The sequence below is a fragment of the Balaenoptera acutorostrata genome, chromosome 17 (assembly GCF_949987535.1).
Source record: "Balaenoptera acutorostrata chromosome 17, mBalAcu1.1, whole genome shotgun sequence".
NCBI lineage: Eukaryota > Metazoa > Chordata > Mammalia > Artiodactyla > Balaenopteridae > Balaenoptera > Balaenoptera acutorostrata.
Window position 1 is genome coordinate 28,905,557 of NC_080080.1, and position 250,363 is coordinate 29,155,919.

Below are 250,363 nucleotides of genomic sequence, written 5' to 3' on the forward strand. Positions count from 1 at the left end.
AAAGTGACAAAAATTATCTAAAATTGACTATGGTGATTGTTGCACATACCTGTGAATATACCAAAAGTGAACTGTACACCTTAAATAGGTAAATTTTATGGTATGTGAATTATATCACAATAAAGCTGTTGATAAAATGAAGTAGGCAATGGATGAGTCCATCCTGAAGACATGGATATGAGCTGCTAAAGTGGGATGGAAATGAAGGTCAAGGAAGTAAAAAACTAAGATACTGAATGAGATATCTTGACCTAGGATGATGATGGGATTAGAAGTAGAGCAACATACTGAGTCTGATGCCAGAGTCCTTAGTGAATGTAGGGGAGTCAGTCACTAGGATATTAGCAGATGTCAGTGATAAGCAGAAAAGGTGGTGGTTAACTACATGTCATTGAACTACAAGTAGGTGCTGTTTGTTGTATGTATCTTTGTTAAAAATTTCTTTTAAGGCAAATGGTTTGGATAGATCAATGCCTATCAGAATGCCTAGTACCCTACACATGCCTGAGGGTGTGATAGTAAACAGCCTCTGCTTGAGAAAGCTGCAAGGTCTCAAATGTCCCCTGTGTCTATTAATGCAAGGATGAACCTAGGGCATTTTTTGAAAAATTCAGTCTTCTTCAGGAGGATTTTTTCTTTTCTTTCCTCAATTTTTTCTCCTATTCTTTCTTTTTTGAACCAAAAAAAAGTTCCAAAATCCATAAAGAATTGAGCACAGAAGAAAATAACGGAAAGTTGAGATAAAGTGGGAGAAGGAGAAGAGGACACACTGAACTTAATAGAGGTGACAATAGAGAAGACAAATAATTGAAGTAACTTGTGTTTTGAATGGCACCAAATGAGGACATGAATGAGATGAATGAAAAGATTCACTGGTTTTGAAATAGCTTGAAGTTCTGGAATGAACAGACTAGATGATGCTTGATGTCTGTGGAATGGCTAAGCTACAGCTACATTTCAGCAACTGGCTTGTACCTGGACTTCTGGTTAGGGAACAAAATGTGGCACACACTGGGCCATTCACTGGGATATGAACATAAATAAAACAGTCCTGTACTTAAAGAATTCCCTCGTTATTACAACAAAATAAACGTGGAATATTTATATCCTGAATTAAGGTAACAAGCAGTGATGGACAAAATCTGGAAGGTATTTTCAAAAAAATTTTAAGTACTATTTTATATTCAATGAAATGCACAGATCTTAAGTGGATAGGCTGTTCAGTTTGACAAATGAGTACAATAATGTAACCCACATCCTTATCATCAAAATATTCCCATCACCTCAGAAAATTCCCTACCACCTCTTTCCAGTAACTCCTCTTTATTTTTCCCCAGAAGCAATCACTCATCTGATTTCTATTATCATAGATTACTTTTGCTTACTCTAAACTTCTTATAAATGGAATTATAAATTATATGCTACTTTGTTTTTGGCTTCTTTTACTCAGCGTTTTTGAGATTTATCCATGTTGTTATGTGTATCAGTAGTTCACTTCTTTTTATTGTTTTTCCATTGTATATAAATATACCACAGATTATTTAACCATTGTTCTCCTGTTGATGGACACCTGGGTTTTTTCCAGTTTGGGGCTACTACAAATAAAGTAGTTCTAAATATTCTAGAACAAGGCTTTTGTGGATAGATGTTTCTAGTTCTCTTAGATAAATACCTAGGAGTGTAACTGCTGAGTCCGGGATGTACATATGTATGTTTAACTTTTGAAGGAACTGCCAAACTATTTTCCAAAGTGGTTGTACCATTTTGTATCTTTACAGCTATGTATGAGATTTCCAGATGCTCTACATCCTCTAAAGCATTTGGTATTGTCAATCTTTTATCAATTTGTTTTAATTTGCATTTCCTTGAGAATCAGTGATGTTGAACACTTTTTAATGTGCTTGTTAGTAATCTATATGTCATTTTTGTGAAGTGTTTCCTCAAATATTTTGTCCATTTTGTATACAATTATATGACATTATTATTGAGCTGTAGGAATTCTCTGCATATTCTATATATATTATAAGCCTTTTGTCAAATGTATTTTGACATTTGTATTATGAATACAATAATTTGTATTATGAATATTTTCTCCCAGCCTGTTGTTTATCTATTTGTTTTCTTAACAGTATCTTTTGATGAACAGAAGTTTTTGATTATAATAAAGTCTAATTTATGGTTTCATTGTCTTAAGAAATCTCAGCCTACTCCAAGTTCATGAAAATATTCTCCTGTGTATTGTTCTAGAAGCATTATATTTAATTTCAGCTGTTATTTATAGGTCTATGATCCATTTCAAATAATTTCTGAGTGTGGAGTGAGGTAGAAGTTGAAGTGTTTTTTTTTATTTGAATACCCAGTTTTTCTAGCACCATTTGTGAAAAGATTTTCCTCTTCTCAATGAATCCCTTTGATGCCTTTGTTGAAAATTACTTAATCATCATAGATGCATATGTAAGTCTATTTTGATATTCTGTATTTTAATCTATTTATCTATTATTATTTTAATATATTTGTCTACTGTCTTTACTACTGTAGCTTTGTAACACATCTTGAAGTCAGGTATTGCTAACTTTGTTAGAAGACTTTTCTTTTTTCTTTTTTGCTATTCTAGGTCCTTTGCATTTCCAAATATACTTTAAAATCATTTTGTCTATATTCTTTAAAAACCCACAGGGAGTATATGGAGGTTCCTTAAAAAACTACAAATAGAACTACCATACGACCCAGCAATCCCACTACTGGGCATATACCCTGAGAAAACCATAGGTCAAAAAGAGTCATGTACCAAAATGTTCATTGCAGCTCTATTTACAATAGCCAGGACATGGAAGCAACCTAAATGTCCATCGACAGATGAATGGATAAAGAAGATGTGGCACATATATACAATGGAATATTACTCAGCCATAAAAAGAAATGAAATGGAGGTATTTGTAATGAGGTGGATGGAGTTAGAGTCTGTCATACAGAGTGAAGTAAGTCAGAAAGAGAAAAACAAATACAGTATGCTAACACATATATATGGAATCTAAGGGAAAAAAAAAAAAAAGGCCATGAAGAACCTAGTGGCAAGACGGGAATAAAGACACAGACCTACTAGAGAATGGACTTGAGGATATGGGGAGGGGGTGGGGTGAGATGTGACAGGGTAAGAGAGTGTCATGGACATATATACACTACCAAATGTAAAATAGATAGCTAGTGGGAAGCAGCCGCATAGCACAGGGAGATCAGCTCGGTGCTTTGTGACCACCTAGAGGGGTGGGATGGGGAGGGTGGGAGGGAGGGAGATGCAAGAGGGAAGAGAAATGGGAACATATTGTATATGTATAACAGATTCACTTTGTTATAAAGCAGATGCTAACACACTATTGTAAGGCAATTATACTTCAATAAAGATGTTTGAAAAAAAAAAAAACCCACAGGGATTTTAGACAATTTGTGATTACATTGAACACACACACACACATACATACATACATACATACATACATACAAAATTGGGGGGAGATTGGACATCTTAACAGTAATGCCTTCCAATCAATAAATATAGTAGCTCCTTCTATTTACTTAGGTCTTTTAACATTTCTCTCAGCACTCTTCTGTAGTTTTCAGTGAAGCAATTTTGTGCACCTTTTAAAAAATTAATTCCTTAGTATTTTATGGTTTCAATACTATTATACACGGTATTTAAAATTTTTTAATTTCCAATTTTTCATTGTCTAAGATATTTGAAAGGAAGAACTGGGTTTTACAACTGCTGTGTAGAACTGCTGGAGTTGGGAATGGGAAGCAACTGAGAAGAGAGGATCAAATACTGAGTCCAAGCATGTACGTACTGGGGATCAGAAAAATATGCTGTTAAACTGTGAAATAAAGAAGCTGATTGAAGAGAAAAAATATGGTGTTCTTTTTTAAAATATTTCCCTTCATCTGTTTTTGTGTGGTGTAGATTCTCAGGAATAATTATAGATCCCTTTGTAAAAATTGAGAGGAAAAATTCCTCCTGTAGGAAATAATGATTAAACTAAAAGTCTTCTACAAAACAACACTCCAAAATTGAGATAATATTCAGACATGATTCGACTGAGAACAGTTTTTGTATAACAGACCAAACTGACCTGGTTGCTCCCATTACCCAGAATGTAAGGCTGGCTACCTGTGTTAAGTATATTAGTAATGCTCAGAGGTTTAACATAAGGGCAGAAACTTATTATCAAGCAGAGTCTAACAGATGCCATGTCCTATTTTGAGTGTGTATTTGTGCTCACTATTACCTAGTACTCCCAGTGATTTAATGCATCCTACAGAAGAAATTTTTATTTGAAAACTCAGCACCATCCTTGTTATAAACAAGTAGGGCTGCATTAAATGCTTTGGCAGGCAGAAATGAGTGTAGAAATTTTATGCTCCTGAGTGTGTAATTTTTGCTAAATATAAATTGCTATGTTAAATCAATACACTGTTTCCAATTACTGAGAACATGTATCCTATTAATTGATCATGAGATTATACATTTTCCCAGAAAATTCTGATCATCCTTTTTGAAAACTCTGCGGTCTACAATTTTAATGACCTTTCACTGTGTCCATTTTCTTCGGACAATGATGTAAGACAGAAGTTTATTTAACGCCCTAAATCTGGGTAGAAAAGCAAGGAATATAGGGTTAACAGATAAGCTGTAGGACATACCAAGAAAGGGTTTATAATAAGGCAAATATATTTAGAGAAAGAATGAAAAAGGTGTGAAAATAAAAAAGGATGAGGAAAGCAAGGTAAGATGTCTTCCAAGTGAAGAGAAATTTCTAGGTCACAAAATTCTGCCATGCATGGCCATGCTGGTTGAACAAAGATCTTTATAACAATACATAGTTATGTTATTATCCCCACCCTCCTTTCTCTAGTAAATTAGTTCTAACTCTGGCTGAACAAAGAGATCACATCAGAACTTTTTGAAAATTCAGATTCCCAAGTCCAGCATAGATTTCCTGAATCAGACTATAGCAAGGAGCATCCTGGTAATCTGTATATTTTTAAAGGGCCCTCTAATTAAATGAATGCTATTTAAAATTGTTAAGAATCATATATGTAAAACTATTGTGTTTAGTTGAGGAAGCAACCACTGGAAGAACTAAATACTGTAATAGTCAAAAGTGAATTCTTCTGGGATATGATTCTGTAAAGCAGAAGAAATGTAGGACAAGAGATTTGACTTTAAAAAAAAAAAAACTAGCAAATGTAAGATAAAGCTCACCAGTTAACTCTTAAGAAGAGGGAGATTTGGGAAACACTGCTCTAAGGTACAGTTTTAGAGGAGTGAATGGGTCAAAATAAATAAACAGAAAGATTCTGCCCACAGCAAACTCATCTACTAATTCATAAAAATACTCTTCCTCAAGACTGATATTTAGCTCTCATGACCAGTATGACCATACCAAGTGTTAAAATACCTAAATATTTTCCTACCTATTGGGAATATATCCTCTCCCCAGACACCTAGGACCCTCTGAATCTACCCACATTCCCAAAATTAAAATGTTAATGCCATACCAGGTATAGCAAGGGGTCTTTAGGACACTGCCCAAGACCTCTGCTGATATCTATTTGGACTGGTCAGTGCCTTATAGGATGGTCAAAAATATGAACGGTACCCCTGCTTTCCTCTTATCCCTGCAGAATAATGGTTAACTTAATTGTACATGCTAAGCCAAACTAAGTGTTTCATTCCCTTAGAAAAACAGTGGTCAGAATGGCCATCATCAAAAAATCTACAAACAATAAATGCTGGAGAGGGTGTGGAGAAAAAGGAACCCTCTTGCACTGTTGGCGGGAATGTAAATTGATACAGCCACTACGGAGAACAGTATGGAGGTTCCTTAAAAAACTAAAAATAGAACTACCATATGACCCAGCAATCCCACTACTGGGCATATACCCTGAGAAAACTATAATTCAAAAAGACACATGCACCCCAATGTTCATTGCAGCACTATTTACAATAGCCAGGACATGGAAGCAACCTAAATGTCCATCAACAGATGAATGGATAAAGAAGATGTGGCACATATATACAATGGATAACTACTCAGTCATAAAAAGGAATGAAATTAGGTCATTTGTAGAGATGTGGATGGACCTAGAGTCTGTCATACAGAGTGAAGTAAGTCAGAGAAAAGCAAATACCGTGTATTAACGCATACATGTGGAACCTAGAAAAATGGTACAGATGAACCTATTTGCAGGGCAGAAATAGAGACACAGACATAGAGAGTGGACATGTGGACACGGTGGGGTATGGGGGTGGGATGAATTGGGAGATTGGGATTGACATATATATCACTACCATGTGTAAAACAGATAGCTAGTAGGAACCTGCTGTATAGCACAGAGAGCTCAGCTCGGTGCTCTGTGGTGACCTAGATGAGTGGGATGAGGGGTGGGGGTGGGAGGGAGATCCAAAAGGGACGGGATATATGTATATATATAGCTGGTTCGCTTCATTGTACAGCAGAAACTAACATAACATTGTAAAGCAACTATACTCTAATTTAAAAAAAAAAAACAAAAAACAGTGGGAAGTTTGCATACATTTAAAGCTAAAACTTATACAGTTTTATATTCTGGATATACACAATGAAATGAAGGAATAAATGAACATATAAATAAATTATTTAATGAGCAATATAAAAGAACTTTATCTGAGGGGGAAACCATATTTTCTCTGAAATATTGGTATCCAAAAGTGCAACAAAAAGCAAGACAGTGGTGGAGCCAGTTGTCTTGATTGTGCTGATAAAAGCTTGAAACTTTATTTTGTCTGTGAAGGACAGTGCCAGGGTCTATATAAAAAATTGCTACTGTTTTAAATCTTCAGAGCCCTGCCAATGAGTGCTTCAGCAGTCTTCTACAACGTACATACGGCAAGAGTAATTGCCAAAGGGTCAGACAGAGAGTATTCCAGGGGGATTTAGACATATGCAGGCCTCAGCCCAGCCTGCCAGCTTGACACCCCACCCCTACTCTATTGATCATGATGGGAGCCTTGATTTTTATAGGCTTTTATTTGACTTTATAAAGTTAAGTTATAGAAAGACGAGCAGGCTCATGCCAACTCTGAAATGTTTTCCTTTTGGAGTATTTTTATTCAGGCAGTTGAAGATACAGGTGGAGGAGAAAAATGTTTTCTAGAGACTGCTGGGGCTTCTTGAAAATCTAGTTACTTTGGAAATATTCCTGTGGTCCAATAAAGCATTAGGGACTCTAGGGTGTACAAGTAGTTCTAACTCAATTTCTTTGTCCACTAATGTTCATTTGCTACATCATGTTCTGCAAATTATGTTTGTGAGGTTTCCCCAACTAAGCTGTGAGCTTCTTAAGAGCTAAAAAAATGTCTTCCATCTTTATATCCATTGCAACTAGCACTGGTGTCTGGCATATGGAGTTGTTCAACTGAAGTTCTAGAATTGAATGGAATGGAATAGAATGGGATCAAATGGATGAAAGGGGAGAGAAGGAAAGAAATGATATTTAGGAAATTAATTAAATGTAGGAAATTACAATTAATTTTTTGCTTCTCTTCTTTTTTTTTTTTTTTTTAAAGATTTTGACTTCTTTTTTCTTTTTTTTTAAAGGAAATCACCACATCAATTTTAAATTTATTTATTTATTTATTTATGGCTGTGTTGGGTCTTCGTTTCTGTGCGAGGGCTTTCTCTAGTTGTGGCAAGCGGGGGCCGCTCTTCATCGCGGTGCGCGGGCCTCTCACTATCGCGGCCTCTCTTGTTGCGGAGCACAGGCTCCAGACGCGCAGGCTCAGTAATTGTGGCTCACGGGCCCAGTTGCTCCGCGGCATGTGGGATCTTCCCAGACCGGGGCTCGAACCCGTGTCCCCTGCATTGGCAGGCAGATTCTCAACCACTGCGCCACCAGGGAAGCCCTGCTTCTCTTCTTGATTCTCTAAATCAAGGGGTAGTATCTATAATCTCTTATCTCATGGACAAAGCTTAATTTTATAAGAATATCTTTTGAACAATGCCTTGAATCTTTAGAGCAAAGATTTTGGGAGGCAGAATGCTCCCTTTCCCAAAGATGTCCATGCCCTAATCCCTAGAACTCGTGAATAAATTACATGGCAAAAGGACTTTGCAGATGTGATTAAGATAACAGAGAGAGTATACTAAATTATCTCCATTGGCTGAACCTAATCACATGAGCCCTTAAGAGCAAAGAACTTTATTTGGCTGAAGTCAGAGAGATTCAAAGTGTTAGAGCGACTCATCCCACCATTGCTGGAGGAGGCCACATGGAAAGCATAGTGAAGACATGTGGGCAGCTTCTAGGAGCAAAAACCAGCCCCTGTCTGACAGCCATAAAGAAACAGAAACCTCAGTCTTATAAACACAAGGAACTAAATTAAGCCAATGACCTGAGTGAGCTTGGAAATGGTTTCTTCCACAGAGCCTTTAGTAAGGAATGCAGCAGCCCTGCTGACAACTTGATTTTAGCCTGGTGAGATATATGTCAGACTTATGATACAAAGAAACTATGAGATAATAAATAGGTCTTGTTTTAAGCTGCTAAAATTTTAGAAATGTGTTACAGCAGCAACAGAAAATTAATATAATGATTCAGTGACTGTATAATTCTCACATTTCTAAATAATTGGGGACTTAAAATTTTGATTGCTCTTAATATAATTAGTGAAATAAGCGAATTGTCATATCTAGGCCTCCTGTTTTGTTTGGAAAAAACACATGATTTATTAATGCATCATTCATTCAACAAATATTTGTTGAGAGTCTATATGTATCAGGTACTGAGTAATGGTTGGTCTGTGAGTTATGACATCAATACAGTTTACACCAATGACTCTAGGTGGAGAATTGGAAGTGTTTAGATTATTTAGTACTCGATTAGTTTACCTATGAAAAACGGAAGTGTTACTAACATTAACCACATATGTAAGCTAGGACTAGCCATTTTATCTCTCTGGATATAGTTCATACCTTGCTAAAGTGAATGGGGTGTCAATAAACCAGTGTTCCCAGTGTTCTATGGCAAACCCCACCTGGGTATATTAGTTGTATTGTGTTGGAGCTGGGGAGGGAGAAAAAAGGTTTTATGATCAGAAGAGAACTTTCTTAGACTCCCACTACCCCTCTCAATTACCTACCAATATCTGCCTCCACAAATTCTACCTTCCCACCTGCTACCACAAATAAACTCTTTGTGCTGATTATCTAAAACCAGAATATTGCTTATGCCTATAGGAAAACGCTGTAGCAAGTCCCCCACCCTCCTACATCAATATTTCATTGTCTTCTGGATCATTGTCATAAGCATACAGCATATGACTTTTTACCATCTTTCAGTTGGAAAAAAAATTCCCTTGGCCCTACTTTCCTCCCACCTTCTCTTTGATCCCATTTACAGCAAAATTCCTTGAAAGAGTTGCTATACTTATCATCTCCAATTATCCCTCTTATTTTCTCCCAAAGCTACTTCATAAGGGTTTTGAGGGCACCATTCTTCCAAAATTACACTTGCCAAGGTCACCAACGATTTCACATTGCTAAATCCAATGTTTAATTCTCAGTCTCACCTTACTTGACCTGTCAGGAACATTTGGCACAGTTGTCATTCCCACCTCCTTGATCCAGTGTCATCATTCATCTGCCAGGACACCATATTCTCCTGGTTTACCTCATATCTTGTTGTCTATTCCTCAGTCTCTGTTGCTGGTTCTTCCCCTTCTCCCAAGGCTCTTGATGTTGGAGGCTCCAAAGCTTATTTTTCCATCCATTTCTATTTTTTATTGACACACTCCTGGTGACCTCTTAAATTTCATGTCTTTAAATACAATTGACATGTTGATTTCTTCCAAATTTTTATCTCCAGCTTAAATCTCCCTCCTGAACTTCTGACTCATATATCTAACTGCCTTCCCAGCATCCCCACATCTATGTCTATGCAAGATCACAAACTCAAAACTGAATTTTTTATCTTTCCCCCCAAACTAGCTCCCCACACAGACTTCCCATCGAAGTTGATGGAAACTCCATCTTTTAAGTTCCTAGAGCCGAAAGCCTGAAAGGTATCTTTGACACCTCTCTTTCTTTCATATTCCACATGTAATCTGAAAATTCTCCTGGATCTACATGCAAAAATCTCACCATTTTCACTATCTCCACTGCCATCCTCCTAGTCAAGATCATAAGTATCTCTCACATGGATTACTGCAATGGACCCCTAATTGGTTTCCTTGCTTCTGTCCTTGCAACTCTATTCTCGTCTATTCTTTTTTTGGGGGGGGGGAGGGTAGAAGGAAAGATAGCTTTATTAAGGAAGCCAACAATCCTGGGGAGAAGGTGGACTCAGGTCCCAAAGAACCAATTCCTGACTCCCCAGGTTTTGCTCAGAGATAATACAGGGAAAGGAGGAAGGGGCTACATGCTGGGGAAAGGGTAGTCTTCTGTTTTCAGAGATGATTATCATGATCACTGGCACCAAAATTTCATCATGTCTTGCTTGCGGTTGGAATGTTATCAGGCCATGAGTCTCTGGTTAGTTATTTCTGCTAGTGTTGGAAGGTCTCCTGCAGAGGTGGACGGTGGCTGTGGCTCACCGCGAGGACGAGGACACTGGCCTATAGTCTATTCTTAATATAGCAGCTGAAACAACCTTTTTAGAACTTAAACAAATTTGAGTTATTTATCTGGTCAACGCCGTACAGTGGCTCCCCATTTCACTCAGAGAAAAAGCCAAAAGCCTTAAATAGCCCACAGAAATCTTCATGAGCAATCCTCTCCATCTCTTCTCCTGTGACTCTCCCTCTTGCTCATTTTGCTTCAGCCAGAGTGGCCCCCTCACTTTTGCTTGAATATCAGACCTGCTCTTGCCTTAGCATTTGTGGCTGGTACCTAGTAGGCATGTAATAAATATTTGTTGAATGAATGAAACGTATGTTCAAAGTTAGCTGGTTTTCTTTACTGATGAATTTCTAGGACCTTTAATACACTGATTACATTTGAGAATCTTCCAGTCAAATACAGTGTGCAATGTGTTCCATACTTATTTGAACACAGAACTCATTTGTCACATAATACCTGTTAACATATCATATTACTTGCATCCCACAGTTAAAAAAAAGCTACATCAAATCATTTTTTAGGTCCCTTCTATATACAAAACGTATAATTCCACCAGAAAAAGTTTTGCAATCTTAAGTTGCTAGGCATTGTCTATCAGTGCTATTTGTTCATTGATTTACTCTGCTTTGAAAGAGGTAATGTACTTTCCAAGTGGCACATAAGGCCATCCAGTCAGATATTTGGAACAGATAATTTTACCTTCACTGATCTCATTCGTATACTTTCCTCTGCTTTCAGCGTATTTTGCTTCTGAAATCTGTAACATTCCAATTCGTTACTCAGTTTTTGGACCCGTTAGAGACCTTAGTGATGATGACACATATTGTCATTTTAAAAATGAAGAAACCTACTCAGCAATGGGATTTTCCCCAGGCTCTGACTACTGGAGCCCCACTGAAGCAGGCCCCATCAATATGGCCCAATATGTCCAGAATAAATAGAGTAGTGAATTATGTATTACACTCCAAACTTACTCAGGTGCATTTTTCACTTATTATCACATGGTATACCAAAATGTTTTTCTGATCCCTCCCTCCTTAAATATCTAACAACTTCACTCTAATTATGACACTAATTACATATTAGCCTTTTCCCCCGGAGATATGATTTTTCTCTGAGTAACTTACAGCAACTTAGATATGAAAAAATAAATCTCGTATGTCTATCATAACACATGTCCTAATTAATTAATATGATCTTTGGCACTATGCCATTTTTTAGAGACGTAATTCTTTCTTCCGTTTTAAAAAGAAAAATAAAAACTTCTCTTGGCCCTACTTCCATCTCACTTTTTCTTTGGTTGCATTTTCAGCAAAACTTGGAAGAGCTGCTATAGTCTCTGAGTCTGCTTGGTTCTAGCAGAATCTGTAACCTGCCTTTGGATATCTCAAAACCAAGAGTATTTTCAACATTTACTTCTCAAGATGCTGATCCTTTCAATTAATCTACTAATTTTTAAACATTTAAGATATTTTAGATGAATGTGTTCTTAGCATCAACTTTCTCAGGAAATATTTTTAAAGAATACCAGAGGAAAAGATAAAGAATAAATTTGATTCCCTGTAGAACATTAATTTGTTTTAGAAATGCTTTTGAGCCCCTATTTGCCTTTTTGGAGGTCTGGGCCACAGAGATGAACAAAGTATCTGTTTTTAAAGACTGTACCATCTAGTGGAGAGGGACAGAAAACTAAACAAATATCAAGAAGCAATCAGGTAGTGCTAAATGCTATAATAAAGATAAAACAAGATGATATACTTGAAAGATTTGAGGAGCTATTTAGATTAGGCAATCAGGGAAAGCTAAGTGTCTTTAACGTGGATCTAAACCATGAGATAGCAAGTCTCTTAAAAGAGGTGAGGGAAAAGCTCTCCAGGAGAGAAGAATGTTCGTCAAAGGCTAAAAGTGGTACTAAACTTGGTGCCTTCAAATAAAAGAAGACAGGAGAGTGTGACTGTAGCTTGTGAATGAAACATAATACAGTGAGAAATGACAAGAGCGGTCAGCAGAAGGCAGACCACATAGGGCCTGGGGGCCGAAGAAAAGGGTTTGAGTTTTATTGTAAGTGGATTGAGAGGCCATCAGAGAGTCTTAAGCAGGAAAATGATACGGTTTGATTTCTTCTTTTTAAAAAAGAAATTGCTCTGGGTTCTGCGTGGAGACTGGCTAGCAAAGGGAAGAGATAAGAGGAAATTTTAGCAAATGGAGTCTGTCCAGTACACCTCAAAGTACACTGTGAAGGCGTATTTTCTCTACACCTAAGACTCCTGAGTTTGCCGCGTGAGAGGCTTGAGTCCGGGTAAAATTAATTTTAACTTGTTCTGCTTTTGTCCAAAACATTAAAAACTCATTTTGAAAAAAAAATTTTGGAAATTTTTGTAATGAGGATAATAATGAGTAACTTTTTACTTCTGAAAAGAGAGGAAAGGATATAGAGGTCTCTTAATTTTGTATAGTAGTTTCACCATGTACTTAAATCACCATTCTTATCACTACTGACCTCATCTCACAGACTCAAAGTTGCCTGTGGATACATGGCACTGTGGGTACCTAGCCCTACAAAAATCCAACTTAATTTTATAACATGTTCTGAGTTCCCTGGAAGGTTCCAAGTATACTGAAATAAATAAGGCACATTCTCTGCTCACACAAAGTTCAGAATTCAGTCATGGACACAAGACCATAAATCAGTAGCTGGAATAGAAAATGTGTTTTGGGAAATATGATGAGGAAATAAATAACACTGCACAGGGTGGGGAGGGGTGTAAAGATTATTCAGGGAGAATTATTGAGAAGATGGGATAACTGAGCTCTACCCAAAGAGCAGAAAACAAGCATGGAAGGAATGCAATCTTCACCAGAAGAAATCAAAAAGCAAATCATAGATACTTTGAAAGTGCAAAGTACGTTAGGGAAACAGCAAGTCCTACTGTGGGGCTCAGGCTCATGCCCACGCTTTGTCAAGCTAAAGAAAATTAACTGAACTGTTGAAAATGTAAATTCACAGTGAAATAAAGTTTCACAGTATCTAAGATAGGAGATTATTTCCTCCCTTCCCTTTAGGACAGTTCATATATAGTTGCTTTAAAAATTGAACTTAACGGTTTCTTAAGAGAAATGTTTTAAACTACATTATCTTATCTCTTGCCACGTGAGGGGTAAACTTCACATTAATCTTCCCGTTAATGTATCTTCTTTTAAACTTATTAATATTGCATTCTGGTCTTAGTGTTGAGTGTGACATCTTTCTTGTTTTATATTTAATTTTTTCAATAAGCCGAAAATAAGTTTAGAGCCACTCTGGGTTATCTGGACTGTTGATGTTAAAATTATAACTCTCTTCTTTTTGGATTTGCTTCCATAAAAGCCATTTATAGTTTATTGCCTCAACAATCTTTGTCACAGGAAGAATTAATTTCTTTGAATGGTTATGGTTTGAAAGATTCAAAATGATCACTGCCTTGCCTATTTTAGTGTAATCATTATATATGTATATATATACATGTGCACTAAAAATATATTTTATGAATTATGGGATTTACATCTTGGTCAGCCACTGAAGGACACTCTAGCGTGTAAGATTATTTAAATTTTCTGATCTTGCCAAGGAATTGAGCATTTTGCAAAACAACTCAAATTATTGTTAACCTAGATGAACCTCAATTAATGCTCTGCTTCAAAAGTTTAAGAATGCATATATAATGTCACATAGTTGTGAATCTGCGTGGTTTAAATCACCTCTTAATCAATTTTGCTAAAAACAGAATTCCAGGAAAGAAGCACCATATAGCTCATCTGCTTCACAGGATTCTCACTCACATGGAGCTCCCTCTAAGGGCCAAATTAATTACTGCACCACAGTCCTGTGATAAGTACTTTATATGCACCTCCATTGTCCTCACAGCAACACCATGAGACAGGTAGGTCCTATTACTCTCATTGAAGAGATAAGAACACTGACATGTAAACAAAAGAACACTGAGATGTAAACAAATGACCTGCTCTCACACAGCTAACACAAACTGACATCAAGATTTAGAACCAGGCACCTCTAACTCTTAACCTCTCTAATAATGTGCCCTTAGCCATGATATTAATTTGAAGATGAATGACTTCAGTGCACACAAACCAATTGCATAAGTATCAGGGATAAATAAGGCACATTCTTTGTTCAGGAAAATACAGCCTCATGGAAGCAAAGCTTTCTGGAAGAAATGTAAATTACTATACATTTTATGTGCTGTCTAGGCATTTACATTATCTTTTTAGTCCTCAAAATAACCCTATAACATAAGCATTATTATCCTATTATTAAATGAGAAACCTAAAGATATAAATTAACTTGTCTAAGGCCACAGAGTGAATAATGGAAAAATTAGGGATTCAAATCCAGTTCCTAGTTACTCTAAAGCCCATACTCTTTCCACTGCAAATTGGGTGAGCTTTTAGTGGTAAAGCTTTGTTCACTGTTCAGTCTTTCCACTCTCATCCTCAAGTTGTTGACCATATTAAGCCATAAAGCATAATAAACAAAATAAATAATAAACAAAATGAAATAAATAAAGAAAATAAAATTCTTAGAAATGACAAGTGAATTTAGCAAGGGGGATCTAGTATAAGGGGATCTTGTTCAAGAGTTTGGGGGCTTTTAATTTCTTTCCTAGAAGAAGTTTTGGATAATGGAAATAGATAGACTGAATTATTGCTTAGTATTCACTTCCTTTTCCTCAGTCCATGAGAGAAATATAATTTCCTGCCCCTTTGATATTACACCTGACCATGAGACTTGTTTCAGTTAATGAAATGTTGGCAGACATGACACAGAGGAAGCTTGAAATGTATTTACGCAGGTAGGCTTGTTACCTGGAGTTTCTGCCATCACCATGAGAAAAGCATGCCCAGTTTGGGACACTAGTCCCAGACAGAAAATGAGAGACACTTGCAGAAGAGTTGCCCCACCCCAGCTGTGACAGTCAGATCCAATCTACCTCAGACAATCCCCAGCCAACTCCGAGATGCATAAGCTAAATACATGCTCATGCCACTAAGACTTTGTGGTTGTTTGTTATGCAGCAATAGCTAACTGATTCTGAGATCGTCTGCCTGGCTAAATGTTATGAAAAATTTTAGTATTCTCCAGAAATTAATCAGACATTATCTCTATCTCTTATGTTCAGGCAAAGAGATAAATGTACACTGTGGAGTAAAGAATAAAACTGAGTCAATAGGATCTATGGTCAACAGATTTTCAACAAGGGTGTCAAAAACATTCACTGAGGAAAGGATAGTCTTTTCAACAAATGGTGCTGGGACAACTGGATAGCCACACATAAAACAATTAAGTAGGACCCTTACCTCATACCATATACAAAAAGATTAACTTGAAATGCAGCAATGACCTAAATATAAGAGCTTAAACTATGAAACTCTTAGCAGAAACTGTAGAGGTAAATATTCATGAGCCTAGATTTGGAAAAGAATTCTAGATATGACACCAAAAGCACAAGCAACAAATGAAAAAAATAGACAAATTGGTCTTTATCAAAATTTAAAACTTTTGTGTTTCAAAGATACCATTAAGAAAGTAAAAAACAGAATGGGGGGAAATAATTGCAAATCATAAGGGACTTGTACCTAGAATATATAAAGAACTCTTTATAAAAAGACAACCCAATTTAAAAATGGGCAAAGATCTGAATAGACATTTCTCCAAGGAAGGTAATACAAACGACCGATATGAACATGAAAAGATACTCACATCATTAGTTATGGGGAATGCAAATCAAAAGCACAATGGGATACCACTTCACACAGAGTAGGACACTTAGAATCAAAAGATCAGGTATCAACAAGTGTTGGCAAGGATATGGAAAAATTAGAACATTGATATACTGCTAGTGAGAATGTAAAATGGTACAGCTGCTTTGAAAAACAATCTGACAGTTCCTCAAACAACTAAAAATAAAGACACCATGTGACCCACCAGTTCAATTCCTAGAGAAATGAAAATAATGTCCACACAAACACTTGTACATAAATGTTTATAGCAACATTATTCATAATAACCAAAATGTAGAAACAATAAGAATGCCTATCAATGGATGAATGGGTAATCAAAATTTAAAATATACAGAAAATGGACCATTATTTGGCCACAAACGGGAATGAAGTACTGATACATGCTACAACTTGGATGTATCTTGAAAACATCATGCTAAGTGAAAGAAGACAGTCACAAAAGTCCACATGTTATATGATTCCATTCATATGAAATTTCAGAATAGGAAACTGTATAGAGACAGAAAGTAGATTAGTGCTTGCTTAGGGATGGTGGTGGAAGGAATGAGAGAATAGGAAAGTGATAGCTAAAGGGTACAGAGTTTCTTTTTGAGTGATAAAAATGTTCTAAAATTGACTGTGACAATCACTACATAATTTTCTGAATATACTAAAAGCCATGGAATTGTAACATCTTAATGGGTGAATTATATGTGAATTATACCTCATTAAAGCTGTTTTAAAAAAGGATAAAGCAGAAATTATCCTTGTCATGATAAGAAAATTTTAACTTTTTCTAATTAACTAAGGATATCTTTATGAAGAGTTTGGGATTTCAGATGAGACTTGAGAAGCTGAAACCAGAGGTCTTAAGAGACGAAAGACTAGAAAATAAGAATACTTTAATTAGCAGAGGAAAAATAGTGTTCTGGACATGCCTCAAAGGCAAAGAAACTTTGAGCATTTGTGGCAGTGAAGAAGGGAAAGACAGAAAAAGCAATTCTCTGGCTTCATCATAGCACTAACCACACAATTGTGTGATTATCTCTTTATAATTCTGCCCAAATTCTGTCTTTCAGAAAGTTATCATTCGTTTCAACAAGGATTAGGCTATTATTAATTGACAAAGCAGGAGGTCTTACCACATTATAACTACATTTCTGTTCCTGTGAAGCTTGATGGAAGGCTCAGGGACCATGTAAAAGGTATGTGTTGAACATAACACTTACTAATTTAAATAATGGCAAATTGAATGATTTTGATGTGGATTGTATAAAAATAGTCCAACATTAAAACTACTCTTCAAAACCATGCATCTAACTGTCACGTGCTAATGTCTGGTTCAGTATGGCAGACTGAGCACATGTGTTTGCCTCTCACTGTTCTCAAGACTACCCTGAAATTTTAGTAAAAAGTATATTGAAAATAATAAATCCATGTCAGCACTGAAAATGTAAGAGTATGTCATGTGCATAGTAGAGATTTTGATACATTTTTGGGAGACAGAATTTGAATGGGTCATTCTAATGGAAACACAAGAGCAAAGGAAATTACAGGGCTACAGTACTCTATTCTAGGCTCGAAGTTCCATTTGAACTTTGAATCAATTATCAACGTGTTTAACTAAGAACACTTTGGACCATTTGGCCTTTCTCCCCTCCAGTCTAGCAGTGAGCTGGAACATTTGCCTCCAGTTAGAACCTCAAAAATTTTCCTAGGTAGGCTCCAACTTGTTGGCCTTGGAGTTGGGAAAAGAGTTAGAGCAGATCCTAAGATAAATTTAGGTCTCACAAAAGATCTAGACAAGGGTTGTTTTTGTTTGTTTGTTTTTGGTTAATTGTGAGAGTCTCAAACCAATTTGCTTGCTCCTTACAAAATCCTTATAATAAGAGTTCCAAAAGGCATGGGGATGAGGACAGAGATAATGAATTGTAGGAAATGATAAAAGAAAAATTTCCTGATTAAAGATAGTTTTTAACCTTCAAATTGAAAGTCCCTACTGAGGGTCAAGGAGAATAAATGGAAAGAAGGGAAAAAAACTTACACTTGGTTACATCCTGGTGAAATTTAACCTTTAGGATAAAATTCCTTATAAAATACTTATAAAAGAAAATGCATAAGATCAGGATCAGATGTTCCAATCAGCTATAATGGATGCTAGAAGCCAAAGGAAAGATACCTTTAGAGTTTTTAAAAAAAATGATTTGGAATCTAGAAATTTCTTACTAACCAGTTTATCAGTCAGGTATGACCAAAACGAAGTAATTTTCAGATGTGCATACACTGAAGAATTTACATCCCATTCCTCATTTTCTGAAAAAACAATCTTAAAGATATACATAGGCAGAATAAAATCAGGGATGCAAGATGAAGAAAGTCATTAAAAAGTTAAAAAAAAAATACTAGTGGAACCAAACGTAATACAATGAAAATAAGTCCAGAATTATGGTCATGCAATTAGAAATGAATAAATTCACATTGCAACAGAAGGTCAGAAGGCTCTAGGAATCATATCTTCAGGATAAAAGTATATTCCACTATGTAATTTCACTTCAAAATATAGAAAATTTTAAAAACGTAATAAAGCGAATTACCTCTTCAGCCAAAGAGAAGAAAAACAATTGGCAACTCCAGAAAAAATAAACAGATGTGTAAAAATAATGATCCAAATATGAAGCTAACTAAAATGTGATGTGATTTAGAACAATTGATAGACATAAGAGAATTCATTTGAACTTTGCTTTTAAAACATTATTCTGGAGGGACCTTCAAGATGGCAGAGGAGTAAGCCATGGAGATCACCTTCCTCTCCACAAATACATCAAAAATACATCTACATGTGGAACAGCTCCTACAGGACACCTACTGAATGCTGGCAGAAGACCTCAGACTTCCCAAAAGGCAAGAAAATTCCCACTTACCTGGGTAGGGCAAAAGAAAAAAGAAAAAGCAGAGACAAAAGAAAAGGGATGGGACCTGTACCTCTGGGAGGGAGCTGTGGAGGAGGAAAAGTTTCCACACACTAGTGAGACCCTTTACTGGTGGAGATGGGGAGTGGGTGGGGGGGGGAGCTTCGGAGCCACACAGGAGAGCACAGCAACAGGGGTGCAGAGGGCAAAGCGGAGAGATTCCCACACAGAGGATCGGTGCTGACCAGCACTCACCAGCCTGAGAGGCTTGTATACTCATCCGCCGAGTTGGGTGGGGGCTGGGAGCTGAGGCTAGGGCTACAGAGGTCAGATCCCAGGGAGAGGACTGGGGTTGGCTGCGTGAACACAGCCTGAAGGGGGCTAGTGTGCCACAGCTAGCCAGGAGGGAGTCCGGGAAAAAGTCTGGACCTGCCGGAGGGGCAAGAGACCATTGTTTTGGGGTGCGTGAGGAGACGGGATTCCTTCTCTGTCTGCCAACAGAAAGTAGAGCACCACCTAAACAAGCTCCAGAGACGGTCACAAGCCGTGGCTATCAGCGTGGATACCAGAGACGGGCATGAAACACTAACACTGCAACAGCCACCAAGAATCCTGTGTGCAAGCACAGGTCACTATCCACACGCCCCCTCCTCCCCAGGGGCCTGTGCAGCCCGCCACTGCCAGGGTCCTGTAATCCAGGGACAACTTCCCCAGGAGAACACACAGCGTGCCTCAGGCTGTTGCAACATCACCCTGGCCTCTGTCACCACAGACTCACCCTGCATTCCAATTATAACTACCGTACCCCTCCCTCCCCCTGGCAGGAGTGAGCCAGAGCCCCCAGTTAGCCACTGCTTTAACCCTGTCGTCTCTGGGCAGGAACAGAAGCCTGAGGGCGACCTACACACAGAGGTGGGGCCAAAACCAAAGCTGAACCCCAGGAGCTGTGCGAACAAAGAAGAGAAAGGGAAATTTCTCCATGCAGCCTCAGGAGCAGTGGATTAAATCCCCACAGTCAACTGGAGGTACCCTGCATCTGTAGAATACCTGAATAGAAAACGAATCAACCCAAAATTAAGGCGGTGGACTTTGGGAGCAACTGTAGACTTGGGGTTTGCTGTCGGTGACTGACTTGTTTCTGATTTTTATGTTTATCTTAGTATCCTTTATAGCACTTGTTATCATTGGTGGATTTGTTTACTGGTTTGGTTGCTCTCTTCTTTTATTTTTAATTACTGTTTAATTTTTTTATTTTAACGATTTTTTATTTTAATTATTTTATTTTATTTTATTATTATTACATTTTCTCCATTTTCTTCCGAACAATGTGGCTGACAGGGTCTTGGTGCTCTGGCCTGGTGTCAGGCCTGAGCGTCTGAGGTGGAGAGCTGAGTTCAGGACATTGGAACACCAGAGACATCCTGGCCCCACGTAATATAAAATGGCAAAAGCTCTCCCAGAGATCTCCGTCTCAACACTAATACCAAGCTCCACCCAATGGTCAGCAAACTCCAGTGCTGAACGCCCAATGCCAAACAACTAGCAAGAAAGGAACACAATCCCACCAATTAAAAGGAGGCTGCCTAAAATCATACTAAGTTCACAGACACCCCAAAACACACCACAGGATGCAGTCCTGCCCACCAGAAAGACAAGATCCAGACGCACCCACCAGACACAGGCACCAGTCTCCTCCACCAGGAAGCCTATACAACCCAATGAACCAAACTTACCCACTGGGGGCAGACATCAAAAGTAACGGCAACTACAAACCTGCAGCCTGCGAAAAGGAGACCCCAAACACAGTAAGTTAAGCAAAATGAGAATACAGAGAAATATGCAACAGATGAAGGAGCAAGATAAAAACCCACCAGACCAAACAAATGGAGAGGAAATAGGCAGTCTACCTGAAAAAGAATTCAGAGTACTGATAGTAAAGATGATCCAAAATTGTGGAAATAGAATGGAGAAAATACAAGAAACATTTAACAAGGACATAGAAGAACTAAAGAGCAAACAAACAATGATGAACAACAAAATAAATTAAATTAAAAATTCTCTAGACTGAATCAGTAGCAGAATAACTGAGGCAGAAGAACGGATGAGTGATCTGGAAGATAAAATAGTGGAAGTAACTACCACAGAGCAGAACAAAGAAAAAAGAATGAAAAGAATTGAAGACAGTCTCAGAGAACTCTGAGACAACATTAAACGCAACAACATTCGAATTATAGGGGTCCCAGAAGAAGAAGAGAAAAAGAAAGGGTCTGAGAAAATATTTGAAGAGATTATAGTTGAAAACTTCCCTAACATGGGAAAAGAAAGAGTCAGTCAACTCCAGGAAGCACAGAGAGTCCCATAGAGGATAAATCGAAGGAGAAACGTGCCAAGACACATATTAATCAAACTATCAAAAATTAAGTACAAAGAAACAATATTAAAAGCAGCAAAGGAAAAGCAACAAATAACATACAAGGGAATCCCCATAAGCTTAACAGCTGATCTTCCAGCAGAAACTCTGCAAGCCAGAAGTGAGTGGCAGGACATATTTAACATGATGAAAGGGAAAAACCTACAACCAAGATTACTCTATTCAGCAAGGATCTCTTTCAGATTCGATGGAGAAATTAAAACCTTTACAGACAAGCAAAAGTTAAGAGAATTCAACTCCACCAAACCAGCTTTACAACAAATGCTAAAGGAACTTCTCTAGGCAGGAAGCACAAGAGAAGGAAAAGACCTACAAAAACAAACCCAAAACAATTAAGAAAATGGTAATAGGAACATACATATCAATAATAACCTTAAATATAAATGGATTAAATGCTCCACCATAAGACATAGACTGGCTAAATGGATACAAAAACAAGACCCATATACATGCTGTCTACAAGAGACCCACTTCAGACCTAGGGACACATACAGACTGAAAGTGAGGGGATGGAAAAAGATATTCCATGCAAATGGAAATCAAAAGAAAGCTGGAGTAGCAATTCTCATATGAGACAAAATAGACTTTAAAATAAAGACTATTATAAGAGACAGAGGACACTACATAATGATCAAGGGATCACTCCAAGAAGAAAATACAACAATTGTAAATATTTATGTACCCAACATAGGAGCACCTCAGTAAATAAGGCAAATGTTAACAGCCATAAAAGGGGAAATCGACAGTAACACAATAATAGTAAGGGACTTTAACACCCCACTTTCACCAAAGGACAGATCATCCAAAATGAAAATAAATAAGGAAACACAAGCTTTAAATGACACATTAAACAAGATGGACTTAATTGATATTTATAGGACATTCTATCCAAAAACAACAGAATACACTTTCTACTCAAGTGCTCATTGAACATTCTGCAGGATAGGTCATATCTTGGGTCACAAATCAAGCCTTGGTAAACTTAAGAAAATTGAAATCATATCAAGCATCTTTTCTGACCACAACTATGGTCAGAGACTATGAGACTAAATATCAAGTACAGAAAAAAAATCTGTAAAAAATACAAACACATGGAGGCTAAACAATATGCTACTAAATAACCAAAAGATCACTGAAGAAATCAAAGAGGAAATCAAAAAATACCTAGAAACAAATGACTATGAAAACACGATTACCCAAAACCTATGGGATGTAGCAAAAGCAGTTCTAAGAGGGAAGTTTATAGCAATACAATCCTACCTCAAGAAACAAGAAACATCTCAAATAAACAACCTAAGCTTACACCTAAAGCAATTACAAAAAGAAGAACAAAATACCCCCCAAAGTTAGCAGAAGGAAAGAAATCGTAATGATCAGATCAGAAATAAATGAAAAAGAAATGAAGGAAAGAATAGCAAAGATCAATAAAACTATAAGCTGGTTCTTTGAGAAGGTAAACAAAATTGATAAACCATTAGCCTGACTCATCAAGAGAAAAATGGAGAAGACTCAAATCAACAGAATTAGAAATGAAAAAGGAGAAGGAACAACTGACACTGCATAAATACAAAGGACCATGAGAGATTACTACAAGCAACTATATGTCAATAAAATGGACAACCTGGAAGAAATGGACAAATTCTTAGAAAAGCACAACCTGCCGAGACTGAACCAGGAAGAAATAGAAAATATAAACAGACCAATCACAAGCACTGAAATTGAAACTGTGATTAAAAATCTTCCAACAAACAAAAGCCCAGGCAGGACCAGATGGCTTCACAGGCGAATTTTATCAAACATTTAGAGAAGAGCTAACACCTATCTTTCTTAACCTCTTCCAAAATACAGCAGAGGGAGGAACACACCCAAACTCATTCTATGAGGCCACCATCAGCCTGATACCAAAACCAGATAAAGATGTCACAAAAATAGAATACTATGGACCAGTATCACTGATGAACACAGATGCGAAAGTCCTTGACAAAATACTAGCAAACAGAATCCAACAGCACATTAAAAGGATCATACACCATGATCAAGTAGGGTTTATCCCAGCAATGCAAGGATTCTTCAATATACACAAATCAACCAATGTGATACACCATATTAACAAACTGAAGGATAAAAGCCATATGATGATCACAATAGATGCAGAAAAAGCTTTTGACAATATTCAACACCCATTTATGATAAAAACTCTCCAGAAAGTGGACATAGAGGGAACCTACCTCAACATAATAAAGGCCATATATGACAAACACACAGCCAACATTGTTCTCAGTGGTGAAAAACTGAAACTATTTCCTCTAAAATCAGGAACAAGACAAGGGTGCCCACTCTCACCACTATTATTCAACATAGTTTTGGAAGTTTTAGCCACAGCAATCAGAGAAGAAAAAGAAATAAAAGGAATACAAATTGGAAAAGAAGAAGTAAAGCTGTCACTGTTGGCAGATGACATGACACTATACATAGAGAATCCTAAAGATGCTACCAGAAAACCACTAGAGCTCATCAATGAATTTGGTAAAGTAGCAGGATGCAAAATTAATGCACAGAAATCTCTTGCATTTCTATACACTAAGGATGAAAAATCTGAAAGAGGAACTAAGGAAACACTCCCATTTACCACTACAAAAAAATAGAATAAAATACCTAGGAATAAACCTACCTAAGGAGACAAAAGACCTGTATGCAGAAAACTATAAGACACTGATGAAAGAAATTAAAGATGATACAACAGATGGAGAGATATACCATGTTCTTGGATTGGAAGAATCAACATTGTGAAAATGACTCTACTACCCAAAGCAATCTACAGATTCAATGCAATCCCTATCAAATTACCAATGGCATCCTTCACAGAATTAGAACAAAAAATTTCGCAGTTTGTATGGAAACACAAACGACCCTGAGTAGCCAAAGCAATCCTGAGAAAGAAAAACGGAGCTGGAGGAATCAGCCTCCCTGTCTTCAGACTATACTACAAAGCTAAAGTCATCAAGACAGCATTGTACTGGCACAAAAACAGAAATATAGATCAATGGAACAGGATAGAAAGCCCAGAAATAAACCCATGCACATATCATCACCTTATCTTTGATAAAGGAGGCAAGAATATACAATGGAGAAAAGACAGCCTCTTCAATAAGTGGTTCTGGGAAAACTGGACAGCTACACGTAAAAGAATGAAATTAGAACACTCCCTAACACCATACACAAAAATAAACTCAAAATGGATTAAAGACCTAAATGTAAGGGCACACACTATAAAACTCTTAGAGGAAAACATAGGAAGAACACTCTTTGACATAAATCACAGCAAGATCCTTTTTGACCCACCTCCTAGAGAAATGGAAATAAAAACAAAAAAAAAACCAAATCGGACCTAATGAAACTTAAAAGCTTTTGCACAGCAAAGGAAACCATAAGGAAGATGAAAAGACAACCCTCAGAATGGGAGAAAATATTTGCAAACGAAGCAACTGACAAAGGATTAATCTCCAAATTATACAAGCAGCTCAGCAGCTCAATATCAGAAAAACAAACCCAATCCAAAATTGTGCATATCTAAATAGACATTTCTCCAAAGAAGCTATAGAGATTGCCAACAAACACATGAAAGGATGCTCAGCACCACTAATCATTAGAGAAATGCAATGAGGTATCACCTTACACTGGTCAGAATGGCCATCATCAAAAAATCTACAAACAATAAATGCTGGAGAGGGTGTGGAGAAAAGGGAACCCTCTTGCACTGTTGGTGGGAATGTAAATTGATACAGTCACTATGGAGAACAGTATGGAGGTTCCTTAAAAAACTAAAAACAGAACTACCATACAACCCAGCAATCCCACTACTGGGCATATACCCTGAGAAAACCATAATTCAAAAACAGTCATGTAGGGCTTCCCTGGTGGCGCAGTGGTTGAGAATCTGCCTGCTAATGCAGGGGACACGGGTTCGAGCCCTGGTCTGGGAAGATCCCACATGCCGCGGAGCAGCTGGGCCCGTGAGCCACAACTGCTGAGCCTGCGCGTCTGGAGCCTGTGCCCCGCAACGGGAGGGGCCGCGATAGTGAGAGGCCCGCGCACCGTGATGAAGAGTGGCCCCTGCACCACGATGAAGAGTGGCTCCCACTTGCCGCAACTAGAGAAAGCCCTCGCACGAAACGAAGACCCAACACAGCTAAAAATAAATAAATACATAAAGTAGCTATTAATTAAAAAAAAAAAAGAATCAAGTCCTTAAAAAAAAAAAAAAAAAACAGTCATGTACCACAACATTCACTGCAGCACTATTTACAGTAGCCAGGACATGGAAGCCACCTAAGTGTCCATTGGCAGATGATTCGATAAAGAACATGCGGCACATGTATACAATGGAACATTACTCAGCCATAAAAAGAAACGAAATTGTGTTATTTGTAGTGAGGTGGATGGACCTAGAGTCTGTCATACAGAGTGAAGTAAATCAGAAAGAGAAAAACAAATACTGTATGCTAACACATATATATGGAATCTAAAAAAAAGAAAAAAAAATGGTTCCTATGAATCTAGGGGCAGGATAGGAATAAAGACGCAGATGTAGAGAATGTATTTGAGGACACAGGGAGGGGGAAGGGTAAGCTGGGACGAAGTGAGAGAGTAGCACTGACATATATACACTACCAAATGTAAAATAGATAGCTAGGGGGAAGCAGCTGCAACGCAACGGGAAATCAGCTCCGTGCTTTGTGACCACCTAGAGGGGTGGGATAGGGAGGGTGGGAGGGAGGTGCAAGAGGGTGGGGATATGGGAATATATGTATACATATAGCTGATTCACTTTGTTATACAGCAGAAACTAACACAACATTGTAAAGCAGTTGTACTCCAATAAAGATGTTAAAACAAACAAACAAAAAAAGCATTATCCTTAGAGGAACACATGGATAGCGGCATTGGTTTAGGGTTTCTCCTCTATCCAAGCGTATTACGTATTTGAGAAAATTCACACAACAATAATTTCACAAATGGTGGTTAAAGTACTCGTTAAAGTATTAGAATCAAACTATGGACTATAAATAATATAACTTTGCCAATGAAGAAGCAATGACAAAAATTTTGAAAAGAATAGGTGAGAAGAAAATATCAAGAAACTGTAGGAGAGCTAACTGCCCAATTTTTGATAATTATCATAATTAGATAATATCTAGAAGGGTTAATCAAGAGATTTAAATATGTTGTTAAATACTGAGAAGGTAACCATGAGTACTAAAATAATAATACCAAGAAATGGGACATAAAGAAGGAGATGCAGAGAAAGTGGCCCTTTGTAACCATGAGTTCTAAATATATCTAAGGATTCAACCAATCAGAGATAAAAAATATTCCAAAAAAACAATTCTAGAACGTTCCAAAAGAGCAAAACTTGAATTTGTCTTACGCTCAGCAAAGTATAAGTAATCTAGAGATGATTTAAAATATTTGGGAGGATGTGCATAAAATACATGCAAATAGTACATCATTTCATATAAGGGAATTCAGCCTAGGCAGATTTTGGTGTGCATGGGGTGGTCCTGGAACCTATGCCCTGGGGATTGGGCACAATCATACACCAATTCCTCATCTTCTACAGTGAGATACTGTCTAACCATGATAAATGAAGAAATGTAATATGTTACTACTAGAGTTCCAGTAGTAACCTCTGGAAGCATTTAAAACAGAAATGTCTGAAAATTAAAGGTTAAATTTCTGGGGAGCACAACTGAGGCTAAGAGTGGGAAAAAAGAGAGACTTTTACTTTTTTTTCCATACCTTTCGCTACTGTTTGAACTTGTTTTAATTTTAATTCTTTATTTTCTTAATACAAAAATAATAGTCTTTTGTCCCCTTGGAGTCTCTATTTCCAGTGTCAGTCATATAGCTGTCATTCAAAATGGAAAAAAAATTGTTTTCTTAACCTAATTGTCTAGATAAAATTGGCAGGTTGTTCTTTTATGCACTGGAATATAGTGGTGAACAAGACAGATTTGCTTTCATGGAAAGTCTTTGCTTTCTTAGAATTTACTCTGCCTTTTTTTTTTTTTCCGGTCGTGCCATGTGGCATGTGGGATCTTAGTTCCAGAACCAGGGATTGAACCCGAGTCCCCTGCAGTGGAAGCACAGAGTCTTAACGACTGGACTGCCAGAGAAGTCCCTGCTATTTTAGAATTTATATTCCATGTGGAGGAAATAATAAATAAACAGATAAATAGACAATATAATTTCAAAAATGTCTCATTGCTAGGAAGAAAATGAATCAGTTTAATGTGATAGAGTGATGGAGTGGAGATGACCAGCTGAGGTTAGGGTGAGGGGAACAGGAAAGACCTCTCTAAGGAGACCATACTCAACCCAAATTCTGAGTGAGAAGATGTGAGGCAGACTGTTCCAGTTACATGGAAGAACAAAGACAGCATCCCTAAGAATGGAAAGTGCTTAGGGAATCCACGGACAGAAAGATGACCAGTATCATTAGAGCAAAGAAAAGGAGGAAGTGTAGGATGGAGTTGTTGTAATTACTAATTTTTAGTATACTTCTATGTTGGTGTGTCCCAGTTGTGATTTAAGAAAATTATAGTGAGACAGATTGCCTTTCTTGATAGAGAGGACAAGATGGGATTTGGGGAGCATGCTCGTCTCCTTAGCAACATGTATACTATGTTTCTTAGATACAAGGATTGGGGACCCTGTCTGGTTTGTTCACCACAATATCTCCAGTGCCTGGCTCATAGCAGATATTCAATTACGTTGATTAAATCAGGGGAATCATCTCTGAAGTGGACATTTTAATTTTATATCATAATTTTGGGGCTACATACTACATTTCACCTATTCAGGAACCTTTTATTGGGTTTCTTTTTTATGCCAGATACTGTGCTGAGCACTAGAGATACAAAGATAAGAGTCTGTTCTACTCACAGAGATTTTATAATCTACCTAATTTATTAGAGTTTATAACATAATTGTAGCTTAACATTTGTACAATGACTATAGGTATCGTTAAACCATTATTCATGAAGTACAAAAAGTTATACTGACATGAAAAGGCACTTCAGTGAATTACAAATATGAGGGTCTCATAACCAGTGCAATACCTGTGTCCTTTCTATTTCAAGAGTGAATTTTGGCCATTATTTAATCATTTCCACAGTACTGCACACTCAACAGTTCTCATTGTTATGCTCACAAAACAATACTTATTTCCAACTGTGGTTGGGCTGACAGCTGTCTGAAAAGCTAGAACAGATTTTTTTTTTCTTAATCAAAGTCAATGCAGAATGTGATGATTTCATTTTAAAATAAATTTGGATACCCATAAATAGTTTTTCTTTTTAATTTGGGTACAGCCGGTCTGACCACCCTCATACAGTGATTTTGAAAATCACTTTAATTCTTGCCTATTTATAAAGTCAGAGAAGGAAGAACAAAATTTGTATTCATTGCAAATTAGCTAAGGCTTCAAAGAGGTTATGTATATGAACACATCAAGATGGTGACATAAGTAGGATGAGAAGAAAGGAATGTTAAAATAATAGACATTTGTGCCCATGATGTTTTTCTTTTCAAACTATACCTTTAAATATCATAATGAATGGAAGATTATACCACCTTCCAACAAACTGACACGGTTTTTAATAGATACAGGGCAAAGTGATAAGAGAAACATTTGCCAGGTGGATAATAAATCATAAAAATGGAAGTGCCATTTGATCTAGAAATTAGTTTAGAGCTATCCTAAGTGCTTCTCAAACTTACCCGTTAAAGAAACTCTGATGATACAAGTAAATGTGATTCCTCCCATTTCCACACACCCTTCCACTTACCCTCACCTGCTAGCCTCCGCACTCTCAAAGTGGCCTGATAACAGCTTGAAATTTCTTTGAAATTCCAGGTTTATACCTAACATGTAGGCATGTTTTACATTCTACTCCACTACAAAACTACATATATCAAACATAAAAACAATAAGTTTATTCTATAACTTCCTGTAAAATTAAAGACACCTGGAAAAATGTACCTTCCCTTTGATTAGAAACAGAATAAGAATACAATTAGGCAAGTGCACAAAGATATGCCAACAAGGATAGAAATGTCAGTGCTCTTATAATCAAGCTAAATCTTAAACAACGCAAATCTGCCAAAATGGAAGATCGGTCTAATAAATAATCATATTGTGGATTACTACACTCCTATTAAAAACTTAGTGAGAATGTATATTAATTAGGAAAAATAGGTGGATGATCATGACATAGTCCTTAGATAAAAAATAATAAAAATAAAACAATTTAGAGAGCTGATACCATTTAAAAAATATATGTGCCTGTGTGTGTTTGTCTGTGTATCTCCCCAATTTAAAAAATATATTTATCCCCATTATAATATTTCAGTAGAACCCATATCAAGAGAATCAGAGTAAAAACATTTTAATGTAATATATTTAAATATTAGAGGACAAACTTAAGGTAGCAAACTAACTGCTTATCTATACACTGATGTATTTTCAAAATATGTATTAATAATTTGTGTGATTTTCATTGGGACCTTTTGCATATATGATTATAAGGATATATGTGTATATACAAAATGTTATCAATAGCTATCTCTGTAGTATGCTGTAATAGGTACATTTCATTCATTATCTCTTTTTTGCTTGTTTATTTTCTGATTATTTCTAAAAATATATAAATTACATATGTAAATAAGAATGAAAAATGTACTATTTCACATTGATACCACGTTATTAAATGTTGAATTGCCCCAATGTTGTTTTAAAAGTACATAAGAATACAGAACTACAACAACAAGCTTTCATTTTCCCTCTCATACTTTTCCATTTCAAAAAGCTCCCAGACAATGGAACCTTAGATTCTATGCTCTCCTCTCCCTCTCAATGACTTCAGCCATGGTCTCTCCCTAAGAGAGGACTTTTTCTAAGGCAATATTACTGTTCTATACCTATAAAATCATCAAGATTGTGTTCTTCAGTACAAAATAGGAATTAAAGAGGTCTGATTGACTACCTGGCAGTTTATAACTGTTAACATTTTGTGACAGTGAGTGAGTAATCCATTTTAACAATGCAGTTGGCTGGTAGTAGAGAAAAACTTATTAGGGAAAATGAACGGTAAATGTGAACATGATTAAAGATACCATACCCTCTCTGAGCAAAGAAATAAGATATTCTCAAAACCAAGCCTAGTGTCTGGGGGGCTATACCGACCCAGAGTGCAGGTGCCATTTCTAATCTGCATAAAGGCAGCATATGGGCTAGAGGTAGCCCTGTATCTGCATCTGGGAGGGATTAAACAACTTGACCAAGATCCATTCAGAAATTAACTACCTCTCTTTCTCTCCTAATCAAATTTCTTTTCATTAAACGTGCATTCCCCTATAATACACTAAAACAGGTTTCAAGGTATTGTTAACACAGATAAATAGCCTTTATTCCCAGAACACTTTGCAAGCATAAGTTCATTGATTTCCACTCCCACTTTTAGATCTTTTCTAGTTTTATTTTGGCTTTTTCTTTATTGAACAGCCTACAGAGTTTGCTAATCACAAGTTAGTACAGATCTTCAATAAAGCAAAGGGCTTCACAAACCATGGGGCTACTTTAAGCTATATAAATATGTGAATATCAATTACAGAAGTAGATGGAAAAAAATTAAATACTATCACAATTTTATTAAAAGTGATGTTTCTGAATGATTTATTTGTAAAATTTGGTCTCATATATTTTATCAGATATTTATATCCTTGATCTTTACTTTTACTTTTAGATCTGCAAATCCCTGAGGCCTCTCAAGTGGTGAAGAATTGAATTGAATACGGATGTCTATGAGACTTTGCTTACAGTTTGACATTTGTACTCACAGTTCATTTTACATGGAATCCTCAAAAAGCTGGAAGGTAAGACACCACTACCTCTAAGCAACTTCCACCTTCCTTCAAGCTAAGTTAGATGCCTCCTTCCATTCTCTGGGACTTCCTCTTTTAGGGGTCTCATCACGCTGCTGCCTCTGATCATTTGTTTATTTTTCTGTCATCCCCCAAAATAAGTCCTGGAGAACAGAGAGCTTGTCTTTTTTGTTTTTGTATTCACAACATCTAACATGTAGGGGGTAGGCAATAAATTTTTGCTAAATAATTATCTGAGTGGAAGAGAAGACAATGTGTGGTTTGTTCTTATAGACCTAAATTCATAAATGGGTGGACTTTAAACTCCCTTACCCAGAAATCTATAGAAGATATCAGACAGTCAGACAGACAAAAATTCAGAAGACACACAGATACACAGACAGAGACTGGTTGAGACAGCTCTTAACCTGCTTTGATTCCTTAAAGGTGAATCTGTCCATCACAACGATATGGAAAAGGAAATAGGGAAGAGATGAAAGCATGGACTGAATGTGATGGAAAACGAAGGGGAAACATATAGGCAAATACATACATAGGAGTAATAAAAACATCTATAACCAGGTCTCCAGTCTAGTAAACTTGAAAGGAGAGACCATGAACTGAAAGTCTGAAAGCATAGGTTTCAGTCCCCTCTTTCATTTGCTGTTGTTACTAACTCTCTTCTCTCCCAAGATATAGACAGACAAGTTGACCTTCCCACACATCAAATTCCCCATTGATAATACAGCGAGATTTAACCAAAGTTAAATCTAAACCTTACACGAACTATAAGAACTTTCACTGCTAGAAGTCAGTCTTTCATACTCTGTCAATATTCCAGAAGGGGGCAGCATTTATTCATAATAGGGAAACCAAGAAAAAGTTTTACTCTAGCTAGCTTTCAAAGTAGCAAAGGTTGAGAAGTTGGATGAAAGGAACACTTAAACCCTTTCTTGAACTTAGTGTGAGTACATAAGGATGTCAGGAGTAGGAAAGTGGGTGGAAGTCTGGTGTCTGCTCTGCTGTGTAGGCATTTAATAAGGAACAAGTCAAATGGCTCCGTGAGAAAGAGATCATCCCTCTGGCTCACTCATCGTTGAATCCCTAATGCTAAGTGCTGTTTCTGGCACACGGTAGGTGCTTACTAAATGAATGATTGATAAAGAACGGGGATGGAATGGGTTCATTCCCAGGGCAAGTCTCACGCATGAGTGTGGAGTAGGCAAATCTATCTTTGGAGCGTCTCTCCTTATACCACATTCTAGGTCTCATCCCTCTTTCCATGGCCCTAACACAGTCCTGCACCCCTGCAGCTCCACTTACCCCTGCACCCTTCTTCTTTACAATTACTGATTCATCCATCCGTTTACTTAACAAATATATTGAACACCTGATATATACCAGATTTTGTTCTGATGCCCTTGTCCTGACAAAATACATACTAATTAACTTTATGCCTTAAGATATAATAGTTCCTAACGGTAGCTACATTAGGGAGCAAGGTTAGGGCTGAGATTATTCTGCTTTAAATATGTGCAGGGAGATGGACTTAAACAAGTGAGTCTCTAATAAAGGACACATCAGGCAGAGAAGGTGACAATTTGGGGTAAGAGGACCTGTTCAGCTCCTCAGGAATCCCATCACTTACGTGAACTCTCCAAAAGTAGACTTAATTGCTTTGTTCCAAAACTGAGCAAATGGGAGCGGCAAAGGAACCTTAGAGAACACTTTTTCCACCTGCTTCTTTTTTCATACGAGAAAGTAAAGCTTAGAGAAGGTGTTATTTTCCCAAGGTAATGCTGACTAGTTGCAGAGCAGGGTCTAGAAGCAATTCTCCATGGTCCCTGTCTAATGCTCTCTCTAGGTATCTACTACTCTTTTAACAAAACTTATCTCCACACACTCACTGTCTGTCGCAGTTTTTTTGTTTTTTAACAGACTATTTTTTTAGGGCAGTTTTAGACTCACAGAAAAATTGTACTTAGAAATTAATTTAGTTCTTTCATGGATCATGTCTTTGATATTGTATCTAAAAAGTCATGGCTAAACCCAAGATCTATATTCCTATGTTATCTTCTAGGAGTTTTATAGTTTTTCATTTTACATTTAAGTCTATTATCCATTTTGAGTTAACTTTTGTGAAGTGTATAAACTCTATGTCTACATTCATTTTTTTTTTTTTTTGCATGTGACTGCCCAGTTGTTTTAGCATCATTTGTTGAAAGTATGATCTTTGCTACATTGTATTGACTTTGCTCCTTTGTCAAAGATCAGTCACCTATATTTGTGTGTGGGCCTATTTCTGAGCTCTCTACTCTGTTCCATTGATCTGACTGTTCTTTCACCAAAACCACATTATTTTGATTCATGTAGATTTATAGCAAGTCTTGCATTTGGGTAGTGTCATTCCTCCAACTTTGTTTTCCTTCTTCAACACTGCGTTGGCTATTCTGGGTCTTCTGCCTCCCCATATAAACTCTAGAGTCTGCAAAATAACTTTCTGGGTTTTTCATTGGGATTGCATTGAATCTATAGATCAAGTTAGGAAGAACCAACATTGTGATGATATTGAGTCTTTCTATCCATGAACATAGACTAACTCTTCATTTATTTATTTATTTGATTTCTCTCATCAGTTTTGTAGTTTTCCTCTAAAAATCTTGTACGTATTTTGTTTGATTTATACCTACATATTTCATTGGGGTGTCAATATAAATGTTATTGTTTTTAATTTCAAATTCCACTTGTAAATTGCTGGTATATAGGAAAGCAACTGACTTTTGTAGGTTAACTTTGTATTCTGCAAACTTGTTATAATTGCTTATTAATTCCAGGCAATTTTTGGTCAATTCTTTTGGATTTTCTACATGAACAATAAAGTCACCGGCAAACAAAGACATTTTATTTCCTCCTTCACAATCTGTATACCTTTTATTTCCTTTTTTTGTCCTAATGCATTAGCTAGGACTTTTAGTACAATGTTGAAAGCAAGTGGTAAGAGGGGACATCTTTGCATTATTCCTAATCTTTGTGGGAAATCTTCAAGTTTCTCTCCATTAAATATGAAGTTTACTATAGGCTTTTGCAGATGTTATTTATCAAGTTGAAGAAGTTCCCCTCTATTCCTAGCTTGCTGAGAGTTTTTTTTCACTATGAATGAGTGTTGGATTTCTTCAAATATTTTTTTCTACATCTATTATGATCATTTGATTTTTGAATGTTGAACTAACCTTGCATGCATGTAATAAATCCCAGTTAGTCAAGGTATAAAATTCTTTTTTTTTTTTTTTTTTGGCCGCACCTCACAGCTTGCAGCATCTTAGTTCCCTGACCAGGGATCAAACCCCAGGCCCCAGCAGTGAAAGCACTGAATCCTAGCCACTGGACTGCTAGGGAATTCCCTATAAAATTCTTTTTATACCCTGTTGGATTCAATTTGCTAGTTTGTTTTTAGACAGATTACTAAGCTCTCCAATGCTTTTATTTCCTCTTTCTCTAAAACTGGAATAATAATCTTTGTCCCAGATATTTTTCTAAAAGCCCTGTGCTGCCAATCTGCAGGAATGGTGAAAACTCATTAGCTCAGGAGCTAAGCCTGATTTTAAATACAGCTCTCCCACTTCTCAACTACATAGACCTGGGCCAGTCATTCACCCTCTTGAGGACTTCACTCACTTATTTACCATGGAATCACTAAGGACATCCAAAAACAGCATTTAAAAGCAGCTTCTCAAAATTTTAATTAGATCACTCACTTGTTTTACTTCTGTCAAGATGATTAAATGCACTATGTATGTGAAAGCACTTCTTTTTTCCTCTCTTTTTTGCTATCCTGAGATTGCACTTCCCAATAAAGCATGATCAATCAAGCTTTGCTGTGTATTCTGTTTTCTAAAAAACTTAAGCCATGGTGTTCATTTAAAGTACCATTATTATTAGGAACATCATCAAAGCATTTTTTCTTTTCATTCATTTCCTGTTTTAAGTTGTTGACTATTCATCAAGGCTATCCTTATGAAACAATTTCATTCAGGTGAAATCAGATTAAAAAGGACACCAAGTACAGCTCAGAGGAAGAAAATACATCCCAAGAGAGCAATGAGAATATTAAAGATTTGTCTGTAAGGATGGAATAGGTGTCCCTTCTGTTTCAGGAACTCCTCTGCTTTAGCAACCATCTGACTGGTGCTAACATGTCCCATGAGTCCCCCATTAGAAACCTCCTTTAAAAGACTGTCCAGTCACATGGTCACTTGAGGTGGGTACCTGGCCATAAACACACACACACATACATGTGCACATACCATGTGTGGCCTAGAGCAGTTCTCCATTTCACATTTCCCAGAGTCTAAGGCCATGGTTCCCTGATTTTCCTCTTTTGCCGATCTTTTCATGAAGTAAAGACCTCTTTGTCACAAAAATATAGGAGTTACGTAATCTCAGAGTAAACTGCTTTTCTTTCAATTAAATAAATTTAGCCATAAGAAAAAGTCCCTACATTATCCTTATTTTTCTCATTTTACCTCATACTGGTGAAATTTTGTCACAGACTGGTATTCGGAAACCACTGGCAGAGGGGCAACTCAGTTAATGAGCTAAATAGAGAACTGGGAAAGGCTGACTCACCTCACCAAAGTGAGGAATGTTCCAGTATAGAAAAACACTAGGAAATACCCGATCCAAGAAGGACAGTTTAGGATCAACCTCAATATTTTAAGTGGTTAAGACCACTGTGCATTTAATAGATGTTGTACAACAAATCAGATGGGAGAGTGTTGGTACAGGCACCCAGACCTTCTCTTTCTTTTGCAGAGATCATCCTTATAACCAAAATCAAAAGCCCAATTTTTCATTACTTTTATAGATATTACTTCAACATAATTTTTTTTCAAATATATCTGAGGTATTATGGCCAATACCATAGAACACTGAGTAAGATTAACATTCATGAATATATGTTTGTTTGTTTTGAGAACATGACCCTGACAGAGTGTGAAGTTCTGGTTTTTTTAGGAATCATTCAGGGCAGGACCAGACAAAGTCACTGCCCTCGAAGTCCTAACTTTCCAAGTTTATATACACATAGTATGAAAGACACAGGGCATATTAAAGGGTTAGTTTTGTATTTGATATCTGCTTTAATTCCTTAATAGAAGAAAAGAAAGGAAGGAAACAGGATGGGAGGGAGGGAGCAAAGGAGGGAGGGAGGGAGGGAAAATGGAAAGCAATAATGGTGGTTCCCAGAAAGAAGGACAATGGCCAGTGGGAGATTTATGGGAAGTGAAAGCCCTGATCCTGCCCAGCTTGTCCGGGAACTCTTCCTGCTGGGGGGTGATTTGTGAACTGCTGTCTGGTCAGCAGTTCCAGGGAGTCAGTTCTGGACTCTAATCCTCACATTTAGAATCACTAAACCCAAGCCAAGGTTGTTTTCCAGGAATAGGGCTTTATAGGGTAAGGCTACTTCATGCATTGTGTGGTAATTAGTGAATAGTCCACTTCATATTTAAGAACAGAGTCAGGACAGAAAAAAAAAAATGTAGTAATATTACCAAAGCTTGGAAAGCACTAATTAAAAAAAAAAAATCATTTCTTTCCAGAATAGATATGGCCCCACATGACAGTGGGTATGAAATGGTTAAATACTCAAACCTCAGAACTGATAAATCATGAAGGACTTTCATTGATGCTTCCGAGTAAACGTCATGACACCAATAGTTCTGTTTAATAAACCAATTTTCAGTTCAACAGTAACAGCAGCTAGCATGTATTGAACACTTTCCACATGCCAGCCACTGTCCTAAACACTGATGTCACCTGCAATATTGCATTTAGTCCTCACAATAGTCCAGAAAGTTAATTAATATACTTATGTCCATTCTACAGATGAGGAAATTATGTCTAAGAAAGTTCAAGTAACTTATTCAAAGTTAGTTCGATAATAAAGGTGGAGCCATGGTTTGAGCCCAAACAGTCCAGCTGCAGAGCCCCATGCCTCCATTATACATTTACTTCCATTCTAATAGTTACTTTTCTCACTCAAAGTCACTCTGAGCTTTAAAGTCACATAGATATAGATTTAAATTCTGATGTGTGACCCTAGAAAAGTCTTTGAATTTCTTGGAGTCTTAGTTTTTTATCTGTAAACAGAGTAATCATACCACTCTGCAAGATTACTGTGAAAGTGAGAGGTAGTACATGGAAGCCATTCAATACATGGAAAGTATTACCACAGCACAGACAGGACACAGACCATCAAGATTAAAAAGGGAAAATAAGCAGACAAAAGACACAGAGAACAGGCACTCAGGACCTATCTCCAGGGTAAGGGATAATTGGTAGTAGATCACCTTTACAAAGACTGAAGGAAGTAACTTCCCTTTAAGCAATTCGGTTGATAAAGTAAAATTTGAGTATACTTGCAAATAGGATTTCAGGTAATAACATTTAAAACAAAACAAACAAACAAACAAAAACCAACAAGAAAGAGGAGTAGATCCTGTACAAAAAAAGAAAACAAAACCCAAGCCATTACAAAAGATTATGCTCTGAGCCACACCAAGCCAAATTTATTCACATGGTAAAGGAGGAATTGATGTTTGTATCAGAACCCATCCACGTGTCATATATAATGCAATATCCACAAAAGCATGTTAAACCAGATATAGTTCTTTATCCTGTGTTGTGGAGGAGTCATCTCTGTGACTCTATTGTCTCAAAGAAGCTCTAGGTTAAAGAATCACTCTGGTAGAACCCTAGACAGTGGACATCCACTGGCAATTGCTGTCGAGAATCTAACGTGTAGTGTGGGAAAACAAATAGATAACAGACCTTAGAGAAGATCACATTAGCTAGGCCTCCAGCATTCTTGCACTCTGCATTCTCAAGTAATGTAATTTCCCAGTCCAGTAGAGGTTCATAGCTTTTCCACTGTGGAAACATTAAAGACCTAACATGAAAAGGAAAAAAAAAAAATTAGGAAAGAGAGAGTGGAAATGATAACACAAATAGCAAGAGTACAATCTAAAAGAGTCTGAGAGGGGATCTGCTGTGCTAGCGCAAAAATCTCCATGAGCATTTTGCTCCCATATGTTGGAGTCTTCCATTCTATAGGTCCCTATCTTCACAGTGCACTGCAACAAAAACGTAAAATTTATGAAAATAAAATCTACTTTTTGCTAGTTTGTCTTTTGTACATAAATTTTGCAGACAAAAGCTTGAATTTAAAAAATTCAGTCAGAAACTTGCAGTTTTAAGATTTACTTAGGCTTCCCTGGTGGCGCAGTGGTTGAGAATCTGCCTGCCAATGCAGGGGACATGGGTTCGAGCCCTGGTCTGGGAAGATCCCACATGCCGCGAAGCAACTCGGCCCGTGAGCCACAATGACTGAGCCTGCGCGTCTGGAGCCTGTGCTCGGCAACGAGAGGCCGCGATAGTGAGAGGCCCGCGCACCGTGATGAAGAGTGGCCCCCGCTTGCCACAACTAGAGAAAGCCCTCGCACAGAAATGAAGACCCAACACAGCCATACATACATACACACATAAATAAAAAAAGAATGTAAGCAGACAAGAATAGCATTAAAAATAAATAAATAAATAAAAAGATTTACTTAATTCCTATTTACTAAAACAAAATCAGTCTTTTGGAGAGATCCTTCAAAAAGGTTTTCATTCTTTAAATGTTACTATGTTTTTCAGAAACTGACTGTAAAGACTGCTATTAGAATACAAAAAAATATGCTTATGACTGTATTTCTCATTTTATCCCATGTCATGGTGTTTTAATCTGCTATTATTACTTGAATACCTAGTAGGCACTCAATGGATATTTGTTAAATAACAGGAAGAATTGGCTAAGGAGTTTAAAATCCTTTCATGATTTCATAATTTATCATTTCACAATAGTTAAGACCAAGAGCTCTAAGATCAAATGGACCTAATTCACTATCTGTGTCCTTAAGCAAGTTTTTATAACTTCCTTAAGCCTCAGATTTTTTATTAAGAAAATCTCAATATATAATTACTTCTTCCATTGGGTGGTCACTTAGATTAATAAGATAATTAATATAAAACTCTTAGCTCAGAACCATGCTCATGGTTCTAAAGTGCTAAAAAACATTAGCTACTAACAATTTTACACCTCATCTTAGCAAATAATGTACACAATTCTTTAATCTGCCTTTAATCTTTAATCTTGCATTCCTACACACTAACAACAAAAAATCAGAAAGAGAAATTAAGGAAACAATCCCATTTACCATGGTAACAAAAAGAATAAAGTACCTAGGAATAAACCTACCTAAGGACGCAAAAGACCTGTACTCAGAAAACTATAAAACACTGATGAAAGAAATCAAAGACAACATAAACAGATGGAGAAATGTACCATGTTCTTAGATTGGAAGAATCAATATTGTGAAAATGACTATACTTCTCAAAGCAATCTACAGATTCAATGCAATCCCTATCAAATTACCAATGGCATTCTTCACAGAATTAGAACAAAAAGTTATACAATTTGTATGGAAACACAAAAGACCCCGAAAAGCCAAAGCAATCTTGAGAAAGAAAAATGGAGCTGGGGGAATCAGGCTCCCCAACTTCAAAGTATACTACAAAGCTACAGTAATCAAGACAGTATGGTACTGGCACAAAACCAGAAATATAGATCAATGGTACAGGATAGAAAGCCCAGAGATAAACCCACACACATATGGTCACCTAATTTATGACAAAGGAGGCAAGAATATACAATGGAGAAAAGACAGCCTCTTCAATAAGTGGTTCTGGGAAAACTGGACAGCTACACGTAAAAGAATGAAATTAGAACACTCCCTAACACCATACACAAAAATAAACTCCAAATGGATGAAACATTTAAATGTAAGACCAGACATTATAAAACTTTTAGAGGAAAACATGGAAAAACACTCTTTGACATAAACCACAGCAATATCTTTTTTGACCCACTTCCTAGAGTAATGAAAATAAAAACAAAAATAAACAAATGGGACCTAATGAAACTTAAAAGCTTTTGCACAGCAAAGGAAACCATAAGGAAGATGAAAAGACAACCCTCAGAATGGGAGAAAATATTTGCAAACGAAGCAACTGACAAAGGATTAATCTCCAAAGTATACAAACAGCTCATGGAGCTCAATATTAAAAAAACAAACAACCCAATTAAAAAGGAAGACCTAAATAGACATTTCACCAAGGAAGACATACAGATCCAAGAGGCACATGAAAAGATGCTCAACATCACTAATTATTAGAGAAACGCAAATCAAAACTACAATGAGGTTATCACCTCACACCGGTCAGAATGTCCACAAACAATAAATGCTGGAGAGGGTGTGGAGAAAAGAGAATCCTTTTGCACTGTTGGTGGGAATGTAAATTGATACAGCCACTGTGGAGAACAGTATGGACGTTCCTTAAAAAACTAAAAATAGAACTACCATATGAGCCAGCAATCCCACTACTGGGCATATACCCTGAGAAAACCATAATTCAAAAGGACACATGTACCCCAGTGTTCACTGCAGCACTATTTACAATAGCCAGGACATGGAAACAACCTAAATGTCCAACAACAGATGAATGGATAAAGAAGATGTGGTACATATTTACAATGGAATATCACTCAGCCATAAAAAGGAAAGAAATTGGGTCATTTGTAGAGATGTGGATGGACCTAGGGTCTGTCATACAGAATGAAGTAAGCCAGAAGGAGAAAAACAAATACTGTATATTAGTGCATATATGTAGAATCTAGAAAAATGGTATGGATGAACCTATTTGCAGGGCAGGAATAGAGATGTAGACATAGAGAACACACACATGGACATGGTGGGGAAGGGGAGGGTGGGACAAATTGGGAGATTAGGACGGACATATATACACTACTATGCGTAAAATAGATAGCTAGTTGGAACGATCTTTAAACACAGAAAGCTCAGCTCCGTGCTCTGTGATGACCTAGATGGGTGGGATGTGCGGGGAGTAGGAGGGAGGTCCAAGAGGGAGGGGATATAGGTATACATATAGCTGATTCACTTCATTGTACAGCAGAAACTAACACAACATTGTAAAGCAATTATACTCCAATTTTTAAAAAATCTCGATATACAATTACTTCTTCCATTGGGTGGTCACTTAGATTAATAAGATAATGAATATAAAACTCTTAGCTCAGAACCATGCTCATGTTTCTAAAGTGCTAAAACTCATTAGCTACTAACAATTTTACACCTCATCTTAGGCAAATAATGTACACAAATCTTTAATCTGCCTTTTTGGCCATATAATGGTAGCTTATTGGTAGCAGGAGACGGAAGTGGATTCAGTTGCAGAGGCAAGAGCACAGAGACCAGGAGAGAGAGAATAATACACTAAGAGGAAAAAGGGAAGGCCCATTTTCTGATGCTGAGCCTCATACCATGTTTGACAGGCACCACTGAAAAAGCTGGGTCATCCTTAATAACAATTACCTGGGAAGAAAAGGATGCCCCTCCCTTTTTTTGGCAGGGGAGGGGGAGGGAGGGAGATGGAAAGAGGAGAAAGAAGCAGAAAACGTCACTATACACAAAATGGAGATCAAGGTGGGCCTGCGGGGGGCAGTGCGGTATAGTGGACAGAGCATGGCCTGTATAATGAGACAGATCTAAATTTGGTTTTGTAGCTGGGTTATTAGCTCCCTAGGCTAAGTACCTATTGCTCTTTAACAATTTGTGCCACTCTCACTTTACCTTTGTAATGGTAATAAAAATTCTAATTATAAAATACATAAATATAAAAATTATAATTATGTCATAGGGGTGTTGTGAAAATATAATGAAACAACAACGCTGGTTGAGTGCCCAATCCATTTTCTGGTCTTAGAAAATACTTCTCACACACTCTGCAGGCAAGGAAGGTACAAAAATCCTTGCTGAAGCGTTGTTTCTTGCACTGGTTTAGTCATTTCTTCCATAAGCATTCCTGGAAACTGTGGGAGATTTGTGTTGTGTCAATTTAGCTAAACTGGGACTACATTTCCCAGAATCCACACTTCCCTCATGTGATCAGTTCTCAGCTAGCTTCTGGTGCTGAGAAGGTTGGTGCAGCACAAGGCACTGTTGCAGCTCCTGCCTGGTGGTGCTGACCCCCTGGCTTCTTGGCTGGAGGGTGTCAGCAGCCAGATGCTTAACTCCTCCAGATCCTACTGCATCTCCTGCTCTGAGTTCTCCAACTCCTGGCCCAGAGGTGTGTTTAGCAATGTGACAAAGGGGCACCAGCTTCTCCTGAAGAAAACCCTCATCATCAAAGTTTGAAACTTGGAGGCAGTAAGGAACCCATACAGGTTCCAGTTCATTCTTAAGGGTTCCAGCTCAGACTTGCAGGTTCCAGTTTGGCCTTTTTTCCCCCACTCCACAACCATCCTCCCTTCCCAACCATCTGCCTGTGGACATCAGGTTCCAGCACTAGACTCAGACACTAAACTACACATACACTGTTTCTCCTGTTTCCATAACTGTGTAAGGTCAAAACTTTATGATAAACGCCTATTAAAAAAATATATATCTATATATTTATAGATATATTCATATATTTATCCTGGTCATCTTCTCTGATAATCTGATAAGAGCCTCAACTGATACAGTGGGCTCTCTCTCTTTGTTCCAGAAACTATGTTATGGACTGACAAAACTGATGAATAAGGTACTGACCCTATAGTTACAAAATTATCACAATTCTTAAAGGAAAAATCAGCCTTTGCTCATCATATAAGAAATTATAAAGTTTCTACGGATTTGCCTACTTTGGACAGATCATATAAATGAAATTATGTAATATGTGACCTATTGTGTCTTTTTTTTTTTTTTCACTTAGCATGCTTACTAAGTTTATCCACATTGCTGGATGTATCAGTATTTCACACTTTTATGACTGAATAATATTCAATTGTATGGATATATCACATTTTGTTTATCCATTTATCCATTGATGGACATTTAGGTTGTTTTCACTTTTTGGAACTATATAGTTCCAAACTAGATAGTGATAGTTACACAACATTGTGAACATACTAAATGCCACTGAATTACACACTTTAAAATTGTTAATTTTATATTATATAAATTTCACTTCAATAAAAAATTTTAAGGTTATGAAGTTATAAGGTTGGTTTCCTTTAGTTTAAAAAAATTTACATGTATCTATAATTGTTCAGAGTGAAATTGAAGAGACTCCATTAGAGTTTATGGGTGCTGAACCAGTAAAAATTATGTTCATTAAACTAGATATTTTCAGTGATAAGGTCAGATGTTTTCCGCATTTGACTCCAATCTTCTACGTATATTATTCTTTGCTCTGCTATTTTGCTACAAGCTTGTCACTGATTGGCTTCTTGACATGCACATAAAATCAATTAGCATTCAGTCTCTGAGAATAATTCTCTTAATAGATTACTGCTTTCACCATTTAGCCAACAGAAAAACATTTCTTTCCACACCACCCCATACTTATATAGGAAGGCATTTGGTAACACTTATCACCTTGCACATGCCAGCAATTAGATGTCAATAGAATTCCTATGTTCAATCCCTTGTATACAAGGAACATATTAGCCAAAATTTCCAGTCCTCTCACCATTTTCTGAACTCATCAATTTTTGTCCTTTACATCAGTTAAAGGCCCACATCTGCCTCCAAACTTCCCCTAAAAAGGGGAGAGTATGAAAGTAGATTTCAAGATTGAGGATATGTCAAGCCAGTTCTCTTTCCCTCATGTTTCAGGGAGTACAATAAAAAGCCAGTATTTTCCTTCAACTGCTAACTCCGCTTTCTTTTTTGTTGTTGTTTTACTTCTTTTTTACTCCAAAGATCTAATATGAATTTCATTGTCTTACAGATATTTCCGACCCCATCTCCCTCCATTATCCCTCTCTTACACTATACTACAGCCACACTGGTTTACATTTGGCTCCTAGAACATGTAAAACTCATCTCCAGCTCAAGACCTTTACAGTTGTTGCTCCTTCTGCTTGAATATTCTTCTCAACAAGATAATTTTTTCATCATTCAAGTTTCAAATCATTTAGTACCTTTTCACAGTGGGCTCCCCTAGCTATAGCAGCCCTTTCAGTCACACTCACCACATTACCCTATTTATTTTTTATTTTCTGTTTCCCAAAAGTATATCATATATACTTAATATAGAGGGGACTCTGTCTGTCTAGTTGACAGCTGTTTTCCCAGAGTTTTGAACAATGCTGGAGCAGACAGGAGGTGTACAATTAATATCTTGACTGACTGACTAATAAACTAACAGGTACTAATCATGCTAATAAATGTAAAATTGCCATTTGATTCATAGTGGTGCCATCCTTGTAACAGAGGATGCTGGAAGAGATTGGGTATTTGTTTCTATATGCATGTATGCATGTATGTATGTATGTTGGTTGGTTGGTTAGGGTTTTTTTGAGGCGGGGAAGGAGCAGGTTATAAGTTCAGTTTTGACATTTTCATTTTGAAGTATTATTGATGTCCCAAGAAGGGATATCAAATAATTTTGTAGATTAAACTGAACTTAAAAATTAGAGGTGTGTATAGGGATAAATTCATGAGACATCTGCTTCTCAGTGCCTATTATATGTGGGCATGGATAAGATCATCCAGGAATAGCAAGAAGAATAGGAAGAGAGGACTGGAAGTAGGAATGGATAACAATGGAAAGGAAACAGAACAGGAGTGGTCAGTGAGGGAGGAGGATAACCATGCAAGCGTGGCACGCTGAAGAAGAGAGTTGTTATGGACTGAGTATGTCCTCGAAAAATCCATAGGTTGAAGTCCGAATCCCCAGTGTAATGATATTTGGAGGTGGGGCCTTTGGGAGGTAATCAGATTTAGATGAGGTCATGAAGGTGGAGCCCCTGATGGGATTAGTGCTCTTATATGATGAGAAAGAGACACCAGAGCTTTCTCTCTCTCTCTCTCTCTGTCTCTCTGTTTAAACAAAGAAGAGGTCATGTGAACACACAGCAAGATGGGGGACCTCTAAACGCCAGGAAGAGGGTTCTCACCAGGAATCAAAACTACCAGGACCTTGATCTTGGACTCTCAGCTTCCAAAACTGTAAGAAAATACATTTCTGTTGTTTAAGCCAATTAATCTGTGGTATTTCATTACAGAGCCCAAGTTGACTAAGACAGGGGTGTTTCAAGAAGGAGAGAATCAGAAACATGTATAGCTGATTCACTTTGCTGTACAGCAGAAACTAACACAACATTGTAAATCAACTATACTCCAATAAAAATTAATTTTTTAAGAAAAGGAGATAACTGTACAATGTGTTGAGATGCTGCTGAGCCTGAAGTAAAATAAAGACTGAAAAGTATTCACTGAATTTAGTCACGTAGAAGTATGGAATATATATATGGGACTTCCATATATATATGTAATATATCCTAACACCATTTGGTGATACGCCTTACTACAACTTCACAACACTGTGAATTTATGTCCTATTTATATTTCATCCTAACTTTAAGATTTTTATTGGAGACTCTACTACCTAACTAGCTTATTCCTCTGTCTTTTTGTTCCCTATTTACTATGTTTCCTACAGGAACCATTTTACATCTCTCTTTATGTAAGATTCTTTACATGACTCTCTCTCATGTAAAGATCATTTGTCAAGATTTCAGTGACCTTGAATCGTTCAAAATGTCCATGGATCACTTCTCCAGTTTATAACACTTATCAGTTCAGACCTGCTGTATTGCAAACTTTAGATCCTTATTTTAGATTTCAACTCTATAGGAATGCTGAGCACAAATGACCATATATTCTGTTTCGAAAATCTTTTTTTGACAAGTTCTGGGGGTTCCAGGCATATGCCAAACAGTTGAGAAACTGTAGCCTCTCCAGCAGTTTTCCTTCACATCTTCTATTTACGTGCCCATATTCTGAGTGTAGAGGACATTTGTTACATAGGGCAGTTCCCCACCAACACCCCCCTTTCCTTATTGGGAGAAACCAGAGATCGTTGGATTACCATCCAATGATCTTTCTTTTTTCTTTGGAGCACCATCAGCCAGAATAGAAGCAAATGTTCCAGTCTCAGCCAACCAGAGGCTCCAACATGGGACAGTGACTCTTTAGCAAGGGACACAAAACAAAAGGGACCATTTCATTTCATTCACAGCAGCAGCAGCAGCAACAGCAGCAGCAGCTCTACAAGATTCTGCTTGGGCTAAAGGACTTGACTTCCTCCCTCTTGTCATAAAAGAACAGAAGTGCCTTGGTTCACACCCAGTCTCTATTCCTGGTTTTCTGTCCTCCCATTGATTTTGTGATGTCCTTGGTATCCTTGCAAATTTATACACTTTTTTTCTTTTTCTTTTTTCCTAACATTAGCCAGGTAGTTTTTGTTACCTGCAATCAAAACATTCCAAACTAACAGAGAGGGAGGTCTTCACATGATGGACCCAAGTAAGAACCTAGTAACCATGGTGAGTGGCTGAGCTGGCACTTCCTGACAGAATTATTTGTTACTCTTGGCAGCTTTCAAGGGGGAAAAAAACCCACTGCTTTGCCAGAGCTTCTGTTGCCAGTGACTATCACTCTGGGGGTATTCTCCAGAGAAAGAGAACACTGGGGGGAAAAAACCCAGCACTGCAATTTAGATTGCCACTCCATGTAATAAATAGGGAAATGGTGTTACTTTACTGGTAATTAATTTTTTTAAAAAGCCCACGTAAAATGTCAGCTGGACTCTGTTTATTGGAACATAACAACACATTAGACAAACTTAACCTTGTTGATTTACCCGAGACAGCTAGGCTGACAAATTTCAATTGAGCCTGTTACAAAGCTGGCTCTGACTTGTAAAACTGTCTATTTTGAGTCAAGACTAAGTAGGACTATATACATATATATGTATTTTCCTGCCTCTAATGAGAGAAACAGACATATGAAAAAGTTGTTTATCCTTTGAGCACCAAACATCATACTGAGTCCCTTTGAAATGTTAAAATTTGGAGCCATTGGTCTGTTATCTACAGAGAGAAAAACAATACTGTGGGTTCAGGAGAAATGGATAGGAGGGTTTGAAATGGGAAGAAAAACACCAATAGGAATGATAAACTGGGTTTTAATGACAAAGTCACTTTGCCAACTGTAACTCGGGTGCTGGGTAAGCTGATCTGACTTCATTAGGTGATAGTCAGCCTCCCAAAGCCATCATCAGGCTGGAAGAAAGCCATATGTGTTAGTCGCACAAATGGACATTGATTTTTCAATAAACTGGAACCCAAAGCCAACATCACTCCAATGATATCTTTTCTCAGGAGAGAGGATTTCTCGCTCACGCCTGGCACCATGTCTCAGCTCTTATATTACAAGAATTACATGGGTGAAGCAGAGTAGAAAACATCAGCTCACTTAAGTCATGTGATAAATGAGGCAATTAAGTCAATTAGATGCACACTTACTGAGTTATATCTGTTTTGCTTTGTAAAATATAATTTTAAATAGGATCATCTGTCTTACCATACTTGATGGCATTAGAATTCTGTGGGGCAGAAAAAAATGTGGTTCATTACTCTATAAAAACAGTGCCTACTCTCTCAACTGGATAAAGTAACCTTGCTCTTTAAGTTAGAGGTTGTTATCCCTTAACTCTTTCTCTGTAAGAAGGGAGGACACATTTTGTATTTGCTAGCTGTCTGCATTTCTTTAAATGAATGGCTTTTCTACCAGTCATCATGTGTTTGGGGGATTAGTAGACAGAATGTTAAGTTTTTCAATGCATCATTTACCAGATGCATCTCTTTCTGGAGGAAGAGAGAGAGCGTAGTTGAAGAAGATTTACGTTATTCTGGGAAGTGTCATTTGAGTGACTTTGTAGTGAAAAGACGAGCAGGCACCCTTGTCTAAGAGAATAGTGCCAGGACCTTTAAGTGGCTTAACTAAAGGTGTTCACCACCACTGTCTCCCCTTGGTATGCAGAACTTGTCACTGGGGAAGAGGCATATACATCTACAGAGGAGACAAGGAGGTCTTTCCAGTGACCATAATAAGACCCTTTGCTTTTGGAGGAACACTTCTAGAGATTCTGACAGATTGTGATGGTCCTGCCTAAGGTGTGTGGACAGGTTAGGACACCAGGAACCACCATGGGAAACTAACCATGAATGAAGGTAATACTGGACTGGTGGACAAGGCTAGATTAGAGGCTTATCAAGAAATTGCTTATGAGCCAAATTATGTTTCCTTTGTTTTAAAGTAGTGAACCAACTAAACTCAGCAAGCCATTTAAAAGTTAGAGGACTTCCCTGGTGGCACAGTGGTTAAGAATCCGCCTGCCAATGCAGGGGACACAGGTTTAAGCCCTGGTCCGGGAAGATCCTACATGTCACTGAGCAACTAAGCCCGTGGGCCAAAACTACTGAGCCCGTACTCTAGAGCCCGTGAGCTAAAACTACTGAGCCTGCGTACCACAACTACTGAAGCCCGCACACCTAGAGCCCATGCTCCGCAGCAAGAGAAGCCACCACAATGAGAAGCCCGCGCACCACAAGGAAGAGTAGCCCCCACTCGCCGCAACTAGAGAAAGCCTGCACACAGCAATGAAGACCCAACGCAGCCAATAAATAAATAAATAGATAAATTTATAAAAAAAAAAAGTTAGAATATTTCACATATAAATATGAATTACTTTGGCCAGGACACATGCTCTACAATTTGCTCAAAAGCCTACCACTCACATATATATTCTTACTCTCCCTGCTTCACTCATTTCTTTAACTTGCTGGAACACAGAAGGTGGTTGAGTTCTTCATCTTTTGCCAAGATGGTTGTGGGGAGAGGCTACCAATTCTGTCACAGAATGGAGGTGAGACTGGAAGCCCCTTTAACCCCGCCACATGGGAGTGCGGTTGAGAAATTTTGGCTGAACATGTGGAGAGAAACTGAGTTGTAGCCTTGAGAACATCCTTAGTTGAACTGGGCGTGTGAGTTGTTACCTCACACACAAGGGGTGGGGACCTAGGAAGGGCGCGATTGCAGGAGAGGACAAGGACATTAAACATGGATTTTTAAGGTATAATTGCTGGTCAAAGAATATGTAAATCCTAAGTTTGAAAAATATTGTCAAGTTGACCTCAGAAAGGTTGAACCAGGTTATATACAAACCAACAGTTCATGAGAACACCAGTTTGCATACTAGTCAGCAATGGCTATTATTGATCTTTTTAAGTTTTGCTAACCTGACTGGGAAAAATTGCTGCTTTGATTTGAATTTTCCTGAATATTGGTGAGCTTAAGCATATTTTCCGATGTATGCTGGCCATTTTTATTTTTTCTAAGAACTAACAGTCTATAACTACTGTTCCTTTTCCTTTTTCGGTTATTTGCTTTTCCTTATTGAACTGTTGGAACCCTGAGATGCTTCTCCTTTCTCTGTCATATTTGGTACAATGTTTTCTTCCAGTCTGTTAATTGCCTTTTAACTTTGCTGTTGCATCCTTCATTGTGCAGAAATTGCTAATTTTTATTTAGAAAATCCATTAATTTTTTAAAATGATTTTTGTGTTTAATGTCTTTCACAGATCCCCTCAGCTCCACAACTGCCAAAGTAATCTCCTAATTTCCTTTAATAAAGCTGTTGGTGTTTTACATTTGTATTTGATTATTTAATCATCTGAAAGTTGTTTTATGTTTGCTATGAATAGAAATATAACTTTTTAAAATAAATAGATATCAGATTACCTCAACACCATTTTCTCATTATTTGAAATTCTAATTGTATCTTAAATTAACAGGTATCTTCTTGCTTTTGGGTTCATTCTGAAATTCCATAAGGCAACTTCCTTACTGGAGATATGGGGTTGCTGATTACTCACCATTCTTCTCTCTGATTTCTCAAAAAATGATAATAGACACTTAGAGTCTGATAAGGATGACAATGTATAGCATCTGGTTTACATTGGCTGGGTACTGTCCAGTAACCTCTTGAAAATATAGAACTTCTAAAATATTGTATAAGAGGATGTAGTCTGGTCTGGAGCCAAAGTGAGGCTTTCTTTTTCTTCCCTACAGATCTAGATCTTAGGATGTAACTGTGAGGAGGATGAGATCTGCAAAGCAATTACTCAACCAGCTTAAGGAGGAGAATGCCAGCATCCCAAACCCATTTTCTCAGAGTATTTACCCCAATAATATCTCCCCCTACAAGGAGAAGCAGAAATTCTCTCTTCTCTAAGGAAAAATACAAAACAAAGGAATGACCATCCTTCCCAACATACACTCTCATTGTTTATCTTTCTCAATTTTTTCTTTTTAGGATACCTTTGCATGTTTTCTCTTTGAGATGAATTTTAAAAGAAACTCATAACTTTGATTTGAAAAATCTTGTTGGGATTTTACTTAGAATTGCATTCAATTTACATATTTATTTGGGTATAATTATCTTTACAGTATTGAGTTTTTTTGTCCTGATGCTTTGCTATATATACTTCAGCATAGTCATATAATTTTCTCTATAAAGGTCATGTGCATTCTGCTAAGTTTGCTCATGGGTTTTAAATACTTTTTATTGCTATTGAGTCGGATTTTTTCTCTTTCATTTTTCTAATTAGGTTTTTACTTGTAAAGTGATTGATTTTGTATGTTGACATTTTATCAACCTGCTTTGCTAAAATTATTGTTACATTCCATCTCTCAGACAATTCTATTATATGCAAGTAATAAAAGTTTGAGGCTCTTATCTTAAAATTTCTAACTGTTTTCTTTTATTGCCCTGTTGCATTGGTAGATGTCCAGTTTTAGTAGCCATGATGGTGTTAGGCATTCTTATTTTGGTCAAGACTTAATTGGGAATGGTTTTAATGTTTCACCATTATGATGTTTGCTAAGTTTTTCTGACAATTTTCTTAACTAAATCAGGGAGGAACCTATTTATTCTTAGTTTGACTCTATTAATAATGGTATTGATTCATGAGCAATTACTTTTTTGTAATGAGATAAGTGTATAATATCTCTAAATGTGTTAATCTGGTTGAATTATATAAACAGATTTACCAATGTGAAACCATTATTACACTTCCAGAATAAATCCTGGTCATTTATATTATTCTCTGAAAAAGTTGCTGGCTATAATTTGTGAATATTTAACTTGAGATGTTTGTACTTAATGTTTGTAAATGAAATTAATCTATAGCTTTTCCCATTTTTTGTGTTCTTTTGTTTTCTGGTTTTGTAATAGAGTTATTCAGATTAATTAAATGAGCTTTAAAGTTTTTTAAAACATTTTTAATGCTTTGGTAAGTTTATTTAACAGAGTAATTATCTTTAAAAGTTGAATAGAACTGGCTTATAAATTCGTTTTGAACTAGTGTCTTTTATAGGGATAGATTTTTAATATGGTTATTGATGTATTCAATTTTTACCTCTTCAGTCATTTAAAGTAATTTATACTTTCTTAGAGAATCATTCACTTTTTTGTTTTTATTATGGTTTTCTTGAGCAAAAAGTTATTCATAGAATTTTTGTCAAGATTTCTTGACATTCCATACCCCTGGTTATATTTTTCCTTGTTTCAAATTACTTTATCTTCTCTCTTTTTTCTCTAATACACTTACCAAAGAGAACAAAAAACTCATTTTATTGATTAAATCTATTATATACTCTATTTTATTAATGCCCACTTCTTTCTTCATTAATTGAGTCCTGCTCCCACTTCAGCAGGAGTTCGTCCTTAGTGTGTGCTTTACTGGAAGTTTTTGAGAGCCACACTACAGCACTGTGAGATTATTTATGTGAGATTCTATCAGCTTATGAGAGCCTTTAAGCAATCATTGAAATTAAGGAAAATCATGTAAAGTTAATTACAAATCACATTATCTCTGGGTAGATAGAGCTTGTGAAATCTTCTAGTCTAACTGTATTTTTTGTTTATTTATTCAAATAATATTTTTGAACAAAAAATATTCGATTCCCTATGTACTGCCTGCTATGCTATGCACTGAGGATATAGCAGTTAACCAAATAAACATGGTTCCTACCTTCACAGGGCTTCAGTCTGATGGAGGAAACACATTAAACAGACCAATAGCTCACGATAAACAGACAAACATAAATAAATAAGTGAATTTTAATTTTTCTATGCATTTGGAAGAAAGAAAAAGGTGCTATGAAAGAGAATAATTTAGATGGAGAAATCAGAGAACGTCTCTATGAGGAAATGACATTTAAGTTGAGATAAGAATGATGATAGGTCTTAGGTAGGCAAAGAATGAAGGGAGGGCAGTGGGGGTGAAAGGAATGGCACAAGCAAAAGCCTGGAGATGAGAATAATTCTGGCTTGCTCAAAAATTAAGAATGAGATTACACCAAATTAAGCTGTGGAAGAGAAACAAAGCTAAGATGTAGGCCAAGATCTGAGCTTGATGGGTCTGTAGCTACAATCAGAAGTTTTGGATTTTATTCTAAATAAGATGAGAAATCACTAAAATGTTTTCATCTGGGGAGTGTTACAATATAATCTACCTTTCCAAAGACCCATCTGGCTTCAGGGCAGAGAACAAATTGGAGCAGAGCAAGGGTGGAAATGAGAAGAGTAGTTAGAAATTGTTGACATAACATGCAAGAAATAATGGTGGCTTGGACTAGAATGGTAGAGTCAGGATGGCAAATGTACACTGATTCAAGGCATTTTACAAGATAAAATCAGTATGACTAAGTGATTACTTCTTTCACTGTGGTAAGATACACACAACATAAAATTCACCACTTTAACCATTTTAAGTGTACAATTCAGTGGCATTTAGTACATTCACAATGCTTGCAACCGTCACCACTATCAAGTTCCAGAATATTTTCATCACCCTAAAAGAGTCATACCCATTAGGCAGTCATTCCCTGTTATCGGCTGAATTATGTCCCCCCAAAATTCATATGTTGAAGTCCCAACCCCCAGTACCTCAGAAGATGACTGCATTTGGAGATAGGATCTTTAAAGAGGAAATTAAGATAAAATGAGGTCATACAGTAGGCTGTAATCCAATATGACTGGTATTTTTATAAGAAGAGTAGATTAAGACATAGACATGCACAGAGGAGAGATCATACGAAGACAGAGCAAGAAAACATCCATCTACAAGCAAAGGGATAGGGCTCAGATGAAATCAACACTGCTAGAACCTTGATCTCAGATGACTAGCCTCCAGAATTGTGAGAAAATACACTTCTGTTGTTTAAGACACCCAGTTTATGGTACTTTGTTATGGCAGGCCTAGCAAACTAATGCACTTTCCATTCCTTCCTCCCCTCAGCTCATGGCAACCACTTATTTGCTTTTTATCACTATGGATTTGCCTATTCTCAATATTTCCTATAAAGAGAACCTTACAGTACGTGGCCTTTTGTGTCCAGCTTCTTTCACTTAGCATACTGTTTGCAAAGTTCATCCATGTTGTAACATGTATCATTACTTTGTTCCTTTTTATGGCTGAATAATATTTCATTATATAAATATATCACTTTTTTATTCTTCAGTTGATGGTTGATGATGACTTTGATGTAAGGAATGAGAGAGAAGAAGGTATCAAGAATGACTTCTAGATTTCTAGCTGGAGAACCTCAATGAATGGATGACATTTATTGAGGTGGGAATGAAAGTAGGAAGAGTATATTAGAGGGAAGATTTGGAAAGCTTATGCCTACAAAGGGTTAATGACTAGTCACATGGCCAAGGCAGGTCTGTGTCCTCCCATTCTATTACCCTCTCTCTTCCTCTAACAAATCAGCATGGGTGAAATAATCTAAACCATTTTACTGGTTTCACCTTTTCCTATCTATCAAGTGAAATTATTCCTGGTCATTTCTAGCCCTGTATATGCCCTCTGGCCAATCAAAACGTTCCTGAAACCAACTAGCAAAAACTACGAGCAAAGACTTGCAATATATGAACATATAACTGGGTTTAAGTACTAAGCCAGCCACAGTATTAAAATTCAATCAACTAACCAACTGATCCTTTTTCTTGGTCTCCCAGAACATTCTAGTTCATTTTAAACAGTATTTTTTCTAATTATGAAAATAGTATGTACACCTCGTTTTAAAATTTGGAATATACAGAGAGGAACATAAAAATAAAGTGAAAGCTGCTTATGATCTCTCCACTTATAGATAAGCACTATTAATATTTCTGATTTTTTTTTCTATAAATTTTACAGAAATCTCTCTCTAAATTCAGGGGTTGTATTTCTAAAAGAATTGTGGTTGGCAAAACAGCGATTGGCATGCTCAAGGTGCTGTAGGAAATATAGATTTAAGGAGAAGTGCTAAACTGTACTGAATTAGTTTTAAACATAGCAAACAGAAATTCTAGAACAGGTTTCCTTTTAAAAAAAATCTTAAATACTTGTTAGAAAGCCCTTGTCTAAATCACTTTCTTCTTCAGTTGTACAGGAAATATTGTTCCAGTGTCACGACCTGACAGGGTTTTTACATGCAGACTCTATCACTTTTTATATGCAGACTCTACTACTTTTTAAACAAGTTTTTATTGCCTTGATATGTCTTTTGCATTCATGGCTCTGCATCATTTGTTTTTGCAATTAGTGGCAAAATGTTTGAGTACTTTATCACCCATATCCCTTGCCTTGTCCCAGCCTCCTCACAATTTATCACTGGGCTTAAGAACACATTTCTTTGAATGTAGCCTTCAATTTCTCCTATGAGAGGGTGTGTTCTCTTTTCTTTGGAGTATCCCATAGACTGGCTTACATGATATATAGGAGGAGCTAACAATAATAGTGGTTTTCTTTTGTTTAAGAGAATCTAACAAAAATGGGAATGATAATCATCTTGATCATCATCAACAGCAAGAACAGAAGCAGCAGCATAGAATGACATTTTCCAGATATTTAATTGATATGCTAATATAAAACTAAGTTACCTAAAAGTCAAAATTTTCTAATTTTTTTTATGTTTATACAATTGAAATCTATTGTTTTTGTCATCTGTAGTCTTCACTTAATATCCTAGAAGAATTTCTCCTGTGTGATTAAAAGTTATGAGAAGATATAGTCTTTCTTTGAACAGTGTAAAGAAGGATTGATGCATTTCATAGTCTAATGCTTTGTTTTTGCAGTAAAAATATAAATGGCTGTTAAGGAACATCCTCTCCAGGAGAAAGGCAGCATGAAAACTGGCTTCCTTTTTGAAAACTACATGTGGCCAGGGTCAAAGAACTATCTACTATGATCTCTTTCAAGGCTATGGTGAATTTCCGGTGCCACTGCAAGCTGGTGATCGAAAGAATAAAAATAAAATGTCTAAACTTGGATCACTGTAGCTTGTTGCAACTCATCTATATGAATGTACCCTTAAGTGCAATTCTTATTAAAAAGAAAGGACCTAAGAAGGACTAGGCTGATCCAATCCCATGGCTCCAAAGCCAATTAGCCATATTTGGTCTCATGGCCAAGTGAAAATAAAATGCTGATCAGCACAGGATGACAGATTTTGTGGCAAAAACACAAAGTCAAAGTAACTGTCATTACTTGTCAAAATCCCATCTTGCCACGAGGTAATGGTGGAAACATGGCTAGAGTTTGAGCCATTTCTGGAAAAATGTCATCTGGTCAGATTGCACATGATTCATTGGTTTCAGAAAAGGTTAAAATACTAAGGTTGTTTCAAAACTGACTTCAGCCAAAAATCAATTTTTTCACATTAAATTTAAGCTACTATATTTTCAAATATTTTTTAGAATATTTTATAACGTAGTACTTCTAGCTTACTGATATGCATAATGCATTTTATATATTACGTTTCCTTATTTTAAAATAATCTGTTTTATTTTGGAAGATTAATATTTTTATGTTCATGGTCAGTATCTATACACTGTGTTTAACTATTTAAAATTTTATGAATATAAAGGTTTGAGTGACTGTTTGGAATCACTGAGAATGGAAAGAAGAGAAACTATATTATATTCCCTTCCCTCCAGGCTGGGTCACCCTAAACCATACCACAAATTGTCTCCTAGAAACTGTATTCATCTCACAAATTTTACCTAAGGAAATTTCTTATCTTCTAGCCTAGGAAAGTGAGATTTTGGATTCAAGAGGTTTATGATAATATATTTCACAGCTAAAAATTAAACTATAAATCCCAGTAGCTGGAAGGAATAATTAGTTGGCCTTTGAACAATGTTTTAATTTACATTTTGGTATTAACTTGAAATTTTATCTCAACAGCTGTAAGATTTTTCTAGTCAAGCGCATGAAGGTTCATTGCTCCTTTCCTTCAGTTATTCAACAACTATCTTGTGCCAGCTGTTGGTGTTAGCAGAGCAAGCAACATCATCATTCATTCGTTCCATAAATATTCACTGGGTACCTACTGTGTCAGGCATTGTTTTAGATGATTGAGATATATCAATGAAAAAAACTGAGACAAAATTCCAGCCCTCAACGTGCTTACATTCTGGTTGGGGGGAGGAGGGGAGTTAAATAAAAGATAAACATAGTATGTAAGTATATTATGCATTTTGTTAGAAGGTCAAAAATACTATTTGAAAAAATATATAGCAAGGTGGTCAGGGAAAGGATTGAAATTTTAAATAGAATAATCATAGAAGGCCTCATTGAGAAGGTGACATGTGAGCAAAGACTTGAAGGAGAAGAGGGAGTGAGCCATGTACATATCTCCATGGGCAAAGGGAGTAGCCTATACGAAGACTCTGGGATAGGACAGACTGGGCCTGGCATGTTTGAGGCCCTGAATAGAGGTCAGAATATCTAGAAATGAGTGAACAAGAGGAAGAGTCAGAGGAGACAAGGATAGAGAAATACGGGGAAAGATCATGTACAAGCCCATTGGAGGATTTTGGCTTTTATTCTGAAGGAGATGGGCAGCCATCGGAGGGTTTTGACTCAGGGAGTGACATGAGCTGATTTAAAGTCCCTGAAAGTACTCCTACAAAGGGTTTTGGTATCCTGTACATGTTCTCCAAGTTTACTGACCTCCCACATTCCATTTCTGCTATCCAGTTCTGATATCTTTCCCTTCTCCTCGGTGCTAATTCTCCCTTTGAATACCCTCCCTTTTCAGTATTTCACATTCAATATTCCTCCACCTTTCACATGAGTCCTTTATAATTTGTATCTCCTTTTTAAAAGTCAGTTTATCATTTTCTCTACCTATTATTTTGTTTTTATCCTTCTTTCAAATTATTTTGCTACTACAATACAACCAAAATGGAGAATGTTACCTCATTGTCATAACTCCCCATACTAAACTATATTCAGTATCACATGTTCCCACCCATTTCCAAATGAGTGACATTCTCTGGAATGAGTATCTTAACAACTGTGGATAGTATTGTCCTAGGTAATGGAGCAAAGACCTAGGCATATTCACCATTTCCTAATGTATTTTTAACTGCTGTGTCACAGCCTCTGAGTTTCTGTGTAACCTCTTCTAAATTTAAAACTTTCTGCTATTTAGCTCCCTGAATGGCTAATAGAAAAAAATGTGGGTTTTTTTTCCCATTTCATTTCCATGTACTCTGAAAAGAGAATAAGGTTGTGACCAGAGTTACTTTAAAGAACTTGTAATATTGGGTAGAAACAGAAACAACGTTCATTTGAGCACTTTGTGACTTGTTATAGTCTTTTAATTGGGATTTCAAATTGTTTATTCAATTTAGATGGCAGCGAAAGAGTACATTTTGCAGGAATGTCTATTGTACTTTGGCAGCTGTTCAGCGCCAATATTCCAACTTCAGTAGACAAGGAAGAGGCCTTCTACAAAGGGACCAGAATTGCAACCACATTCTGGAAATTTTTAAGCAGATCCAGGTTGCACCTTGTTTTAGTTTCAGATTGCCCAGAAGATACTGGGATAATAATTCAAATTCGAGTAATTTATTTGGCAAGTAGAGGCAACACCACAAGAAAAGTGGGGAGGTAACACAAGAAATGGAAGGCAATCAATAAATGATATACTATTCCAGCCACCACAGTGGGCAACTGAAGCTTATTCCCACAAGGGGACTCTGGGAAATGGTATAAAACACATGCCTCAGAATTATCCCACCCAAGATGCAAGGGGGCTGTGGGCATATATATATATCAACTTCCAGATTCATTGGTCAAGAGCTGTTCTGTGGGTATTATTAACTCAGTGCTTCTAGTATGCCACTTTTCGAAGTTGGGGGTAAGGAGCTGAAGAAGACAAGTCCTTGGGCTAATCTGGAAGTTAGAAGTCTGGCAGAGCAAATTGAAACATTTGAGTGATCTGATAGCATCTGCTACACATCTGGATCCACCTCCCCTCCAGGGTTGCATATATTAACTCACAGATTGTCTGCTGCACAATTCCATGGAACACAATGCACACAGATGACAAGGTGAGTGGTGCCCCTCTGGAGTCATGCAGCTTGACCATGCCTATCTGGGGCCCAGTTCAGTCCACACAACTAATAGTTGTTTTGGTACTTATGACATTAAACAGTCAACTTCTCTCATAAACTTCTCCCACAATTAGTTCTCATCATAGTCTACAGACAAGGCCTGACTTCAGCCACCATGATTCAATTATAGATATTTCTGAATAACTTCCATTGAGACTGAAACTGAATCTTCAGACTTATTAACCCTTGTCTCTTTAGTATTATTACTTTTCACTAACTGGCCTGATCAATCAGACATATACAATCCATTACAATTAGTATGATGCTCCTGGAACCAAAGTGAAGACTGATGGGTTACAAAAGGCAAGATGAAAAGCTAAGAAAAGTTGTTCCCAGTATAATGCTCTTTGTATCTTGGGCCATGCTCTCTTTCTCTACTAATATGGGAAGAAACACATACCATTATTTAACAAATTCATGAAGCACAAACAATAACCCCTCTTTGATGTTGGGTATAGTCACATGAATAAGGCACACTCTCAGCCCACATTAAGTTCATGGTATATGAAAAACACAGCCATGAAAAAATTGTAGAACAACAGCTGGTAACAACCATATTGAAACAACAGTCGTTAATGAGGGGTGCTAATATAAGTTTGCAAAATTCCAGGCATCAGTATTTAACTGTAATAGTCAAGCTGGATTCACATAGCCCAGGCATCCATGTTTAACAAAGTCTTTAACTTGGGACTTTGTGAAAACAATACGAAAATTTGAATATGTTTGAACTTATTCATTGACATGGGAACTATACAATTTGCCACACCTGAACTTAAACCAGGGTATTAATAATAAGTCAAATACCATCCAGTAGGGCTCTGATATCAGTGTTTGGCTATTCCTCACTTAAGGAATGACCAGAAGAGTGGCCAAGACAATAATGTCTATTCTGATCTCAACTGGATTCTTCTTCTTCTAGGTTTGCTGATTTTCTGTGTCTCCCAAATTTTCTTTTTGTCCCATACAATCTACCCTGGGATTGTGTCATTCTGAGAAGTTATGTGAAGTGTGTTTGAAGTAGAATCTTTATCACTTAGTTGCTTTTGTGTTTTGGTTCCCTCTAATGTTTTCTATAAAATGCCTGCTCCTGTTGCTTGGCTGTCTCACTAAGCTGACTACTCTCTGGCTATGTTCTCCTGCCATAGTGAAGGATGGCTACATTCAGCTCCAGCTGTTCTGAAGATTTGCTTCCTAATTAGAGCCTGTGCTCAAAATGAGCCCCCCATTTCACAGTGTCAAGGCTCTTCCAATATACAATATTATTCAGCAGCTTACCAATTGAGGCTCAATTTCCTGAGGTCATGTGATTAAAAAAAAGCAGGAACTAGAATTTCCAGTAGATACTGAGTACTCCAACTGTATACTGACTCTACCAGGTAGGTCATGGTACAACAGAAGAGTCTTACTTGATCTGTGTTTGAGAATAATAGAGACGGCTTTATAGGATTTTTAGATAGACTAGTTAATTCTCCAAATACTAGAATTTCTTGGATTAGCCATAGCATTAGCTCTCTGGAATTCCTTTCATGGAGTAAGGAGGATCCCTTGTGTGATTTCTTTTTTCAAAAATTAGCAACTTCAATAGTAGATCTTATAGCACTATGTAGATACCCCATGAGTTTTGAAAAAACTTGTTAAAATCACTATAAAGTATACTCATCACCATAAATTGGTCAATTATTGCCAATATTCCTCTGAATGCACTGCTCATTGCTGTCTATTCCACCTAGTGACATGATCATAGAAAATAAATATGGAGTGGATCACTAGAATTGACTTTCTCCAAAAGATCTGTCTCAGAATTTTCCTTTTATTCCTTCACATGCTAAGCATCTATGCCTGGAACTAAAGTCAGGCTTAAGGAGAGGGTTAAAACAACAACTGGGGAGAGAACTTATATTTATTGTGCACCTACTATGATTTAGGTATAGCTCCTTATAACTATCTGATTTGATCTTCATAAAATTCTTATAGGCTATGAATTTTCTCTTATGGTTGAGGAAACAAAGAATATGCATGTCTTTCTTAGGATTTGAATATATGTCCTTCAGACTACTGAGGTCATGCTTTTCCATTTATGTTTCTGCTACATAAGATAAGTGAAGTTGAAAAGTTGTATTTAATTAAATCTTGATCTTCATGTCAAAACCAGTTCTATTTGAAATATTCCAATTCATTCACTCAATAGCCAATATTTCGAGCATCTGCTTTGTGAGAAGTGTTGTATTAAACCTATCCCTACCCTGCCCATTCTCTATAATCTTGTTTTGAGAAAAGAAATGGTCTTGCTAAACTTCCCACATGCTCAAGGACATGACACTTTTACAGATTTGAAAGTTTTTAAACTTCAGAAGGATCCTTGTTGGTTGATCTCTTTCAGATATATTTGAGGTACAGGGAGGAAAGTTAATGCCACTGCTTTGTACATTTTAATTATTTGACTTGAAACTACCAGGACAATAAACTCGACTGGCTCATTCCAATGAACCAAATATCAAACTGGGTTCCACCCCTCTGTGAACTTTGCGCAAAACAAAGAGTCCTCCTCAGATAAAAGGTTGGTCCTAGCAGTGGACGGACACCCCAGAAAGCAGCTGTGCTTGTCCAGGATGAATCCATGACACAGTCTTAAATAGATCTACCAGCCAACCAGAAAAATACTGAACCCGTGTCTCACAATGCCAGAAAAAAAAAAAAAAATCTCATCTTACCCCGATTTCATCTACAATGAAATCAAAGATTGGATTTCTGGAAATATTTGGATGACTGAGTAGAATTTTATGCAGCTATCATCTCAATATTTGGTAACATTTAGACACAGCCTGAGGTTGCTACACTCAAGCCATTCCCTACAGTTAAAAACACTTTTTTTCTCCTCTCCCCCCCCCCCCATAAAAATGGTCTCATTGTTCTTTATTTAGTCTAACAGAAGGATCCATGTACCAGTACTGCCTTAGCTTTGCTTGGCTTCAATTATACAAACTAACCACACTCAGTTGGATGGTAACTGCCGTAGCAGTGTGCCTGCCCTCTCCAATTCATGAGTGGAGTTTTTCCACCCTCAATGTCAGGTACAGGATATGAATCGAGGATCAGAATTCTCTAGTGCAAATGGGGGGAAGTTCCAATGAAATGATACTGCTTCTAAGATTAAGGTATACTAACCTGCTCCCTCATACATAATAATAATAAAAACAGCCAGATTTTAAATTGATTAATCACTATGATCCTGGCACTATACTAACTTCCTTACATATATTATCTCATTTAACAATATGGAATTCATCTGTATTTTGTCAAATTCTTGAATACTTGAATATGTTTCTCTCTCTTTTTTAAAATCACAGTTTGTTTTAATTCAGTTGAGCTGTTCGCCCTCTCCTGTTTGCGGTCCCTGAGGGCTGTCAACTCCCTGCTGCCATGCAATACCAATTACATATTTTCAGACCACTAATCTCTCTCCACCCCACCAGCTTTCCTGCTCCTGACCACAGAGTGACAACATCAGCTGCACCGTGCCACGGAAGAGAGGACTCAGCATTTCAGGGGAACCAGCTCAGCTAAGAGAGTTTCCTGAGTTGTGAAGAACCTCTTAGCACTTCAATGTTGTATTAACCTTAGCTTCACCTGCTTTTCTTTGGGTAACAGGGATCATTAGCCATGTGAACATCTTCCGTCCAACCACAAACAGAAACAGGATGATTGCTCTTGAACCAGGGGGAACTTCTCAGCCTGGCAACAAGGTGGTACAGCTCAGTGGGCAGTGTGGCTGAGTGGAAACCCTGTTTTCATGAAAGCCAGAAAACCAAGATACTGTGTGACTCTGAGCTAGTATTTAGCCTTTGGCTCTACCTGAGCCCAGTTGGAGGGGGCTTTTATTTATTAAAAAAAAAAAATTTTTTTTTTGGAAGGGGCCTTTTAAATTAGATAACTCCTAGCCAAATATAAAAGAAACTACTTCCAAGAATGAGCACAGGTCATCACCTGTCTCTGACAGTAATTCGGGTCATATATTTTGACCATATTCAACCAAGGCTCCTGTGGACCCTTATCAGGCCCCAGGATCCTTTCCTGTTTCAAAAAACACAGCTTTGACAGGACTAATGAAAAGTTTTATCTTATTATTCCAACTTTACACTCACTTTAAAAACATCATCACTAAGCATAGGTATGATATTTTCTCAGTTTCTCCAGTGTTCTTTACTGTTAATTGGTCATTCTCTGGAACTTTGATCCAGACCTTGTATGGATTTTGAAGTTTAAAATAGTTATTACAGGATCATAGCCAATTACATTATGATTATTTTCTTATTTCTTTTCATTTTCCCCTCCTTTATTTTTAATCTAAAAGTATTTACTTTTCAAATATAATTTTCTCCAAATTGCTGGGTCTTAATTCTAGGGGGAACATGGGATGCAAAAGAAGTTTCCTGGTAATATCTCACAAACCACTGAATTCATCCATCTTTCATAGATTTCTGTCTCCAGACCTTCCATAAAAGTGTAGAACAGTTGCACTTTACACTTTGTTGGATATAACTATTTTCAAGGCTCCTTAATCTGTTTCTGAAAGATTGAACCAGTTTTATTAAAGGTCTTGTGGGTTGTTGAGGACACAATTAAAGTAAGGGAATTAAGTTGTTTTTTTTTTAAAATATTTATTCAATGATTCACTTAACAGTGTATTGATTATTTGAACTTTTATTTATTTACTTTTATTTTTGGCTGTTTTGGGTCTTCGGTTCGTGCAAGGGCTTTCTCTAGTTACGGCAAGTGGGGGCCACTCTTCATCGCGGTGCGGGGACCGCTCTTCATCGCAGTGCGCGGGCCTTTCACTATCGCGGCCCCTCCCGTTGCGGGGCACAGGCTCCAGACGCGCAGGCTCAGTAGTTGTGGCTCACGGGCCCAGCTGCTCCGCGGCATGTGGGATCTTCCCAGACCAGGGCTCGAACCCGTGTCCCCTGCATTAGCAGGCAGATTCTCAACCACTGCGCCACCAGGGAAGCCCGGGAATTAAGTTTTAAGTATCAAAATAAATTACTATGATATTCGTTTGTCTTACAAATGGGGAAGTGATATCATAGGGTACATTAAGACTCAGCCACAACCACACAGCGCTACAGCATATGGGAGACTCAGAAACAAAATGCTATTAATGATCTGAAGCTTTCATACATTGTGCTACACGATGCCTGATATTAGACTAAACTAAGACACTCTGTTTTTCCAAAGACTTTGCAGGGTAAACCATTATGTAAGCAGATGGTGCTTCTTGACCCAATACTTAGTCTGTGTTCTGAAGTAAATGTTGAACACAGCACCAGAATGACCTTAGTCATTGGCCATTTGTTCATAGAGGAGTTAAACAGGAATGAAAGTACCATATATTTTGTCATAGAGCAAAGAAAGGAATTTTTATAACAAACCAAATACTTTATCCAAATTCAGAGTGAATATTTTATTTGTAATTTCATTGTCAGCATTTTTTTGAGTGCAGGAAAAATTGATATGAGGAAGGGAAATGGGTCTTCTCACTTCTTCTGGAGAATGCTCCAGTCTTTCATTTTGGAGATAACTGGCCCTTCCATCTGATTTGTGGATATTAATGATAAGCTGACAATATAAAAAGCATACAAGTGGATACATTTCCTCTGCTTTTGAAAATCTTACATTGAATCTTATTAAAGTTAGAAAAAAATAAAACTAATACATGATTGCTCCAAATAAGAGTCTTCCAAGATCACAGGTTATTTCCACTTACTACCAAGAATTGGAGGATAGATGATTTCCTTCTGCTCCTTCCCATGGCCATTGCAAATATCACCAGCCAAATGTTCTCTACATTTCAGTCCAGAATAGAAAGTAAAAGCTTTGTGGCTCAGTAAATTTTCAAATTACTAAAAGGACCAATGATGATTAACCTTTATGGTAATTTGTTTGGCAGGATAACATGTGTATGTCCTCCCTATATCCACTCCTTCTCAAGCAGACTATCAACATTTTGTAACCCCAGCCTCAGAGACTTCGGCAAGGTGGGAAACAGAAAGGGAGGAAATGATGTTTTGAGGTTCAGGAAGTCAAGTCCAGGAAGAAAGGAGAGATGCCTTTTGAAAAGCTGAAACACAGCTGGAAAAGGAAAAGAGATGAACAATACAATAGCTGAAATGAAAAATACACTAGAAGGAATCAACAGCAGGATAACTGAGGCAGAAGAACGGATAAGTGACCTGGAAGACAGAATGGTGGAAATCATTGCCATAGAACAGAATGAAGAAAAAAGAATGAAAAGAGTTGGTGCTACAGGGAGATCAGCTCGGTGCTTTGTGACCACCTAGAGGGGTGGGATAGGGAGGGTGGGAGGGAGGGGGATGCAAGAGGGAAGATATATGGGAACATATGTATATGTATAACTGATTCACTTTGTTATAAAGCAGAAACTAACACACCATTGTAAAGCAATTATAATCCAATAAAGATGTTTAAAAAAAAAAAAGAGTTGGTGCTATTGTTGCTATTGTTATTTATTAGTGTTGCTATGACGTGTCTTGAAAATAGAATAGTTTCTTTAATAAGACCTACCAATGATTATTGTCAATACAGCAATTAACAGGCATTATAGTTTCTGTAGCTGACAAATGTAAATGCTGTGGGTAATATAAATACACATTTACATATTTGTACATACTTTGATAAATTTATTACACAAAAACTAGAAATCAATTTACAGATTATATTTCTAAAAGCAGTACAATTATAAAGAGTTCTTTGAAAATCCACTTATTAAATTCATGAACTGACTGAGAAGGTGTCCTGGTTCATTTTTGGTCATGTGAGTAATACTCAAATATGGATAATTTGTCTTTTAAATGATATTTCAATAACCAAATGTTGGTGGCAAACTTACTTGAAATAGAGCATGGTGTCTTAACCAAGCAATACTTTTGCTTTGGGTCAGGCAAACAAGAGCTGCAGAACCAGGAAATGCGGAGGGAGCATGGAAAATATTTAATCAACACTTATCCCTCTAGAGGAAAATCACTAGTATCTATAAAATGAAGCAGATGACAGTGTTGTTCTGCTTCTTAGTATGAAGAGAGGAGGTACTAGGCATGTCGTTTCTTTCAATTTAAAGAGGGAAAAGTAAATATGCAGAAAACTGGGGGAGGGGAAAGACGTGGAGAGGCAGACTCTACGTTGTACAATTCAAAGATGAACAAAAGCTAGGAATACTACTTTTATAAATTATGTATACGAAGGGGAAATGAATTAAACCATTAAAAATACCTAAGGGATCTGAAATTTACTAGTCTATAACTTGATACTTTCTTTATCATAACCAGATTATTATGGAAACAGCTAGTCAGTAAGTGGTTCCTGTCTACTTAAGCACTACCTACCCAATAAGTTACCTATTATAGCAATAATCTAGAAATCTGTTTAAATATAGCAGTGAGATACTTCCATAATCGTTGAAGTTCTTATTTCTAATTAGCTAAAAAGAGTGACATTAAAAATTGCTTAGTAATCAATGGTCATTCTAATTAAGGCCAGAGGTAACATTTTTTTCCTTGCTTACTTGTTACATTGAATGAAAGGCTGCTTTTGTAAAACCACACATTTTTTGAGAGAAAGATGGTCCATAGCAACTTAGTGTTTACGTATTATACATTTCCTTTCCTCTCAAGGTTCAGATCTTGGTTTCAGCACCCTTCATCCAAGAGAATGACTGAGTTGAGGCTGAACTGAGATTTACCACACTCAACCTCAGAGAGGAGAGATGCGGGGCAAAACTCAGGAGAAATTTGGATTGTCAGTGGTCTTTTCTCATACCATCCTCATTTAACCTTGATAAGGTCACTCTGGTAGAAGAGCTGCTTTTTAAAAGTTGAAATATAAAGAAATGAGGTCAAGTTATCTATGGAAATCCTACTTCTTGATTTTATGCTCTAAGTGAGGATAAAAGAAGCAAGCAAGTGAAATAAATATACTTAAATATAGTACTGGTAAAGAGACAGCCAGGGGAAATGATGTTTCAACACGCATGGCACAGGGGGTTCAGGTCCAGAGTCAACTTGTGTTTCCTCCAAGTCAACAGTATAAGGGCAAAAATGTGACCAGAGTTCAGACAAATCAGGGCTTTTCTGTCTTGGTACCAACAATCGCAGTGGAGAACTCTAGTCCCAGATGAAATCTCCCCAACTAATTCAAGAAGACCCCAAATAGTGCTTTTATTTATTCTCTTGTCCATCCTATAGTCCCTTATTTCCTCTTCTCCTGATTCAGCAGCTTCTAATGCCCCTTCTAAGAGTGAAATACTCTGCTTTGTTTCCTTTTTGTGGTATTCAGTTGTTATTTTTGCCATCAATCTCCATTTCTCCATCTTCTAGCAATGGCAACCAAAGTTTTGCTTTGTGGGAATTCTTCCTCCTCCTCCTTTCTCAGTCCTGTTGCTTAAGTGGGATTGCCCCCACCCCAATTAGCCAACTGTATGTATAGCCTCTTGTCCTGGTTACAATGACCTATTCAAGAATGGACATGTAACCCACTCAAGGTGAATGAGATATGAGATATTCGCTCTGTCTTCTATGGCAGCAATCATAAGAGCCTGTCTCAGCCCCTAGATGGTTCAGTATATGTGAAATCTGACTGTCTCTGCCACTTCCTTACTCTAAGACACGCCTGCTGACGCCCCCTGTCATGCCATCTACTAGCTATGTGGTCTTGGACTAGTTGTTTAACTTCTGTGTGCCTCTGTTTCTTTGCCACAATGGGTTGTTATGGGAATTAAATCAGTTAATGTGTATACAGTATTTAGAACAGTTCCAGGCATGTCATAGGCACTCCTTCAGTCACTCAGGTTTCAAACCTTGCAGTTGTCTTGGACTCATCCTCTTTCAGGGGATCTGCCATTCACTGAAAATTCTCTGTTCTGTACCACCAGCCCCTTCTTTTCCAATTTGTTATACTCCACTGACTAGGTCTTTATTCTTCATACCTGGGGACTCTTTTGTTTACCTGTGTATACTTTTAATGGACACCTATAGGATTTCCTATTCCAGCACTTTTGTCTAGGTAGGAACTGCTCAGCCCTCTACTCCTTTCCAAATGGCTCTGTAGGAACTGCCTCCTTAGTATAGCCTGAGTCACAACCACTAGCACCAGACATAGTTTATTGGTCAGCAAGTGAGCCACAGAGTCCCTTGTCTGGAATGTGGAACTTGCAGCCCAATAAGAAGGTGGCAAAATTTCTCTCCAGAGGCTAAATCTCTAAAATGTAAAACTGCTGTGGTAGCCAAGTTTTCTGCCATGTAGAAATATCTGATTAACCCTGTTTCTTTTTCACTTTGGAGTTCTTAGAAACTTTAATATGGTAATATAGTAAGTCATATATCTAGTTACCCTATGTACCTCTGTTGAGGGCTAACTCTGACTTCCATGCTTCCTCTCTGCAAAGTGGCTCAATTTCATCACATCCACTGTTTTTAATTGGAGGTAATCATTAGCCTGAGATTTGTCCTTAGGGCTGAAGGATTGACTGCAGCATATTAACAAATTAGACTCCACCTCAGAAGCCTGGATCTTTCTGTTTTTCATTTAATCAGCCCCATTTAGCCTCTTTAGCTTTGCTTGAGCCATTCTAGAACAGTATGTGATTCTCTTGAGGACATTTTGAAGTGTGTCATATTATCTCCTTTTTTACACATGTGGAAATGGAGGCTCATTTAAACAACTGACTTAGGTCAGGACATTGGTTACATGGGTAATGGAAGAGATGTAAAGCCAAACAGGGAATACATAAATGACAGAGATGAACAACAGCATGAAACCTCTGTGGCCCCTAGGGTAGGAGAGCAGAGGAGGGGTACTTTTCCTACAGCCCAGAATCCAGGGTCACCCAGTGAAAGCTGGAAACACAGAAGGCCTACCTGTCTTGACAGAATTTTGTACTAAAGAGGGTAGAGGTGTCCAGTGGGAGTCAGGGCAAGTAAGGAGGTACCAGAGACCCATCCATAGCAGAAAAGAAAGGGAAAAGTACTCTGGCTTCCATCTTCCTTTTGCCCTCCAATCTACCTGAAGTTGGTTGACAAAGTAGTCTAGGAAATGTAGTTCACTGCTATATAAAAGAGAGGAAGAGAAAGGCAAATAGGGAAACGACTACACACACTCCCCTGCTTAAAAGATTGCAACCCATACCTGAGCTTTGTAATTTTTTGCAGGGGAGTAAGTCTAAATTTCAAGAAATGCCCATTGACAGATGAATGGGTAAAGAAGATGTGGTACATATATACAATGGAATATTACTCAGCCATAAAAAGGAATGAAATTGGGTCAGTTGTAGAGATGTGGATGGGCCTAGAAACTGTCATACAGAGTGAAGTAAGTCAGAAAGAGAAAAACAAGTATTGTATGTTAACACATATATGTGGAATCTAGAAAAATGGTACAGATGAGCCTATTTATAAGCAGAAATAGAGACACAGATGTAGAGAACAAACGTATGGACACCAAGGGGGACACAGATGTAGAGAACAAACGTATGGACACCAAGGGGGTGTGGGATGAATTGGGAGATTGGGATTGACATATATACACTACTATGTATAAAATAGGCAACTAACGGGAACCTGCTGTATAGCACAGGGAACTCCACTCAATGCTCTGTGGTGACCTAAATGCGATGAAAATCCAAAGAAGAGGGGATATATGTATACATATAGCTGATTCACTCTGCTGCAGAGCAGAAACTAACAAAACATTATAAGGCAACTATACCCTAATAATAATAATAAAAAAAGAACTCAGAACATAGAATGAGAGTCTACAAGTCTATTAATATTGAGATGTATGCTACTGTGGTTTAAAATCTAGGAGAACCATTTTTTTTTCCTTGTTAGAACAGAAACTGACTCTAATTTAAAACAGACTTTACAGAACTTCTCTGCACAAAATCTCTATTTATGCTTTTATTATTGCTATTGTCGTAAGGACAGATACTAACTCAAATTATTTTACTTAATAGGGGCTTTATTGTACATAAATAAGGAAACAAGCCCCTTTTCATACAGACTATCTTCCCAGAAGCCAAGGGAAGCCACAGAACCAGATATCAGGAAGGGCAGAAATCAGAATAGAACTCATGGAGGTTGGAATCAAAAGGTCATTCAGAATCTAAGGCAGCTCTAGCAGCAAGAGCCCATGGATATTCAGTCCAGATCTACACCTTTTAACTGACTCAGCTATTCTCTGCATACCTCTTATTTTCTGTCTACTTCTCTTCCTGATACCCTCTGGTTTATTCTTTTCATACTTGGCAGTGCAGAGTCTAAGAGAAGTAATCTAACGGGCTCAACTAATAACACTTTATCTTTTTTGGGACAGATTTTTGGGACAATATCACATAGGCTGTTGTCCATGCTGTGGATCTGCTAACCTTGGCTCAGTTGCCCATTGAGTCTCATCACCTGGTGCAATGGAGCACATGGCACAGGGCATGGATTATACAACCTGGCTGCCTGAAACTACCTTCTCAGCAGGACAGGTTTCCTTAGAAAAATCTGTTGCGTGACTGCATCTTTGACTTTGGAGAAGAAAAAGAATAAAGAAGAGAAAGGAAGAGAAAATCCTCCTCCAGAATGAACAACTAATGAATCTAACTGAAACAAACTGAATCACTTAATCCATCTTCATCATCAGATATCATGAAAGGAAAACATATCATTTTACTATAATATTCTATCTTGACAAAAAGCGCTTAACAATCTTATGTTAATTTATTCTTTCTGCATCCCAGAGAGGTTGGTCAGTTTTGTTTGTCTACTCACAAAAGTAGATTTGTCACATAGTTAGAATTTGTACTCAGCATTCCAGGACATGAGTCTGGTCTGTTTTTAATCTAGACCAACTAGCTTCCAGCCACTGTGACACTGGCTGCAATGAAAAACACACAGATCTTTTTTACTGCACCAAAAAAAAAAAAAAAAAATCAATCCGTATTGGGAAATTAGACCTCTCCTTGCAACTATCAATTTGAGAAACAGCCATTTGTTTCTGTGGGAGTGCAGAATGAACCTGGCTGTTTTAAATAGATGACCTAAGCAGCCCATTACAGGTGAATCAAGATTGGATTAGAAAATAAATGTGAACAAAATCATCAGAGTTAATGCTGTGAAATGGCCTAAGTTCATTTTCACTAGAAGTGCCAATTCGGCTGAATTATTGATAATGCTGCAAAATGTGGTAAATGTAATGCAGTGTTTGGGTAGGATTCTGTTTAGTTGGTTTTTGGTTTTAAGCCACCGAATTTTTAAAATCCTAATGCCCTTAAATCTGAGATGGGATGTGACCACAACATGTCTTATAAAGCCTGTATTATTCTCTTCCTCCTGTTGTCTAATCTCCCATCTCTCAGTACTGAGATGATGAAGAAGAGAAGTAGCCATAGTGTAAGGTCAGACGGGTCCATTAGCACAATTTTATGTAGTATCTTAGATGGGCAAAAGAAAGTCTTCCTCTACATCTACTCCTATGTCCAAAAGCTACGGTTCAATTTGACTACAGCCTTAAAAGGGGTAGTGAGTAGAACAGGGATGACCCAGCAAGGCTAATACTCAAACTATACTCCTGAAAATAATTATCAGTTCCTTCAGACCTAATTCATGACTACAATGCTTTTAAATTCTTTGAGGAATCATTGCCAACATGTGCACTGATACTCAAGTTTTTGTAGTCACCAGGGCTCCTACATGGTGATTTAGCTATTAAGCAAATAATGTCCATCAGGTTAATCTTAGGTAAACAGCTGTGTTGCCATCTGATTAATAATACATGAAATCTGTTTCTGAACATGTGGCTCTTTTTTAAAATTTTTATTGGAGTATGGTTGCTTTACAATGTTGTGTTAGCCTCCACTGCTCAACAAAATGAATCAGCCATACACATACAGATATCCCCTCCCTTTTGGACTTCCCTCTCATTTAGGTTACCACAGTGCTGAACATGTGGCTCTTTGAAAGAATGTATAACCAGGTTCCCTCTTAAGAGAGCTTTCAACTGGGAAGTTTGTATTCATACAGTCCAAAGAATAAAATCTGTGTCTAAGGATTTGGTTGTTTTCATTATTTTAATGTTTTCTTATGTGGTGAGTTTCTTCTCCCTTCACAGTCTTCTATTCAACACCAAGGCAATAAAAACAAACATTTTTTTGCAAATGCAAGTAAAAAGTTTACTTATTCCTTATGCATAGTCCTAATTGAATGATATATTCATAGCATTACCCCTGATATTTCACATCTTAATAGACATTTTACATTATTGTTTTTGTGCTGCAAGCAATATTGTTTTGAACCAAGTATCCTTTAGAGCACCTTCTTCATCTGGCTACACATCTCTGCGTCAGCACCTGAGTCAGATGCTCCAAAATAGTACTGCTATTTATTCAATAAACAAGTATTGAGCCTTTGTTATTCCCTAGATCCTGCAACCCCCCTCTGTCCCTTTACATACTGACTCCGATCTGCACACAACCACATTTAGACAGCCGCATTTTCTCGGGCCAATCCCAAGTTCAGGCAAAATCCATTAGGAATGGAGTTTAGGCATCTCCATTCACCATTCTTTGACTTGATCTCATTATTCCTTCTGCTAGTGCAGCCTTCCTAGATATTCAATATCTGAGTTCCTAGGCTATTAATGCACTGAAAAATCTATGGGACTAAAACCTTTCCTGCATCGTTTAGTCCTCTACTGTTCTCTTGACCCAGGATATCTCAACCTTGTACTCCACGGGTGGGACTTTGCTTCCTGCTACTCTTTTCCCTGATACCCACTCCCGTATCCAGGATTCCAGAAGATCACTTGCTATCACACCCATTATCACAATGATATTCCCCTAGTTGAAATAATTGCCCAGTTACACCCCTCCCACCTCATCCCTACCATCCCAGGCTACTAGCCTAGGTAGTTTTATATAATAATTCACTCATTGACTTCTGTATTCCAACTGCCGAATTGGAGTTTTTTCTCTGCCTGTAAATGGGACATGTGGGAAAAACAGTGGGAGAAACCAGTTCCAAGTCCTGGACTCTCTCAACTTGGCCTGTCCCATTGTAATTCACTAACCACAGTTAGTTTTCCTAACATAAGGAAGAAAGCAAGGATACCAAGGTATCTGATCTTTAGCAGGAGAGAGAATCTGTATAGTCTATCAGGAAAAAGAATGCTATTAAGGTGGATCCAACCATCTACAATTTCTACTTGGCCTCCTGATAATCTCTAGACAGGATAAGTGTGTGGACTGTGCTTGTTGAGGCAGCTATATTCTTCTTCCAAGTTACTGAATTTCTCTTAAGTGGGAAGCAATGTTGTAGAGTAGAAATAGCAGAGAGATAAACAGAAAAATCTGTGATCTCGATCTTGATTTTCCATTTACTACTACCCTTACCTTGAGCAGTCTCTAACATCTCCTAGCTATTTCTCCTAGGTAATGTGGGAATAATAACATTCATTAGCAGGTGCCTGTAAACCATCAAATCTTTAAGACTTGACTTTGGTAAACTATAAAAGCAAAAAAATAAAGCAGAATTTGTCCCAGCTTGGCCTGGTTGAGGTGAATAACTCTGAAGGTTTCTCTCCATTTGGGCTATGCTCTAGGACATGTTTGTGAAAAAGCATGTCCATGAATTAATGGGCTAGTTTCCTGCATATATATTGTACCCATTCACCATAAAAAGTCAGAATCAAGTGTTTCTACAGATATCAAGTTTCATGATGCCTATTTAAAAAACAAACATGGAGCAACCTGCCCCACAGACGTGCTTGACTCCTATGGCCCTGACCCCCTGCCACCCCTATTGGGTCCACATATGGACCTGGCTTCAGGTGGTCTTGCTCAGAGGAGAAGCTGGCCTGGATTAATCCAGAACATGCAGCTGGCACAGTCTCTACCATGAGCCTCCTGCTTGACTCTTTTCTTGCTCTTACTTCCCTTTAGGAAGTGACATGTTTTCAGCACAAAGGGAAAAAAAATCCTGGTCTTGAAACTTATTAAACTGCCCAAAAAAATTTTTTCTAAAGCTGAAAAAAAACCCCCATGAAGATGGAGGATATGTGGCCCCATGTGACTAGAGTTCACCTATGTTCTACCTGTGGTAAAAGAGGTGAGGCTAGGTTTCGTGGGAACAAAGAAGAAGGGCACCTAACCAGATCTGAGAGGATTGGGAAGACTTCCCAGGTGAGGTGATGCCCAATTGCTCTTCCTGAGATGCAGCTAGATTTTCCAGAGCTCTCTAGGCACAAGTCCTGGAGTCGAAACTGAGAGAAGTCATCTGACCACAATAAGGCCCAATAGGCGACTCCAACCCCCTAATAGGGCACACAGGCCTTCCCTGCTCTCATCACTGTTCACCTCTAGGGTATGTAACTGGGCATCTGTGGGGCCAGTCTGACCATGTTCATACATCTTAAAGCAAAAAACTCTAATTCTAAAAATGTTGATAAACAGGATAAAATGTTAATAAACTTTCTGTGGAGAAACAAGGAATATTACATAACAAAGTACATTGACAGTACAGGAAACCCTTCTTAAAAACCTCTATAAGCAGTCCTTTTTCCCCAAAGTTCTAGTAACTGTGGTAGCTGCTACATCTCTTGCTCTCTATTGCTCCATTTGATGTCTGTCTTTTTATATGTATCTCTATCTTTGTCTCTCTGTTCTCTCACTGCCACTGTCTCTGTCTGGGTGTATATTCTTTTTTTATTGAGATATAATTGACATATAAGTTTAAGGTGTATAATGTGTTGATTTGATACATTTATATATTGCAATATGATTACCACCATAGCATTAGGTAACACTTCTATCATGCTGTATAATTATTTCTTTTTTGTGGTGAGAACAATTAAGATCTAGTCTCTTAGCAACTTTAAATTTTATAATACAGTATTGTGAACTGTAATCACTATGCTCTGCATTAGATCTCCAGGACCTATTTATCTGTTGGTTGCAAATTTGTACCCTTAAGCAACATCTCCTCAATTCCCCCAGCCCCAGCCCTGGTAATCACCATTCTACTTTCTGTTTTTATTAGTTGGCTTTTTTAGATTCCACATATGAGTGAAATCATATAGTATGTGTTTTTCTCTGTCTGACTTATCTCACTTAGCGTAATGCCCTCATGGTTCATCAATGCTGTCACAATTGGCAAGATTTCCTTCTTTCTCATGGTTGAATAGTATTCCATTGTGTGTGTGTGTGTGTGTGTGTGTGTGTGTGTGTGTGTGTGATATCATCTTACCCATTCATCCACTGACAACTGTGTGTTCTTTTCTATCTCTCAGCCATATGTTTCTGTTTGTGTCTGACATGTGTTTGTATATGTGTATGTCTTTCTCTGTCTTTCTTAATCTCTCCCTTTCCCTCTATCTCCACCACTATCTCTTCAACTTGTCCACCTGCTTCTTCCTCCATCCAGACTGTCTGAGATTCTAGGCTCTCTCTCCCAAATTCTTTGCTGTCCCCATATTTTTAAATATATGAAGCAATTCTTAGCCTCTTTCATTTTCTATCACCATTTCTCACCCTACTCAGAAAATAAGGATTATTATCTTTGGTATCTATATTTCATAGAATATTTGAGATGAAAGATGGTAAATCTTATAATTTAATCATATTCTCTTCACCAGTCTCATCTCTTATTACTCCATTCTTTGCACTCTCCTTATAAGCTAGACAGAACTTCTTGCAGTTTCATAAACTCCTTTCTCCTTAATGGCCTGTCCGTCTTATCTGTCTTACTACTCCCTCCTCTTCCTTGGATAACTCTCACTCTTCTTCTAAGGACAGGGTTACCCACCCAGAAAGGAAGCTACTCCCTTCAGTGTGAAACTAGATATGCCTCAGTGCTTTGGAAGCCCCTTCTTCTTACCCTTACAGCACTCATCACACAGATCAGGAAATGTTAACAGGCTTGAAAGTCTTCCCCACAAGACATGGCTCCTTAGACATATGAACACATATGTACCTCCAGTGTTTGACTTCCAGCCAGCACTCCATAAATGTTTGTTGAATGAATATGGAAGTTCTAAGCAATAAGCAGTGATTTATGACAATCTCTCTTTTCTTTGAAAGAGTCAAACCTAAAACTGAAAACAAAGAAAACAATGTGCAAATACCTATAAGCCTCTCCACCTTTCTCTAATAACTTCAGCAAAGAGAAAAGACAAGGGTTGCAAGAAAAAGAGTGAAAAGACCAGGTTCAGTGGCAAAAATCACGAAACTGTTCTTGCACAATCTCAAACTAAAACCATCTTGGCCACAAAGAGCCACTTTTAAATGGGAGTCACATAATTTAAAAAGACCATTTGTGTAAGGGAGGCATTAACTTTGGCCAACAATTCTCTTGCCACTGATTTAAGAATCTTGGAATGGGTAATTTCAAGCGAAAGGCTTAAAGTAATGGAAAATGTATCCAAATCATGAAAATGCTGCAGAGGAGGTCATTGCGTGGAATTCTTTTAGGGCTTTACATTTAACCCTATGGAATTCTTTTCAAAGTATCATCCTAGTCAGTCCTCGGGAATGAAGGATTTTCTTAATACTAAACCACATTTCATCACAGAGATGGACCCTAACTCCCTTTATTTAGTTATTCCTCTTGACCACAGACAATGGTCTGTTTCCATGTTCCATATGTAGCATATAAGAAAGTCAATAATTGTAGCTTCTCTTTAACATGGCAAACTGAGCTACAAATACATGAAACAAGCAACAGTTAAAATCTGTTTTCCTCTCCCAATAAACTGAGTTACCTACACTAAATACTCTCAGTGGGGCTATCACAGCTAACTGTTTCACAATGCAATATAACAAAGGGATTAAAAGGGGGCAGCTTTATGATGTGTGAATGATGTGCTTAAATCATTTTATAAACAAGTGCACTTTAATAGAGGCACAACTATTTAACTGTAGGTTTAAATGATACGTGACACTAGGCATTGTTTAAGTCTTACTTACCTGGGTTATACTCATTTATTAATTACCCAAATATTTATAGAGTTTCTCTAAGTGTGAGTTTTCTACTATGGAGTTAAGGGTGTGAGTGAAGTTTTGGGGATTGTATACCAAGATGAATAAGACTTGGCTTCTAGCCTGGAGGGGCTCATAGTTAAACAAAGGAGAGACACTTGTAAGCTTCCAATTCAGCCAGGAGGAGGACAATGATTCTTCTGGGTCCATTCGATAGATGAAACCTTAACTTTCAAGTTTATTAAGACAGGACTATCTTTCAGATGTCCTGGTATAAAAAAACAATTGGCCAGATACTAATCTTCTTTTTTTTAATATTGATTTATTTCATTTATTTATTTTCCTTATTTTTTTTGGCTGTGTCAGGTCTTAGTTGCGGCACACGGTATCCTTGTTGAGGCATGTGGGATCTTTTCATTATGGTGTGTGGTCTGCTCGGGCTTGTCTCTAGTTACAGTGCGCGGGCCTCTTTCTAGTTGTGGTGTGTGGGTTTTCTCTCTCTAGTTGTGGCGCGTGGGCTCCAGGGCCCATGGGCTCTGTAGTTGTGGCGCGCGGGCTCCAGAGCGTGTGGGCTCTGTAGTTTGCGGCTCACAGCCTCTCTCGTTGAGGCGCACGAGCTCAGTAGTTGTGGCGCATGGTCTTAGTTGCCCTGTAGCATGTGGGATCTAAGTTTCCCAACCAGGGATCAAACCTGTGTCCCCTGCATTTACCACTGGACCATCAGGGAAGCCCCCAGATACTAGTCTTCTTAGTTGAATTACCCAAGAGATTAAAGTTAATAGTAGTAGTGTTGTTTTTAGGAGAAAAAGAAAGCAATTCTTGTGCTCATTCATACATTCATTCATTCAAATAACATTTAGTGAGTAGGTACTATAGGTTAAGAAATGTACTTGGCATTGAGGATATAGATACTGCAACATGATAGACACATATAAATTGACCTTCACATTACAGTGTGGAAAGGGCTATGGTGGGAAGTATGTCAGGGACAGTGGGGGCCAGAGGGAGAAACAACTGGGCCTAGCTGGATGCATCAAGGAGAAACTTACAGAAGAATTAATACTTGAGATGGCCTGTGAAGAGGCCGTTGTCCTATCCATATCTTTAGTTTTGGAGGAGAAGTGGTCTTTTCCTCACATTAAACTTTGAATGACTTGTTGATTTCTTTCATTTCTCTCCTTTCTCTATTATCTTTTCCTCAGTTAGCTATGCCTACCAGCCTTCTTATTTTCACAAATCTGCCCTATCTTGGGGTGGGGAGAGGATGGATGGTTAAATAGGTTTAATTTGATGCCATGTTCTAGCTACCATCTGATTTCTCCATTGTATTTCACTTGATTACATTTCTTGTATTTGACCTATATAGGTATTACTTTTATTTCCTCTCCATTCATTGTTTTGGCTTGAATTCCGCACCACCGAAATGACTATTTTCTTGAAGATTGTTAATAGCAATAACTACCTATGTACTGAGGGGTTTTCTAATCCTCTTCTTCAAGTTATTAACTATGAGTCAGAATTTTGACTTTACCATTGAGACTCAGAGAGATTATTTGACTTGACAGAGATTACAAAATTATTAAGTGGCTGAGCCAAGATACAGACTGGCATTTGCTTAGCTGCAAAATTCAGAGGTATTCTTTCCTCCTAGTAATTCTTGTCTTCTGTCGCATTTGATATTTTAACTTTCCTCTTTGTGGACATCTGTTTTTGCTGATTTGAAATCTGTTCCTCTTAAATTTTGAAACAGCATTCCAATATTCCCTTTAGAGACCAACCTACCCTTCTCATTACTAATGGTTTGAAGTGGGGCTGGTATTACTTACCCCAAGATCTAGAGGTAAGCACATGACATAAAAGAAAGCAAATATAGGAAGTCCAAAAAAATGTATGGATATGACAATGTTCCTGCTTATTTTGGGTATCCCACCTCTACATAACCCTGCTTCTTCTAGGGAGAGCCCCATGCATCAGTTTTAAAAACTGAACTTGCTGAAAATAACAACTAACTTGTATGATTTGCTGAAATCCCTGTCCCCCTTCTACTACACTATGATGATCTAGTGCTTGGCTGGTGTTTTCCCAGCTCAGGCCTTAGCTCACAATTTACATGGCCAGAAGCCACCAGAAATGAATCACAGGTTGGCTAGCCTGTTCTCTGCAATGATTTTGGATCTTCTCATTTTCCTTCTGCCTGTTCCCATTCTCTACCTGGTCCTGGTGTCTACCAGACTCCTGGTATTTTAGATTTTAATTTATGGTGACTAAATTTCATTCTTGAAAGCCTGAAAGTGATAGACTTTAGAATTCTCCAAGGACATGTTTTTGTTGTTTTGTTGTTTTCTTATTTATCAACTAGTTCCACCCACTCCTGGATATTTCAGAGCAATTACTAACCCAAGATGCAGCTTTCAGGTACCCAGACCTAGCCCTAATTCATTTGGCCAAAACCCAGGCTGGCTATCCTGGTGCCTCAGAAGAGGAGAAGTAGACAGTCAATAGGTTGAATTCACATCTGTTTCTCCCATTTATGAGTTAGAATCTCAGGGAAAACGACCAGGTCCAGTTAATCTTTGGAGTCCCCAGTTTCTAATACCATGCTTCATACATGGTAGTTTACTCTGTAAATCATTGCTAGATTAAGCTGATTAGACCTCATACATCTCAGGGTTATAACCTCAGAGTTTCAGTTTTTAACTGTGCCAGGCCTTCTCCCTCTAACCTGGAATGACTCAAGGTTTCCCTTACATATAAATTTGGGAGGCTGATTGAAACTGTGTATAAAAGGCTGTAACATTTTAATACCTTCAAGTGAATACTGTAAAATGCATTTTATGACTATTATATAGCAGAAAAAACACAAAAGAAAAAAGCTTTCATTTGTCATGGATTCTGAGCCTAATTTCAAAGTTTATCTTTTATATAACAATGGTTGCAGAAAAAAAATTCTAGAGTGTGGAGAAAATTGGTTTTCATTCCGATTGGTTGTAAGAAAATCCTAGAAAACTGGAGAGCTATATGATATTAGACAATATTTAGTTTTCCAATGAAGAAGGCAGGATTTCTCTTGCACCTGTTTCTAGTACTTTCCTATTTTGTTGGGTGGTAGAATCTTCTTTGTTTTGTTAGCTACATGACAAAAATAGGGAACAGGGCTTCCCTGGTGGCGCAGTGGTTGAGAATCTGCCTGCTAATGCAGGGGACACGGGTTCGAGCCCTGGTCTGGGAAGATCCCACATGCCGCGGAGCAGCTGGGCCCGTGAGCCACAATTGCTGAGCCTGCGCGTCTGGAGCCTGTGCCCCGCGACGGGAGGGGCCGCGATAGAGAAAGGCCCGCGCACCGCGATGAAGAGCGGTCCCCGCACCGCGATGAAGAGTGGCCCCCGCTTGCCGCAACTGGAGAAAGCCCTCGCACGAACCGAAGACCCAACACAGCCAAAAATAAATAAATAAATAAGAAAATTCTTTTAAAAAAAAAAATAGGGAACAAAAATATGTGACAACAAGAATTCTGCTGAATCCACTATTGTGAGATGGATATTATGAACATATCAAAGAGGGATGTATTTTGGTCTCTTTGAGATGATTAAATCATCCTAAGAGTAGTAATGTCTTGCATTACGAAAATCATAGAAAGATTTCTATCTGTATCTACTGCCAGGTAGAACAATATGTCTGTGAAATGATCGTTTTCTCTGATGCATGCTATTACAAAGTGGTGAGTAACTCGCTATGAAAGTTAATATTGGACTTTGAGGGAATTAGTAAATAACTCCCCTGTTTTCCTCTCCTGAATTCTGAATCAATGAGATGGACAAAAGAATGAGGCAGATGGAGACCGAAATAGGGCTCTTGGAGAACATGTGGCCAGAACGGACTCCCTGATTCTGAATCCTAGAATTAAGCAAATGTTATCACCCACTGACTCTGAATAAAAAGCAAGTTTGAGACCTTTACCACTAAGCTTTCCACATGATCCACCAGGGCAGAGTCTCTGCAGGCAGGCAGATCCTAAAAACTAAAGGGACAGGAAGGAACTACACATGCCAGGTCCTCCTCTCAAACTCACCAAGCTTTCAATCGCTCTACTCTGCCAAAGAAACAAAGTAAAAAAACTGAGAGGAAAAAAATCCTTTCTGAAGGAAAAGAGGAGTGGAGAATAAGAGCAGTCCCTACCCCTACCAGTACCACCAGATGATGTACAATTGGTGCACTCCTGAAAGTATCTGCTCTTCAGAAAAGCGTTTGTGGGAGCAAAGGAGAATGAAAGAGAACTTCCGTGGAGGTTAGTTCTCTAAGAACTGATTAAAATTTTTTTGTAGTGAGGTTTTGGCTTTGTAAGGTCACTTTTTAAGTGTTCTTTTTAATTTTACCTCTGTACACCAAAATAATTGTTGTTTAACTTTCTCACAGAAATTTTTTCCACAACTTTGGGTGCTCAAAACCATGTTATTATCTCAATAACGATCTTTTCCCTGGAATGTATTATTTGATATGTTACATTATTCTACAATATTTAAATTCTTAATAATATTCCCCAATAAATATGACATTAACTCTCCTTACCATCCAATTTCTAATATTTATGTTAACCAGCTGGGAATGAAAGGTCTGCAAAAGGTCTTCTTACATACTGATGCCTATGAAGAAGACTGAGAGAAGGAATGGTCAGAGGTGAGGGGTGAGCTGGGAAGGACTTTTGTGGAATCCAACAGAGAAGATTCCAGAAGTTTCAAGAGGATTCAAAGTTCAAGAAGTGGTCAAGATGTTGATGTTGAATGGTTAAGCAAAATAAGGACTGAAATAAATACTTGCCCCTGGCAACTAAGAAGTCAGTGCACACCCCAGTGAGAGTAGTTTGAGCAGAGTAGAGGGATTAAAGAAACTTGTAGAGGGTTAAGGAGTAAATGAGCTATGGAAATGGAAACCACACTACTATAAATGCAGGTTTCCATTTCTAAAGGTTTGGTTATAAAAAGAAGAAAGTACAAGGTCTTACAGGAAAGGTTAGGTCAAGGGAAAATCAATGTTCTTTCATAAAAATTGCTACAATAAATAAACATACTCTATAATCCTACAGTAATTAGTAAAATATGTTCTACTTAATGGTATCATATAATAAAGAACTAATATCTGTCCCTATAATTAAGACTATACAATATAAAATGGGGCTAAATGCAATGAACAACTAACATATGCAAGAGATAAAGAGACTTCTGAGTGGGCCAGGGATTTTACAAAAGGCTCTGTGGAGGGAGTAAGTCTTGTTTTTTCCTTAATATTAGTGACGATACCAAGAAATGGATAAAAGGGGCAAAAGGAATATTGATCAAGGCATGCTACAAGTTGTATTTTTTAAACATCCAGTCAAATTAAAATTTCCCCCATTCCCTGCTCCTCCTTCGGAAATTCCAAACAATTGCTCAGACTCAACCCTTATTCTTCTCCCTCAATAGACCACCAAACCCAGTTATTAGTAAAATGAGACATGGGTCAATTTAGAGTAAATAAAACAGACTGAACTGGTTCATGATTTCTTTTTTCTTTTTCCTTTCCCAGGCACATAATTATAATATATCACATATATAAGACACTGGTTCAAGTACTTTATCTACATTAACTAATTTCATCCTCACAGCGACCCAATACGGAAAACACCTCTATTATGTCCTTTTTACAAATAGGAAAACTGAGGCACAGACAATCTAAATAAATTACCCAAGGTTATCCAGCTAGTAAGCAGCACATCTGGGATTCAAACTCAGGCAGTCTGGTGCCTGGGCTGATGCTCTCAAGTGCTACTCTACCCTGTCTTTTTCTCTGTTGCCTTTAATCATTTTTCCATCTTTATTTTTTTTAGACCTAAGTCAAAGTAATATATACTCATGATCTGAAACATGCCACACTATGTCTTGGCATACTCACTGGCTCTGCAGTGAACAGCTGTGTGTATAACAGTGGGGAGAGGATATAGGTGAACAGATCGATGCAGCTTTCCATAAACTCATGTCAAAAAATTTCTTCCTTTTGGCTTCACTTCTCATTCCTGCCCTTGCTCCCTGTCAGTTAGGGTCCATATTCTCTCTGGGGATCACCAAGAAGGTTAGCTGACAGTGCCCCAACCACACACACACACACACACACACACACACACACACACACACATGTACTAAACCTCTTTCCTCCATGTTTTCTGGGCTACAGCTGCCCTCAGATTCTATTTCATCTTTCAACTTGCTCCCATTTTCTTTCCTATTTCTAGGTATATGAAATTCACTTTTGACTTCTAGCCCAACCCTCATTTCTTATAATGTGTTTATTCCATTTTGTTTCCTTGCATTTTTCACAAAATCTCAGCCTGAACTTGAAAACACAGGAAAATTTTTTTAAAAAATATTAGTGATGTTTAACTATATTTATTGGCTGTAAACATTAATTCAGATGAGAAGGGGAGAGGAAAAATACAGGAAAATTTGAGAATAGTTGAGGAAACAATTTCTAAACACGCAGTAGAGATTGGATTCAGTGTATAAACAAAGAAGTTACTGAGGAAGAAGAAAACATAATTCATTCATTCATTCAACAAACATTTATTGAACTTCAACCGTGTGCCAGGGAATGTCATAAGCACTAGGAGATATAGCAGTAAAGAAAACAAACAAACATCTCTTTTTTTATGCATCTTACATTCTGGTGGGAGGAGACAGACAATGAAAAAAAGAGGTGAATATACAAAATGTTTGATCGTGGTAGGCACTACGGAGAAAAATAAGACATGAAAGGGAGATAGACAGTGGTCAGTAGGATTAGGTGGGTGGAAATTTTAAATAAAGTGATCAGAAAGGACCCACTGAGAAGAAAATGTTTGAACAACAACCTGGAATAAGTAAAAGGAAAGGCAGGCAAGTAACCTGGGGAAAACTGTTGCAGGAAGAGAACAACACTGCAGAGGCCTAAGGCCAAAGCAATCCATCATATTCAAGGAAGAGCAAGGAGGCAGATGAATGAGAAGAGTAGTCAACCATAAGGGCAATAGTGAGCCTGTTGGTATAGAGCCTTATAGGCCATTGCAGAGACTTAGGCTTTTCTTTGGGGTGAAACAGGAAGACAATGGAAAGGTTGGGGCAGAGAATGTGATCTGATTTACAATTTTGGCAGAATGACTCCAGATGTTGTGCTGAGAATAGACTGTAGGGCTACAAGAACAGAAGAAAAAAGGAAAAATTAGGAGATTATTACAATAATCCAAACAAGAGATGATAATGACTTAGCTGGCAAGGGCCTGAACAACTAGAAGGATGGAGTCATCATTAACTGGCAAGGGGCATACCCTGGAGCAGCAGAACTTGGCAGGGAAGATCAGGAGTTTTGTTTTCAACATCTTAAGTTTGAGAAGCTTAGTGGAGATGTTCAGCAGGCAATAAGAAATGAGAGTCTGGAGTATAGGAGAGAGGTTTGGCTGGAGATATACAGTGCATCACTGATGAATATCAACTCATTTTCCCTTAATACAAAAAAGAAGGATGGACACTACTATGGACAGTTTTATAATGTAGGGAAGAGGAATTATTAGCATCTGAGGGCCTCTATTTTTCTCTGTCAAGGCAGAGGCAAAGTTATGTACTAAAAGAGAAAGAGCTTATGCTATTAACCAGCATCAACTAAAGGTTTGCCAAGTGGCACTGGGAGACCAGCTGGACTTGAAAATCCTAAATTTGTAGTAGTTTCAGTTTGTGGTCATATAATTTTACTTCCACAATGTTCAGTAGCCTATGTGGTAAAGCACGGAAGATATGTCTTGAATCCATTCAGGGTTAGGGAATGATTCGTGGGTGTGGAGGAAGGAATTAATGATTCTGGTGACGGTGTCATAGAATTGATGACCACAGAACCCAAACTGAGCAAGAGGCATATATAATAGTGGTGGTGAAAAAATATATATACATAATGCAAGAAATTGATACAATACTGGGACTCAAAGGAGCTAGATGCCATGTAACAGAAGTTATGTTTTACTTACAACTAGATCCTTATTCACCCTCTAAAAAGTACAACACTGTATATACAATTTATAGGACATTTAAGGAAGGAAAATTTTGCAGTAAAACTGGCACTTTTAATAGTTGTGAAATTTCTTTTACTGCTCAAATTATCTTTGCTTTTTCATTCCAAACTGATTTCATTTGATTCAAGCCAAAATCCCATGTGATTCTTTCTAACTTTTCCTGGAATTTTTCAACAGACATAGGCATAATAATATAATTGTGGTCAGTCAGTCCCTTAACAAAGGATAGAATGTCTTCTCATGGCATTCCGAAGAGATGACTTAGACTAAGCTGAGTAAAGAGCAAGACAAGTAATGGTCTTAGGCATGGAGGCTCTCTTTAAGTAGCTCTAGGCTTATGTTGACATGTTTCAATGAAATAATAATCAATATAGAAGCTTTCCTTTAAGAGTCTTCAAAACTCCAAAATTTAAAAGATAAATCTAGAAATGAGTGAATATCTTTCCTATCATGCTTCTAAAATATCAGGGTATCTAACAGATTTATAACAGCTGGGTAATGAGAAGAAATTCTCAAATTACATCACGGAGCTCACAGTCTAACAGTAACAGAAACCAGCTCTGGCTAGTTTAAGTCAAAAGGGGACTGTATTTGAAGGAGGTCCAGGGAAATTAGAAATCCAAAGAAGAGGTGAACAACCAATCTTGGGGAGGGTAGGAACCAGCGTTGGCTGGGGACTACGAGGCAGGAATTCATGAGTCTTTGCTTTAGAGAGCTGCCATTGACATGGCTCAGTTCCAGTTCCCCTGAGGCTCTACATCTCTTTGTTCAAAATTCCAAATTCTTGGCAGAATGAAACCGAATTGTCAGCCTAAGTTAGATGCTCACCCCTGGATCAAGGGCAGGATGAAGGGGTATAATTAAGCTTAGAAATAGACACATGGTTCTGAGAGACCATTCCTATGTCCTGGGGACAGTTCCCAGAGAAAGGGAACTCTTGGACCAAAGAGCCACCAGAGATTTCTACTACCAAGAAAGACAGGCAATAATTCAAGGAACTTCAAAGATGAAGGATAAGAAAGGAAAGAAGAAAATTTTAAAGAAAAATAGATAACAAAGAGCAATGTAAGTATCAGGGAAGAAGATGGTTCCTAAGCTGAGATGAGAAGGATATGGGAGAGTTGAGTCCAAGAGGAAAGAGAGCATTCCAGGAAGGACATCAGTGTGTGTGAAGAGTCTGGAAGTAGGATGGAGCAGGACACTTTTACCTGCTGGTAGATGTCAGTATAACCAGAGCACAGGGAAGCAATATGAAGTGGGATAGTTAGATAGTGAAAAACAATTTGGATCATGTTAAGGATTTTGGACTTGATTCTATAAGCAATGAGGAGCTGTAAGAGTAGCTGACAGGATCAGATACACTTTTTAAAAAGATAACCCTAGCTGCAGCTGATTTAGTTACAACCACCTGTGGGCCACGAGGCACAAAATGATGAAGGGCTTTAGAATCAGATAGTGTGGGGTTACATAATGAATGGACTTGAGGACACAGGGAAGGGGAAGCTGGGATGAAGTGAGAGAGTGGCATGGACATACATACACTACCAAATGTAAAATAGATAGCTAGTGGGAAGCAGCCTCATAGCACAGGAAGATCAGCTCTGTCCTTTGTGTTCACACAAAGAGGGGTGGGATAGGGGTGGGATAGGGAGGGTGGGAGGGAGATGCAACAGGGAGGGGATATGGGGATATATGTATATGTATAGCTGATTCACTTTGTTATACAGCAGAAACTAACACACCATTGTAAAGCAATTATACTCCAATAAAAATGTTAAAAAAAAAAAAGTGTGGGGTTAGAGGCCTGGTGCTGCTGGCTGCTTATATGATGTTAAACAAGATACTTAACCTTCTGAATCTTAATTCTGTCATATGAAAAATGCAAATACCAACCTCTACCTCGCAGGGTTAGAGTAACTATTAATAAACATAAAGTTTCCAGAACATATAAGCAATAAATAGTATTCTCATATTGTCTTTCCTTTTTATTGCCACTTAGTTTTCCCTCATCTTCTGATTTGGCTGACATTTATTGCATACTTACTGTATGTCATGCAAAGCTGAATGCTTTACAAGCATTTTCTCATCTAATCCTCAAAACACCCCTCTAGGCCAAGTATTATTGTTATCCCTTTTTTGAAGATACAGATACTAAAATTTACAGACTTGAACAACCTGCTCAAGATCAAACTTCTAGGAAAAGAACTGTATGCTCCTTGAGGGCAGAAACAAGTTTCAAATGTCTACCATACAGTCTAGCCTAGTACTATATAGGCAGTGGATAATCATTTTGTATTGTATTAAAGAGTGGATGAAATTCTCATTTAGAATTGCAGACAATGTAAAGAACCCACATAAAAGTCCATAAGAGAGTTAGAGAAATAACTTTTAAAAAAAATTTTTATTGGAGTATAGTTGATTTACAATGTTGTGTTAGTTTCAGGTATACAGCAAGAAATAACTTTTGAAGTAACTTAATATAAATATATTTTGCTTTATTTTTTTCATTTTGAATATATGGACCAGTGTATCAGTTAGCTGTTCCTGTGTAACAAATCACTCCAAAATTTAGTAACTTAAAACAACAACTGTTTATTATCATTCATGATCCTGTGGGTAGTCTTGCTGGTTCTTCTGCTCAATACCAGCTTGACTGATCTCTGCTGGCCTCTGCCATGCAGTTGTGGTCAGCTGGCAGGTTGGCTGGCAGTTAGATAATCAAGCACAGTGTATTAGTTTCCTTTGCTGCTCTAAATATTGCCACAAACTTAGCAGCTTAAAACAAAACAAATTTACTCTCTTGTAGTTCTGAAGGTCAGAAGTTTTGACTGGACTAAAATCAAGGTATCAGCAGGACTGTGCTCCTTCTGGAGGCTTTAGAGGGGAATCTGTTTCCTTGCCTTTTCTAGATTCTAGAGGCCACCTGCGTTCCTTTTCGCATGGCCAGCAGGAAAGTATCTTCAGTCTCTCTCTGACTTTCACCCTTGTTCTACTCTCGAGTCCCATCTCTAGCTCTGACCTTCCTGTTTCTCTCCTAGAAGGACCTTTGTGATTACAATGAGCCCACTAGAGATAATTCAGGATAATCTCTTCACTTCAAAATCCTTAATTTAATCACATCTTCAAAGTCTCTTTTGCCTTGTAAAGTAATATGTCCAAAGGTTCTGGGGATTAGGATGTGGATATCTTTGTGGGGAGGGGGCTTATTTTGCTTCCCACAGATGGCTTTCCTCACATTTCTGGCAGTTGTCGGCCTGTCAGTCAGGATGCCTTGGTTCTCTTCCTCCCCTGCAGGATAGCTCAGGCTCGTAATACATGATGGCTCAGGGCTCTAGCTCAGCAAGAGGTCAGGCTCCAACATACAAGCACTTGTCAGGTCTCTGCTAGTATCACATTTGCTTATGTCCCTTTGGCCAAAGCAAGTCACATGGCCTACCCAGATTCAAAAGGTAGAGAAATATACTCCAACTCTTTATTGGGGGGATCTGTAACATCACATTCAAAAGACTTGGATGCAAAAAGGGGAAGAATTTGTGGCAACTGTTACAATCTACCAAAACTAGCATAATATGTGAGAGAGACCTTCTAAGACAAGTCCATCACTAGTTAGAAAAATCCAAATCTTTGTACAGTTGTTTCCTCTGCCTAGAATGCTCAAAATGCTTTCCTCTCTTCCTGGATAAATTATTCTCCTTGCTATCATAGCTGAGATATAACCTCCTCCAGGAGGCCTTCTCCTTGTGCTCTCATCATACTCAATACTTACCCCTGATATAGCACTTAACACACTGCATTGAAATTACCCATTTATTTTTCTGCCCTTTAACCTAGACTGTAAGCTCCTTGTGGACAGCAAATAGGTCTTAGTAGCTCTTGCTTTCCCAGTGACTTAGTAATGTACCTGACTTTGTACTAATGTACATGACTTAGTAATGTACTTAGTAATGCATGAAGTAGGTTAATAAGAATTTATTGAAAAAATGTATGAACAAATAATCTATAAACTCCAGCCCTCAAATACTACTACTGTTTCCTTAAAATATATTTATATTTAATGACTCTTTAATCCTTTATTTTTTTTTCTACTATGGAATCCAGACTTTCATTGATAAACTAAATAGGAAAGAAAGGAATTAGTAGTACTAAATATTGGTTGCAGAAAAAGTTTTTCTTGGAATAAAAAGTTAAATTATGATTTTTGAAGCTTGGTATCACAAATTGATTGTGTGACATTTAGGAAATCCACAGATTCTCGCCAAGGGTACTGACTTGCCAAATAAGAGACCTCTGAAGCTGTCTTCAGTTGGATGGCCAGTCAAAATTAGGAACCCAAGGCTAATGTAACTGGAATTCCTTCAAACTGAATACAAAATAAAAACCGAGGTATTTTGGAATATTTCCAAAAAGGTCTTAAGGGGCTGCCTGATTGCTGTTAATACATAAGGCAGAAAGCAAAGATTTCCAAAATTACATGACTCAAGGGCTAAGATTCCAGAGCTGCAGGCACAACATGAATAAGCAGGCTGCTCCAAATTGCCAGCGGAATTAAGAAATCAAAAAGAAGATGGTGAGTTACAAGAAACAGAGCTTGTTTGGGGGAAAAGATATTCTGTATGCCTGTAATCAAGAGTGCCAGCTGTAATATAAGTTAAAGTAAAATGTACAGATGTTTAATATGATGAAATAACCAAGAAGAACCCATCCCTACGTTATTCTCCAACGTAATGTTACAATGGACCACACCTGGAATATGTGTGGGTGCCCTGTATTTTTTTATCTCAGGTAATGAATATTTTTATAACCTGAGTTATGAAGGACAAAAATGAATAAAAACAACATTGAAGTCCAAAGACAATCAAGTTAATGTTTAAATATCTTGAAAGTGTTTCTATCCCAATGTTAAAACTGTCATTGTTAATCCACTGAATAACTAAATAATCCATATTTTACAAAAGCTCAGTTAACCATGCCTTAAAATAGATAACAGTTTAACAACAGTAACAATGAACTCTAGGCTTTTTGAGTTTCTTAATACTAAGTCTCCAAAGAGACTATACCCTAAAAGGCACATTCATGTTTATTCGAAACTCATTCGTGAAATACCACCCATGTAAACTGATACAGCCAATGAATTGTCATTAATGTTGAATTCTTATATTTAAAAACCCAAAGACTTAGTTCATTTAATCCCCATAACAACCATGAGAGGTTTATTATTATACTCATTTTTCAAATGCAAAACTCAGAGCAGAACATTTACCTAAGTTGTCCAAGGTCATATAATTATCATATGGTATACCTAAATCTAAGCAGGTGATTCCTGAACCTATTTTCCTAACCACAGCACTAACCATATAGTAGAGGTACTATATGTCCCTGATCCTAAACTGAATATTTAGCATGGATACACTTGGATGATTTAGAAACATCTTAATAGCGTCATTTCAACCTAACAAATATTTCTTGAGTTTATGTTAAGTATGAAGTTTTTTATTAGCCTTTTCCCTGAAAACTCATGGAAAATGTATATAAAGTGGTGGTTTTCTGGTTTCACAATTTCTCTTAAAATAATTTTACAATTGTCATATTAACCAAAAGAGGCAAGTATAAATCTGAGCCCACAAACTCAGATGTGTAAGGAATATCATTTATTCATTGTCATTATTTTTATTTAAATCGTTGTTCAAGCCTCTCTTGTGTTTAGCTGTCAAGAGATCCATTCTGTTATTATGGTACTTCCCTCCTCCCGGGTTGTTAGAGGACCAAAGTCTTACATAGCACCAGATTATTGGGGGTGGGGGTGATGGGAATCCTTTAGTCATTACTCAGAATCTCCCTATTCCATTCCCAAAGCTTCCTGTAAGTCTGATCGCTCTGCTGCTTCTATGGCACATGTGAGGGTATGAGAATAATGAGCAAGGTTGGGAGGCCCCATACCAGGATGATTCTTGCCTGGTGCTTCAATTTTGGAGATTTTGCCATATCTCCAGGACATGGTTATAAAATGGGCAAGCTTCCTCTCTGATCACACACCTCTAATCATAGGCTTCAGATTTCTCTCCAGCGTAACCAAACTATCTCTTTTCTTCTAGATCTCAAAGGAACATCTTTTTCCCCCCACCTCTTTCAAGGACACCTGGCATGAACTCTTTAAAATTGAGTATAGGTGTTTATAAAAGGCTCCTGAATTTGAAGAACTTCTTCCTTACACTTTGAAAAAAATCCATGTGGCAAGAAATTGCTAAAGGTCAAGCTCTTTCCTCAAAAAGGCAGGAGGGAATAAACGTATCTATACAAATTAATATTTCAATGAATTATCCTTCCCTCAAGTTATAAGTGAAATGATGAGGTCACAGAGTTTCCCCACCCTTGGCAATGGCTCACTAGGAGCGTTCAAACCATTAAAGAAGAGTAGGTAATGTGTCACTCAGCTAGTTAAACACTTTTATATTTTTTAAAATCTGTTCATTTATTTCCAACTGTGTACTGAACAGAGTCACTTGGATGATATATGGATTTCCCAACTTAAAATTTATACTCCTAATTGTTGTATTTGCTAACATTCATTGAGTTTGAGTTTTCACTGTGCCAGGCACAGTGTCAAGTACAAACTATTCATTATCCTCATAACATATCATATCATAACAGTATTCCCTGAGAGCAGCTGAATTCTCCTTCAAAGACCTAGGAAGCTAAGAGGTCCCATGGAAACTAAAGATGAAGCGAAGTTTATGAAATCCCTTAATGATCAGATCTTCCCCAACTAGAAGTAAAAGAGAAGGTGTGCAAAGAAGACTATTGGCCTGGGCTACAGATTAATTGGTTTAGTGCTATTTTACATCCTAATTGACCATCCAGACTGGTGGGCCCAAGGAACCACCTGTCACACAAGACTGCTCACTTTGGAGAAATGCTCACTGTAGTCCAAAGATCTCAGGGAGGGATACACAGAGGAGGACAGAAGATAAGTCCCATGCAGGATTATGAACAAAGCCAAATTGTGGATGAGTTCACATAATGGATGAGCCCTCACAGTCATCAACCTTGAGTACAGTGGCAGCTGAAATACAGGAGAGCAGGAGAGAGGAAAACACACCAGTTCAGACCGGCAGCAGTATTGACACAGGACTAACAGAACAGTATTTGGACGGTGGCAGTAGCACGTTATCCCTGAAAATGACAATTAAACAAATAGCCTTAGAATAAAAATTAGGGGAGTGGACTCTGTCAATAAGACATCATTCTCTAATTTTTACTATTTTTCTTTGTACTTTGTGTTTTCTCCCGAAGTCTTCTATAATGAATATGCATTGCTATTATAATCAGAAAATGAATTTTGTTCATTTTGAATAGCACTCAGATTTCCAGGCAATCAACTTAACTGCCAACCTCAAAAGGATAAGTAGGTTCATACCTTCCCTATTATTCTGTAAACTGATATTCTAAAATCATCCTGACTTGAAGTACAGAATTAAGAAAAAAGCATCCTAATCTGTAGCATCATGATCCCACGTAATAACTAGGCTTTGATTTTTTCCTAATTTTGGAGGAAAAGGTCATGAAACAGCAACTGGACAGAGAGAAAGTACTGAAGCAAAAGCATTTCTACATCATTCTTGATTGAAAAAGTACTATATAAATGGTTAAAGTGATGATATCATTCTTGAGCAGGTATGGGTGGAATAGAGCTACTGTTAATAGCTTCCCTGGAAGCAGTCAAGGCCTATTGTTTGAGAAATAATTATTAACCTCACTGTTTAACATAATATTTTCCTTGGCCATGATGCTAATTGAAGAAAGCAGTGGGGTCATTATCTCAAGACACAACTGTGTCAAAATGACAATATGTTTCTGAACCAATGCACAGTAGTGACAGACTGAATAAACTGTACAAAGGTTGATTATATAAATGATATTACCATAGTTTTTTTTCCAAACAAAAAGTGTGTTCATCTCACATATTTACTGCCTCAGGGCTGAAATAATTAAAGATCCAAGGTTCTTCAACAAATAAATTATAAGAAAAAGAAAGTGATGGAGAAGATACGTTTAGATTAAAAGAGACTGACAAGGCATATTTAGAAAAAAAGCATGGTCAAAACAAAACAATAGTGACTAGGGACACACATCTGGGTGATGAAACTACAAAAAAAGATAAATTTAAGAGGTGATTATTATAAAATCCAGGAAAGTAGTTACTTTTGAGGGGATAGAAGGGGTTGCAGTTGAGACAAGGAACATAGGAGGAATGTCTGCAATGACTGACAAAATACTTCTTCTTTACCTAAGTGGTGATGTCAAGGATGTTTGTCTCATAATAACTTATTTATCCTTAATGACTAAATTATTTCTTAAAATTAGTACATCTACACCAAAAAACACATATATTTAGTGTTAAATCTAGTGTTTTGTAAATTCCAACAGTGGTTCTCAACTAGAACCACTTTTCCCAGCCCTTTTCCCCATCTAGGGAGGTTTAGAAATTTGGGGTAATGGATATATGCCAAAATTAGTAGTCAGAATTACTATGAGGTCATTTTTAGTGGTCATTGTTACTGGAGTAGAGGGGAAGGGGCATGAGTAACATTATAGGGGCAGGGTCCATAAACATGTTGCAGCCCAAAAAAGTCCCATACAATAGGAAACTTATCCCTCCTAGAATGTCAAGAGTGTCACCTATGTGAAATTAAAAGATCAACAATGATCACCTACTGCCCCATTATATCACATCTATTTCATAATGCTTGTTTCTGCCCTTTAAGAATGGAAACACCATGTGTGTGTGTATGTGTGTGTGTAAAAGAATTAGTCTAACCATTTTTAGGCTAAAGAATTCACTTCACAGTTTTACAAATTGTGGTTTGATTGTATATGGGCTTTATGGGCTTTAGAATCAGTCTTGAGCAAGTTACTCAGTGCTAGAATTCAGTTTACCCATACATACAATGAGAATGATATTAGTATCTACATGTATCAATAGTTAGTTAGCTATTGATAAATAGCCAACCACCTCAAAACTTACAGCTTAAACCAATCAGCACTTATTATTGCTCAAAATTTGGGCTGGGCTGTGCTGTGCTGACCTTAACTAGGCTCACTCAGGCTTCTACAATCACCTGGCTGGGGCTGGATAGGTTAGGAAGGCTTTGCTTGGGATATCTTGGCTCATCTCCAATGTACCTCTTTTCTCTCCAGAAAGCTAGGCCAGCCTGTTCACTGATGGTGGCAGAAGTCCAAGAGACAGAAGAGTAATGTGCAAGCATTTTTTCAAGTCTTTGTTTGTGGCAAGTTTGCCTTAGCCTAGTTGGACCAGAGCAAGTCACATGGTCAAACCCTGAGTCAGTGTTGAAAGAAATCATTAAAGGGTATGGATTCAGGGATGCTCTGATCAGGAATGTGTCCCCCCCAAAAATTCATACCCAAAGATGATGGTATTAAGGTAGGGCCTTTGGAAACCCTCATGAATGGGATTAGTGCCTTATAAATGAGGGTCCAGAGATATCCCTAGCTCCTTCCACCACATGAGAACACAGAGAGAAAGTACCAGCTATGAATCAGAAAGAGAGCCCTCAGCAGACAATGTGACCATGTCTGCCAGAGCCTTGATCTCGGACTTCCAATCTCTAGAACTATGAGAAATAAATTTCTGTTGTTTATAACCTGCTCAGTCTGTGGCATTTTGTTAGCAGCCCAAATGGACTAAGAGAAGGGATATGTGAAAAAAATGTACCTATTAATACAATCAACCCACCACACTATATCACAGAGCTGTTTTGAGAATCACACATGCCAATAAATGTAAAATACTTAGTTTAGAGCCTGACATGACACTTACATTAAGTAAGTGCTTAATAATTGTTAGCAATTATGAGTGGTAAGAGGCTACACATAACATTTCAAACTTCCTACCTGGTATAGTTGAATATAACATGTTATGGAATTACGGCAATGTCTGAATTCAAGACTGCTTATTTCTTGAGAAATTTTTTTAATGGTAGAAACTTTGGAAACTTCACCAAGTTACTGAAAGTTTATTACTTATATCTGGGTTGACTTAGCTTGAACCTCTTAAAAAATTGCAAAACAAACAATGAGGAAAACAGTATGAAGAACATGCATTTTCCTAGAATCTTATTAACAATGAAATAGACTCTTAGTAAAAAAAATTTAGAGTGAAGGTTATTTCTCTCCAATGAAGTTCAACAGACAACACTGAAAACTTTGAACTTGAACCCCTGGAAGTTGAAAAGTATGTAGAGGTTTCCGAGCAGAGTTCTCCATTCAGTCATAAAAGCATATTCTCATTTTTAATTAAAAATTGTGAAATGACATGATATTACTGGACCTTGAAAATAGCTTGAAAAAGCTCTAAGGAAGCAAAAGTTTTCACTGACCCTTCAGGACATGCACTGGCCCTACCCACAGTTCTATTTCCATGACTAAGCAGGAAATGTGCAGACATGTGCACACAGAAGTATATTCAGTCAGGCTGCATTAGCTGAATGTGTCTGCAAAGAGAGAAGTTGGTGATACATGGACACTAGGAATACAATGATCTGCTCAGGTTAAGTGAACACCAAATAATTCCCTTCCCATTAATTATTTTACAAACTTTGCTTTCCATCAAGAAATACATAGGCAGTAAAATAGATTACATTATCAGTTTTGTTGCGAAACTAATTGTGTCTTAACAAATTATGACAAATGTTTAAAACAACATAAATGTATTATCTTACAATTCTGGATGTCTGAAGTCCTAAAATGAAGGTGTCGGCAGGACTGCCTTCCTTCTGGAGGCTTAGAAGAGAATGTTTCCTTGCCTTCTCTCAGCTTCTAGATACCACCTGCATTCCTTGGCTCATGGCCCCTTCCTCCATTTTCAAAGCCACTAGCATAGCATTTTCAAATCTCTCTCTCTCTCTCTTTCTCTCCCTTTCTCTTTTTCTCTCTCTCCATCTGCTTCTGTGATCACATCTCCTCTCTGACTCTGACCTTCCTCTTACAAGGGTCTTTGTGATTATATTGTGCTCAACCAGATAATCCAGGATTATCTCCCCATCTCAAGATATTTAATCACATCTGCAAAATCTCTTTGAAATGTAAAATAACATATTCACAGTTTCCAAGGATTAGGAATTAGATATTCCCGAGGGCCATTATTCTGCCTACCACTCCTGGTTAAGAAGGAGATTAGATATTTTAGATTATACAATCAATAAGCATATCTTGACTACCAGCTACAAAGGGCTGACATTTCAAATGGGGAAAGTAATATTTGGCCTTTCTAATTTACAAGTTTATTGTAAAGATTAAAATAATATGGAACCCTCTTTACATTCTGCACGCATGCAGAATGAAGAATATGCCTCAACCAAATTCCAAATATAATTATGCTTGAACTTTCACTTGTCAGGAGTAGCAAGAGGTTTGGTCTTTATTTCTTCAAGGCCTTAACCCTCTCCAAATATTAATTCCAAGGAAGCTCTTGTGCTTAATAGTATCCAGAAAAGAAAAGTATTTACTGTGGTGGAGAGCTACTGAGTAGAAGCTGGGTTTGACTTTGGTCATGGCCAAAGCACAGAAGCTGAGACAAATTTTCTTTTGCTTTCATTTCCATTCTTTGAGGAAGGGCAGATCCACTCCTCAGTGGAATAGTCATTAAAGAGGGCTGGGGCTCTCAAGATCAAAGCAGTTTCACTTCTCTCACTCAGCCACTTCCATAGGATATACTGTATCAGGCACGAGGCCTGAGTGAAATTCGGGCAGTGTTGGTCCTAGGCAAAGAGGTTTCCAATCATTTTACCCAGAGATGTAATGGGGAATAAAATCCCCCATATAGAAGCTGCCCACTGCTGTCTTCAGGGTTTCTTTACAGAAGTATTATGCTGAGCCTCAGTGTAGGCCTGACCCCCAAGTGTTACAGCCTTGGTCTTCAGATCTTTTGGGTCTTTTGTTCCCCCAGACAGGTCATCCCCAAGAAGTGCTCAATTAAAGCTGATTCCAGTGTTTGCTGCCTCAGACACAGAAAACAGTGCTCTCACTCTTTTCCTCCTTCTAAGTGTCATCTTTCTTTGAACTTGTGTTAACTTTACTTAAAGCCTCTTGTTGCCCTCTCTCACCAGTGGTGTTTGGTCAGGACCACCCTCAAATAAGCAAGGCTCCCCACTTCTGAATCTCAGGGAGCAGGAGCTGAGGGGAATAAGTTGCTTCTCTCCCATACAACTCTCTGGGTTCTTCATGCAGGCGAACCCACTCCCATTAAAAGTTCTTCATGCTGACAGAAGGTTTGATGAATAAAACAGAAGCTCTCCTTGCAACTTTTTGTCACCAGAGTGCTCTATCTGGCATATGTATTTGCTCACTCAAATATGTACCAAGGCCTTTTCCAGGATGACCTTGCAACTCTACAGAGTGTGGTCAGCAGCTATGTTCTCTGATTGAAAATACAAATTAATTAAATTCTGGTAGGCTTTCTGGTTTAATGATAATGTACATGAAAGGACTCCACAGATTTCAAAGGGCTATTTAAGTAGGAATGGTAGCAAATTTTATCTTTTATCAAGGAATGAGGGATGGACATCACAAAAATTAGCCTCTAATCCTTGATGAGTTTATACTTTAATTAGAAATACGAGGCTAATTATCATTAAAGTATTCAAGAAAAATAACAAGACAATATTCAGCCAGAAGAGGGAGACTAACAGAAATTCAGAGAAAAAATCAGTCAAGGTTGCAGGCCAGAGTGGCCAGAAGAAGCTTCATGAAGAGGAGATTTGAATTTTAATGAGTAGGACTTGTACAAACAGAAAGTATTTTTAAAAAATACTTACTCTCCTTCTAAGTGAGGAGAGATATGAAAGTTAAAAATAAACCCAGTGTCGCTGAGGTGAATGAGAACTGTCTTTAATATAGAGATGTGCTTAAGGGAGTAGCGGGAAATGAGGTTTTGGTAAACTTGGAGAAGTTTCTACAGCGTCTTAAAAATTAGCAAAGCATTTAGGGCCAATTCGGGGGATCCTGGATCCTGCTTCAGGCTTCTGAACAGAGGAGACACCCAAGGACAACACTGTCTTGAGAAAAGTGTAACTATATGATAAGCAGAAAAGATCGGGGGGAAAAAAAGACTACAGACTAGAGCTGTAGTAACTAGGACATGATTACAGTTTCTTGGGTGTAAAGGCTAGGAGAGCATCAGTGGCAAAACAAACAAACAAAAACCTGATACGAGATATACTGTGGAGGGTGAAGCAATGAATTTTGTCTTTTTTTTCAATTCAGTTGATATTGAGAAGAGAGAGACGGAGAGGAATTTGAAGGAGAAATCAAAGATTACTCTTTTTTTTAAAAAAAAACAGACATGGGAGAGATTCAGAAAGAGTCCAGCCAGTTGAGTGGGGAAGGTGAAGGACTTGGTTTGGCCATGATATATTTGCAACTGTGAAGAGGCATAACAGGGGTTGGCAATACAGGACTGCAAGCCTATACAATCAGGGCTGAAGGTAAAGATGAATATGTACAAAAGACCAGCTACAATGGTGACTGAGAATAAGAAGGAAGGGAATCTTCTGATATCCCCTCAGGCCAGAGTGAAAAGACATACTTCAGGGCAGGCAGAAAACTCCCAGATTACCTCTACTGCTCAGACTCTAAGGCTAGTTCATCCTGGGGACCCTTGGTGCTATGGATCTACTGTGAATATACTATGCAGACCCACTGACATCACCAAGATTCTAGGGCTTGAGCTAGGTGTCCAGATCAGCTGCAATGTCAAGTTGAGAGAAATTATCTCCCTGTATGCTTTAAGAAGAGCAGCAGCCCTGGTTTTCTTAGAATGGAGAATTCCCTGAAAATCAGCCGTATTGCCAAAATAAAGGAGGAAAACAGTATGGCTGACCATAAAAAAGGAACAGGTTTGGCGAAGCTGCATGTTCTTTCAACCGGTGTGGGTAGCCTTATCCTGCAGAACATCTTCAAAAGTTACAACAGACCCACAAGACAGCTGCTTCTTTCCAAAACAGTTAATGGATTTTAGGCTAATGTACAATATTGAGAGAGGGGAGGGACAATTTGTAAGTGGAAAATAAGAGGAATATTTGGCTGAACATAGCTAACTAATGCTAGAGCATGCTAAGCAACTCATTCTACAAGTACCAAAACATGATTTTCTCTTGTTTTTAGGCTTGTTTCATCAGCTGTCATTTGTTAAATACTATTTTGTTTGGAGTGGGGGCAGGGAGGAGAGCTTATTCTCATGGTCTCTCCAGTTATTTTGTTTCTGTTCTGATTCCTCCACCAAAATGTTAAGTCATATGGTTATGAAAATTCTCCTGGCTGACTGCTGTGTTCTGTGCCCACACACTTCCTTTTCTCTCAATGGCCATATGAAATGTCAATGAGGTGCCTCAACTTATCACTGTTTTTTTGTCATCTTCTACTTGGTAAATTCTTTTTCTCCCTTTGGCTTATAGTCACTTCCCATAAAGAAAGATACTTGTCTTCAAGATTTATGTAAAGTAATCCTCCTATTAAAACCAAATAGGGGCTTCCCTGGTGGCGCAGTGGTTGAGAATCCGCCTCCCAATGCAGGGGACACGGGTTCGAGCCCTGGTCTGGGAAGATCCCACATGCTAAGGAGCAACTGGGCCCGTGAGCCACAACTACTGAGCCTGCGCGTCCGGAGCCTGTGCTCTGCAACAAGAGAGGCCGCGATAGTGAGAGGCCCGCGCACCGCGATGAAGAGTGGCCCCTGCTCGCCACAACTAGAGAAAGCCCTTGCACAGAAACGAAGACCCAACACAGCCAAAAATAAATAAATAAATTTATAAAAAAAAAAAAACCAAATAAAATAAAATACCACTCACTCAATCTAAATAATGTTTAATTGCTTCAAAAATTCACATGTTGGAAGGTTTATGCCTAAGGTTATGGCAGAAAAAAAAAGAGGTCTAGTTCCCCCAAACTTACATGTGACAGTGGTAAACACTGAAGCAGGGTAAGGAGCGTGCCCACGCTCCATGAGAGAGCATGAACTATTGTTTAGAAAGCAGTATTGATACAACAACTACCAAACCTACAACAAGCATGCTCATTGAGGACCAGCTAACTATTCCAGAGGGAGGGAGGGAGTGCAGGAGAAAGGGTGGTGGGGGGAAGAGAGAGAGAGAGAATGAAAAAGAATAAGAACCAGTGGGAAACCAGACCTGGGTTCCAATCCCAGCTCTAGCTCTTACTAGTTATATAATCTTGGGAAAGTTGTATCTCAGAGTCTCAGTTTCCTTACCTGTGAAAAGGGGATAGTGCTATCTTCTTCATGGATGATTATAAGGAATACAAGAGATCATTTTCTTAAGCACATAATTAGTGGCTGATAAGCATCAGTCATTCATTAGTTACTAATCTAAATGAGAAGACAGGTCGAGATGAGGGTAGAGAAATAATGGAGGGGTACTTAGCATGGTCAGGGAGGGAAAGGTATACCAGCACATATTCTACTTGCTTGAGCTATTTCTCCAGGACCAGCCATGTTTCTCTCCTCTCAACACTTAATATTTTCACAATGGAGTCATAATTGCTCATGAACTAAGATGTAAAAATCCCACTGTTTCTTGGAGAAAGAACAAGTATAAAAAAAAGTCTACGATTATTACATTAACCCTCTGAGTGATAAAAACCAGTTTCCACGGAGACATGACAGATTTTTCACAGAAACAACAAAAGCTCACAGTTTTTATTTCATACAAGTCATAAACGTGTGACTTTTATTACTCTGGGAGAAGGGGATGGCTGCCTAATGGGACTGTTATTTGAACAATCTGCTTCCCGATATGGAATGACTAAGTCAGTATACTCGGGCTCAGGGATGGTGGGGAAATGAACCAATCCTACCCATGTCAACTAGGAGAACACGTTCTTCTTACTGTTCATGGCAGAATCATTTTGGAACTAAGAACAAGCTTGGTCCAGCTCTCTCACTTTGCCAACAAGGGAATTAAGTACAGAGTCTCTCAGTCTAGTCTGGTGACTTGTTCAGAACCCACGCAAAAAGGAAATGACATGGCCAAGAGGCAAACATAGGTCTTTTCCATGAGGTCAAAATGACTATTCTATCCCTTAATCCTAACACATTTAGAACTTTGATAAATACTTATTGAATGGGTGAATGAACTCTAACTTTCAAATTAGGTCATTTTCCACTTCATGTGCCTCTTCTTTCTTAAGGATAACCTTTCCTCTAACCTACCCAACCCTCTAGTAACTGCCCATCCTTCCTCCTTCCCTCTGCACCTAACCCCTTCTTGAAAAAAATCATTTGCACTTATGGTAGATATGCCATGTTCTCCCAATCCTCTATGACACGGTCTTTGTTATGCCCACTACCTGGATTGTCTCTCTTTTTGCTCCACCTCTATTCATCGAGTGAGGAGGGCCTATTAGACTTGGTTTGAGCATCATCTATTCCTCGAAACTTTTCATAGACTCCCTAATCACCTCCAGGCTGGGATAATGCCCTTCCTGTGTGCTCTCATAGCATCCCTGAGTTACTCAGTTACAGTCTGCTGCAGCCTTCTGTTTACTCAACTGCATTCCTCTCTAGACTGTAAGTCCCCTGAGGACAGGAACCAAGTGTTATCTGCCATTGAAGCCCTAATGTCAGTGGAGCCCAGCATATAGTAAGAGCTCAATAAATGTCTGACAAAAGACTAGATGAATGCTGCTAATTAATTCCATACAACTATCTATACTCCAGTAGCCAGTATCACTCAAAACAAAAGTAGAAATATTTCTATTTGATGTTTCCTATCATCTGAGTTTGATTTATAAAAGTGGAGGAGTTAAGAAGTAAGGTTCATACCTTCCCTTTCCCAGTGGTCTCAAACCAAATACGAGTCCCTACCTAAATTCGTTGAGTTCTTTGAGCATGCTTTTAACACTAAGTAGAAAGCAAATGGGAGGGTTATTCCCACTGTGGTCTAAAACCCTTTGGAAAACTAAAGGTGGGGAAGGTCCCGGCATCCTATTTTTCCCAACTGATTTAACAGGATTAAACCATATCCAAACTGGCAACTCCCTTAAGATGCCTTTCCTGGTGTGGTATCTGTGACCATGGCTTTGTAACCTAGGAGGCCTAGCATTTTTCATATGCCACTACCTGTACCTCTAATATCCTCACCAACTCCACTTTGGGACATTTTTATTAAGTATCCATGCTAGTTCTCTAGGACTGCCATAAAAAATACCACAAACAGGGAGGCTTAAATAACAGAAAATTTATTGTCTCACGTTCCAAAATCCAAGGCATCAGCAGGACTGGTTACTTTTGAGGGCTGTAAGGGAAAGATCTGTTCCAGGCCTCTCTCCTTGGCTTATAGATAGCTGTCTTCTCCCTATGACTCTCCACATGGCATTCTCCCTCTATTCATATCTCTATGTCCAAATTTCCCCTTTCTATAAGGATACCAGTCATATTGGAGAAGGGCCCACACTAATGACCTCATATTAACTTGATTACCTCTGTAAAGACCCTATCTCCAAATAAAGTCACATTCTGAGGTACTGAGGGGACACAATTCTTCCTATAACAGTACTCAATGTCATAGACAAAGGGGTTTTGCTGGGCTGACAGACAATGTCTCATCACTCTACTGAGAATTCAAGGTATCTACACATTAAGTTTGATTTGCTGGTTTTCTTAGACACTATAACCTATTGCCACTACTCTTTCAGCCCAAAGTGCTGGCTAGGGTATGCTCTTCCATGTTCTTGGTTCTCTGGTTCCCTAAGGATCCCACTGCTACTATATTTAATTCAAAGAAAATTTTATCTCACTAGATTAGCTTTCTGATATGGAACCAACAGTGCCCCAAACAAAAACCCTAATTTGTTAAGCACTTAATGTTCCAATAAATGTACTAAGTTCTTTATTTTCATTATCTGATTTTACCCACAGAAAACCTTATGAGGGGTATCATTTTGGAGATAAAGAAATTAGAGTTAAGAGGCTAAAAGATTTTCCAAGGTCACCAGGCATAAATATGGCTGAGGTAGGCTTTAAATCCAGGAAGTCTGACTTCAGATAGAGAATGCTTAACCAACTTACCAGGCTATACTACTTCCCTGATTATTTTCTTTGATGCTATAGGAACTAACCCCAAAGAGGAATTTCTAAGCCAAAGATGATAGAATCTGGAAATGCCAAGTTCTTTCCCAGGCATCATTCTCCTCATACATGGAAGGTCCTTCACTGTGATAGTCTTTCCCTTGCCCGACCTCTCCAATAGGCTTGCTAAGAGTAACTAGTCAAATGGACACTACATGGTGGTCTGCTAGTAGAAGCACACCTGTCTGTACGTTCCTAATCAAATTTGGGAAAGTGGAAAGGCTTCTATTACACAAATTCTCCTAAAGACACCCCGCTATTCCCATTATGCCAACCTCCCATGGTGAATGTGGAAAGCATTTAGACAAACCTCTTCATCATGCCTGTTGTGCTTAAACATAGTTAGGAGGATAAAAATTCCCAGCTTTTATGGACTGCAATAGATGGTATCTTCAAAAGGTCCTTTTGCTGTGTTTATAACTCTAAATGATGACAAATTGGTTTGAATTAGCTCTACAGTTTTGAAACAGGGGTGTTGCAACTTTGGAGTTTATTGGAGGCAGAAATTTCCACTTTTGACCTGACTGTCTGCTAATGTACCAAGTTAAGTGACAATACTGAGCATAACTCAAAAAACAAAACTGCAAAGCATTCTAATGAGCCTTTATTTGCATAGTTGCTTGTGACCCCAATCAACAGCACCATTCCCCACCCTCTGGGCCTTGATGAAAATTCTTTTTTTTTTTTTTTAAATATTTTCTATGTGATTCTTTCTTTTTTTTTTTTTTTTTTAATTTTTACTTATTTATTTTTGGCTGTGTTGGGTCTTCGTTTCTGTGCGAGGGCTTTCTCTAGCCGTGGCAAGCGGGGGCCACTCTTCATCGCGGTGCGCGGGCCTCTCACCATCGCGGCCTCTCCCGTTGTGGAGCACAAGCTCCAGACGCGCAGGCTCAGCAGCTGTGGCTCACGGGCCCAGCCGCTCCGAGGCATGTGGGATCCTCCCAGACCAGGGCTCGAACCCGTGTCCCCTGCACTGGCAGGCGGACTCTCAACCACTGCACCACCAGGGAAGCCCCTTGATGAAAATTCTGATCTCTCATTTTGGGAATTTGTTTTTCACTCTTTTGCTGTATTCCTATAGTGACCGTATCTCACAGGGCTCCTCCCCTTTGAGTGTGCGAAGTCTTTTTCAGTGTACTTCCTTGGGCACAGAAGTGGGAATAAGAGTAACGATTTACCTTATAGAGTACTTACTGACTAACAGGAACTGTGCTAGGAGGTTTTTACTCATTATCCATTAATTCTTTAACAACTATATAAAGTCAGTATTAGCATCCACCCTACTTTACAGGAGTTTTGCCCAAAGCATACAGCTAGGATATGGTGGAGCCAGGATTTGAACTCCATCTGAATTATACTAAATCCCCAGTTTATGGGTTATATTGTATCCCACAACATTATAGTTCATTCCTCAGATGGCACAGGTGCCCACAGGAGCTGGAAACCATATCTAAACTCAGTATTAGTAAGTGCTTTGTCTATAGCTGCTGTTACTCAAGGAACCAACAGAAGTGTGTGTGGAAAGGGGTTGAGGGAGAATAATCAGAAGGATTCCTTACCTTCTTTGTAAATTATAGCAGTTTTGGAACTTCCTTATTTTAGCATCCAACATATTGTAATAATGGAGAGTGAAAATGGAATTTGCCCATTTATTATACTGGTTTTACTAAGTGGTAAAAATTTTGAATCATTTTTAGATACTCAAAAGGGAAATGATAGTATTAAAAAAGAGAATAAGAGAATTCACATATTAAATTTTTTTAAAAGTCTCCATACAATAACTTCTAGCCCGTCCAAGATTGCTTAATACCGATTAGTAATGACAATGAAAAATCATTTATGGATTTTTTTGTGAGTGTTCAGAGATACTAATGGGTTTTAGAGTTACTTGGGAATCTTCCTGAGGTCAAAGGAAGAAAATAAAGTATGAAGTGATAATAAAATGTATAAAGTGACTAATGGACAGGTTGTATACATATAATGGTTCCAGCAAAGAAAAAACATTCAATTTTTACAGCATACATTTAAACAAATGGAAATCTCACTGCCATAGCCTCTTGTCTTCACTCAAGAGCTAGGAAGGATGATAACATTGTGTATCACCACTGTCCATATCAGATTCTCAACAATTTTTCAGCCATCAGGTCACTGGCTTCAACCACCTCCACAGCCACTCCCACCCTCAGCTGCCAAAAATCTTATAAAAAGTAGTGGGAAAATAATGCCACATTTAATGAGGCACCAATAAAATGACTTGATCTTACACAGCACAAATAACTAACTAACTCAAGCATGGCTTTTACATGGCAAACATTAATACTGAAAACAGCTCCCCACAGCCCATGGAGGGATCACGTATCTCTCCAAGCTTTTGCTATATGTGTAAGCCAACAAAATGACAATAAATCAAATGAAATAAAAAGGTATATGATATCATAAAATTTTGAATTGTAGGAGGGAAATTCAGAGTAAAATTTAATTTGAGGATTTCATTTTAAATCACACAATAGCACTCTTGATTTCCCCAATATAGAGACAAACACAAATAATATTTTATCAAAAATAAATGTATTAGAGATATGTAATAATGTAAATAATGTAGAAAAATGATGTAACAGACATACTAGAATAATGGATGCTATCATTTCAAAAGAATTTTGTCTGGAGTCATCAGTGGAGCTAATGAAGGAGGATGGATGAGATGTTTAATTGTTGTCCAATAAAACCATCTTGATTCTGGCTCACAGTAAAGTAGGTCTTAATATCTAAGGTCATCAAGTCAACTGGCTACATTACTGAGTGATTCCATTATACGCTGATTATTCTTCTGGGGTTTAGAGTGTACATAAAGTTTATATTAAGTATGCTTGACCTACTACATAACTCTTACATAGTATTCCTGTATTTGAAGAATACATTTGTTTGAAGTAGGATGTAATTGGTATTTTCCAAATATAAAATCTCTCTTTTAGATATATCAGACTTCATAACTACAACATCCCTATAGTAAAATTAAGCTTGTTTCCAGGTTAATATTGAACAGAGTCTTAAAAATGAATAGATTTCCTCATAAGCAAAATAATTCAACAAGAATTATTTTGTATAGTGGGCAACAGACTAAGCACATTGGGAATATTAAGTGATATATAATTGATAAAGTATACCCTACAAACATTCAACTACTATACCTTATCTTTAAACCTTAAACTGTGATCCTATTTTTAATCTGAAGAATTCACATCTGCAATATATAATTTTATGTTTTGTTTGGAAAAGAAAATTTGAACAGTCCAAAAGAATTTTTAGTACTGAGAAGGGAAGAGTAAAGCTACTTGTGAACTGGAAAGCAATAGAAGAAAACACTTTCAAGGGAATACTGGAAAGAAATATGTTAGTATTTAACCGTGATCTCACCGCATAACTATATAGAATATCTACCTCATCGTATTTTGATTTGTTCTTTATGGTACGAACATAGTTAGGGAAAATTTTTAAAACACAAATGCAGAATTACAAAACTTGGTTCCCTGCTTTCATGTTTCATTGCTACCTTCTCACATATGTGGTTTTTGTTGCAGTTAACAGTTTAAAATCTGTGTGCTCCCTCTTCCAAATGATTCACAAGTATGTGAGATAAGCTCTAGGCATCCAAGTCAAAGTCACACCACTTGCTGCCCTGTAAGAAACACACATCTAAATTCTTATCTGTCCTCACCTCTCACCCTCCACCTCTCTCCCTCCAGAGTTTTCACTAACAAGAAAGAACATTCTGTGGGAAATGTTTGTAGAAACTCTAAATGCTTTAAAATATACCAAACTAAACAGGATAATTCATGTTAGTGTGGCTCTCTGTCTTTCCAGCATTAGCTAATAAATTATCTTTTTTCTGGTACTTTAAAACATTGTGAAATAAATCTGGATGAGAGTATTTGAGAGATAACCAAAGTAAGGAGGCATAATAAGTAATTTCCTTCAGCATGTTATAGACACACAGTTCCTCCACAATAAGAAATGCTATTTTGGTAATACCTTTATCTTTACCATGGTTTACAACTCCAGGGTTTTCACATGCAAATATTCACTAATCAATCCGAATCTTTTGAATGCCAATTAAGTGCATGTTCAGTAGATAGATATTATGAGAGAAATGAAAGATATAAAATAGAGTGCCTTATCTTTAGAATATAAAATATTTAAAATTCAGTTGACAATGCTATATATTTTTTAATAAGATACACAGATTTATAAATACATATGTATAAGTTTTTTGACAGAGGACCACAGAAAGAGTGCTGGAATCCATGAAATTCATATAAGAAAGAAGCAACCACTTTTTTGTGGGCTGGTCCAGAAAGGTTTTACAGAGAGTTGGACCTTGAGGTATGGATAGAATTTTAATAGTTAGGAAAGAGTGGAATAGTGTGAGCAAAGGTCTAAAAGTTAGAAAACCCTAAGCAGATTCTGGAAAAAGTGAAAGTAATTCACAACGGTCACCCAAATTCTGGTGCTTTAACAAGAGATGGTTTTATTAATTATTCTTCACCTTTCTCCCTGATTAGAGATTTTAGACACTGAAAAGATTATGGTGGTGTTCCTATTCATACACACACATATATATTTAAAATAAAAGGAAGAGAGCCTTCAAAATGAGTCAAAGGAAGTCAAAATTCTGATTTGTTTCATTTTGGAATAATAAAATCTATTGGGTGTGGTGTTGTTGGTTCCCCTACTTTGCTGATGAATTAAGTTTACAAGATTGTGTTTATCCTGCCACTGGGAAATCCAAGACTATGGCTGGCAGAATTAACCTTAAAGAACGCAATTATATCTCCCAAAGTTTTTAGTTTTTACATAAGAAAAAGATTAGACTCAGAACTCTTCAACCTCGGCACTATAGATATTTGGGGCCAGGTGATTATTTGTGGTAGGGGACTGCCCTGTGCTTTGTCGGGTAGTGAGCAGCACCCCTGGGGCCTCTACCTACTAGATGGCAGTAGCAGTTGTAACAACCAAAAGTGTGTCCAGATATTGCCAAAAGTCCTCTGGGGGCAAAATCACTCCTTAAGAACCAGGGGTTAGACGAAGGCATTAAAACTAGTGAATTAACAGGAAAACCCACCAAATTTCCCCAGAAAATTCAGAAATACCTTTCCAAGCTCTATTTGCACTTATATATTAATTGACTATTTAGGAGTGAGAAGACACTTATTGTGTGTATTGTCTGTTACGGTCAGTATTGGGCCAAGAGGTGAGTAGGTAGATAACTTATTATATACAAGCCGAAAGGTTAACACAAATCAGGAAACCATTAATGGCTATTCACAGCCAACATAGAAACACTGTTATCTGCACCTGTGAGAAACATTTGATACAAAACAATGAAGCCATCAGAAAATTATCAGTTTGGGGGATAAGTTGTTTTTTGAAATTTGTGGCTTCCTTGAACTTCAAAAGCCAATAAAGGCAGTAAAACTAGATCCCACTTGGAAAGGTATTTGTTTATTCTGCTTATCTGCAGCCAAAGCTAACAATCTTAATGGTTTTAAATACCTTAATATTTCACAGCATTGGGAAGGCCTAATTTGCAGATAGACATATCTATCTATAAATGAGCACATGTCTTCATGAGAGCTTTGACATACAGTCAAAACTAACTTAAAAGCATTTAGACTTAACTATTTCTAAACAATGAGTCGAGGGCAAACAAAATGGTGAGCTGGTTATCCTTTTTTTTTTCTCAGTTAAGATATAAAGTAGAATTAAAAAAAGAAGAAAAGGAAAGGAAAGGAAGGGGAAGGGAAGGAAAGGAAAGGGAAGGAAAGGAAAGGGGAAAAGAAAAGAAAACAAAAGAGAAGAAGAAGGTAAGCAAAACAAAACTTCATCACCATAATCTCCCTGCCACTATTCTGAGAACAATTCTGAAAGATATTTTTTATGTTCCTAGACTTTTCAGCAACCTGAATGTAGGTACTATGTTACTTTCATCTTTATATTCCCAGCTCATAAAACATGGCTTATATAGTAAGTATTTAATACAGGTTTGTGATGTGAATTAATAAGATGAAAGAAGGAAAAGAATATCAATTAAAAACTCTGAAATATATGAGTATAAAGTTGACTATGAAATAATTTTTAATATAAACTCCCTTGTTACTATTTTTATTCACAGAGACTCTCAGCCTCTCATTCCAAAATTTTATCCTTTTACATGATCAAATTACACATTACTGAATTATAAAGTACTTATATAATTTCATAGGATTCCCAAAACAATCCTATGAAGTAAATACCATTATTCCTCTCATATAGAAAACACAATATTACAAGCTCAGAAAGGTTAAGTGATGCCCAAGGCAGTAAGTAATAGAGCAGGACTCAACACAAGCTTCAATTCTAAGCCACCCTGAGTATATAGTATCTCAAGTGATGTCAGTGAAGAATAACATTTAGCTTGTTGCGGTGTTTCAATTGCACATAGCGGTTAAAAAAAACATGCACTGGTGTCAGGATCCCAGCCCCACGAATTACTAGTTTCAGATCTTGAGCAACTTACTTCAACTCTCTGAATCTGTCTCTTCATCTGAAGAACTGAGTGATAATATCTACCCCATAGATTTGATATAAAGATTAAATGAGATAATGTGTTTAGCACATTTAGCACTTACCCCCTCAGTAGTAACCATTGCCATATTTCATCCCCAATACAAAGGAATCTATGTCATAGTGGGTACTGTTTATGTGGAGTTCTGAAGGTATCCAGACCGCTTATGGCAACACCAGCACTTTCTGGTTTTCAGAACCTCTTGTCACTATGCCCTTTTATAAACTTTTACCCCTTAAAAGTTGAATTCTCTGATTACTCAAAATTTGAATAGATTACATGTTAAGATATATGTGAAGTCCTGGGTCTGGGTAAGTAGAATTTGATGGTGGAACGTAAAAGAAAGCTTTCTAGTTAAAGAATTCACTAGGAAGATTTTTGAAAGTTCAGTTCTACATTTGTAAAATTTAGGAGGCAATATAGGTCTCTTGCATGAATAAAAATAAAGAGTGCTTCTCTGCTTATTTTGGGATTGACACTGTTGTAAATGCTATACATATATTAGCTCATTTCAACCTGACACCAACATACATGAGGTAGGATTCATCATCACCATCCTCATTATATACAGATGGGGGAACAAGTACTGAGAAGATAAATAACTTGACTAAGTCAACCCAGCTGGTAAGTAACAGAGATGATTTGAATCCAGAGTTGCTGCTACAGTCCATGCTCATATGCACTGTACTGTACAGATCCTCTCCAGAGTATCCTATCACTAATCAACCACACATTCACAAGGAGTCTACAGAATGGTGCAATCATCCCTGTACATTTCACATCAAGCCTTCTGTCAGTTCATAGAGATGTCTGTAGCAGATGCTGTTGATATCCTGCTCCACACTTTGACTCCCCAGTTCACTTACAGCTACAGTAAAATTCATGACAAATGGATAAATTCTTACCTGGGTTTCTCTTGACCCTGCCTGTCTAAAGGCTTTTTCAGGGACTATGGAAGCAGGACCTACCAAAGACAGGCACAACCTAGAAGTACAGGAGAATTAAAGACCCTAGGGGCAAACTTCAATTAATGCAAAATAGGAATTAATAAATGTCCAGCTTCCCCATCCCATTCACTTTCTCAAAGGGCCCCTAGTGGAACTGAGTCCAGTTGGCCCACAGCAGTAAACTGTTCATTAAAATACCTGGTATTGGCTCTCCCCACCTCCTTGTCTCACTTTCCACACACCCTCACTTATGTTTTCTGGGATCATCTTTTAAATAGACTACCTGCACCCATGGCCTTTTCTCAAGTTCTGCTTTGGAACAACCCAAATCAAAATAAATCAGCTGGGCATCCGGAAGTTGCCTGCTGTCTACAATCCCACAATCCCCTTGACCCCAGCTCCATCTACATCAGCTTGCCAAGGACCAGGCTTCATGGGAGGAGCATAGTGGGATGACAAGGGGCTTAAGAAGGAGACTTTGATTCTTTGGATTCTTCAAATTGAAACAAGAACACTTCCTCTTGCTGATGTTGACCATTCTCATAATATTGCTTCAATAGGTTGTGACGATAACCAAATTTCTTTCTCTCTACTTTTACTACGAACTTCCTACCAAGAAGAAAGAGTAGGGGTAGAGAAGGGGTAAGAAGGGAAGAAAACACCATACCACCAGACAAGGATTACAAAAATCAAAAAAGTTATTAGTGTATCTAAAAAGATTGCTATGAATGTGCTGTGGGTGTCATTACGAAGCTGAATGATCCTACGAAGTGATATCCTTCGGAGATATGGGATTCAGTGGAAAGAGTATGCACAAATCTTGAGACATACATACCTGAGTTTAAACTTCAACTTTATCAAAAAGAGTATGAAATTAGGCAAATTAACTTCCTGAAGCCCTATTTTTCATATACAATGGTGTGGAAATATTTACCTCTCAAAATTGTTAAAGATTTAAATGAGATAAGGTATGTGGAACTTGCTGGCAGGTGTTTAATAAAATTAGTTTCCTTTCCTTGTCTACCCATGCCCCATCCCAATCTGCCACCCCACAGAGAAAATACCATGGAATATTTTCTTAATGATCTACAATCTTACACATGTAGGGATCTCTGCTGCTCTATTGTATTAACTTCCTGGAAATTCTTCTAAATTTTTATGGTTAAAAAAACTAATTCAGTGAACATTTCTTTTGTGGGCATTATGTGCCAGATTCTGCAGGCTAACTAAGGAAAAGTAAAGAATCAGGGAAAGTCAGGAAAGATGAAAATAAACATCAGATATTGAAACTACAATGTGCCCACACTAACAGAGCCAAAGATGTGGGAAGTAAATTTAAGACAAATGAATAATAGCTTCTATTATGTGCCACTGAAATAGCAAGGAAAATAGATAAGCCTCCCTATCCCTATGACAAATGCACTAGTTTTCGACAAACTACTTTTTTTTTTTTTTAAAGGATTTTCTTATTTATTTATTTATTTATTTATTTATTTATTTTTGGCTGTGTTGGGTCTTCGGTTCGTGCGAGGGCTTTCTCCAGTTGCGGCAAGCGGGGGCCACTCTTCATCGCGGTGCGGGGACCGCTCTTCATCGCGGTGCGCGGGCCTTTCTCTATCGCGGCCCCTCCCGTCGCGGGGCACAGGCTCCAGACGCGCAGGCTCAGCAATTGTGGCTCACGGGCCCAGCTGCTCCGTGGCATGTGGGATCTTCCCAGACCAGGGCTCGAACCCGTGTCCCCTGCATTAGCAGGCAGATTCTCAACCACTGCGCCACCAGGGAAGCCCCCAAACTACTTTTTTTAAATGAAGCAGCAGCAGCAGCAGCAAAGGGCATAGACTACCTTTTTTTTTTTTTTAACATCTTTATTGGAGTATAATTGCTTTACAATGGTGTGTTAGTTTCTGCTGTATAACAAAGTCAATCAGCTATACATATACATATATCTCCATATCTCCCCCCTCTTGCATCTCCCTGCCACCCTCCCTATCCCACCCCTCTAGGTGGTCACAGAGCACCGAGCTGATGTCCCTGTGCTATGAGGCTGCTTCCCACTAGCTGTCTATTTTACATTTGGTAGTGTATATGTGGCCATGTCACTCTCTCACTTCGTCCCAGCTTACCCTTCCCCTCCCCGTGTCCTCAAGCCCATTCCCTACGTCTGTGTCTTTATTCCTGTCCTGCCCCTAGGTTCTTCAGAACCATGTTTTTTTTTTTTTTTTAGATTTCATATATATGTGTTAGCATATGGTATTTGTTTTTCTCTTTCTGACTTACTTCACTCTGTATGACAGACTCTAGGTCCATCCACCTCACTACAAATAACTCAATTTCATTTCTTTAGATGGCTAATATTCCATTGTATATATGTGCCACATCTTCTTTATCCATTCATCTGTCGATGGACACTTAGGTTGCTTCAGTGATAGACTACCTTTTATCTCTGATTCCAGCATAGACTCTTCTACCTTTTACATTTCTCCTATGGAGTTATGTGGCCCCTAATTAAGAGGATCAACAAAAGCAAGTTTTGTACATAAGTGTACTTCATAATGTTTTGAATAACTTTGCAAAATAATCTAACTTTAAATCAGAGGAGCATGCATGTATGTGAATAACTGCTCTTCCAGAACCTGAAACCTCCTTTAACTCTTAGGGCTTAAGCCTTCTCAGGGCAGGACCCACATTTAAGATTTGACTAGAAAGCTGGAAGGGATGCCCACCCACAGTTACATCCATTCCATAGAGACAGAGAAAAACCACAGGGAGCTGTGGCCTGGGGTCACCCAACATCCAGCTTGCACCAAAATTTATTACATATATTGCGGTGGCCCATTCACTTCTTTGGTGACTGGAAATTGTGGATGGTGGACAGGTCTCAGCCCTCATGCTGAGTCACAGGATCAATGCAACATCTGTACATGCATGTGGAATTCAGAGAAGTCCAGAACCTTCAGCAGGCCAATACTCCTATATCTCCAAACTTCAATAACTACTTATTTTTTAAATTACTCTGCTTATTTTTAGAAGTTTTTTTTTATTATTCCTCAGAGTTCCTAGTTTCTCTTCCTAGTTTCTATTCTTGGGAAGCAGTATTTCATAGAGGTAACAATATTTCTTAACTAGAAATATAACTTCTTGACTTGAATACTTACTCTGCCACTTAATAGCCATATAAGCTCTCTGTGTCTCAATTTCCTCACCAACAGAATTAGGATTGACAATAACACTTATATGATAAAGTTGTTCTTGGGATTAAGTAAAGGTTTAAAACTGTGCTGTAAGCTATTATGTCTGGTACAAATATACGATAATTTTCTTTCTTAGAAATAAATACTTACAGAAAGGAGACAATGATTTACTAGGTTCTTTGATATGGCCCTGGGCTGCGCATAGCATTATCATCCTTATAAATCCTGGGCAATGGTGCCAACAATGATGATCCATTATCATGGCTTACATTTTGCTGCCTGGGTGAAACTGTTTGGGTCGTTACTAAAACTTCTCTATTATGTCTGTTTTGTCACATTAATCCATCTAAAAATCAAACCAGTGCGTAAGGTCACTGAACCATTCTTTTCTATTTCAACAAAAAATAGTAAATGTAAGTAACTCCTCTCAGAGCTGAGAAGGTGAGTGGCATTTCAATTACCACACTTCCTAGGCTGTCTGCTTCAGTGAATATGTAGTATTTTCAGTGCATTTTCAGCCTGTAGGGACAGGCTTCATGGTAGTGGAAAAGATTCATTGAGCAACTTCAAACGGAATCAGACCTTTACTGAAGCACTCCAACAAGCACTGATAACCAGTGACAGAACAACCATGGTACAGTAAGAAGAGCCATGATACGTTCAAGCTAGAACAGAAGAGTCTTCATGATTTTATCCTTTGGTTATTTAGGTCACAGATGACGAAACTTAGGATCAGAGAGACCAAGCTGTAGTGAAATTGACTTCCCATTAACAAAGTTGAGTTTCAAAACCATGATCAAGCAAAGATCTAAAAGGGGAATTATGTCCATAAGAATATATAAAATCTAGCAACTGGTCTAGAGCTCCACCATCAAATCCTTTTCACCTATTACAACTGTTCCAAAGTAGTCAAACAATGAAAGGCATCATATATATTCTAAACAATATATGACTTACTTTAAAAATATAGACTCTACAGTTGATGAAAGAATCATGGAACATATGAAGGACAAAAGGCACAAGAGACTTTGGGTTATTGTGAGTTAGGCAGTGGGGGAGAGTCAAGTGAGTGCCTTCCATCAATTCTGGAAGCTCAAGTACAGAGGACAGAGCTTGCTGTTTGATGCAGGTTCCTCTTTAGCCTTTTTCGAGGCAATAAAGACAGGAATGGAGTGGGCATTCCTTTCACTGCACTATAAATCTTGGCATCACGACACATACAATGATATGCCTGCAGTCTCTCCCAGGAACATGACTGTGAAGTTCACTCATAAAGACTGCATATTCCTGAGACTCTCTCTCCCGCCCCTCCGTACTAGTGCTCCAAATACAAGAGCTGGGAGAACCAGGGCAGGAAAGGCTGTAGGAATCAGCAGTGAAATTTTCCTTGTAATTAAGGGAGTCCTTAGGCTGAATTATCAAGTAAGTAAAACTTTTCTTTTACACCTTTTCATTCTCTCCCCGAGGCTTTGGTTCCCCACCTCCTCTTCCTCCCTCCCTCCAGGGCTCCTTGTATCCATTTTCATGAGATCCAGGCTCTTTCTGTTAGATCATCTGTAAGAAAATTAAATTCCTCCTAAATTATTATGCCCCTTAGGATACCTGCTTTTTAAGTGATGACTCCCTATAAAACCAAGAGGTCATCAAAAGCCAACCAGCTGAATTTTAGGCAATCTAATAAATGGATAACAGGTCCCTTTCAGACAGTATCGGGTAGGGGGCTTTCCTACACTCCCTAATCAAAATCACATGTGGAAGCAGCTGCTTCTATGTTGGCTTCCCCATTTGCAGGACTCATTTTAAAACAAAAAGGACCTCAATAATATCAATATTAGCACTGAATCCATCAAAATTAAAGGACATACTGAAGATAATCCATAGGCCTTGGTGCCATTTATGCTCTGAACTAGTGAAGCCGCATGAGACCAAAGGGCCAGACTAAAGAAAGAAGAAAATAAACCTCACCTTCATCTGCTCCTTCCTATCTCAGGTCCTTTACGTATGCCTGCCTTTGCCTGGAATGCTCTTCTAAAGGCTCCCTATCAGTCGCTACGTTTGCCTGATTGATTCCTTCTTTTCTTTCACTGCTCAGGTGATACTGAATCAGGGAAGAGTTCCCAGATGCCCAGAATAGATCATCTCCTCCTTCTCCTCTAAATCACTCTATTCTATCACTCTATATAAATATATATAGTCAGATGAATTTACAATAGTCATTTGAGGGGGATCATTAACTCAGGACCCAAATTCACTCTTATATACCAAGTCCCAGGATTACTGAGGAGCTTTCCTTCTCCTTAGGGTCACCTGCAAAATGCTGATAGCCTGGCTGCTGCTAAAGCTCTGCTCTGCATTTCTAACAAAAACCTCCTAATTATACAACTCATATATCAGCAGGAGCTATGTGAATTCTACTAAAACTTTGGCACCTAGTTTACTAGCACTCAGGTGTTAGGTAAATTTGATACCTCCTCCCTCTTTCTTACAAGAATTTTTATAATTGGACTTTCTAGCTCATTATTTTTGGCATCTCTGGACCTATTCTTCCTTCTTTCCTCTTGCCTTCTTATCTTTGCCAATTGCATTCCTATTTACTTTTAATCTCTGGCCATTATTAGTGGACTTTATCCAGAAAATATTCTTAAAATCAAACTAAGATAATGCCAAATGCACTTGGTATATACTCAGGGGTATGGAGACCAAGGAAAATAAGAGGGCAATATTGATTTGGGTTTAGTGAAAATGAGAAAAGACTTTGTTTTGGGCTTAAGCATTAAAGAGAAAGAGGAAAATAATGGGTAGCAGTATTGCAATATGTTGGACAGAAATTGTTATATAAGTAATACCCATTTAAGATATTTAAAAATTATTTTTTAAAACTAACAGTCTGTAACATTGTATAATTCATTATTTAGTTTCCTTTATTAATAAGGAATTCATTTCAATTTATTTATTTATTTTAAAATAAATAAATTTATTTATTTATTTTAAAATAAATAAATTTATTTATTTATTTTAAAATAAATAAATTTATTTATTTATTTTTGGCTGTGTTGGGTCTTTGTTGTTGCGCGTGGGCTTTCTCTAGTTGCGGTGAGCGGGGGCTACTCTTTGTTGCGGTGCGCGGGCTTCTCACTGTGGTGGCTTCTCTTGTTGTGGAGCACAGGATCTAGGCATGCGGGCTTCAGTAGTTGTGGCACTTGGGCTCAGTAGTTGTGGCTCACAGGCTCTAGAGCACAGTCTCGGTAGTTGTGGTGTGTGGGCTCAGTAGTTGTGGCTCACGGGCTCTAGAGCACAGTCTCAGTAGTTGTGGTATGTGGGCTCAGTAGCTGTGGTGCACGGGCTTAGTTGCTCCGCAGCATGTGGGATCTTCCCAGACCAGGGCTCGAACCCGTGTCCCCTGCGTTGGCAGGCGGATTCTTAACCACTGCGCCATGAGGGAAACCCCCATTTCAATTTACTTCATGAAAAGGAAATACCCAAATGTAAATAAGCCTTACCAAAAAGTTAGTTCTCCCCAATCTTCTCATTAATTACTTATTGTGTGTCAGGTTCCCAGATGCTCAGTGTACAGTATTACAAGGAAGTCGGTACTTTTACTACCCCATTGGAAGATGAAGCAAACAGGCTAAGTAAGATGAGGCAATTTCCTTGAAGGTACATTCAAGGGACTTGAATTCAGGTAGTCTGCTCCACAGTATGCACTCTTCATTATGACATCATCCTGTCCCATTTGATGTAAGGTCTGGAGGATAATCTGGCCAAGTATGGAAACCAGTGAGTGTGGGTTTGGACTTTCAAAGTGAACTCAGACCTTTTGGCATTTGCATTCTCTATGTGGTAGACAAAATGAAAACTTCTATTTGAGAAGGGAGAAAGAACGTGGTCTAAATGACTTCAAAGTCATGAACATCAAATAGTTTTTACCAAAAAACAGTACAATCACTGAAGTGTATCTGAATCAAAAAATACATGGATTTGACAGCAATCTGATTCACAAAACACCAAGAGCCATTTTGCGGTTATCATGGTTCCAAGTTAAATAGAAAGCTCTGTCTTGCCTTCTTCTCCCCATTAATTAATTCCTGATTGGGCATTCCTGCTCTTCCAAGGGCATGTTGGGGGACACACTTCGGGGAGCTTCATCATTCAGGAAATGATGTTGGCAAGACAGAGAGTTCTGGCAGGGTGGGTGGCTTTGGGGCAGGCCTGGCTGGCGCTGTCTCCTCATACAGCCCAAATCATCAGCAGCAACAACTATAGGCACTTTTAGCCTGGATGTTTCACAATGGGTGTTTTTTCCACGTCCTTCAAAGTCTGTGGAGGGATGGGCAAGTAATTGTGCCTACAACTTGGTAGTGTGGGCAGCTAAGATCAAAGCAAGGGAAATTGTACAAATTGTCCACTTGAATACTAAAGAAGCAAAGAAAGCCAAGCTAGTTCAACCAAGTATTGCTTCTTTTTATTTGAATTCCTTATTTTTCTGATCCAAAAGTTTATATTCTAAATGGCTGGTTAGCAAAGCGGCAGAAGTGGCACGCAGTCAAGATTTTGAGATTGCTACCAGAAAACCTGACTTTAAAAAAAAAAAAAAAAAAAAAGAAGACCTGGACTTTTTTATTTTGCTGCCAATGAAGATAATAAGCTGGCATAATTCAAATAATCATGTCAGGCAAATCTAAGCTGTAATGATTTACAGAAAAGCACTGAGTTAGAAAATAGTATCAGCTTGAAGAAGAAATGAACTAGAGCCAGGATGCAGCTGGAGCATGCAAATCTCACAGAACACATTGCTTATCTAAAAAATGAGAGAGTTGGACTACCTTCTCCACTGTGCCTTCCCATTCTAACATTCCATGACCCTATTTTATGTTAAATGCATACATGGAGCTGGACAGATCACTTTATCTTGAGTAGCAGCTTTCAGTAATGAATCATAGACAGCATCCACCAATTCTTAGACAATTCTTGTTAGAATTAACTCTAATCTTGTAGAACATTCCAGAGCCTAATGCTGAGAGTGAGATAAAATGGGATTGACCTAGCTCTAACATTGGTTAGCTATGTGAAATTGGTCGAGCCAACTAGCTTCATTTCCTCATCTGGAAAATGAGACTAATCCTTATACTTCTAATATTTGATTCCCAAATATTCACTATTCATTATTCTTGTGACCCTTTGTAAAATTTTGTTAAATATTTTTTAATTATTTTAATATTTCTTGAGCTAGAATAATGTTAAGTAGGTCCAGTATCTTTAACATCCAGAAAGCTATGAAATATGGACTGTATCTTTAATCCCACTTTCTTTAACATAGAAATAGTATGGACTTAAAGATTCTAAGATTCAGTGCCCAGGAAATGATATCTATCAGTCACGAACAAATATTTGAAGACATGTCTTTCTGGTAATAGATGACAGAAAAATTTGGTCATACTGGTTACTTGGCATTGCTAATTAATTAGAAGGCAGAAGAGATCAAAGATGTTGCCGAGGAAGAATGAAATCAGGCAACTACATACACAAGAACCCTCACATAGCCAAACTCTGTCGCCTGTTCTTATTTGAGTATTGAGTCTCATTCCAACAGGAGCACTATCTATTCATTTGAAGCATCAGCATGTTTCCTATGAGCTCAGCTGCATCTTAGTAACCTGGAAAATAAACACCCCTTGGCTCTATAATCTGAAATATCAACTATAATTTACTAGTGACTGAACAGTCATTATGTTGAAGAGGGCAGGACCACTGTGTTATTCCCAGATATTCTACATGACTTGTTTGCATTTTCTTGGGTTCCCTAACTTAGGAAATTTAGTGATTCTGATTTATTTTTCTTAATGTTCTCTCTTAGTTATTAAGTTTATTTAAAGCCCTAGGTCCTTGGAAATGGAAATGAAACATTTCACTAACCACAGATATATACACTCTACTTTAATCCACGGATTTCAAATACCTTTCCAATGTGATCAAATTCTCATTTACTTCATGTTTAAATGAAAATACTCCATATTTTATGTGCTGAAAAGAATCCTAAAAATTGAGGCAAACTAGTTTGGACAATAATTGTTCAGGGACTAAGTGATTTATATAATCCCCATGTATATTGTAATATAATTTAAGGACGGGGTCAGGTTTTTCACATTTTATCTAGCCTTTTCCATCCTCCAACAACCATCCATCCAAACATCCCCACAACACAAATACTACACACTACTAGCACACTACTATTCACTCTGTAGTGCACTATAAGCACTACAGAGTGAATAAGTAAATTGGCACTTTATTTCCACTTCATTTAGAGTGGAAACATTTTGTGTTGGTTTTGCCTTTGCTCAAACCCTTTAATGTCATCCCATACTACTCAGAGGAGAAGCCAAAGTCTTCTTTAAACCCCCTTCCCATTTACATTCTCTCACTTCTTTGTTTTCTACTCTCCTGGACCATTCCATTCCAGCTACACCAGCCACGCTTCCACTTCAGGCCTTTGCAATTGCTGTTCCCTTACCATGGAAGCTTTCCTTGTAGGGTATTCCAGTGACTGTTCCCTGTTCCCTTGCCTCCTTTAAGTTTCACTCAAATATCACCTTCTTAACAAGGACTTTTCTCTCCATTCTTCCTAAAATTTCAACCCCCGCCCCACTTTTTCTTCTCCTTGACACTTATCACTACCTGATATACAAGCTATTTTATTTATTTCTTTTTTATAGAATGTGTCCCCCAACTAGAATGTAAAATTCATGAAGGCATGGATTTGTGTTTTTATTTTTTAAAGAACTTATCTGTCCATTTAATTAATATTTATTAAACAAACAGATGCATTTCTGGAAATTCATAATTATAGTCTAAAAATAACATCTACTCAAACTGGTACTGATTAGGTGATATAACTGTCCTTGTCTTCATGTGTCATGAAGTAGAATTTCCATAGTGTTTCTTCCCAATAGCAACCTCAAGTTTTCTCTTCTTCTAAATGCATGTTTGTACTACTTGGATAATCTTCATTAGAATCAACTTGGATCCTTGATGAAAATGAAGATTCCTGACCCTTGATTCAGTCAAAACCTCTGGGCCAGGGAGGAGACCTTTACAACCTGTATTTTTAATAATCTCTCCAGGGGATAATTATTCATACTTAAGTGTGAGGGCCATTGACAGAAATATTTTGTGTACCATTTATTTCTTAATGTCTTTCTTCTGCTGTACTAAGGTATACATATCCATGTCTAACTAATCACCAGAGACCATATCCACAGGGTTCTCCTTAAATTGTGCTGGGTACAGGGACATAGATGCTTAACGAATTATTTGATGGCTTTGATGAAGAGGATGGAAGAATGATAAGGACCATTACAATGAAATTTATTTTGAACCTAACACACTTCCTTTTACTAAGTAGAATTTGGAAACTAAACTAGTTTCAGATTTCTTGTTTGAATGATAATGGCATATTTTCTTTTCACATATGTCATGTCAAAATTTTTGAACAGTTTAAGTTGAACAAGTCAGCTGCTTCTCTTATGAAGTATATCTATTCCAGATAAAATCTTCAGTTGACATTCAGAAATCAAATAAATCTTACAACTACATCTTAACGTCACTCAATCCACTGAAATATATTGAGAAACATCAGCATTGCTTACTTGCTTTCTCAGGAACATTCATCTATATAGCTGTTTGCCTCCAATGATGAGGCAAAGTAGAAAACCACAGACTTCTCAAAAACCTTTATAAAACCTGGCTGAAAGCTGACCTGAGATTTTTACAGTGAGTGTGATGTTTTACAAGGCAAGAGGGAAATAAAACTTGTTTGTTTGTTTATCTAACCAGCACACACATTTTTCAAACAATTTGGGTTTGGCATCACCCACAATTCATCTGGCCAAACACTTTTTCCCCTTAATTTTTATAACCAAATAAATTTTCAGGGAAATTTAATCCACATGTTTCTGATTCATTCCATATCCAGTAATTTTTCAGTAAAGGGTATTTAATTTAAAGAATTTTGGAAAAGATTCTATTATCAGCAGTTCCTAAGACTGCAGGTAAGTCAGTATAAATAATAGGGAAGCTCAAGTGGGTAGTTCTCTAAGTAGCCTATATCAGCAAATTCACTCAAATCCTAAAACACATAAATACAAACAGACACACAGGACTGTAAACCTAAAAATCAGAAACTAAGATCTTATTCCATTCAATTTAACCAAAATTCATCTTTTATCCTGCATGGTACACAAAGCATTTTAAACATAGTACATGTTTAAAACATATTTTAAAAATAATAATAAAGGGCTTCCCTGGTGGCGCAGTGGTTGAGAATCTGCCTGCCAATGCAGGGGACACGGGTTCGAGCCCTGGTCTGGGAAGATCCCACATGCCGCAGAACAGCTGGGCCCGTGAGCCACAATTACTGAGCCTGCGCGTCTGGAGCCTGTGCTCCGCGACAGGAGAGGCTGCGACAGTGAGAGGCCTGCGCATCGCGATGAAGAGTGGCCCCCGCTTGCCACAACTAGAGAAAGCCCTCGCACAGAAACGAAGACCCAAGACAGCCATAAATAAATAAATAAATAAATAAAATTAAAATAATAATAATAATAATAAAGTTAATAAATAAATATAATTTTTTCTTGCTCATTTTATAGGTTAATCTGAAGAACCAAAAAGAATACTGTAAGATTGGAATTGATGACACTTGAGACTGGAGAGCTAAGCTGGAAAAGCCATGAATGCCTTTTTAATAAGTTAGACTTCAAACTAAATTCCAGCCCATTTACAGAGAAAATACCATGGCCATGCCATTACTACACTTGACACAGCAAGAGCTGCTGCGATAAAAGTAGTGATTACTACATGCAGCCTAATCAAAGAACAGAGTCCACCATACCACCAACAGCACATCATATTCTAGTCATGAGTTAGGTCACAGTACCTCGGAGCAGAACCTAATTGTGCAGATCCTCTTAATAAAATGTTGGTCTATATGTTTGTTTTTTATTGATTGGTTGACCTAAAATAGCATTCATTTGACATTCTAACTTTTGACTTTTCAATTCATATATTATATATTTTACTCAAATGCATTTCCACATTTATTGCATTTCCAATAAAACCACTGAATTTACTCTGCAGAGTCAGATAACTCCCATCCTGCATACGCTCCTGCAATGTTACCTTGTCACATTCCCATCAGGAACTGCAGTCCATTTCTCCAACCCTCCGGAAGGCCTTGTGACTGCTTTGACCAATAGAAGAATAGGGCTAAAGTGTCACTGTGCCAGTTCTAGGCACATCTCTTAAGTGGCCTGACAGTTTCTGACTTCTTCCTCTTGGAAACCAACCATGAAGCAAGAAGTGTGATTACCTCAGAACAACAGTGCCTTGAGAAGCTCAAGCCACATGGAGAGGCCTTGGAGAATGAGACACCATTCAGAGAGAGCCAGGGCAAGGAACACCAAGGTACCTAACAATATGTGAATGAAGAAGTCGTCATGGAAGTAGGTTTCCAGCCCCAGCTTTCCCACCTGACATCAGAGGGATGCGAGACAAACCACTAGCCAAGCCATTCCAACTTCTTTACCCCCCAAGCCATGAGTAAAATAAAATGGCTGTTTTAAGCACAGAGTTTTGGAGCTGTTTGTTATGAAGCAATAGACAACTGACACACAGACTATTAAGGAGTTTCCTTCTCACTACCCAAACCTGTACTAATATGTGAAAAGAAAGGTCTAAAGAATCTAGAAAACAAATCAGCACCCTCAAGAAGTATGCAATCCAGTGAGTGCCAAAAAGTATATTATTACAGGAGAATGACTAGCAAAGAAACCATCGAGAACTACAAATAATAAATTATTAATGGTAATAAACAGGATTATCTGGAATCAAAGAGAAAATTAGTGTTCTGACTGAAAGATAGCAGCCAAAGAAGGTTTCTCATAGGTAAATCGCATCTTTAATGACGATGAGTTAGGATTGTTAGAAAGAAGGAGAAAGGCCTTTTTTAAGAAAAATAATCTGAGCCAAAGTGATTAGGAGAAAATAAGCTGAGAAAGAAAGAAAGAAAGAAAGAAAGAAAGAAAGAAAGAAGAAAGAAGGAGGGAGGGAAGGAGGAAGGAAAGAAAGATGGAAGGAAGGAAGGAAGGGAGGGAAGGAGGGAAGGAGGAAGACAGAAATGAAAAGTCTCAAGAAAAGAATAAGGGAGATTAAAGATATTGTAGGAAACCTGTCTTGGCTGGAATAAAGGGCTGCCTGGGGTTGGGAAAGTGTATTTTGAGACAAAAACTTGTATTTGAGGTAAAGGAATAAACACAAATACTTGCACAAATATATATATACAGTGAGCTCTAATGCAATGAGCTAGAAAAACCACACAAAGGCTTGTTATAAACTTTAAGGCATCACACCACTAATTTGGATGTGAGTTTGATTTCAAATACATAAAATAAATACATACTGGGTGTCACACTCAGTTTTACCCAAACAGTACACATTTGCATACATCACCATTGAGAGTGCCAACTGAGCCAAATGTCACGGATTAGCAACCAGTCCTGGGAAACCTTGTCCCACTTAATGAGGTTACTAGATCTGGCTGTCCTTGGAAATCTAAGAATCAGGTTAGCATATCTGGTAGGCTCCCTTGTCCTGCTGATACTCTCAAGTGGCTTTTTAGTTGAACTGATGTTGAAAAATGGGAAACTTCTGCAGTGTCACTGGACTTATTTGGCTCTAAAATGGACCTTAGGAATTATCTAGTTCAACTGCCTTCTGCAAGCCAAAAAAGTCATACTCAGATTCTGCCTGCTTAGCAGCGGAATCAGGATTTGAACTCAGACTCCTACTAGTACAACGCTCTTCCTCAGAAAAATCCTGATATCCACCATGAGGATTCTATCAACATGTCTAGGAGGAGGCATAGAATAGTGAAAAGAACATTAGTGTGGAGTTCAAATACTTGGGTTAAATTCTGTTACTCTGATATTGAGAAAGTAAGTTACTTTCTCTAAGGATAGTATTGTCTTCTAAGAATGGGTGTTCATGTGTTCAGTCACAAGCACAGGATATATATGAGGCACTGTTCTAGGAGCTTTCAGAAATATAATACGATAATAATAAAGAGTGACATGATTTGACTTCCATGTTAAAGGATTACTCTGGTTGTTGTGTTGAAAGTAGCTTGTAAAGGGGGCAATGGTGGCAGCAGGGAGACAAAGGCTATTGCAATTATCCAGTGGGAGATAAGTGTGGCTTGGACCAGGGTGGTGATAGATGAAAGTGGTTAAATTCTGGATATATTTTGAATGTAAAGCCAAAAGGTTTCCTGATGAATTAAATATAATAAGGAGCAAAGAGACTCCTAAATTTGGGATGTGAGCAAGTGGAAAGATGCAATTATCAACTAAGATAAGGAAGGTTCTGGATGAAAGAGGTGTGGGAGCAAGATCTAGAGATCATTTTTGACACTTTGAAATTAGAATGTCTAACAGACAGCCAAGTGTGGAGATGGTGAGTAGAAAATTGGATATACAAATTTAGAGTTTTATCTGGCTGAAGATGTTAATGTGGGAGTTGTCAGCAGATAGATGGCAGAATCTATTTGTTTGCTGAAATTATGTTGTGTAGCATCTCCAGAGGGAGAGAAAAGCCTTGTTAAAATATTTTCTGAGGAGTACAAGTGACCTGATTTTATTCCATTTTGGATTCAAGAATCCTGCTGTAAGAGAGGGAAGTATGCTTGAGTTTTTTACTTAATGAACGGTAACAATAACAACAAAAAATAATTTTAAATGACTAAAAGCACATTATATACTGAATATTACATACATTTTACTACAATGTTTGAAACATAGATTTCAAAGCTAATTTTACATTATTTACAGCGGGTTTCTGATGTCAGTTTCTAGTTTCTCCTTACAACGTTTGTGAAAACTTTTACCTAGTTATGTCTAAGAAGGTAGATTACAATGTGTATTTCTCCTTGTTTCAGTTTCTGAAAACCTGCTTCTTTATCTCCTCAATCTTCTTTTCCCTACTAATATGCACTGGGAATTGTCATATCATGGCCCTTGAAATTCAGATACGTCTTAGGTTTTGTCTGGGCTCTGGACCCAAGTTCACTCGTACACACCAAGTCCCGGGATTATGAGGAGCTTTCCTTCTCTTTAGGGTCCTCTGCAAAATGCTGACAGCCCGGCTGCTGCTAAAGCTCTGTTCCACATTCCTATAATCTTGGCACTCCTCTGGTGTCCTCCACTTCTCTGCTTTTAATCAATTATCTGATGATTTAGTTTTTTATTTCCTGCCTCCTTCCACAAAGATTTTAAGGTTGATTTCAATCATTCATACAATTTGAAAGGATATCATATAACTGTACGCTACAGAACAGAGATCTCTCAATGGCATGCCATGAATGGTTTTCTGGTGTGTAAACATACTGAGCTCTGGGCCCTCAGGGAAGCCAGGGGTGGCTGGATGACCCAACCCTAGGCTGACTACTTCTGGCCATTAGCAGCCTCCTCTCTTTTCCTCAGCATGCCATACAAATTTTAGCATTTGCTATCTGTGTACGACCAGACAAAGGTTTAGAAAGATAGTACCTTAACAGTTGCTAGAAATGAGATTCCTAGTGATCAAAGCAAATAAGGACCCAGAATAAGATTTTTTTTAAAAAGATTTGTTATAATGGAGGAATCATAATTTTCCCTGTGAAACCTGAGAATAATTTTTCTTGTGCTCTCCTTTATGGAGTGTATAAAGTCTTTAGCAATGCACCTACAGTAGACATATGATGAATTTAGTGAAACACTCTTCAGTAAAATCAGTTTTATAATGACACCAAACAATATAGTGTTAGTGCTCTTCTTGGTGTTATTGCTTGATCTAAGAGGAAAATGTGGCATATCTTGAAGACTTCATGTCCTTTGGCTAAATTTTCATAAATATTATCACAAAGGAATTTTTTTGAATAATAGTTGGTCATCAAAAAGTTCAAAGAACATTCCCCAGAGGAAGCGTTCAGTGCAAATATTCTGTTACATATTTAACAACCAACTAGGCAGAAAGTAAGATTAACATTTTCTTATGAAAAATCTAATCAAGACACATATCTGAATGAAGGGCCACTTCACTTGGATGGCCAAGAGTTTACTTACATGCAATGCCAGCATTTTCCTCTGATAGCAGGCCTGGTTGCAAGCCACAGATGGATGAATGGCCAATAAAAGCCTCAAACCTCTAGATCTATATGGCATACCATAAGAATTTTAGCTTGGAAATTTTTAGGTAGGAATTGCCAATCATCTCCCAAAACAACAGAGAGTCAATTCTAATGATTCATTATAAAGATGATATCTAATTTTGGAAAATACAGTATATGCATGTACTTTTTGAGATAAGGTTTCTGTACCCCAAGGGTAAATAAATGACTTATCTTGCTGTACTGAACTACTGGCTATAAACCAATTAAATGCCACTTAACATCTCTTAGTTTAGATGATTTGGATATAAGAATGCTGAACTTAAACTATCCTTTCTGGCAATAATATACAGCAAGACTAACTGAATATGGGGGTTATTTCTAGGACACGATAATAAAATCCAACCATCAGTAATTAGTCAAAATAACTAGCCTTGTTGAGGGCTTACAATGTGCCAAGCTCTGTTCTGATTGTTTTACATATTTTAACTCATTCCTCACAACTCTTTGAGATAAATACATTACTATACCCATGTTACACATAAGGAAACTCAAGTAATATGAGATTATTTCACTTGCTTAAGGTCACATCATTAAAAAGCACAGGAACTGGATTCCAACCATTGCAGTCTGTCTTTAGAGCTCATTTTTTTTTTAATTTATTTATTTATTTTTGGCTGTGTTGGGTCTTTAGAGCTCATATATATATTTTTTAATTTATTTATTTATTTTTGGCTGTGTTGGGTCTTCGTTTCTGTGCGAGGGCTTTCTCTAGTTGCGGCAAGGCCACTCTTCATCGCGGTGCGTGGGCCTCTCACTATCGCGGCCTCTCTTGTTGCGGAGCATAGGCTCCAGACGCGCAGGCTCAGTAGTTGTGGCTCACGGGCCCAGTTGCTCCGCGGCATGTGGGATCTTCCCAGACCAGGGCTCGAACCCGTGTCCCCTGCATTGGCAGGCGGATTCTCAACCACTGCACGACCAGGGAAGCCCTAGAGCTCATATTTTCATTATTCTCTTACACTTCCTCTCAGTATAGAGAATTATCTTTCTATTCTCATTACTAGGAAACACTTGTCCATCTCATCTAAGCAGTATCATATCATTAACCTACAATTTCAAAGGCAGAAAGAGTAAAACAAACAAACAAACAAACAAAAAAACCCACTAAAAATTACCATTATTTCTACCATCTCTGTAGTCTACACTTATGTTTTCTGCAAACTACAGTGGTTTTGGCATTTTTTGGATTTTTATTGTTGTTGCTGTTTTGTTTTGTTTGACAAAGAAGTGCAACTTCCTGATTGAAATCTAACCTATTTAGCCTTTTTCCTAACTGGGCAAAAACCTGAATACCAGGGCATTCCTGTATAGCTCTATTAAATTTTCTCTGAATGAAGAAATTCCAGGTAATTAATGTTTAATCAAATTTCATGCTCAAAATTATGCAAGCTATACTTTAAAAAATAAATTCTGCAAGAATGCTTTTAGTAAACCTAGGTAATGCTTCGGAAACATTCTTTGGTGGCTTAGGTTTTTGAAGATCCTTCTCACATTTGATAAAAAGCAAAAGACTGTCCTTGAATTTACCACTCCTGCTTTTAAATGAAGTCTTGGTTTTCTAAAAATTACACTTAGAATTAAGCACTTTAAGTAGGAAACTATTACTTAACAAGATATCTTATCACAGGTTGATGTGGAATTCTGTCCCCTGCCCAGTCGTTTCCATTCTTTCTATCAGAAAAGAGATAACAACGGAGGTGAAAGAGAAATCACTAATAAGTGGCCTGAAAAATGGTTTCCTGACATCGCAGGAAAGTTTTGTTGACTGTGCAGAAACATCTAGGAGAGACTCATCTTCTATATGTGGAAACTATTTCCTAATCCATAGAAGAATCATGTCATAGTACAAACATGTTTTTATTTTTTTTTTACATTTTAAAATTTTAATTTTTTTTTAAGTCTTTATTGAATTTGTTACAATATTGCTTCTGTTTTATGTTTTGGTTTTGGGATCTTAGCTCCCTGACCAGAGATCGAACCTGTACCCCCTGCATTGGAAGGCAAAGTCTTAACCACTGGACTGCCAGGGAAGTCCCACAAACATGTTTTTATGAGAGCCTTTACAACATTGAATTATTATATTTACTGTACTTTCCTTTTGTCAAAGCCCTTTTTCTAGTATGTGGTTTTTTTCTTTTGACTCCTTTTCCAGCTCTGCATTTCTCTGTTAAGTTTTTATAAAAAGAGAGAGGGATGAGCCATGGACATGACTCTCACCTGCAAATAATAGACTGGCAAAGATACAGGGTGAAAAAAAAAGAAGTACCAGAGAAATTATCACAGAAGCTCACTTGCTATCATGAAAAGTGAGGCTAGACCCAGTCTCAGATGAAAAGGAACTGGAGAGCTGAAAATTTCATTAAGTGGTAGCAATTTTATTTACTAGGATAGAGGACAACTAACCAATTCACAAATTAAGAGTTTTATTTCTTTCATTTTAATTTAATACAATACCTGCTTCCTCAATTTTTACCTTGTTTCAGGCAATTTTATTAGGTCCCAGGGATAAAATCATCCATTGAAATTGGGTTCTGCCCTCAAACTGTTCTCAGTTTAGTGGGCAAGTATACATGTATAAATGGATTTTAACTTCACAGTCATAGACTCAGTTGTGCAAAACTGGATCCAGTTCAGCAGTAGAAAGCTTAATCTTGCCCATTTGAGATATTTCTATTTTAGAACTTAGTATCGTTGTTGTTAACAAGTCGTTTAATTCAGGAATCTTACTCTCTGCTTATCCTTCCCTTTTTCTTGGGTGGTGACTGGTTTTGAAGGAGGCTCAGAACACCTTGGTATCCTAGAAGTTGGGGGGGTCGGGGGGCAGAGGGAGTGGCCCATGTCCAGTCCGTAGTAATCACCTGACCTCTCTGCAGAGATTTAATGTTTCCTGCTTGATCTTGGCCACTGGCTCCTGGACCCACTGTTTCTGAAAGCTGCTGATACTTATGGGCCTGCATGGCATCCAGTATTCAGGGCCACAGAGTCTATGTTCTACAAGGCCTCTTCTGGACCATTTGCCACTCTTCCCTCTCATGACCATGGGAAAATGTTGAATGTTGCCCCATTTCACTAGAGTTGAGGGGCTAAAAACAGGTCTTATTTCTGACATCCCCTGCCTTTTTGCTTTACTATTCCAACCTCTGCTCTATCCTGGATATGGGATCTCTGAAAGGTAGAGAGCATTTCCTGTGGTCATCCTGTAGAGCAAGACACAAATCTCTGCTTTTGGGTCCCCAAAGCCTACCTATAGTTTCTCTCCTAACCCAGATTTGGATAGAGAGAGTCATGTGATCCCCTCACCTTATCCCAAACCTCCTTTTTTATGTCTCCCTTTCTTATGTAGTTTCTCTCCCTTGCCTCACTGCATGGTGGGAAAATCATTTTATATCAACAGGCATTTACCCACAATTTGGTAAATGATATAAAAGGCTGAAACCTTCAAAAGGCTTTTGAAACTCAAAGCAGAGCAATGACTCTTTCTTTCTCTCTTCATTTCTACAGTAACATCTAATCCTGAGGACAATGCAGGCAGAAAGTCCTCACTGATGGGGCCATTAGAATTAAAAATACATGGTAAAGAATCTAACCAGTACTGTTGTAATGTATACAATGAGTGTGCCTCTCTGCTAAGTCACCAGCTACATTTGATGCAAGATTTATCTTCTTCCAGCTAATATATGCTATCAGTCATATAAAGATCAAAAGGATTATTATACATGTAATAGGGGGTTAAAAAGGGACTCTTCCTCTCTTGGTTTTGTTTAGGCCACCTACTCACATTCCAGAGTAAGTTGCTACACTATACTAAAGACTTGTATAGTGGTAGAAAACCACTTTGTGACCTTCCCATTAACCTCCACTCCATAAAATAGGCTGAGGAGTCTGGGACAAGTTAGTAGAAAATTATAGTCATTCTTTGGAGAGAATTGTTGATGTGCTATGAGACCCACCAGGTGTGAAGCTAATCCAGAAAGACTCAAGAATACTTGAATAGTTTAGGGAATATGGTAGACTGTGGTGTGACTCACACCCAAGAGATTTAAAGGGCAAGAAGCAGCAGTGTAGAGGGCTATGCTTTGGGAAAGCAAGTGATTTTCCTGTGGACTATATGTAAATGTGAAGAGAGAGAGAGGAAGAGGGTGAGGGAGAATGAGAGAGAGAGAGAGAGAAAATGCCCTGGCCTACAATAATCTTAAATTAATTTTGCCCCCAAAAGCCACTGGGACACGTGTTGGAAGCCCAACACTGAGAGTTTATGTGGAGGTGTTGCATCATCAGTGTCATGGAACTGTTGTTGAGTATCTGAAAACCCTACAAATGAGAAAAGTCAGTTTAGCTTTAAATATCTGTTAAGTCTAGGGCCAATGTCAACTCACAACAGTGCCAGCCAAGTTAATACTTTTCCTGACCCTTAGTTCTTCTCCACATTTCCAACTCTACCCTTCAGTCCTGTGGAAGTCAAAGGTGTCTAGTGAGTGGAGGAAAAAAAAAGAATTGCCAGTAGGTAAAATAGAGAAAATGACAACTCTGTTTCCTTGCTTCTATAGGACCCTGGTCTGGAGCAGCCCCAGGGGAAAAGATTCAACTTTAAAATAAGGCTGAAGTTCTAATTATTATGTGGGGACATATATAATAATTCTTGAATTGAAATGATTTGACATAATAAAATGACTGGAGGACTATTTTTTTAATCTAAGAGGAACCAGATAACAAAGGAGGCCTGCCCAAGATTTGAGTGCAAGACAAGGAAAGAATTAGCCACTCTGAGTGTGTCTGTTTGGCATTAAGTGGTAAGAAGAGAAAGATATTTTACACCTGTATCCTATAATCTCACTTGTCTTAAATATTGAGATATAAAACATAAAGCCCTACCCTTCAACAAACACACAGAGAAAGGAATGCAAAGGGGACAAAAAAATTTCCAAAGTACTCTATTTTACTTTAAAACATTAAAACATTTTCCCCCTAAAATTCCTGTAAAAATTACTCTCAAAATTTGAAGGGAAAAAGCATGTCTAGAAACAGAAAAAAAAATCTCTTATTTTTAAAAACATAAAATGGTTCTGGTTCCAGGACAGCACACTCTATCCTGTCTCTTCCACTGAATGCGGCTATAAAACCTGAAGAGCACACTTGGAGCAACTATTTGAGAACTCGGAAAAGAATACAGGAGTTTGGGGAAAAACACCAGAATTCAAAGTATCATGAAACTAGTGGTGAGTTCACAATTTTATTTTCTTCTGCTATCACTTTGCTTGGAAACATGGCAGTTACCTTGCCTGGAAGTAGCATTAGAGTGGAAAGAGAGAGCTAGAAGAGAAGCCCTCTAATTCTGTATCAAGGAGCAGGAAAGGGGTTCCCTAACACTCAGAATAGGGAAGACTCCCTCATAAGACTGGAAACAAGACAAGGATGTCAACTCTCACCACTCCTATTCAACATCACACTGGAAGTCCTAGCTAGTACAATAAAGTAAGACTATGTAAAAGCATACAGATTGGAAAGTAAAAAAAAGCATCCCTATTTACTGACAACATGTTTTTCTACATAGAAAATCCCAAGAAGTCTACCAAAAAAAAAAAAAAAACTTCTTGAACTCGTGAGTTTAGCAAGTTCACAGCATAAAAAGTCAACAAATCAATGGTATTCCAATATAGTGTACAAGAAATAAACAACTGGAAACCAAAATTAAAACACAAGATCATTTACAATAGCTCCCCAAAATGAAATACTTCGGTATAAATTTAACAAAATATACAAGATGTTTTCCAAAACTACAAACACTGATTAAAGAAATAAAAAATAATTTAAAAAATAAATGACTAAAGACCTAATAAATAGATTCCATATTCATGGATTATAGGACTCAACAATAGTAAAGGTGTTAATTCTTCCCAAATTGATCTACAGATTTAGTGCAATTCTAATTAAATCCCAGCAATTTTCTGTAGCTATAGACAAATTTATTTTAAAACTTATATTTAAACAAAGAACTGAAATAGGAATAAAATCAAAGTTATCTCACTACTCAATCTTAAAATTTCTATAAAGCTACCATAATCAAGACAGTGTGGGGCTTCCCTGGTGGCGCAGTGGTTGAGAATCTGCCTGCTAATGCAGGGGACACGGGTTCGAGCCCTGGTCTGGGAAGATCCCACATGCCACGGAGCAGCTGGGCCCGTGAGCCACAACTACTGAGCCTGCGCGTCTGGAGCCTGTGCCCCGCAACGGGAGGGGCCGCGATAGTGAGAGGCCCGCGCACCGCGATGAAGAGCGGTCCCTGCACCGCGATGAAGAGTGGCCCCCACTTGCCGTAACTAGAGAAAGCCCTCGCAAGAACCGAAGACCCAACACAGCCAAAAATAAAGAAATAAATAAATAAAGTAGCTGTAAAAAAAAAAAAAAAAAAAAGACAGTGTGGTACTGATAACAAGATAGACACATATGTCAATGTACAGAAGGAAGTCCAGAAATAGACCTTCACAAATACAACCAGTTGATTTTTGCAAAGATGCAAAGATAGTCATTTCAATAAGTGGTGTTAGGAAATTTGGAAATACATATGCAAAAATAAAAATGAACTTTGCCCTAAACTTCACTCTTTATACAAAAATTACCTCTAAATGGATCATTGATATGAATGTAAAACATAAAACTATAACTGTCCTAGACAAAAACAGACAAGTCTTTTTGATCTTGGGTTAAACAGAGTTCTTAGATTTAACACCAAAAGCCCAGTTCATAAAATAAAAATTAATAAATTGGACTTTATCAATATTAAAAACTTTTGCTCTTTAAAAGACACTCTTAAGAAAGTGAAAAGAGAAACTACAGACTGGAGAAAACATTTAAGATATTTGTAAATCACATATTTAACAAATGACTTTTATCCAGAATATATAAAGAACTCTCAAGTACTGAAAAATCAAATAGCTCAGTTTGAAAAATATGCAAAAGATTTGAACAAAAACTTCACCAAAGAGAATATAAGGAAGGCAAATAAGCATATAAAAATATGTTCAACATCATTAGGCATTAAGGAAATGTGAATTAAAATCAAAATGAGATACCACTACATACCTATTCGAATGACTAAAATCAGAAATATGGATATATATACAAAGTGCTGACCAGATTACAGGACAGATGGACTCACACATAGGAATGTAAATAACACACACTTACTACATGACCCAGCAAACCCACTCCTCACTATTTATCCTAGTGAAATGAAATTTATATTAACACAAAAGCCTATATATTAATGTTCATAGCAAATTAATAATTGCCAAAAACTGGAAGGAAATTAAGTCTCCTTCAATGGATAAACATCCTGTGGCACATCCATACAATGGAATACTACTCAGTAATAAAAAGAAATAAACTACTGCTACATACAACTTGAATGAATCTCAGAGGCATTACACTAAGTGAAAGGAGAAAATCTGAAAAGGTAGCATATTATATGATTCCATTTATAAGACATTCTTGAAAAGATAAAACTATAATGATAGAGAACAGATCAGTGGCTGCCAGGAGTTAGGGATGAGGTGAAAGTGGCTATGGGGGGATATAGTACAAAGGAGTTTGGGGGACAATGGCACAATTCGGTATCCTGATTGTGGCGGTGGTTATAGAAATTTATGTATACATTAAAATTCATAGAATTGCTCACCAAAAGGTCAATTTTACTTTGTTAATTCAAAAATTAAAATAAAATAGATGGGGGTGCAGTGGGAGGAACTAGTTGGGAAATTTCTTGTTCACTCCCTTTACTTTCTCGTAATAGACAATAGTTTGCCAACAACTTCTAGCCAGGCTAGATTGTCCTACCAGACATGCATTAAATTGTCTAGCCACGATGTGTCTCTTAATCACACAGGAACATTACTGAAGGTGTTCTCCAAGAATTACAAAAGAACTTCCAAAACATTTGCCAGAATAAGAACTGCCAAAAAAAAAAAAAAAAAAAAAAAAAACCACTCAGGGAAGCCAGGTTCTGTTACTCTTGGCAAGCTTAATTGCCAAACCAAACCCCGTCAATTACAAGATAGCATTTACATGGGATTGGGACGATTTCCCTTCCTACCAAGGGACTGGGACACTTACCTATTGCTGATTTAAATACGTCAAACTGAACATTGTTTCTGTTGGGAAATAAAGACCTCAATTTATTGCTCAATTCCGATTTCAAAGCTAACTTCACCATTATAAAGACCATAAAACTGAGCCTCTTTTTAGATACATCATGATCACATAAAGGGCAAATTTCGGGGGAGGAATGCTCAGAAAACCTATATTTTGGTCATGTATATGGGTTGGTGATACTATATCATTTCTTTGCTAAAATAATACATAAAGTTTCAACAAAAATATAAATACATATGTTAATTTGTTCTTAAAATGAAAATACTCAACAATCCTAGGAAAAATTTGTTGTTTATTAAAGTAAAAATAATGAAAGAACAAGACTATTTCTCCAACGGCAGGTAGAAACGCACACCCTCACAAAAGCTGGGTCCTTAGGAGTGGTTTGGCATTAAGAAAAAATGTCAATGAGTAGGTCAAAGAGTGGAGGACCTCATGCAGCCCATGTGGTTCTTTCTAATTACAAAGGTAGTCTCATTTCAGTAACTATTCATAGTCAAATTTGTATCCACTAAAGCAATTAAAACACTCCAGATTTGAACCTCCTCTTTTGCTTTGCTAATAAAGATACAACAAAAGTAAACACACATTCTTATAACAACCGTCACGCATGACAGAATATTCAACCCTTCCCCACACCCCCACACCCCTTATTTTACAATTGATGCGTTTCAGCAGGGTGATGTCTGAGGACATGACACTTATACTGAGCAGGTATTTGGATACCTATTCAAGGCTTAGCAGTCTCAACAAATGCTGTTTTCTTAAAGTGCTGCCTGGGTGGTTTGAAAGAATGAATCAAAAGTAAGTATTTGTGAACATAAATATTAATATGCTTAAGAAAAGAATACGGAAAATGAGCTTGAATTTTTAAACGTGAGATATAATCAGCTAAAGAATAAAAATAGCATGTATAATGCTTAAACATTTGTCTATTCAATAACAAAAAATGGAAAAAATTGGAATAAAATTAGAAATTAAAAAAGTATCTGTGTATGTATGTGTGTGCTTATTTATCTATAAATGTAAAGCTTTCTTCCTACTGGTATGAGAGATGGGCAAAGGAGGGGATTGCTACTCTCCTCCTTAACAGGAAGCTCCAGAACCTGCATGGCCATTTATATCCATGCCTTCTAGAGAAAGGGAAGCAATTAATCCCAAATTTTTACAGTTGAGCTCTCCTAACCTGTGAAAATTCACTGCCAGCACCCCACACATGAGGCAATAGTTCTTCCCCCAAACACATCTCCTCTCTCTTGATCCCTGATCTATCCATAGTTTTTTTAGATTAGCATGTTATTAATTAGATTAAAAAACAATATAACAATAATATAACCAGCAAAATACTTAATAAAGTTGGTTAACAAAGTCCAAAATTAACAGCAACCAGCATAAGATGCTGGTAAATGTCCTTCTCTCTCCCACGTCCCATGTTCCAAGTTTTGTAATGGTGAAGTCAGGGAAAGGGGAGATTCTTTCCCTTTGGGAGATTTACTTGTATTCTCAGGTCCTTTCCATGCAGGCTTTCTGTATGCCTTATGCACTTAAAATAACAATCCTTATTTTCTGCACACCAGCTTGTACCAAGTACTTTAGATGTATGACTTTGATCCTTAGTACAGCCCTTAGGCATAGCTTTCATTAACCCTCTTCCATGAATAAATAAGTTGAGGCTCAGGGAGGCTGCATAACTGATCATGGTATGTCTAACCACCCACAGGGATTCTGGCTGAGGTGTGTGTGACACCACACTGCTTGAAGTCCATGGGACTCCTATAGACAAGGAGACCATAGATCCTGGTTTGCTCTGGACAGTCCACATGTATGTCTGTTCTCCAAGCATCCCATCTGATACGGAATTTTTCCCCTGTCCTTTTTCCCATTCAAAAGCATCCCAGTTTTATCAATAAAAGATAGGATGGCCCTGCCTTTGGAACACTGATTGATATCACAAAGGAGAATGATGTGTGTCTTGGTTTCTTTCTCTCTCTCTGCAACGTTGCCCTTAATTGACTTTCTTTTTGTTCTCAGATGAGACCTATAGCCTTTCTTGGGGCTTCCCTTCCAAGTTGGTCCTCTGACAGCTTCTCTCTGTTAGAATTTTATAATAAATTTGAGATATGCCCACCAAGGGACCCAACTGTAAGAGAGCGATTTATTGGGTATGGAAAAAAAAAAAAAGGATAGTTAATGAGAGCTTCCAAAATCATGTCCCCACTGGTTTATTTTGACAGGAATTAAGAAGGAAAACTGGACTAACATTTACAGAGTGCCCATAATGCAACAAGTACTATGCCAAGACTTTTACATGAGCAAATTTCTCCTTTTGCCAATGAGAAAACTGAGATTCAAAAAGATTAAGTAACCTTTCCAGGGCCTGAATAAGGATCCTAACCTTAATGGGTTTGACTCACATGTCTTACTTTCCTTTCAACGTGCTGCCTCCTAAATAAATGTAAATATAACACATTCATACATTAATATAAAAATGCTGCTGACTGGATTAAGTAAGACCTACATATTCTATATTTAAAGAATCTGTATATTTCCAAAGCATTTTGACCTATATGTTGATTTCTATGTCACAAAGCCATGTGTTGACATGAGATGAACTTGTGGTACTCAGACCTATATTTATTCCTCCTTTTGCTTCCTATAAAGAATTACCAGTGATGTATGTGCCTTTGTGATCAGCTTTGGTTGTTTTGGTTTGGGGTGAGAGCTCTTTCATTGTTAGAGACAATTCTATGAATTGGTATATTTTTAAAATGAAGTTATAAAGAATGAACAAAGTAAAGCTTCCCTTTAAAATATAACAACACCAATATTTACTTACCACCTACTTATAATCAAACATGTAGGTTATTTAAAGTCAGTTCTTGAATGGTTTCTTTCAGATATACATTCTACCTGAAAAGTCCATGAAAGAAGAACTTTTAGTTTGCTGTATACACTAAAATAACCTACAAAAGGCACTGAGCTGAAGTAGAGAATTACAAGCCAGAAAGGTCATATTTCTGTCAATTGTCCAAATTGCTCAGTGCCAGCTCAAATGTAGCCTGGGCTACTTTTCTTCACAGTTTACTGTCACCAGCCTTGAGGCTGATTGGGGACCCCTACCAGAAACAAAAGGTATTTTTTTTCTTCTTATATTGTGTTTGAGAACACAACTCCCATGTGAATTTGGTGGTAGCCCTCAATACAACCCTCTTCATTCTTCCCAACCCTCCATATACACAAAGGTTACTTTTCGTAGTCCCTGTGGCACGTTTGTGAATCTGGGGACACTCCAAGTAGTGACGCAGAATGTTTCAACAGCCAAAATCAGGGCATCGAGCATCTCTGGCCCAGATGCAGTGACAGCCTGCCATTAGACAGGTTATCTCTTTTGCCCCCAGACAAACGAAAAAGAAACATAAAAATTTCACATCAGAACTTGTGACCAAGGAAAATTGTGAAATAGATCAAGTCTCCCCCTGTAACTCCTTCTACAGCAGAATTCCAATCTCCTTGACCTCAGGATGGAAATAGAACTTTGGAAAGAGTTTGATATAGTAGGAAGAACACTGGTCAGGAGACTAGGCTCTGTTGCTAGTTCTGCCACCACCTTGCCCTGTCACCTTGGGGAAACCACTGTGACTCTCAGCAGTTCAGCAGTTTCATTTGTCAAAGTAAGATGGACTCAATGTTTTCTGAGTTTCCTCTAGCTCAAGAATTAGAGAATTTTCTAGTTTCGTGATTAACCAGTGCTTGCTAATGTACCAGTGAGATAGGAATAAGTGTGGTGTGGCTTTCATCACGATTTCCCACTTCTAATGACCTCTTTCCCACCACTGATCACATGTGAACACCAAGCACAGCTATTTGTTGTGTCTGTCTCCCATGAAATGGAAAGCTCCTTGAGGACAATGTGTGCCTTATCCATTTCTACATTCCCTTTAGATCAGGCATGATGTCTGACACATAGCAGGTACTCAGCAAAAGGGGCACACCTATTTCTTGGCTAGCCAATGGCTGTAACTGAAGAGCATTTAAGAAGGTAAGAGGGCCCCACGGGATCAAGATGGTGGAGTAGGAAGATCCTGAGCACATCTTCTCCCAGGAACATGCCAAAACTACAACTACATATAGAACAACTCTCTGAGAATGACCTGAAGACTAGCAGAACAGCTCCTCTACAATTAAGTCTGTTTTTTAAAACCACACTGGGACGGGTAGCAGGGGCAGAGAAGTGATCTAGACTGCACCCACACCCTCAGCACAGTGACCCACAAACAGGAAGGGATATCACAAACTTAAAGGTTCTCCCTAAGAAGCAAAGCGTTCTGCCTCATACTGGGCACCCCATCCCTAGGTCTGGTACCAGGAAGATGAGGCCCATAACTGACTTTGAAACCAGCAGGGCTTAAGTCCAAAAGAGCTGTAGGAAACCAAGATTCTGCTCTTAAAGGGGTCGAATGCAAACTCACTTGCTCCAAGTTCTAGTACAGAAGCAGCAGACTGAATAGCACCTGACACTCTAGCCATCCTGCCAAGACTACATCAGCAGCCCCCTGGCCCACACCTGGGTCTGGCTCTAGCAAACCCACCAAGGCAGCAGCCCCGTCACACCCTAGAAAATCCCCAGCCCATGACAAGCTACAGCTCCAGCCCGCCCACAAAGATGCAGTCCCTGCTGTGCCCTGGCCTGCACTCACTTCAGCCCTCCCACTAAAGCACATACAGTCTGCATATGAATGTGCCTATACAAAGCCATACCTTCAAGACCAGTAGAGATAACTGTATTACCCAACTCATTGAAACAAACAGAAAAATCAAACAAAATAAGAAGACAAAGAAGTTAGTTTCAAATGAAAGAACAAGATAAAACCTAAGAAAAAATCCTAATGAAATGGAGATAAGTAATATACCCGATAAAGAGTTCAAAGTTACGGTCCTAAAGATGCACACTAAACTCAGCAAAAGAGAAACACAGTGAGAACTTCAACAGATTTAGAAAATATAAAAAAAGAACCAATCAGAGTAGAAGAATAAAATAACTGAAATGAGAAATACATTAGAGGGAGTCAACAGCAGATTAGATGATATTGCAGAATGTATAAGTGACCTGGAAGATAGAATAGTGGAAATGACCCAATCAGAAGAGCATAAAGAAAAAAATACTTTTAAAAAATGAGGATAGTTTAAGGGACCTCTGGAACAACACCAAGTATACTAACATTTGCATTATAGGGGTCCCAGAAGGAGAAGAGAGAGAGAAGGGGCCAGAAAATGCATTTGATGAAATAATGGCTGAAAACCTCCCTAACCTGGGAAAGGAAAGAGATATCCAGGTCCAGGATATCCAGGTCCAAAAGTTAAAAATAAAGAAAGAATTTTTAAAGCAGCAAGAGAAAAACAAGTCGCATGCAAGGGAATCCCCATAAGGCTATCAGCTGATTTTTTGGCAGAAACTTTTCAGGCCAGAAAGGAGTGGCATGATATATTTAAAACGTTGAAAGGTAAAAGCCAATAGCCAAGGATACTCTACCAAGCAAGTTTATCATTCAGAATTGAAGGAGAGATAAAGAGTTTCCCAGACAAGCAAAAACTAAGAGTTCATCACCACTAAACCAGACTTACAAGAAATGTTAAAGGGTCTTCATTTAAAAAAAAGAAAATGACATAACTAGAAATAAGAAATATATGGGTAAAAAATAAAGACCTCAGTGGTAAAGTCAAATGTATATAGAGGCAGTGGATCAAACACTTAAAAAGCTAGTATGGGAAAAAAAAGTTTAAAGGACAAAAAACATAAAACCAACTACAACTACAATAAATAGTTAAGGGATACACAAAATAAAAAGATGTAAAATATGCTGTCAAAAACATAAAACGTTGACCAGGGGAGAAGGGGGGAGGGATAACTTGGGAGACTGGGATTGACATATACACACTATTATATATAAAATAGATAACTGTTCAATAATAAGGACCTACTGTATAGCACAGAGAACTCTACTCAGTACTCTGTAATGACCTATATGGGAAAAGAATCTAAAAAAGAGTGGATATATGTTTATGTATAACTGATTCACTTTGCTGTACACCTGAAACTAACACAACATTATAAATCAACTATACACCAATAAAAAATTTATAAAACATTGAAGGGGAGGATTTTAAAAATGTAGAGCTTTTAGAACGTGTTTGAACTTAAGTGACCAACAACTTAAAACAAATCGCTATATATAATTCAACATATATGAACTTCATGAAAACCACAAACCAAAAACCTACATGAGACACACAAAAAATAAAGACAAAGGAAACCAAACACAACACTAAAGGAAATCATCAAATAACAAGGGAATAGACTAAAAGAAGAAGAAAGGAACAGGGAAGAACTGCAAAAATCCCCCCAGAAAACAATTAACAAAATGGCAATAAGTACATACCTATCAATAATCACTTTAAATGTAAATGGATGAAATGCTCCAATCATCCATTCAGTGGCTGAATGGATAAAAAAACAAGGCATATATTAATATATATGCTGCCTACAAGAGACTCACTTCAGTGCTAAAGACACACAATGACTGAAAGTGAAAAAACGGAAAAAGATATTTTATGCAAATGGAAACAAACAAACAAAAAAGCTCAGGTAGCAATACTTGTATTAGAAAAAATAGACTTAAAACAAAGGCTATTAACAACAACAAAAAAGGGCATTACATAACGATAAAGGAGTCAATCCAAGAAGACAATAAAATATTTGTAAATATATATGTACCCAACATAGAAGCACTTAAATATATAAAGCAAATATAAATAGACATAAAGGGAGAAATTGATGGTGATACAATAATAATAAGGGACTTTAATACCCCCCCCCACTTACATCAATGGACAGATCATCTAGACAGAAAATCAATAAGGAAACAGTGGCTTTAAATGACACAGTAAAGCAGATGAACCTCATAGATATCTACAGAACATTCCAATCAAAAACAGCAGAATACACATTTTTTTCAAGTGCACATGGAACATTCTCCAGGATAGACCACATGCTAAATCATAAAACAAGTCTCAATAAATTTAAGAAGATTGAAATCATAGCAAGCATCTTTACCAAGCACAATGTATAAAACTAGAAATCAATTCTAGGAAGAAAAATTTTAGGAAAAAACACAAACACATGGAGTGTAAACAACATCCATACCATCCAACAATTCCACTTTTGGATATTTATCCAAAGAAAATGAAAACACTAATTTGAAAAGATAGCCCTCCAGGAATTCCCTGGAGGCCCAGTGGTTAAGACTCTGTGCTTTCACTGCCGAGGGCCTGGGTGCAATCCTTGGTCAGGGAACTAAGATCCCACAAGTCAGGCGGCACAGCCAAAAAAGAAAAAATAAGAAAAGATATATGCACTCCAATATTCACTGCAACATTATTTACAATAGCCAAGGTATGGAAGCAACCTAAGTGTCCATCAACAGATGAATGGATAAAGAAAGTAAAGAAGATTGTGTGTGTGTGTGCGTGCACACGTGTGTTATGTTTAGTAAAATAAGTCAGACAGAGAAAGACACATACTGTATATTTTCACTTACATGTGGAATATGAAAAACGAAACAAGTGAACAAATACAACAAAAGAGAAACAGACTCATGGATACAGAGAACAAACTAGTGGTTGCCAAAGGGGAGGGGGATGGGAGGATGAGTGAAATAATTGAAGGTGATTAAGAGGTACAAACTACCAGTTAGAAAATAAGTAAGTCATGGTGATGCAATGTACAGCAGAGAAAATAGCCAATAATAATGTAATAACTTTGTATGGTGTGTAATGTATAAAAATATCAAATCACTATACTGTATACCTGAAACTAAAACTGTAAGTCAGCTTATACTTCAATAAAGTATAGGATGGCACAACTGATGGTCAGCAGGAATGTTACTACAGAATGGGAAGTACCCTGAATTGCCTTTCAAATCTTATCCCAGTGCCACCTTCTGTACCATTTTAAGGACAACTTTTATTCATCACATAACAGTCTAATCAATGTAGTCATAGGCTGTTTGTTTTATTTTTAATTTACCCAACACACTGTATGTGTGTGTGTGTTTGTGTCCATATGGAGAGAGAATGCACTTTCCCTAATCTGTTAACATTTCAACTTGGAAATACTTCTCTTGCTGAGTTATTCAAACAGGTTTCACCCCCACAGAATAAAAACTGGTGACAGATCTTATTCTCAATTCCCTAGCTCTTCACAACTACCCACGACTACAGTTATCAAATGAGCTCATTAATTAATTTGTTAATAAACAATGGAAGAATTCAAATTTCAAATGATAAGACTTCAGAAAGTGAGGGAAAGTGTTCAATCCATAACATGGGTGGGTCACTAAATAATATTCTGTTCAAATTTGATTATAACTGCCCAAGCTTCTTATGAGTAAACTGTGACAGTCAACATACCAGATTCCCCAAATTAAGCATACTTCTCTATAATTAAATATCACAGCTTCATTGTTCCGATAACAAAATTGAAATATTTTCCACCATCATACTATCCTTAGCAGATAATGTCATTGGAATAGAATGATGTTACCACATGATAATAGGCTCTCAACGCCAAAGTCAAGTTATACTGTTTATTTTCAAAGCAGATCATTACATTGACTTTTTTTTCCATTACCAAGATTGATGCAGCTTTAAAGGTGACCAACAAAAATTTCAAAACAGAAAAAAAAATGACCTAACAGTGGGGTTATGTGCTGAATAATTCAAATACTGAGGGAGATGCCACATATAGCAACACAGAATCCATTTAAAAATTAACCTTTGCCAAACCTTCAGCAGCAGTTTACTCTGAAAAATGAGAGCAGCTGTCAGAGGCCCCAAAGTGCTTCAAAACACAATAAAACTTTGTGTTAACATAGTCCATTTCTCGATAACTATGGAATTCTGGAATAGAACACCCGCCAACAGAAGAACCTGGTGTGCAGCTAACAGACACGAGCCAGCTCATCTTGAAAAGCAGCCTGAAGAAAGGTTGTGCTACAAATACCAGGCCCTGCAAACAGGCTCTCACCACAAACCAAAGAAAAACCTTCCCACACGCCTCTGAGACCATAGCCATTTCAGTCACTTGGAGATACAACCCTATCGGTGAGGTCATCTTCAAATACTAGAGACGAACAATGACTACCTTTCTCTGAGACTCAAAGCACCTACATAAAGGCCTTTCAGCTGGAACATGCTCAGTACAAATGACTGCATTATCACATTTCATCTCTCCCCTCCGGAAGAAGGCAAAGGGACAGGGGTACTATCTCTAAAATAAAAAAAGCTAGGTGATTCAACTTTCAAAATCAGATTTGGCATTGGAAAGATATACCAAGTTCCATATACTTTTCATTTTAAAAAGTATGGGTAAGGCACTCATAAGTAAGGCACCGTACTAAGGGCTGCTGGAGGTAGAAAAAGAAAAAACAAAAAAAGTCTACTCTACTCAGATCAAGCAGCCTGCTCACTGGTATTTATTTTCTCTGCATGAAATCATTTGAACTGGGTGGGTTCCAGTTGAAAGTACTTTGCACAGTCAGTGCTTACTGCTTGCATGAGACGTGTGACATGCACAATATTTTTGATGATGATGTTAATTGGTGTTGAAAATAACTTATTTATAATCCTAGAGAATTATGCATGTGTTAGGGATGCCTGAGGCTGCAAGGGCCTGAGTTAAATATTAAAGATTAAAAAGGACAGATTTCTCAACTGGACAGTCCAATAGGCTGACACTAACTGATTATTTGCAAGGAGGGTAGCCACAGTATCTGAGAGGAAGTGTTAGTAAAAGAGAAAAAATTTTAATGATAGCTCGTTCATGAGAGAAAGCACAGTAATCCAGAGCTCCTCAAACATATTCCAAGAAAGCATTTCTCAATGTCACATATTGTCCTAGGAAAGATCTTGTCCAGGCAGGGCTAACCAAGAGCTCTTCAGCCCTGGTTGATGTAGCAATCCCACAAAATCCACAGCCATGCCCCCAAGCATGCTTGCTCTACGTTTGATTTTTCTATAATGCCCTGTCTCAGTCTCTTGCTCCCAGTCTTTGTGCTAGTTTCTTAGCACCCTGTACATCTTCCTAGTAGCACTTATCACACTTGTTATAGGTTTAATGTCTGTCTCTCTCATTAGACATTAAACACTGTGGTCTAGAAAGTAGCATCTGATTGTTTGCTACTGTATTCCCAGTACTTAGCACAGTCCCTGGCACATAGTAGGTACCTACTAAATATATGTTGACTGTCTTGACCCCCACAGGCTCTGGAACCTGTTTTTGATCAAAGGGGAAACTGAATTCTGACTTAAAACTCATGGGACTCATAAATAAGTCAAATTTGCTACCAAGGCCAGCTTTTATTGTGTGCTAGCTTGTACTAATTCAGCATCTGACCTACTGCTCAGAAAAAAGCCCTGACCCTAAACCCCAGTTTTGGTTCTCTAGGGCTACGGCCATGACTTGCTTTTGCCAGTTCTCTCATGGTGTGGGAGGAAAGCTGACTGCTTGTTGACAACCTTCCTTGGTGGCTAATATTGCCTAGTCTCTACACCTACACTCTACCTATCTTTTAGACCTCTCAGAGGCTTTCTCCTGAACTTCCCTAATGCTGGTTTTTTCTTTCCATCTTTATTGGAGTACAATTGCTTTACAATGTTGTGTTAGTCTCTGCTGTACAACAAAGTGAATCAGCTAAATGTATACATAATATCCTGATATCCATTCCCTCTTGAGCCTCCCTCCCACCGTCCCTATCCCACCCCTCTAGGTCATCACAAAGCATCGAGCTGATGTCCCTGTGCTATGCAGCAGCTTCCCACTAGCCATCCATTTTACATTTGGTAGTGTATATATGTCAATGCTACTCTCTCACTTTGTCCCAGCTTCCCTTTCCCCCTGTATGTCCTCAAGTCCATTCTCTACATCTGCATCTTTGTTCCTGCTGTGCCACTAGGTTCATGAGTACTGTTTTTTTTTAGATTCCATATGTATGCATTAGCATACAGTATTTGTTTTTCTCTTTCTGACTAACTTCACTTTGTATGACAGACTCTAGGTCTATCCACCTCATTAAAATAACTCAATTTTGTTCCTTTTTATGGCTGAGTAATATTCCATTGTACATATGTGCCACATCTTCTTTATCCATTTATCTTTTGGTGGACATTTAGGTTGTTTCCATGTCCTGGCTATTGTAGATAGTGCTGCAATGAACATTATGGCACATGTATTTTTTTTGAATTATGGTTTTCTCAGGGTAAACACCCAGTACTGGGATTGCTGAGTCATATGGTAATTCTATTTTTAGTTCTTTAAGGAACCTCTATACTGTTCTCCATAGTGGCTGTATCAATTTACATTCCCACCAATAGTGCTGGAGGGTTCCCTTTTCTCCACACCCTCTCCAGCATTTATTGTTTCTAGATTTTTTAATGATGGCCATTCTGACCGGTGTGAGGTGATACCTCATTGTGGTTTTCATTTGCATTTCTCTAATAATTAGTGATGTTGAGCATCTTTTCATGAGTTTGTTGGCAATCTGTATGTCTACTTGGAGAAATGTCTATTTAGGTCTTCTACCCATTTTTGGATTAGGTTGTTTATTTTTTTGATATTGAGCTGCATGAGCTGCTTGTATATTTTAGAGATTAATCATTTGTCAGTTGCTTCGTTTGCAAATATTTTTCTCCCATTCTGAGCGTTGTCCTTTCGTCTTCTTTATGGTTTCCTCCACTGTGCAAAAGCTTTTAAGTTTCATTAGGTCCCATTTGTTGATTTTTGTTTTCATTTTCATTACTCTAGGAAGTGGGTCAAAAAAGATATTGCTGTGGTTTATGTCAAAGAGTGTTCTGCCTATGTTTTCCTCTAAGAGTTTTATAGTGTCTGGCCTCACGTTTAGGTCTTTAATCCATTTTATTTTTGTGTAGCATGTTAGGAAGTGTTCTAATTTCATTCTTTTACATGTAGCTGTCCAGTTTTCCCAGCACCACTTATTGAAGAGGTTGTCTTTTTCCATTGTATATTCTTGCCTCCTTTGTCAAAGATAAGGTGACCATATGTGCATGGATTTATCTCTGGGCTTTCTATCCTGTTCCATTGATCTATATTTCTGTTTTTGTGCCACTACCATATTGTCTTGATTACTGTAGCTTTGTAGTACAGTCTGAAGTCAGGGAGCCTGATTCTTCCAGCTCCGTTTTTCTTTCTCAAGATTGCTTGGCTATTCGGCGTCTTTTGTGCTTCCATACAAATTGTAAAATTTCTTGTTCTAGTTCTGTGAAAAATGCCATTGGTAATTTGATAGGGATTGCACTGAATCTGTAGATTGCTTTGGGTAGGATAGTCATTTTCACAATGTTGATTCTTCCAAACCAAGAACGTGGTATATCTCTCCATCTGTTTGTATTGTCTTTGATTTCTTTCATCAGTGTCTTATAGTTTTCTGCGTACAGGGGTATTTTGCCTCCTTAGGTAGGTTTATTTCTAGGTATTTAATTCTTTTCGTTGAAATGGTAAATGGGAGTGTTTCCCTAATTTCTCTTTCAGATTTTTCATCATTAGTGTATAGGAATGCAAGAGATTTCTGTGAATTAATTTTGCATCCTGCTACTTTACCAAATTCATTGATTAGCTCTAGTAGTTTTCTGGTGGCATCTTTAGGGTTTTCTATGTGTAATATCATGTCATCTGCAAACAGTGACAGTTTTACTTCTTCTTTTCCAGTTCGGATTCCTTTTATTTCTTTTTCTTCTCTGATTGCCATGGGTAAAACTTCCAAAACTATGTTGAAAACAGTGGTGAGAGTGGACATCCTTGTCTTGTTCCTGATCTTAGAGGACATGCTTTCAGTTTTTCACCATTGAGAATGATGTTTGCTGTGGGTTTGTCATATATGGCCTTTATTATGTTGAGGTAAGTTCCCTCTATGCCTACTTTCTGGACAGTTTTTATCATAAATGGGTGTTGAATTTTGTCAAAAGCTTTTTCTACAACTATTGAGAGGATCATATGGTTTTTCTCGTTCAATTTGTTAATATGGTGTATCACATTGACTGATTTGTGTATATTGAAGAATCCTTGCATTCCTGGGATAAATCACTCTTGATCATAGTGTATGATCCTTTTAATGTGTTGTTGGGTTCTGTTTGCTAGTATTTTGTTGAGGATTTTTGCATCTATGTTCATCAGTGATACTGGCCTGTAATTTTCTTTCTTCATGACATCTTTGTCTGGTTTTGGTATCAGGGTGATGGTGGCCTCATTCAGGAGAGTTCCTCCCTCTGCTATATTTTGGAAGAGTTTGAGAAGGATAGGTGTTAGCTCTTCTCTGAATGTTTGATAGAATTCGCCTGTGAAGCCATCTGGTCCTGGGCTTTTGTTTGTTGGAAGATTTTTTGTCACAGTTTCATTTCAGTGCTTGTGATTGGTCTGTTCATATTTTCTATTTCTTCCTGGTTCAGTCTTGGAAGGTTGTACCTTTCTAAGAATGTCTCCATTTCTTCCAGGTTGTGCATTTTATTGGCATATTGTTGCTTGTAGTAGTCTCTCATGATTCTTTGTATTTCTGCAGTGTCAGCTGTTACTTCTCCTCTTTCATTTCTAATTCTGTTGATTTGAGTCTTCTCACATTTTTTCCTGATGATTCTGGCTAATGGTTTATCAACTTTATTTATCTTCTCAAAGAACCAGCTTTTAGTTTTATTGATCTTTGCTATTGTTTCCTTCACTTCTTTTGCATTTATTTCTGAACTGATCTTTATGATTTCCTTCCTCCTGCTAACTTTGAGGGTTTCTTGTTCTTCTTTCTCTAATTGCTTTAGGTGTAAGGTTAGGTTGTTTATTTGAGATGTTTCTTGTTTCTTGAGTTAGTACTGTATTGTTATAAACTTCCCTCTTAGAACTGCTTTTACTGTATCCCATAGGTTTTGGGTCATAGTGTTTTCCTTGTCATTTGTTTCTAAGTATTTTCTGATTTCCTCTTTGATTTCTTCAGTGATCTCTTGGTTATTTAGTAGCATATTGTTTAGCCTCCATGTTATTTGTATTTTTTACAGTATTTTTGCTTTTCCCTTGCTGTTTTTAATATTTTTTCTTTGTGTCTAATTTTTGTTAGTTTAATTAATATATGTATCGGTGTGTTTCTCCTTGGTTTTATCCTGTTGCCTGCAGCTTTTTATATGGACATCTTTTCTGTTGCTTATCATCAAATTGTAATTCAAGTTACTTTAGCCTTGGGCAACCATACTACTGTGTCAAATATATTAAAATTCTTCTATGGCCCTTGTTAGATATAATTAATATAACATTTTGCTGTAAAATTTTTGAAAGAGCTTCATAATTTCGTTTTAGACATTATGTGGTACACATAAATTCTCTGTAGTCAACACTCATCTTGAGAATTGTGGCAAGGTAAAAAAATTCAATCTCCAAATTGTTTCCAAATAAAATAAACTTTTAATTAAGAAGAAATTTAACAAGTAATAGAATAAATGATGTTATACTTTGTACAAATTGAATTAAAAATTTATTTTAATTTTGCTGTTGTTTTTTCATATTTGAAGCCAACATTTTTTTTCAGCCCTCAAATATTTTTATGGGCCCCTGAAAATCTCATAGTCCCTAGGCAATATTTACCATGCCAAAGGCACAAAGGTGCCTTGTCCTAAGAAAGCTTCTATTCCTCATTTTCATGAACTAGTGCAGAGGCCTGGCCCTTGCCAACCTGCTAAGACCTACACAGTTGAACTCTGTATTGGGCAGCTATGTCATGGGCAGTAAACTCCAATAAACTCTTAGGTTAGTGAAATTTCCAATATTTCCCTACCATTGTTAAACACTGCATAGTTTTCATAAAGACTTGGGAACCTAAATGATGATTTTCTCTGAAGACTTGTCTCTGCCTATAAAAGCCCCACTTATACACCATGTTGTCAAACAAGTGATTCTTGAGGCTGTATCACATACGTCTAGAACTCCTCCCCCAGACAGCTGGTTAAAACCCAGAAATAGGTTACTTTTGCCTCACATAGGACACGTTCCATTCCCCTAACCAGCTTTAGTGCCAAGTTTGATCCAGTCACTTTCAAAAGTACTCTCAGAAGGGTGTCTAGTTCTTCTTCCCAGAATTGCTGCTCTCTCCCAACCTCCTTAGAGTGGGGTTGAGTGACTGACTTTTTCATTCATTCAGTTAATAGTTATTGGACATTTACTATGCACGAATGAGTGAGTGGACAATAAAGATGTGAGTTAGAGAGTCTGAGAGGTGTGACCCACTAGGGGTCCCGCAGTCACTCAGTAATGCAAGCCTCCAAGAGGCTCAGACAAAGCACTGTCTCCTGCATAACACAGAGCCCAGGGCAGACTTTCTCCTGGTAACCAGGCAGACACACAAGGACAAACATGCCATAACAACTGCAATTGGATTTGGGTCCCAAATAGACACTTCTGGTTATAATATTAATTTACTTCAAATTACATATGCATCTCTGAAGTATTATTAATAATATGTTTTACAGATATTGTTGATAGGAAAACCTCACTAAATCATGCAATTCTCTTTTTTCCCCTGGTAAATAAATGAGTTCTCTAGTACCCTATGATTAGTGGGATTTGGTTATGACCAAACTGTCAACCGTTTGGAAGCACTTACTTAATCATGTTAGCAAGGGACAGGTAAATATGTAAACTTAACTGAGTCTATAATGTTTGCTGTTCTTTGGGCTTTATTTCTACCCACTGTGTTATACCTGACAAATAGAGGTTACTTCATTCTGTTTCAATACATAATATACTGTTAATGAGTCTTTCTAATCCAGTTAAGTCTTCTAAATATCTGAACATGGTTGATTAATTTACAGTTTATTTTAACTCTCTGGGAAATTGCTCCTCCATTCTTCCAAGGAGCCATCTGCTCATTTGCAGATTTATCAGTGAAACACAAGTGAACCGAATTGGCCCACCAAAGGCTCACAGTTCCTTTGGACCAGACTGCTGGAATTCCATGTGGCTGGCTGCCATCTTCTTTGGGCAGGTGACTGATCAATAAGAGCAATTTTCTGAGTCTGAGAAACACAGAGGTTGAGAGTCTGGCATCTGCAGACTACCTCGATTCAAATCCTGGTTCTACTATTTACTATTTGTGAGACATTGGAATATTACTTAACCTCTCTCTGCCTCTCATCCTCATCTATAAAATAAGCCTGTAACAGAACGAGCCATAGGGTTGATTATAAGGATTAGATGAATTAGAGCAGAAAGCTGGCACATAATAAATGCTCAATAAGTGAAAACTGAATTTATAAAAAGGTAATGAGAATTTCTCAAGCTTTCTCAAGTTTACTTTTTTGAAAATCCTTACTGAAATCCTAAGAGCAGAAGTTAGTATTTTCAATTTTTAGTGGAGGAAACCAAGCTTCACAATCATTAATCAATCATTTTTTCTAATATAATAACGTTAGTAAGAACTAGAACCAGAATTTGACCTAAAGTCTCCTTGAAGGTAAAGTTTGAGTTCTTGACATTATACCAATAATAACAGTGCAAACTAAAACATAGAAAACTCAATGTTCTTTTGTATTCCCTTATCCATTCAGCATTACTTGGTACATTCCATGTGTCAAAAGTAAAAAGACGTGTCTGTCCTTAAGGCTGAAACAAAGTTAAAAAAAAAATCACTTCTAGCTAAAAATGAGGGAAGACTTCATGAAGAAAATGTCATTAAGCTGAGCTGAGAAAATTAATAAGACTTCTCCAAATCAAACAATCCAGAGTTGGTTTGGATGGAGGCTGAGAGTTCATCTAGTTCAAGTCATAGCTAAGACTTAAATTCTCTCCATTTTCAGTCCCTCTTATTTGACACATGGCTTCTGCTTGGATAGCTCCAGAGAGGAGAAAGATGTTTCACTGGTGACCCCTAAAGAGTCTTTCAATTCTGGGATTCTCTGCTTCTATCATTTAATACCTTTGTTGAATTTCTTTCCAAAATGAGGATTGTATTATAAAGCAATATAAAGCTAGACTTTAGGTAAGAAAAAGTACAAATCTAAAGAAGTCAATTATGGGGAATGATCAAAGCAAGATATTAATATGGTCAGATTTGCATTTTCAAAGATCTCTCCAGCAGAAATGTGGAAGATGGAAGGAGTTGGGGGAGAAATGAAGATAAGATAAGAATTAAGTTAGGGTAAAGCTATAGGAATGGAGAGAAGGAAACCCAAAATATTATTGGGACATAAAACTGGCAATATCAGGGATTGATTAATAATAAAAAGGGATTAGTCAAAGATGACCTGAGTATCTGGCTTGGGAGATGGGATGAATGATGAAATGGGGAATAAAAAGGATGAGCAAATTTTTTTTTATAAATTTACTTATTTTATTTATTTATTTTTGGCTGTGTTGGGTCTTCGTTGCTGCGTGGGCTTTCTCTAGTTGCGGCGAATGGGGGCTACTCTTCTCTGTGGTGCATGGGCTTCTCATTGCAGTGGCTTCTCTTGTCATGGAGCACGGGCTCTAGGCGCACGGGCTTCAGTAGTTGTGGCACGCAGGCTCAGTAGTTGTGGCTTGTGGGCTCTAGAGTGCAGGCTTAGTAGTTGTGGTGCATGGGCTTAGCTGCTCCACAGCATGTGGGATCTTCCCAGACCAGGGCTTGAACCCGTGTCTCCTGTGTTGTCAGGCAGATTCTTAACCACTGTGCAATCAGGGAAGCCCAAGGATCCCAAGCAAATTGGCCCAAGCAAATTTGTAGAGCAACGGTAGTTAGTTTATTTCCATAACTAAGGTATTTGAGGTGCCCATATGATGTACAAGTGAAATATTACTAGTCTAAGAGAAATGAAATAAGGTGTGGAAAGAGAGAGAGTGGGATGTCATCACCATTTAGGTGACAACAAAAGCCCTGTTAATCCAAGGAAGGGAGCTAGAGGAGAAGGAGAGCAGTAAACAAAGGAAAGAACCCTAAACAACACCAACATTAAGGGCAGGGGGAGGGGACTTCCCTGGTGGCACAGTGGTTAAGAATCCACCTGCCAACGCAGGGGACACGGGTTCGAGCCCTGGTCCGGGAAGATCCCACATGCTGCGGAGCAACTAAGACCATGAGCCACAACTACTGAGCCTGTGCTCTAGGGCCCGCAAGCCACAACTACTGAGCCTGCGGGCCACAACTACTGAAGCCCACACGCCTAGAGCCCATGCTCCACAGCGAGAAGCCACCGCAATGAGAAGCCCGCACACCACAACGAAAAGTAGCCCCAGCTTGCCGCAACTAGAGAAAGCCTGTGTGCAGCAACGAAGACCCAATGTGGCCAAAAATAAAGTATAAATAAATAAATAAATTTATTTTTAAAAAAAGAGCAGGGAGAGGAAGGGAATTGGGAAAGGAAATAGAACTGTAGGAGAAGCAGGAAGAACACCAGGAAAATTTAACATATCTATTCCTCCCCAAATACGGTATGTATAAACAAACACAAGTTAAGAAAAATAATTGAGACATTATTTCTCTTATTTAATCATCCCCACCTAATTGATGATTTTTTTCCCCAGTTTTGAAACAGTGTGCCACTCACTGGATTAGGAAAAGCAGAGAAAACTGGTTAGTACTTATTTCTGTTTTCTGAGTCACCAGCACCAATTCCCTCTCCAGTTTTCCACAGTAAAGGGGTTTTCAAGCTGTTGCCCTCTCCTGTGAATGTCCAATACATGGATATGTGAGCTGAGGCCCTGGCGGCTAGGGATCCTTTCTGCATCTTACTTTTTCTCTTACACACAGCCTTGATTAAACACTTTTTTTGCTTCCTAGTAAGGAAATCGGTTCTTGAAAATGAAATGCAAACTCTAGATTTAAATTAACTAGTGATTGCCATGCCAATGGGTGAATTGTGCCTTTTTGATAAATGAGATTCTGAAGAAAAATGAAGGTAATGAGGGTGGCAGCCAGGGCAAACTATCCTTCCTTATATTACCCTCTGCCACAATTTTACACTGTTCACATCAGGAGGAAGAAAAAAACTTTGGAAGGATTATATTTGGTAATCCTTCTTCATTAGCAAAAGTTAAATCAAGAAGGGCATCTGCATCATTGATTCAGTTCCAGGATATTTAGTTTTCCTCACTTTCAAATCCTTGGTTTCACCACCCCAACACCCACCCCTGCCCGCCTCCCCACACACACAGAACCTGTAACTGCCTACGTTTCCTCTCCTCCTTTCCTGCTTGAATTTTTAGCACCAGCACAAACCATTATATATTTCACTTATGTATAAGTTTAGAATCTAGCTTCCACCACAGGAATGCAAAGTTTATGAAGGTTGGGATTTTTTTCTACTCTATGTACAGCTTAATTCCCAGTATTCAGAACAATTATTGACACACAGTATATGCTTAATAAATGTGTTCAATAAATGAATTAATGTTGTCGTATCACTATCAGATTTATCTCTTCTGTTATTATATAATGCCTTAATAATAAAAATAATTTAGGATATAAAGTATCATAAATATTAACAATGATATTAACAAATGTGAGAGGCATATGTAGTACAAGTACTTCTAGTAATGTTCCTATATAGCTATGTAGCCTTGAATGTATCATTATATATTCTTCATTATATTCACCTATAAAAGAAGAGGGTGAGGTTAGATTCCTTATTGCTCCAGAATCTAATGGTTATAGATTTAGGTTAAGTCAATGAAATCAAAGAAGAGAAGGGAAAGGTCAATATCTAAAAGAACTTTTTATAATGGAATTGTGACCTAAAAAGTGGGATGAGTAAGGGCTAATAGTGAGGACAGGGTGAGGGTAAGTAGAGAAAGTTGGCAGTCAACTCTAGTAAGAGTAGGTCCAAGCAGGACAGAAAATGTGAGTTCAAGAAGAGACAGTTCAGGACTTCCCTGGTGGTGCAGTGGTTAAGAATCCGCTTGCCAATGCAGGGGACACGGTTCGAGCCTTGGTCCGGGAAGATCCCACATGTTGCAGAGCAACTAAGCCCGTGCGCCACACTATGGAGCCTGCGCTCTAGAACCCTTGTGCCACAACTACTGAAGCCTGTGCGCCTAGAGCCCACGCTCGGCAACAAGAGAAGCCACCACAATGAGAAGCCCACACACTGCAACAAAGAGTAGCCCCTGCTCACCACAACTAGAGAAAGCAGTGAAGACCTGATGTAACTAAATAAATAAATAAATAAGAGACAGTTCATGAGGTACTGCATATAGATTTATATTTATATATATTGATAATATGTATATATGTAATTATATATATTATTACATATGTCATTAGAGAGAAAGAGCTATGCCGGAACAAAGATTCTGTTGGAATCGGTATGGCCACCAACCACTGAGCACCCTCAGTTTCATGGCTGAGTCCATGCTGCTGATTAGCTTCTTTGGTTCTCAACTATGGAGGTAGATGAGCTGACAGTATGACCCAGATATATTCTTATACTTAACTGAAAAATCCAAAGGGAATTCTAAGTGGGCCCTTCTGGAAAATCTTAGGAAATGGTTCATCTATTCCAAGGCCTTTCCCCTCTGTCTTGCGTCTGCTCACTACCACAAATAAAATAATGTTTTTCTGAATACTTACATTGTTTACTTAGAGTTTCGCAAGGCCCTAACGTCAAACTGATATGCAGTCAAAACATAGAAATTGGAGGGTTTTTTCCTAGAGAAATTCAACTTTCTCAATAAGCACACATTTGTGCAACATTAAAAATGCCTTTAAATAAATATTTAGTTTCATTTTTACCATTCTTAAAAAAAACTCTCAACTAACACTACTATAACATCCTTAAAATTTTATTACAGAAAAAAATCACTAACATCCAATACAATCAAATAAAACGTACCCATTCCCCTAGCTTGTATAGCTATCCACAGTTCCAGGAAGTTTCCTAATTAAAACCAAAAAGGAAATAAACTCACTAAATCCCACTGGAATCCACTAACACAGCTATAAATTTTAAAAATACAAAACAATGTTATGAGCCATCTTTCTTGAATAAGTGTCTGTGTACTTTCCCTTGTTTATTTAAACTATAATTGCTGTGTTGAAATATTACTAAGAAAATAAACATACCCTTAATTGAAAAGAGTAAAAACAATAATTTTAAGTGACCTAATTAGCTCTACCAATACATTCAGCTACTGCTTTTTAGACAGTACCAGTAGGAAATGATGACTTCCTGGATTTGAAATGATACACAACCCGAATGCGCTTATACAATAATGCTGCCTACTGTTTCCTTCAAAATGAAACAACATATCTTTATTCATTTTGTCTAAAACAAAATGTTGCATACCATCTCAATTTTTTTCAGTGATTTCTAGTAATATTTGAAAGAGTATTCCAGGCATGTTTTAGGGGGCAGGAGTAGAAGGTAGACCTACTGGTTTTATTTCCATGAGAACTTTATGGACCTTATGGTAAAAACCATGGCTGGGCCTCTTGGCACTGAGGAGTAGCCCCAGAACAGCCTGAGAATAATGGCTCCCGCTTAGCTTCCCAGGCAGTGTACTACATTGGAAAGGAATTTATTTGAAAGGAAAGAGAGTAAAGGCACTTCCTTTGTCCATTAGCTAGGATGTTTGTGAAGGTGAATGGTTTTGAGTACAGTACAGTATAGTATCACTGAAATTGTAGTTTGTCCAAGTTGTACAAAGAATGGGCCATGGAAGGGAGAGGAGGAACTGTAATTAAGATTTATCAAATGAAAACACACTTTACTAGACGTGCTGTAGAGTACATAGAACACACTGCTACTCTAATAAAGAATTTTATTCAGAGACAAAGAGAGTAATTTTTGCCCCACTGCTTCCCCTCACCTACCATCACCACCAGTGGAGGACAAGTCATGGTTTCTAAGCATTCCACAAGTGAGCCAATTCTTCCTTCCATAAAAGTGGCATATTATGCAGATATAAGACAGATCAAAGGAAACTTACTGTATTAGTTTCCTAGGACCACCACAACAAAATACCACAAATTGAGAAGCCCAAAACAGCAATTTATCCTTTCAAAGTTCTGGAGACTAGAATTCCAAAATCCAGGTTGGCAGGTCATTCCTTTTGGAGCTCTGAGTGAGAATCTATTACATGCTGCTCTCCTAGCTTCTCGTGGTTGCCATTAGCCCTTGGCATCCTTGGTTTGTAGGCACATCACTTCAATCTCTGCCTCCATTTTCACATGGTATTCTCCCCCTGTGTGTCTCCTCTCTGTCTATGTCGAAATTTTTCTCTTCTTATAAGGTTCCGTCATAGGATTAGGGTCCACCCTAAATCAACGTGACCTCACTTTAACTTGATCACATCTGCACAGATCCTATCTTCAAATAAAGTCACATTCACAGGTACCACGGGTTAGGAATTCAACATATCATTTTTTCGGGGGTGGGGGATGTCACAACTGAACCTACAACAGCTACTGTGGTTAAAAGGTTGTCTCAAGGAGGAGCAGGGTCCCACCCATTAGGCATGTGACATCCCTGAGGTGCATACTGAAGCATTTTCAAGGAATCCTAAAGTTCTGCAGAGAAGTTTGAAAGGAGAGAAGCATTAGAGTAATTATAACTATGTATATTAATAGCAGGAACATCTCCAGGCAACCTCCAGAGTAGCTGTGGCTATAAAGAATAATAGCATTATGTCCAGAAAATGATGATTATAGACTCAGTAATTAAGGAGGGGATTTAGTAGGTCTGGGATGAGGTGTGAGATCTTCCATTTCTAACAAGTTCCTTTCATGCTGCTGATACTACCAGACCTTATTAGGGTCAGGCTTTGAATAACATATGTTTAGGGGAAGATGACTGTCCAGTATGAAGAAAACCAATAAGAAGGAGGTTGGCACACATCTGATATTAACCAAGCCTTGCTGGAACCATAGGGACATGCGCATGCACACACATACACACACACACACACGCTTACTTGATAGCACAGTTTCTGAACTAAAGAATTATTGAACTGCTCTCCCATCATTACCACCTTCCTTTCATAGAAAGGTAGGAAAATGCTAAAAAGAGATTTTATGTTTGTTGTTGTTGTTCTTTTTTTTTTTTTTTTCTTTAATGTGAAAGGTGGTTGGGAGGGAAGGATTTTAAGTAAACATTGCTAACACTGGGAAAAATCCACTGAATTAAGGGAAAAAGTATCAAAGTTAATTAGCAAACCTCTGGCCTAAGGAACCCAGAAGAGGGCAGAAATGGCCCGGACCTGGAGGCTATGTGGCCACTCACACGGGAGTATTTGCCACTTTGCTGCATTCCCTAGACTGTCACCTGAAGGAGGCCCTGCGAGGAATGAGGGAGAAAGTCAGATAAGACCTGGTGAAAGAGAAGGCGTGTTCCCCAGATATGAGGACAAAATGACAGTCCCAGACAAGAGAGGGGAGGAGGTGGCTTCAGTGAGAAATTCTCAGAATGCCTTCCCCAAGGCAGATTGAAAGTGAACCCAAAATGTCCCATAATACCAGTAGTCCTTCATGAACTTGACAGCAAAATGACCTCAGGTTGGGTTTCTCCTGCTTACATGCAAGCATTAATGAGTCATGCAAAGTTTCAACCTGTAGTATCACTGGTTCCCTAGAAAATTATAAATCTGAAGAAGTTAAATTCCTGGGAATCCCTTGAACAGTTCATGAAGAATGAATTGCTGGCTCTGGATCCAACCAGTCTAAGTAAGACGTCCCAGAATCTGATCATCTGTTTGAATTTTGGCAAAAGCAGTTCCCACATTTGGTGATTTTATTAGTTACTCTCCATCAAGTTACCCATACTAAAAGTGACTGTGTTTCATCTATGTGGTAATTATTCACAATACAAAATGGTGATAAAGACATGGCAATAATTTGAATATTTGCCCTAACTTTTTCTATAATTGATTCACATTAAACTTTCTGTTTTTGCTTTATATAGGAATAAAAAGATCTGAAGATGGGCCAAAGATGACAAAAAGTAACTTGTATATGATTTGTGATCTACCTAAATATATTTACAAATATAAAATTATACAGTATATAAGATATTTATATACTTATAAATATAAAGTATAAAAGTATAAGTAAAATGTGTTATGATCCAAATGCACTGATTTTCTTTCTTTTAAAAATTTATTCCTGTGGACACCAGTCACTGTTGTGAATATATGAACCCATACAAATTTTTCCTCTTAAATATTGTGGATGAAGTTTTTAAAGTCTCTGGCATTTCTTATTTTTACTCTCATTAAATTATCTGACATATTTATTTGACTTTTAAAATTATAGACAAGTATCTGTATTTATCTAACTATTAAGAAAACGAATGCTTAACACTAAGTTTCTTACACTACAAGTAAATAAAGACACTGGTGCCCATAAATAAAGAGATAAAAGAAATTCTGGCAAAAATCTCAAAAGAATAATTCATTTTTAGAAAAGACAGAGAAAATACAATTTCATGTTTGGGCAGAAAAAATCATAATAAACCTGGGACATTTTGTTATCAAAAGACAAGATGCATTCAAAGATACCTGATAGTAATATACAAAATGATTAAAAAGTTCAACCCGCAGAGAAGACCACAAGTGAACAAGTAGTGACAACTTGAATATAAAAAAAAATTTACACATCACTATAACTAGATCATTTATTCATTCATGGATTCATTCATTCAACAAATGTTGAGTGTATACTGTGTCCCAGGCACTGCTTACGTTGCAGATAAAACATAAATAAAACAGATGAAAATTTGTGGTGGGTGAAGCTTATTTCTTTTTTTTTTAAATTTATTTTATTTTTGGCTGTGTTGGGTCTTCATTGCTGCATGTGGGCTTACTCTAGTTGCTGTGAGAAGGGGTTACTCTTCCTTGTGAAGCTTATTTCTAGTCGTAGGAGACAGAAAATAAACACATAAACACATGAATAGATAATATATCAGGTTCTGACATGAAGATCACAGGACAAAAAAAGGACTGACAGTGAGGGATGCTCTTTTATATTGAACTGTCAGGGAGGGCTTCTCTGAAGAGGTGGCATTGTAGTCACTTAAAGGGTAAAGGATTGCACCATAAATATCTGGAAGGAGCTTGACCCATGCAGAGGAGCCTGAAAGGTAAATGCCCAAGGTGGGAGGATGTTGGACAAGTTGGAGGAACATAGCCACTGTGGCTGCAGAAGAGAGGGAGGGAGAGATATGAGATGAACTCAAAGAGATAGAGGGGGTCAGAACATGTGATGCCTGATAGGCCAAGGAAGGGATTTTGGAATTTCCTCTGAAAGAGTTAGAGGGTTTAACCAAAGGACTGACAAGTTCTGGCTCATGTTTCAGAATGATCACTCTAGCTGCTGTGTTGAGAGCAGCAGGGAGACCAGTCAGGAGACTATCAGTACAGTTTAAGGCTAAGGTGGAAGTGGTAAAACTGGTAAGGAGTGACTGGATTTAGGATATGTTTTGCAAGTAGAGTTGACATAATTTGCTGAAAAATTGTTATAAGAGAGGACTTCATTAGATGTTCATGTGGTAAAATATATATAACTATATATAGTTCTTTAGGTTGAATCATTGAATCATTTAAAATTACCATCTTTATATATCAAAAAGAGGTCAAGTTTCAGAAATTTTATATGGTTCAACCAAAAAAAAATATCCAGGAGTAATTACCATATAGATGCTATTTAAAATGATAGGACTTAATGACATTGAATAGGAAGTAGAGTAAATAGAGAATAATTATAAGAACTGAGCTCTGGGATACTACAACATTTATAAGTCAGGAAGATGAGGAGGAAGCAACAAATGAAGGAGTATCTAAGAATGTAGGAGGAAAATAGGAAGAAAATTATCTCTTGGAAATCAATTGAAGGCAGCATTCCAAGAAGGAGGGGTTATGCTACTTTGTCAAATTCTTTTGGTAGGTTAAGTGACATGAAGACTCAGAAATGACAACACAAGTGAAACCAGTTATGTCTACAAAAGGCTATTTACCCATATTGCTGTAATATATTTCAAATTGAATGACAAGGAAAGAACTAAATGTCAAAATTTGAGACAAAGGTTAAGCTGTACCTAGAAGAATATTTTGAGCTTTGAGTAAATCTATTTAAAATATGAAAGATATAAAAAAACTGAAGTAATCATCCAACCATAAATGAGAAAAATGGCAACATAATAAACCACAGGGAAATGAAGGAGAAAAACAAGGATAAGGCCAGAAATTAATTACATATAGCTTATTTATAATAAAGATGGTTAATAAAGCTGAAAGACAACTCCTTGAATAGATTAATAAAACAGAAAGGTCTCTGGAAATACTGCTTTTAAAAATGTAAAAAAAGATAGCCTCATCCACCAAGGGCAGACAGCAGAAGCAAGAAGAACTACAATCCTGCAGCCTGTGGAATGAAAACCACATTCACAGATAGAGAGACAAAATGAAAAGGCAGAGGGCTATGAACCAGATGAAGGAACAAGATAAAACCCCAGAAAAACAATTAAATGAGGTGGAGATAGGCAGCCTTCCAGGAAAAGAATTCAGAATAATGAGAGTGAAGGTGATCCAGGACCTCAGAAAAAGAATGGAGACAAAGATCGAGGAGATGCAAGAAATATTTATTAAACACCTAGAAGAATTAAAGAACAAACAGCTAGAAGACTTAAAGAACAAACAAACAGAGATGAACAATACAATAACTAAAATGAAAAATACACTAGAAGGAATCAATAGCAGAATATCTGTACGCAGAAGAATGGGTAAGTGAACTGGAAGACAGAAGGGTGGAATTCACTGCCACAGAACAGAATAAAGAGAAAAGAATGAAAAGAAATGAAGACAGCCTAAGAGACCTCTGGGACAACATTAAATAAACCAACATTCTCATTATAGAGGTCCCAGAAGGAGAAGAGAGAGAGAGAGAAAGGACCCGAGAAAATATTTGAAGTGATTATAGTCGAAAACTTCCCTAATATGGGAAAGGAAATAGCCAACCAAGAGGCAGGATAAACACGAGGAGAAACACGCCAAGACACATAGTAATCAAATTGACAAAAATCAAACACAAAGAAAAATTCTTAAAAGAAACAAGGGAAGAACAACAAATAACATACAGGGGAACCCCAATAAGGTTGACGGCTGATTTCTCAGCAGAAACTCTACAAGCCAGAAGGGAGTGGCAAGATATATTTAAAGTGATGAAAGGGAAGAACCTACAACCAAGATTACTCTACCCGGCAAGGATCTCATTCAGATTCAATGAAGAAGTCAAAAGCTTTAGAGATAAGCAAAAGCTAAGAGAATTCAGCACCACCAAACCAGTTCTAAAACAAATGCTAAAGGAACTTCTCTAAGCGGGAAATACAAGAGAAGAAAGGGACCTATAAAAACAAACCCAAAACAATTAAGAAAATGGTAATATGAACATACATATTGATAATTACCTTAAATGTGAATGGATCAAATGCTCCAACCAAAAGACATAGACTGGCTGAATGGATACAGAAACAAGACCCATATATATGCTGTCTACAAGAAACCCACTTCAGACCTAGGGACACATACAGACTGAAAGTGAGGGGATGGAAAAACATATTCCACGCAAATGGAAATCAAAGGAGCTGGAATAGCAATACTCATATCAGATAAAATCGACTTTAAAATAAAGACTATTACAAGAGACAAGGAAGGTCACTACATAATGATTAAGGGAGCAACCCAAGAAGAAGATATAACAATTATAAATATATATGCACCCAACATAGGAGCAACCCAATACATAAGGCAAATTCTAACAGCTATGAAAGAGGAAATCGACAGTAACACAATAATAGTGGGGGACTTTAACACCTAACTTACCCCAATGGACAGATCATCCAGACAGAAAATTAATAAGGAAACACAAGCTTTAAATGACACAATAGACCATACAGATTTAATTGATATTTATAGGACATTCCATCCAAAACCAGCAGATTACACTTTCTTCTCAAGTGCACAAGGGACGTTCTCCAGCATAGATTACATCTTGCGTCATAAATCAAGCCTTGGTAAATTTAAGAAAATTGAAATCATATCAAGCATCTTTTCTGACCACACGCTATGAGATTAGAAATAAATTACAGGGGAAAAAACGTAAAACACACAGACACATGGAGGCTAAACAATACGTTACTAGATAACCAAGAGATCACTGAAGAAATCAAAGAGGAAATCAAAAAATACCTAGAGACAAATGACAATGAAAACACGACGATCCAAAACCCATGGGACACAGCAAAAGCAGTTCTAAGATGGAAGTTTATAGCAGTACAATCCTACCTCAACAAACAAGAAAAATCTCAAATAAACAATCTAACTTTACACATAAAGGAACTAGAGAAAGAAGAACAAACAAAACCCAAAGTTAGTAGAAGGAAAGAAATCATAAAGATCAGAGTAGAAATAAATGAAATAGAAACAAAGAAAACAATAGCAAAGATCAATAAAACTAAAAGCTGGTTCTTTCAGAAGATAAACAAAATTGATAAACCTTTAGCCAGACTCATCAAGAAAAAGAGGGAGAGGACTCAAATCAATAAAATTAGAAGTGAAAAAGGAGAAGTTACAACAGACACTACAGAAATACAAAGCATCATAAGAGACTACTACAAGCAACTCTATGCCAATAAAATGGACAACCTGGAAGAAATGGACAAATTCTTAGAAAAGTAAAATCTTCCAAGACTGAAGCAGGAAGAAATAGAAAGTATGAACAGACCAATCACAAGTAATGAAATTGAAACTGTGATGAAAAATCTTCCAACAAACTAAAGTCCAGGACCAGATGGCTTCACAGGTGAATTCTATCAAACATTCAGAGAAGAGCTAACATGCATCCTTCTCAAACTCTTCCAATAAATTTCACAGGAAAGAACACTCCCAAACTCATTCTACGAGGCCACCATCACCCTGATAACAAAACCAGACAAAGATACTACAAAAAAAGAAAATTATAGATCAATATCACTGATGAATATAGATGCAAAAATGCTAAACAAAATACTAGCAAACAGAATCCAACAACACATTAAAAGGATCATACACCATGATCAAGTGGGACTTATCCCAAGGATGCAAGGATTCTTCAATATGCAAATCAATCGATGTGATACACCATATAAACAAATTGAAGAATAAAAACCATATGATGGGGCTTCCCTGGTGGCGCAGTGGTTGAGAATCTGCCTGCCAATGCAGGGGACACGGGTTCGAGCCCTGGTCTGGGAAGATCCCACATGCCGCGGAGCAACTGGGCCCGTGAGCCACAACTACTGAGCCTGAGCGTCTGGAGCCTCTGCTCCGCAACAAGAGAGGCCGCGATAGTGACAGGCCCGCGCACCGCGAGGAAGAGTGGCCCCCACTCGCTGCAACTGGAGAAAGCCCTCACACAGAAACGAAGACCCAACACAGCCAAAAATAAACATAATAAATAAATAATAAATAAAAAATTTAAAAAAAAACAAAACCATATGATGATCTCAATAGATGCAGAAAATGCTTTTGACAAAATTCAACACCCAATTATGATAAAAACTTTCCAGAAAGTGGGCATAGAGGGAACCTGCCTCAACATAATAAAGGCCATATACGACAAACCCACAGCAAACATCATTCTCAATGGTGAAAAACTGAAAACATTTCTTCTAAGATCAGGAACAAGACAAGGATGTCCACTCTCGCCACGATTATTCAACATAGTTGTGGAAGTCCTAGCCACGGCAATCAGAGAAGAAAAAGAAATAAAAGGAATACAAACTGGAAAAGAAGAAGTAAAACTGTCACTGTTTGCAGATACATGATACTATACATAGAGAATCCTACAGATGCCACCAGAAAACTGCCAGAGCTAATCAATGAATTTGGTAAAGTTGCAGGATACAAAATTAATGCACAGAAATCTCTTGCATTCCTATACACTAACAACAAAATATCAGAAAGAGAAATTAAGGAAACAATCCCATTCACCACTGCAACAAAAAGAATAGAATACCTAGGAATAAACGTACCTAAGGAGACAAAAGACCTGTATGCAGAAAAGTATAAGACACTGATGAAAGAAATCAAAGATGACACAAACAGATGGAGAGACATACCATGTTCTTGGATTGGAAGAATCAATATTGTGAAAATGACTATACTACCCAAAACAATCTACAGATTCAATGCAATCCCTATCAAATTACCAATGGCATTTTTTACAGAACTAGAACAAAAAATATTAAAATTTGTATAGAGACACAAAAGACCCCGAATAGCCAAAGCAATCTTGAGGGAATAAAAAGGAGCTGGAGGAATCAGATTCCCTGACTTCAGACTGTACTACAAAGCTATGGTAATCAAGACAATATGGTACTGGCACAAAAGCAGAAATATAGGTCAGTGGAACAGGAGAGAAAGCCCAGAGATAAACCCATACACCTATGGTCAACTAATCTATGACAAAGGAGGCAAGGATATACAATGGAGAAAAGAAGTCTCTTCAATAGCTGGTGCTGGGACAACTGGACAGCTACATGTAAAAGAATGAAATTAGAACACTCCCAACACCGTACACAAAAATATGCTCAAAATGGATTAAAGACCTAAATTTAAGACCGGACACTATAAAACTCTTAGAGGAAAACACAGGAAGAACACTCTTTGACATAAATCACAGCAAGATATTTTTTGATCCACCTCCTAGAGTAATGGAAATAAAAACAAAAATAAGTAAATGGGATCTAATGAAACTTAAAAGCTTTTGCACAGCAAAGGAAACTATAAACACAAAAAGACAACACTCAGAATGGGATAAAATATTTGCAAATGAATCAATGGACAAAGGAATAATCTCCAAAATATGTAAATAGCTCATGCAGCTCAATATTAAAAAAAAAACAACCCAATCCAAAAATGGGCAGAAGACCTAAATAGACATTTCTCCAAAGAAGACATACCGATTGCCAACAAACAGATGAAAGGATGCTCAACATCACTAATCATCAGAGAAATGCAAATCAAAACTACAATGAGGTATCACTTTACACCGGTTAGAATGGGCATCATCAGAAAATCTACAGACATCAAATACTGGAGAGGGTGGGGAGAAAAGGGAACCCTCTTGCACTGTTGGTGGGAATGTAAATTGATACAGCCACTATGGAGAACAGCATGGAGGTTCCTTAAAAAACTAAAAATAGAATTACCATATGACCCAGCAATCCCACGACTGGGCATATACCCTGAGAAAACCATAATTCAAAAAGACATATGCACCCCAATGTTCACTGCAGCACTATTTACAATAGCCAGGTCATGGAAGCAACCTAAATGCCCATCGACAGATGAATGGATAAAGAAGACGTGGTACATATATACAATGGAACATTACTCAGCCATAAAAAGGAATGAAATTGGGTCATTTGTAGAGACGTGGATGGGCCTAGAGATTGTCATACAGAGTGAAGTAAGTCAGAAAGAGAAAAAAAATATCGCATTAACACACATATGTGGAATCTAGGAAAATGGTACAGATGAACCGGTTTGCAGGGCAGAAATTGAGAAACAGATGTAGAGAACAAATGTATGGACATCAAGGGGGGAAAGCAGGGGTGGTGGTGGTGGTGGTGGTGGGATGAACTGGGAGATTGGGATTGAGATATATACAGTAATATGTATAAAATAGATAACTAATAAGCACCTGCTGTATAAAAATAAATAAATAAATAAAAATAAAATGCAAAATATTCCAAAAAAAAACTAGCAATAAGCTATAGATGTAACAGAGATTTTTTAAATAATAGACTATTAACAACTATATGCCAAGACATTTGAAAACCTAGCTTAAATGGATACATTTCTGGAAAAATGTAAGATGCCAAGATAAACCCAAGAAGAAATATAATACTTGAACAGATGAATCACCATTGAAGACTGGATATCGGAATCAAGAACTCCACCCTCCAAAAATGACCAAACTTTGGTCCTACATGGTTTTTGCAGTTGAGTGCTACCAAGCATTCAAGAACAGATCATCCCTTTTTCATACAAGTTGTTTCAGAAAAATAGAAGAAAGGAGAAAGCTGCCCAATTCATTTTATGAATCTAATGTAACCTTGAGTTCAAAAATGGATGAACAGGGAATTCCCTGGTGGTCCAGTGGTTAGGACTCCGCACTTTCACTTCCAAGGGGTCTGGGTTTGATCCCTGGTTGGGGAACTAAAACCCCACAAGCTGTGTTAAAAAACAAAACAAAACAAAAATGAACAAAGCATGGAAAAAAGTATAGATATGTTTAATTTATGAACATTTTATATATGCAAAAATACCTAAATAATCAGACAACTGAAAATATCAATTTATTTAAAAATTAATATATCATGATTCAATGTTCAATTGTTATTAAAACAATCGAAGATAGTTCAATATGAGAAAACATATTAATGTAATTTACAACATTAACAAACTAAAAGAAAAAAATCACATGGTCTTCTCAGTAAATGAAGAAAAACTATATTTGATAAAAGTCAACACATATTTATGATGAAACTCCCAGAAAACGAAGAGTAAAAGAATTTCCTTGACTTAATAAAGATTATCTATTGAAAACCCACAGTTAAGTACATTCCCTTTAAGAACTGGAACAAAATAAAAACTTGTATTTTCTCTATTACTATTCAGCATAGTAATACTGAACATCCTAACTAATGCAGTAAGAATGGTAAGAATGGGTTATGATAATTGCAAGGGAAGGTGCAAGACATTACTTCCTGATGGTATAGTCATTAAAACAAAAGAAAACAAACAACTGGAACTAATAAAAGAATTCATCAAGTTTGTAAATATACTATCATGTTACAGAAATCAAAAGCTATAAAGCGAGGGTAATTTAATGAAGAATGGACAAGGCATTTATGAAAGAAATGTTTAATAACTTTATTTTTATTGGAGTATAATTGCTTTACAATGTTGTGTTAGTTTCTGCTGTATTCAAACACTTTTAACTAACAAAAGAGGACCTGAATAAACATGCCATATTTAAATTCAATGTAATACAACAGCAACAACAACAAAAGTCTGCAGAAATTTTTAGAGAAACTTCACAAACATTTTAATGTTTACATGGAACAATAAAATCTCCAAATAGCCATGATTCATTCTACTAGGTATTGATACATACTAGAAAGCCATAGCAATAAGAGTAGCAGAACTGGTCTAAAACAGACAAAAAGAAAAACTAATGCAGCAGAATAAACGGTCCAGAAGCAATCTTATGGATCATCTTTATATAGGATATATAAAGTACAAATCCAACTTTTCCCTTACCATATAGAGTGCTAGATTTCTCAAAAACATCTACCATCTGGACTTTTTCTACAAACTTGTATTGTTGTAAGGGAATTATTGGAATCCCCAATAGGGATTTATTGGAGAAATAAAAGATTTTCATGTTTACACCCAACTCAATACACTGGTTACACTCGTTACAATGAAAACTAGGAAGACCTTGCATCTAGCAGTTTGAGAATAATAAACATGACAGTAAAGCCAAGGACACTCAAAGCTCAAACCAAGATGCCTCAGAAAACAACAGTGTGGAATTTGTAAGAGAATTCAAATAGGGGCATGATGGGTAAAAAAGGAAATGATTGATTTCATGCTCTCAACATTAGTGAAAAGTTCTTCTAAAATATTTTCTCTTAACATTATTTTGAGGCTATATAGTTTCTTCAACATTACAGGGAGCACTGAAGTTCATGATAGAGGTGTTCTTTCATAACTAAGGAATGTGGGACTTTTGATGAGAAATGTTCTATGTCTTGTTATAACAGAGCCTTTGGAGGGACTTAAAAAGCCTTTGGAGGGACTTCCCCTTCCAAAATGATGGAGTTGACATAACATTCCCTATTTTTCCGTCTAAGTACAAATAAAAACCTTGGGCATTATATGTAAAACAAACAAAAGAAGACTCTGAAAGATGGAGAGAAGATGGCAGGCTAACAGGAGACCCAAGAATCAATATGATGGTGAGTACCCTGGGTTTGCTTTTTGTCTCTTATACCCCAGACTTTGAGCAAAAAGTCTTTGAGCCGATAACCCAGAAATACCAATGGGCACAGACAAACAAAAAACAAAAAGCCTGCTCTCTTTAGCCAAAAGACAAGGAGAGGGAAGTTTAGCACCTCCCACTCAAAAAAACAAAGGCCCAATGGGGAATCCAGACTCCCACCCTTGACAGACTGTAATGAGGTACCTCAACTCTACCACCGAAGTGGAGTCAGAAAAGGCTTAGTAGAGGGCTGGGATTTCCATCCCCATAGGTGGTAATAAGGTTCCCAATTTCTCACAGTGTCAGTGGAGACCACATGGGGAGCTAGATTTCCACCTCTACCCAGAAGTAAGGAAGTACCCCTCTCTCTCCCCACTGGAGTAACATCAGAGGAGGCCTAGTAGAGAGTCAAGATTTTAACTGCTACCCAGTAATAAAGAGGTAAATTCCATGCCATGGTGTTAGTAGAGGCTTGGTGTCAAGCTAAAACCCCAACTAGCAGACACAAAAAGAACACCCCTAAGGTGACAAGAGAGGCCAAGTGGGGAATCTGTAGTTCTACTCCCACCTGACAGTGATAAAATAGTACTCCTCCTTCCTCTGTCATAGGAAGCCAGCTAAAAGAGAAGGTTTAACCTAAAGGGGAAAAAATTTGAAAAAGAATAGATACATGTATATGTAAAATAAATAAATAAATAAATAAATATAAGATCCAGGTTCTCATAACATAATATTCAAAATGTCCAGATTTCAATCAAAAATGCATACCAAGAACCAGAAAGATTTCAAACCGAATGAAGAAAGACAATCAATAAGTGCCAACACTGAGATCAAAGAGGTATCAGAATTATCTAACAAAGATTATAAAGTAACCACCAGGAAAATGCTTCAATAAGCAATTACAGAAAGTAGGCATAGAGGGAACTTTCCTCAACATAATAAAGGCCATATATGACAAACCCACAGCCAACATTGTCCTCAATGGTGAAAAACTGAAACCATTTCCACTAAGATCAGGAACAAGACAAGGTTGCCCACTCTCACCACTATTATTCAACATAGTTTTGGAAGTGTTAGCCACAGCAATCAGAGAAGACAAAGAAATAAAAGGAATCCAAATCGGAAAAGAAGAAGTAAAGCTGTCACTATTTGCAGATGACATGATACCTTACATAGAGAATCCTAAAGATGCTACCAGAAAACTCCTAGAGCTAATCAATGAATTTGGTAAAGTAGCAGGATACAAAATTAATGCACAGAAATCTCTTGCATTTCTATACACTAATGACGAAAAATCTGAAAGTGAAATTAAGAAAACACTCCCATTTACCATTGCAACAAAAAGAATAAAATATCTAGGAATAAACCTACCTAAGGAGACAAAAGACCTGTATGCAGAAAATTATAAGACACTGATGAAAGAAATTAAAGATGATACAAATAGATGGAGAGATATACCATGTTCCTGGATTGGAAGAATCAACATTGTGAAAATGACTCTACTACCCAAAGCAATCTACAGATTCAATGCAATCCCTATCAAACTACCACTAGCATTTTTCACAGAACTAGAACAAAAAATTTCACAATTTGTATGGAAACACAAAAGACCCCGAATAGCCAAAGCAATCTTGAGAACGAAAAATGGAGCTGGGGGAATGAGGCTCCCTGACTTCAGACTATATTACAAAGCTACAGTAATCAAGACAGTTTGGTACTGGCACAAAAACAGAAATATAGATCAATGGAACAGGATAGAAAGCCCAGAGATAAACCCACGCACATATGGTCACCTTATCTTTGATAAAGGAGGCAAGCATATACAGTGGAGAAAAGACAGCCTCTTCAATAAGTGGTGCTGGGAAAATTGGACAGATACATGTTAAAGTATGAAATTAGAACACTCCCTGACACCATGCAAAAATAAACTCAAAATGGATTAAAGACCTAACTGTAAGGCCAGACACTATCAAACTCTTAGAGGAAAACATAGGCAGAACACTCTATGACATACATCACAGCAAGATCCTTTTAGACCCAGCTCCCAGAGAAATGGAAATAAGAACACAAATAAACAAATGGGACCTAATGAAACTTAAAAGCTTTTGCACAGCAAAGGAAACCATAAACAAGACCAAAAGACAACCGTCAGAATGGGAGAAAATATTTGCAAATGAAGCAACTGACAAAGGATTAATCTCCAAGATTTACAAGCAGCTCATGCAGTTCAATAACAAAAAAACGAACAACCCAATCCAAAAATGGGCAGAAGACCTAAATAGACATTTCTCCAAAGAAGATATACAGATGGCCTACAGACACATGAAAGAATGCTCAACATCATTAATCATTAGAGAAATGCAAATCAAAACTACAATGAGATATCATCTCACACCGGTCAGAATGGCCATCATCAAAAAATCTAGAAACAATAAATGCTGGAGAGGGTGTGGAGGAAAGGGAACACTCTTGCACTGTTGGTGGGAATGTAAATTGATACAGCCACTATGGAGAACAGTATGGAGGTTCCTTAAAAAACTACAAATAGAACTACCATACGACCCAGCAATCCCAATACTGGGCATATACCCTGAGAAAACCATAATTCAAAAAGAGTCATGTACCAAAATGTTCATTGCAGCTCTATTTACAATAGCCAGGACATGGAAGCAACCTAAGTGTCCGTCATCAGATGAATGGATAAAGAAGATGTGGCACATATATACAATGGAATATTACTCAGCCATAAAAAGAAATGAAATGGAGGTATTTGTAATGAGGTGGATGGCGTTAGAGTCTGTCATACAGAGTGAAGTAAGTCAGAAAGAGAAAAACAAATACAGTATGCTAACACATATATATGGAATCTAAGAAAAAAAAAAAAAGGCCATGAAGAACCTAGTGGCAAGACGGGAATAAAGACACAGACCTACTAGAGAATGGACTTGAGGATATGGGGAGGGGGAGGGGTGAGATGTGACAGGGTGAGAGAGTGTCATGGACATACATACACTACCAAATGTAAAATAGGTAGCTAGTGGGAAGCAGCCGCATAGCACAGGGAGATCAGCTTGGTGCTTTGTGACCACCTAGAGAGGTGGGATGGGGAGGGTGGGAGGGAGGGAGATGCAAGAGGGAAGAGATATGGGAACATATGTATATGTATAACTGATTCACTTTGTTGTGAAGAAGAAACTAACACACCATTGTAAAGCAATTATACTTCAATAAAGATGTTTAAAAAAATAATAATAAATAAGCAATTACAAACATATTTGAAAAAAATTTTTAAAAAATAGAATCTTGGGCTTCCCTGGTGGCGCAGTGGTTGAGAATCTGCCTGCCAATGCAGGGGACACGGGTTTGAGCCCCGGACTGGGAAGATCCCACATGCCGCAGAGCAACTAGGCCCGTGAGCCACAACTACTGAACCTGCGTGTCTGGAGCCTGTGCCCCGCAACAAGAGAGGCCGCGACAGTGAAAGGCCCGCGCACCGTGATGAAGAGTGGCCCCCGCTTGCTGCAACTAGAGAAAGCCCTCACACAGAAATGAAGACCCAACACAGCCAAAAAAATAAATAAATAAATAAATTTTTAAAAATAAATTTTTAAAAATAAATAAATAAAAAATAGAATCTTAGCAAGAAATAGAGGTATAAAGGACCACCAAATGTAAATTTTAGAACTGAAAAATATAAGAATTGTAATTTTTTTAAAACTCAATAACAGAAGCATCGAAGTGACAGAGGAAAGAATCAGCCAACTAGATGATCAAACAATAAAAATTATCCAATATGAACAACAAAAAGAAATAGACTAAAAAAAAAAGCCTCAGGGACCTGTGGGACTATAACAAATGATCTAATATTCATGTCACTGGAGTTCCAGAAGGGAAGGAGAGAGAAGACAGGAATAGAAAAGTACTCAAAGAAATAATGGCTGAAAACTTTTCAAGTTTAGCAGAAGACAAAAACTGACAGATTCAAGAGGCTACGTGAACACCAAACAAAGAAATTCACAGCAAGATTCATCATAGTCAAACTATGAAAGTGAAACTTAAAAGCAGAGAGAGGGAGAGAGGAATAATGAATAGGGAAAAAACTCAAATAGCAGACTTCTCATCAGAAAACATGGAGGTCAGAGGAAGTGGAACAATATTTTTCAAGTGCTGAAAGAACTGTCAATCCAGAATCCTACACCCAGTGAAAATATCCTTCAGGAATGAAGGGAAATCAGACATTCTCAGATGAAAGAAATCTAAGAGAATTGGTTACTAGAAGGCTTACCCTAAAAGAATAGCTAAAATTAGTACTCTAAACAGAAAGAAAAAGGTTTTTTTTTTTTTAATCAAGAAGGAAGAAAGAATATGGTAAGCAAAAATATGGGTAAATACAATAGGCCTTCCTTCTCCTCTTGAGTTTTCTGAATTGTCTTTGAGAGTTGAAGCAAAAATAACACTGTCTGACGTAGTTCTAAATGTATGTAAAGGAAACATTTAAGATAATGGAGGAGAGTAAAGGGACACAAAGGGAAGGACATTTTTATACTTCACTCTCACAGGTCAAATGATGACATCAGTAGACTGTGTTAAGTTAGGTAAATGTAATACCTACAAACCCACTAAGAAATGTTATACAAAGACATATTCAAAAACACAAGAGATGCATCAAAATGGAATCCTAAAAAACACTCAATCCTCGAGTACCCACAGAAGGTAGGAAAAGAGAAACACAGAGATAAAAACAGAGACAACAAAAACAAAATGATATTGTTTTCATACCCATGAGAGTAATTGATGGGGGCATCCACCTCTCCCATAGATTTTGGATCTGACCTCTAAGATCAGTTTCAAGGTATGTGACATTACACTCCCAGTGGTTGTGCACTATAACATCAGACTGCTACATAAAGCCAGGTATTTGGGCCAGCTTCTGGGCATTAAACACAACTCACTAAGGCCAACTTCATTCATCCTGGACTCCCTCCTGCACATTTAGCACGGGAAGACGAAACTGCACTGAACCAGGGTTCCTCTGCCCTCAAACAATTCATTACCCCTTGGACATATCCTGGAAGGTACTTTGTCCTGGATTCATTTCACAGTCTGGGGAGGGTCTGAAAAGTATCTCTTTTTCTCAAACTGTATAGCCATGAAGGAGTAGAAATACACCGATTACAGATAACATATTAAGTCCACGCTGTGAAATACCTACAATAATAAGAAATCAGATCAACCATGTAGGAAAACCCAGAGTTTTAAGTATGGTGTTTCTAGAATCCGAATTCTCAAAATGGTTCAATATTTTCATTAAAAAAAAAAAAAACTTAAGTAAAAAATGCTTTTAGAATTTTGATACTGCAAATCTGGTTGACAGAAAACATGAGTGAAATAACCCCTAGTGACATTCATGCCGTTCCCTAGTATTTGCAGTGATGACAGGCATAAATGCTTGGTTTTGTTGAGGAAGTTGGTAGATGGGATTTGGCAGGTTTACAGAGCACTTAACTATATAGATAATAGCCCAGGGCCCCTCTAAATCATAAAAACATGTTCAGAATCATAATCTCAGCTTGGGAGGTCTAGTAAGATTATCACATCATTATTTCTTAAGACTCCTTAAAACTAGTGGCTACTTACTCTCTTGGTCACCTATGATTTTGAGTATCTTGATAACTGGTTATTTATATCACTTATAGGTTATTAACATCACTATGATGGAACTTGAATTCTGTTCTTCAAAGATGTCATACTGACTTTAAGCAGATATTTGCAATGTCAGACTGAAATTCACATACTTTGCCTCTACAGTCCAAAGATATTGACAGGAGATTTGAAGTTAGGTTAAGAACACTTAAAACTGACTTTTTATAATCAGGCACACCAATTGTACAATTTGATCCCAATTTTTTAAAATCGAAAGTTTTTGTTTTTTTCTACAGTTCTATTGAAACTAATTACAACTAAGCAGTATGGAAATATTAAAAATAAAAACGTGAGTTGAGTGGAGCTTGGGAACAGACATTTCCTTCCATCTAGTTGAGTTCCCAGACTGTTAATTCTCAGTACGATTTTTCAGGTAGGACACAGAGATCAGAAGCTAGACCTAAGATCTCAAAATAGGCTGTGACGCAGGACTAAATATTTCTAGTGTTTTACAGAAAGACAACTTTTAAAAAATGAAAGAACCCTGTTTCCCAAATGGCAAGTCAAAAATTTTTGGGTTTCTTCTAAGGAATTTTAGGTGTTTCCATGCCCTACTTTTACTCCCTCTTCTTTGCCTCCCTTTCCTTTCACTTTTATCTAGGAAGGGGGTGGCAGAAATGTTAATTCTTTGGTAGACTGAGGAGAGTAGAATTCATGGACATGCATATGCCCACATAACCAACATATACAGATCCAGAGCTCCCACCCCCTGCACACCCGCTTTGTCTACTTATTTCCTTCTCTCCCTACTCCTCCAATACCATCCAAGGAAAAAGCGATGTGACTGGATTGTTGAGAAAAGCATTCATTATGGAAGAAATGTTCCACTCCTCACGGCTACTGGTCATGACAGAGAAGACATAATCTGTTAGGAGCAAGATAGTGCATGACTTCACATTGTCCAGGACAGAATGGCATGGATAACAGCTGTTTATTACAGACGAAGGCAAAGCTCCCAGGATTTGAGGGATAACAGATACTAGAGAGGATACAATGTTTTAATATAACTGTGGTAGTTTATCTCCTTAGACTCCCATAAATTTTTGTGAGAGATGCAAGGAAAGATTGAATTTCCTGTCTATACTCTGTTTATTGAAACTCCAACCTTGCCCTCGGGGTGGAGGGAAAGGTTATATATAAGATACTGAGTGAAAGTCAATGGAGGTAACTGTGAAAGAGATGAGGAAATGCCAAAGCTCCAGAGAGTTTTGTTATGTCAGACAGACATTTTAAATATATAATTTAATATAATGTAAACAAAATTAAACTTTTTAGATGTTTTTATTCACTGAAACTTTATCCATCTCTATGCTGGAATCTTGAATCCTCATGAGTACCTAGTTTATTCCAATTGATTGAGAGGTAGAAAAGAATTTATGGATTTCTAGGTACTTTTCTTATTCTTAGACTCTGTGTCATTAGAGAGTACCTTATTGCTTCTTTCCAGAATTCATATTCATGAAGCATCCTGACATTTAGCTAATATGCCTCAAGAGTTTCCACAGAGGTATGGCTCAATACTCTGTGTCAAAATTCCCTTTTTCAGCAGTCTTTCTCATCTGCTTCCAATAGTATACAGTGTTTTCAGATGGCAAGCTCTACTCTGATATGGCATCAGGCAGTCCATCACTTCTTTCATTACATTCTTCCTGTAATGTAATAGTTAACAATTCTTGGTAAAGCAAATTTGTTTCTCCTATCAGGTACTGAATACAGGAAATGGGAAAACTCAAATTAAAAATGAACATCCTGAAGTCAGTAAGAGAGTCCAAGAAATGTAGTTTTAGATTCATATTAGGAAGAGAGTCAGCACCCACCTGATATCAGTGACTAGAAATATTAGATTGTACTATAAGTTTAAAAAAAAAAAAAGGAAACAATTCATCCAGAGGTTATTTTTTTATGTATGGTTTAAAGTAAGAACTTAATTTTATTTTTCTGCTTAGAATGAGACAATGTAGCTCTGAGACAGCTGTGTAGAGTAGTGGCTAAGATCATGGACATTGAATCCAAACTGCCTGGGTTGGAATCTCTGCTTGGGAATTGTCAAGTTTTCTAATCTCTCTGTGCTTGTGCCTCAATTTTCTCATCTATAAAGCAAAACTATTGCCTACTTCATATGGTTATGAGATTGAGTGTGTATGCCAACATTTGGAGCAGGGCTGGAACATAGTATGTGTCCAATAAATATTGACTGTTGTTGTTCTTATTATTATATGTCCATATTACTTTTTAAATAATCCATTATTTCATAACTGATTTAAGTAGCTAATCTATCCTTATCAGTTTCCCTGTGTACATAGGAATGGTTTTGGAATCTCTATTCTAACAGTTTGTCTGTTCCTGGGCCAGTGCTAGAGTAATTTAATTGTTACATATTTGTAATAAACCTTTATAACTTACGGGTTAGTCTCTCATCTTCGCTTTACTTTTCCAAAAACATAATGCTGAATGAAAAGAGTAACAATGTGTCAAATAAGACCATTTCTGTAAATTAAAAGCACATATGTAATACTTAATATTGCCTATGGACACATATTTGAAAATATATATAAATATGATGGTTTGGAAGGACTCACATTAAATACATTAAGAATAGGGACTTCCCTGATGGTCCAGGGGTTAAGACTCCATGCTCCCAATGCAGGGGGACTGGGTTTGATCCCTTGTCAGGGAACTAGATACCTCATGCGGCAACTAAGAGCCCACATGCCACAACTAAAGATCCTGCACATGGCAATGAAGATCCCACGTGCCGCAACTAACACCTGGCGCAGCCAAATAAATAAATAAAATAAAATATATATTTTTCTAAAATAAATTAGAAAATACATAAGAATAGGTGTCTACAGGAGGGAAAATGGATTTGGAAATTGGCAATACAGCGAATAATAAAATTAGGTGAAGAAATTAAATATAAAAGGGAAGTTGAGCATGGATCAGTGATGACACTTGACTATATACTGAGAATCATGACAAACCAATTCTATGAATGTAAGATCAAAAAACCTGACAGGGAACAAGCAAGAAAGGAAGGAAAGAATAAGTGAAAAAAGAAATGAATAGCTATATTGAAGGCTCTGAATAATGCCAAGAAGCCAAAAAAAAAAAAAGAAAGAAAGAAAACATGAGCTTCAGCTCTCAACCAGAGAGTGGGTTCTGTTAAGTAAACTTAAAGGATCTAATAGAACTGTCCACAGATCTAAAGAAGAACTGTTGGAAACTTAGGCACATACATCTCCTACCCCCTACTACAGCTAGCTTGCCAACTCTGAAAATATGGAGGTCTTCTGCCTAAGGAAACCTTTTGAGACTCTTTCAACTGGTTTTTTAAGTGGATAAATAATACATGTAGTACTGTACTTCAGACAATGATTCAAGTTTGCTGAATCACAGTGATTTTCTAATTTCAGTCATCAGTAGCATTGTTTAGTGGAATATGCACTAATGTGACTGATGTTTTCCCAGGAGGATGTTGTCCAACCCTATGGAAGCTCCCCTGAATCCTTCCTACTCTTGAAAAGAAAATCTGATTGACTAAATTATCTTATTTCCCTACAGTCAGCTTTAGGCTCATAACAGGAAAAATATTTACGCAACTGTGGTTAAGCTTTTGGAAAACACACATATGTGCAGAGAAAAAAAAAAAAGGGCTGGGTGAAAGTACCCTTGGCTAGAGGGATAAGAAGAAGTTGAGCTGGCTTCGTTAGGAGTCATGAAGAGACAAAATGCAGAGACTGGTAATGGCTTAATTTGATGCAGTCCTGAGAAATTAAAAGTTTTCAAGCCAGTAAGAGTGGCAGTCTCTCAAATGAGGAGCATTCATGTGATCTTGTTTGGCCTTTGTGAGACCTGCAATGATTATCTCTAAATGAGCAAGACTCAATAAAGGCCACAAAATGTTCTTGCCTGTCCTGACCCATGTCATGTCCATACAGTAGGAACTCACAGGATGAAGAATCTGTATCGTCTCTTTTGATACGACACAATGCAAAGGAAACCTTTCATTCACCAACATTTACTTCAAGGTCCAGTTCCAAAGCCAGGGCCTTGACTTATAGACTCTGTATCCTCCTCCCCTTCACTGCACAAACACTCAAATGGAAAAAATTAAGGTTATATAAGGCAGTGTGTGTCCTAGATCTCAAGTATCAGGTGTCCTATGGCTTTTAAAGGAACTGATAAAGACTGAGAAAGAAAGGACCTAAAATTTTTTGAGAGAGCCTCCCAACTTTGCCATTTCCCAAGCTCCACATTATCTCAGTGGATCCTTATAACCACAACAATCCTGTATACTATGTGTCATCATTATTACCCCATCATAGCATATGAGGAACCAAAGCTCAGAGAGGAAATGCTCACAATCAGAAAGCAAGTAGCCCGGCCCAGCACTTCCACCCTCTTTCTGGTTTCACATGCTGTGATATTTCCACTGTAAAATGCAAAAAAGATTCAATGGAGCAGCAGACAGAAAAGTAAAATCCCTTCTCCAGAAGAAGTAAATTGAAATTATACATTTCAAGTTAACAATCTCTGGCTATTCCTTTTTTGATGGGTCACCAAATGACACAAGTGTTCCTTGGGCAGTAGTGATCCTGAATTGGTATTTTGTTCACCAATAAAATGAGAAGGTTTTGCAGAAAATGTTAAACGTTCTTCTAGGTCTAACCCAATTTGTGGTGTTTCCTTCCCAAAGGACACCCTCTTTTCCCATTCTCAATTAAGACTTATGCATTGTGGCTGCTGAATAATGGCCTTTACAGGGTGGCTTATTAAACAACACAGACTTTGCCTTGTTTCAGAATCAAATAAAACAGCTGTCCACTGCCTTTACTCCCCAGGAAATCTTCCCCAAATTGCCTGGTTTAATTTACTTCATAATTTCTGAAATGTCTCCAACTATTGATTCTTTGGGGGTAATCAGACTCTTCTTAAAATGCCAACATTCTAGAAGTAATAAGAAGTTATCCATTATTCCTACTTAAATGTGAATTAGTTCAGCCAGCAGGCTGTTCTCTTAAAATTCACTTGAAATTTCTCTGTGAGCAAAGTAGGGGAGGCATGACTGGGGGGGAAGAGATACTATTTGGGAATAGTAGAAGGCAGAAATCATCATAACTAGGGTTTTAAGTATCTGGAGAGCAATAAGAGGTATTACCCCTCTAGAACTATAGTGGAAAGTATGCCAGTAGGTAGCAAAATAGAATGATAAACAGGTAGATGGAGAGATGCAAAAGACAGAGGGTAGTTTTTACCACCATGCCAACTCTACCTATTGAAGTGAACCACCAAGATCTTGAGATTTTCCATGAAGGCCATGAAATCCATTCCCTACTTCTCAGGAGCTACTCCTTTGCAGAGGCACAGACTACAAACCAGGACACCATTCCTAGCCTGTTCCTGTCCAGCTGACCAGGGAGGGAATCTTCTGTACTCAAGTTGCAAAGTAACTGTTCCAAAGGACTGTGGCTCCTATTCTCCCTATCTAATGATAAAACAAAAGACACTGGAATCAAACTGCAGCACATCTGAAATTGGTTAATGTAGGAATGAATTATTGATGACTAGACGCTCACCTTTATAGCTCCATATCTCTAGTTTGAGTGGAGAGGTTTCTGCTTTGTGTCTTACAGGAAGCATATTATGGGAGGAGATCTTTTCCATGATTGTGGATTTAGGGTTGAGTTTTTATCACTGTTAATTGCAATAGAGAGGAGAGGAGGAGAGGGGAGGGGAGGGGAGGGGAGATCAAAATGTTTTTGATATGTCCTCACACGATATTTCTGTTCTAATAAATGAAAATGGGAAAAAGAGGTGAGTGTTCCCCCACCCTATTGAAGTCTTTGCAAATCCTTTCAGAGTCTTAGCAAGTGGGTAACAGCTTAATTCTTTCCTTTTACCCTCCCTTTGGTTACCAAGAATAATAGGCAATGGAAACGTATTAGAGTGTTTGTGGAAACACTATGCAGGGTGTGTTCATTAGCATTCTCCTATAAGCTTCTAATAAATGTGTGAGGTTACAGAGAGATGATACAATCAGTTGTGGGGAGTGCTGCTCTGAATGCATTGCAGCTGGATCACACCCAGCAGTGCGTTATGCTACCTCTAAGAAGTATGAGACTCCAAATAGCCTGAGGATTTTTAACGATAGTGAGTTTGTTGGCACAAAGGAAAAATGCAGAATTTTGTCTCAGAATAAGATGTTTTTTTGTAATGCTCATTCCCTAGACAGAGATCAAACAAGTGCCTTGAACATAGATGATACCCGTAAAAATTATACTCTACAGGGTCTTATCAGAATTAAATAAATGAGATCATTTTAGAGGGGTAGGAAGTATAGTTGCAATTTTGGGGAAGAAAATACTACAAAATTCAGACCTTGACTCTTGTCATGGCAAACCCAACTATAATTTTTCTTTCATATTCAAAGCAAGCTGAACAGTCTGCCTCATACTTGCGTAGACCAAACAACAGTGGGGATTTTTAGAGAAGATAAGGTCCAAAACAGCTGTTCACATGTATGTGACAGGAGTTTTGGAAATATTCCTACTCCAGGTCCTCTTTGGAATCCGATGCTTCATGGGTTTGCGGAAATGTAAAAGCTTTGTCATTGGTCCTACTTTGCTTTCTTCTTCTGCCTACTTTTTCAGTCATCCACACAGGAGCAGTGTTTGTTTGCAGGATCTGGAAATGAGAGAACTAGTAGGGAGCAGATAAACTGTGGGATGGGTGACAGGAACAACCCATGGGATGATATCCAAACAGAATCTTCCAGCCCATGCTTCCTTCAATGATCCATTTGTGTAGGGGCATTATAGTTTGTGCAGGGCCAAACCCTTAGGAGGGACTCTTCCAGGAAATCTGGGTTTCACATATAAGAATAAAACCTCAGGACATTCTATCTTCATTGCTAAAGATTTCCTTTTGGGTAAACTTTTCTTTTTTCACCAGGGTGGTCTTCTTGGCCTCATTCATGCCTCTTTCTTATCCCATCTTGAGGAAGCAGTTCTCATCATCCAATTATTACATTCACTGAATTGTAGATTGTTATGAGATGAAAACTTCCAACTTGTACTGAGTTCCAATGAGTTAAACAATAGTTTGTGATTCTCATAAGAGAATACAGAAGAAGGAGGCAGATAATTAAATAATTATGAAAACAGAGCCCAGAGAACCTCTCAAGGTCCTCCAATTGACACTGAATATCTTTTTAGTAAACACAAACTAAGCACTCTATGTTTCAGAGTTAATGAAGTAAAGTAGCATTTTTGCTACTCACTCCAAGATGAAAATAATACCATACTAACAACTGAAGATACACAAACCCCAGATTTCAAATACCAGCTCTGAGTCACAAAAATAATTAACAACTAACAAAGCATCTGCAGAATCATAGGTTTCACATATTTCAATCACCCAAATATAATGAATAAACAAATAAATACTGAGATCCTATAACATATTCAGCACTGTGGGGACAGGGGAAAAGAGAATTAGTTAATACTATGTATGCTTTTGGAGTGACAAGAACTTCTATGAAACCACTACAAAGGATACCTCCAACACTTTGTGTAGAAGAGGCCATGGATACTCTAAAGAAAATAATCGACACTGTGGCAAAATTTTCAAGAAAGGAGGCAGGAACTTAGCTGAACCTTGAAGAATAGACAGAAGAAGGGTCTTCTGTCTTTGATGAGAGGAAAAAAGGCAAGTGCAGGCAAAACCAAATTGAATTCAATTATTCAGAAAGTATGCATTGAGCACATTATTACCAAGAATTGTGGGAGTCTAAAACATCAACTTATCTTTTCTTTCTCCTAAGGGTTTGTCAGAAGAAACCAATGCTCAATCCTTTCTTTTTTTTTTCTTCTTTTTTTAATAGATATGCTTGTTGCTTATCTATTTTTTTAAATTAATTAATTAATTTATTTATTTTTGGCTGCGTTGGGTCTTTGCTGCTGCACGCGGGCTTTCTCTAGTTGTGGCGAGTGGGGGCTACTCTTTGTAGCAGTGTGTGGGCTTCTCATTGCGATGGCTTCTATTGCTGTGGAGCACAGGCTCTAGGCACGTGGGCTTCAGTAGTTGTGGCACATGGGCTCAGTAGTTGTGGTTCATGGGCTCTAGAGTGCAGGCTCAGTAGTTGTGTTGCACGGGCTTAGTTGCTCCACGGCATGTGAGATCTTCCCAGACCACAGCTCGAACCTGTGTCTCCTGCATTGGCAGGCAGATTCTTAACCACTGCACCACCATGGAAATCCCTCAATCCTTTCTTGATGACTTTCATACTTAAACATGGAACTCTTGTTTAAACTTCTCTTTCTGCCCCACTACCTTGGTGTACATAACAAAAATATAGCTGAAATGCTGATTGCCAGATTCAACAACACAAATAGAAGTTAATTCAAAAGATTCAAACTTAATTCAAAGATACTTTTATTTTAAGTCTTCCATCTGAAGGTATAATAGTCTCAGTGAAGTGAGATAAATATTCTGATTCTGGAGTAGGCAGTTAAATGGACTGGCACTAACTTTTCTATATGAATCTTTACTAAAGGAACAAAGGGTCAACATAATTCAGTGTTTTCAACCTGAGTTAAGAAACCTGAGGGTCCATGGTCATATTTCCCAGTTTCTGTAAATGTATGAATAGAACTTAATTTTATAAATATAATTTAAATAACTTTTAAAATTACAGTAAAAATCCATTTATTATACACCAGGTTATGAAACATCAAAGACCAGCAATCCCAAACTTGCTGGACTAAATTGTATATCGAAGAATTCTTTCACAGGACATTTTTCATGGAAAGAGCTTTCACTGAGTTACTTGATTTGTTCTATAGAATTGCAATGTCATTGTAATAGCTAACATTAATGGAGTGTTTACTAAATGCTTATGCTAATATTATGCTAAGCATTTTATATGAGATGCAAAGCATTTTAATGTTCACATCAACCCTATGAAATAGACACTATTAATCCCATTTTGTGATGGGATAAACGAAGCTTAGGAGATAGCAAACAATGGGCCTAAAGTCACAAACTAGAAAACAGTGAAGCCAGGATTGGCCCCTAGAGAGTCTGACAGCAGAGACCAAACTCTTGATAGGTAACACAATACTGCCCCTAAAGATAACTCTATGGCAAAATTTAGCAAATTTGGCACAAACTAAATAAATATCATAAATTATTACAGTCAGTGGTAATAGAACAATGTCTCCCACCAGCCCCCACTGCACCAACTATGTATCTGTAACTAGATCGGCTACAAGTAGTTTTGTTATTTTTCACATAACAAATTACTTTTTCATCCTCAGAGATGTTCAGAGCACTTTGCCTCTCACGTACACTGCTTATCATGCACATTGATTATGAAGAAAGTAGAGGAATTAAGATGTACCTTGCTTATAATTCTCCATTCTTTACCTAAACATTATTAATTTTCATGTTATTTATGATCAAGTCATTTTTTTTCCACACTGCTGAAAAGATGAGCCATTTTGCATGCGTACCAAACTTCAAGTTCCCCAATAAGGAAAATTCTTGATATAACAGCAATGTGGAAGTTATATTTTAAAAGATAAAATAAAAGAACCCCGTGTCAATAGCTTCTAGGTTGCCTAGACTAATAAAAATGCCTTGATTTTAGTCCAGCCAGGATGTATCACTGGCAGCTTCAGAATTCGTTTAACTTTTTCCTCAGAAGCTTTGACCTATCTTATCACCTTCCAAAATCTACTGTCTGGAGAGTCAAGAATGCATACTGCATCTCATATCCCTTACACCTCAAGTTTACCTCCTCTGTTTAGATGATGTGATATTCTGCCAAAATTGTAAGACTTGCTAAATGCATTTGGCAGCCCAGGTTCAAGCAGTTAATCTTCTCTAAGAGGTTTTTTTGTTTTTTCTTACATCAGACATCAGTAGGACATCATTGCAAAAACATAAACTGTTAAAGAGAGTTTTCAGATTTCAATGACATCATTTTTATGCACCACTTGGAAGGTTTTGTTTATTTTTGAAAATCATTTTATTTTTAGTCTGATAACCAGTCACATGGTTTTAAGTATCCAGTTCAGAGTAAAAAATTGGACAATACTTATTAAATGTTTCACTCTTATAAAACTAGATCTTTAAAGGATTTATATGTCCTTGAATAGGATTCCTTTGTATTCTTACCTTGGAAAGGTGGTAAGAGTATGGCTGAAAGTCCTGGCTTTCATTTATTTCGAGTTCCACAGACCTCCCAGGAACATCAAAATGTAATCTTTGAATTATTAACCCACTGTGGGCAGAAATGTGGTTTTGAATAGACATAGGCCTATAAAAGGGAAGCCATTACAGAACTTGCAATTTATAACCTCAAAAGACCTAAGAGAACTCAAAGATACATGAATCTACCTTTTTTTCAGGGATGGTGGTATAGGTTCAACTTCAACATTAGACCAGCATGGCAGAGCCAGTACCTATTAGATGAACTATTCATTTCTCTCTTGTATCCTTCTCTTTGCACTTCCTGTTGTCTAACCCTCATCTTATAGTTAATTTCAGATTTCTTATCCTACAAGGGATTCCCCTAGTACATGGTACTTACCTAAGACTATTGTACCCACAATTTGCTTCCTATGCTTGGTACCAGATAGAGTACAGGCTGTGATTCAAATGAGAAAAGTGTAAGCTTTTAGCAAAATAACTTCTTCTTTAAAATTCATTCATTCAAAAAAAAAAAAAACTTAAAACTTTGTCATGCTAGAGGGAAAATGTATTTTAGAGTCAAGGAGTAAGGAAAGTCAGACTTGGAGAGGGTGGGACAAAACCCCAATGCTCTTTTCTCTATAGCTCCTATAACCAGTGGGCCCCAGATGCAAGTACAGTCATGAGAAGTGAGCAGGGCAGCAAAGCAGGTTAAAAAAAGTCCCAGCTTTCTAGCCAGAAAATCAACAATGGGAACATCAGGAAACTGGAAAATTCTGAGGACAGGAAGGAGCTTGGGAAAGTAACACCATAAATTTTTTTTTTAATTCCTGGGCTCACACCCTAAGTTACACATGAATGGATCATATCTTAAACAGCATAACAAAGACTGTGAGAACTTAACTGAGAGATAAGACTCAGACTGGACATTGAATGGTATGTACCTGGGACATATATGAATAATATGGCAAAGGCTTTGAAAATGGAACTGACATTGAAACCACAACCCACAAAAGTCTGGACAGAACTTGTGACATACACTAATTGGGTCAGTTGCCTGCTAACACAAAAATATCGACATTCTCCATAGGATTTAAATAAGACAAACAGTCTCATAACATTCAAAATATCCAGGACAAAATCTAAAATTATTTGGCATATAAAGAACTAGTAAAATCTCAACTTGCATGGAAAAAGACAAGCAATAGGCATGAACACTGAAATGACACAGATACTGGAATTATGTGACATGGACTTTATATCAGCTATTATTAAAATGCTCCAACAAGAAAGGGAGAATACACTAGAAATGAAGAGATTTAAAATAAAGAAAAGATATTCAAAATCTCCGCAAAAAAAAGAAGGTATAAAGAAGAGTTAAATGGAAATTTTAGCACTGCAAAAACCAATAACCAAAATTAAAAACTTACTGTGAAGGCTCAATAGCAGATTGGAGATGACAAAGAAAAGACTAAGCGTACTTGAAGGTAGATCCATTGATATTTTCCTAACTCAAAAACAAGTTGGGGAAAAAAAAGTAACAAAGCCTCAAGGATTTATGGTAATATATCAAAAGATCTAACATTTTTGTCATTGGAGTCTCAGAAGACGAGAAAGAGCCCAGTTACTCAAAAAGCTTTGAAGATGTAATGGCTGAAAACTTCCAAAATATGGTAAAAAATATAAACCTACAGATTCAAGTAGCCCAGTGTACCCCAAAAAGGCGAAACTCAAAGAAACCCATGCTTAGAACCATCATAATCAAACTGCTGAAAATTAAGACAAAGAAATTTTTTGAAAGTAACCAGAGTAAATAACAAATTATTTATAGGAAAACAACAATTCAAATTCATCAGAAAACATGGAAGCCAGAAGCAAATTGAACATTTTTAAAGAGCTGAAAGAAAAAAATTGTCAACCCAGCACACTGCACACAGTGAAAATACCCTTCAGGAATAAAAAAGTGAAATAAATACTTTCTTAGAAGAAGGGAGACTAAGAGAATACATAATCAGGAGATCTGCTCTGAAATAATAAGATAAGGAATTTTTTCACAGAAGGAAAATGATAGCAGAAGGAAATTCAGAACATCAAGAATATAGGAAGAGCAATAGAAATGGTACATATCTGTGCAAATATAATATTCTTCTCTGTAAATATGTTGCCCTTTCCTTTAAATATTGTTTTAGGCAGCATTCCAAAGACTCCAAATGTGATCCCTCCTCCCTGATATTCACAGCCTTGTGGAATTCCCTCCCCTTGAGTGTGAGCTAGACTTAGTAACTTGATTCTAACAAACAGAGTACAGCAAAATGATGAAATGCCATTTCCATGATTAGATTATCAAAGAGTATGACCCTCCCTCCACCTTTTTTCATTCAGCTGTACTATTCTGCATTCCCACCAATGATGTATGAGAGTTCTACTTTCTCCACATCCTTGTCAGCACTTGAAATTGCCAGAATTTAAAATTATAGTCATTGTAATACTAATGTGTATCTAATTTTGGTTTTAAAACCAAGATACAAAATGGTATGGCTAGAAGGCAATTTTCCAGTGTCTCTTAAAGTTAGATACACATTTATAATATGGCCCAGTAATGCTACTCCTGGTTAACTACGTTAGGGAAAGGAAATTTATGTTCACACAAAAACCTGTACACAAACGTTTATAGCAGCATTAGTCATAATTGCCAACAATTATAAACAATTGTTGTCATTGAACAGGTAAATGGATAAACACATTGTGGTATATTTATATAATGGAATATTACTCAGAAATAAAAGGCATGAATTATTGACATATGGAACAACCTGGATGAATTTCAAAGGCACTATTCTCAGGTAAAATACACCAGCCTCAAAAAGTTACACACTCCATTTATACAGCAGCCTCAAAAAAATAAAACTATAGGGACAGAGAACAGATCAGTAGTTTCCAAGGGCTAGGCAGGAAAAGTGTGCAAGTAGCAAGGAGGAGATTCTTGAGGTGATGAAATGGTTCTGTATCCTGACAGCAGTGGTAGTTACTGAATCTACACATGTGTTAAAATTCATATAACTGCATAGCAAAAGAAAGTCAATATTACTATATGTTAATTTAAAAAAATGTATAATCCTGGTCTCAAAATGCTCATAAGCATACCTATCAAAAATTACTTTGAACGTCAATAGACTAAATGCTCCAATCAAAAAATATACGTGGCTGATTGGATTAAAAAAACAAGAACCTGCAGTATGCTGCTTACAAGAGACTCACTTCAGGGCAAAAGACACACACAGACTAAAAGTGAGGGGATGGAAAATACATATTTCCTACAAATGGAAATGACAAGAAAGCAGGGGTAGAAATACTCATACCAGAAAAAAATAGACTTTAAAACAAAGGCCACAAAGAAAGACAAAGAAGGGCATTATATTATAAATTTCGGATCAATACAAGAAAAGGATATTATACTCATTAACATATACACACCAATACAGGAGCACCTAAATATATAAATACGAATAGACATAAAGGGAGAAACTGACAATCACACAACAGTAGGAGACTTTAACATCCCACTGACATCAATTGACAGATCTTCCAGATAGAAAATCAATAAGGCAAGAGAGGTTCTAAATGACACAATAGACCAGTTGCACTTAATTGATATCTACAGGACAGTACATTCAAACAAAGCAGAATACGCATTGTTTTCAACTGTGCATAGAACGTTCTCTAGGACAGACCACAAACTAGGTCACAAAATAAGCCTCAACAAATATAAGAGCCTGGAAATTCTATTAAGCATCTTTTCTGATGACAATGTTATGAAACTAGAAATCAACTACAGAAAGAAAATCAGGAAAAGAAGGAACACGTGGAGAATGACCAACATGCTACTAAAAAACCAATGGGTCAACGATGAAATCAAAGAAGAAATCAGAAAATACCTCAATACAAACAGAAATGAAAACACAACTTTACAAAATCTATGAGATGCAGCAAAAACAGTTCTAAGAGGGAAGTTCATAGCCATATAGGCCTTCCTCAAGAAACAAGAAAGATCTCAAATAAATAACTTAACCTACCACCTAAAAGAATTAGAAAAAGAAGAACAAACAAAGTGCAAAGTCAGGAGAAGGAAGGAAATAATAGAGATTAGAAAGGAAATAAATAAAAGAGATTAAAAAATAGAAAAAATTTAATAAATCAAAAAGGTGGTTTTTTGAAAAGATAAACAAAATTGACAAACCTCTAGCCAGGCTCACCAAGAAGAAAAAAGAGAGGACTCAAACAATATAAGAAAAATAACAACCAATACCACAGAAATACAAAAAAAATCATAAAAGAATACTATGAACAGTTATATGTGAACAAATTGGACAACCTTGAAGAAATGGACAAATTTCTAGAAACATAGAGCCTGACAAGACTGAAGTAAAAAGAAACAGACAATTTGAACAGACTGATCACTAGACATGAAATAGAATTTTCAATTAAAAAAAAAAAACCCAAAAAACTCCCTACAAACAAAAGTCCAGGACTGGATGGCTTCTCTGGGGAACTCTACCAAACATATAAAGAATTTATACCTCTCCTTCACAAATTATTCCAAAAAATGAGGATAAGGGAACACTCCCAAATTCATTCTAGGAGGTCACCATTACTCTAATACCAAACCTGACAAAGATACTACAAAAAAAGAAAATTACAGGCCAATATCTTTGATGAATATAGATCCAATAATCCCCAACAAAATATTAGCAAACTGAATCCAACAATACATAAAAAGGATCATACACAATGATCAGGTTGGATTCATTCCAGGGTTGCAAAGATGGTTCAACATACACAAATCAATCAATGTGACACACCACATTAACAAAAGGAAAGATAAAAACCACATGATCATCTCAATAGACACAGAAAAGAATCTGACAAAATTCAACATCCATTCATGATAAAAACGCTTATCAAAGTGGGTATAGAGGGAACACATCTCAACATAATAAAGTCCATTTACAATAAACCCACAGCCAACATAATACTCAACAGTGAAAAGCTGAAAGCCTTGCCACTAAATTCAGGAACAAGACAAGGATGCCTACTCTCACTGCGTTTACTTAACATAGTATTGAAAGTCCCAGCCCCATCAATCAGATAAGAAAAAGAAATAAAAGGTATTCATATCAGAAGGGAACAGGTAAAACTCACTATTTTTTTCTTCACATCTTTATTGGACTATAATTGCTTTACAATGGTGTGTTAGTTTCTGCTGTACAACAAAGTGAATCGGCTATATGTATACATATATCCCCATATCCCCTCCCTGTAAAACTCACTATTTTTAGATGACTTAATACTTTGTATAGAGAACTCTAAAGTCTCCACACAAAACTATTAGAACTGATCAATGATTTCAGCAAGGTAGCAGGATACAAGATTAATATACAGAAGTCTGCTATATTTCTATACACTAATAATGAAATATCAGAAAGAGAAAGTAAAAAAACAATCCCATTTAAAATCACATCAAAAAGAATAAAATACCTAGGAATAAACTTAACCAAGGAGGTAAAATACCTATACTCTGAAAACTATAAAACATGGATGAAGGAAACTGAAGATGATACAAAGAAGTGGAAAGATATCCCATGCTCTTGGATTGGAAGAACTAATATTGTTAAAATGGCCATACTACCCAAAGCAATCTTCAGATTTAATGCACCTATCAAAATACCCATGACATTTTTCACAGAACTAGAACAAATAATCCTAAAATGTACATGGAACCACAAATGACCCAGAATTGCCACGGCAATTCTGAGAAAAAAGAACAAAGTTGGAGGTAAAACCCTTTCAGACTTCAGACTATACTGCAAATCTACAGTAATCAAAACAGCATGGTATTGGTACAAAAACAGACACATAGATCAATGGAACAAAACCAGAAACAAATTCATACACCTATGGTCAATTAATCTATGACAAAGGAGGTAAGAATATACAATGGAGAAAAGACAGTCTCTTCAACAAGTGGTGTTGGGAAAGGTGGACAGATACATACAAAACAATGACATTAGAACATTCCTTCACACCATATACAAAAATTAACTCAAAACACTTTAAAGACCTAAATGTAAGACTTGACACCATAAAACTCCTAGAAGAGAACATAAGTGAAACATCCTTTGACATAAATCATAGCAATATTTTTAGATCAGTCTTCCAAGGCAAAAGAAATAAAAGCAATAATAAATAAACGGGGCCTATTCAAACTTAAAACCTTCTGCCCAGCAAAGGAAACCAGCAACAAAATGAAAAGACAACCTACGGAATGGGAGAAAATATTTGCAAACAATGCGAAAAAAAGGGGTTAATATTCAAAATTATAAACAGCTCATACAACTCACTATCAAAAAAACAAACAACTCAATCAAAACATGGGCAGAAGACCTAAATAGACATTTCTCCAAAGAGGACATACAGACGGCTAACAGGCACATGACAAGATACTCAACATCGCTAATTATTAGAGAAATGTAAATCAAAACTACAATGAGGTATCACCTCAAACCAGTCAAAATGGCTATCACCAAAAAGTCTACAAATAATAAATGCTGAAGAGGAGGTGGAAAAAGGGAACTCTCCTATACTGTTGGTGGGAAGGTAAATTGGTGCAGCCACTGTGGAAAAGAGTATGGAGGTTCCTCAGAAAACTAAAACTAGAACTACCATATGATCTAGCAATCCCACTCCTGGGCATATACTTGGAAAAAACAAAAACTCTAATTTGAAAAGATACATGCACCCTAATGTTCATAGCAGCACTATTTACAATAGCAAAGACATGGAAGCAACCCAAGTGCCCATCAACAGATGACTGGCTTAAGAAGATGTGAGATAGAGAGATATATATACATATAATGAAATATTGTCATTTGTAGCAACAGGGATGGATCTAGACAGTATAATGCTTAGTGAAATAAGTCAGACAAAGACAAATACTACATAATATCACTTGCATGTGGAATCTAAAAAATAATACAAATAAATCTATATACAAAATAGAAACAGACTCACAGATATAGAAAACAAATTTGGGTTACCAAAGGGTAGAGGGAAGGAGGGAGGGATAAATTAGAAATATGGGGTTAACAGATACAAGCTACTATACATAAAATAGGCAAGCAACAAGGATTTACTGTAAAGTACAGGGAATTATATCCAATACCTTTTAACAACCTATAATGGAATATAATCTGCAAAAAAACTGAATTACTATGCTCTATACCTGAAAGTAATACAATAGTATAAATCAACTATACTTCAATAAAAAAATAAAATACTTAAGAAAAAAACCAAACACTTATAGGCAGGTACATGTTGAAGAGTACCCTAAACACTGATAGAATGCTTTCTACCAAATTGGTGCTGAAAAACTAATCAAGTGGAATTACACATGCCTTTAACTGAAAATCACTTATCCTTACTTTGATATGACAGAGAAGTTTTATGCTGTCAGGGATCTTCCTCCCCTTACCCTCACTTCCTCTACGTTTTTAAAACTAGACATTGGTCTCTATTGCCCCCAAAGAAAAGTGAAATCTCATCAGAAACACAAAGAAAAACAAAATAATATTGACTTGGGAACATCAAGAACTCAAGCTCATCAATGAGGACATTTCTGGGATAATTTAGCTTAACTGGATTTATGCTTTACCCAACTAGAGTACCCACCCCCATCATAGCTACACTCCTGCCCCTTCCCTATCCTTCCCCAAATAAGAAGATTCCTCTGTATTGGCCTGGAATAGTCTCTATGTTCCACATTCCAGCTCCCCATCTCTAGGTGGAAGAATTAGACTACCTCTAACATACTTATGAAGATTTCCCTTTGGCTTTAATTTGGTTCTCTTTCTTTCTTTTATCTTCTTTTGTTTTTTTTCTTTTTGGTTGGGGTATAAGAAAAAAATTACCATAAAAATGGCAACATTTTGCTTTTCTTAAATAGGCAGAAAAAAGAAAAGAGAAAGCCTAACTGATTTTCACAGTTTCTAAAAACCTAACCAAACTCAGGTTTTATTTTTCCTCTACACTGTACCAATTTCACACCTCTGCTCACTCTTCAACCTCTGCAATTCGGTTCCTAAAAGAGATCTTAAGGTCACTAACTCATTCCATGTTACAAAATCTATGAATATGTTTCAGTCCTCATCTATGATCATATGTGTTAGTCTCTCCTTTTGAAATCTTTTCTTACAACAGCCACTTCTGTTTTACTCCTCGAGCTCTGGTCATTCCTGTATTTCCTTTTGCAGGCTCATCTTCATCCACCCACCCAACAGATGGGGGACTTCCAAAAGCCTGGGTAGTAGACAACTTTTCAGTCTCACCCTTTGTATTTTTCTGAGAAAAATCACATCCACAGCTTTAATCATCATATATACTATGATCACCCCCTCCCCCATATTTCTATCTCTCATCCAGGACTATTCTCTGAGATTTATTTCTTTATTTTCAACTTCCTATCCTACATTTCCATTTGGAAGTCTCAAACTCAGCATATTCAAGTCCAGCATATACAAAAAGCAAGGTTTTGATCTTTCCCCTAAAATATGATTCTACTTCTGTTTCCCTATTTTAGTGACCCTTACAGAACTAAGAGCTCTAGAACCTTTCTCACTTAAGCACTCACATCCAGTCCATCACAAAGTGCCATTGATTTAAATTCTAATTCAAAGCCATTGACTTTTCACCCTCTTGATTATTACCAATCTACTCTAAGAATCACCATCTTTCACCTGGATTACTGCAGTAGCCTCCTAACTGATCTCCCTACATTCATCTGGCTTTTCTCTAACCTGTTCTCCATACTGCAGCCAGTGTGACATTTTCAAAATGCAAATGTAATTATTTCCCACCTACCATTCCCAACCACCCTCATAGCATCTGAGTCCAAGATTGTCAATAGGCACAAACTGATCCAGGCAAGTGTGAATGCATGTATGTGTGGGTGGAAATAAAAAAGAAAGATCTACAGAAGCAAGTCTGAGAATATGTCTGATTGTATATGCTTAATTATGTTTCAAAGCCTCCCCAAAAATTTCTAGGCTTGTCCACCATTTGAATTCATTTATGCCTTTTCACAGGAAATGTCAAGTTTTCTGTATGGTAAAAATTTTCATCACTTTCTATTTTTATTTTTCTCTCATCATGGCACACAGAAGTCATATAACATGGCTGAATTTCAGGGAGCTTTGCTTTTTGAGGCAGCATGGTGAAGCAGTAAGAGCTTGGATTAGAAAGTCGAACAGATGTGGATTTAAATCACAGCTCTGCAACTTATTATAATTTGAGCTTAGTTCCTTATTTTGAAATGAGAATCTCTCATAGGTTTTTTTTGTTTGTTTTTTGGGGGGTGGGTAAGAATTTGATGAGTTCATCTATGCAAGTATTCTAACATATTATCTGATGTGCAATAGGTGGCCAGTGAATGTTTGTTCCTTCCTACCACGATGGGTGGTGCCAAAATATTCTCATCCAAAGAAAATCCCCAGATCATCTGCAAATTTCTTCACAGCCTAAGTTTGCTTCAGAGACACTTGGAAGTGAGTGTTGAGTTGAAATTTTATTTTTGTTGATTCATTTTAGCTACCATATTAAGCATTACCTACATGCTAAGCTTCATGTTATGCAATTTACATTCATTATTTAATATCCACAAATTCCCTGTGATGTATCATACTATCCAATTTTATGGCTAAAAAGTGCCAGAGCTCAAATTTGAACTCAGGTCAACTAACTCCAGAGCTTCTGATTTTATCTATAGGATTCTGACATCTCTCACAGAGAGAACAAATCCAGAAAACTCAGAGGAGAAATAATGCCTTTATCTAAGTTTCAGCAAGGACCTATAGAACACTTCATTTTGCTAAAATCCAGAGCCAGAAACTCAAACATATGAACTTCTTTACATGAAGCAATTTTACTTCATTACATTACATGGCAATTCTAAGATTAGAGACCTAAAATGTACTTAATTTTTCCATGCTTGATATTACACAAATAATCTTTCTGGAGTTATCACATTTAATACCTCTTTCTGGCTGTATTAAATACTGATACCGTAAAGGATTATTCATGGAGCATTAAAGATAGGAATTTGGCAAGGAGAGAGAATTTTAATTGTGATCTTTATAGAATCAAGAATAGATTAGGAGCCTGATTTTGACAGCACTGTGTATGAAAGTATGTAAGCCTCTATCTTTAAAAAAACTGATATGTTTTCAAACAAACTTTCTCTGAAAGGAAAGTTCAAACCCTAGAGAGTATTCCAAATGTATAGGGCTGTGCACCCGGAATAGTTATGCAACATGATATGTAATAAGTTCATATATAAGGAAATATGGTTTTTTCCCAAGGCTGACAAAGGGTTGAAATCTATCCCATAAGGGAGTTCTATGGCAGTACCCAAAGAAAAAACACATGTCTGTCTGACAGCCCACAAAGAAATCCATAGGAAAATATGAGAGATGTGTCTGGAATATTAGTTCACAAATCTGACTGCATTCGTAGTATTTGTGGAAGTTTGGATTCAAGAACCAATGTGAAAACCACAGAGTACCTATAGCTAAATAGAGTCATTGCTTTACTTTGTTGGTTCCTGCTAACCCTGAACTGCTGTTCTGTAAAATATAATAAATATGAAGGAATCTACTAATGTTTTGTGTAAGTATATACTACATAGAGGAATCTAAGGGCAAAGACTTTGCTGGCTCACAAGTCTCAGCTTGCCTTTGTCCATGTCATTTTATCATTTGAAATAGTGAAGATGTACTAAGGTATACTTAATAATCTTGTACAATGCTCTGAGTATATGATAGAATTTCAATGGTATACTGATCAACTGAACAATATCTCTAAGAGCACTAATGATTTTTGTTTTGTTTTGTTTTGTTTACTCATTTCGCTATCTCTTAGGAGTCACAAAGGGATTTTTTTTAACATCTTTATTGGAGTATAATTGCCTTACAATGGTGTGGTAGTTTCTGCTGTACCACAAAGTGAATTAGCTATACGTATACATAATGTCTCCATATCTCCTCCCTCTTTCTTCTCCCTCCCACACTCCCTACTCCACCCCTCTAGGTCGTCACAAAGCACAAAGCTGGTCTCCCTGTGCTATGCGGTGGCTTCCCACTAGCTACCTATTTTACATTTGGTAGTGTATATATGTCCATGACACTCTCTCACTTCGTCCCAGCTTACCCTTCCCCCTCCCCATGTCCTCAAGTCCATTCTCTACGGCTGCTTCTTTATTCCTGTCCTGCCCCTAGATTCTTCAGAACCATTATTTTGTTTGTTTTTTTTTAGATTCCATATATATGTGTTAGCATACGGTATTTGTTTTTCTCTTTCTGACTTACTTCACTCTGTATGACAGTCTCTAGGTCCATCCACCTCACTAAAAGTAACTCAATTTCATTTCTTTTTATGGCTGAGTAATATTGCATTGTATATATGTGTCACATCTTCTGCATCCATTCATCTGTCAATGGACACTTAGTTGCTTCCATGTCCTGGCTATGTAAATAGTGCTGCAATGACCGTTGTGGTACATGACTCTTTGAATTATGATTTTCTCAGGGTATATGCCCAGTGGTGGGATTGCTGGGTCGTATGGTAGTTCTGTTTTTAGTTTTTAAAGGAAACTCCATACTGTTCTCCATAGTGGCTGTATCAATTTACATTCCCACCAACAGTGCAAGAGGGGTCCCTTTTCTCCACACCCTCTCCAGCATTTATTGTTTCTAGATTTTTTGATGATAGCCATTCTGACCAGGGTGAGGGGATACCTCACTGCAGTTTTGATCTGCATTTCTCTAATAATTAGTGATGTTGAGCATCCTTTCATGTGTTTGTTGGCAATCTGTATATCTTCTTTGGAGAAATGTCTATTTAGGTCTTCTGCCATTTTTGGATTAGGTTGTTTGTTGTTTTGATATCGAGCTGCATGAACTGCTTGTATATTTTGCAGATTAATTCTTTGTCAGGTGCTTCATTTGCAAATATTTTTTCCCATTCTGAGGGTTGTCTTTTCATCTTGTTTATGATTTCTTTTCTGTGCAAAAGCTTTTAAGTTTCATTAGTTCCCATTTATTTATTTGTGTTTTTATATCCATTTCTCTAGGAGGTGGGCCAAAAAGGATCTTGCTGTGATTTATGTCATAGAGTGTTCTGCCTACATTTTCCTCTAAGAGTTTTATATTGTCTGACCTTACATTTAGGTCTTTAATCTACTTTGAGTTTATTTTTGTGTAGGGAGTTAGGGAGTGTTCTAATTTCATTCATTTACATGTAGCTGTCCAGTATTCCCAGCACTACTTATTGAAGTGGCTATCTTTTCTCCATTGTATATTCTTGCCTCCTTTATCAAAGGTAAGGTGACCATATGTGCATGGGTTTATCTCTGGGCTTTCTATCCTGTTCCATTGATCTATATTCTGTTTTTGTGCCAGGAACATACTGTCTTGATTACTGTAACTTTGTAGTATAGTCTGAAGTCAGTGAGCCTGGTTCCTCCAACTCTGTTTTTCTTTCTCAAGATTGCTTTGCTATTCAGAGTCTTTTGTGTTTCCATACAAATTGTGAAACTTTTTGTTCTACTTCTGTGAAAAATGTCATTGGTAGTTTGATAGGGATTGCACTGAATCTGTAGATTGCTTTCAGTAGTACAGTCATTTTCACAATGTTGATTATTCCAATCCATGAATATGGTATATCTCTCCATCTGTTTGTATCGTCTTTGATTTCTTTCATCAGTGTCTTACAGTTTTCTGCATACAGGGGTATTTTGCCTCCTTAGGTAGGTTTATTTCTAGGTATTTTATTCTTTTTGTTGAAATGGTAAATGGGAGTGTTTCCTTAATTTCTCTTTCAGATTTTTCATCATTAGTGTATAGGAATGCAAGAGATTTCTGTGCATTAATTTTGTATCCTCCTACTTTATCAAATTCATTGACTAGCTCTACTAGTTTTCTGGTGGCATCTTTAGGATTTTCTATATATAATAACAAGTCATCTGCAAAGAGTGACAGTTTTACTTCTTTTCCAATTTGGATTCCTTTTATTTCTACTTCTTCTCTTATTGCTGTGGCTAAAACTTCCAAAACTATGTTGAATAATAGTGATGAGAGTGGGCAACCTTATCTTACTGGAAATGGTTTCAGTTTTTCACCACTGAGAACGATGTTGGCCTTGGGTTTGTCATATATGGCCTTTATTATATTGAGGTAAGTTCCCTTTATGCCTACTTTCTGGAGGGTGTTTATCATAAATGTGTGTTGAATTTTGTCAAAAGCTTTTTCTGCATCTATTGAGATGATCATATGTTTTTTCTCCTTCGATTTGTTAATATGGTTTATCACATTGATTGATTTGCATATACTGAAGAATCCTTGCATTCCTGGGATGAATCCCACTTGATCACGGTGTATGATCCTTGTAATGTGCTGTTGGATTCTGTTTGCTAGTATTTCGTTGAGGATTTTTGCATCTATGTTCACCAGTGATATTGGCCTGTAGTTTTCTTTTTCTGTGACATCTTTTTCTGCTTTTGGTATCAGGGTGATGGTGGCCTCGTTCAGGAGTGTTCCTCCCTCTGCTATATTTTGGAAGAGTTTGAGAAGGATAGGTGTTAGCTCTTCTCTAAATGTTTGACAGAATTCGCCTGTGAAGCCATCTGGCCCTGGGCTTTTGATTGTTGGAAGATTTTTAATCACAGTTTCAATATCAATGCTTGAGATTCGTCTGTTCATATTTTCTATTTCTTCCTGGTTCAGTCTTGGAAGGTTGTACCTTTCTAAGAATGTCTCCATTTCTTCCAGGTTGTCCATTTTATTGGCATATAGTTGCTTGTAGTACTATCTCATGATCCTTTGAATTCCTGCAGTGTCAGTTGTTACATCTCCTTTTTCTTTTCTAATTCTGTTGATTTGAGTCTTCTCGCATTTTTTCCTGATGATTCTGGGTAATGGTTTATCCATTTTGTTTATCTTCTCAAAGAACCAGCTTTTAGTTTTGTTGATCTTTGCTATTCTTTCCTTCATTTCTTTTTCATTTATTTCTGAACTGATCTTTATGATTTCTTTCCTTCTGCTAACTTTGGGGTTTTTTTGTTGTTCTTTCTCTAATTGCTTTAGGTGTAAGGTTAGGATGTTTATTTGAGATGTTTCTTGTTTCTTGAGGTAGGATTGTATTGCTATAAACTTTCCTCTTAGAACTGCTTTTGTGGCACCCTATAGGTTTTGGGTCATCGTGTTTTCATTGTCATTTATTTCTAGGTATGTTTTGATTTCCTCTTTTATTTCTTCAGTGATCTCTTGGTTATTTAGTAGTGTATTGTTTAGCTTCCATGTGTTTGTATTTTTTACAGACTTTTTCCTGTAATTGATACCTAGTCTCACAGTGTTGTGGTCAGAAAAGATACTTGATATGATTTCAATTTTCTTAAATTTACCAAGGCTTGATTTGTGACCCAAGATATGATCTATCCTGGAGAATGTTCCATGAGCACTTGAAAAGAAAGTGTATTCTGTTGTTTTTGCATGGAATGTCCTATAAATATCAATTAAGTCCATCTTGTTAAAGTATCATTAAAAACTTGTGTTTCCTTATTTATTTTCATTTTGGATGATCTGTCCATTGGTGAAAGTGGGGTGTTAAGGTTCCCCACTCTTATTGTGTTACTGTCAATTTCCCCTTTTATGGCTGTTAGCATTTGCCTTATGTGTTGAGGTGCTCCTATGTTGGGTGCATAAATATTTAAAATTGTTAAATCTTCTTCCTGGATTGATCCCTTGATCATTATGTAGTGTCCTTCTTTGTCTTTTTTAATAGTCTTTATTTTAAAGTCTATTTTATCTGACATGAGAATTGCTACTTCACCTTTCTTTTGATTTCCATTTGCATGGAATATCTTTTTCCATCCCCTCACTTTCAGTCTGCATGTGTCCCTAGGTCTGAAGTGGGTCTCTTGTAGACAGTATATATAGGGGTCTTGTTTTTGTATCCATTCAGCCAGTCTATGTCTTTTGGTTGGAGCATTTAATCCATTTACATTTAAGTTAATTACCAATATGTATGTTCCTATTACCATTTTCTTAATTGTTTTGGGTTTGTTTTTGTAGGTCTTTTCCTTGTCTTGTGTTTCCTGCCTAGAGAAGTTCCTTTAGCGTTTGTTGTAAAGCTGGTTTAGTAGTGCTGAATTCTCTTAGCTTTTCCTTGTCTGTAAAGGTTTTAATTTCTCCATCAAATCTGAATGAGATCCTTGCTGGGTAATCTTGGTTGTAGGTGTTTCCCTTTCATCACTTTAAATATGTACTGTCACACCCTTCTGGCTTGCCGAGCTTCTGCTGAGAAATCAGCTGTTAACCTTATAGGGATTCCCTTGTATGTTATTTGTTGCTTTTCCCTTGCTGCTTTTAATATTTTTTCTTTGTATTTAATTTTTTATAGTTTGATTAGTATGTGTCTTGGCATGTTTCTCCCTGGATTTATCCTATATGGGACTCTCTGCACTTCCTGAAGTTGATTGACTACTTCCTTTCCCATATTAGGGAAGTTCAACTGTAATCTATTCAAATATTTTCTCAGTCCCTTTCTTTTTCTCTTCTTCTTCTGGGACCCCTATATTTCAAATGTTGGTGCATTTAATGTTGTCCCAGAGGTGTCTGAGACTGTCCTCAATTCTTTTCATTCTTATTTCTTTATTCTGCTCTGTGGTAGTTATTTCCACTATTTTATCTTCCAGGTCACTTATCCGTTCTTCTGCCTCAGTTATTCTGCTATTGACTCCTTCTAGAGAATTCTAAATTTAATTTACTGTTCATTATTGTTTGTTTGTGCTTTAGTTCTTCTAGGTCCTTGTTAAACGTTTCTTGTATTTTCTCCATTCTATTCCCAAGATTCTGGAGCATCTTTACTATCATTATTGTGAATGATACTTTAAATCATTTATTTTAAATCATTACTGTGAATTCTTTTTCAGGTAGACTGCCTATTTCCTCTTCATTTGTTTGGTCTGGTGGGTTTTTACCTTGCTCCTTCATCTACTGCATATTTCTCTGTCTTCTCTTTTTGCTTAACTTACTGCATTTGGGGTCTCCTTTTTGAAGGCTGCAGGTACATAGTTCCCATTGTTTTTGGTGTCTGCCCCCAGTGGCTAAGTTTGGTTTAGTGGGTTGTGTAGGCTTCCTGGTGGAGGGGACTGGTGCCTGTGTTCTGATGGATGAGGCTGTATCTTGTCTTTCTGGTGTGCAGGACTGTGTCTGGTGGTGTGTTTTGGGGTGTCTGTGAAGTTATTATGATTTTAGGCAGCCTCTCTGCTAATGAGTGTGATTGTGTTCCTGTCTTGCTAGTTGTTTGGTATGGGGTGTCCAGCACTGTAGCTTGCTGGTCGTTGAGTGGAGCTGGGTCTTAGTGTTGAGATGGAGATCTCTGGGAGAGCTTTCACCATTTGATATTACATGGGGCTGGGAAGTCTCTGGTGGACCAATGTTGTGAACTCAGCTCTTGCACCTAAGAGGCTCAGGCCTGACACCCAGCTGGAGTACCAAGACCCTGTCAGCCACATGGCTCAGAAGAAAAGGGAGGGAAAAGAAAGAAAGAAAGAAAGAAAATTAAATTAAATTTAAATAAAGTTATTAAAATAAAATTTAAAATTATTAAAAATTAAAAAGTAATTAAAAAAAGAAAGAAGAGAGAAACCAAAGCAATAAACAAATCCACCAATGATAACATGCACTAAAAACAAACAAACAAACAAAAAAAACCAGACAGACAGAACCCTAGGATAAATGGTTAAAGCAAAGCTCTACAGACAAAAATCACACAAAGAAGCATACACATACACACTCACAAAAAGAGAAAAAGGAAAAAATATATATACATATTAAAAAAATAAGAAAGAGGGCAACCAAATCAATGATAAGAAGCTCTAAATTCTAAACTAAGATAAACATAAAACCAGAAACAAATTAGATGCAGAAAGGAAACCCCAAGTCTACAGTTGCTCCCAAAGTCCACTGCCTCAATTTTGGGATGATTTGTTTTCTATTCAGGTATTCCAGAGATGCAGGGTACATCAAGTTGATTGTGGAGATTTAATCTGCTGCTCCTGAGGCTGCTGGGAGAAATTTCCCTTTCTCGTCTTTGTTCGCACAGCTCCTGGGGTTCAGCTTTGGATTTGGTCTTGCCTCTACATGTAGGTCGCCTGAGGATGTCTGTTCCACACCCAGACAGGACGGGGTTAAAGTAGCAGCTGATTAGGGGGCTCTGGCTCACTCACGCCGGGGGGACGGAGCCTGCAGCAGGCAGAGGCTGGTGTGACGTTGTAACAGCCTGAGGTGCGCCGTGTGTTCTCCCAGGGATGTTGTCCTTGGATCATGGGGCCCTGGCAGTGGCATGCTGCACAGGCTCCCTGGAGGGGAGGTGTGGATAGTGACCTGTGCTTGCACACAGGTTTCTTGGTGGCTGCAGCAGCAGCCTTAGCATTTCATGCCTGTCTCTGTTGTCCACGCTGATAGCCACGGCTTGCGCCCATCTCTGGAGCTTGTTTAGGTGGTGCTCTGAATCCCCTCTCCTCACGCACCCTGAAACAATAGTCTCTTGCCTCTTAGGCAGGTCCAGACTTTTTCCCGGACTCCCTCCAGGCTAGCTGTGGTGCACTAGCCCACTTCAGGCTGCGTTCGTGCAGCCAACCCCAGTCCTCTCCCTGGGATCTGAACTCCGAAGCCCGAGCCTCAGCTCCCAGCCCCACTCCACCCCAGCGGTTGAGCAGACAAGCCTCTCAGGCTGGTGAGTGCTGGTCGGAACAGATCGTCTGTGTAGGAATCTCTCCGCTTTGCCCTCTGCTCCCCTGTTGCTGCACTCTCCTCCGTGGCTCTGAAGCTTCCCCCCCGCACACCCCCCGTCTCCACCAGTGAAGGGGCTTCCTAGTGTGTGGAAACTTTTCCTCCTTCACAGCTCCCTCCCAGAGGTGCAGGTCCCATCTCTATTCTTTTGTCACTGTTTTTCTTTTTTCTTTTGCCCTACCCAGGTACATGGGGAGTTTCTTGCCTTTTGGGAAGTCTGAGGTCTTCTGCCAGTGTTCAGTAGGTGTTCTGTAGGAGTTGTTCCACATGTAGATGTATTTTTGATGTATTTGTGGGGAGGAAGGTGATCTCCACATCTTACTCCTCTGCCATCTTGAAGGTCCTCCCCATTAATGATTTTTTAAGAGGGTAGTGTTTAGCTAATAAATTTCTCTGTTTCTCTTTTTTATACTTTCAAAGGATTGACTAACTTTCATCTTCAGAATAACTTGTAGCCAAAGTATCAACAAATCCATTTTAAAATACAATTAAGAGCATAGAAAATACTGAGTGGTAGACTTTAAAGAGCCATCATTAAAAAAAATATTAGTCACAATGAATCTTTTTATTAAAATATCTTTTCAGATAATTTTAAAATAATTAGAAATGGTAAAGAAAGTTAGATAGGGCTGTTTAATTCAATTCCTACATAATAGAAGGGTCCACTCTCACAAAATAAGATAAACCTGCATTGATGTGGCAGGTACATCCTAAGGTGATCCCAATGAGTTACCTTGTATAATTCTTTCCCCTTCAGTGTAGGAGGAATTTGTGACTTGCTTCCAACCAACAGAAACAGCAAAGATGATAGAATGTCAGTCACTTCCTTGATTTGGTTATGTTATATAGCAATGGTAATGGGATATTGTTATTCTTGTGATTACATCATGTTATTGTATTAGTTTTCTAGGGCTGCCATAATGAAGTCCCACAAATTTGGTGGCTCAGAAAATAGCAGAAATGTATTTTCTCACAGTTTTGGAGGCTAAAAGTCTGCAATCAAGGTGCCTGTAGGTCCATGACCTCTCTGAAGGCTCTAGGGGAGGACTCTTTCCTTGCCTCTTCTAGCTTCGGTGGTTACCAGAAATCCTTAGTGTTCCTTGGCTTATAGCAGCCAAACCCCAATCTTTGGCTCTGCTGCCATATGGCTGTCTTCCCTCTGTTTGTCTGTATGCCTCTATTTTCTTGCAAGGACAACAGTTATTAGCTTAGGACCTACTCTACTCCAGTATGACCTCATGTTAACTTGACTAATTACATCTGCAAAGACCCATTTTTAAAAATGGTCACTTTGTAAGGTTTCAGGTAGACATGAATTTGAGGGGACACTATTCAACTTAGTATGGTCATATAAGACTTAGTCTTAGCAAACAGGAGGGAGAGACTCCTTCCCATTGGCTTGAAGAAGTAAGCTTCCAGGTTTTGAAAGGGCTTATGAGGGAGCCACAGAGCAAGAAACTGCCAGCAACCTCTAGGGGCTGAGAGCTGCCTCTGGTTGACAGCCAAAAAGAAAATGGAGACCTCCATTCTACAACCATAAGAAAAGGAATTCTGCCAACAACCAGAGCTTGGAAAAAGACCAAGCCCCAGAAATGAATTAGCCTTGACTGCAGCCTTGTGAGACCCTGAGCAGAAGACCCAGCTAAACCATGCTGAGACTCCTAACCCATGGAAACTGTGAGATAACAAATACGTATTATTCTAAGCCACAAAATCTGTTGTATTTCATTACACAGCAATAGAAAACTAATACAATTGGCATAGTGCTTTAAAGGTTTCATTCACTGTACCTCATTTATACTTCCCAAAGACAAATCCAAAGGCATTTCTTTCAGATATCACATGGATCATTGTGAATGACCTATAAAACATGAGGATGCTTAGAATATCAGTACTCAGAAGAACTTCAGAGATCAGACATTTCATTCCTCTCATTATGCAAATGAAAAAACAGAGCCAGGACATAGAAATTGTCTCTTGACCACCAAGGTACCAAGTAGAAAAACCAACACGAATTCACAGTTCTCTTGGGATCAAGTCCAACATTTTTTCAATACTGTAGATAATCACCAACTCACTGGGATCCCTTGAGATCCTTAATGTCAAACAACAGAAGAGTTAAAAATAAATCAGACTTTTAGAAGATGCAAATAAGTTATACAACTTAATAAATGTCAATATTCACAATTAGCACAATTAACTCCTAGAAAAGTGCCAGTCATATTGCAGCACTCAATAAATATTTGATAAATTAAAAAATTAATATCATGTTTTCATATTCTGAATGATAAAAGACACAAGCCCATCCCCACATATCTTGATCTAGAGGCAGCACACCTTTGTGGGCAAAAGCCATGTTGCAATGTTGATGTCAGACCCACCTGAGTTTGAATGTGAGCTCTAAGTAATATTCATTTGTAAACTTAGGAGATTTCCTCAAAGTCTCAGCTTCCAGTTTCCTCATCTGCAAAATGAAGGTAATAACAATGACCTCCCACTGTTGTGTTCAGGTTCAAACAAAATAATAAATGAGAATGCCTGGCATTTACAGAGTACTTGATAAACGTCACTCTCTTTTCATTCACTGACGAATTTTGTTTTAAATGAAGAACAGTTTTTCCACTTACCTTCAGATAATTCTCTGAACTATAATCTGTCAGAGGCATTTAATACAAATGTACTTTTAATTCTATATTAGGAGACATTTGATTTGAAAATAATTTTCTATTGTATGGATTTACTCTTTTTGGTTCTAACCACCTATCTTTTGTCTGCTCAACAAACTCAGTAGAAAATAAAGGTCTAAAAAGTCTAGGGAAGAAAAAAATTTTATTTGACTAGGCCTGAATTTATTGACACTTAGGAACCACATAAAAAAAGAAAAAAGGGAGCAGCCTGAAGATTCTTAATCATTGATTAGTAGTTTACATAATTTAGAGGTAGTAATCCAAAACCTGTTTCAAATTAGATGACAGCAAAAAAGTGATGTGGAAGTAGTTACTGTTAAACTGGAATTCTTCTGATTGCACTATTTATCAGGTAGTATTTCAGATAATTAAATAGAACTATGAGTAACATGAAAGATTATAGTTATGGTTCATTTTTGCACAGGTCTGTTGAGACTTAGAAATTATGTGCAGGCAGAGTTGGAAACATTCCAAAATGGACCATATTAAATTAGGCAACAGCTGGTGAAGAAGGTTTAGTTTAGGGACTGTCCTGACAGCTGGAAAAAGAGTGATATGTGGTCCATACTGAACGTCATATTAAAAATTAGCAGTAAATAATTACAAGTTAATTAGAAATGTACTGTCTTGATTTCAAAGCTTAAACAATCTTCCTTGGGTTATATTAAGACCATTTTAAAGTTCTTTAATCTCTGCTCAAGAGAATTTATTTTCTAGCAGGTGTGCCTTAAAACTAAAAATGTAGACATGACTTAAAATCATTTCCATGAGCTTCAAGCACTTCCACATGTTTAAAAAAATAGTCATTTCAATGTTGCTTGAAACTCAGGAAAGGTCATAGGGAGAGGAAGCTGTGAAAACCTTAATCCTGCAAATCCCATGACACATGGCATGATGCAATGGGGTCTGGAGCCAGAAGGCTTGGGTTCAAGCCTCTGCTCTGCTAATTACTAAGTAGGAGGTTTGGGGTAAATTCATGCCCTTTTCAGATCTTAGTTTTCTCATCCAACTTGGCAATAATAACATCTACTTTCCAAACTATTGTGAGAAGTAAGTGATCTATATATAGTACCTAGGACAATAGCCCCATGGCACCCCAAGGGACTGTAGCACATTTATAGAGGCAGCATGTGATATTTTAAATTTTCAAGGGAACCACAGCAATATTTGAAATCTGTCAGCCACTGTGTGAACTACTAGCTACAGGTAGTCCACTGTTTCAACATTAGATCTTACTACATTCCTTTCAGTGACATCATATCTTTGTGAAGCTGAGTTTTGTTGGTTGCTGGACAAAAAGCAAATAAGCATGAAATCAATGTAGAACAGGAAATGAAGGTAGTGATCTGATTTCAATGTCTGAGAGGTACGCAGTGCCCAAGAGGCCCACACATGTTGGTAAGTGACTTGGTTAAGACTAAAAATTTTTTTTCCTTCAACTATGTGTATTATTTTTTTCTCAAAAAACTACTAAGTTGTTAGTATATAAATACATTTTAAGTTGTTTGGACCTAACCACTCAAATCGACAGTACAGTTATTTACTTTGGTCTAGGAATTCTGAGGACGTCATAAATCAAAAAAAATTGGGGGACTTCTGCAGTAGGTACCTAGTTAATATTCATTTCCTCTCAAACTTGATGTACTTTCACATGATTGAACCCTTTCTCTCAAAATTTAGATAAATTTACTTCTGTTCTCATTAGTAATGATTACCAGTATTCTCTGCCTTTGTAGTTTGATGGGGCCCTATGATTACCTCTGGCCAGTGGGATTTGAAGAAGTTATGAACTCTCCATTCACTCTTCCCCTGTTGAGACATTCTACTAAGATGAGGAGAAAAGAGAGCCTCAAGGCCTAAGTAGGTTCAAATGTCAAGTTACTGTATGGAAGATAAGTTTTCCTGGAGAGTCACCTGGACCCACTGAGTCAAGCCAGTGATATTTGGTGGTTTGTGTGCTATGAAGCATAGGCTTGTACTATCTTGACTAATACTCAAACTTGTTCCTTTCTATTGCCCTGTCCACCATTCTCCTACATATGGTTTTCTAACTCTTTTTATGGCAAATTCTAAAAGATAATTAGGTAAAAACCAGTACTGTAGAAAATGTTGCCTGAATAATAGAAGACTGGATGGTGGAAAACTCAGAGAATAGTTACTAACAGTATCAACTAAACAGCCTGATCACAATGTGATGTCCCAGATCACGAATAAGAGTCAAGAAGACATTCAGTTAATGTCAAGCTGTGGTTTATAACATCTTAAGGGTTGAAAAGAAAAATGCAAACATTTTAACAAGAGAGTATCAATTAGGTACAAGGAAATATACAGTAAGATAAAGCCACTTTTATATAAAATATTGGAACCAAGGATGTTCAATAAGAAGTTATTTTCTGTATTCTTGGGAATTTGGCCTTATATCACAACTGGAGAAGCAATTCAAACAAGCACACATTTCTAGAGTGGGGAAATTTCTAATTGGGCTAGAGTGTATAGAAGTCATCTTTTCCAGTGGTTACATAATGACAGTAGGAGGATGTTGCTTTGAAAGGAAAATTTAAATAAGTTCCTCAATACTTCAGATATTAGAAAGAAGATAAGAATGACTAGGATGAAATCAGGAAAAGAAAGAAAATTATATCCATTGATTCATCAGTATTTATTGGATATATTAATGTGCATTCCATAGATGCAGGTAACTGGGACTTAGTATCTGATTCTAAAGGGCTACTAATCTAGCAAGGAGACAGACTTGGAAAGCATAGTCACAACATGGTGTGTCAATTACTCTAAAGGCAACACTCTGGAAAATCACAGATCTGCAAAAATGTTTTCCTGGAAGAATCAGCACAGTTTTCATCAAAGAGGACATATTTAAGCTGGATCTTGAAAGATGAATAGTGTCAAGACTTGCAAAGTGTTGAGATTTTATCCTATTAGCAAACTAACAAATTATCTTGCAACAGTTTCATAGAAGCTGGCAAAAAACATGAAATTCCTTAATCAAACAGAAAGATCTTTACTACTCACAGCTATCATAGTCAGACTGTTAGCACTTTCTAATACCAGTTCCTGGGTCCCACTTCCCACGGGTGACCCAACAAGGGCCAGGTAACACTTGCACATACAGTGGGCTGCATTACAGGGGAGAAACCCCGAGCTTAGGGAGCCCAACTTTTTTTTACAACAGGCAATAAACATGCCGGCCCTTTGCTCCAGAGGAAGACACTATCCAGTCTTCCAAGACTGCTTGCCATACAAACATCCTGGAAAAGATAATCCAGAACAAAGGCAGTGAGTGCCTCTGCTCACAAGAAATGCAAAAATGCAAGTGATCCATGGAGAATTGTCCCTCAACAAGCAGGAGTCACCAGGATAATACAGCATGATATCTTAGCAGGATGTATAATATATCTGAATAGCTGGAGTACAGAATACCTTTCAAAGAATGAACCAGTGGGAGGTATAGACATGGGGGGAGGATGTGTTGGGAAGAAAAAAATTAATCCATAGAATTACATTGGAATTAGATTATTAAGTAGAGGAAAAACATAGAGAATATTATACTTCATTAACCAGTATTTATTCAGTGTCAGCCTCACGGTAGGTATTCACTATATTAATTGAATGAATGAATGAAAAACCTGCTTTGTCTCATAAGCATAGGAAGCCATCATAATTTTAAATGAAGAAGCAAATGATCACATCTGGCAGCAGTGTGACAAAAGCATCACTGCTGAAAGAGAACAACTGAGGCACTTTGCCTATATTTAGTAGGTTTTTGCAATAAGATAGGTTAGGGGAGGTGAAGGTTTAAACTAAAAGATAACGTGTGTAAACAGTGGGGAAAGGGGAGGGTGGGATGAATTGGGAGATTAGGTGTGACATAAGTACACTACCATGTGTAAAAGAGATAGCTAGTGGAAACCCGCTGTATAGCACAGGGAGCTCAGCACAGTGCTCTGTGTTGGCCTAGTTGGGTGGGATGGTGGGGAGGTCCAAGAGGGAGGGGATGTGTGTATGCATATGGCTGATTCACTTCGCTGTGTGGCAGAAACTAACACAACATTGTAAAGCAATTATACTCCTATAAAAAATAAATAAATAAATGTGGCCCTTGTGGGGGAAAAAAAAAGAAATGAGGATTGAGACAAGTTGTTGAATTAATTTTAGGAGAACCAGCAACATCCAGTCAACTGGATGTGGAAGTGAGAGTTCAAGGATACATGAGTTATCAGGGAAGTTTAGGAGTGGAAGGTTGTTGAATAAATGGTGATGTCACTAACTGAGAAAATGCAAGAGAAGATTCAAGTAGGAGATAATGAGCTTGATGTTGGGCTTATTTCACTTACATATTAAGAAAATCCAAGTGGCAATGTCCAGAAGGATTCCTGAAACTCTAGAGGATGAACTGGCAGGGAGTGGTAGGCACTGAAATAATAGCTAAAGACAAAAGAGTGGAGGAAATAAAAAGGAGAAACTCCATAACTAATAGAAAAGAGGCTTGCTTATATATGAGAAGTATCAACATTACTGTGTGAGAAGAAGAGAAAAAGCTCAAGAAAATGGAAAAAAAAAACTATTGGGAGAAGGGGAAATGGAATCAAGAGAAGAATATGCTGAAACCAAGGAAAGGCAGTTTCAAAAGGGAAAGATTAGCAAGGAGGTGTCAAATTGGATGGGTGCTAACAAGTACCCATTGGATTCAGCTTTTGGATCATCACAGATTTTAAGAAAATAATAGGCAGAGGCAGATTATAGGAAGAAGCCTTAATTCAGAGAGGGGAGAGATCGGTTCAATTAAGTTGGCATCAACTTATCTAGTGTGATAAGCTGCGAAAAGAAAGTATTTTTCCAAATATACACCTTAAAAAGAACTTTGCGAATGGCACTTATAGGTCATCACCTAAAATCCCCTCCATTATACATTGCTACTTTGAGTTATAAAGATTTATTCCTTTTCAAACATCCCCCTAATAAAATGCAATTACTCCTGAAAATATTAATGCCTTAAACTCTTGCTTTGAAGTGTTAGTTGACAAGGCTTTAACAGAGAAAATGTTCTTGGCTAATGAGACGTCAGAGTGGTCTTAGTATTCTAGAAGCAGAATGACATATGAAAGGGCCTATTAAAAGGGGACCTGTGAGATTGTTTCAAGATGGCGGAGAAGAAGGACGTGTTCTCACTCGCTCCTGCGAGAACACCGGAATCACAGCTACCTGCTGAACAGTCATCAACAGGAAGACACTGGAACTCACCAAAAAACATACCACACATCCAAAGAAAAAGGAGAAGCCATAATGACACGGTAGGAGGAGCGCAGTCACAGTAAAATCAAATCCCATAACTGCTGGGTGGGTGACTTACAAACTGGAGAACACTTATAGCACAGAAGTCCACCCACTGGAGTGAAGGTTCTGAGCCCCATGTCAGGCTTTCCAACCTGGGGGTCTGGCAATGGGAGGAGGAATTCCAAGAGAATCAAACTTTGAAGGCTAGTGGGATTAGGTTGCAGGACTTCGACAGGACTAGGGGAAACAGAAACTCCACTCTTGGAGGGCACACACAAAGTAGTGTGCACATCGGGACCCAGGGGAAGGAGCAGTGACCCCATAGGAGACTGAACCAGACCTACCTGCTAGTGTTGGAGGGTCTCCTGCAGAGGCGGGGGGTGGCTCTGTCTCACTGTGAGGACAAGGACACTGGCAGCAGAAGTTCTGGGAAGTACACCTTGGCGTGAGCCTTCCCAGAGTCAGCCATTAGCCCCACCGAAAAGCCTGGGTAGGCTCCAGTGTTAGGTCGCCTCAGGCCAAACAACCAACAGGGAGGGAACCCAGGCCCACGCATCAGCATTCAAATGGATTAAAATTTTACTGAGCTCTGCCCACCAGAGCAACAGCCAGCTCTACCCAACACCAGTCCCTCCCATCAGGAAACTTGCACAAGCCTCATAGATAGCCTCATCTACAAGAGGGCAGACAGCAGAAGCAAGAAAAACTACAATCCTGCAGCCTGTGGAACAAGAACCACATTCACAGAAAGATAGACAAGATGAAAAGGCTTCATCTGGCTATGTACCAGATGAAGGAACAAGATAAAACTCCAGAAAAACAACTAAATGAAGTAGAGATAGGCAATCTTCCAGAAAAAGAATTCAGATTAATGGTAGTGAAGATGATCCAGGACCTCAGAAAAAGAATGGAGGCAAAGATTGAGAAGATGCAAGAAATATTTAACAAAGACCTAGAAGAATTAAAGAACAAACAAACAGAGATGACAATACAATAACTGAAATGAAAAATACACTAGAAGGTATCAATAGAAGAATAACTGAGGCAGAAGACCGGATAAGTGACCTGGAAGACAGAATGGTGGAATTCACTGCTGCGGAACAAAACAAAGAAAAAAGAATGAAAAGAAATGCTGATAGCCTAAGAAACCTCTGGGACAACATTAAATGCAACAACATTTGCATTATAGGGGTCCCAGAAGGAAAAGAGAGAGAGAAAGGACCCAAGAAAATATTTGAAGAGATTCCAGTTGAAAACTTCCCTAACATGGGAAAGGAAAGAGCCATCCAAGTCCAGGAAGTGCAGAGAGCCCTTTACAGGATAAATCCAAGGAGAAATATGCCAACACACATAGTAATCAAATTGGCAAAAATTAAAGACAAAGAAAAATTATTGAAAGCAGCAAGGGAAAAACGAAAAATAACATACAAGGGAACTCCCATAAGGTTAACAGCTGATTTCTCAGCAGAAACTCCACAAGCCAGAAGGGAGTGTTATGATATACTTAAAGTGATGAAAGGGAAGGACCTACAACTAAGATTACTCTAGCCAGCAAGGATCTCATTCAGATTCAATGAAGAAGTCAAAAGATTTACAGACAAGCAAAAGCTAAGAGAATTCAGCACCACCAAACCAGCTCTACAACAAATGCTAAAGGAATTTCTCTAAGTGGGAAACACAAGAGAAGTAAAGGACCTACAAAAACAAACCCAGAACAGTTAAGAAAATGGTAATAGTAACATACATATCGATAATTACCTTAAACATGAATAGATTAAATGCCCCAACCAAAAGACACAGGCTTGCTGAATGGTTACAAAAACAAGACCCATATATATGCTGTATACAAGAGACCCATTTCAAACCTAGGGACACATACAGACTGAAAGTGAAGGAATGGAAAAAGGTATTCCATGGAAATGGAAATCAAAAGAAAGCTGGAGTAGCAATACTCATTTCAGATAAAATAGACTTTAAAATAAAGAATATTACAAGAGACAAGGAAGGTCACTACATAATGATCAAGGGATCAATCCAAGAAGATGATATAACAATTATAAATATATATGCACCCAACATAGGAGCACCTCAATACATAAGGCAACTGCTAACAGCTATCAAAGAGGAAATCGATAGTAACACAATAATAGTGGGGGACTTTAACACCTCACGTACACCAATCGACAGATCATCCAAAAAGAAAATTAATAAGGAAACACAAGTTTTAAATGACACAACAGACCAGATAGATTTAATTGATATTTGTAGGACATTCCATCCAAAAACAGCATATTACACTTTCTTCTCAATAGTGCACGGAACGTTCTCCAGGATAGATCACATCTTGGGTCACAAATCAAGCCTCAGTAAATTTAAGAAAACTGAAGTCATATCAAGCATCTTTTCTGACCACAACGCTATGAGATTAGAAAAGAATTACAGGGAAAATAACGTAAAAAACACAAACACATGGAGGCTAAACAATACGTTACTAAATAACCAAGAGATCACTGAAGAAATCAAAGAGGAAATCAAAAAATACATAGAGACAAATGACAATGAAAACATGACGATCCAAAACCTATGGGATGCAGCAAAAGCAGTTCTAAGAGGGAAGTTTATAGCTATACAAGCCTACCTCAAGAAAGAAGAAAAATCTCAAATAAACAATCTAACCTTACACCTAAAGGGACTAGAGAAAGAAGAACAAACAAAACCCAAAGTTAGCAGAAGGAAAGAAATCATAAAGATCAGAGCAGAAATAAATGAAATAGAAATAGAGAAAATAATAGCAAAGAACAATTAAACTAAAAGCTGGTTCTTTGAGAAGATAAACAAAATTGATAAACCATTAGCCAGACTCATCAAGAAAAAGAGGGAGAGGACTCAAATCAATATAATTAGAAATGAAAAAGGAGAAGTTACAACAGACACTACAGAAATACAAAGCATCCTAAGAGACTACTACAAGCAACTCTATGCCAATAAAATGGACAACCTGGAAGAAATGGACAAATTCTTAGAAAGGTATAACCTTCCAAGACTGAACCAGGAAGAAACAGAAAATATGAACAGGCCAATCACAAGTAATGAAATTGAAACTGTGATTAAAAATCTTCCAACAAACAAAAGACCAGGACCAGATGGCTTCACAGTTGAATTCTATCAAACATTTAGAGAAGAGCTAACACCCATCCTTCTCAAACTCTTCCAAAAAATTGCAGAGGAAGGAACATTCCCAAAGTCATTCTATGAGGCCACCATCACCCTGATACCAAAACCAGAGAAAGATACTACAAAAAAGGAAAATTACAGACCAATATCACTGATGAATATAGATGCAAAACTCCTCAACAAAATACTAGCAAACAGAATCCAACAACATATTAAAAGGATCATACACCATGATCAAGTGGGATTTACCCCAGGGATGCAAGGATTCTTCAATATACGCAAATGAATCAATGTGATACACCATATTAACAAATTCAACAAGAAAAACCATACGATCATCTCAGTAGATGCAGAAAAAGCTTTTGACAAAATTCAACACCCATTTATGATAAAAGCTCTCCAGAAAGTGGGCATAGAGGGAACCTACCTGAACATAATAAAGGCCATATACAACAAACCCACAGCAAACATCATTCTCAATGGTGAAACACTGAAAGCATGTCCTCTAAGATCAGGAACAAGACAAGGATGTCCACTCTCACCACTATTATTCAACATAGTTTTGGAAGTCCTAGCCATGGCAATCAGAGAAGAAAAAGAAATAAAAGGAATACAAATTGGAAAAGAAGAAGTAAAACTTTAACTCTCTGCAGATGACATGATAATATACATAGAAAATCCTAAAGATGCCACCAGAAACCGACTAGAGCTAATCAATGAATTTGGTAAAGTTGCAGGATACAAAATTAATGCACAGAAATCTTTGCATTCCTATATATAATGATGAAAAATCTGAAAGAGAAATTAAGGAAACACTCCCATTTACCACTGCAACAAAAAGAATAAAATGCCTAGGAATAAACCTACCTAGGGAGACAAAAGACCTATATGCAGAAAATTAAAAGACATTGATGAAAGAAATTAAAGATGATACCAACAGATGGAGAGATATACCATGTTCTTGGACTGGAAGAATCAATATTGTGAAAATGACTATACTGCCCAAAGCAATCTACAGATTCAATGCAATCCCTATCAAATTACCAATGGCATTTTTTACAGAACTAGAACAAAAAATATTAAAATTTGTATGGAGACACAAAAGACCCCGAATAACCAAAGCAGTCTTGAGGGAAAAAAGCAGATCTGGAGGAATCAGACTCCCTGACTTCAGACTATACTACAAAGCTACAATCATCAAGACAATATGGTACTGGCACAAAAAGAGAATATAGATCAATGGAACAAGATAGAAAGCCCAGAGATAAATCCATGCACCTATGGTCAACCAGTCTATGACAAAGGAGGCAAGGATATACAATGGAGAAAAGACAGTCTCTTCAATAAGTGGTGCTGGGAAAACTGGACAGCCACATGTAAAAGAATGAAATTAGAACACTCCCTAACACCATACACAAAAATAAACTCAAAATGGATTCGAGACCTAAATGTAAGACCGGACACTATAAAACTCTTAGAGGAAAACATAGGAAGAACACTCTTTGAGATAAATCACAGCAAGATCTTTTTTGATCCACCTCTTAGAGTAATGGAAATAAAAACAAAAACAAACAAATGGGACCTAATGGAACTTAAAAGCTTTTGCACAGCAAAGGAAACCATAAACAACACAAAAAGACAACCCTCAGAATGGGAGAAAATATTTGTAAATGAATCAACGGACAAAGGATTAATCTCCAAAATATATAAACCGCTCATGCAGCTCAATATTAAAGAAACAAACAACTCAATCCAAAAATGGGCAGAAGACCTAAACAGATATTTCTCCAAAGAAGACATACAGATGGTCAAGAAGCACATGAAAAGCTGCTCAACATCACTAATTATTAGAGAAATGCAAATCAACACTACAGTGAGGTATCACCTCACACTGGTTAGAATGGGCATGGGCATCATCAGAAAATCTACAAACAACAAATGCTGGAGAGGGTGTGGAGAAAAGGGAACCCTCTTGCACTGTTGGTGGGTAAGTTGATACAGCCACTATGGAGAACAGTATGGAGGTTCCTTAAAAAACTAAAAATAGAACTGCCATATGACCCAGCAATCCCACTACTGGATGGGCATATACTCAGAGAAAACCCTAATCCAAAAAGACACATGCACCCCAATGTTCACTGCAGCACTATTTACAATAACCAGGTCATGGAAGCAACCTAAATGCCCATCGACAGTCGAATGGATAAAGAAGATGTGGTACATATATACAATGGAATATTACTCAGCCATAGAAAGGAACGAAATTGAGACATTTGTAGAGACCTGGATGGATCTAGAGACGGTCATACAGAGTGAAGTAAATCAGAAAGTGAAAAACAAATATCGTATATTAATGAACATATGTGGAACCTAGAAAAATGGTACAGATGACTGGTTTGCAGGGCAGAAGTTGAGATAAAGATGTAGAGAACAAACGTATAGACACCAAGGGGGGAAAGCGGCGGGGAGTGGGGGTGGTGGTGTGATGAATTGGGCGATTGGGATTGACATGTATACACTGATGTGTATAAAATGGATGACTAATAAGAACCTGCTGTATAAAAAAATTAAATTAAATTAAAAAATTTTTTTAAAAAAGGTGGGGTGGGACCTGTGAGGTCCTAAAGAAACACAGCTTCTATTTGATGATTTGGTTAGAATCTGGCTAGGTTATTCTTTTTGCTGGCATGCTCTGCCAAACTTTTTTTTTTTTTTTAAACTATTTGAGAACAGAGAGCAGTTGAGAAAATGTAAGTACAAGTAGATTTCTGAAAGCACATAGTTAACTGGTGAAAAGTTACTGAGGTGTTAATAGTTGCAGTTGGGATCCAGAATATCAGTTAAGATTTTAAGCTATTGCACTCTCTTTGATTACATTAAATATGCTTTTCTGGTACCAACAAAGAGTATTTTGCTACTAATCTTCACAGCAAGGAAGATCCCATAATAAGAATCTTCAACTAATTAACAGCTACTTTCCAGATTAATGAATTAATCAAGCATTTACTAAGCATCTACTATGTACCTAGCATTTATCAAGATAGTGTTTGAAGTAAGTAAAAAAAGAAGTGGAGTTGGGAATTATTTTAATTGAAAGGTAAGTTTGTGGCATGTAAACATGTAACAAGGAATTGTATTAAACAAAAATGAGAGTTCCAAGTTGGCCATAATGTTCATCTCATTAGAAACATAAATGCCACTGTGGGAATAAGAACTCTCTGGTAGCCAGTATGTTCAAGATCTCTTCCACTAAGCAAATTCTCATGAATATTTAATTCTCATGAAAGAAGAGACGGGGAGAAGAGAATAGAGGAGAGGGGAGCGAAGGGGAGGAAAGCACGAAATAATAGAATAAATACATCACATTTTCTACTTTGTCGCCTAGTTTCGTTTAGCTTCACCATGATTTAAGTTTCAAAAGCAAATGAGAATATGCTTATGTTTTAGGCTACTGTGAAATGATAGATCCTTGATGTAAGCAGTCCCAAATGTTAACCAATATTATCTTCTAAAAGATTAAAAGGAAAAAAATAATAATTCTTTCACTTCAAAAATATACATCTATTTATGTCCCGATTTTCCTTTTTCTTTTCTTCTTTCCTTTTTGTTGTAATTATAAAATGCTTAAAGTTTTCTGTAAACCTAAAACTACCCAAAAAAATAAAGTCTATTAAAATTTTTTTAAATGCTTGAGGGCCAGGTATTATGTTTTTCATGTCTAATATGAATAAAATTTTGTCTGTTCTTTCACTTTATGAATTGGAAAATCGATAAATTTGGATCTACCAGTGATTTTAAAAATGGATTCTTAATTGAAATTTCACAAGACCTTTCCAATTCCAAATTTTAGCTCTAGTGTCTAGAATAAGAGAGGTAACTGGTACACTGATTATTTACAAGGTACTTTTACACCATAAGGAAGAATCACAACTAACAAATTTGGGAAGAGGAGCACACCCAGTGTGGAGATCTTGCATACAACTCACATGCAGCTTCCTGAGTATCACCTGTACTGCAAAAGGAACTTGAATTGTGGCCATGTACAATTTAGCAATACCCTACAAAATTTAAGGCTTTTGAATACTCTATGTACCAAAGAGTTTCTAGGAAGTTATCCAAATGAAATAGTCATGGATGTGAGCAAAGATGTATTTACACAGATAGTCATAACAGTCACGTCTATTGAAAAACTGAATTATTATTCAGTAAACTATTATACTATTCCCCCATGAAGGAATTTATGTGGCCATTAAAATTTAAGTGAATGGTAAAAAATGTTCACAATAGATTGTGAAGTTAAAAAAAAAAAATCAGAGTTTAAATGGTATATATGGTATAATCAATTTTATAAATATATATATTTATATACAGCTATACTTATAGGTAGATACAGACATAAATAGAACAAAGACTTGAAGAACCATGCTAGTCAAAGTTATCATTCACCTGGTCTACTACAATAACCTCCTAACTGGCTTTCATCTACTCCTGTCTTCTAATAATCCTGTTTCTTGTAGACTGCAGCCATATTGTTTCAAAATGCAAATACTATCATATCATTCCGAGTTAGAAATACTTAAAAGTGTTCCTTCTACTTTTAGGATAAAGAACAATCTCCTTCTTGCAATTTGCAATGATTGTTCCCTGCCTGGTTCTCTGTCTCTGTCTCTGTCTCTCTCTCTCTCACCTCTTGCCACTCTCCTCCAGGTCTCTCTTAACTACACTGTCTACATGGACAACTGTACCCCAAAATTCAGTTCAAGCACACACATGTGAGGTATTCTTATCCTCCTGGAACTAAGCATTGTTTTCATCCTCCCTAATTTGTACAGTACAAGAAACTTCAAATACCCATTCCTAAAGAGGAATTCATATTTCCTATCATACCGAAAAATAGGCAGAAGGGTTTTCAATCAGCCCTGAAGCAAGGTCTTGGCTAGAGAATAAACAAAAATGCACAAAGGCCGTTGGCCTCTCTCTGAAGGGTTTCTCTGGCAAGCCATTCAGTTTACCAGAACAAGAGCAGGGCTGCCATCATTTGGGTATAGAAAGTGGAGGATCTACCTTTTTGTCTTTGTCTCTGAATCATGGTCATAGAAGAATATTGATACATTAGCAACACAGACATCCTCCCTCATCACATCTACCTCTCACACCAACTGTGTGTCTTTAGGAAAATCCTTTAACTTCTCAGCACCTCAGTTTCCTACACCACAAAATGGGAGCTGAACTCAGTCATAAGTCTATTTCTACAATTTTGTCCTGATAGCTGTAACTGTAAGATTTGCTGGCCTTGGTGTTCAACTTGTATACAAAATTAGACATGAAGAACATATATAGCTTTTCCTGGTCCTATAAAGCCCTGGGAATCGATTTGGCCAATAGATGCCACAAAGAAAAGATTGGTGGAGATAGCACGTGGTTTGGAAGACAAGCCAAAGCTTTTAGCCACATACATTCAAATCCATAGATCAAACCTGGGCAGCCCAAATGCTTCATGAATTTCAGCAGCTGGATGAACTTCTGAACTTGTACTCTGTGTGTGTGTGTGTGTGTGTGTGTGTGTGTGTGTGTGAAACTTTCTTGCAAAGGAAACCCCCCAAAACTGCAAACAATCCTCCTTGTGTGCCTGAGGTCTAGATTGTTCATGGCTACACTGAGATAAATTCAACAACAGGTTGTGTAATGGGGCACCTCAGGAGGCTGATAGGCTAATAGACCCTAATCATCACAATACTCCACATTAAAATTCCTTTGAAAAAGGCATTCATAAAAGGGAAATAGCATGTCCTGCAAGAAGAAACCAAGGTAGACAGTGAACTCTTTCCCTCATAATTTTTCTTACTAGTCTTTCTGATTTTACAGCATGATATGTTCTGAACCTTTTAGTAAAATGGAGGTTTCTCATTTCAGCCTAACTGCTGTTAATCTGTTCCAAATGTTAAAGTTGCAAGTAAGGTCTGGTAACCATCGCTGCATTGAACTGATAATAGGAATAGAGCTGATCACCATCTGGTTTGGTTCAGAGTACAACTTGCCGCCTAATATTGCAGAATTTGAGCTGGAAGTCCCTTGTATTTCATGAATGCCACAAAAAAAGAATTTAAACAAACAGCACTCCCCAATAGTCATATGTCCTTATTTATTGCTCTATAGGTTTGCTAAATATGGAATATCACATTACTAATTTTGGCAAATTCCAGGGTACATAAACAGGCCAAAACCTCTTAACATAAATTATGCCAGAGCTGCCTAATGATAATTTGAAAAATTCATGGTGTTGGTTTTCCAGAGTTATGACAGAAAACCATTTCAGAAATAAGAAACAAAATTTGAAATTAGTTTCTTGTTGCATGCCTCCCTTACCAATCCTGCTGTTGCAGATCTATGAAAATATACTTGATTCTACCACTTTATGAATAAATTGGAAAATCTGATTTATATAGAACTACCAGTGATTTCTCAAATGGATTGTTGACTCAAAAGGAAAGATTTTACAAGTCCTTTCCAATTTTAAAATTCTCTGTTGTAAATATTGCAATAATTCTGGCAACAATCTGACTTTATAAAAAGGAAACTTTCTTCTAATCACATAAAATTATTACTGGGTATGATATTCTCTGAAGAGTTTGAGAGTCCAGACAATGAATATTTAATGACAAGGACTACATCAAGCTACTCCCATTGTATTCCCAATGTTTTGAATTACACCTGGCACAAAGGAGTCTACTTAATGAATGGAGCCCAAGAGACCAATATGGGAGGGAACAAGTCTTTGAATAACAACTTCCTATTCGCTTCAAATTTCTACACTTTAATGAGGAGCTTTTGCAAAATATAATCAGAATGTAAAGTCTCCATAAACAATGCAATAGCATGCAATGCCCCTTTCAGGTATAATATCTATACTGGCAGGAGACCCCGATTTCCTAAAGGCTCATTGCTCATTTATTTAGGAACGCATGCCCAAAAATACAAAAGCAAGGCAGAGACACAGGAAGGGACATAGCCCTCCTTGACAGACTTTTTTCTTTATATGGTTGTTATAAATACAGAATATCTCAAGGCACTCCCTCTACTGCAAGGAAACAAGATTTATTTAGACATGACTTTCTCAATTAACAAAGGCTTTAGGAATCCCTTCTGAAACTTCTGCCTAATTTTTAAACTGTATTAATAATTGTGTCATTTCATTTTGATATGATAGACCTTCTAATAAGTCCCAGTTAAATACTTATAAATATCTAATGGCCAATGGTTAAATGACTTGAATATAATCAAAGATTCGCAAGGCAGGAGTAGAGGTCATCTAGTCCAGCTGTGTACATCCATTTGTAGGCAGAATCATGTGAAAAAGTATCAAAGAAGATATGAATGTGCCGCTCCTATTTTTAGAGACCTTCCAAGTAGATTTTAACATCCATTGAATGACCTTCCAAGAATCCTCCTAGAATCAGGCAGTTCTTTAAACTTCACTTTCCTTCTATACCTTCTGGCCTACCTGCGTGCTAAAAGAATAGCTCTCATCTCCTTGCCAAAAGCTAATGTCTATGAACTATGGACTGTTTTGTTTGTTTTTTTAACAGTATGATTTCCATAATAAGAGCAAGGGTGAGGTAAAAGAGCAAATTTATTTGCCTGTTTCTTTTTTTCTCCTTCCTTTCCAATCTTGAAACTCCTTTCTTTTCAGGTTCTGCACATCATACCTCTGAAGCCTACTGTGTATTTGCTTTGTCACCCATCAGACATAACTCTACAGAGAGAAAAAGTGCCTCTGTGGCACATTATAACTTGTGCCAATAAATCCCCACAGTATCAAGAAAATTCTTTTGTACCGTGATAAAGGTGCCTTCTAACAGCCAAGAAAGGAAACACCAGTCCACATGTGCACCTTAAAAGAAACTTCATGTACTTTGTTTTTCCTTTCCATCTGACAGCCCTGCAATCTGGGAAGCTGAGCAGAATTGGGTCTGCTTAGTACTTGGAAAGGAGACAGTTTGAGAATACCCAGTACTAGAGGCTTTCTCTCTTCCCACCCCCATTACCCATACCCTATCTGCCTGGAGCAGTGTGGTGGTGCAGAAAGCAAACTGAATCCCAGATAAGCAATAAAGTGATTCAATAACTTTCTATGAATTACAAATCTTCACCGTGCCCAAATTCTCAGGACAAGTTTTTAAAATTTCTTTCAGCTCTAAAAGTCTAAAATCAGTTTTCCTAGTAAAAGTCTATTTAGTTAGGAATGGGGTATGCTGATGGGGTACTAAACTTGAAGAAGAAATATAAAGTTAAATGTGTGCAACACTGAAAATATTCTGAACTTACACTCTGCTTTACCTCCTGCATTAGTTTGCTCTGACTTTTCCTCCATGACTGAATTGCATTTTCCCTCCACTCTGCCTATGCAAGTTCCATTTCATCCTCAAGACCTAGTTCAAGTCTAACATTCTGCTTGAAGCCTAATTGCTAAAATCCTCGTTAAACTCTATCCTCTGAATATTATACCCACAGTCTTGACCATATGGTTCTGGGTTTAATTATTCTCTATTTTTAAAAATATTTCTATTTTTTCTTATCTGCCCATCCAGATTGCCAACTCCTTGAGGAAAGTTAAAACTACTGTGAGCTTTGGTACTGCTTCTTCTTTCAACACTTTCTAGGCAAAACCTCGAGCAGGATCTTGAAACTGTGCCTGAGTTTCCTCATCTCTAAGACAGAGCTAGCCATACTAAGCATACTTGGTTGTTGGGACATAGTAATCACTAAATACTTGCTGATAATCAATAAATACTTGCTCATTAAGGAAATCAATGTTTCCTTAATGCTTTGGAAAGTGTTTTTTTTTTTTTAAGTATTTCAGGATCATCATTATAAAAATCAGTTTCCATTGGACAGCATTTTAGATCTCATGACAGGATGGTCAGGTGACCTAGTACTGACATTGCTTTAGATGTTGGTGTTTGAAAAAACATCCCTCTTAATAGTTATACTTGCTTTGTCTCTTCCGCTATCAAAAAATAAAAATAAAAAAAGTGGGCCAAAGAGAAATCTGAGCTTTGGTGAATGTTTCTATTCAAAATAAAGATCCTCAGCTTATTCACTGAATATGTCTGCTGAAAATCCATAAGAGGCAAGAAAAGCATGTTGAGAGAATCTGTTATAGGCAAGGGTTTAGATACCCCAAGCTTTTGATACACCACTCAAAGGAGGGGTGAGCGTAAATATCGCCAAATGAATATGATTAGGCCAGGCCAAAAAAATCACTCATCTTAGCTGTCCTTTCCCCTGGTATAGTATAGAATAGCCTCTTGGGGATAATGGATTTAGCTCACTAGAAAATATATTATATTATATATATAAGAAGGAAGCTGATATACTACTGATAATATATTAAATAACATACCATGATAGCTGATATTATAATATCAGCTAATATCAGAAAATATATTATGATGAAGCTGATAATATATTAAATAATATATTATTAGAAGGCCATCAGCTTCCTTTTTTAAGGAAGTTACCCAGAGTTGCATAAATTGTTCTCATATATCAGTGGCCAAAATTTAGTGACATGGACACACTTAGTTGTGAGGGAAGCTGGAAAATGTAGTCTATAGCTGGGCAGTTTTGTGACCTCCTAAAAGTCCTGGGGTTCTCTAACCAAAAGAATGAAGAAGTAGATTTGGAGTAATTAGTTGGCTCTGCCACATTTCCTTAAAGACTGAGTACCATATTATGACTTATATCAAGCCTTTGACCATCTAGGAGATGGTCTAGAGCCCGTGCTCCACAACAAGAGAAGCCACCACAATGAGAAGTCCGCACGCTGCAACGAAGAGTAGCCCCCGCTCACCACAACTAGAGAAAGCCCATGCACAGCAACGAAGACCCAACGCAGCCAAAAATAAATAAATAAGTAAATTTATTTTTAAAAATATAGCTATGACACAGTGTTATGAACCCAGTTATTAGTAGGAATATGCAATGTGATTCTCAGGAGAGTGATTAATGCAGTTCACAAAAGAGGTGGCATTTAAATAGGGCTTTGAATGGTGATTGCTCATCTAAAAAAATTGAAAGTAATAAAGAACACGTAGGAGTTCATCAGCTAGAGAAAGGAAAACATAAGCAGACAGATGGAATATGAAATCTCACAGCATGGTAAATAATAGGCATGGTGGCTGAAATGAAGGGAAATAAAAATGAACACTAACATACTGAATGCTTACCACACACTGAGCATTGATAATAAGTTATAGCTAATTTAACCCTCACAAAAATTCTAGGAGCTTAAAACTATTATTGTTCTTATCATTACCAATTTATTGATATGGAAACTATTCTTAGTAAAGTTAGGAAACCTGCCTGAGGAAATCACATAGGAAGTGGTAAAGATGGAATTTGCATCCAGGTCTGTGTGACCTTAAAGTTCTACCTTTATTCACCAACAATAACAATCCTGAGGCAAGAAAGGGCCTTAATGGTCCTATCAAGAAAGTTAGACTTAATTCCATAAAAAAATGCAAAATCATCAAAGGTTCCTAAGGTACCTAGGGACACTAGGGAGACTGGAAGACTAGTTAGGAGCATACTGCAGTAGCTTACTAAAAGCTCTGAAACAAGGAAATGAAAAGTGAATGGAGAAGAGTCAAGAGGCATTTCAGAAGCTAAACCACAGAACTTAATGACCATGAAGAGGAGGGAGTTCAAAGTTTATACTTCAGTGACTAAAAAGATAGTAAATAAATCAACCAAAAAAGTGAATAAGAAAGGTATAAGAAAAAAGTATAACGAATATGATTGGGGCAACTTGAGTTTAAGGTGTCAGTAGTGCATCCCAAGGAGTATATACAATAGGTGGTTATAAGCAGACAGAATTATCTTCTAGAGTTTCTTCTGATATTTTCACTCATCAGTTGAAATTCTACATTTTAGCTGAATTCCTTTTTACCTTGCTGGTTGGTACAATTAATAGTTTAAAAATAAATCATTTTGAAATAATTAAAATTCACTGTTAATGTTATTTTCTTAATAAGCAAAACTAAAAAAATTTCCACATTTAAAGCAATTATTTCAAATTTTAAAATACACCCCAATGTTTGATAATTTAAAAATAATCTCCTATTTTCCCAGCTATACCTGAAGTTTAAATAAACAAACAAAATAGCTCAACTAGGAAAGGGAGAGATTTAGTTTAGCTCTTTGTGCAATGATGGTCATTTTTTTACTTGAGATTTCCAAAAAGTCTGATGTAATAGAGGCATCTTTAATTGGACAACTTCAGATGCCTTCTGTGTATGTCAGGGAAATGAAAATGCCAAATGATCCATCAGAAATCCCTATATGTCAGGCACAGTCAGGAATAAGAATAGCCTTGTTAGGAATAAGAACAGCCTTGTTAGGAATTGTTGACTGGGGACCCCTCTGCTATTGGAGATTTTTCTTTGCTGACTGAAGGGCTCTTTTGTGGCAGCCCTGAGTCAACCTGCTTTAATACATTATTTCAAAAGCCAACATAAAGCAGACTTTCTAAAAAGTCTTCTTGGAGAAAAATCTTGAGGAGGAATGAAGGAATAATTGAAAAATAGTACAATCAGCTCTGGAGCATTTAAGAATCAAGTCTATATGCTCCCAGAAATTTTGCACACCACTGGGATACTTTCTTCCTTCTCTTTCTTACTTGCCTGAAACTTAGACCAATTAATATAATATCATTTAAGCATCTATAATTCATGATGCCAAATATCATTAAAAATGCAGAGAAAAAGTACAAAATATAGAAAGCAATTATTTCACATGGCATTTTAAAAGCCTATGAAATAAAGAGATGAGAATAATAAATATGAAATAGTTAAATAAAGCTAAGTATGTAATAAATTATTAAGTCTGGTAGTTATATGCTTTGATACAGAGTATTACCAAAACTGAGAGAGGACTTAAGTTGTCCCTGAGGCAAAGTATTTAGAGAAGAGGAAAGGCATCCCAAACCCCTCAAATAGTAGGCCAAGAAAAACAGTCAAAGGAATTCTCATGAAAGATTTTGAAATAGTGAAAACTTTTCTCCAACTCTTTCTTTTGATGAGAAATCACTGGAAATCCCTAAGGAAACTTATAATAAGGACCCATGTTTTATCATTAGTAGTAGAATAGTAGTAGTAGTAGTATAAAACCATTATTTTAACTCAGTACCTGCCACCCATTCAGTGCTTCATAAGTGCCAATTACTGTTTATAATTATTATATGATTAATCCTGATAACAACTTTAGAAGTAGTAATTCTTATTCCCACTTTGTAGATTAGGAAATTGAAGCTTCTCCAAATCGTGCAAAATCTGAAATGACCCACACTTTAGTTCTTCTCAGAAGAAATAAACTGTAGAAATATATTTATGTTGCTCAGTTTGTAGCACTTCAGTTAATTCATCAATAAATGTTTATTGATAACCTAACATATGAAAGTACAATGCTAGGAATTTACATTCTATGAAGACTTCTTCAGGATAATGGAACTGATCGAATGCATGATGTATCTAAATGTCTTGAGATAAGAACTGGGCAACTGGGAACAGTTTGGATTTGAATTAATAATAATTGCAAGAAAATAAAAGAGCAAGATAGAGAACACAAAATTTTTCCAGGAAAGTAAAATCAATTTAATTTAATATTTGGACCAGCTGTAACAGTATTTTCATAGTCAAAATTATGTAAAATACTAAATGTTAATATGATCAAAATTACAATGTTAACTGTAGTAGGAAGAGAGGTATGTGGGAAGGGTATTCATATGTGGTAGGGATGGAGAAAGAGAGCTAAATCCTCATCTTCCATAAAGGAAAATCAATGCTTAAAATTGAAACATCAAGAAGAAACAACACAAACCTGTTAAGTAAAGACATCACTATATTGACAAAAGTTAAATGGACGTAAGTTAAAAGGATGAAGAAGTGACCTTATAGAACTACTTGACTCTTTAAGCTATGTGTATGTATAATTTGATAAAAATGAAAATGAACATCCATGATTTATAGAGCATGGTGAATTTTTGAGTGGAAGAATAACAAAACTTGTTCTAAATGTATTAAGCAAACTTCTTGTTGGCATTGCAAAATAAATGATTAAAGGGAGAGAGGAAAATCAGTCGGAAATCTATTCCCCTAGGTTAAAGGGAATGTAATAAAGACTTGAACCAAGTTATTGTCAGTGAAGCCAGAAGGAAAGGGGACTATTTAGAAGACAGTTCAGACAGAATCACAAGGACTTGGGAGATACTGGATATAGATATGCAGCAGGGATGCTTAGGATAATTCAGAGACATGTTTAAGATAATTTGGAAGTTTATAACCTGAATTACTAGATGGAACTGCTCTCTGTGTAGTTTTCTGATTAATTCACAATAACATGTATTATCCTCTATTATATATATATAAACATATTATAATTTTTATTTTTATTATACATACTATTATATACAATATATGTTATATATGTATTCTGGAGAGATACTAACCCTTTGTTGGTTATATGGATTGCAAGTTTTGGCGCCCAGTAACTTATCTATTTCTTTATGGTGATTTTTGATGAAGAGAAATTCTTAATTTAATCTTGGTATTTATTTGGTTTTCTTGATTTGAGTGAGGATTACTGTCTTTCAATAATTCTGAGGAATTCTTTTTGAATACTCTTTCCCATTGACTCTATAATCTCCTTCTAGAACTCTGAAAAAAAGTATATTCTCCCTTCATTCTCCACAGCTATTAACTTCTCTATCATGTTTTTCACTTCTCTCTGGACTGTATTTTAGATAAGTTCTTCAGAAGTTACTTCACCAATTCTCTTTTCTGCTGTGTCTAATCCGATGGTTAATCTTTTCAGTTTTTAATTATTATGTTAATAATTTCTAGAATTTCTATTTAGTTATTTTTCAAACCTACTTGTTACCTATTTATGTTTTCAAGCTTCTATCTCTTTAATCATATTAACCATGATTGTACATTCTGTCTCATAATTCCAACGTTTATAGTTTTGGGAGGTCTATTGTTTTGATTGTTTTGGTAGATTCTCATTTATGATGTCTTGTCTCCTTGGGTGCTTTATGATTTTTTTACCATGAAAGTTCACTTTCCTTGGTGGTTGAGGCCTAAACTGAAGTTGGAATTCCTCCAAATAATTTTCATTTGTTTCTGCCAGTCATCTGGGGGCATTACCAGCTGGGAACATTCTAAGCTAAGCTCTCCACTAAACTCCTTGAGGCTTTTCAGACCCATTGAGGGGCCAGTTTGTACTTATATATTCTCAAGGAAATTTTTACTTATTCTTCACTTACCTAGCATTACTGGAGAATTTCCTTGGTGTTTCCATCTTTATTTCACTCCTACACATCTCAGCTTTGTAGGGGTATCCTATTAGGTAGGTTTCCGTCCATAGCTGGATCTTCAGTTTTAACTAGTATCCCCCATGGCCCAAGAAGCTGTCAAATGGAAACCCAGTACTTCAGGATTCAGCAAAAATCCTCAGAACAAAACTAAGTTTGGCACTTATCTTTTATGGTTCCTGGTTTACTCTGTTTTTGGATTTGGCTGCTTTGCCAGGTCATCAATGCAAAAAAAAGTACATACATAATACATGTAATATATATAAAAAATATACATAAGATTTTATTTTATCCAATTTTAAAAAATCTGTTCAAAGGGTGGTTTAAAGTAACTAATCTCCAGAAATATACATCCAGGTCTCCATCTTCCTTTAATGGTAAACTCAACTTTCTAGCTTTCCACGTTGTAGAATACATCCTGTTTTAACCCTGTTCCACTGCTTATAGATCTGTGATGTTGAGTCTGCAGTTCTCTACTGTGTATGACTATGCTCCTTTGCTATGGTGAAAGGCTAAACTGATTTAGTCAGTACATGTAGCTAAACCAGGCCTACACCGCTAATCTGGCAGTACATTGGTACAGGTACATTGTCTCAAGCTTCTGAAAACCAACAAACGAACAAACAAAACCAGTAAATGGCCTCTAATAAACCAAGGGTTGCTATATCTAGTGTAGAACAAAAGGACTGTCAGGGAATCACTGAAGTACACAATGCTTTTATTTATCTCCTCTGTCAGTGTTTTTTTAGATGTTGTTAGAAGGCTGATTTTTTGAGAAGTAAAGCTGTATTGTACATAAGAAGCAATTTTAATAACTAGGGTTCTGCTTAGTTATCGTAACAAGTCTCATCTATTTGAAATCAAATGTATTGATTTAATAATAACTGATTTTATAAGTAAACACACATGTGAATGTCCAAAGGTGACTGTTTCTGATGACTGTTATTTCACTAAAGGAACAAAGTTCTGACAAAAAGCACACTGCTGATTCCTATAATTAAGGAAAGGTTAACGATTAGAAGAGATAAGCAGCTGGGAGAGAATTAAAATCAGAAAAAGGAAAAGTGAGGAGAGACCTGCCACTCGAGAGGAAAAATAGATTGTGGTTTTTCGTGCTACCAAAAGCAACAGTAATTCATCATGAGTGTGATAATAGATCTAGCATCATGGGTATGGAGAAGCTTTATTTTTTGTGCAGAGTACAGTTGGATTATTTTCCCAGCTATAGGGTATTACAGTAAAGAATTACTTTAAACATCACTAAGTAAAGGCCCCATATTGAGATAGAATCATTAGCAAATTGAGAAAATCAAAATCAAATCAATAATTTGCATGCCCAACGTAAAAAATTTTATGTCACAAAAATGTGCCACTGAGGTCTATCCTTAGCACAGACTTTGGGTTGAGCCATAGCTTTTTTTCCCCTGAATCAATTTTTCTCCCTTAATCATAAGAAAAAAAGAAACTATAAGAGCTAGCCAGATGCTTCAGTCCTGAAGGAAATTGTTTTAGTGTAATCCAAAAAGAGGAAAAAAGCCAGGAAATTTGGAAAGCTCAGGCCATTTTTTACCACACCCAGTCTGTTGCACGTAGGCTGTGTGACTTGTTTGGCAACTTCCAAAACAGCTATATGCACCATAAAGGTTCAGCATTTAAGTCTTAAATACAGTATGTGTGGCCTGAATTGGCTTCCACCAGCTGACTATCTTATTTCATGCAATACAAATCAACCACAATGCTAAATATCCTTTTAACTAAATCATACTGTGCATAAAACTGTCAGGCAAGCAAAGGACAGGAGAACAGAACTCAGATTTGAAGATGCAAGAACCAGTTACTGACTCATCAAAGAAGAAGCTGTATTTGTAGTTAAGTCCTCAACTGATTAAAGTGAAACTAAATAATCCTAAAAATTCAGCTAACACCATAGCAAATCAGAGATGTGTTTAGAGATTTAGCAAGAGAAAAATAATCAGTGACACTTAAAACACCTGATAAGCTAAGGAGGTCATCTTCACCATAGGTACAATCAGATTCTACCTCTTACCTTAGGTTCAAAGGATTTTAGTACTGTTAAGTTCCTTTCCTACTAATATCTTTGTTCATTGGGAATTTAAACTATTAAAAAGATAGAGCTTTGTGGTGCAGAATGTTTTCTATAAGCAATATAATGTTACAAAACAAAATTTTATTTTTACCATATTGGGAAGTAAGGTTGTCCCTGAATGAGTTTTTTACTTTGTTCACTTTGTAGCCTTAACCTACAAAACTTTCTGCTCTGCTATTTCAAAACAATAATATGAAGTTTTTGGTGTATGTAAAAGTGGAAGATTACTATATTTGAAATATAATATGATAACTCAGGTCCTAAATGACATTAGTCTGTTCCAGATTTCCCTTTGATGTAATTTGTTAGTTTAGGCTGGCCTACCCGAACTTTAAACGCAAAATGAAACAATCCTAGATTATTGAGAGAAGACATTCCAAACTTAAAATGGAAAGGGAGCAGTAGCTCCTATTCCCACTCTATAAAAATCCAGATCCTATTTTTGTCATTTGTTCTTTAGAAATGAAGGTCTAGTAAGTATAACACTTAAATGGTAATATATTTACTTCTTTTATTCATTTTCAAAATCAAGACTCTGATGGAACATTTGTGTTTCTAATTTTTTTCCCTCCCTGGCATATCGCCAGCTTGCTATTTTCCAAAAGACATTTTGTTTCAGGGCTTTGTTACAATGCTAATAATTTTATTTCCTTGCTACCCAGATTCAATAACTTACTTTGAGCCATAGCAATGTTTTAAGTGTTGTACCAAAATCTAAAATTAAATGAAGCCGTTTGTTAATCTTGTAATATAATGTCATCATTTATATTTGTGCCACAAATTGGTGTTCTTTTTCTTCTTTTATTCAGTCTCTTCTATTTTATAATATTCTAAATCAAGTCAAATTTGAATGTGCACAAATAGAATTTCTATGAATTACCTTTCTATCAGATCTGGTTAAGTGGCAATGCCTAAGTAGAAGACACTGATCATAATTCAGTATATATTTTCATGTTAAATGAATTTTTCAAAATGTTTTACAGACTGAAAGCATTTCCATGTGCCATAAAAACTGAATTTAAAAATTTTTTACATAGAAAAATCTATATATCTGTAATGAGCTTCTTTATTTTCTATGGTTAACATGAACTTCTACACAGAGGAAAGATACTATGTTACAATAAAGAACCTCTAACTCAAAAATTGCATTACCTGATACAAAAGGGAAATATTAAATGACACCTGACCCCTTCTAACTTTTTTATGTGAAATTAATAAAAGTATTTTTTTTATTTTAAACCTCAACCAGAACTAAATCTAATGGCCAGAACCTTAACAACAACTGTATTTTCAATCACACTTGAGGGAAATATCTTTCCATATCTATTTCTGATATGACTACAGTATTAATAAACATGCAGTCTTACAAGGAATTTTAAAATTTTTATCCAAGTTTTATCTTATTTGTGATTCTAGTTTGGAGAATGGATGGCATTACATACAACTAATTGACTAACATAAAAATTCATAACTCCATGTACCTCCAAATTAAAAAAAAAAAACATTCTGGAAAAGGAAAAACCATGGAGACAAAAAATCAGTGGTTGCCAGGAGTCAGAGGAAGGGAGTGATAAATAGGCAGAGCACAGAGGATTTTCAGGGCAGAGAAAATATTCTATATGATATTATAATGATGGATATATGTCATAATATTTTTGTCTAAACCCATAGAATCTACAACACCAAGACTGGAACCCTAAGGTAAACTATGGACTTCTGGTGATTATGATATGTCAATGTAGGTTCGTTCTTGGTAATGAATGTACCATTCTGGTGAAAGATGAGGGATGGCTATGCAAATGTAGGGGCAATGGGCATATGAGAAATCTCTATACCTTCCTCTCAATTTTGTTGTAAACCTAAAAGTGCTCTAAAAAACTTTTTTAAAGTCCTTAATAAAAAATACATTTAAAATTATATTTAAAAGTAGCTTTTCAAGTTCAATTTCAAAAATTTGTAATAAACACATGTGTTATACCCTGTTTATTTCCTATCAAGCATTATATCATCAAGCTAGTCACACAAGTTATTGAGAAAAATAGAATTTTTCCTAGACTCCCTGTTCTCCGTTACCTTCTACCATATTCATTTCATCAGGTCTTACTATGTTTAAAACAAACAAACAAACAAAAACTCAGAAAAAGAGATCAAATTTGTGGTTACCAGAAGCGGCAGGAAGGGGGAATTGGATGAAGGTGGTCAAAAGGTACAAACGTCTAGTTGTAAGATAAATAAGTCGTAGGGATATAATTTGCAACATGATAAATATAATAAACACAGCTGTATCTTATATATGAAAGTTGCTAAGAGAGTAAATCCTAAGAGCTCTCATCACAAGGAAAAAACATTTTTTCCATTTCTTTAATTTTGTATCTATATGAGATGATGGATATTCACTAAACTTATTGTGGTAACCATTTCATGATGCTTGTAAGTCAAATCATTATGCAGTACACTTTAAACTTACACAGTGCTGTATGTCAATTATAGCTCAATAAAACTGGAAGAAAAAAAGTTTATTTAGAAAACAAGTTTTAATATTTCTTAAATCTGTCCATTTTCTCTCATTTCTTTTATCCTTACCATAGTTTCATTTTTTTCTCACTTGAGCTACTCTGCCTACCTCCTTTCTCCACTAGCTCAAGTCTGTTTCGAGTACATTAACTACAGTGCTAATAAAATAGTTACTTCAATGTGGACAGCACTTTAGTAGACTCCAACCATCTACAGGATAAATTCCATGCTCCAAAGTATGACATACAAAGCTCTTGGTAATCAAGCTACTTGCTGTTTCTTCTTCTTGTGGTATAAATCTAATTCTACCATAGCCTACTTTTTATTCAATAAATATTTATTGAACTGTATTTTGCTAAGTATCTCCTTCTTTAAATTACCTGTTCATGTGCTTTGCCCAATTTTCACTGATTTTTTAAATTCATAAATGTGTATGTTATTATACTAAATGTTTTTTCTTCACCTATTGAAAAAACGTTTATCATCGTTAGTACATTTTTATATAACAAATTCTTTAAAAATTTAAGTTGTCATCAATTTAAAATAGACCAAAATTTCTGTGACCCTCCCCCCCAACTTCATCCAAACTTGTGGGTTTTGGTGGTATTACTGACTCACAGTGGCTAGGAAGAGACAGAGTAAGGGAGAGGCACAACCTTCTTGGTCTCCAGAAGCAGGTCCCAATGATTCGTATAGCACCCATCTTTGTTTTTCACCATTTAACATCATATTATGCTCATTTACCACCATCTTCAAATCATCAGTCCTTCTGTGGATCGCCCTTCAGAGTGCCATCACCCTTTGAATCTTCAATATCCACCAGACTGTTTCAAGACCTTTGAGACCAATAATCTACATCAGTCATACATTTGCAAGATCTTAGCCTGGTGCCTACTGTAGGCAAAATGCCATGCTAAGCCTTAGGGATACCAGGAAAAAATGAGCAAGATACCACACTAGTAGCATAAAGCACAAGTCTTGTGTTAACAGAGAAAACAAGTCCCCTTAAATCCACAGAATATGGCTTTGCCTTTTCTGGATGTTAGACCTGGCCCTTCAAGGCCTCTGCCAGTTCCAGTGATATTTTCTGAGATCTCTTTTTGCCTGACACCCCTGCCACATCTAATGCAGAATACTTTCTTGTTAAAATTCGTCCTTTGATTTTTATTATATCATCCCTCTTCTGATTCTCTTCTGACATCTCTGAACGAGAGAGATGGAAGCTGAGGAGGATAAAGCATGAACTTTATTACAGATCTTGCTTTGAATCATCATTGCTCTACCATGTATTGGGTGACTGGGGGCAAATTATTCATCTTTCTTAGTTGTAACTTCCTCATTTAAACTGAGTATGAAATGAGATAAAGTATGTAATGTCATTCGTTCAATGGTTATTCCTCTGTAATTGTATTTCCTTAGTTCTCTATCCTCTACTATTTTTTCTTCTTCCACTCCCCAAATTTTAGTAAGCCTTAAACTTCAATCCCTAACTTTCTACTCTCCTTTCTAAATTCTCTCTTTTCCTTAAGAATTACATGGAAGCCTACGCCTATATCAGTTTCTGTATGGCCATTTCCCAAACAGTAATCATCATGGGTTCACAAAGGTCTTATAAGGAATCATGATGTTAAATTAACAATGTTATCTGTTTCAGTATCTACTTCTTAATATGTGAATAACTTTTAAAAAATATCCATCTAAAATGAAATCTGGAGAGCCTAGGAGTGCAAGTGCTGTAAGAATGTACAGTGATTACCCTCTTGCACTGTTGGTGGGAATGTAAATTGATACAGCCACTATGGAGAACAATATGGAGGTTCCTTAAAAAACTAAAAATAGAATTACCATATGACCCAGCAATCCCACTACTGGGCATATACCCAGAGAAAACCGTAATTCAAAAGGACACATGCACCCGAATGTTCATTGCAGCACTATTTACAATAGCCAGGTCATGGAAGCAACCTAAATGCCCATCAACAGACGAATGGATAAAGAAGTTGTGGTACATATATACAATGGAATATTACTCAGCCATAAAAAGGAACGAAATTGAGTCATTTGTTGAGACGTGGATGGATCTAGAGACTGTCATACAGAGTGAAGTAAGTCAGAAAGAGAAAAACAAATATCGTATATTAATGCATGTATGTGGAACCTAGAAAAATGGTACAGATGAGCCAGTTTGCAGGGCAGAAGTTGAGACACAGATGTAGAGAATGGACATATGGACACCAAGGGGGGAAAACTGCGGTGAGGTGGGGATGGTGGTGTGCTGAATTGGGTGATTGGGATTGACATGTATACACTGATGTGTATAAAACTGATGCCTAATAAGAACCTGCAGTATAAAAAAACAAACAAAACAACTAATACTAAACTTTCATTAGGTTATTTGTATGGAAATATGTTAATATAAATGTTTCAGACATTACATGAAATTTCTAAAAATCTTATATTTGTATTTGTATGGAAATATGTATGGAAATATGTTAATATAAATGTTTCAGACATTACATGAAATTTCTAAAAATCTTATATTTGTATTTGTATGGAAATATGTATGGAAATATGTTAATATAAATGTTTCAGACATTACAGGAAACTTCTAAAAATCTTATATGTTCTGGTATAAGGTTATAAGTAATAATCCTAGTTACTACTTTAAAATGTATATCTCAGAAATAACTAATTTTCTTGTCAACTGCATTATTATGAACTTTCATCAAATCTTTAACCATGGTCATTTTTAAGTCTTCTGTCATTTACAGACAGTTCTGGGTGTACTCTGATGATTTTGCAAATATGTTCCTATAAAAGGGTTTCATCTTCAAGAAATTCATGGAAAAGACTCTGACAAGTACAGGTTTCTGGTAACTGACTGTACTGCTGAACTGAATGAATAAGCATTTTCAGAACTCTAATGAAAAACTGATGAACTCATAAAAGTGCTAACAAAAGATCAAGATGAAAAAAAAAATTAATTACATGGGACTGAGTGAACTGATGAGGATGAGTATAATTTTTGTGACTTTCTGTCTGAATTAAAAAAAAAAAAATCCCACAAGGACTCAGAGGCAAAGAATATACAAATCAATTTTCACTGCAAAGTAAAGAGCTGTTACAGTGGAGGATTACTGGACTGAATGTCAATATTATGACATAGTATGAGTGTGTTTCATGTTTGGTAATTGCAATCATTGTTGCTTTTGTTGTGGTCATCCATGTACAATGCTTGGTGTCAGTCTATTTGTCTCTTGTAAAAATAAAATACAGTGTGTGTGTGTGGAAAAAAAAAAAAAAAAAGAATGTACAGTGATTATTGGAAATCAGAGGAAGGGCCTCCATACATAGACAGTGTCAGTTTATAACTCAGCAAAGCATTACCAGTCATCATGAAGGTATTAATCATTGCTTAGTTTTAAATCATCTATTTTTGGTCCCTTATTACCTAGTTTATATCCATAATCAGTCACTGGTTGAAGAAAGATAACACAAGAAAATAATAAAATACACATTAATGAGTACAAACATGATAAATGTACAAATTTGCCTCAAAATGATCTTCAGACCCATTAGTTCAATCTGTCTGATCAAAATTCTTTAAAAGTACACCAGTATTTCTTGTACCTCAAAAAGCACTGCTAATAAAATAAATGACTGTGATGACTATATCCAATTTGGCTTTATTTTAGCTGGTAATAAAAACCACTATCATCAATGTTATATTTGTGAGGACATACTAATAGGTAGCAACATTTTCTCTTATGTAATCATGAGAATAAAATAAAATAAAATAATTATGAAAACTTTTTGCTAAATTACTTTGTTATGTGCCATAGGAAAATCAGAAAATAATTTTTTAAATTCCTGAGTTGGCAAAATCATACATTATTGTGAAAGAGATCATTCATCCAAAAAGGTTAGGAAATAATTATCTACAACAGTGATTCCCAAAGTATATTCCTCAGAACAGCACTTGCATGGAATTTTTAAATTTTAAGAATAATGCCTTTAATGTTTTAGAAAAAAAAATGATGCACATTTGGTTCAGAAAGTACACTGAAAAGTGCCAGGAAGAAACTAAAAAATCTACTAATATTCCATCACCCCAAAATAATCATTGCCAACTTTTATTGAACATTCTTACGAATATGTACAGCTTGCAAAGGAGTACTTCAGAAAGGCAAATATAAATAATTTCAGGAAAAGATGGTGGAATCATGATTATTTTTAAATTTAAAATTTTTTTAAATAAATGGAAGGCAATACTGAAATTCATAAAAATATAATCTTCACAGAAGATATTGTTACTAAGTAAAAGATCTCTCTAAAGGTAAGAAAAAAAATTATAAAAATCTTTGATGTCACTTTTGAAACTATATGTTTTACCTTTAAACCATCTCCTTACAATGAAAGATTAAACAGATTATCAAATTTTTCCACTCTAACCTAATTTTTGTTATATTTTCTCTTTATCAAAGCTTACATTCATATTTTGTTCATTTTTATTTTGTAACAATAATTCCCAGTTGCCTTAGTTCTAGATTTATTTTTAAAATAGAAGTAATAAAGATACTGCATCACAGGTATTTAAGATTAAATGAGACTTACATAGAAATCCCTTATAAACTGTAAAGTGCTAGAGAAATATTTGTTCTAATAATTAATACTTCCCCCCATTCTTTCTCTATACTTACTTCTCTAAACTCTCATCCTAGCAAAAAAGGCCTAGCCACTGTGCCTCTAGAAGGTGGTTTTCTCCTCTCTAATATTGATGCATAAATTGTTACCCCAACCTAGAATGCCAACACTCGATCTAAAACTATCCATCTTTCAGTATCAAGGCCAAGTCTCTCCCCTTCCCTCAAGTTTTTACAGAACCTTCTGAACTGCAGTGACACCTTCATCTGAAGCTGTATGGCACTAACATATTAAGTCACTAGGCAATAAGAATTACTCGCATATTATTCTACTGGACAGTTATTTCCTGTGTACACTAATAGAATTTTCATTCTTATTCACTGTCCTTCAAACTAAATTATAAGCATTTTGAGGGCAAGATCTAAATATTAGATTTCTGTCGCCATATTCACTTCTGTTTTATGCATACTGGTACCACCAGTGTATCCATTTCATAAGCTTCCAGAGAACAGGGAATATAATTGTGCGACATAGTTGGGGTAAACACAAAGTTAAAAGTTAACTTAGTAGATATTTAACTAAACTATGCCTCAGAGACTGCCAGTGTTCAAAAAATAAAATGAATTACATAAATTAAAATGAACACAATCCACAAATCTAGAAATTATAATGAATATAATTTCATACATCAACATTAAGGAGTTAATTCTCGGTTGTGTATATTAAGAATCAATGTTAAGAAGGTGTTTCTAGGTTCTTAATACTAAAAAGGTACTTCTTGGGATATCTGAAGATAACCTTTATGAACACCAAATATTACAGGTTAATGTGGTAGATGTATATGGGTTTGGAATATTGGCTTGAGATAAATGTACACTGACTCTAAAATATACTAGTTGTTTTTAAAAAGAAATCCTAGATATTAATAAGTTTACTTTTATTTTCTGTTCTGTTTCTCTCAGTTGAGGAAAAATGTCTTTTAATTAGTTCATTTAGATTTTCACTTATTTTAAGTAAATGAAAGCTTACAAAATGATATTGATGATAGTGACAATTTTTCTTTGATCAGGAAAAAATAAGCATCATTCTAATAGCTAATTTCCCATATTAAAATTCTGCTTGAAAAGTGCATGTCAACTGACAAGACATAATATTTTAGTTTTTAACTTTTTGGTTTTAATATTATTATACAAGTTTATTACAATGCAAATATAGTCAGTTATAGGTAGAGTAACTATGGCACACAACTGCAGTTACGTTTGGTGTTCTTGGAATATATGGGTCCAAGTAACAAGAAGCTACTACTTCATTGCCAAGAAGTCAGGTTTAATTTACTTTCTTTTTCCCTCCCTCTTCAACTGGCTGAAATACAAGTTCCACTGCAAATGCAACAACCAGCAAACACAGATGCCATCATAAATACATAATGCTGCCAAGTAGGAAACCCTACATTGACGAATAACAGAACTCCCCATAGCAACTGGAAGATATTCTGGGCAGCATATTTAAAGTCTTGAAGCTATATTATAAATAAAATGCATGTGTCCCTTGTAACTAAAAAATAAGCTAGTTTTTTTTTTAAACACTGACATTTACTATTACTCAATGGGTAATTTTTCTGTCTGGTTTATATTTTTAGTGGGTTGAGAAATTTTATAAATCTTTCATTCTGAACTGCTATCAAGGAGGCTTTGCTACGCCTTAAATAAAATTTGCCATACTAAATTTAAAAAAACCATGAAGAGTTTTCAAACTTTGCTAATTAAATTCCTAGTCTGATAACCTAATTTGACTGTTAAAGTTTAGCAACTGAATGACTCTCACTGACTTCAGTTAGCTTGGAGACAAAATATTATATCAACAAATATGTATAAGCATTCCCTGTGGCAAAAGTATGTGTTAGATAATGTAAGGAAATGAAACTGAAGACAAGACCTCTACTCTGCAGGAATTTTTCCTCTGGATAAGTGTAGAAATCACCTATACAAGGACACAAATAAATCAAAGCGATTTTTCATTAGAAAATCTGATCCCTTGTGGGATGTTACAAGAAACATCATTTGCCCACAACTGTTTCAAATTCTGAACTCCCAAAGCAAAAATTCCAAGCATTACCTATCAACAGACACAAAAACTAGAAGAGAAAATGATCTTTTAAAGCAGAGATAAGATAAAGTCTCAGAGATAAGATAGACCTCTCCAAATAGCTTTGGTTTCAAATCCAAAATATTTTGTACTCAATTTCATGAAATCTTCCCCCATCACATTCACTATGAAATGTCAATTCTGAGGAGTGACATCACCAAGATGGCAAAGTAGGAGACCTCAGACTCCATCTCCCCGCAAGGATCAACAATTAGACCGCTATCCATGAACAAAGCCAGCTCTGGGAGAACTCAGGAGTCCACTTAAGATACTTTAGCAACACAGAGGAACAAAAACCCTGAGAATAAACACACAAAAAGGATAGGAAGAACAGCTCCATTTTGCCTCCCTCATCTCCCTAGGCCAGGAAGGAACTCCCCAGCTAGAAAAGAGTTCCCCTCACTAGGAAAGAGAAAGCAGGGTGAGTCATCAGCTTCCCCAGCCTTTCAGTTCACTATAAGAAGAATCCACTTCAGTTTCAGCCCACCAAGAGACTGGCAAAGCTGAGACATATAGATACAGCTAGGAATAAGGAAGAAGGGCAAGGGCTACCAGTATCAGCCACACAGTGGAAGTGACCGTGATTCCCAGCAAACTCCTCTACAGAAGACCCGAGCAGATTTTGCTACTGAAGAAACCAGTACAACCACAACAGAACCCTTACAGATTTATCTGCTTTGTGCCCCACAGGTTTTCATGTTTACAGATGACAAATGCCTGAGTATCTCTCCTCACTCCCCGCTTCCCTCCCTATCAGAGCCTGGGATCTGCACTGGCATCCTGGCTCTGTGGCTGCATGAGTGCAAAACACAGCCTTAGACCCCCATGGCTGACCCCCAATGCCATGTGCATGCTTGGGGCTAGCTCCTCCAGCTGTGCACTTGTACAACTCCAGTTTGATTCCTGTCACCAACCTTCGCTGCATTGAATGCACCCATGGCAAGACCCTGCAGTCACAAGAGTGTATGCTGACAGCCAGGGCCCCACAGCTGCCAGTATGCCCAGTTGACCTTGGCACGTGCTGCTTGCCCTGGCCCCTACCACTATGTGTGTACCTGCAACCAGCCCCTATCATTACACAGGAACCTGCAGCTGGCCCCCAGATCCACATACCCCTGACTCCAGCCACCACCACTGGCTTGATCCCTAGCCACTGGACCTGGAAACACAGCTGAAGAACCAATAACCCTCGCAGCCATTGAAGATCCCCCACAGTGCTCACCAAGGACCACATAATTTCTGATATTATGTACTCCAGTTGGCCAAGCCATTGAGACGGTACACCCCTCCACAGGACCCAGAGCCACCACATGCACGCACACTTGGTGCCCTGAACCACTAGACCCAGGGTCACATCATGTGCCAGCATGCCCCACCACACAAGTGAAGGTCTTTTCTTACTGAAGTCAGTCCATAAAGTCTGGCAGAGGTGACTGCTTCTTCAAAAGTGCAGACACCTATGCCAGACTACTGGCATCATAAAGAATCAGGTAAATATGATACCACCAAAGGAACACAGTAAATTTTCAGTAAATGATGCCAAAGAAATGGAGATCCAGGAATTGCCCAATAAATAATTCAAAATAATTGTTATAAAGATTCTCAGAGAGTTGTAAGAGAACACAGATAAACAATTATTGAAGTCAGGAAAATAATATAAGAACAAAACAAGAAGTTCAACAAACAGAAAACATGAAAAAGAGACAAAGAAAAATTTTGGAACTGGAGAACACAATGACTTCACTGAAAAAGTCAATAAGAGCTTTAAGAGCAGATGGCACAAACAAAGCAGAAGAAACAGTGAGTCCAAACACAGATCATTTGAAATTATCCAGTGAGAAGCAAAAAAAAAAAAAGAATGAAAAGGAATGAAGAAAACCTACAGGACTAATGGTAAAAGATTAAGAGAAACAACCTAGGCATAATTGAAGTCCCAGAGGGAGAAAACAGGGAGAAAGGGGTAGAAAGCTTATTTAAAGAAATAATGTCTGAGAATTTCCTAAACCTGGGGACAGATTTGGACATCCAAATTCATTAAGTTAACAGGTCACCGCAAAATTTCAATCCAAAACAACCTTCTCCAAAACACACTATAATAAAACTGTCTAAAATTAAAGAGGGAATTTTAAAAGCAGCCAGAAGAAAAAAATATTTTTCTCTCATAAAAGGGAACCCCCATAAGGTTATCAGTTGACTTCTCAAACCTTGCAGGGTGGGAGAGAGGGAGATGATACATTCAAAGTGCTGAAAGAAAAAAACTGCCAACCACAAATACTTTACCTGGCAAAGCTGTCCATCAGAAATGAAGGTGAGATAAACACTTTCCTAACAAACAACAGCTGAGGGAGTTGATCACCACTGGACTTGCCTTATAAGAAATGCTGAAAGGAGTTCTTCAACCTGAAATGAAAGGATGCTAATTAGTAACATGAAAACATATGAAAATATACAACATACTGGTGACATTTAGTATATAGTCAGATTCAAAATACTCTAATACTATGATATGGTTGTGTGCTAACCACTTAACTCTACAATAAAGGTTAAAGGAAAAAGTAGTAAATATAGCTATAGTTACTATAATTTGTTAATAGATACACAATATAAAAAGATATAAATTGTGACATCAAAAACATAACATGTGGGGAGAGGAGTAAAAGGGTAGAGTTTTGTATACAATCAAAGTTAAGTTGTTATCAGCTTAAAATAGACTGCTATATCCATTAAGATACTCTATGTAAGCCTCAGGATAAATGCAAAACAAAAAACTATACTAGATACACACGACATAAAAAGAAAGGAATCAAAGTATACCACTATGGAAAATAATCAATTTACAAAGGAAGACAGATAGAAAGGAAGAAACGAACAAAAAAACTACAAAGGATCCAGAAAACAACTAAAAAGATGACAATAGTAAGTCCTTACTATCAATAATTTCTTCAAATGTAAATGGATTAAATCTCCAATCAAGAGGCATAGAGTGACTAAATGAATTTTTTAAAACCCAGACCCAACTATATGATACCTAAAGGAGACACATTTCAACTTCAAGGACACACACAGTCTCAAAGAGAAGGAATGAAAAAATACATATCATGTAAATGAAACCCAAGAGAGAGCAGGGTAGCTATATTTATATCAGACAAAATAGACCTTAAGTCAAAAACTGTAACAGGAAACTAAGGTCATCATATAATGATAAAGGGGTCAATTCATCAAGAGGCTAAAACAATTATAAATATGTATGAACCCAACACAGAGTACCTAAATATATTAAGCAAATGCTAACATATGTGAAAGAAATAATAGCCAGCAATACAATAATAGGAGGAGACTTCAATACCTCACTTTCAACAATGGATATATCATGGAGACAGAATATCTATAAGGAAATGTGGAACTTAAACTGTACTCTAAACCAAAAGGACCTAAAAACATATATGGAACATTCCATTCAACAGCAGCAAAATATACATTCTCAACTGCATGTGGAACATTTTCCAGAATAGATCATATGTTAGGTCACAAAAGTTTCAGCAAATTTAAAACACTGAAACCAAACTAAGTATCTTTTTTGATCACAATGATATGAAACTAGAAATCAATAACATGAGGAAAGCTGGAAAATTTACAAACACATGGAAATTAAACAATACACTCTTGAAAAACTGAGTCAAAGATGAAATCAAAGATAAATTAGAAAATGTATCAAAACATATGATATTGGAAACACCACATGCCAAAATGTATGGGATGCAGTAAAAGCTATGCAAAAGAAAACTTCATAGCAATAAATGCTTACATTACAAAAAGAAAGATTTTAAATAAATATCCTAACTTTACACCTCAAGGAACTAGAAAAAGAAAAATAATTAAGCCCAAAGTTAGCAGAAGTAAGCAGATAATAAAGATCTGTGCAGAAAACAATGAAATAGAGAAGAGGGAAACAATAGAAAAAAAAAATCAGTGAAACTAAGAGTTGGCTTTGTAAAAAGGTAAAATTCACAAACTTTTAGCTAGATTTTCCAAGAAAAAAGAAGAGTGGACTTAAATAAATAAAATTATAAATGAAAGAGGAGACATTACTACTGATACCAAAGAAATACAAAGGGTCCTAAGAAACTACTATGAACAATCATACACCAACAATTGGACAACTTAAAAGAAATGGACAAATTCCTAGAAACATACAACCTACCAAAACTAAATTGGGAAGAAACAGAAAATCTGAACAGACCAAATACTAGTCAGGAGATTAAATCAGTAATCAAAAATCTCCTAAAAAAGAAAAGCCCAGGAACTAATGGCTTTACTGGTGAATTCTAACAAACATTTAAAGAATAATTAATGCCAACTTTTCTCAAACTCTTCCCAAAAAAGGAAGAGGAGAAAACACTCCCAAACTTATTTTAGAAGGCCAGCATTATCCTGATACCAAGTCAGATAAGAACAAATAAATTCAGTAAAATCTGCATATACAAATCAGTTATGTTTCTATACACTAACAATGAACTATCTTAATAAGAAATAAAAATAACAATCCCATTTACAATGGCATCAAAAACAATAAAATACTTAGGAATAAATTTAACCAAGAAAGTGAAAGATCTGTACACTGAAAATTATGACATTGATGAAAAAAATTAAGGATACAAATAAATGGGAGATATTCCATGTTTATGGATCAGAAGAGTTAATATTGTTAAAATGTCGATACTACCCAAAGCCGTCTATAGATTCAGTGTAATCCCTATGAAAATTCCAATGAAATTTTTTACAGAAACAAAAAACAATCCTAAAATTCCTATCGAACCACAAAAGACCCCGATTAATCAAATCAATCTTGAGAAAGAACAAAGCTGGAAGCATAACACGTCCTAATTCCAAACTATATCACAAAGCTGTAGTAATGAAAACAGTATGGCACTGGCATAAAAACAGACACATAGACCAATAAATCAGAATAGAGAGCTCTCAGAAATAAATCCACGCACAAAAGCTCAACAAATATTTGACAAGGAACCAAGAATACTCAATGGGGAAAGAATAGTTTCTTCAATAAATGATGCTGGGGAAACTGGATATCCACATGCAAAGAATGAAATTGGACCCCTATCTTACACTTCTCACAAAAATTACCTTGAAATGGATTAAGGCCTTAAACATAGAAAATACCTAGAAGAAAACAGTGAAAAAGCTCCTTGGCATCAGTCTTGGCAATAATTTTTTGGATACGACACCAAAAACACAAGCAACTAAAGCAAAAATCAACAAGTAAGACTATATCAAACTAAAAAACTTCTGCACAGCAAAAGAAACAATCAACAAAATGAAAAGGCAACCTAAGAAATATAAGGAACTCACACACCTCAATAGCAAAAAAAAAAAAAAAAAGAAAGAAAATCCAATTTAAAAATGGGCAAAAACTCTTTTTCCAAAGAAGACATACATACAGTGGCCACCAAGTATAAGAGTGCTCAATATCAACAGCCAACAGGGAAATGCAAATCAAAAGTACAATAAGATACCACCTCACACCTGTTAGAATGGCTATCATTAAAAAGACCAGAGATAACACATGCTGGAGAGGATGTGGAGAAATAGGAACCCTGGTACACTGTTGGTGGGAAATGTAAATTGAAACAGTCAATGGAAAACAGTGTGGAGATTCCTTTAAAATATTAAAAACAGAACTACCATATGACCCAGCTATCCCACTTCTGAATATATATCTAAAAGAAATGAAATTACTATCTTGAAAAGATATCTGCACTCCCATGTTCAGTGCAGCATTATTCATAATAGCCAGGACATGGAAACAATCCAAGTGTCCATCAATGGATGAAGAGATAAAGAAAATGTGATATATATGCAATGGAATATAATTCAGCCATAAAAAAGAAGGAAATCCTGCCTTTTGTGACAAGATGGATGGCTTTTGAGGGCATTAAGCTAAGTGAAATAAGTCAGAGAAAGACAAATACCATAAGATCTCACTTATATGTGGAATCTAAAAACGTCAAACTCATAGAAACAGAGAATAGATTAATGGTTACCAGAGGCTGGAGATTAGAAGAAATGGTGAGATGCTGGACAAAGGGCACAAACTTTTAATTCTAAAATGAATAATTTCTGGGGATCTAATGTATAGTATGAATTATAGTTAACAATACCGTATTGCATACTTGAAAGTTGCTGTGAGAGTAAATTTTAAAGTGTTCTCACTGTAACAACAAGAGTAATTATATGCGGTTAAGGATGTGTTACTTAACCTTATTGTGGTAAATAATTTGCAATATATACGTGTATCTGATCATTACTTTGTATATCTTAAACTTACACAGTGTTGTATGTCAGTTATATTTCAATAAAGTTGGGGGAAAAAAAGAAAAAAAGTCAATGATTTTTAACATTGCCTAGTATACTGTGTACTTATGTATATATCCAAAACTCATTATTTATATTATCTCTCAAATATTTCCGTAGTTATTTTAGTTGGTAATAGCATGTTAAGATTACCTAATGTCATTGAATCAGGTTTCAAAAATTATAACTCCTGAACTTGATTTGTTAACCATCTCAAGAGGGCACATTGTGTAAATTGCTTAATCTGGAACTATTGAAAACCAGTCTATTTTATATACAGTAATATTAAGAAAGTCACATCAAAACAGAAAATATATGAAAAATTCCACAATTATAATATTTAGCTTGATTTTGATTAAAATGTGCCTACTTTTTATAGTTTAGAATAATAAAACCAGCCCAGCAGTTTTTACACTTTAAAAATTATAAAATTTACTCTAGGTGGCGTACTTCTATAAGCTTGTAGAAGGAAAATAATACAATTGAAAATCATTTTTTGTTATTTCTAATCAATGACTGTTAATTCAAAAACTAGTCTAATGATATGTGAGATTTGTTAATAGAAAATTAAGTTTAAAGTTGCTAAGCTAAATTGGGATATAACTAACAGAAAATACTGTATTATGATTCTCTTTAGACTAGTAAATATTGTCTTGTGGGAAAAACTTTAGAGAAATCACATGCAGAAAAATGAAGTATTTAGCAGTAACCCCGACCCCATGGAAAAAAAATATTGTATTTAACTATTTTTACATCTTTAAAACTTGTTTTTGAAAACTCCCTCTCATTCTAATATTCATTAAGATTGCATTTGTGCAAGCATCAGAGTTCTGACCCTTGCGTGCCATTTGTGATGCAACAATTTGTGATGCAAACATTTGCACCATGTCTATTTCCCAAAAGCCATTAATTTTTTAAAATCAGCATATATATCATGTTACTTGAAGCTCTTTTTAGCAAGACAATTTTCTTCAATTGTTTTTATCTGGAACCACACAACTTTGATTCCCCTCACAAGAACTGTAGTCATATTTATTCCCGTATTTTTTAAAATCAGACTAGGGGGGACATTGGGGAATTATCAACCAGCAGAGCTGTGTTGTCTCCAGTTCTCTCTGTCATACTGAGTATGACACGTAGACCAGTATAGTGAAACTGGATCCAAAATCAGCTGTCATTTGAGGCCAACTCTTGAAACCACTCTACAGTTACCACTCTGGAGAGCTTCAAATTGATTTTAAATTGATGTGATATTTTGGTACACATTGTTACCTAGAGTTTTTAAAGAACATGTTTTTTGATAAACTTCAACTTTTTGGGTCATTCATCTGATACAATCACATTTTCACATAATTCGTATCCATGCTTTCACGTAATATTTAAGTTGCCTAAAAAGGAACTGAATTTGCAATTAGGGATTCTTTCGTAGTGTATCTCTCAAGTTTGTCAGGCATAAACTCAGATTTCCTCGAAGTTACTGTCCATTCACTGTTCGGAAATGTTCATGATTACTTGGACATCTGCAAGTACATATTTCCTTATTAGTGACTTATTGGCCAAATTAATGTCTCTAACTTTGTTTTGGTGGCAGCAGTTTGTTGAGATAGAGGAATTTTTCCAGGACTTAGACTTGAAAATGAGTTGTGCATTCTTATGTTTGTGTTTTTATATTAAATAGTAGAGATGCAATTGACCTTACTGGAATTCAGTCATTTGTGGATTAAATGGTCTGTTGCAATGTTTCTAATTTAACTTTGGGCATCAAGATCTTTCTAATTATTATTTATATTTTTATGCTAAGAAACAAGTATAGAAGACTTGATTTATTCTTGCTTTCTACTATGTCTACAGTAATGCAAAGTTCATACCTTCTACACCTCATTATGATTATTACAATTGGGTGCAAAAATAAGTACAAATATATAAATGGAGAGAGATGAGTATATGAACATGTGTGTGTGTGTGTGTAGCTTCCATGCTAAAAACTGGAATGACAATAGTGGGCAAAAACAGTTATGGTCTCTGACCTCATGTAATTAAAGAATCTATGGCAGGGGGTTGGCGGGGTGGGGGGTGGGGTGGGGAGGGGGGAGGGAATCACTTGAAAATGATTAAAGTGATAAGTGCTTCAAATGAAAGGTATGTGATAATATAAAAGTATATGAAAAACCATTTTCCAGAGAAGCTAAACATTTGACATTTCCAAGTTGTTTTGCATAATCATCAGCACAGAGTTGTTTTATTTTAGCCATTCTAATAGGTTTTCAGTGGTATCTCATTATAGCTGTAATTTGCACTTCCCTAATAGCTAATTACGTTGAGCATCTTTTCATGTGCCACCACTACAGCCTCTTTGTTGAAATGTCTGCTCAAGTCTTCTGCCTATTTTCTAACTGGATTGTTTTCTTTCTATTAAATTTTGAAAGTTCTTTATATATTCTGGACACAAGTCCTTTATTGAATATGTTTGCAAGTATTTTCTGTCCATGGCTTGTCTTTCCACTTCTTTAACAGGATCTTTCTCAGAACAAAAAATTTTTATTTTTTAGAGTTCAAATTATTCATATTTTTAAATAAGGATTACATCTTGTTGTCACCTGAAGAATTTTGGCCTAACCCTAGGTCAAAGGGGTTTCTTCATGTTTTTTTCCTAAAAATTTTAGTTTTACACAATGCGTTAAGATCCATTACCCATTTTGAACATTTTTTTTAAGGTGTGAGGTCTAGGTTTAGGGGGTTTTTTGCTATAAATTCCCAACTGTTCCAACACCATTTGTTGAATATTCAATCGTCCCAGCACAATTCCTCCACTGAATAAATTAGTTTGCCATACTGGTGTGAGTCTGTTCTGGACTCTATATTCTGTTCCATGCTCCATGTGTCTATCACTCTGGCAAAACCACACAATCAGTAACAATACCATACTTGCCTGACTGCTGTAGTAGCTACATAGTAAGTCTTGGTATCTTGCAGTCTAATTCCTTTATCTTCATTTTCAAAATTGTGTATGCTATTCTTGCTCCTCTATCTTTTCATATAAATTTTAGAAAGTCTGTCTATCTACAAAGAATCCTTCAGGATAGAAATTGTATTAAACCCACAGATCATTTGGGGTACAACTGACGTCTTTACTATGTTGCCTCCCAATCCACAAATATGTTATGTCTCTCCATTTAACTCTTCTTTCATTAGCATTTGTAGTTTTCAGCAAACATATCCCCCAGATTTTCTTATACTTAATATTGTATTTTTTAGCAACTGTAAATGAAAATGTCTTCATTGCTAGCATATAAAATTTTTGTTGACCTTGTATTATTCTGTGATCTTGCTAAACTCACTTATTAGTTCCAAGATGTTCTTGGAGATTTCCTGGGATTTTACATGTTGACCATCAGGTTATCTGTAAACAGAGACAGTTTTACTTCTTCCTTTCCAATCTGTATGCTTTTTATTCCTTTATCTTACTGCACCAGCTAAGTCATCAAGTACTATAACAAACAGATGTGGTAATTGCATATCCTTGTCTTCTTCCCAATCTTAATGTATTTAGTCTTTCATCGAGTACCATGCTAGGTGCAAGTTTTGTAGATGCTTTTTATCAAATTGAGGTAGTTTCCTTCTATT

General features: G+C 37.1%; 1 long non-coding RNA gene across 2 annotated transcripts; it reads right to left on the reverse strand.

Annotated features, from left to right (window-relative positions):
• Positions 1-38,484: 38,484 nt before the first annotated feature.
• On the reverse strand, positions 38,485-242,770 carry LOC130705497 (uncharacterized). Of its 2 annotated transcripts, none has more exons than XR_009005759.1 (3): positions 242,651-242,770; positions 205,818-205,900; positions 38,485-38,640 (listed from the first exon to the last, which is right to left on the reverse strand). It is a non-coding gene; the product is annotated as an uncharacterized LOC130705497 (long non-coding RNA). The 2 variants fall into 2 exon arrangements; XR_009005758.1 differs by lacking the exon at positions 38,485-38,640 and adding an exon at positions 204,010-205,531.
• Between the last annotated feature and the right edge of the window lie 7,593 nt (positions 242,771-250,363).